Source organism: Melospiza melodia, chromosome Z (assembly GCF_035770615.1).
Source record: "Melospiza melodia melodia isolate bMelMel2 chromosome Z, bMelMel2.pri, whole genome shotgun sequence".
NCBI classification, from domain to species: Eukaryota; Metazoa; Chordata; class Aves; order Passeriformes; family Passerellidae; genus Melospiza; species Melospiza melodia.
The window spans coordinates 31,787,701-32,037,654 of NC_086226.1; the positions used below are offsets into that span (position 1 = coordinate 31,787,701).

General features: G+C 37.4%; 1 protein-coding gene across 5 annotated transcripts; it reads right to left on the reverse strand.

Annotated features, from left to right (window-relative positions):
• Window positions 1-3,533: 3,533 nt before the first annotated feature.
• On the reverse strand, window positions 3,534-229,329 carry ARL15 (ADP ribosylation factor like GTPase 15). Of its 5 annotated transcripts, none has more exons than XM_063181351.1 (7): window positions 229,247-229,301; window positions 218,380-218,470; window positions 217,727-217,783; window positions 149,726-149,870; window positions 146,902-146,961; window positions 134,792-135,000; window positions 3,534-6,582 (listed from the first exon to the last, which is right to left on the reverse strand). In XM_063181351.1, the coding sequence occupies exons 3-7, from the start codon at window positions 217,778-217,780 to the stop codon at window positions 6,430-6,432; spliced, it is 621 nt and encodes a 206-aa protein (XP_063037421.1). In that variant the 5' UTR covers window positions 217,781-217,783; window positions 218,380-218,470; window positions 229,247-229,301; the 3' UTR covers window positions 3,534-6,429. The 5 variants fall into 5 exon arrangements, 4 of the variants coding, with proteins under 4 accessions (XP_063037421.1, XP_063037422.1, XP_063037423.1 ...); XM_063181352.1 differs by lacking the exon at window positions 229,247-229,301 and adding an exon at window positions 220,283-220,298; XR_010031362.1 differs by lacking the exons at window positions 217,727-217,783; window positions 218,380-218,470; window positions 229,247-229,301 and adding exons at window positions 8,289-8,406; window positions 167,011-167,182 and having other exon boundaries at window positions 6,458-6,582.
• Window positions 229,330-249,954: the final 20,625 nt, after the last annotated feature.

Consider the following 249,954-nt stretch of genomic DNA (forward strand, 5'->3'; position numbering starts at 1 on the left):
CAATTTGGGTATAACTTTCTCTGAGGAAATACTAGGATATGTGCTTTCAAATAAATGAGAAGATCACAAAAGATAGAAAATGCTATTTTAGTGTATGTTAACAGAACACAAAATGAATTCATTTCTATAGATGAGACTTTTAAAGTGACAAATTTAATGCACATCAGGAATTATTGCTTTCAAGGGACTATGTCAAAATTAACAAACCCAAAACGTAATCTACTGTAAAATTAGACTCTTTACATTTTTTTACAGGATGCATTTTTGATCCTGGAATATCTATCAATCTTCCTAATTCAAGATTGTCATATTGTGAAGACACCAAATACTTTGCCGTGTGATTGGCCATTAAACTTGTTTTGGTTTTCCAATATTCATATGCAAGTCATGATTTCCTCTCTCCTGCCTGCCATCTCTGGGATTATGCATTTGAACAGCACCAGACCTTTTGTTTGGGATTTCCATGATTTAGCATTTCAGCTGGCACTGTTTTAAACAAAGTTACAAAGTTCCTGTCCTTCAATATTCAATGCTTCCTTAGAAAGATGGCAGCTGTCAATATGTGGAAGTTGCAAAACCACAAAAGGATTTTTTGTCTTTTACTTACTATATACAAATGCTTTCTAGTGTACAGTGAAATACAAGAAATTATAGTTACATTTCATGGTAATAAAATGAACCACAGCATTTCATTTTTGCAAGGTGATAGGTGAAAAAGAAGTACTGTGGTGGCTAGTTTTTTTTGTTGTCATTTTTTAGGTACAATTCATGCCTCTTGCAAGTGGGCAGGTTTTCAAATATATCTATATAGTTATATATATAGTTTAATTAATGTATGAGGATATGTTTCTGTGCTTAGAAATTAATTGCAGCAGCATTTTATTACAAATAAGGTCTTTACCAAAACCAGCCTGGAGAAGAGGAGACTGAGGGGAAATTTCATCACAGTCTACAATGTCCTCATGAGGGGAAGCAGAGGGCCAGGCCCTGATCTCTTCTCTGACCAGTGACCAGTGTCAGGACCTGAGGGAATGGCCTGGAGTTGTGTCAGGGCAAGTTTAGGATGGATATCAGGGAAAGGTTCTTCCCCCAGAGGGTGTTTGAGCACTGGAGCAGGCTCCTGGGGGATGTGGTCACAGAAGGAAATGAGACAGAGCTCAAGGAGTCTTTGAACAATGCTCTCAGGCACATGGCACCATTCTTGGGGATGGTGCTGTGCAGGACCAGGAGTTGGACTCAATGATCCTTGGGGGTTCCTTCCAACTCAGAATATTATGTAATTCGGGCTATTTTCAGGTAAAGAGTGTCTCTTTTGCCGTAATCATCCCAAACCAGTGCTGGGCCTTTTGCTGATTACTTCAGTTGGATTTTCTGTAAACCTGACAAGATTAGAACACTTCTGTTCTCTCCCAGTTTATTGCTACAGGTACCTGGAGCTCCACAGACTACTGTTAGTGCCAATACTGACATTCACATATCTGCCTTTCCTAGAGAGACTTGGTGATTAAAAAATCAAGGTATATTTAAGACATTATAAATGAAAGTGCTGAACATGATATTCAATTAAAAGCCACCAGAATACCATATATTACATTTTCCTATGAAATTCATATATAATGAACAAGGATTATATACAGCCTATTTTGGTTTCCCTAAACATAACTGTGATAAAAGCTCAAATACATTATAAACAGCTAGAATTAAGAATAAATGTCTCAGAACTATTTAAATTAAACTTCAGTCAAACCCACACAAGGAAATTAGTCAGTTCACTCTTGAGGGCAGAGGATTGAAAAGGATAATGATCTTCTTCAGTTTCTTCACCTAACAGAATTCAGCACAGCCTACTTGATTTCAGGTGTCCTTTTCAACTACAGATGCTGAAAAAGGTATGGTTTTTGTTTTTATATTGGATATGGGACTCCCTCTTATCCTCATGTTAACCTGGGCCCTGGATGACTAACCCTACAGCTGACACAGATGTTTTTATTTGTTTAAACTATTAGGTCAAAGGGCTAATGAGCTAATGAAAATTCTTTTAAGAGCTATCAAATGAGGCATGATTAGCTGGTTTTCAGTTCCTATTTGTATGAAACAAAAGAATTTAAAAGAATTCTCAGTTTACAAATCTTTCATTTCATTCCTAGTCTTGGTCAAGAGGCAGATTTAAAAAACAGTGACATGAGAAAAGCATACCTCAGTAACTGCATTACCAACTCCAGTCTGAGTTAGCAGTGGTGTTCTTCCATTAGCTGTTACAACTTCCATTGTGAGAGCACCTTCTACTCAAACAGCATTTGACAGGATAACATTGAGCCGTTTCAGCAAGCTTCTATTTCTCCCAGAATATATTTCTTTACTCAGCTTCTGTAACTTGTGTTTTGTATATGTATTTTGCCATGTCATTTATTTAAAAAGAATTTCTAGTCACATAAACATGTCCCTCAGTTTAATATTATGGAGTAATTGTGTAGGGATTATTCCAATCCCTGTTTCACCAATAAACCTGCAATATCTTTCAGAATACTTCCAGAGTAGAAACATCTTGCTGTGGAAGAAATCAGCTGATTTTGGAAGTTTCTATTTCATACATATGTATATGAATTTGCAACTATGTATGATGTACCAGTAATTATACAGTAGTATTTGTTTTCACTCATGAGTAAATAATTTATCTTGAAGAATCCACATCAAGGCAATATGCCATGCTTCCAAACTGGCTACTTACTCAAGAAACAAAAACTTATCAAGTCAGTTCTACACAGTGTTTATTTTATTTTCTTTTTCTTTCTTTTTTTTTTTTTTCTGATAGTGGAAATCATGTATAAATCACAAACAGTACAAGTTCCCCATGTCAGCAGTTGACCACTTGATTGGGTCAACTTCTGTTGATACTGTATTTTTAGTATAAAGTCAAGATAATATGGCAGTTAACTAATACTTTTGACTACAGTAAAGATACAAACTTTTGTAATATAAATTAATTGCCATTACAAAAAGGCAACTGTATTAAGTAATACGGTACAAAAATCTGCAACTTCTATAAATATAATGAAATGCAAGAAGTTAAACGAAATAATACATCACAGATTTTTGTATAGCGCATTTGAAGAGGCAAGCTAAGATACACATGGAGCATTATACAGCAAGAAAGAATATCAAAACCCACTAAGACTTAACTTTTAAGCCATACAAATGCCAAAAGTACAAGTACAGGACACAACATGAAGCAGTTAAAATTACCTCAGAGTGGGCAGACAAAGAGCCTTACTGATGAGTTGTAAAGCATTAGGCAGCAGACAGAAGGTTGTCAAAACCAGCTGTTGTTGGATACTGATTGATAATGTTTTCATTCTGACGGCTGAGACGCCGCAGACAGCCACAGGTCTGAGAAGAAGCCCAGTGTGGGCACACACACACACACACACACACACAAAGTAATTTAACAGATGGCTAAAGAACATTAAAGCACAATATATTTTTTTAAAAAGACAATGTTCATTCCTTAATGAACTTGCATGGAAAGTAGAGCCTAGTGCCCAAGTTTATTCCACCTAAATGACAAACACATGTGGAAAGATTAAAACAAACAAAAAAAAACCAAAGCAGTTAAGATTGGTTATCTGAAAACTGCATGGTGCTTACATATTCTACCATAGCCAGAGCATTCAACAACACTATAGACAAGGAAGTGTGACATGAGCTGCTATGAACATTGTTATCCCCTTATAAAAAGGTGAAGTTGTTTATAGACATTTAAAAGGTACACATCCATTAAGTCCATCTACAACACAAAACCACAGAAGTACTACATTCAAAGTAAAGTGTTGGTCTTAGCCTTCAGCAGTTATGAGGTATTGTTTCAACCTGTGATGAGGAATGATCACTATATTAGTAAGAAAGAGCATACTCAAAATAATTCTGAAAATTAAAATCACTGCTTCTGTGCAGTTGATATTTGCCTAAAGAAAAAACACTGAAATATCAAAAGGTCCTAGTCTAAATGGCCACTGGCATTCTCCAAAACCACATTATCAAGGACTTCTTGGGCATTTCCATGTAAGTTATGTAGCACCTTCAAAGAGTGCATAGCCAGGAGATCATGACCAAAAGTTGGAGCCATTAAAGTTTTTGGACCAGACAAACTCACTGGTGGTAGAAATAAGTACAGTTTCAAGAATGCAATAGAGTTGGGCTTCTTTTCATTTCCTGTACCTTTTGGTCCATAGCTAAACAAAAGCAGGGGAAAATAGTAAAAAAATGTTATTTCACATCTTCTCACTAATGGCCAATGAAAAAGCAGTAAAAGCTTGGAATCTCTCAATTTGCCTCCCCAAACTGCCTGCTTTCTCTGGAAATAATGCTCCTACTCCTCTTCCCTGCTTATTTTTCATTGTCCCTAAATAAAACAGAAATCTGGGGACCTTGTGGAAATCTGGGGACTCTGTAGCCTCTAAGCTCATGTCAGCAATTAGGGAGTTTGGAAATGTCCATTAGATCCAGTTCCCCTTTAAATCCAGGGAAGGGAATCTCCTTAGCCCTCACAAGAGAAACTGATGGGCAGCTGAGTCCTGACTAAAGTGTGCAGAGAGAACTGTTTCAAAGCAGGGCTCCTCTGTGCTTTAAAATGAACAATTCCAGTTCTTGGTTGTTTCCAACAGTATTAGCAGTGAGACAATTGACCTGACAGGAAAGAGAACACAAAACAAAGCAAGGACATGCCCTTCAGGCTTCCTGCCTATTCCATCTCAAAATTAAACAAGGAGTTTACCAGTTTTCCCAGCTTCTTTTTGATAATAGGAAGCAGTTACAACAGTGGGAGCAATGCAAGAAATTAATGGCAAATGAAAAGTAAACTAAAATACGTATGAGAAACATTTTGTTTAACAAAGAGCAAAATTACAATTAATAGAGAAATGGCTTTTATGAGTCTTCAAAAGCTGATGTTTACTATTTTCTTATCCCCAAATAAACTAGTAAGGAGCTACAATAAACTTCAAACAGAAGATAAATGCTCAGGGTGGAAAGAGATGTTGCTTAAAGCCCCAAAAACAAGGCATTGTGTGTTTCAAGACAGAAGCAGAGCTGATGAGGAACTAATGACACCTCACTTGAGTTTGTGTTTGCAAACACTCATGCACAAGAGTAGCTGAATGCACAAGGCACAGCATTCAAGGCGTGCACCAGTCCAGTGACTGATCTGCACAGACCCTGTTGTCACTGTCAACCAGTGGCCTGGCACGTTCCTTCAAGGGACAAAATCAGTTTATGAGTTTTTTTTAAAAATCAACACAAAGTAGCTGAAATACTGCAAATCTACAGTGGGGAAAACAAGGAAAGAGGAAAAGTGGACTGTGTTACGTGACCCAAATCAACTTCTTCTAAATGTATTAAAAATGTTGTTTCCAATTACTACTTTTTTGTCTTCTAAGTAACATGTAGCCCAGAGGAAGTTTGAAAGAACAAGATATAATCCCCTTGAAAAGAGAAGCTTCTGGTACAAACACTGGAAGACCCTTAATTACTGGATAGATGCCTTGGCAATGTTACAATAGCAGTAGTAGTCTACGAATGAGTGATAAAGGAAGTATTTAAAAATCACTTATACTTTTAACTAGCAATAAAGCCTCCACAGATGAACTAACCGATATTTGCTCTGCTTTGCTTATGGAAAACTACTTTCAATGAAAATTATTACTTTATTCAACTTCTGTATATTTCTAAAATCTTTCATATACTTCTAAAAACTTTTTACTTAGATCACCTGTTCATGTCAGCTGATTTCCCCAAGTACTGTTATCTGTGCACATCTGTTTGTCAATTTATTTTTCAGCAAACTTCCAGCAAAATACCACACTGCCTCTGGCAGGGTTTTGCAGTGACTTTAGAAGACACTCAACTACCTTGTGAAGTCCACTACCTGAACTGTGTTTTCACCTAGTAAAACCTCAGGAATAACCTTTGCATTAACATGAAACTGCTTGTGTTTTAGGTATCCTATTAAGGTTCTCAGTGGCCGTGCTCTTCCATAATGTGAGGTCAATAAACAAGCTAAATTGGACTCATAAATTCTTTAGACATTACTTATTTTTAAAATTCAAGGTAACACATGGAATTCCTCCTTTATGTACTATGCTATTTTTGTGCGTGTAAATTTTTCTACCAAGGATGATTGTGGTGAAAGAAAGCAACATGCAGTGTGCAGAAATAGTGGTAAACAAAGAGGGACTTTCTACTTCAGTAGTGTAGACAATTTTACTGGAAATAGCTGTGTACCTGATTCACAGAACATTTATTTTAACCAAAGGACATTCTGTATTAACTCTGTATGAACAACATATCACAGCTCAGCCTTGATATGCTGCAATTAAGCTGTGACAGAGTGAGCAGGTACAGCAATGCGTGGGAACCTCTTCTTTCTCTTGGCTTTCACATTCTTGAAGGTTCGAAGTCTCTCTCTTCTAGCAAGTTTATTAGAAGGGAGAAGCTGTCTTTTACTGCCTCCATGTCATCCAAGGAGCAGGGTTTAAGAATCCAGCGCTTTCCACGTGCAAGTGGCTCAAGTTCAAAATATTTTTTTATCTATTAAGAAAAAAAGAGAGATCAATGTATTATATTATGACAACTCTCTGTCTCACATCTAAAAACCCAAACCAATAAAAACATGTAAAAAATGTTTATCCTAATGGATATTCACTTTTTAGAATCTTACCCACAGCTGCTCTTATAATACAGGTTATATGACATGACCTGAAAGGGTTTTCTTTAGGGGTGCTTGGAAGCAACCATTCTACCCATACATTTAACAGCATGGGAGGTCTGAGGAAGAAATGTACTGATTTGAGGCAAACAGCAAAGCACATGAAACATGCTCAAAAACATATCCAAACCAGCAAAAGTAAATAAGAGCCTGTGTTTGTATTTCAATGTTAAAAATGTATGTATCTTTTTGGTAACACTTAAGATACATACTACTGTAACTTCACAAATTAAACATAAAAAATTTACAGATCCTAAACATTCCAGTCAAACATGAGCTATAGCACAGCATCTGTTTGTGACTAAGAAAATCCTATAAAAATTAAAATTCTTTCAAAATTACTTAGTTTTTTTAAAAATTAAACATAGAAGACTAACACACTAATGTTAGTAAGATAGTAGTAAGTATTATACATGATACAGTTTCTTGGAAACACCAATCATTACTGACATTGCAACCACTGTCAAGACACAAATGCAGACCCAGAAAGACTGAGAAAGGAAAGATTTTTATTTGGTAGTATATTCCAACCACTTTTCAAAATAGAAAGTACAATATCATAAAGAAGTTTTTGATGTCTCTTAGAAGAGAACAGCAGCCTGCAGGTTATACTGGTCCACAGTTTCCTGTTTTCATTAAAATTTTAGTCTTTGAAGGTATGCGACCCAACAGTCTACTCTGCAATTTGACTTGTCCAATAGAATTTTAGTTTTTGCATCCAAAACTACATCCCTCAGTTCCTGCAACTGTCATATATCAGCAGAAATGTTTAGTCCTGACTTAGTTTGCCCATTTTTGTTCATTGTAATTATTGCAAAATATTCTTAATTTTAGCAGAGGCTGTGCTGTGAATATGCAGCACAATTGCAGAAACAGTTACTCACAACATGGTAGGCAGTAGAGGCCCGAGACAGGCAACCGAAGCCACACTGTGTTAAGGCTCCACGTGCAGAAGGAATGAAAAGAGGAAAGAAAAAAAAAGGGCTTTCAAAGCCCATGCAAACTGCAACATCTCTATGTAGCTGTTATAGTGTCTACTGATAAACAAGTTTTGTTTTCCTATTAATGAATTCTAATAGAAAAAACCAAGTTGAGTTGTATCAACTCGCATAATTCAAAATACAATCATGATCAGGCAGGCTTTCTTATTTTTTAGAAAGGAATTTCAACCAGAATGTTTAGTAACAAATATTAGGGGAAAAAATGGTGGTTTTGAGATGAGAATTTCTGCTAACCCAGAAACAACATGGTGAAAAATTTTAAATCTATTTTCATTGAAGTAGAATTGTATCAATAACATTTGAAAATGAAGCATGGTACTTGACAGTCACTTCCCCTCAAACAAATTTAGAAAACATACAAGTTGAAATAAACGGGGCTCCAACAAACCAGTATCTTTATAGCAACATACCAAGTTTTTAGCATTGCTATCTCAGTGCCATACCAGTATCTGACATGTTAGTAAAATTTTGTCTTTACTACTATCTACAAGGGATGCATTGCAACTTTTTCAGCAGCTTGAATTTACCTCCATTAATAATGAGTTAATGGCACTGATCACAGTATTGGAAAAGCAGGGTAAGGAAGCTTTATTGCCTGTTCCAGCAGCAGCCTCCCCGACTGTCACACGAGGAAGGAAGTAAAAGCTGCACAGAAGGATAACAAAGCAAGGTGTCAGCGCAGCTAGCGGATAGAGCTGCCTGCTGGTGTTAAGCTGATAAATATGGCTGAGAAATCTAAGATGTTTCAGACCCACAACCCAGAGGCTGTCCACCACACCCCCTCTACTGGAAGACTATTGCCATCAGACACTGGAGTTCACTGAAGTCAGTCTGCAATCTTCCTTACACAGTCTCTTGGATTAGGGCTCTGCCTATTAGGGAGGTCATTACATTGTAAGGACAGCACTTGGGTTTAAAAGTAGAAACACGTGCTCAGGGAAATGATGGCAGTAACTAGCACTGTGTCTTTGTGAGCAAATACAACAAAAGTTACCAAGGCAGCCTCTAGCCAAGAAAAATACAATGCCTTTAGGCTATATTTCAGTGACTGCAGATGCCAACAGATTTAGTGAAACAAATTTTGCAGATAAATTATTTGGATAACCCAAAGTGGATCAAAATATATTTTTTTCTGTTTCTATCTGTGTAATCAGAATGTTACTAAATTAGTGATGTGCTGTCATAATTTTTCCCACTAAGGAACAGTTCAGAGTATCTGCAGTAATAGGTCCTAGATGAATGCTGAAATGAAAGCGTTTGTTAGGCAGTTGTTTTTAAAATGTGACGGTTTGATACTGGCATGAAAGCACAATTGCTTATATTCACAAGTAAGAGTTATTTCATTCATACCTTCTGCAGAAAAAAAAAAAAGATCTGCTAAATGACTTGTGTCTAATACTAATCTAGAAAAATAACATTAATAGGCTTACAATTAATAACTAACTAAACCAGAAGTAGCACAGAAGTGATTTTTCACAACCCAAGGGACACTTTGTGGTGTGTTACTGAACTTCCTCATTTAAACTTCATACCACAACAGAGTTTGCTAAACCTCAAAGTTTTGAGAGCAGGCTTTCTGGACTTTGAAACTTCCAGAAAGAAGTTTGCAGACCCAAATATTTTCCAATTTACTCCCTTTTTCTCCCTTCAACTCAGAAGAAGTCATTCTGTTCTAAAAGCAAGTACTTTTTTAGACTTGAAAAAAGAACTATTTTTTACATGCAAGAGATGAAACATGGAAAGATTGACACAATCAGATGCCCAACTCTTTTTACACAGTTGAGTTTTCCACTGGAATGCACTCAGCTCTCCATCCATGCTTGTTTTTGTAGTTCCTTTCTGCCCCACTGATCATCATCCACATTCATTTCCTGCAGATTTCCTAAAAAGATGTACACTGATCATCCAAGTGTCCATAGAAAGCTGAAATTCACAGAATACTCACACTACCTAGGTAGTTCTTGCACAATCAGCAGTTACTATTTTACAGCTCCCTTCAACCACACTAGCACAAAGGGGTGAGCTCTAAAGAGAAGCTCTTCTGTCTTCCCCTCTGCACAAACAGTGAAAAGCTTTCTGCCTGTTCAGGGATGCTGAAGTGAAATATAAAGACTCAAACATGTTTCAGAAGACTGATGCATTTGAGGCACATTTACATACTGGCTTTGCATTTTCAAAACTTTACTTTGAGATTACTAAATTTTTAAAGATATAATCTTAGAAGAAAATACAAGCAATTAAATCTAATTTTAAGGCTTCTTTACTAATTTTTACAGGAGATCACTGTATGTCTTGACTCCACATGGGGGCCTTGTTTTATAGAGAACCTGACATTGTATTTATGCCACATTCTGAAGTCAATAAAATCTAACAATACACGTTTGCAATTCCCACTCTTCCCACACTCCACCTTCTAAGTCCTATTCTACTGGCACAATACACTAAACATATGGTTATCAAATGTTGCTTAATCTACGTGCTAGAAAAGTCAAAACACAATAAAAAGGATCAGTGCCCAGAACCTCAGCTGGTGTAAATTATCATAGCAGTGTGGAACTGATGTTACTAAATTGATATACGTAAGCTGAGTAACCAGGCCCTGCTGAAAGCTTTTCTATGTTCTATTAATGAACTTCATCATCTAGTCAGTTCACCACCCATGTGAACATAAGATCTATAGGAAAACTTAGATGTTCTAATATATGAGAAGAGTAATCTCTATTATTCAACATGAAAAAAAGCTGATTGAAAGCATTATTTTTCATTCAAATTCAAAATTATACTACCAAATTTCATCAACATAGAAAAACTTCCAGCCCACTGCGACTAATCTGTTGTAAACAAATACAAAATTCAGATAATCACTTACATTACCAGGCTGGTAAACAGAGAACTTAATGAATAAAATATTTTTTCATTCATTGCTGTTTTATTGAAAAATTTTACTGGGACAAAAAAATTGTAACAAAACGTTTATTATATCCAATCAAAGGCTGCCTGGTCTTGTCAGTGTCCCCACTAGACAAAATTTTCAAAAGGCTTTCACAGGATTTACCAATTATTACTGCAAAAGGGTGACTGTTGAAGCTATGAATTGAACTAAAATAATCTAATTTGCTGAATCCATGTATTAACCATAAGACATGGTTCATTCATCCATTCCAAATCTGCATGGAGAAGAAACAAAGTAATAATGGGAAACGAGAGTAGCCCATATTAACACTGTGAAAGTTTCACTGAGCTCTGATGCTGATAATATCCTCAGACATCATGAAAATTTGCTTTTTGGAACAACCATTTAGAAGACGCAGCAGAGAGAGGGAATTTTGCTTGCTGTCTCTACAAACAACAGACAAGCTGCCTATAACAATTCTTGTGCAAATTCAATATATTTGGAGAAGAGAAAAAGCCAAGAGTACTCTACTTTACATAGCAATAAGTTTTAAAAAGGGAAACTACATAAAATTTGTAACTTAAAGAAAATTAACTATGCAGCTAAAAAAGTAAAATGCTTGCAGGTGGCACAGAAAAAAATACCATAATTAGAGGGTCAGAGTATATTTATACTGCTTCAGACAACTTTAAAACAAACAAAAAAAGCTTTCACCAATTGCAGTAAGGAAAAGGATGGCATTAGAGGTAAAAGAAGTCATGTCTAAAAAAAGAAAAGAGAAAACAAAAGAAAGGAAATTCTGGCAAATTAAATAGAAACCACAAATGTTGACCTACTAACCATAGAGTAGAACTCATTTAAATCACCACTGATGGTAAAAAGTAAATTGAAATCCACTCTTGCTTATGTTGGTGTGCTCTACTACAAACTGCACAGCCTCATGAGCTGCTACATCAACTTTTCTGCTAGTTCTTTTCTGAGGGATTTATAGGATTGTGCGGAGTGGACTGATAGCCACTTAATCTTAAATCAACTAGTTTAATCCACTGTCATACAGGAGTTTACACATCCATGCTTTTCTTGAAAAATCTGCTAGAAAGCTCATTATCTGATAGTCCACTTGGCTAAAAAGGACCTCCTGTCTGACCAGAGCAGCTGTAACATGCACAACTCTCAGCCAAAGTTTTGTAATATTTATTCATCCTACAGAGACACTTCACTTCTCCTAAAAAGATACTTCATATATTCCTGCTCGTATGCTTCTTCTTAACAGTGATCTCATCCTTGTCTAGAGGGATCCTTGTAATGCACCTATGCATCATAAGCACTCCTCCTAAAGCACCTGTACCTCATGTTTATTGATTCCATATGCAATATCTCTTACAACAGGGAGGGGAATGAAAGTGCCTCAGATGATGAGATGGGATGGTGATGTGCTGTGGTCTGGAGCAACCTATGCACAAGGCCACTCCCAGGAATGCCAGCTGAGGTCCAACAACACTATCAGCAACAGAAATGCTTTTATATTCTAGCTCTTTGAGGATATAGATTTCACTTCTCACTGACTTTAATGCGCCAAGGAATCAAAAGTCTGTATGCACAATGTTAAAAATTTGCAAGGAGTCCATTAAGTACATATGATAATCAGATTTATGTAATTGAGCTGCCTTTTTTTAAAACTTTAAAATATAACCTGCTGAGGTAAAATCAAAAGAAAAAATAAGTCTGTCTTCAGCATTTCTGTGTCATAGCAGGGTAATTAAGCAATTTCTCTAAACACGATTGCAAAACCATCAGAGGCTTTTTAGTACATCTCACAAGTAGTGGTGAATGCTTTACAAATTGGTATTTCTAGTTTGTACAGCTTTCCAATGATTTTTTTTTTTTTTAGATTTTGCCTTTTATAAAAGACTACCTGAAACACATCCAACTCAGCTATGTAAGAGAGCTGGATGATATTTTTGGCTTCTAAGTCTTTACAAAGGGGAATACAGTCACTTAAAGAAATGTACACAGTGCTTTGTGCATGTTTCCATCCTTGTTATCTCCAGTGGCCACAAGTCACAACACTTTTCAGATTACAAGTGATAGTTGAAAGAAATGCATTTTAAAGAAGATATAACTAACTATTCAGAATGAAGAAATAGGATGCCTAACAAATCCACAGAGCCATACTATTCCAGAGAGCACAGAGTATTGGCAAATGTAAGCAGGAGACAAGAAAAAGGGGGAGTGAGCTAAAGAGCTGGAAGGTTTATAAAACAGAGAAGTTGGGGTGGTTTTTTTACAGATAGACAGAGTCATGTTAAAATTGGTCTGGAAAAATAAGATGGATGACAGTGAGGACAGAAAATTGCAGAGGTTGCAGAAGTACCACTGAGATTTGTATGCGGATGGAAGCAAAGATAGGCTTTGAGAAGCTACTAGGATCCATCAACTCTTTGCACACACTCTTTGTGTTACACAACAGTGCACTACAGCGCATTAGATTGTTTTTGTTAGATTCTGTTATTTTGTAAAAAAGAAATAGTAAATTGTGTAGCTGCCAAAAACATAGACCAATACTTTGCCTTCCATGTTTCATTCACCCAGGATATTACTTTCATATAAGCATGTGCTTTTCTTACAACTGGAAGAAATTGAAATAACATGAGAAGAGCAGCAGCATACCTATACAGGGAAAACCAGACTTTCAGATGAAGATTCATATAACTATATAACCAGAAAAACAAGATAAGGCTCACAATTATCCAACTCTAGAGTGAGTGAAAGAACATCTCGAGTGATAAGGGAAACAAGAACAGAGAAGAGGATACTGTACCAAAATGCATGCAATGAAAGCATAGTAAAATATTTTTCTTTAATGCCACTTTAATTCTTTATTTTACTTCAATGAAATACTCAGAATTGAAAATCACACATCACTTTAAGTTACTGCTCCTTTTGCTTTCTCTCTTACTTACTATGTTTTATTATGTACTGTGGGTTGCCACAGATACTGTCTGACAGTTACGTACTTACACATAAAGTGTTAGAATATAAAATCCTAAAAAGCAATGCTGAAAATTAGCCCTGGTTAAAGATAGCTATCTGGAGGTCATCTAAAATTCACCTATCTTTCTTCCTCCCCGTAGAGCACAGACACAAAATTGCCAATTTACTGTATGTAAGGACAATTTTCTATTTCAGGGTATTCTCAACACATTCTAGTATATTCTTAAGCTGTATTGAAAATGACTGATTGAATATAAGATCAATTTAAACTTAGGATAACTCATTTAAATTACTATTGTTGTTCTAATCTGTTAACAACAAAAGGTATAGAATGGAATATATCCAAAGATAATTTTGCAGGAAATCTACTGAAAGATTTTACTATACCACTAGTCATCTCCTCTCTACGATCTCTGACTCAGGTTTGTTTTTGTTATAACTTCAGTTAAATAGCTTAAGGAATTCAAATAACTAGTAGAGACTCAACACTCAAGACCTGTAGGAAACATCTTTCAGAGGCTTAGAGTTTTTGTACCATCCTTTTTTCTTAAATAGACTGCAGGTACTCATGGTTTACTTCAGAATATAAAACTACTGACAGAGTATGCTGATTTCAGCAGCGAAATATGCTACTTTTATCTACAGATTGTGGTTTGAACTAGTAACAACATTGAGACACAAGTACTGAGATTTTTCCCTCCCCAACCCAGAAAAGTTTACCTGCGATGCTGAATGTCAAAATAACCTTTAGAGTAATGAGAAGTCCAAAGATCAATCCTTATTAAGACATCCTTTCTGCAAATAGCATGTTTTCTGTTCCGATAGCAGATAAGCAGTATTTTCTGGGGAACTGCATATGTGATGATTCATCTGCATTTGCTTGAACATGTACACAAATCTAGCACTTGAACAAAGAACATCTGTATACAGTGCCCGCGTCTGCAAAGCACCAAAACACTCTATGGACATGTACCCTTGTATCAGCAGCAAAAAGCAGGATTTCTAAGGGCTTTGTGGTTGGCTCCTCACATTCACACTGCTGACACTGCTCCAAGTTAACAGTCAGACTGAGCACAAAAGCAGCTGTGGTTCTGTGAGGTGTGTGCTACCACAAGCAGACACAGACAGTAGTTGTGCCTTTTCCCCTTGCTCCTTACCAGGTACAGAGCACAACATATTAGTATAAGAGGGTTCCAACCTCCCTTCAGGGAGGTTTTTGCCAAAGGGAGAACTATTTCTTATACAAAGTCTGCATAGAGGCAATGGAAGCCCTGAACTAACTGCAATTACCCATTTCTAGTTCAAAAGCAAAATCTGTGTAATAAATCCATTTGAAAAAGTTAACATAAAGTACTTGTTAAGTAAAAATTGTTCCCAGAGACCAAGCCACTGCCAGGTTCAGTTCCTGGCTGTCAGAATGCCATAGGCTCTGTGACCCTCCCAGCTGCTCCAGCATCAGGAACTTCTGTGGGACCTCTTTCTGAGGATTTCTTTCTGCCCTGTGGTTAGAGGATGCAATGTACTTCGTGTTTTCTAGATCCATGTCTCTGAGAAGATTAATGCATCCAAACTCACAGCAAGCCACCACTTAAAACTACTATCCCAGGCAGCTCCAGACTCATCTATTTTTGATACTTTTTAACCCTCTACCTAGAATTATGGCAGAACCCCTCTGGGTTCTCTGACCAGGCCTTGCTTGAGTAAGGCCCCCTCACTGCTTTCAAATTTCTTCATAAAGCACAAGGATACCAAGAGAAAAATTACACAGCTCAATTCAGACACAGTCCTGTGTACAGGAAAACATCCATGTGCAAAACAAATCTGCCACTAACCCTAAAATGATAAGAAATGCATGAGCAATCATAGATATGGAAAAAAAAAGTGAGCACTTTACAGCAAGACAGGATGTTTTAAGTCAAGTAAATGGGAAGTAATATTAGCAAACTGCTTTGCATTGAGATTTGCAGCAGTGGTGCTGGAAAAGTCATGGATGAGCAGATGGATTTGGAGGAGATGGGTGAATGCAATGAGATGCTGAAGAAGAGGATAGTTATTTTGACTATTGAACTTAAAGATTCTCTCTGATTTTAAGTGCCAGAGTTATTCCTTCCATTAGCACAGGTTGCAGCAGGGAATTCTACCTTTCTGAAAAGTCTTTTTAGTAAAAATATTCCATGAGAAGGGGTAAGAGAAAGAGTTTTTCTTTACTGCATGAAATGTTTTTCTTTACTGCATCAAAAGAATGTTTTCCTGTACTGCATCGAGAGATCACTTCCCTACATTACATTGATCCAAACTCTAAGGAAAGAGATTAAATGATCAAGAGTTTTGTATACAAGAAAGAAGAGAGATACATCGATACTTCAGGAAGGATATCAACCTTGACATAAAAAATCCAAAACAGCTCCAAAGTACCATAAAATGGCTTGGGTTGGAAGGAACCTCAAAGATTTCAACCTCACTGCCATGGCTGAGACACCTTCCAATATAGAAGGCTGCTCAAAGTCCCATCCCACCCTGAACACTTCTTGGGATGGGGCATCCATGGCTTCTCAGGGCAACCTGTTCAACGGCTTACCTTCCCCACAGTAAAGCATTTCTTCTCAACACCTAATCCAAACCTGTTCTCTTTCACTTGAAAGCCATTCTCTCTTGTCCTACCACCACAAGTCCTTATAAAATATCCCTCTCATCTCTCCAAAGAATGGCCAAACTCTGACTGACAGCATCTGTAAAATTTAAGGTCTTAAAGAAGAGCTACTCAAAATAATATTGAAGGAGTGTAAAACAGGTTTTGTAATGAAACTATTGTTACTTTAGGCAAATTAAGGCTTTCTTTTGTTCGTGCCAGCTGTGGAATACCTTTTAAAGTCATTGAGAAGCCAGATTATTTCTGAAGAAAAGCACCTGGAGGCAGGTGCTATGTCCTAGTAACACCCCAAGTATCATGACTGTACCAAGGAAAAACAAAACCAGGTGCTTGTCAAGTGATTCTAGCAGAAAGGGAAACCTGGCTTTTGCAAGCTGGCAGCTCCTTCCTTCCACCTTTGGATGTGACTTGCTGATTTACCCACAGGCCCTAGCATTACACCTGGGGTAAGCACTGCACTGAAAATGAAATCAAACATAGCAAATGTGTAGCTGGCACTAAACTTTTATGAGGATGAGAAGATTAATATCATTTGACTAAAATATCTTAATGCAACAGACTTTTCTAAGCATTCTCAACTTACCTTAGTGAGCAACCTATCTATTCAAAACTGATGTCTAATAGAAGCAAAATCACTTCTTTAAATTCTGAGGTTCTGGCACTCTACGTAAGTCAGAAATCTGCACATTTGCAATTCCTAATTGAGTTTACTTTACATTAGAAACCATAGGCTAAGTTTGCTGACTACTAGTGACAAATGAAAAGGTTTTAACCACTAGCTTTTACAGAAACATATTCAAAATTGGTACCATTTTATCACTTCTTGATAATGAATTATTAAAAAGACCTTAACTGAATATTCCTAACCAAGCCAGGAAAGGTTCTGTATATTGAAGCTAACAAGTTTAAATTTCAAGCTCATATATGAGAAACAACCAATTATCCTGTCTGAAACACAGGCTTGTAAAACTCTCAGTTACTTGTAAAACGGTCTGCTACACACGAGTAAGATGTTGTTTAAATGAGTTGTTTGACTAGATGCATTCACCATGAAATTGATTCTTTTAAAGCATTATTTTTAAACTTGATACAAGGTAACTGCATAAACTGAAAATGGGAAAAATCTGGCATTATAAAGCGTAAGTTGCAGTATGAGTTTAGTATTTTATGAGGTCGAGGGTTACTTGAATGAGAAACCCATCAAAAACAAATAGGCATTTGTGAGGCAGTAATTGAAAAAAAATTGAAAAAAAAATTAATATGATTAAACTATTCTGCTATTTCTAAGCCAAGATGTATAGTATATTATCTACTGTTATATCACCACCGCCTGTGCAACTCTGAAGTATTACAAAGGCAATAAAACAACAAATAGAACATCTTTCAACCATAAACAACAAAAATAAATCTGAGTTTTGACTTCTCTATAGTCTAAAAATAGTACTATATCATAGCTTTTTTCTTGGTACTTCCAGTTAGATTTAGTATTACTATCCTGTTATGTCTCTTATTCAGTGGGTGGCATAAGGGGATAACTAGCAACAGGTTACTGAATATTCCTCCATCTCCAGCTCAGAGACACAGTTTTCAGCTTTACATGGGCCATATTTCAAAGAAAAAGAAACCATTGCAAGGAGGTAATGAATTAAAGTATATATATATTTAAAAAAACACAACTAAAAATATGTTCTTCAATAACATTTTAGATCTGAACATTTAGTACAGTCCTATATAAACAGACAGACAGATCATGCCAGTTTTACTGAAAAGAGTAGAAATTGCAAACTCATGTTTTATGTTTCCTTCCATAAATGAAAAATGGTTCAATTGCTTTATAGGGAATCAATTTACTAATGGTATGCTGCTAATAATTCAGATGCTTTAGTGACTTATAACAAAAAAGGTCTACTTGGTAAAGAGCTAGAATTTGAAATATTAATAATGTAATGTTTCCAACTGTGCTCTCACTAAAGAAATCACCTCCTTACAAGATGAAGCACTAACAACAATTAAAAAAAAATTAACATTACAAAGTGTTTTATATGTTGCTCCAGAAAAGCAGGGAAAGATGTAATGCTGCCTACTGCAATACTGTTTTGGAGAGGGATCACATTCTTAAGACTTCAAATAAATAAGTATTTGCACATTGTAGAGCAATTTACTCAACATGCAGTGAAGAGTGCCACCAGCCACACTGTTTTATAAGACCAGTTGCAGACAGATTAATAGAAAGGACAGTGTCAACATCATGTCAGTCAGACCACAGGCAGTGCAGCAGGAATTGGAGAGGGTAAGTAGAGATCAGCCATATAAAATGGCTTTAGATGATTTACAAGCAATAAAACATCCTGTTTCTAAAGATGTCTAATCCATGACAGCAGAAATTACTTCATATTAAAAAAATTCCAGTCCAGCTGGTAGTGTATCAGCTTGATGTTCGCCAGCTAGAAAGCATGAATCTGCAAAAGGACTCGACAACATTTGAAGAAGAGTATACTGAAAAGTGAACAATGCTTAGAAAAAAATCAAGGTTTAACAGTGACATCTGTCACAGAAAACAAAAATGTTTCCTTTGTTACTTTCACAAGAGTTTAAATATATTAACAGTATTTATCAGTAAAAAGAAGGTATAAATTAAATCACTTGGGTTTAGATTAAAGACAAGCATGGACAAACAAGTACAACTGGATCCTATAAAAAAACCCCACTGTCCAGTGGTCTGATTAGATTTTCAGCTGTTCTTGTGGGAGGGAGGAGAGCAATTCTCATTGAGAGATAATTCTCATTAAATTCTCAGTAAGAGAGCTCATTTCATACAAAACACATGCAGGACCATAATGCTTCTAGTAGGATTTGAATACTCCATTTTTTATTAAAAGTTGACATATCTGACTTTTCTGAATTTTACCAGAACTGTTAGACAAAACATGAAGTTTTTTCCCTTTTAGTCTTGCCTGTTTTTATGGACACAGTATATGAATCAAAAATCCAATGAAACTACATTTGAAGTTATACTGTTCTAGTTACATAGCCCGGACACTCACAAGGCGCATATATATATATAAACCAATCCTTATTTCTGTGAACACTCTGTCACTTACTTTCCCCAATGAATTTTCTAATGTAAATGGCAAACACGAACAGTTCAATTATTTTCTTTTCAGTATCCAGAGTATATGATTGATCAGCTAAGTTGTTTGGTTTGCCTTCTTCACTGGATGACATTTTAAAGCAAGTCAGTAACAGACAGATAATCCAATGAACATCAACATTCATGTTTGTGCACAAATACCCTGAATAATGCACAACTTCTCATTCTCTATTTTCTTCGCTACAAACATTCAGAGATATTAAGTCTATTATCAGTTATGCAGTTAATTCATGCTTCATATAGCAGGGTAAGAAAGGTACTGGATTGCACTTTAGATATCAACTACACCTTGTTCTACAAGCAAGAACATCTCAGCTTGTACCACATAAAAACATGAAGTGACATTATCATTAAAATGGCTGCCCAAATTTGCACAGCCGAAGCAAAAGGAGAAATACAATGTCTTGTTAATGTCCTATCCAATACTGTTATGTCCTGTTAAGCTCTTCTAATATCTTGATGGGCTATAAAGAAGTAAAATCACTTGGTAAAAAAATGTTATTAATAGAGCACTCCATCTACCTATAACAGTGCCAATATGCAAAACACCCAGCACAACCAAAACATATTTTATGGTCTTACACTTTGGTATTAGCACATACTTAGCACTTACACTTTGCAAGACATTGTGACACCACAATGATGTAGAACACACTCTGTCTAATACAGACAAATCTGGAACACTCTGGACTTAGTTTGTGCTTAAAGCTGGTAACATTGAGAAGAAGGAAACAGCAAGAAGAAAAATTAGCAGAGACATCAAAAAGAAAGGCAAAAAAAATCCCTTTGCCTACAATTGCTAGCATTGATATATTTTACAGCCATGATCTAGGCCACCTTCCTGCAGAAGGAAGCTAGTGCAAAGAAGTGTGGGTCAAACCTAGAGTGACATGGTTCAATGAATGACCAAACGGAGGTCTACATATTTCCTTTATGGCTGCTGGCACCGGTTTTGGCCTAGAAGCGTCTAATCAACAAAGAGAGCTCTGATCCCTTCTGGAGCCATTCATATGTGATTAAGATCCAACAATACAGCACTTTGATCCGCTGAGTTACAGAAAGATTGGATGTTTCCTGAAGAAGTCATTTCGGGTGAAAAGGAAAGAGAAGAAAAGAAGAAAAATTTCCTGATCAGGTCAAACTTACTGAGACAGCACTCTTCTCACATTTGAAATTCATTGTATTCTCTTGAGATTTTTGAAGCTTTGGAAAGATGACAGATGACTGAGGTATGGAAAAGAGGCGTGAACTGTGGCATCAGTGTCTCAAACTCAAAGAATAAATTTAACTTTTTGAAGATGGAATAAGATTCATTTTCAAGAGAAGGAAATTGAGTTAGGTAATGCAAGGCATATTGCAACAAAGGAGGACATACAACCACTACAGCAAACTGGATGGCATCTTTCATAGATATCTTTTAAAAGCTTGCAGCACCACAGTCAAAAATACATACTTCCTCGTGCTGATGTAGCTGAAAACAGCAGGAGATATATGGGTAAGTCTATAAAAAAAATCTCAGAGAATGAACACCTGGTTTCTTTAAAGTAATCTTTCTATCTTGACACCAATATACTTCACATAACCCAAGAGAATTAAAGGCCTGTTTGAAGTTAGAAGAGCATGTTCTTGACATACCATTTGGAGGAGTATTTAGTTTTTTTCAACAGACATAAGTATTAAGCACAGGTGATGGATTCAGATCCACAGGAATGAACGGAGGCTGGAATGTCTAGACAACCAGGAAAGCATAACACAGGTGTGACAACTCTGCTTCACTATCACATTTCAACATTTTTAGTACAAACTAAATAACTTCCATCATCTGTTGATATAAAAGCAGAAGAGGAAAAACATATTTGGCTTTGTCTACTACAAATGTCTACTCCTAATAATTTATTTTGGAACCTAACTCTCCTGTTCATATTTGGGTTGGATGCTTCTAAGTCCACCTGGGAATGGCTCAGCTCTCTGGCTATCCAGGACAACAGTTCTTAGTTCAGAAAACACTTGAAGTTATTTGTCACTGTTATAGTCAGACTGCTCATACAGGAATGCTTTTCATGTGGCTGTTCTACTGGACAGCAGGTGATTTTTTGCTCAAAAAGAAAATCTTCATAGTCTAAATTTACACTCTAACTTCTTGAATCCTTTGCTAATGTATGTGTTCTATAATTCCTCTTGTGCAAAACAAGCAAAACACTATCTTTCCTCAGATGATTTTTAAAAACCAACAATGTAGAGCTGCACTGATAGCCAACTACCAAAACCAGGGAAGCTGAGGTGAAAGCAAAGGGAATCAACAAGGTGGTAATCCTAAAAGTAAAATCTAAAGAAGATTTGCCAGCAGTCTTGTACCATGAAAGATAATACCACCCTCTATAAACGACTCCATTTTTTGGTGCTATAATGCCAGATGAATATTAAATATATCTTGAACTATTATGCCAGGATACATTGAAGGCAATTAAAGGTTAATATGCTCCTCAAAACAGTATGACTAAAAAAACATATGTGAAAAAATTATTTTCCATCTCTAACAGATTGAGGCACAGTTTACCTATTTTGGAGTAGAAGTTATGGAAAAGTTTTACTTTTCCTGATGCCTTAGGATTTTAGCTTCTATATTTTTCATATATTTGTAATCCTGTCATTCTTTAGTGTGTAACTCTAAACTCCATATTCAGGGTTAACTACTGTCTTCACATTTTGGTCAGACAAAACAATTCCTCTCTAGGCCTGGGAATCAAGAACACCTCACTGTCTCAGGCCCCAAGAAATGTAAACAAAAGTAAGCTGGGGGGGAGCAAACTTGGGGTAAATTACTTCATTACCTGAAACAGTAATTGGAAAATTAACTCCCAATATACAAATGGACTGAACTTATAAAAGTGTGAAAACCTGTGACCCACCATCCATTTTTGGGTGTCACCCCTGGATGGGCTCTATATGCCTTAAATGTACCTCAAGGCCCTTCAATAAGTATTACTGCCTTTTATGCTCTTAATTTTGTCTGGCCTCTGGTTTTAGGTGAGCCTGAAAAGGCATCATTCCTATCACACACCTGCAGTACAGCATGTTTAGCAGACAGCTGATCAGCAAAATCTTCAGTAATTAATGTTTGATTACTCCTGTCATAATTTCTTCTGCTTCACAGAAGATAATCTCTAATTAATCATTTAATTTTAATCAACTAATTAAAAATGTATTAGAGACCATTTGCTATTACAAATCCATGAAAAGGAGACACTTTAACAAATCCATTAGACAAGTACAGATACAATTTTTATAGAACTATCTATAGAACTGTAGACAAAAAGCCAGTCTCTTTTGAAAAACTGACAGTGGACTGACCTGTGAATTAGCAGAGGGGCAGGAGTCTGGACAACAGCACTCGCCCATGACATTTACAAAGCTGCAGTTCATCAATATCACTGCTAAGAGCAGAGATTGTTCTGACAAACCAAAACAACTTATTGACCCTACTTATAATAAACAACAAAGGCATAAATTTTAATGGCAAGTAAGTAGTTAAGCCAGTTGCTAATTACTGCCAACCTGCAACTGGACACAGCAACACACCTGTGCTCTCAAAACTTCCTACAGCCACATACAGCTGAGATGTCTGACAGCCTAAGTGTGACTGTTCTTTTTCACCTTTAGGAGTATTCCACTTTCCTGTGCAGTACAAAGCTGTCTGTACTGCAAAAGTACCCCACATATAATTGTGTGATGATTTTCATTATTTTCCATGTATTCTCTGGAAAGTCTGTTTTGTTCTTTTCTAGTGACCGGGGAATTGATTTTTTGACATTAGCTTTAAAACAAAGAAAAAAGCACTAAACTAAAGGTTGTTATAACAGTTTATGATAATTAAAAATGGCATACAGAGTACTGATGTAACCCTTAAAGAAGCTGAGTAATGCCCAACTTCTTGAAGAGCTTTCCCAGAAAGCCCTCTATCTTCCTTCCTCATTTAAGTTCAAAGTAAAAGACATAGCAACCTTTTGACTGAACTTGTCTAAAATACATGTGGCAAAGTATCTCTTTCACTTGGACAGCTGCCAGCCCACCTTTGGCTCCCAATGACAACCAAATATCCAGCTGCAGCTAGGTCGAAGGATGAGAATTTGGCATATCAACAGCAGTCAAACAAGAAAAAGTTTACTCCCAGGCTCCATAGCTGAATGATCACCATTTTAGCTTCGACTGGCTACCTAGAATAAGGGAGGCAAGTTTCCTCAGCAATCACCAGCCATGAGCAAAGTCTGTTTACTTCCTATTCAGTTTTAACTGTAGGAATAGAATGGTCCATGTTGGTCAGGGACACAAGTGAATGCTGCAGGACTGAAGTACTATACAAATGCTGGAATCACAAAGGGTGACTAGAGCTCCATTAGTGGGCTTACATTAAAATCAGGTCAAGTATGCCCAACAGAAAAGAAAGAGAGCTAAGAGGTCTACAGAGATGTGCAGTTGTGGGATTTTTTTTTTTTGCCTTTTTTTTGTTTTTTGTTTGTTTGTTTGTTTGTTTGTTTGGGGGTTTTGGGGTTTTTTTTGTTTGGATTTTTGGGGGGGTTGTTGTTTCTTTAGGGACTTTTTGTTGGGGATTTTTAAGTACAGGTGGGTTGTTTATTTGGGGGATTTTTTTCTTTTTATTTGGTTGGGTTTTTTGGTTGGTTGGTTGAGGTTTTTTTCTCATTTTCTTGTTTCCATAATTCAGCTCAAAAGAGAACCTAGGAAGATAGGAATAGGTAGGAATAGATGAAGAAATGGTGAACGAGATGGACAGCAAAAGAAAGATACATTTCATTAGAAACAGAGGAAAAGACACAGAACTCTAATTAGAAAGCTGGGAGCATGATTAGTTTCAGATTAATTTTGTTTACTAGAAATTGCAAGAGGTCAGTATGGGCCATAAAAACTTCATCTTCTTCACAGCTACTCATTTCTCTCCAATGTTTCCCATTCATTTCAGCTAAAGTCTGTATTTTGAGTCATAATCCTGGGTTTAAAAAATTTTTTTTTTAAATAGTACTGAGATATTAAAGGAATACCACACTACTCCCTGTCTTTCAGACCAACCTGAATCTGGAAAAGCTTCAATATGAGTGGTGTTTTTATAATTCATGCGTACTCATTAATGCAAGTACCAACTGCAAACCACTTTATCATTCACTCTAGTTCAACAATACCACTGCCAAATTCATATCATCATCATGATATACTTTGAAAGTATGGCTAATAAAAAAATATGGTAACATTTGCCATCCTCATACTCAGTTACAATATCTAATATTCAGCTAAAGAAACACCTAGATAAATAATCATATATATCATACACAGAGAGAAGATAAAAAATTTGAATCATTTCTTCAATAAATTAAAATTCAGATCTTGGAATATTTTTTAACATAAACATAACTGTTGAGCACTGTGAGTTAAGCAAATTTGGTTTCTCTACTTCTATATCACTTGGTTTTATTTTAAGGGGGCCCATATCTAAATGATGCCCACTATTTTGGGCATCATTTAAGGAGGCATAAACAAGCTTAAGAATTGACACAAATTACAGTAGGGATACCAGGTCTCTTTCTCAAAAATACTATTGAATTCTTGAAGACTTTTGTGCAAGAATACTATCTCATGGCCAAGATATTAAAGGAGGAAATGTCATCTATGCCCATGAGCTAAATAAGTACTGTTTTCCCACTTTTGCAGATGGAAAGAGGAAAGATTACAATCCTGAAATGGCAAGTTACTTCACCAAGTGTTTGATTACTAGTTTTGAGCAGTCCCACTCAGATGGGTAAATACTTCACTTCTGACTTGCAAGCAATTTTTTCCAATTTTTCCCAGCCACCCCCATCCCAAGTATGTTGGAATAAGCTCAGCCAGGTAATGGCTAGCCAGAAGAAAAACAACACTTCTTTTTAGGAACTCACACCAGCTCAGACTTGTTCTTTTCTGAGTCTGTGCCTTGGAGAAGCTCAGGAAACTTGTCATTTCTACGCAGAAACTGCCTCCGAAAATAGACAGACTTACAAACAGGCTCTGTCAGCACCTGGATCTGGCACATCTTATGACCCCCAGAAGGGGAATGACACAGGTGAGTTGGTGATGAGCTACAACAGGTTTTGGGGTTTTCCTTAGAACCCCTTTTCTTTTGGGAAAACATGGGGCATTATTAGTGCTTATCACTTAGCTATTACAGAGGAGTGAATGCATCCAAATTTGCACTCAGTTAGCTAGCCAAAAGTAAGACTGTGAGGGAGGGAACAACAAAAAAAGGTGTAGAGGGTTAGTTTGTTTGGAGGATAAAGGAGGACCTATCTCTATTTAGATAATCTCTTTAGATGCACAGAATGGCCTGGGCTGGAAGGCGTCTTAAAGATCATGTACTTACAGCCACCTTGCCATGGAGATGGATGCCACCAACAAGCCCAGGGTGCTCAGAGCTCCATCCAACCTGGCCTTGAACATTTGTGGATCATTCACAACTTGTCTGATCAACCTGTTCCAGTGCTTCACCATCTTCACACTAAAGAATTTCTTCCTAATACTTATTCTAAACCTACTATTTTATAAGTTTAAAGAAATTCCCTCTTGTCCTGTCACTATATGGCCTTGTAAAATATCTCTCTCCGTCTTTCTTTAGGCTCCCTTCAGGGACTGAAAGGACACAATTTGATGACTTCAAAGTCTTCTCATTTCCAGACTGAAAAATCCCAATTCTTTTAACTTTCCACATAATAGACACGGTCAGTCTTCCAATCACCTTGGCGGCCTCCTCTGTACCTTCTCTAACAAGCTGCTCTCCTTCTTATGTTGAGGATGCCAGAGCTGGATCCAGCACTGCAGGTGGGGCCCCATGAAGGCACAGCAGAGGGGCAGAATCCCCTCCCTGCCCTGCTGCCCACGGGGCTCTGGGTGCAGCCCAGGACACCTTTGGCTCTCTGGGCTGGCAGTGCCATGGCTGGGCCATGTGCAGCCTCTCACCCACAGCACCCCCAAGCCCTTCTGGGCAGGGCTGCTCTGGGGCTGCTCATGCCCTGCCCGTGCTGGTACCTGGGACTGTCCTGATCCAGGTGCAGCACCAGCCCTCGGTCTTGTTAAATCTCATCAGATTCCCATGGGCCAACTTCTTGAGCTTGTCCAGATCAAATGTTGGGAAGCAGAAAATAACAGTAATTTAGAATTATGAAAAAGTTAGGATTTTTAAAAATTCTTTCCGAGTATTTATTACTAAAATGAATTTTACATTGTAAACACAGTAATCTTTCTCATCTACACGTCTCAACTTTTTTGCATAATCATGATATGTCCATATTAAGTGGTAATTTTTTTTCCCTTTCAGGTAAGTTTGAATCCACAGATTCAATGGGTTTAAAATAGAGTAAAACTAAGTTTATACAAATCATATTTTGTTAGCAAATCTATCTCTTATTTTTATGGGTAAATTTATGCATAAAGAATTGCAGTACGTTGAACAAATTTTTGCCATTTTCTCACATTAACAGCTTTATTAGGAAATCCAGTGCTACATATATGTCACACGTATAGTTCAAAAAATAGCTGAGACTTCTGCTTGGCATGAAGCCAAGGAGACAAGATTCTAAAGCCCATTAACACTGCATCATGACTGGGAATTAAAGACTCTTGTGTAACCATAAACAGTCTAGAAAGAAAATGAGAAAAATAATAAAATTTGATCAGAGGGTTTATATATTTTTATTAGTGCCTGGCAGCAGACTAGTAATAGACCATTTAAACGTGTACAGAAGTATAACTATACTGTGTCAGATGCCCAGTGCTGAAAAACTCTGCAGACAGTAGAGTATTCATACTCTAGACAGTAGAGTAACAATAATTAAGAAAACCTAATCAACCAACCAACCATCTAAAAAACTACCATAAAAACCCCCAAAACCCAAACAAAATCCCAACCCCCCAAAACTTGATTAGACTTCGCACAGCTCTTATCTGTACTTATCAAGGCAATATTCTCTGGAGCATGGAGATTTTCTAAAGGAATCAGAACCAAATGTTTCCACACTATCAATGTCAATAATTACATAGCAAGCACTGCTGGGAAACTAGAATTCCCACATTAAAAACCCAATCTTAAACACTCAAGACATAACTACCCCACCAAACTCTGCTTAAATAAGGTAAAAATAGCTCTATTCACAGCAAAAATAGTTCGATTCACAGCAAATTTGCACAGTCCAGAAGATGAATGGTTCAAGGTAGAACTACCTCTCTCTCAGTGACTGCAAAAAGTCTGAAGTACAGCTGGCCCATTAGTGAAGAATTTCATAGGAAGTCTCAGGAATAAAATACTACTTTCTTCATAACAGAATATAAAATGAATATAGAGTAATATTTAAGTTAAATTTTACGTTTCCTAAAACACTCAAGTCCTGAGAAGGCAGATTTTTTGGTTGCAAAGTCCTGTGTTTAAATACCAAAAGGACTGTATTTAGAAAACCAAGGATGTTTAAGAAGTTCCAGGACCTTTTTTTGGCTTTTCCATTTAAGTTTAGTGACACTACAAACCTAATATTAATTCATTTCAGTTACCAACACATTTGAGAAGTTTGTGGATGTAGAGTTAATGAACACAACTGAAGATTCTCCAATTAAATACAAACAGAAAGTCAGAACTTCAGCTGATTATGGAAACATTAACGGTAGGTTTTTGTTGTCCTCCTTGCCCACTAAAATGGTCTTACTGTTTACTTGTTAAGATATTTATATATATTTATACAGAATTTAAAGATAGAAAGCAAAAACTTCAAAGAAAAAAAGAGAAAATAAACATGGCTTGTTTATCCCTCTTCATTCTTTCCCCTCTCCCCCCCAGTCAAGTGCCTTTCCTGTGCTTACCTTGTTCTGATCTTTCAAATCCACCCAACTGGACAAGAACCATCTGCTGCAGCACCACAGCCCACAAGGCCAGGAATAGCATGGAGAACCATAGCATCACTTAGCCCACAGGCTGTTTTCTCACGACTGCTGAAAACATGTCCAACAGCCAGGTCACACTGCCTTCCATCTCCCACAGAACAGATTGCAGTGACTCAGGATCCTTCTGGGTCAGAAGTCCGCTGGGCCAACCTGCTGCTGCCGTACACAGAACTAATTCACCCTCTTACAGCCACTCCACCAAGCCTACTTTCAAATCATTTAAATGTATTCTGGCAGACAGCTATGACAAGTAAATGCCTTTTAGCAGCAGACTGAAATGAAGCTTTGGGACATTCAATGAAAACAGATTTGCAATTCAGTTTAACACAGGACAACTTGTTTTTCCTAACATGCTTTTTTTTTTTTTTTTAATGGTGCTTCACCAAACTACAGCAAGTGTTGTAGTGGTATCACATTTTCTCTGCATTTCTGGAGGACCTCTTAGAACAATACCTGGGGTCCTAACACCCTGCTGCGCAAAAACAGTGTTTATTTTAGTCATTGATTAACCCATTCTAGGTCAGTAAAGCTTGCACACATTCATGTTAGTTGGCTTCACAAGTTGACTATAAAAATGATACAGAGAAGGGGAGAGGTTACTGCCAGAGACAAAAGAACTTTAAATAATAAAAATTAATAAACTCCACAGCAGAAGAATTCAGATGGAACTATAATGTATGCTTCTTTTTTGTCTCCTGCTTACTATGTAGTAGCACTTATATTGGCAATTAAATCATGGTAAGATATATGTTTATGTGCTGAGCTTCCCTTACATTCTCCTCATCCTCTCCCTAAACACACAAACCAAGAAGACTCAGAAATTAACCTAAGACAAAAAAGTCCAAACAACTCCTAAAATAGTCTCAAAACCATTTGCTTGAAAAAGATTCAGGTACCACCTGAAGTCAACAGAGGAACTTTCCTATTGGTACCATATATGGAAACAACTGAGACATGAAATCTTCATACAGAAAGACAGCTATATTAAGCAAGATAAATAGCATTGTCTTTCCTTGCTGTAATTCTTCATTGCTCACCACAGCCTTATACACTTAGCTTTGCACACTAACATGAATGTGTGCAAGCTTTACTGACCTAGAATGGGTTAATCAAATCACTAAAATAAACACTGTTTTTGCACAGCAGGGTGTTAGAAGAACCCCAGGTATTGTTCTAAGAGGTCTGATAATAATCCACTGATAGCAGAATGAAAAATGCACTGAGAACCTCTGATATAAAGCAACATTGTGACTGCCTAATTAGTACCATAAATATTACATATTTTTCCAATTAAAATATAAACATTAGTTCTATAAAACTTTTGTATTACATTAAACCAAGTTTGAGATAACATGAATTGAAGTACAGGAACAGTGAAATCCCTTATTTCTCTACTTTGAAAAATATTTTAAAAGTCGATACAAAACTCTGGAACATCACAGCAAGACTGATTTCAATATAGTATAGCAATCATGATAGCATAAGAACCAGTAAAAGGAGGCAAAGGAAATTATTTCCTCAAGCAATTGTGATGTCTGCAAAAGGACAGAATGAAAGTGATTGGTAGCATCAAGACAAGTAATAAATCTAAACAGTCTGTGAAGGCATCTCCACTGAAAATTGCAAATTACTTTCAGTAGTGCTATTTTACTCCTGAAAGATATTCCTGCAGTTTCAAACACAAAAATACTTTAAAAACCAGTCCCAACTTTGCTGGTTGCTGTTGACAGCCTTCCTTTGCCTTTTGCTGTTGACAGATGCTTCCTTAATAGCTATAGCAAAGATGATTTGTTGGAAAGATGAAGACTTGATGCTTTCCTAGGTGCTCTGTACACAAATTTCAGGAAAGGTAGGAAAAACTCTTAATCTAGGACAAATCCTCCTTTCTGAGGAGAAAACCACAGTGGAAGTTGTACCTTCAGACAATGATGTTCTTTTTCCCACCCAGAGATCTGTGGCTCAAACACTACAAGTTATGTGACTTGTAACAGCCTTCTCCTGTCAAAGGTAAAAATAATCTGGTGCTGATGAAAAAAGTGTAATGTACTTAGAAACCAACTAGATACCACGGGTGACAAAGTAAGAAACTTGTAGGCAATGGGCTGAAAGCCAGAAGGAAGCACTACTAATCTATTTGCTGCAGCTGGTGCCTCTTTCTGCTTCTCCTACTGGAGAATCAGGATGATACTTTGTCCACGCCAGGACTACTGAGGCATGCAGAAAGGTAAAGCACAACTCAGTTAGAGAGTGAAAACAGACAGCTACTGTGCTATCCAAGCAATTATTTCTGGATACTGGCTTTCTGTATGTCCAGGCAGACATCTCAAGCTCAAAGAAACTCATTCTCTGTTTTAAAAGCCCTGATGCTCCAAAAGAGATACTGTGGAAAAGACTGCTGAGTCTCAGTAACTACCAGCAATGCTGTAATAATGAAGGAAGAACTGTTCATAAACACCGTGTCCTCTCCTGCTCCCGGCAAGGGCAACTTCAAGCTCAACTACAACCATTCACATGTGAAGCTCTGACAGGTTATGCTTGCTTACAGACTGATCAAGCCACAGCAGTATGACTGAGTGCAAAACCTCTCAACTGAGAATAAGGAGCTCTTAAGTGAAAAGAGAGAAATGTCAAACTGAAGAGGCTGGGCTTTTTTTAGTGGGAATATCCCCATGCAAATTCCTCCAAATCTAATATGCAAGACCATGCTGCTTTTAGCTAAGAGTTCAGAGGCTCATTTAAATTATCTGCACAGAAAAAAAACCAAAACCGAAACAAAACAAAACAAAAAAAACCAAACCAACAAAACAAAACAAAAAAAACCCCAACAAAACACAAATGAACGTATACTGAAAGTTAATTATAAGAGTACCAGCTGTGAATGAACAAATCAACCCTTGCACAAAACTTATCTACAGAAGAAAAAGACCAGCATTTTTATTACTTTTAAGATATACCCATTCATAGTTTGATTTGTCAGAATTCATACCATTTTACAGCACTTTCCAGAGTCAAAGTGCCTACTAAGTCTTTCATGGTCAATATTTACCACAGAAAAGTTCTCTCAAGCTGGGTATCAAGAGAAGAGAAGTGAGAGAAAACACAAAAAGGAACCACTAAAAAAGACTAGGTTTCAATGACCTATTTGGCACTAGACAAACAAAATCTATGATAAAGGCAGTCAGATAGAGAAGCCTTCAATTACTACAACTACATAGTTCTTTGTGCGTTGCCTTGCACATCCTCCCATCTGGATCCTAGTCCTTTCTTAAAGGATTACCAGCAAATTAAAAAGAGCCAGGATTAAATAGAATGCGAAGTAAAATTTTAAATGCATACTGAACTTCAAATATTTAAAATGTACCATTTATATATAAAAAGAATTAAAGACATTAAAGGACCAGAGATGGGACCCTTATCATCTTTAAAAGTAAGTCCTTATTTAAGAGCTTTGCAGAATCAAGGCTTAAACACTAATAAATATACTTAATGGCTGATTCCTAAAAGAACCCTTGCTGAATCTTACTCTTGTGCCTTACCACCAAAGTATCTGCATGTGCTTCAGACTGTCTGATGGCCAATTTTTGGCTCTCCATACTTGGTACTAAGCTCTGTGAAGCACGTATTTCACAAAGACACTGCAGAAGAATCTGTAGAAGGAAGTTTAACAGCCAACAATGTCAAGAGCACAATAACACATGATTGACATTAACATTTCACCAATACGGAATGCCAAAAATAATCAGGAATTAATTTAGGCTCGATTTGTCAAATGAAATGCTTACAGTTACATTCCTAACCCAGGAATGCTGATTTGAATGCTGACTTAGTTTTCAGAGGTGTTGAGAACTTGCAAAGTTCAGGGTTTTTAGACCTTGAACATCACACCATTTGTTGAATATAAATTATATAACATAACTGGAGGTTGGGCTGAATTGCTTCAAAATTTTGTTGATGAGAAAATTAAAATTAGTCACTACTTTATTCCAATGAAACAACCAACAGAAGCATCACCAGTGACTGTGGTTTTATAGCAGTTTGCAACCACAGCACTGTAGCTACATAAAACCAAATCACGGTAGCTAGAAAGACACTTTCAAAAGTATTTTCTACAGCTAGTTTTCAACCTGGAAAGATAAAGAAATAGCACTGATGCTCTTTGTTGTACCCAGTTTTGAATAATTTTTTTTGGAAGATGATTGTAAATCATTTGGGCAGAGAAAACATTTCCATAGATGGCCACAGTTGAAATGCCTCCACACAAAAACTAAAAATAAAACAGAATTATGCATCAAACTAAGTGTTATCTATTACAAAGTGCAAAAAGAATGCAGCTCACATGGAACATAAACCATAGCATGCTCAGAAAGAAGACCACACTAACCTACATGCAACCAACTGAAAATGTAAAATCAATTACAACTTAAAAAAATTATTACACAAAATTCACCTGTGTGCACTGTGAGGCAGGGGTCCACACAGACTTCAGTTAATCTGGTCACTGTCCTTTGTTGTTGATGACAAAGATTAGCAGAGAAACAGAAATTTACAGAGGGAAATATGCCTGAGGCATAAGCCCTCTCTCCCACATACCAACAAGATCCTATCTCATGTACTTACTGGAAGCCAAGCACACAGGGCAGAACCTTAGTACAGGTTCCAAAAAAGCAAATTAACTGTTTTTCAAAATAAGTAATTTAAAATGAGAACAACTAGAAGAGAGAGAAATAATTTCTATAAAAGAGAGAAATTCTGTTCAATGTGGCATCACGGGCCACTAAAATCATTTACCAATAATCATCTATGCCTGACAAAGTATGATTCTGTAATCAAATGCAATCGCAGCAGGATGGCAGAGGATAAAGAGGTGGCAATATTTCCCCCTTAGAAACAACAACAATAATGTAGCTGCAGTAGGTTTGTTCTCAGACATTTTTTCTTTCCATTTATCTATATATTAGAAAGCCCAAACCCTTTCACTTTACGAAAAAGAGTGTTTTTCTCCTTCATATGCAAATGCTCATCTACATAAAAACAAATTCTCATAGAGCTGAGGGAAAATTCTCTCCCTCCTACAATGTCCTTTTTCACCCCCGAATGTCATTTTATACATAACAGCAAGTTACACATATGTATAGAGTAATAAATTACTTCATACACTGTTGCATCAGAAAACACATGGAATGTTTGTAGTAGTCCTAATAAAATGCCATTTTTAGGAGAGCCCACATACTTGAGCATTTGCTTCACTTTCATCTGCCAAAATATGTAATAGGGTGAGTGTTTGGTGTTTTGAACTATTTTTGATTCTTTTTTGTATCTGGAATTACAAAACATTTTATTAGGAGAAAATGTACTTCAAAATATAACTTATGGAGAAACAACTTCAGTGTTTTCACTATATCTGTTTCTTCTTACAAAAGCCATACACAACATGGGACAAATGGATAAAGTTCAATGAAGAAAAATTAGATATACAACCACATCAGATAGATCTATTTAAAGAAAAATATATGCTGCAAATTTTGTCTCCCCAGCTAGTATTTTTGGTGTCTAAATTTCCATCAATGCAATGATCTATCTACTCATGAACATGGATCCTTTACAAGGATTTCCCACAGACAAAATACAACCAAACTGTGAAACTAGCTGCCACAGACTGCAATGGATGCCAGAACTGTAAGTGCATTCAACAATTAACTTGAGAAATTCTTTTAGGTGGAAAGGTATGAATGCAACCCTGCACTATTAGGAAGTACTTAAAGATCACTCAGAACTAGGACAGGATGATGGGTGCAGCATTACTGTGTGCCTACACTGGAATAATAGCACTGCAAGCCAGCCAGGGTCAGAAAGGGGTGCTGGGAAAAATGATCCTTTGGTGTGACTCAGTGCAGCAGTCAGTGTATTGCAGTTCCACACCAAAGCTTTTATATGAGACACTATCTACTTCCATTCTGTGTATCATACCCAGATCTTTTATATATAATCTGAAACAAACATCAGAGTGATGAATTGTCTAGTGAAGCCAATGCACAGAGAACTGCATGAACCTGTTATTCATGCAGTCTCTATATTCATACTTCACTAAGAACAACTCGGTGCACCTGTCTTCACATTGTCTTGCCAATCAAAACACCCATATTGAACCTATATAAAGAAAAGTGTTATTAACATTTTAAAACAAGAAATTATTTAGAATAATTTTTAAAAATAATTTTGATTATCAGAAGACATCTTTGCCATAATTTAAGTCCAAGATGAGAGGTTTCTATTAAAAAAAAAGAATGCTCCATACTTTCTGAACACACAAAATTATGCTAAAGTATCTAAGACGGTTAAAGAAGTTTTTGGACATGGCAGCACATAAAAACACTCATTCCAGAAGCAAAAGACCCTGGAGTATGGAAAATTTCTCTTACTCAATGGCATCATACATCGCTTTCCTTAAGCAAGAAAATACAACAAAATTCCCTATGTAATATTTAAATGTAAATGAATAGCAAGCCTTATGAAATCAGATTCAAAAACCCAATTATTTTTGAGCAAGAAGATTATATTCAAATGGTAGAAGGGGAGCACAGTTTTGATTAAAAACAAAATAGAATTCCTTTGAAAGAGAAAAAACTTAGGCAAAGCAATGCCAAAGCAACACCATACAGCAAATTTTCTTGTGGGGCTACACTCCTCTCATGATCCAATGTAAATAAGGAAAAATATCAGTATAAGAAAAGAGCTGGAAATCAGAGTTTGTGACTTTGGTTTTCCAAATTTGATGAGGAGAAATAAAGTAAAACATGAAAGAATGGAATGGTATTAAAGGTCTAGTTTTTTCAAACAAGAGAGCAAACCAAGTGAATGTAATGAAATGAAAGTTAAAAAGAGATAGAAAATCATTCTTAACTCTTGGACACCAACTGCAGATTTCTACCAACATAAAACACCTGTAAGCATTCCAAAAGAAATGTGAGGCTGAACCATCAAAAGTGTAAAAATCCCTGCACTTCAGGGGAGGGTTGCAAGCTGGAGCCAATAGGGTGCAGCTCAGTACTTTAGCAGAGAAGGAGGGAACATTCCTCAGGTATAAACCACTAGTAATTAGGCTAGTATATGATGCACACAGCAGCTTTTAGGTTTCTATCACATAGCATTCTAGTTTATATTATTAACATTAATTTATAAAAACCAATAACAATACGTGCTGTAACCTGGTGTTCTGGATAGTTGCCTGTTGGACTTGACTTTCAGAGGCTTTTTTGAGTGCAGGATATTTGACATAGTGTGAAAGGCCATAAATAGTTTTAAATTCACTCAAAACTACCAAAAGATATTCACAGATGAGCTACAAACTAAAGTGGAGGAACTCATGCAGACAATACAACCTTGGCAGTCAGCAAAGCTTAGACCTCCCAAACTTCCTGGTTGTTTTTCCTCTTGCTTTGGGTATATAAAAAAAGAGGAAAACAAAACATTTTAAAATTTACAGACTGCTATTAGGTTTCTTAGCAGTCAGCCCTAGGTCAGTTATGGGAAGATTCTTTTCACATGATGGATAACAGAAGTAAACTGATTTTATGAAAAGCATGATGTGAGAATCTAGACTAAATCTTATCTTATTTTCACCAACAACAAGCTTGGGAATTAAACAGATTATAAACATTAAGTATTAAAAAAAAGTAAAGCCATGTGATTTTACATAGGATCTCAGCAGGGAGTCAGTGAGGGCCAAGAGGCTCACTTTGCAGGAGGTATCATTGCAAGACCTAAGCACAGGACTGCTCACCTTGACCATTTCCCCTGCCCTAGTTTATTCTACCTTTGTTTGGTGTATGGGCATAAAATCTTTAGGAGACTGAAAATCTCTGACTGATAGAGATGTTCCGTGGCATGCGGGCAAGTATTGATGGATTAACGGATCTCTGACATTACTGAATTTTTTGCACATTAATTTTATACAGCAATAGAACAAAATAAAAAGTTCCATTAAAATAAGTGCTGGAGCAAAACTCCTATTACTATACAGTCTTAAAATGATGTTAAGAAGTCATACACTTTCCCTCATATATTTCCATGCCCTCAAAATTATTCCCAGAATTTTCATGTGGCTTTTTCAGTACAAATCACAGATTTTGTGATTTACAAGCATTTTTCGCTGCAGAAGGACTTTTCCAAATCCCACCATACAGAGATACCTGCACAAAATAAGATCTCATTATATCAGAAAATATACTTCTGAAATAAAAAGTTCAGTTACAAACCATTAGAAATCACTACCTGTTTTTCAAGAGCACCTTCAAGGTATGGAATTACTGAGTACTCCATATTTTAAAGTACTTGCTATTAGTTCTGTAGATCCAACCATTGCTGTATCACTGTCAAATGTATTGGATAAGTAAATTTTGTATGGTTATCCTATTTTCAGCAGGGGCAACTAGAAGCTGTATTTTCTTTTCTGTACTACTGTACAGACAAGTCTGTAACACTTTGATGGACTTTCATAAGGTGAAATTACTTACATTAATTAAATTATTTGAAAACTCAAACTCTTACAAAGAAACTTCCTATTAGAACCTATGAAGAACAGTGGTATGATATAACAAACCCCTAAATGTACAGCCTTCGGCTGACCAGAACAGATTTTCACATACTATAAGGAGATAGTGGCATGTTTCAGCAATCTCTATTCTAAAGGCTTAGTATCACCACAAAGCACATGGCTAAGGATCAACGCAATGAGATCAGATTGTTCCCTGGATTACACAGAGACCTCATTTATCTTTGTTTTTGGAAGGCGGAGTTAGGTAGGCTGTATTTTCACATTAACAACTGCAGAGCACTCCAAAGATCCTGTCATGGCCAATGACATGGAGTTTCAGGTCCTATGATTTATTCACCTCCAGCAGACATGAATTAGTGTGTGTAGATGGAATCCTTTCACTTCACATGAAGCAGATAACACAAAATAATTTTCACTGACAGATTTTTTTCTTCACCTGTTTTTTTTTAAATTAATTTACATGTCATTATGATTTTGTTAATAGATGTATATCCACAGACATCCTCCATTCATCCATTTGGCAGAAATTAAGACAAGAAACAGCTAACTAAGTCCTACAGTGCATTTGAGTATTACATCCTTGCAATCAACAGGTAAGCCTACATCTAATAATCTAACTGAATAAGAACAGAAGGAGTGCATGTGTGCAGATGATAAATTTGATCACAAAAGTTTTACTGAAGGTCAAAGTAAGTGCTTTCATTACTCAATTTCTTTTATTCATCATTAGGATCTGACCTTTCCTTCAGCAGTTTTAAGTTTGTCTGTTCAAATAATTTCACTGCAGCCTTCATCAGAAACTACAGAAGAAACTTTTCATAAGTACACATAACTAGCGATGATTTTTATTCAATTAGATTTTTAATACAATGGGTTTAAAATTCAAATTGGGTAGATTAAAAGTACGAAAAAAACACATTTGTCAAAACAGAAAATCAGCATGGTGTCCCATGCAATCCAGGGAAACGAGACACAGAATATTACTGCACCATTTTTCCCAGCAGAGTTAAACATCAAATACCTTCCCTTGCAGTTTATACAAAGGCCAGACACAGAGAAAAATGCACAAAGTATGACATTAGCCATACTGGAGTTATTAATGGAATAAATGCAGCAGTCAAAGACCCTCTGAAGATAAAAGCATCACTCTCTCCCATCTCTGAAACTCTGCCAAAATCACAGTCATATTTTCATATTTGTCAGCCTCTTTTCCCTTGTAATGAAAGAGTTCCTTCATAATAGTAAATAAAAATTAATTGTTCATTCTGTGCTTCAAAGTAAAATGGCTTCAGTAATGATGCAGATAGTACAGTATGCATCTTTCTAAGGAAAGATTTACTGCTTCAATTTCAACTTAACATTTTGTATTGCTTCAGGGTTAAAAATACTAGGACATGTAATCATGCAGAAATCTATTTCTTACAAGCGAATTGGTTGCTTTTTCTGGTATCTAGCTCTATGTTTGGGAAGGGTCACATTTACTCATTAATACTCTGAGAAAGAGGTTTTATAATGTAAACATATGCGCTGTAAAACTAAGTCTTGCATAGTCAACAGTAAAATAATCTTTAAAATTTCAGTGTAGAATGTTAACTAGACTTGGCCTTAAAATTCTTTCTACAGGAAAAGTAACTGAGCTAGAAAGAACCATTATGTCAATCACTGATTTGACAGATTGACAGTTACATCAGTTATGACAATTTCTGGTCTTACAGACCAGAGTTTCCGTACAAATCACAGCTATTATTGTTTTAACTAGAACCAAACTTTAAAGCAAGATCTCTGGTCTAGTTATGAAAAATTGCAGAAGCTCTGACATAGGAACAAGTCACTGTGGAACAAAGCATTATGTTTCCAGGCACCGTGCTGACAGTTTACCTTGGCCCAAGACAAATTCAAGACAGCTTACATCCTCTGAGAACTAACCTCTTTTAGAATATTTCATGCTTGCTGAAGGCTAAGTGGGCATGGACTATGATCATGAATGAGCTGACCTGTAGCAAGTTCATATCCCAGTGCAACTGTCTTTCCTCCCACCTCCACCAAGCACTTCCTGGAGCATGCAAAATTATTTCTGTATTTAACCCCCTCATACTTAAGATACCCTTCTATTCAAAATCTTCCATGTGTTCACTTACAGATGACAGTAATTTCTGGTTTATTTACTTGTTAACATAAGAGACACAGCTTCTTATTTTAATCAATATTAAATGATTTTGCTGTATCTGAAATCAGATACTCTAAATACTTGACGCTGAAAAACGGGCTCCAGACCTGTTAGAAATGGGGGCAAAACCATTAGAAAGTATTTAGACCTGTAAAGACAATGCTTTCTTTAGCTGAATGAGGAGTGGTAGTTTCAGTCTTTGGTATTAAAAGACCACTTTGCTGTTACTATTGCCCAAGAAAATCCGGCCGTCTTAACGCAAAGTTGAAGCATCAGGGAGAACATAGAAATGCCAATGTTGCAAACCACATATCACTTTGTGTAATGTTTCATCTTATCACGATTGCACATGAAGTTAAATAATACTCTTAAGTGGTATTGTTCATTTTGTAACTAAACTCTCTGATGAAAAATAAAAAAGATAGAAAAAATGCTGTGGCTAGCATATAGAAGACCTTTAAATCTCTTTGGGAACCCTTTTCTACATACTCATAACAGTGAGCTATTTTCTGTCCTCCCACTCTCACCCAGAAGCAATGTCTGCCTGTCACTTAGATAACTGCTCATGAAAGATATAAGTAGTAACAAGTTGTTGATTTCAATATTTAATTTATTGCCAGGACTAGAAGCAATAAGCAAAAATCTGTTTGACTACAAGCAGTCAGCAAACTAAATACTACCACAAACAAGTCTGTATCCTTTAAGTGTAACTTAACCACACCTTACAGCTCCTCTCCTTTATGCAGCAAGTCTTTACATAATGAATGTCTAGCGAAGCTGGAGTGTCTCTGCACTGTCCTGGATATCTAGCCTCTTGACATAATGCAATGGAACTGTTTCTTGCTTGCTACACCTACAATTCTTTTTATTATTAGCAAGTTTGGTGTTGCCCTGTCACCAAGGCTATGCAAGGCAGCACACATGCACACTTTTCTCTAGCACATGCTTTTGGGGCCTGCAGTCTGAGTCTCAAATACAAAGGTGGAGACCTTCCAGGTCTACAAAGACTTGCAGAACATTACCCAAATGCATTGTAACAAGACTTGAAGGACACATATTATGGATTTTGAAGGGACTCACTGTTCTGCATCTCTTTCAATGTGTGAGGGAAGAGCAATGTCAACTATCCTCATAAGCTAAGAGGATTAACAGTTACAAGTAATTATTGCTTTATATTTTCATTCAAAGTCGTAAGCAAAAGATTACATTTTTAAACTGTTTATTTTCTTCATGTTTTCCAAAAGTTGTATCAGGTAATGCACATTATTTTTTGATCTGAACCCCAGTGACATTCATTTGAATGCTCAAACACTTTTAAAAAAATGTATCTATTTCATACTAAATGTTAAATTTGGTAATAAGAATAAATTTCCTGAGCTGAGATTCCATTCAACTACGGTGCATGCTCTACAGATCACATTAAATAAAAGCTGAGTTTAAAACTTCCTGGACTGAAGATTTTTAATTAAATAAATGAAAAAAAAGATGAATATGAGCAAATGTGTTATCAAAAGTTTTCAATCTGTAGAAATTTCCTGCATATCCTGAATGAAGGCAGATTCAGCATTGCTAATGGCATACAAGTCTCAGGGTGGTTGTAAGAAAATAAATCCAAAGTCCACAAAATCTCTACAAGCTCATCTAATCCCTGCAATAAACTTAGTAAGACAAAAATAAGGGCAATGAGAAAACAGCATTGCAATATTGAGGGAGCATTGCCAGTTGCTGCTCTCATTTAAATGGGGATCTTTTGTTTAAGCTCCCCCATTGCTCACTGGTAGAACAAACTGCCTAGACAAGTTCTAAACCTTCAGGTGTTCCATAGGCCAAAGTCAATATTTTAAATACCCCTCCAAGAACACCACCAGCATTATTAACTTACAATTTTATCATGAGTCTCAGGATATTTATTGATTTTTTTTCCACATCCCAGTTTTCAGAGCCATGCAGTGACAAGAAAACCCCACTTGTTGAATTAAATGAAAAGATTTGTTGGAAGTAAATACACTTAAATATGCAGCCTACCACGTTCCTTACCAGCTTTGGGTTAAGAAGGTGGGTTAAAATGTAGTTCAACAAAATTCATGTTGCAACCATCTAATCACAAGCAGACAGAAGTCTGCACTACAGTGCTCCACGCTCAGTCTTCTATAAAAATACAGATGGAAAAATGTTTTTTTTGGCCATTGGTCTACCTGATCATTGCCAACAGCTAGAAATCTAGCAGGATTTGTAGCTCATGAATACTTCCACCAAATTTTCTGGTAGTTTCCCTTAAACTAGAACCAGTATTTTCTTTCTTTTCTTTTGATTGAGCTTCTGCCAACCAACTTACTTTTGTGCATCAACCAGTCCTCCAAAATACAGTGACAGACTGCTGAGACCATCTTAAAAGAAAAAAGCTCATGTTGATAGGATTATGACAGCAACAAGCCTGTAGCTCTCTATTCCTGCTGGATTTTGATGCCAGGAGAGTTCTCCCAAGAGAGAAGAAGTCCTTCAAACTCCCTGGGGGACATTTGCAGGAAAGGAACACTTGAAATTTGATTTGTCCACTGAATGAACAGCACTAAAAGTCTGTTCAAATGCTAAAACAAACACATGAAGTACAGCACTGCCAAGTAACTTTACTTTATAAATCATATCGTTTTCATTTCCTGAATTCATAACCACAGTGATGCAATAATGGAAACTTTTGTATGTTTATATGTTAGATGACCCACAAGCATTCCCTACAGTAAGCACTAGTAATTTCTGACTATTAAAATAATTGTTATATTCTATTGCTATGATTTGCTTAACATTATAAGGTGAGTTTTCTATTTCACAAACCGTATTACATTGGCAACAAGATTTCTGACCTTAGCCAACAGTATTGGATGTGATTAATTTCTAAAATTCTTTTTGGAAGTCAAAATAAACATCCACTCAGTTTTCTTTGTTTGCCATCTCAACATCCTAAGCCGGTTGGCCTTCTCACAAATTCATGTTGGTTGTCCCTAATTAACTTTTTTTCCTTTTAAAAATGTTTGAATTACATCCAGATAGATTATTTCCATTTAAACTCCCTTTCATCTAACATTAATCCCCAATTGTTGCATTTCATTTAAATAACAATCCCACATTATATTTTAAATTAAACTGTCAATTAAAATAGACTGTTCAGACTTACAACAAAAGTCATTGATGTGGCAAATAATGATGGGAAAATGAAGATACCTTTTACACAAGTCTATATACAAAGTACTGCATCATAGAATGAGATCTTAAAACACCACCACATTTGATCAAGAAAGTTAGTATGTACCATTTTAGAATATGTAGAGGAATTGCTTTAGGATATTATTTTGTAACCCTTCTTTCTTAAATTAGTCTCCATCTCAGTATCTTGTGCTGCTTAGAGGTAGAAATTAATTTGCTTTCTCAGCTTCTGCCATAGATTCATCACCTATGTAAATAACAAAACTGCTGAAAAGATATCTTGCAGATTTTTCCAGAGTTCTTCTGAAGGAGAATAACCTGTCCTTTTGTAGAATAACACACAAAGTAGCCATGCAAGATTGGATTCTACTCTTCACACTTCTAACTAATATTCATGCATTTACTTCACACCTTCAGCGTAGTAGCAGCTTTCCAGACGCTTTAGAAGGGCAGCCTGTTATCTTTCAGACAGCAGATCAAACTAGATGTGCCATTTAAGCAAAATAACCATAGAATAGCTTGCTGGAAGTAACAACCACACTATGAGGCTCAACAGATGAGACGCAATGAAGAAATTCTGTCTATACAATCTGCTTCATCCATTTCTTTTCATAATTGACTTTAATCTTTGCATCCTATGTCTCATTCTTAATTTGTTTAATTGGCTGAAGTCTAGAATGGCCTCCAGCTGTCTAGACCATTGAACTAAGAACACAACCATGCACTAGCTCAAAGTAGACTGCCTCAAGTTTTGCTCCTGGAAATTTGCATGAGCAGTTATTCACAATGCTTTCTAGTTTGTCTTTGCAAGATACTTCCTGTTCTACTTGTTTTAATTGCCTACCTGTCATTCTACCAAAGCATTACTTGACTGCCAGTGTATTTACCATAAATATACATTTGTTTCACAAACAATTACAGTTTTTCTTGGTGTGGATCTTCCATCGTTCTGCCCTTTCATTCATTTACAAGGTATATTTTATGTCCTTCCATGATGTTAATTGCATTATTGTGTATATTTGCTTCAGTACAATGAAGTATCTTTCTCTCTGTTTCTCTCCTCCTCTCCCACATCATAATTTTCCTTTATTATGTGTGCATGACCCTATGGCTTAAGAGTAGAAGTTTTCTGCATATTTAGTCTTAACTTTCCCCTAAACTAGCTATGCTGGAAATGGTATGTGTTACATTTATTTTTTAGAGTCAGTTCTCTGTAGCACTTCAGTAATTAGTTATTTAAATGTTACATCTAAGAACAAGGTGTTTTTAAAACACCCATAGTTATATATTTTGATTTTTTCAACCAAAACACAACTTACTCTTAAAGAGTTTCATTCAATTTTCTACTTTCTGACATAGAAGATACAGTTGGGCTGTGTACCTGTGCCTTGGAGTGATACACCAACATGCTCATGGCTTCATTTCACCATTTAAATCAACCAATCGTCCCTTTGAAATGCCAATCCCTGAACACTTTAAAAAGGTTATTTGATAAGGATCTAAGTCAAATTAGCTGTCTCCCTCTCTCTCTTTCCAGTAGAAAAGAGACTTGATACACTTAAAGACTTCACTCAACTGACCTTATCCACCAAGTAAGTTGGCAGATGAGGTAGGTCACCAGTCCATTAAACCTCCAAGTCTCATGAAGATCAACAAGTGTGCAGAGCAGTGTAATCACATTAACTGACCCACTCTCTTAAAGAATGAAGCCCAGATACAAACTTCAGTAGAAACTGAAGAAGCCACAGAGAGATGTAATAGCATATGCACTTTAACTACAGAAAAGCCAGAGATAATACTGAGATCAATTTTAAGACTCAAGTCCATTAGAAGTCTGTACCTTAGACTCCTTCCAAGGTTTTCATCATCTTTACATTTTTAATTTAGCATTGGCAGATTGTGCATCTCCCTTCTTGTTTCAAACTTTTTTGTCTGCTTATCTAACCTGTTTAAAAATTTGAAAGTTTATTTTCTTGGATTTCTATACTCATGAAAAGAGTCACCCCTCTGTATGACTCTCCCTTGATTATTACCCAGTAAAACCTCAATGAAGTTTTCAATAAATTTTCCTTCAGCTTGTTTTTATTCCTTTTGATGATATCTGCCAAATTTCTTTATATTCTCTTTCACCACAATTCCTAGGATTTCTGTTTTATCCATATTTTAATAATTCTCAATCATATTTACCAGATTTAAAACCTATCTTTATATGTCTCAGAAAGCCCATCCTATTTGCTTCCAGATTATTCTTTCTATTTGATCTTTCTTACTCTTCCATTATCTCCGTACATTGTCAACATCTTTTGGACAGCCTATAAAGGAATCACTTTCATGATATTGTTATTTGTATCTACTTACAAGTACAAGCTTACCACATATCAGTTGTGCAATCCTCCCTTCCTTCAATTTTATTCGTTTCTTTTTTTTTCCCTTGGGCCTCTCCATAGAGTTATTTCTTCTTCACAGTTCACATGTTCTCCTGACTAATTTTTTCAGCAACAAAATTCAGACGCTTAATAAATAAAACTAACAAGACATATCTCAAGTCTGCTCAGGAAAAAAAGTTCTGCCTTAATCCAATACTGTATCTCGGTATAAATTACCGTAGCAAGGTGAATGAAGTCTTATAAAGAAAGTGACTCCAAACATGGCCCAAATAGTGAAGATAAGGATGCAAATCTGAGCACAGTCCTGAACAAGATCAGCTAAAATGCTCAGACAATTTATACTTGATCATTAATAATATCTGAGCATCTCTATGAAAATTTCCAGCTGTTTATCACTTTACTTTTGGTGTGTCAGTGTTAAAGTTTAATCAGTTAAAAAAATAAGTTGAAAACAGACTGAAAAGCATAAAATGCCTCTAGTCATTACAAAGATGGCAGGGGACAAAGTAGCAGCATCCAAAAATGTAAGTCTTTACCTTTGTATAAAAACACTAGATTTTAGAAAAATGGAAACGTTTTTGAACAGTAAAGAATCCCATAAGAAATAAAACTCGTAAAAAATTCAAAGTCTAAACATGTTATGGCAAAACACTCAATAAAAAATGGACTATAAAGTCCATGTAAATTGCTACTATTTGTGATAATCAGGAAAACCGAAACAGAAGTGAAAGTAGAAGTCAGCCATAGTATTTATCTCAGACTATGAATTATCATTTCAATTAAAACACTATCAGAAAAATATACCATTTTTTACTAATAAAAATAGCCTATATTCAATTGTGATTCTATCCACAGTACTAGTGTGCTCATTAAACGCAACTCTAACAGCATTATCCTTCCAAGTATTGTATCTTGCAAAGGAAGAGGCTGAAGTCTCAATTTGAAACTATAATAGTAATCCTCATCAGCATCTAAACCTTAAGTAGTTTAATATATAACAGATTTAAAATCTGTTGCTTGATTCTATGGGATTAAAAAGAGTGGTGGAATAGATTTATCTGGAGATTACTTAAGTGGGCAGGAAGTAAGATCAGTAGTCTCCAGACCTCCTGAGGCACTTAAGCAAGAATGGAGAAAGGAGACCTGCATTTAAATAACACAGCTGGGAATGAGATAGGAACTTCCCAAAGTGTCAAGGGAATCAAGAGAGAACAGAGAGAAAGAAGCTGCAGAAGTTAAAGTTAATATACACAAGAGTATGCACATACTGAAAGAGATTGTCTGCCTGTAATATCAAAGCAAAAGCAGTTTCAGGACATAAAACATGGCTGACATGAAAGGACTTATAGCTCTGAATATTACTATCACACTTTGAATTTCCTTCAAATTAGGGGCTGTCTCACAGCAGCTGCTTTATAAGATTCAAAGCTTTATTTAGTTTTGATAATGATAATAAGGCATCCCTCATTCCTGTTGGAAAAAATGCCAAGTTTAGTATTAAGAACATCATCTGGGCTCTCAACCATACGGAAATACAGATCAAATCTAAATAGAGAGGTGACTTCCTTCAGACACTTTTGGAGTCAATCCTGGATGGTAACTAGCTATTCTTGATTATGATGCTGAATGGAACAGACAGAATTAAATCAAAAAGAGCTAAAAATTACATAAACAAGTCTAGCACTAATAGAAATCTTAGAACTGTGCATATTCTCAGGAGCTGCAGAGTACTATTTTTTATTATTATTATTTATTTATTTTAATTTTTACATGGGTATTTAATGGGTATTTTCCAATTTAAATACCTGGCAATTACTTTGTAAGCTTTATTTAAGCTACTACATACTTGGACTCAACACAGCACCCTTCTCTCTTTCTGCTGAAGCCATTTTCTCTTCAAAGCAAAAGTATAAATCATCCAGTTTCAGATTGGAAGAAAAAAATCTGCAGTAATTATGAATAGAACTACTTACTTTAGTGTAGCTCAAAATAACTTACTGCTATCAGTTTAGGTTATTTTTTTAGGGAAGAGATGGAAGTAGCCAGAAAATCAGTATGATCCATTTATAATGAACAGAAAGAACATAATCATCACCCCTGAATCTTTACAGGGGAATGTTTTGACAAATCACTTTCTAAGCCTCTAAAATGGACACAAAAATAAAGAATAGACCTTTAGCTCCTAATAGGATATCTTGATTGAAAAATACACATGTCACAATAACTCAAGGTAGTGGGTGTAAATTTTGTTTTACAGACAAATAATGCCTATGGCCAACATGAGAAACTGGCATTTAGATTTAAATCCTAAATTCTATGACATATGTTTTTATTTTGAGTTTTTCCCCCATCCCTGATTCAAAGCACTGGCAAGAGAAATTACATCAACAGATTTTTGGCACAGCCATGACAGATCCCACATTACAATGAAAAAAAAATTTCCCCAAAAACCATGTGCGACATTTTCTCTTTGAGACCAATGAAAGTCCAGTGCTATCAAAACATGGCATGCCAGACTTTCAATATTACTCAACTGAATACATAAAACTACTAAAATGTTGATGAGTAAGAATGCAGTCCATGGACTTAATGTTCAGTGGTACCATCAGATCACTCAGCTTTACAATCTGTGTAACACACACATGGCATTTCAGGTGGTATTTCATGTAATCACTACAATGACTTGGATGACTTATAACTCATGGACCCCATTGCTGACAATTCAAACAAATGGAGATAAAGGCAATGTGCTGCACTTCAGTTTCTCAGAGGTACAATGAGATACCATCCAGAAGTGCTATGTGTGGGAATGCAGGAAGATAAACTTTAAAGGAAATGGAAGCAAGGTACTTTAGCTAATGTTAGCATCTCAAGTCGGCTTATAGTACAACACAGAAAACCATATTTCAGGTTGCCATGGTAACAACAACCAGATTAGAAAATTTTCACCAGATTTACTTTTTTGTTTGAAAGGAGGAGAAAAACCCCATGACTGTCATGAATCCCCAGTAGTATTGTAGTATCAGTATTGTATTACTTATATAGTATTCCCTTCATAAGCAGAAAGCCAGGTCAGAAAACACATTTAAAATACGTGCTGTGTATATGAATAACCACCACCTTTATCACAAAGAACTTAGTTTCCCAAACAAAGTGCTATTGCATCACAAGAGCAGGAAAGGGAGAGACAAACATGTGGAGGCCCCTTTCGGCACACACACATGGACCAGGATTGCTTTGAGCCACAAAGGAAAGCAGACTAGGGTAAAAGGCCTATCTGAGAACAGTGTTCTGCATGCAGATGGCTCCTTCCATTGCTGAAATGCAGTCTTGGATCACCAGCAAACTGCTGGCTGTGAGCTCAGCTGATGTCCTCTGCTGAGCACACAATTACTTCACTGCAGCACATTTCAGGCCTGGTGGAAGTACACGGCTTTCAATTCATCTGTTCACACAACCACCCCTGGAACCAAATATGAGGTATGCTTCCAGGCTCCCAACAGTAAAAACCAGAAATATGTGAACAACAGTGTTTGTCATACCACCACAACATACAGATTTACAACACCAAGAAAAAAACCCCAGCAATCATGGTTAAGTTTTAGCTTTTTTCAGAATACACAGTATAAGTTCTTCAGCCTTTCTAACACTCTCCACGCAACTTTGAACACCTTTGTGATCCTATCAAGGGATATGACATCAGCTAAGCATGTTTGCATTGTGCCAGACAATGTGCCAATGCCCACATACTGTAGGCCTGTTCAGAAAAATTTCTTTGTGATAAAATACCCATAACATTTTTATTCACATCAAGCAACTCAAAATTCTTGCAACATCCCATTTCCTGATCAGGATTGAAAGTAGTGATGTTGATACTCAGGCAGTATTGTACCTTCAAGTTTTAAGCTCTGAGCCTATCAAACTGCTGTAATAACACTTTTGTCTGTATAATAACACTTTTTGTTGCCCAATTTGAAATTCTTCACGTCTGTGTCAGTTCTGGATATGTTTTGTCTTCTTTCAGATAGTCTGAAAGGAAAGCACTACCATACAAGGGCAGATAAAAGAAATAAGTTGCAAAAGAAACTCATGTTGACTAGAGGATGGGTAATCATATTTACAAATAACACTGATAATAAGATTTTAAGAGTTCTGACTAACACATACTTAGATACCTCTCATTTATTTGCATATTTCAGTGCTACTTTACATCTGGTAAGGGCACGAAACTTAAGTAAGCACACAGACAAGCAGATACACAAATGAATATCTGCACTTTGTTCAGGGGTTCAAGAAGTACGTGATCAAGCATAATTCTATTTTCAGCATGTCTAATGAAGTGTCTGTAATGATAAAAGGATAGAAAAAAGTCCCTTGCATTGACAAAATCAATCTTGCAAAACAATAATTAGGAAAAAAAATATTTTCTAAGCAACTTTACACTTAAGGGAAAAGGATAAGACTGAAAACTTACTTTCAATACTACAAAAGTAAACCTTTAAAAAAAACCAAAAAACCCCAGCAAGGCTAGAATACAGGCAGTGCTTTTACCAGTTGTACCCGAAAGTATTTTTCTGATATAGAAAGTCATTCCAAAAAGAGCTGAATGGCTCCTTCTTCTTATGCCATTCTCTTCAGATCAGATTGACTCAATTTGCAATCATGACCTTAAATTTCAAGAATTCATTTTCTATGCTCTTTCATACAATATTAGCCCAATGAAAGTGAAATTTCAATCTGAGCATTTCTATCAAAGGCACTGGGATAACTGAAATTAAAACACATAAAATGGGATAGATGAAGTTTAAGGTACCACTAATTCAAACTTAGCCTGGAATTTGACAACTTAAGTGTGATCTTTTATTGCTGCTTATCCAACAGAGAGCTTGTACTTTTCAGAATCCTCTACAAACTGTGTCAGGTGACTTACCTTTGGTAGCACAAATGTCAAAATGCAAGCCAGATTTGTACTGATATTAGAGTTAATAATAAATTGAAAAGAAATTGAAATAAAAATATGTATGCTACTATAAGGCAAGAGGATGCAACACTGAGTACATATAAGGAATAGATCTGTTGAGTAAGGTGACATTTTACATAGCCCCTTTTCAAAGTAGAACTACATTTTAAGGGCTTTTGCATATGCTTTACCTAGAGACCTCTGTGATGATGTGCCAATATCAACTTCCCTTTCTCTTTAGTTGCCTGTTTTATTTGATTTCTCTCTTCAGATATGTGCCAACCAGTTCAACTTGTTTAACAACATTTTTTTAAAATCAGCTGCCTTGCTGGAATGTTGAACTGATGCATGTGCGAGTGTGCTTATAATGCATGTAAAAATATATTAAAGCAATATAAAGGGTCTGGTTTAAGCCTATAAAAGTAAAAAAAATTAAGCACAAAGGCCAAATACTGAAGCAGACACCTCTTTATATATCAAATACCTTACAAAAATAACCACCTAACTTGCATAGAAAGTGCTGTGGAAGTGGAAGTGCTATGTTCATTTAATACAGCCATGGTTTCTATGGTTGTATGGAATATGTGATATTCCATTAGGTTTCAAACCTAATGGAATATCACAGGCCACATTATTATTTAATGGGAGGAGTTGAGATTTGCAAAATGTTTCACTCTCAAATATCATAATATCTAATAAAATTATGCAATGTAATATATTTGATGATTATATATATTGGATTGTGCACTAAAGAGAACTTCTTTCCAGAAAAATTATTGAATAAAATGCTGATGACATGAGGGTAATCAAGCAAAACAATTGAACCAGGATGTCAGATGGGGATATACTGTTAATGAAATCAAAGCTGCATCCTGATCTAGAAAAGCATTAAGAATTCCTTATTAAGTCAGCTTGAGGCACAAAAGCTTGCCTGTTTCAGGCTCTGATCTCCAAGTCATAAGCAGCAATTAGAAATCCCTTAGGAAATTTCAGTTGCATTGTCTGACCTTTGTTAGTGACTGAAAAAAACTACAGGATGAGAATAGACCCACAAACCTAGTCAGAGAGACAAGCTCTCAACAGTCCACACATCCACCTAACCCTGACAAATCACACTAAGTCTTCATACTTATGATATAAACTATTTTGTACTGTTTTGCTAAAACATTAAACAATAAATCATAGAATAGCAAAAAGGCTTGGGTTGGAAGGGACCTTAAAGATAATTTCGCTCCAAGCCCCTGCCATACGCAGGAACACTTTCCACTAGATCAAAAGATGCTGCTTCTGAAGTCCTTAATACTTAATTAGATTCATTTTTGACAACTGATAAAATGTCAGATTCTTCTTGTTCATATTGGGAGAGAGAGAATAGAGTTAACAGGAGGTGTTGGAGAAAACTTGTAAGATTTTACAGCTCTAACAGTCACTTCAAGATACTTGGATGATCACTTTGATAAAGAGCAGCTATCTGTGCAAGTCCTGCTTTGTGCTTAGGTATACTTAGGTACTTCTATTCTGCTAGTGGAGAAACAAGTTTGTTTGCTAAAGGAATCGGAAATACACCAAGAGTTTTTTCATCATATAAAAAGAACTGTTCAGAAAAAAACTCTCTTCCAGGTCTCTGTCTTGCCATATCTCTGTCATCTGAATATTTTCACTATCTCTGAAGCATGGTTATATGCTTTTCATCTTCTCTAATGGCTCTGAATTCTCCATTTTTCTCCATTTTTCATCTATACCAGCTGTCTCAAAGAATCTTTGTTTTTCCCCTGTTAAGCATACTGCTGTACTTTCCACAAGAAAAGTGAACAAAAAAAGCCACCCACATCACCTGCCTGGTCTTGACTTTTGGATAATCGCCACTGACTTCACCTGCTTGAACTGCTTAATGATTTTCTGAAGGTGGGAAGAGCAGTAGGGTCCTGCTTTTTTAATCACTGTTAGATTTTTTCCATAATGTGAGGGGAATTAATTTGCTTAAATCAAACCTTCTTGGTAAGTAGAAAGTATCTGGTATCAAAGACATATTAGGAGTTGTCCCAGCTCAGTAATTCTGCTTGCCTCTACCTGCCTCACTGCAAGCAAATTTGTGAGGAAAAAATTATGCTTAAGCTTGTCTAAACCTGATTGAAGACACATGGACAAAATAAAATGGTAGTCAGTGGAATTTTTTTGTTACTTTACTCCTGTTGGCATTGTTTGCCTTTTGCTATCATTCACCCAACAGTGGATCCAAAAAGTAGTAACTTGAGGTTTTACTCATGCACTAATTCAGCAGAAGTTCCTGCCACATGGAGTTCATGGGAAGGTCTCAGGAGATGTGAACCAACTAGTAGTTGGCCCAGATTGGCCCTTTGTGTTTACATACATTCCTTCTTGTAAAAAATAGAAAGTTCCCTCAAATGGTCCTCAGTGATTGCAGACGCTGACCTAGCAAGTTGGAAAGATAATTTGCTAACAAATGAAGTGTTAGTCATAAAAAGTTGTCTATGCTCATCTGTTAAGAGTTGTAAGGCTCTATGGACTGTTATTTTTAAACACCTGAATACTCAAAAAGTCATAGTATAGCTTAAAAATAAGTTATTCCTGCAATATTATATACCTATTCAGATTGCACGCATTCCTTGACATTTTGTCTTTATCAAAGCAGGGTTGATCTTTTACCAGTCTGTTTATATGACTTTGGTAAACTTCGTCTATATTTGATGACTATGGCTGCACAACTCCCTGCTTTGACATGGCAGATCTTGTACCAGCTGCAAGAGGAACCAACTCATCTGGCACCAGCCCACTAGCCCACTCCACAGAGAGCAATTTGCAGGTGTCCATTAACCATGGAACAAAAACCAGGCCCACAAGTTCAACTTTTACTGTGATGGTAGCTAAATCTCACCCTGACTTTTGCTCAATATTCAAAATTTTCATGTCAATTTGACTACTTGAATCTCAATATCTTGAGCAGAATGCTTCCTGTATCATTCCACAAGGCAAGGGGACATAACCATCTGATGTAAAACCATTCAAACAAAAAACTTTGTCATCAGAGTTGTACTTAAATTTAAATTTAAACCACTCTCGTCTAGTAAGTACAGCAGTTTAACACTAAAATGATTTTAGTTGAGCAAGACGTACTGACACAGATATTAGAAGATACCACTGTCATTTCACAAAACAATCCTCCTTTATGTTATCTCTTTGCAATTTGATCAAAAATATTTCACCATTCCAATTTAAGACTTATTCCTCTCATGCTTCTTTGACAAGAATGTAATCGCTCACCTGTGCTAAGAGTAAATGAAGCTATGCTTAACCTTCATGCTATTGAAATACAATATCACACACAGTTTCTAAAGCATTTCTCTCAAAATCTCTATCTATTCCTTGTCTAAACCAATACTTAGACATGCCTATTTTACCAGCATTTCTGTAGAGGATACAGCTATAATGAAAAAAGTATAACCCAGATGTTAGAATCAAAAACCACATTTGATATAACAGGGTGGAAGGCTTAATATATTTTTCACCCTGGTTAATGCCAGAGTTAAATTTATGTCAGAGCTATCCAGGCTATCGTTATGTGAAGATGTCAATCAAAATAAACTTATTTTTCCTATGGTTTAGTACAATGAACTGGAATGAATGCCATTACATTGAAATGGTTGGTTAAGGTATTGCAACTACAAATTTGTCAAATTTATATATTTTTTCTTTCCAGTAGTGTGAAATACCTGTCAATCTGTGCTTAGTACTATATTACATAAAAATTGACCCTTTTAAATGATAGAATACAAAAAGGAGGGAAATAAAATTCTCAATTATCTCATGCCATGTACAAGTTTTTTTTTTTTTAAATTTATGTCTGCCTTCAAAATACATAGCCCATGTTCTAATTTAAATGAGCAAAGCCAGATATATTAAGAACTTACTTCTCCTTTAGTTCTGTCAACTTAGAAGTTAGTTCAGATATTATTAATGAATATACTCTTCTCACTTCCTTCTACAGACATTTTATTTTGATTCTAGAAAAACAAATATCACTTTCAGTTCCAGGAGAAAATATTAGGCATTTAGAGCAATATAATTATTTTTACAAACTCTAATCACTGAATTACAGGCATTTTTTATCCAATTGGCAAATACACTGAACAACTGACTGAATTATTCAGGGTCAGACAAAAAAAGAGCTACGTGATATATTTGCTAAAAAAGGAAATATTTGGGAGAGTTGGGTGGGAAGAACCTACTGAGAGAACAGGAGTCAACAACAGATGGTAGATAAAGGAGGAAATAATCCATAAAACCTATCTGCATAAACAAAACAAGACATACTTTTTCCAGCAGAAGCTCATAGCACATTTCTTACTAGACAAAACATTGGTGTTTTAGCTGTGGTGGAAAATTAACAAAACTAAACCAAACAGAACAAGCCTGACATCAAGGTGCTAAGTGCAGCCTGGATTCAGAGTCTGTCCTGCAGCATATATTTAAAAGAAAAAGACTGCTTTATGCTGAACAGCAGTGTCTTGGAAACGCATCCTCAAAGTAAGAGTCAAGCAACAAAATTTTATCAGAAAGCTTTTGCCAACCTCCTTATCATTCATGTCAAGTGGTTACGAATGAAAGGAACAGAAAAAAGGATGGTGTGCCTGGGGACACCAGGACCTGATCAACCCTTTGTTGTACTGCAGATTTGAACAATAAGGAAGAGATTTTCCCTAAACTCTCATCACAGATACTAATAATAATGACTCTATATTACTTCAATATAAAAATCAAAATTAATGACTGAACAAGTACTATTTGATAGTTTAGCAAATAGAAGTTTCAGGATATTAATGTCTAAAAGTCCTACTCCTATATTTTGCTGACAGTTTGGAAAAGCTATTTATTTATGATAAAAGGAACTTTTATTTTGTACTTTGATTTTCAAAGACAGACAATTTATTTTAGGGAAGGCTAAAAACCTAACTCAGAATGATCATTCCTTTATGTTTTAAGTAGCAGATTACAATAGTATCTACATAACAATATAAGTAGTTCCTTTTTAAGGAAAGTCTATGCTCTGAGGCAAAGGTGAGCGATAAAATACAGGTCAAGAGGAGCACAAGGAGTGGAAGTGCATTGCATTTGCCTGGCTGCCACTAGAAAGACTCCTGGGAGCTCTGTACTTGCCCCTTGGGAGGGGAGAGGCACATGGGAAATATTACACCTGCCAAGGTGGAAGACCGGGATGTCTGGGAAAAAACTGTTACAAAAACAAGTCAAAAACTAGCAGGTAACAATTATGTAGGAGCAGAAGAGCTCCCCAGGCTTCTGCAGGACCAGTGCAGGGAATACACTGAATTGAAAGAAGAAGGCATCCATAGTTCAAATGAGAAAAGCACCTCTCCTCTGTTCAGCTTCTAGTTAAAGCTTGGAGTCAGGTGTGGCCTGCTCTGCTCTAAGCTGGTGCAGCCTCACCTCAAGTGTCCTGTGTGCACTTTGGGCACCACAAAAAAAGACATGAAAAAGACATGAAGCTATAGACAGTATCCAAAGGAGGGCAACAAAGACCGGGAAGAGCCTTGAGGGGAAGCTGCATGAGAAGTAAATGAGGTCACTCTGTTCAGCCTGGAGAGGAGGAGATAAAGGAGGTGGATAAAGAAGGAAATAGGGGAGAGGAGACCTCATTGCAGTTACAACTTCCTTGGGAGGGGCAAAGGAGGGGCAGGCACTGATCTCTCTGTGACCAGCAATAGGGCTCAAGGGAATGGCCTGTTCTTCACCCAGGGGTTGGTTGGGCACTGGAACAGGCTCCCAAGGGAAGTGGTCACGGCACTAAGCCTGGCAGAGTTCAAAAGGTATTTGGATAATGCTCTCAGGCACCATTCTTGTGGATAGTCCTGTGCAGGGCTAGGAGTTGGACTAGATAATCCTGATGGGTCCCTTCCAACTCAGCTCATTCTGTAATTCTACGATTCTAGGGATAACTGGGCAGTCAAGGATGGAAACATTAATGGTTTGCTAGTCATGCTGGACAGCAGACACTCATGCTCACAATAACATCTGAAACATCCTCAAATAAATTATAGAAAATCTAAAATACCTATTTGAAATAAGAAGAAAAAATTGCTGATATGGTCACTAATATCAGAAAAAGTTCCACACTTTCAAGCCACATCATACAAAGAAACTGGAAACAGCATCCATACAGTTTATGTCAAACAGGGCCAGACCTCCTGGCTTGCTCACCTGTATGACAACTAAATCTGTCATCTCACAACTCCCCATCAAAACAAACCAGTCTGGACCAAGACGAAATCATGCAAGCCTGAGTTTAAAAAGAACTTTTCCCGACTTGGAAAAGAAACAAATTAAACCCATATGTTACATATGAATCAAGCATTTCCATAAGCAGCTGAAAGAGTAAAATTTGGTTTTCTGTGTCCTGCACTGATTCTTTGTTATCGAGGAGAAATTGTTTTTCAAAAGACTGCTCTGAGATGTTGAAGTTGGACAAGAGTCAAAAGTTATTGCTAGTAGGGCACACAGGCAGGCTCACATGCAGAAAACACCATCACATGAGCTTTGTTTTCTTGGGAAACCAATATTCAAAAACAATTCCTCAAAGGATATTTATTTTAAAGTAAAACCTCACTTGTGACATGACAATAATAAAGAATCACATATTTTTAAAATGAGAGTTCACACCACATTCCTGGGACAAAAATCTAAAATCCTGTTCCAGGGAATAGAAAATTCAAAGCAAAAAAGCTATCTTGCTGCAATTTTCTAAAGCATTGAGGCATTTTTAAGGCTGGATTAATTTCTAATTCAGAATTAAATACTGGTAATAGAGGGAGCACTGTGATTCATGACTGGTTTGGTACCCCAGAGCCCAGCTCTCTTAATTTAATTCATCTGAAGCTCATACTGTGCTCCCAGTACTATGTTAAAGAAGATTGTACAAAAAAAAAAAAAAAAAAAAAAAGGTGTTAAAAAAATAAGTCGTTCTTCCACGACCTCAGCTGTTTAACTGATTGTCATGAGCTCATGTGCAGAACCTGAGAACTTCACTATCATACCTCCTATATTAAATCTTCGGTCACACTTGGGTTGAGAGAAGAAAACAAAATTGTATCTTATCACTCAATAGATTTTAGGCTATAAAGATCATATCTTATTTAGCATACAAGAGTATGAAAATAAAAATATTTACAATAGTATTCTCAGAAGCTTTTTACTTAGTTACAATATTTGGAAATTTTGCAGCAATTATTTCAAAAACTGAGATTGTGGGAGTCTTGGCTACAAAAGAAAATCACTCCCTACTAGCTGGAGAAACTTGCTAGATTTAATTTTTGTTTTGTTTTGTTTTGTTTTGAAGTACAACATTTCAATTGTTACTTGAGTACTTTTGTTTCATATTCTGTATTTCTTTACTGCAGAGAACAATCTTTTCTGCATAAAGCAAAGTACTGGGCTTTTTTAGAGCGGTGACATTAAACTTACAAGTTCACAAAACTTATTTCAGTTTCAACAAAAGATTTCTTCCTATTGTAAACAAAAACTTGTCAACATAATAGTTTGGTGGACTTTCTCAAGTTTTTTCAAAGCCACTCAAGTTTCCTGACCACCGAACCCAAATACAGTAGTCAAGCTAGATGAAGAACTAGTATTCAGCAGGTGCAAGGACCCAACCAAAAAGACATGTGCCACTAGCACATTTACAGTTACTATTAACCCAGAAGCTGCAAACATGCCATTGTTAGAGCACACACTGGTATGGCTGGAAAAGGTTTCCTAGTTCCCTAATTAATCTATTAAAAAGTCTATTAACAAAATAATTGACAGTACTGTCTTATAATACTTAAAAAATATGAAGACTGGTAAAATGTAGACTGCTGTTGGTTTTAATATTTAATAATCCAAAATATATTTAATACTGTTTAAGCCCTAATCCATTTATTTGTAGATCATAGAAACCAAAAGACGTTTCTGCTACAGACAGAGATTTATATGCCATCCTTAAAATCAGTCAGATGCTGTTGTCAAAGATAACAGCCATTAACCAAGAGGACGTAGCTATGTAAACACAGGTAAGCTCAAAATCCTACAGTAAAAACAACAACCCTTCCAAAATACAGAAACAAAGATAAGGAACTATCCAGTAGTTACAATCTGAAGACTTTCTGGGCATAGGGGACAACAAAGTCCTGTACTGATCCTTAGACAGCATCATCATTCTTCTAGCAGGAGGGGAGGCAATCACTCATTAACAAAAGTAACACTAACAATTTTTACTGATCCTCATGACAAGTGCCACAACTTCTTTAAGAATGTGTTTTGCAGAATTTCTTAAAGAAATTTCCAGCAATTTCTTTAAGAACGTGTTTTGCAGAACAGATCATGGCACATTGAAAATATAGGAATACACGTTTCTTTCAAGATGTCATAAGAAACATACCACCTCAAGTGTTCAGTATCTTGCTCACCTAGCATTATTGTTCTTCTGACTGGAAATGAGATTCAATTTTGTGTTAAGAAAAGCTTATGGGCTGACTTTCTAAAGAAAGCAGCTTGCAACTAGAGACAAAGCTCAGAAATGCATACTCAAGACAAAAAGACTTAATAAAGGCCAAAGGTTCAGATAAATTCTGCCTTTTGGCATAAGCATTAGGTGTATTAAAAAGTATTCAAAGAGACTTTAGTTACTTTTATGCTCATGTAACATCAATTTATAGTATTAAACACATCTGTTCTGGTATCTTTAGTAACTGTGTTTACATAACAAGCATTCTCTGTCACAGAATATTATAAAACTACTATTATTTATTCAAAGATCTGAATTCCCTAGGAAATTATGTGGGGCCAAACAGTATTATACAGTTTTTCATAAGTGTTTATGGCAGAACTTCAACTACTTTCCTGTTAATGAAGTGTCCAGAGCGGGTTTTTTTCCATGTTTATCTTAAAAACATTAATTTTCAGAAATTAGAAACATGCGACAATAATGACTTCTGCCTATGGCCAGAAGCTAAATGGAATCTTTATAGTGAAAAGATTAATAATAAGTTATGTCCCAGTAAATCAGTTAGATTCACAAAACAAGAATGTTTTCACCAGCAGCACTGAAAATGCTGAAGACTCTAGCAAATAGCCACTCACAGCTCAAAGAGACAGAGAACACCTATTCTGCGAAACAGTCAACACTGTACTTTCTTTGAGTTCAAAGTATTACCAAATAGTAAATGCTCACTTTCTTAAAAGTGGTAAGATGTCCATACTCTGACCTCTTCCTCAGGAATAGCACTAAATAAAATTTTATTAGACATCCTAAATTCACAGAGTAGTCACAACCATAATTTGGAGGTTAAAAAGTAGGTTCAATTTTTCACTGTATGCAAAACTCATTCTAAATTTCAGTTTAGAAACAGAATATGCATTATATAAGATCTACACATATTTCTATACACATGCAAAGAGTATCATGAGGATACCTGCACGCAACATTTTTTAGCAGAAGTAGTAATGCTCACTATGTCCAGGCTTGCTGACCACAGTTATCTCAGGCTCCATAGCAATGCAAAAAAGCTCTGTTCAAAACAGCTTTTCTTTCAAAAAATTACCTTTTTTTTCATGTCTCCAACTCAAACTACACACACACACACACACACACACACACACACACACACAGAGTTCAATGTACAGCATATTTAAATTATTGTATATAGAGAAGCTCAGAGAACATGGGTACCACAGAGAGTCACCTAGGCAGCTCTTAAACTCACTCCCAAGTTTTGCTGAGTCACCTATAGGGGATGCAAAAGCAAGTGTTATGTGTAGATGAGGGAAGTAAGGGAAAGGATTCATTAGTTTGCCAGACCTTTTTCCACAGAAGTTTGGGGTGTTTGTTTTTTGTAGGTTTGGTTTTTTGGGAGTTGAGTCCTCAGGTGCCAACTCTTTAAACATCTCTAAAAGACAATGGACAAAAACCAGAAACTGCTGACTTTCCAAGCATAGAAGATTGTGGTTGAACATAGCAGCACAGAGCTACAGAGCACACTGTGGGGCTGGGGCCTGCAGAAGGGAGCCCAGTGCCATGTGCTGGGCAGGGCCTGTGCTGATGCCTGTGGTTGAGCTCTGTGAGAAGACTGATTCATTAACTTGGCTGTCACTGCCACCTGTCAGCTCCTTCCTTGGCATGTCAGAGTTTTCCCCTCCCTACAATATGCTGGCATAACTGCTTGAGCAATTATTTGCATAAATAGTTCACTTCTAAATGCTTGGACTAGCTTTGACATCAGTAGTATAGTTTTCAAAGTATTTTTTGGCAAAAATTTAAGCCCAGAGATGACATGGGAGTAATGAGCAACCACATGGGTTATGTGATGGATGATAACTTACAGCAGGGACAGTGTCAGGGAATCCTGGAGCAGGGAGGCAAACAGTGAGCAGAGTGAGATAGGGTAACTGGACAAATTCTCTCTGCTCAGCTGTCGAGGAGGATCAGCAACCAGAGACAGGGAAGAGGAAGGGGAAGGAGAAGGAAGGCAAAAGCTGAGTAGACCATTAGCATGTACCAGCAGCAACCCATCACTGAAAGGACAGCTCAAGGCCTTCAGAGTTGGTCCAGGCATAGAGCTGGAATCCTCAGAAGGGCTGCCAGCCGTGCAGCACTATGTCCTACAACTACAAGCTACTCAGGTTGCTGAGCACCAGAGTAGTTTGTGGCTGGTAACATCACAGAGCCATTCCTGTGCTCATGAGAAACCAGCAGCTGATGTCCATCCTGGAGCACAAAACCACACAATTAGTGCCTCCATTGAGAAAGACCTGGGCAACTCAAGTGATAAATGCTTTCCTGCTTGCTGGCTATTGTATTTAACAGAGCACTTTACAAGTATGATCTAATATATTGTGAGATTTGGGACATAGTGTTACTATGGTTATAACCTCCTTTTCTTTCTTTATCTTGCAGGGGGAAGGCAACAAATTGCAGGCAACAAATTAAAAGTAGAGCAGGAAATATTATTGTTCACAGATATTAACTGGTACAACTCTGCATTGTCTTAACATAGTTCTCTTTTTCCATCATCAATGAAGGTTTATTAAAGGTTAGAAGAAAAAAAATGACCATGATTACATAGATTGGGGGATAAGCTTATTTTTCCTAATTAAGATGGAAAAATTGTGAGGCCCAATTCCCACCTTAGGCTGCTTACTATGTAGCTTGCCAATGTTTTAGCACTATTACAATTAGATTTATACTACCTTGCCAGACAACATACACAAAGAATTAACTGGAATGATTACAAATGGATACCTTTTTTTTTCCTTTTTTGTTTTAAAAAACCAAGTTACCCTGCTGCCAGAATAATATTTAAAATGGAACATCTACCAAGAACTTTATATGGCCTTCATAATTTCTATTCACCTATCTGAAACGAGTTAGAATAAGCAGAAGTCTATCTAGGAATATGGCTGGGATATATTTTAATCCATAAATAATATATGAATCTGCCTAGGAAGGATTTTTAAAAGGGGGTTCATTGACATGGGTAAGAAATTCTGCACTTGTAAATAGAAATAGTTGAAAACAATGCAATTTTCTTTGGATAAAATATCATTCTATTGTCCGGTGCAAATATTTTAAAGAAAACCAAAGACACTGAAATTATTGGCTCAGTTTAGAAATTATGACATTGAACAAATCAAAGTCAAAAAAATAAAAGCACAAAACAATACTGGGAGATGAGAGGTCTGGTCAGGTTTTAGACAGACTATCCAAACAGCTGGAAAAGATGTAGATTCTCTGAGGGAAATTTGTAATGTATTTGACTCATGTTTTTGTGGAACTGTGGATTATCCTAAGGGGTTTGAAAGAAGGAACACATGCCAAAAAGTTACAAACATTATCTGGAAAATGACAGTATTTTAGTAGTTTTCCAACATAGCCAGCAATAGAAATTAAAGTTTAAAAGTAATGACAGAAAAAGTAGAAGACCAATTGGTGGGGTGGTCAAAATGAGAGATTACCTATTGATGAAGGGGGATTCTTCTGCTTTGTTTTCAAAAAATAAAATAGGTTCATGTTTCCAAAAGCTAAGCTTTCTTTAAAAAGCATTTTCTCAGGATCAAATTTTTAAAAACATTATAAATTCCTTTCTAATTTTTGCAGTTTCTTCATCCCTTAAAATGACAGAACAGAAATAAAATTCATCATTAATACAACTCTTACTGGCTTGCTTTTTCAAGACACATATGTACTACACTCTGTAAGTGACAGACTACCCTTAACATGTGTAATACTGTCTCCTCGAGTAAATCTGTTTTATAATGATTATGACTTTACAAACTATTTATTTTTAGAAATTTGCAATATGCTTCCTCTCACCATTTTCAAGTACTTCATAAAACTGTTAATTATGGAGATATTTTGTGTCTTTTCACGATTACATCTTCTCATGTTAGAAGCCAGTTTCATGTAATTAAAGATGGAGTTGGAATGGCTTACAATGTCACTTCTCCAGACAAAGGTTGCTATCTCCCCTGAAATCCATCAAACCCAGATAACTAGGGTGTTTCATCTTACTAATTAATAATAATTTACTTATTACTATATCAGTAATAAAAGTAAATATTCAGAAACTAGTCCAAGTAACTGCTTCTTGTCTCAATTATAAGGTTTAGGGTTTTTTATTTCTACTTCAGTGACCCAGCATTTAACATTTGGGAGGCGTACTAGGTACTTGTGGAAGAATAAAGCAGAATTTTCAAATCTTGCAAAAGAATTCAATTGACAGGGGCCAGTGACAGACAAGTCTCTGTATAAAAGGGTGTGCACTGATTATTGGCAGGTGTGGAGAGATGTGATGGGCACTCGCAGCTTGGCATGGGACAACAGGTCACAGCAGGGTCCCCAAATACAGGGCCCTAGGGGGCTGACACACACCTCCTTGAGTTGCACAGGTATCAAAGCCTTACACATCAAAGGAACTGACACTTAAAATGCACCATTTCCCAAACAACTGTGTCCCAGCTGATGGAAGCTACAGAGAGCAAGTGAGACTGTGACATGGGAATGGAAAACAGCGCCAAGAATGTATTTGGAGTGATTAATATGCAATTTAATGATTCTCAGCACAAGAAACTTGATTAATCTCAAAATGCCAAAGCAAGATGCAAATTATTTATGAGTCAGGCAAGTAAAGTGTTCGTTAAATTACCTATGAAACTGAAGCCAGCTTTGAACACAAGAAATTTTGATCCCCTTCTATTATGGGAGGCCTTCAGCTGCACCTCCTGAGATGGGCTGCTGGGGCTGCTGTGGTCTGTGTTGGTGGTTCTCACTGGGGGCTCCTGGCAAAGGAGGGACTCACACGTGTAGGGGGCTATACCTGCTCCTCATTGGTAGAGTCATACTGGTGGACTAACCAGACATATGGCCTGAAGACCTAAGCATCATTGCAAATAAATGAGCAATACCTATCCTGAATAAAATTCAGAAAGTTGAGCACACGGAAGGAGGTTGTAGGAGCCCAATTCCCAGAAAAATTCAAAAGTGTTTCATCCATTAATTTTTGTTTGGAAGACATAGCTCTGCAGAAGAATAATCAAGTTCAAATTGTTTGCAAGCTTAACAATTTTAAGGCTGAATGATGAACACATCCAAACCTTCGGGGAAAAATCCTGCTTGCTCTTTTAGTCCAAAAATGACAATTAGATTTTAAGCGGCACAGTTGAGCAGATCCAAACACCAGTTCAAAATTCAATCCAGAATCCAAAACATAGCAGCCAGCTAAGAAGCATCTGGGGACATCCTGATCAGACCAAAGAATTTATAACACAATCCCAGTATTTATTTAATAATCATAATAAATGTACCAAAACACATTAATACAAAAAAGTAATTGTGTTTACCCAGATACAAAATTCTAACCAAATTCTACTTCAAGCCCATTACGTTTGAGAAAATCTGAAACTGGGTTTTACCTTCACCTTGAAAAATTACCAATCAAGCAGCAGAATTTTAATTTTCAGTAGATATCAAGTAAAAAACATGTAATGAGAAGAGTTCTGCTAGAGTGGAAGACCTGCATGAACTTACAAATCACAGTTTGGTGTTTTTTTCCAGCATCCAAATGAAGAAATGCAGATTGACAAATGAAGTTCTTTAAAAAGAAAATGTTTTTCCTGTGTTTTTAATTTAATCTGTATCTCAGTGTTGGATCTGTTACAGAAGCAGATGCAGTCTTTTTAAGATGTGCTTAAACGCTTGTGCACAAATATTTCTCCATTTCAGTAATCAGACAGGTCTGTTCTAGGACAATAAGACGTGACAGGTAGCACATTTGTGGGAGATCAGTGATTCCCTTGGTTGCTCTGCAAGATGCAGGTCTAAAGGCATAGTGACATCAACCAGCCGAGAAGTGCAGTAATCCCCTAGGACTAGCTGTCATGTCTCATTGTCCTTATGAAAGAAAAATGGTAAACAAGGAAGCCAGTCTGCAATTATGAATTTATGGATGTTTGTTAATGAGTATCTCAGACCTAGTCAGACAGCTCCTTTTGGAATATTTTTCAAATTTCACAGGCTATTTCAGAATGGTCCTTCAAAACTGATTAAAAATGCCACCATCATTAGATTACGTGACAAAAAAATCCACATTAAAATTTGGATATTGTGATTTAACACAAACACACTTTGAAAGCTTGGGGAAAACACCCTCTCTCTAAGTTTCAGCCATCAGCTCTTTCCAGTGAACAAATAATCCAGGGATGAAAAAAAGAGAAGATGGAGAAAAAGAACTTAATTCATAATGATACAAAAAAGAATGACCCAAGAGGACTTAAAGGACCAAACTTAATATATTTCTGGTTTAGTACACACAGACAAAAATGAAATATCAGGAATCATATATTATGATTTACGCTAAAGGAATCCTTCAGAAAAATTGCCAGACAATTACACAAAAAGATAATGAGGATAAGATGACACAGTTTGAATACAGATCACCCAGACAGACACCCACTCGGCCATTTAGTAACTCCAGACAGACAGTTTGCAGCAGTTCTCTTATCCCAACTATACTTAAAATCAGGGAAATCACCCAGTTAAAAACAAAAAAGTCTTCTTCAAAAATATTTTTCTTAATATTAAATTAAGTACTATTAAAAAAATAGAACATAAATAGAGCAAGAAAATATTAAGAGAGAGAAACACTGATGATTTATAATGAGTGCTGGTACCAGACAGGGGAGTAGGGTTGGGATGGCAATGGATAAGCAGTTCATAAAAGTGTCTTGGGCTGCAGGTCATACACAATCTAACACAATATCTTTTTTATGGGAGAGATTTACTTGCATGTCTGCTTAATGCTTTGCTGCATGCCTGGGTATACAAATGATCCTTTAGAGAGGTACAGTGCTGTTTCATATAGGGTGTTTAACAGTATCCAGGCACCAGTCTGCAGCTGGAGTTTTATAATTGATCAGAACATATTTTCCCCAAATAAAACTAATTTTTCCACAATTTGTTGAATAACAAAGGCAAACATCCACTGAACTACCTGACAAAGCTTTAAGAACAGTCTGTCCATGGAAAAGAGAAGCAAATAACAGAACAGTGCTTACTGCCAACAGGTGAGATCCAACTAAGTTAACATGTTTTGTCTGAAGTCACGATTCGTTTTACTGCATTGGGGAAACCCATTGCTACTCATCCATTCGACACATTTACCTTCTTGCAGATTAACCCAGGTGCTGCACATTGCACAGCTCAAACTACTTTCTGAGCAGCATGCCAATGAGCTCAAAGACATGAAATCATTCTGGTTTAAAGACACAAGAAGCTCAGTTTACTCTTCCATGTTCGGTATATGACTTCAAAATGTGGTAAGAGAGGGAGAGCGTGGCATTGCAGCTGCAATGTATTTCTACTCACCACTGAACCCTCTCTCCCCAAGTGCATCTCTGCAGACTCTCCATCTAACAGACACACGCACAGCACTCACACCCCACAGGCTGAGCAGAGCTCAGCTGGAGGGCTGCTGTCCTAGCTCAAGCAATTGAAGTGTGTTTGATAGAGCCACAGAGGCACAAAGTGAAAATGAGAGATCAAGCTTCATGCCACAATCTTGCAAGTCTCTGATGTGCATTATTTCACATGTTCAGGTCACCAAAGTGGCCACTGCTTTAGTTCAGCATGTCACAAGATCTTGTCACCAACTACTCTATGAAGCATTATTGCCCATACAGTCTAAAGATGTAGGGTACCATGCTGTTCCACATCTATTTGCATTTAGACATTTTTATGGCAATATAAAAATTATCTGATCCAACTAAAAATATTTCTATGCAGCACTAATGTAAGTGACCCGAAGAGGAGACTGATTAATTTTCTAAAATTATCTTAATGATATAATCATGGCAAACCCAAAGAAAAAAGATACATATATTTAGAGCAGTTAATGTGCAATTACATGGATTATGATTAAAGCAAATGAAGGAATTAAAACATGCTAAAAATACTGATAACATATATTTTGGAATTTAAAAAATAAGATTATTATGAATTATCCAAAACAGAACCAAGGATCTTACATTTGTGTAAGAGACACTATTTTATCTAGGTCCAAGATATCATAGGAAGACTAACAAAATACTTAAGGATGCTGGATTATAATGCTTGAGCATGACATATCCCAACTCTTGCATAGCGCTTGATTTAGGTACAAAGTGCTTTTCTTTTTCACACCTCAGATATAAATAGAACCAAGGAAAATTAGGTGCCTTCTTGCTCAACAGTTTTACATGTAGATAGTTACTGTGCTGCAGATGTTCCTACTGTCATTACACACCCTCATTTGAGCAAGATAAAATAGTTAATTACATATGCTTTAGTATATGTCGGCTTAAAGGAAAGGTTAGCTTAAACTGTCTTCATCAGTAGATTACACGAGCACATTTTTACTTCTCCAAAAATAAAGAGAAGCACTTGCAGTGCTGGATATGTCATTGCAGTTCACGGCCAGTAATGAGTGTTTTGTGAGGTAACTTCTCAAACAGCTTATGGCTGCTCCCCACAAAACCTGACTTGGCTGCATTTCATTTCAGTTGTTGCAATTATACGTTCAAGTTGAAGACAGTAAGGTAGATGGCCTTTTTTTTGCCACAACAAATCCACTATCTTCTCTTGGTACCAGGGAAAAAGCTATGAAGATGTTTTGTAAAAAACATTCTGTTATTGTAAAAAAAAATAATAAATTAATAGCATCATTCCCAAAAGGAGTTATAGTAAGTATCCATACCAGGTGACCTACGAGTCCAGGATTTTAGAAAAATGAAGTTAAGAGTCTATATCAGCTAAAGTAAAACATTTTTTTCACAGGGCATCAATATTTCTCCCTTTTCTCATATCTCCAATACAGGATTGCATTTTCTTGAGTTGTTGATATCTGCTTTATTACCAGCTCCCAGAGATATTGGTCAAGAGTCATTCATAGTCTGAGTGGATTTTTGGAGTGGGAGTGGATGTTTTACTGTGGGGGTTTCTGTTTTTTTAAAAAATAGTTCACTTATACAAAGATCTACAACAGTAAACACACAGTGTATGCAACTCAAGTTGTACTGGCTTGAGAAATAATATAGTTAAAGAATTATCAAGATCCTCACATTGGCATTTTTTTCCCCTCAAAACAGGCAAAATTATTGTGAACAGTAGGGGCTGTACACTGTAAAATCTTCCTATTTAAATCAAAACCATTATTCTTAACTTCACGGATGATGAGCAACTTGTTGAAGGCATATGACTACAGACTCGAGACAAACCCTATAGGGAAAACCTGCCTCTACAGTTTTTGATCACTTTGACTTAATCAAGCTACAGAGAATGTTCTTGTCGGTGATCAGCACAGTCTTTGCAGACAAAGTGCATCATAAGAAACAAAAGCCGAGTTACCGAATGGGAACTGTCTGGACAGTCAGCAGAAATGTGAGCATTAGCAGGCAGCATCAGCATGTCTCTGAGCCTCGAGAAGGGGGGACTTTGCTCTTTCTCTAGAGAGATTTTTCCCTTGAGCACAGTTCCCACATGTGAATAAAATGTGTGATCCCTTTATAGGTTTCTAAGTGCTTGTGGAGTCACTTCTACTGTGTGAGCTCAGGCTGCATGAGCAAGAGACCAAATCCCTATTTTGAGGACACTGCTAGAGTTTCTAACTACAAACACCATCCAGCTTGGTTGCTGCTGTAGCAGCATGCATGGGGTAAAAGTGAGAGAAGCAAAGGGCTCTCATTTCACATCCCGCCTTCACTCTTGTTTGGAAGAAAGGGATGATAGCATAATGATTCCCGAATGTCTTAAAGAAGGAAATGTAACAATGTCCTAAATTTCCTAATAACTCAAGCATCAGGTTACTTCAACTGTAATCACCATTTCTATTTTATAACCAAACCTGTAACTTAATAGCAGTGGAACCACATGAAAAATAAACTGAGAAGAACGTTGATATTTGAAAAACTATAAGTAAATAAGTATAATTTGATTCAGGTTTTATTTTTGTTTCTCTTTTCCTTTGTAATTTTTAAAAAGGCCAGTTTGGTTTCCATGAGTATATTTCTTTTGCAAAAATTGATTCTACAGATGTTTATGAATTTAGAAAAGTAAAGCAAGAGTGTTGCAAATCAGGCTTGGGAAAAATCATCACAGACTGCTTTCATCAACTGCAACACAGAAACACTTTAATACTGACCCTTCACCAACTATAAACTATAGGAAGTATCTAGTGCATTAGCAGTTTCCTGCTGGTACCTAAAGTTTAAACATTTGTGCACAGAATGAGAACTTGACAGTCATCTGACTACAAAAATTGGTTTGGGGTAGATTGCTTTGGTTGTAGTAAGGCTATTAAAACCTATTAGTTTTCATGAACATTAGCATAATATTTTGTATATTGGAACTGCTTTTTTTTTAATCCAAAAAAGTCAGCAGTTTACTGCCACTGTCAGTTAAAATAATGCTAGTCTCAGTGGCAGCATGCCCAACCTCAAAATCACTGAGGTTCATTGCAGCAAGCAAGCCACTAAATCTCTTCAGCGTCCAGTGGGGACAATCAGAATTGTGCTGATTGAGAGGAATCTACAACAAGAATACAAAAGGGTCACCACACCTAAACAAACATTGTGGCTGAAGGCAATTTCAAACTTTATATGTTTTGTAAACTAGACTTTTTTTCCAAGGAAAAGTAAAATGGGATTCAAGTCTTCACATTTATTTTCTCTTAAATCATCTGGTTTTCTAGTATTTATTCTTTACACTTTGCCAAGCAATATTACAATTTACAGCAGTTTTTGCTGATAGAAAAAAACCTGGAAGCCCTCTCCAATGCCAAGCGACAGCAGTTTAGAGTGTTTAACTGGTGAGTAATGCACTGATGAAATACCGCAATGCAAATTTTTTTCAAAATATTTAGGACTTAGAGATTACTTGCGGAAATGGTAATGTTTCCTAACAAATCAAGTGTTTCAAGAACAGACCACCCAAATGTATTATCATAAAAAGAAGTCAGATACTTAATTACATAATAGAATGACACATTTCTACTTTACTTCTCTATTTTACATTTTTTAATTCCTTTTTTTAACAAAATGTATCCTCTCTAGAGAGTAAAAGATTTACAACAGGAGGCGGGTCAAATTAATTTGCTAGTAACCAACTTCCTCATGTTCCAATTACTTTGGAAATAGTTTAGCTTGAACCATGATACTGTACATACAGCACAAGGGAATGAAAACACTACCCCTTTTCCGTGTCTGAAATGGCTTTCCCTAGACCACCTACGCTGACTTAAACCATGCACACTCACAAATAAATTTAAAAATCATAGAATCATAGACTTGTTTACGTTGGAAAAGACCTTTAAGATCATTGAGTCCAACCACTAACCCAGCACTGTTAAGTCCAACACTTACAGACCACTTCTCCAGTGCTTGACAACCACTTAGGTAAAGAAATTTTTCCTAGTATCCAATCTAAACCTCCCCTGGCACAACTTTGAGGGCATTTCCTATCATGCTGTCACTTGTTATCTGGGAGAAGCTGCCAACCCCCACATCACTTCAACCTCTTCTCAAGCAGCTGGATAAGGTCCCCCCTGAGCCTCCTTTTCTCCAGGACAAACACCCCCAGCTCCCTCAGCTGCTCCTCACAGCACTTGTGCCCCAGAGCCTGCCCCAGCTCCATTGCCCTTCTCTGGGCTCTCTCCAGCCCCTCAGGGCCTTTCCTGCAGTGAGGGCCCAGCCCTGGACACAGCACTGGAGGTGAGGCCTCAGCAGGGCCCAGCACAGGGGGACAATCCCTGCCCTGGCCCTGCTGGCCACAGCATTGCTGATCCAGGCCAGGATGCCATTGGCCTTCTTGGCCACCTGGGCACAGCCTGGCTCATGTTCAGACACCTCCAGTGTCTTTCCAGACACAATTTCCCAAGACTGTAGTGCTACCTGAGGTGTTGTGACTTGTTGAACCTCTAGCTCGCCCATTAGTCCAGCCAGTCCAGATCCTTCTGCAGAGCCTTCCTGCTCTCCACCAGATCAACACTCTCACCCAACCTGGTGTCTGGTTCAAAGTGACTGAGGATGCCCTTCATCTCCTTGTCCAGGTCATTGAAAAAGAAGTAAACAGGACTGGTCTTGACACTGAGCCTTGGGGAACCCCACTAGCGACCAACTAGATGTAGCTCCATTCATCACCACCCTCTGGGCCAGGCCATCCAGACAGTTTTTCAGCTAGTTGGAGTGCACCAAGCCATGAGAAGCCAGCTTCTCCAAGACAGAGAAGTGGGAAATGGTGCCAAAGGCTTCACTGAAGCCCAGATAGACAATATCCACAGCCTTTCCCTCATCTACCAGGCAGAGGCTGTCACACAAGGAGATCAGCAAGGATCTCTGGCTAAGCAGAGATCTGCCTTTCTGCCTGGGCCCAATACCTGGCAGACCCTGTACATGCTATGTGATGGCAGTCAAATGTTCTGCTCGGTGACCTTTCCAGCACTGAGATCAGGATGACAGGTCTGTAGTTCTCCAAATCCTCCTTGTAGACTGGCATTATACTTGCCAGCCTCCGGGAAGGCTGTTTGGGACCCACCCAGTTTGCCAAAACGGCTTGTTAATAATGCAAAGTGGATTGGTGACCACTTCTGCCAGTTCCCTCAGTATCCTTTGGTGGTTCCCATCTGGCCTCACAGTCTTGAGTGAACAACTGATCTTACTATTAAAGATTATTACTCTTAAAGAGGAAGAACAGGCCTTAAATACCACAGCCTCTGCCTCATCTTTTGTTACTGTTTCCCCCTGCAGTCAATAAAGAATGGAGATTCTCTTTAGTCCTACTTTTGTTGCTAACATATTTATACAAACATTCTAAGTGCCTTTTATGTCAGTAGCCAGATTAAGTTCTAATTGGGCTTTGGGCCTTCAAATTTTCTCCCTGCATAACCTCACAATATCCTTGTAGGCCCCCTCAGTTGCCTGCCCCTTCTTCCAAAGGTCAAAAATTCTCTTTGTTTTCCCTGAGTTCCAGCCAAAGCCCTCTGTCCAGTTAGTTTTGTCTCCTCCACTGCTGGCTTGTGTTTCAGCACACTGGAGGGCCTGCTCCTGCACCTCCAGGATTTCCTCCTTGAAAAGTCATCCTTGACTCCTTTGCCCTCTGTAAATCCAGGATGGCAGATCTGCTGAACCCCCTCCTCACATGTTCCAGAACTGAAAACTTTCTAATTTTTATGACAGCTGTGCATAAGACAGCCTCTGACCACCACATCACCCACCCTTCCTTCTCTGCTCACAAACAGCAGGTCCAGCAGGGCATCTTCCCTCACTGGTTCACACACCAACTGTGTGAGCAAGTTGTCTTCCATACACTCCAGAAATTTACTTGGCTGTTTCCTCTCCACTGTATTGAATTTCCAGCAGACATGTGCTAAGTTGAAACCCCCCCACAAGAACAAGGACCAATGATCATGAGACTTCTGTTTATAGAATATTTCATCTGCTGCCCCATCATGGTTGGGCAGTCTCTAACAGATTCCCAGCAGGATATCTGCCTTGTCATCCTTCTCTTGATCCTTGCCCATAAACAGCCAATCTTCTTGTCACTATTGTTAAGATCTAGACAATCAAAACATACCCCTTAAGTAGAGGGCTACTTCACTGCCTCTCTTTCCTTGCCAATCTGTTCTGAAGAATTTCTAGCTCTCTACTACAGCACTCTAGTTGTGCAAGTCTTCCTATCATGTTTCCACGATGGCAACTATGACATGATTTCTGCACAGTGCAAAGGCTTCCAGCTCCTCCTCTTTGTTGCTCATGCTGTGGTCATTGGTGTACATGTACTTGGACTATTGATCCCACTACCTTTTGAGGGAAAGAAGTCCTAAGTCCTTTGTGACCATTCCTAAGGTACTTCCATGGTTTCTAAAACATCAATAACCCTTGTGCCTTTGCTGCCACAAAGATCTCCATCCTCTACCTCCACTGAGACAGGAGACCAAAGGACCTTGCTAGCACACTTGAAAATTCATTCAACATATTTTATATCACTTCAACTTTTCGTCAAGAACTACTGTATTTCTGCTGTCTGTGCAAAAGTGAAATATTTCTTGAGCTACTTCACAGATTTTACAACCAACCACCTAAAAATCATGTTTCTCAGATTCTTAACTAGTCTTCTTTGACAAGACATACAACTAAAGATTGCTTAAGCAATAAAATGTGAACTAGAAAAAATTTATGTAAGAATTAATCTGCATGATAATGTGCCATGCTTTATTTATGCCAGTCTGCTAACTTCCAGCAGTCAGCAATTCAGACCAGGTATTCTACTTTTTAACACAAATAAACACACAGTTCATATTAAGACTTTGTAAGGCCTTCACAAATATTGCCTTAATGCACAGATAAATTACTAAACCTCTCCTTCATAACTTAATTTTCCTCAAAATGAGGAAAAATATGTTTGTAAAATGTATGCAGAAATTATATGTCTGAATGTTCATAGTTACCTACCAGAAACATGCCTTAAACACTGGATAGCTTAAACGATAGTGAATATTAAGCAGACACAAACTGTATTTTTCTATTTGAGAGCAAAGTGCTGAAACAACTACTTTGTACTTCACTACCTATAAGCCATATTGTGTGTTCATCACCATTTTACAGAATAGTAAAGTCTACTAAAGGGACTATCAGTATCTGATGAGAAAGCAATATGTATTGGCAATCCATTAGAAAAGGGTAACAAAAGGACAAAGTATTTAAATAATTGAATTTCACAGCAGATAACTTTAGTGGGTGCCATAAAACATGCAATATCTGTAAAAACATGAACATACTGAAGGGGAAGATAGAATAAAACTGGATCAGAGGTGCTCTGGAAAAGAAAGCAGGGAAAGAATAGGGATTTTGTAAAAGAATTCAGCACTGGTCCTTCTCCTTTTCTGGGCAATTACCCTACATTTCCTTCTGGGGCTGTGACAAGACATTTATTTTTTTCTTTTTTATTTTATTGCTCTGCAGGCCGACCATTTATTTTAACATATTCAATGGGTGACTTTGTGCTTTCCTTGGGTGGTTGTCCCATTGGTGTACTTCTTCTGTGAACCTGAATTTCAGAGGATCCTATACCTCATCTGAAACTAATCTACTGTGCAAAGAAACTTCTACTTATCTCCTCACTGCACTAAAACTGTTTAAACCAGATGTGTCAAAGTTATTCTGCAAGAAGGGGCTGAATTCCACATTTAATTATGCCCCATGGAGCCGGTCATAAACCTCATGCTATCACTGACAAACTGTTTTTGATCCCTCTTGAAGAGAAGCTGCTTTGGCCCAATGACTAAACACAAAAAACAGACCTACACAAAAAATAAAAAATGTTTCAGACTTGCTTTGTAAACACAAGGAAAATAATTGGAGAAGAAAATGGTATTAGATGTTAATGTAGCATTGACTGACAAACAGTATAATGGGACAGAAAACCATGTGGAAGCAGAACGAGTGCAAGTTTTCACTTCTCGGGAAGTATCCCATTTGTCTCATTCTGCAACAGAATGGCTGGAAGAAGTTTACAACCTTCCCATGTAACAGTGTGGCTGCACTGTAAAATGGACCATGGAGACACCCTAGAACAAACATCTCTCTGAAAAGAAAAGCAAGTACATTGAGAGATGCAGAATTTCACTGATTCTGTTTACAGCAAAGACATGTCTATCCTCCAGCTCCAACAGCAGTGTTAGTACCGCCACTGGGAACAAAAACTTGTAGCTTGGAAATGAGAAGAAACTGGACAAGGACATAGCTGGCAGAAAAAAATAAGAAGAAAAAAATCAAGACGGCATGTTAAATACAGTATCTAACTTAGACTTTCTCCATTTTTTCAACCCATACATTACTGGATCTGTTTGAGAATTTTTCATACCTCTCTACAGTACCTATCTCCAGCTGATCATCACTTCTTCAAATCTTATTTGTTGTTGACAGACTCCCCTAAAATCTGTTTCTTCTTAAATTATTGGCTGGTTCAAGTTAAAAAAAAAAGTCACCATTTTTGCTAATGCTGGTGGACTGCATGATTTGGACTGCTGCTTTTTGAACACTTTCTACAACAAATCATGTGACTTGGACTTGCAAAATTTAAATGCTCCTATGTTTTGAAAACTTATTATAGATCTTTCAGAAGCAACACTAGCTCACTCTTTATTAGGTACATAAATAAAAGACTTTTGTTTTTCATGGATGGGGCCAGTCATGCCATCCAGTTTTCTCTCTAGTTTCAGTGTTTTATCCACAAGCTATCCCCTGTGACATTCCGCCAACAGCAAAAATATGTACGTTACAAGAATAAAAGGGAAAAGACTATGTTAAAATTATCTTAGAAACAGCAGAAAGAACAGAGAAGTGCACAATATTGTCAAGAGTTACTTTAGGTCTTCATGCAAGCATTGCTGACTAGTATATATGTGTGGTACAGAGCATTTCACTCAAGTGCAGGAGAGCCTTCAGCCTCAACTCAACTTAATAGCTTCAGCTAGGCTTCCTTCAGGGAGCACGCCCATTAGCCTGCAATCTATCAGAACTAAACTGTACTGCTCAGGTACTTGCTACAAACTACAGCCAGGAATGAAAAATTCCCAGTTTAAGTGGCGTGTGGGTTGAAAACCTTGAGGAAGTTTCAGGTACATAATAGCTGCTTATCATGGCTGAAACCTGTGGACTGGCAGAGCACTTGCCTTAAACAGAAAGTTCTGTCCACAATTCACTGGTAGGAATCAAGATCTCACTCCACTCTGTTCATGAGCATCAGGGAACCCCAGGAAAGGGTAACGGGACCTCTGTATCTCTGTGTGAGTTCAGGCACAAGCCTGGAATAACACCATCAGGTGTGGGCAGGTTAGTTGCGGCTTTATCTCTGTGAGTCTTGAAAATCCCTGAAGGGAGACTCCATAACTCCTCTGAGTGCAACCATGCTCTCCTGGGGAAGATCCTCTCCCAATGCCCAGATTGAGCCACCCAACACACAGCTTCTGGCTATTATCCCTTATGTCACCTTGCTTTACCAAGAAGAGTTTGATTTCATTATCTTCCTAACTGCTTCTCAAGTATTCTTACTGCATTTCATCCTTCTCTTTGCCAGACAAGAAAAACACAGCTTTCTTGCAGTCTCTCTTGGTTAGAAGATGGGTCTTGGTAACCCTGGCAATTTGTCACCAGACCATCCTCACTTTCTTCACATCACTGCTGACTTGAGGACTCCCTGACTGAAATAAAGTATTGACTGAGGAAGAGAAAGGGCACGGCGACTTGTGTGCAGCTCTGCAGAGCTGCTGCTAACACCCAGAACAAAATTTGGACAACTCATTCATGGTACTAATCACTCATGTGCAATCTGTGCAATGAAAATGTAACCAGAAAGAGAGAGATCCAGATGGTAGTGGCTAGATCTGAAATGCAATTAGTTCAGTCAATACAGTAGTGTATTTTTAGATCTTCCACTAGTCAAAACAAGAGATGTTGCTCAAGAAAATTTAACATTGCTTAAAAAAAATAAAAAAAAAAAGATTGCAAAAACTGTTTGCATGTCAATTCTATAGAGACTTTTCTGACAACTTAGGCAAGGGCTGGAAAGCACATTTTAATTCATACAATGGCTAGAGGTAGGAGCACTGCCAGAAAATATGATTTGGAACAATTCTTGGAATACAGAGGTTCATCTGTTTTGCAAAAGAAAGAATCAGAAGCACATAAGTATAAGCAGTTATTTTAAACTTGCCAATTAAGCAAGGACACCAATAGCTAACAGATGCAGTTATTTGCAAATGGTTTCAGCAAAACATACATACTACACATGACAAATCCTGATTGAAACCTGTGTCCCGGTAGAGACACAGCTATATTACAGACCTGTCTATTAAACTCAGCATTTGTCTGAGGGCTATTACACTAGCTATTTAATTTGTATTTCAGTAACAGTATCTTTCAGATGCAAAGTTGGAATGTAGAAAAATTAATCTAGATTGTCATTTCCCAGAACTATTTAAACCACTCAACAGAAAACTTGCCTTTGGAATTTTTCAGCATAGACTAAGAAAAACTATTCCTGCTCTGAAGGATCTCTTTCCAAAAAACAGACCTAATTGTTTCCAAACACACCTCAGAACACTGAGGAAACCCAAACCTTCACAAAGTAGTTTAAACACTGTGGCTTTGATTATCATTGACACATACATCCATTACATTGTTTAGGTCTGTTTTGATAAGTGCTACACAAACACAGCAAGAGTGAAAACACAAGAGGAACACATATCATCTGGGAGGAAAGAGAAGAAGGAGACACCAGCTAAGTAACAAATGGCTACTTCGTGTCTTGAGTTGTGTAATTGGCAAATTTCAAGCAGAAGGAGCCTGGGAAAGCAGGGTATGAACTACTAGAAGGGCAGCTAAATGGAACATCGCTATGAGCAGGAAAAGGTACTTTAAGGAGAGTCAAAAAGGCTCATACTGGAAAGCAAGAAAACCGGTGAGAAGCTAAATGAGTGCATTCCACTTATTAAAACAATACTGTAAAGTTTAAAATAATTTTTTTCTGATTAAGAAATATGAGTCCCGGGGCTTTTATGGAGGAAGAACAACACCAAGAGGAAAACAACAAAAAAAACCTACACAAAGCCACCCCATCCCCCTCAAGAAATGAGGCAAGGCAGTAAGGAACTGGGTTACCTATTTCAAGAAGTGCACAAGGTAAGCTGCGGTCGTTTATGTTATGTTGCATTTCAGCAGTTAGAAAACTTCATTGGAGTGGTGAAGAGTCCCATTGGCTCAATGCAGAATAGTGGTGGTAGCCAAGATAACAGTGATAAACCACTTTAAAATATCTGATGTACCACAAGAGACCTGTGTTTCAAGGACCTCAAAAATACCAACCATTAAAATAATTCATTCAAAACACAGTTTGACAGTTTTCATGGAGCCAGTTTAAGATTATGGATTTTTATTTATATAAGCATTTTTGTGAAGTGACAAGCCCTTTTGTACATAAGTTGAACTATGATCGCTTTCTAAATTACTGCAAACACAGTTCAACTTTTGTTTTTTTCATCTTTTGCTTTCACTTTTTGCCTAAACAATTTTATGAAATATTCTTAGTTCCTGCCACCTTCTACCCATATTAAGCAACCTAGGACTGTGAACGAGGGCAGAGTTTTCAGGCTGAATGCAGCGTATTCTCCACTCCCCTAATCGTGCAGAACCTCCTCCGCCTCACATCTGCAGGGCTGGAGCATTGCCAGTGGCAGGTCTGTTCTTCACGGCATCATTCTTTCGATACCGCTGGGGATTTTCTGCAGAAGATAATTTTGACCATATCTTACTAAAAGTTGATGCCCTTTGATGGCATCAACTTGATAGTTTGATAGCCTGTGCAATTTGGTCGACTGTCTTGCCTAATTTCTAGAATTGCTGGCATTCTCAGTAATAAACAAACCCCTTGATTCACACTACCACGATGACTAGCAATTTTGGCAGCTCTGCAGTTCAGACCCAAGGCTGAAATGCCACAGGAGAAAAAACACTGTTTCCCGTTCCTGTGAACTGACTTTTGAAGTCATGGCTGTAACACACTGGGCAGGCACCTTCTGGGCATAAACATAGGACAGTTTTTAGGACTAACCACCATGGTTTCTCCACAGAGCCTAAACCAAGATTAAAATAATATTTGCATAAAGAGAAACTATAGCTGTAAAGAGAGCTAATTTTGAGCTAATTTTGTGCTTGCATGGTTGGAATATTATACCTGAACTTGCTCAGAAAGTATGTACTTTCCTCTAACACAAAATTAGCTACGGGTGTAACTATTATTTGCTTTTTAGCAGAACCTACAAACTAGTTCTGTTTGCTTGCACCTAAATGTAACAAAAAGATGTCCTCCACACCCATGAAGTATAATTTTAGAAGCCAGAGGCTTCTGAAAGACCCAGGTGAGCTAAGAGCTGGCTCTCATCTTCCTCTAACCACAAATGGAAAGGTGGAAAGTCCTAAAGAAGGAACAATTCTAATCCTATTACTCTTTTGCTGCTTCCATGCCATGCCAGCCAAACACCTCAACAGCAGTCACATTCACTGTCTCCCTCTTGCGGGATTAATGGCCCTTTCCTTGTTGCTGTCAGAAGGTAGTATACCCATCAGGAAACTTCCTTTGCTCTAGCTATTGTCAGATTTATCTGAGACGACTGATTTTTTTGTCTTTGTTTTTGCTTTCTGGCAGGACTTTACAAGAGTGGCCACATTTTAAACCTTAAGATTCACTTGCTAAATACTGTTCACGATTACTCATTCATTCTGCAAGATTATCATATTTCAAGCACTGCTTCAATTCTGCCAGATACTGAAAATCACTGAATTAATATTTTCCATCATGTGAATAAGGAAACAAATAATTGTAAAAAAATTGTTTCTATACTTATCTTTACTTTTCATTTTTTGTAAATTAAATTTGGAATATTTTTGATAAATTTTAACATTCCTATTTCAAATGAGAAACTAATGTTTTTGTAGGTATTAAACCAAAAATTTTGGCTGAACTGCTAATAACTGAATAGCTGAGTTTGTGTGTGTGTGCATATAAATATATATACACACGTACATGCACAAAAAGGCAACACCCTGAGGTTAAATTATCTTTACAAAAAGATTCTCCTTTATTATTTTTATCATGGTAGAATCTACAAACCCTACTAGAAACTGGGGCCCCACTGCATGATTTGCTGTACAGACATCTATTAGAACTCAGTCACAGCCCAAGAGAGTTTACAAATGTGTATTTCTCCTATGATGCACATAAATACAGTGTGGCTGTTCAGTTCTTCAAAACTATCCTGAATAATACCCTCGAGAGCACAGACTATCAAGAAAGTATTATGATTTGAGTTTGACTATTCATATTTTTTTTAAAGACTAAATAGCTCTTCAGCTTAAAAACATTGTGAGAAGCAGTATATTAAAAGACAATGGACAATGAAATGGACTTATACCACTTTTATAAAGGCAAGCACAACTAAAAATTAATCAAGTTTTTAACTGCTAAGCAGTCAAAAAAGGAGTGCTTTTGCCATGGCAAACTTTTTTTTTTTTGTATGGGAAAAAGTGGAGTAAATGTTTCAGTTTAGTCTTAAGCCAAGGAAATTAAATCAGCCTCTCACACTATCAAGAATAAAAAATAACTTGTGGGCCTTCTCTCTTTCACCCATCTCAGAGTGTTTTTTAGTGTTGCACATAGACAATGACAACAGCTCATCTCGCACACACACACACACACACACACACACACTTGTTAATTACTCAGTTTTACTGCAATGCGTGATGCACAGCTGTTGACTTGCACCCATTGCAATAGATACTGCACATACAGAACAGAGGCTCAGCCTCAGTGCTTAGAATGCATGTGCAACAACAAAAAGAGCAGATGGATGCAGACAAATTCCTAAAACAAGATAAAGCTGGTCAGAATATTCTCAGCACCGTGGCAGACAACTGGATCTTATATATCTCTCTATATAAAATATATACTACAAACTTCTTTTGAGGCATACAGAGGATGAAGATGCTTGTTTAAGTGTTAGGTGAGCAATTGAATTTATCATCATAAACAGAGTTAGAACACTTCACACAGGCCTGCAAACACTCATTAAATTTAAACATTTATTTTCATGAGAACTGAAGTAATGAATAAAGAGCTCTCTCTCTCTTAATATGCAATTGGATTCCATGAGGAAACCCCAATGAATCATTCCTCTTTTTTTTTCCAACCTCTAAAACAAAACTCAACAAAAACCCTCTGCAACCAAACAAACGAAATGCCCCCCCTTCCCCATGCCCCTGCAAATACCAACAAAACGCAAAACCAGCAACCCACTGAACAAAACCCTGCAGCGCATAAACAGCATTTATCAGTCAAATGGGTACCATGTATGAGTCCTATGCATTTCTAAATATTACAGTGGCAGTGGCAGGAATACAAAAACATAATTATAAGAGCACATGAATAAAAAGATTCACCAGACTCTTATAATGGTGATTGTTTACTATGATGTTACTGACAGATTCCCTCTGATCTGACTTCAGGTTTGTATAAGTAAGCTACTGAGTTCGTAACTCTTTAAGTACAAATCCTTTGGGTAAACTGGGAGCAGTAGTTAATGTAAATACAACACAATTGTTCTCAAAATTATCAGTGGGAAATTATTCACATTTTTGCCATTTCTTGATCAAAAGCAGCACCTCCTGGTAATTTACTAAGTGCTAAAGTGCTACACTCCAAAATTAATTTCATGGCATCAAGGATACTAAAACATAAAATGTTTACCATCAAAGAATGTAAATATTAAAATTATTAAATACATTAGAAGATTAAGGTCCCTAGGATCAGAGAGGAAAGGTCTGTAACTTTGCTTTTTCATCTGTATATTTCTCCCTCCCTTCTCTTTTTCACTTATCTTGCTCCTTTTCCACCATCTCTCCAGAACTCAACAGGAGATCAAAGGACGTTCCACCCATAGTAAATCAAGCTAGAGGCTGCCAGTCTGGAGAACACAGCCAAGCCAGAACTGCAGGGGAAATGAACACAACTGCACTCACATCAGAAACAGAAGTTAATAATTTTTAAAGGATAGAAGTTACATATTCACTGGTTCCACAATTACAAAAATGGTGTCTATGCTTTAGACATCCCATAACAAGGTTAAAACATATTCACTTTTTAAAAATAACCCAGAAACTGTTTTCATTGTTCTAGGAAAATACTGTTTTTGAAACCTGTTATTTTTAAATGTTTAAGTTAATATTCAGCATGATTCAGTCTAATTTCTAATAAAATGTCTGCAAGTGTAACAATATCCGTATCCTTTTCAAACTGTTTGAATGTGGGATTTTTTCCAGTGTTTTCTTTAAAAGTTTAGCTGGCTGTTTTATAATTTGTCACCTTTTGTCTTCTTTCAGCAGTATGTCATTAAGTCTTTAATTTGGCGTTTCCTGTTGTCTGCAGAGGGATATATGCTGTTTTAAATCCAAAGGACTGCAGACATAGATGGTGGGTAAAATCTGTGAACCATAAGTAAATTCTTATAAGGAACATACAAAAAAGATTGTTCTTCAGTCAGACTTAAGCCATTACTTTCTTCAAAAGAAGAAAAGACGCAAGTTAAGAAAAAGGCACCGCCAAAGACCTTCTGCCCAAATGTGCATCTCCATGAAGTTTCCTGCTGAGTGCATATGAATGCACAGTGATCTGGGAAAAGGATCCAAATAGGATTTCAAACATCCAAAAATTTTAACTCAAACATTTAGGTATTTCACCATGCTGCTATTCATTCATTCACTGATTTTTTTTGTCTTAGTTTAAAGAGATGCTAAACAAAAGGAGAAGAGCTCTACATGTATTTACATTCCAAAACTAAGCTCCCCTTACCACCCCCCTAGTCTGTCATCCCTTCATAGCTAAACAAACCGTAAAGTCTAGCCCTATGTCCTTGAAGCAAAGTCACAAACACAGTAACAGAAAAGTTTGGTCTTTCAAGAAGAAAACAGACAAAAAGCGGTTTTAATCTATTATAGCTGCCCATGCTGTTTTGACACCACATTCAGATAATATGCGCAGACTGAACTGGTGGAGGAGTGGGATCAATTTCTTTATTATTTTGGCTCTTACTAAGCTTTGTTCTTTGACAATTTCCCAGTCATGAATAGCTATTCCTGTCCTACTGCTAAGACTTGCTCTTAGATACAAGTGATACATTTACCAAAACAATTTCACAAACAAAACCAGAGGATAAATATTTTACCATGTAAAAGGCAGGCAAGACCAATGGTTGGCTCTCTGCAGCTGAGGGGTTTCCACGTAGATGAAGCCTGACAGACCCAGCTGCCTGTGCCACAAAGAGCTGCAGGGCCCTCTTAGGTGACGCTGTGTGCTACAGCCAGGGCAGGTCACACACTGCAAACACCAAAACCTGCCAAGTTTTCCCCATTTCTGACACAACAATAATTTAAACACAGTACACACATACAGGCAAGGGGCTGTATCTTTCCCAAGGAGGTGAGAACCTAAACAACACCAGAAAGGCACATCATTCCATTGAGAAACTCCGCAGTACTCTGTGCTGAATTCTTACAGCACATGTACTGTCTCTGGTGGAAGAGGCAGCAATACCCTATTTGCTGCCTCTGAAGCAGAGCAAAGCTTAAGAACAGTGTGAATGACTAAGAGGATTGCAAAGTTCCTTCACACAGAGAATGCATTTAACCTACCTTCTCTAAAAGGATTCATTACAAATTATAACGTCTTCTGTTAGTGAATCACATTTTAAACTTTAGTATAGTATATATAGCTGGAAGATTTAAACATGGGAATTTTACTATAAAGTTATTTATTCTTATTGTTAAAATGTAAAATTATATATTAGAATAATATATCTTCATAACAAGGCCTCTGATGAGAGTGACAAACATTACTTTGGAAGCACTTACAAAACTACGTCTTTTAATATTAGAAGAATCTGTTGAGATCATTGTGACAAGGATGATAACTTGAATAGCATTCTGTTCTGTTTCAGTACTTCTGGTGAAATATTGCTAAGCACCAACTTTTTGAGCATTAACCATGCAACAATTTTTTTTCCTAGGCTGCTGCTAAAATATATTAGACTTTCTGACCAAGTCCATGATATGTGTTTTGCTTTGTTATTCACATCCAGCCTTAAAAGCTGAAGGATTCCAGAACCTGACTTTCCATCTGGCTTGTTTTGAAAAGTTCTGGCCTTTTCTGTGCCAAAATTATGGGAGCTTTATGATCTTGAAAGTTGTACAGGTTGAATTGATTTCTGCTATCAAGTATGAGGCAGAAATTTATAATCAGTGTTAATATAGCATATTTAACTGCTCATGACCAGCATTGTAATATTCATATCAGTTTTTAAGAGCCTTCATTTTTATGCTTATTATTTCATAAATATACTTAAAAGGTTTTCTGGGGCCATATGCTGTCATGAACCCAAAAGGAAAATTCTCCTAGAAATGGTCAAAACTGCTGCAAAGACAAATCTGTGAGGGGAGGGCATACTGAAAACATAGAAGTACTACACCTATTCTGTTCAACTCCCCCATAGACTTTTACTAAAAGTTTTCCTGTGGTTTAGCTAAATCCACTTTCAAAGTGGAATAAAAAAAGACACTTTTTAACATCCTCTCAGAGAGCTACTGCAGAAGACCTATCCCTTGACAGATATTTTGGGCTAGTTCTTCATGTAGACAAGCCTCATGTGATACCTTTCTTGGCACAGTTCCCAATGTTACATCATCCACCACAATGCTTCAGTCTTTTGTAAACAATTTTGTGGGTAAACACAGGTATTCTTTATCCCAAGTCCTCTAAACTCCAATATACTTCTCATCCATAGAAGGCTTTGTGTATATAAACAGTTTTTCATCAAGCATTTGTATAGAGAATGTGAACTCTGAACATTCCTTTATCATACTCTGAAAGTTGTCACTAATATTTTTCCATTGTACAAGGAAAAATTGAAAAGAAAGCTCCCTATCTGTGTTCTTTTTAAACAACAAACATAGAAACTTGTTGTTTCAATCTAGGAAATTATGCATTTAGAACTTCAGAAGTACATAACCTTCAGGACTCAACTTGAAATTGTTCTTTTTCCTCATCTTTATAACAGAAAAGTACCTATTCTGATATAGTAGTTGCACTGCTAATCCAAAACAACATGGTGCATTAAACCTGTTCTGTGATGATAGAAAACATGTGCAACTGTGCAGATACATCCACCAAGAGAAAGGCTTCCAGTAACTTTAAGACAGAAAACAGCAAACTCTAGACCCCAAAGGGAAAACAAAAGAAATAAAATGTAATTTCACACTTTGTCAAATGAGAAACTACAAAATAGGTAAGTAAGATGTCTCTCTCTTTTCAAAAGCAGCCAACTTTGCCAGCCAGCCCACTCCAGCCAAAGTAATAGAACATATTATGTAGCCTTCATTTCCCATGTAATAACCATGTCCTATCCTTATCTTCCAGCTTTATCAACATTGCATTAAAAGATTATTTTATTGCACTTGAAAGTTTGAAATATTTAATATAAAATTGCAATAATTAATTGTGTTTCATATATATCATTGAAGATATTGCAACATACATTAAGGATGCAACGCATTCATTGTTTTCCTATCTCCATAAACAACTTCAAGAGACATTGGCAAATCCCAGTTGTTTTGGGACATGTTAAACTAAGTTTGAGCGCACAAAAAGCAGGTCTGCTGGAAATCAATTACTCAGTCTCAGAGGATGGTAAGGCCAAAAAAGGTAAAATCATTTATTAGAAAAATGTTCCCAACATGACAACAAATGGGGCACTGCAGAAAACAAAACTCTTCTGGACATCATCAAAAGGCTGCTCGTGACCTGGTTAGAGAAGATGCTCAAAGGCATGACGTGGGAAGACTTGAAAAAAGATACATGCAGTCATACACCATGACAAAGTGATTATTTTTTTGGACTCTACAGTCTGCATGATTTCCATCTGCTGTTTATTCGTTCTCTTCACCCTCATCCACTCATTTACATTATGTTAGAAATAGACACATTTTATGTCTAGCTGTTTTACAGTCCAGCTTTGTTCTCTTGCTTCCCTCTTTCCCACCCAAACTCTTAAAGGCTTCTAGATTTTTCTAACAGCTTTTTCTCTACACTATCAACCTGTTTGCTAAAGTGCAGAAGACTACCACAGCAGTTCTAACTCTCAAACCTAATCATTGAAGCTTTTTCTTCTTACATCCAGCCCTCCAGACTCTAAAACATTTCATCTGGCCTATAGGATTTTAATGTGTTTATAGGTGAGACAAGCATACACAAGTGCAAGAATGGAAACCCAAACTAGGCAACTAGCATGTCCCCTGTTAAGAAACACACTCGTATTAGTCAGCAATGACACTGCCTGGCTTATTCTTCCTCTAATCCAAAAAAAATTTCTACAAGAGTCCATTGCTATTTCTGGGTCCAAGCTGACTTGAACATTACTCCTTTGCAGTCCATATCTACAGATTGTGCATCAAACAAGTTGCCAGAATACTGTCTCTGTCTCACTATTTAAAAAAAGATTAGAGCTCTTCCTCTAAAAACCAAGTCTTAGAAGTGAAGTCCCTTCACATATTAACAAGGCAACTCCACGCCAATTACCATCCTCTGCTCCTGAAATTCCAATGTTATAAAAGCAAGTACTCAGAAGCAAGTAAAAAAGGGGGTGGGGGTGGGGGGGTGGGGTGTAGACCTGCTTTTGCAGACTGAGTTTTGTCCTCTCAACTGCCATTAAAAAATAATTACATTCATCAGTAGGCCCCTATTTTCTGTAAAGAGGTTTCCTTGATTCCAGGCAGCCTCTGGAGAATGAGTTCCACATCTCTATGTGCAGGTTAGACCTAATGAAGAAAGTATAACCCATGCAATTTGCATGATACTCTGTGACAAAAACAGAGATCTGCTTTTGTATCTTCCAATTAGAAAGAAAGAAGTTCTCAATTTTAGTTTAATTTTTTTGCACTGGAATTCACCATTACCATAAGGAAGTTATTTACAGTGGGAACAATGCATGGAGCAAAACAGAATGAGAACCCCCTGTTTTGGGGTTTTATTCCTGTTTTAAGGGCCAGTGTGTTTAGGCACCTTCAAGAAGAAGGATGCTGTTGAGGATTCACAGCAAGTAGCCTTGGGTAGGTCAGAGTTCTTTCCTTGGTAAAGAGTGATTAGGAAAACACAGATTATTAACATCAGTCAGCAGACATGACACTTGATCTCCTGCTTTTTTGATTACCTGCCCCAGGACACCTTTGTCTGGGCCAAAGGGTATTTAGAGGGAGGAAAGCAGCTGCAGCCGTAGCCATCACTATTTTATCTGCGTCCTGTCTGGAGTTTAAATTGTGTGTGTCATACTGACGCAAGACACTAAGATGGTTCAAGTCTTGTGCTAATAATGCTTAGTGATTTTGGCAGGAATCCAGGAACACCCTGTACAAAGGAAAAGCTAGACAGATTATGACAATTTTCAACGGTTTATAACTTGCTCAACTCTCCAAAACTTTTCAAGGAGCTAGCAAAAGACTCCCCCGACTTTCTACCTTTCTTTTTCAGGAAAGGAAGTAGCTGCGAGAAAAAAAAAAACAACTTTCAAACCAGGAAGCATTAATATTGAAAGGAGTACCAATAGCACAACAAATCTGCACTTCCCCTGAAAAATTCAGACACCATCTGCATGATAAAACAAGAGCAAAACTCCCTTATAATAGTCAGTTATCAGCCTGCAAAACCCTTATAAGCCTTCATCTTGTAAAATCCCAGTTCTACAGCTCTGCTAAGACATTTTAAAAAATGCCAGGAGTTGTTTCAAATGTGAGGACCTCCTAACATGAACTTGTTCTACTGGTAATAAATCTATCTATCAAGATTACAACTTAGAATAACAATTGTATGGAGATCCTCATAACTCTGAAACTCATGCGCAGTAGCAGACATAAACAGGGTTCACCTGAATCTTCAGGCGACTATCGCTATCTCACTTTATATACAGAGCCCTTAATCACAAACTTTCACCACATGCCATACTTCTGCAAGGCATTTTACTTCAGAAGGAGAAAAGAAATCCATTTAGTTACAGAAGCAATCAGTTTAATGATAGGAAATACATTACTGCATGAGAGTCTGGAACAGTTGGCCAAGCCACCAGAAAGCTGTGATTTTTAAGAAATGTTTTCTCTATATAAGCCTTGAACTGACCTAGTTAGAACCTTAAACAGAACTGGAATTATTCTGTAAACTTTTAAAGGTCTCTCCTGCAGGAATACATTTGCACAACTATCATCCTGAAGTTGTGTCTAGTCCAAACTTTAACAAATTGACAAACACCATAAGTGTTCCCAGAAAAGAAATTTGTTTAGAAGTTTCAAATTCAGCTACTTTAATGCCTGGTGAGTGAGCTTGAGCAGTTTCATTACTCAGTTCTCAGGAGGAAACTGACAAAGACAAAAGTTGTTCTTTACTGCACAGAAATGGGTTGTGAGAAAGGAAACATTAAGATAACTCAAGCATTGGACTGATTGCCAGCAGACTAATCTATTGGACTTTGACAATTCTCTAAATTCAAAACGTAAAATACCAGGACAGTATATTGAACAAAGCAAAATGCAAGACCTAATATTGATCACAAACACCTCAAAGTCTGTCTCAAGCCTTTTGTTTCAGATAAGAAAAAAATTTCCTCTTAATGTTCCCAATTTGGCAGTACATTGTGCAGTACATTTGCACAGTACAGGTAACACTCTTACCACCTGTCATACATAACTCAGTTCATAAAATGGGCTCTGTTACACACAGCAGTAGGTTTAGAAGGAAAAGAAAAAACTAAGATGACCATGACTGTCTGCCCCTAAATAAAAAGAAAACAAAAACCAAAACGAGTATGGAATAGAAGACTGGGACATTTTCAAATCTTTACCCTATTCATAAACAAATAATCTGTGTGGATGAATCTATAGTATCAAAGTTCTTCTCCAGAAGAAAAATGGACTTAATATGAATAGTGAATAATGCCTATGAATTTTCAGTCACCTAGGCAGACTAGGCTTTAAGTGGCGTTCTTAAAATTAATTTATTTCCCAACATCTTTTATTGTACATCAACTCTTTGTATTTAGTTAAAATCTGACAATTTTATTTTAAAAAAATGCTTATGAAACATATCGTGCCTTGAAAATGAAACTCCAGCACAATAGATCTGTCTTCACTCTCTGAATTATTCACAGACAATATCCTGTTCATCTCAATACAATTTTATTCTTACAAGAAGCAAACAATACAACTGGTTTCGGGGGCTGGGGGGAGAGCTCCATCTCATCTTGTCCTAACCAGTCCAGAGCAATTCTACATGGGGAGATTCCTCTGGATATTATTTAGACTTCCTTAATGAAATTCAGGTGTAATCCCTAAGGCTCTATAGCAAAGAGTATCTTTAACTCAACTACAGAAAACAGTATTTGCCAAAAGGAGATTAATTATGTTTAGATGTATCTACTATGAATACCAACAAGTCTAGCATCTCTTTAAAATACATTTCAAAATTCATTGAACTTAAAATTCAGTAGTGAACAAAATATAAGCAGTTGATAAAATACACTGGGAAATCCAATCTATAAAGACTTTGTTTTCATTTGTTTTAACTCTAATAAAATCAGTCATAATATGAACTCCCTCTCTACCACATAGTAAATACTTATGGAGAGCAAAATGTTCAATTCGACTCCCAGATTGCCACAATACAGTGTCTGGTGTAATCCACAGAGGTTTTCCACCAGCACACTGTAGGGGACAAAAAATATGTGCCTTTTACTTTGTTTCCTCACATTCTTTTCCTAAAGAGAAAGCTTTAACCACCAATACTATTTTGCTAAAGTTTTATGCTTCTTCAATAGTTTTCATGCAGTCTAGACTAGGAGCATAGTAAGAGTCAAGCCCTGTATCCCTTCTGAGCAAACATCTTTTCCAGAAGCTTCAGCTTTCAGATTTTTTAAAAATTATTATTCTATTAATACTTTCAGCTGTCAATCCACCCTCTCTCAACGTGGGACCATAATGTACTCAGAGCATTCCAGTAGTCTGCAGGGTGTGAGACTGCTTTTTGTTGCCAGACAGAGCTCATGAATAAGAAAAGTAAAAATATAAACAGATGAATATTTCTAAAGGTAAAACTGTGAATGGACATCATATTAAACCACAGACCTTCCCTTCTTTTGAATCAGGGAGATAAGGGAGATCATGTTTAGATTGTGCTGTACATTTCACACAAATATCCTCAAAACCAGTCGATATCTCAACTTCAGATTTACAAAATATTGAAAATAGGCAGATACTGAACAAAACTGTAATTCTGCAGAAAGACAGCTATCAACCCACTGACCAAAAGGGCAAATGAGGCATTTGCAGAGTCAGTTAATACACATGTTTTGCTTGGAAACTTAGTGCCAAGAAAAATAAAAAAGAAAATAAAAAAAGAAATCTAGAAATACCAGGCATTTTGGAAGTTTTCTTTGGTCACTAAATCAACTTTCTGTTTTACTTACGCAGGCACCACACAAGCTAATGCAAGTGTCTAAACCCAATAAGCAGTGATACACTAACTGTAGTCCCATGCTGTATCACTGTGTACAGATTTTAAACAGTTTAAAATCATAGGGGAGGAAAAAACCACAAAAGAACCAATGCTGACAGTCCTTGATTATCTTAGCATAAACTATTAATTATTAAACCCCTTATTTACTGACAAAATGAAACAATACTTTCACTTCTTTAATCACTGTAGTGTATTTATTTTTCTTCTCTAAACACTTCAGACTTGATCCACTTACCTGATTGTATTGATGCACACTCATGAATGGTAGTTGTGGGGAGGGGTCTCTTAAACTAATACAGCAGAAAAATCCTCAAAGGAATAGTGCAGTACAAATATTTGTCTAGACATATGAAAGTTAATTTAACATTGAAATGTAATTTAAACAAGCTTTGGACACAAATCCTTCAAAAAGCTAAGCTGCAAGTTTTATGTTGCATCGACATTTATAATTGTATTCCAAGTCCAAATTTTAAACATTTTCTATTACACAGGCTACCAAGGCAGGTAAGTCTGACTGAAGAGGTAATTGATGGACTTTAAAATTTTCAGTATTGTTAACCTTGAGAAAAGCCTCTATATTCCTGGCCTGCCTGGTTTTTCAGTTTTAATAGCTGATGTCTCACCATAACACTTTCCTTCCTTTAGACTTTTGTGAAAACTCACAGTGATCTGTGCTAATAATGACTTTTGTGTATAATGGAACAGCAGACCACTGAGCATTGAATCTGATTTTAAAACAAGAATAATAAAGCAATTCAGGTTCTTTCATAGCAGGATAATGTATTCCCACACCTTGTAGTACAAAATCACAGAAAACCAAATAGATAAGAAGTAAGCAGGAAAACAAGAAAAGAGCAGTAGTAGCTATTACCTACAGAGTTCTCTTGCCTCTCATTTATGAACAAGCAAACTGTGTTCTCTTAAGAGAAGTGTTTTTCCCAGTTCATCATTTAATGTTATAGCTTGGCAAGTTCTAGGAGGAGAAGCTTAAAACAGATGAAAAAGAAAGACCCTGTTCACTAAAAAAGGAGCCATTCCAAACTGGAAAGCGAACTGCAAAGGTGACTAGACGAGGCAGACTGCTCTGCTTAAGGACAATAACTACAGAGAGATGTACTCCTGATCACCAAGGAAATGACCAGGTGAAGAAAAAGTCCCCATCTCTGTTCTTCTCAAACTTAAGGTCCAGGAATAGCTAACCTAATTTATGTACATGTCTGAATGTCAAATTCTTCAGGCTGACATAACACATTCACACATTATTCTAACTGACAAACCCTTTTAGAACTCATAAACTGGTAATTAATCAAATTGTCAAAAGAATATTAGAACATGCCATTTTTGATTTTTATCTACACACAGAGGAAGGTTCTGTCACCCAATTATTTTATCAAATACCCTTTAATTTTGTATTTATTCTTACTCTGACAGCTACAGTATGTCCCAGCTTGTTGTAAAAATACTTAACAAACATTTTGCAAAAAGAAATGGAAGCAACGGACACCATCTAACCAACCCAGTTCAAGCAGCACAGCCAGTAAAAGTTATTACACAATAATGTGTAATTACTAAATCCAAAACCAGCTAGTTTTCACTGGATGGTCTTCAAACTTCTAAAAGTAACCTGCAAAAGAGGAAAGATTGTACACACAGTCTTATAAAAAAGACTAAAAGAGTAACAATACTATTCCCTTATATTACCTCTTATTTATTTAAAAGAATAACATATTTTATTACTCTTTATACTGCAAGACTAGGAGGTTTTTATAGATTGCATCCTTTAACTAGTTAACTTTAATTAAAGTTTTTAAGTTTTCATTTCTTTGGGGTGTTTTGCTGAAGAAATCTATCCACATTTGCCACGAGTAAGCTTGGATTTTCATAAGATGTTTGTGATGCACTCTTTTACAGCAGTAAACAAGGAGTATTCAAGATTAATTCCTGAAGCATGCCATAGTTTATAATAACTGTGAAGAAATAAACAAGCAAGACTTTTTAAAAATGCAGGCAAGCCCAAAAATGAGAACTAGAAACGACCTACCCTCCCCTTGCCCAAATGGGGCATCTAGGGAATGTGACATCCTCCTCCTCTTAGGGAGACTGTCACTTTGTCTTCTTTCTTACCTCCCTGGGAATTTTCTTCTGGGCTGCTCACATGTAGTGAGCAATAAAAGGCTGATGAAAAACTCATCCTCTTACTGAGTTTCAAAGTATCTTCTTTTTGCCAAGGTCAATAAGAGCAACACTCAAGGTTTTAAAAGAGACTACCCTGGTTTTTAGATTTTCAACCAAAAGCCCAGTATGTTTGATGGGAAAATAAAGGCAGGAAAACAAAGTGGAGCAAGCTACTTTTAAAGGAAAGACTAGGGAGAAAAGAAGTGTTTCTTCCTTGAACAAACATATTAATAGGAAATCTCTGTTAAGTTAATAAAAAAACCCAAACAACAGCCAACCAACCAACCAACCCAATCCAAGCTCCTTTTGTTACAAGGGAATTTCCCATATTCACATATCAAGTGCTCTGGCCATCAGCATCTGATGCTTCAGCACACTCACTGTCAAGGACACCAGTGGGACTGACTCTTATCCACCCAGTTGCCTGCCTCAACATGTGCAGGACTTAGTTTTCTCTGAGATACTGACATAAGGATCTTCAGCATAAACCAGCCAAATAATTTTAAAAGTCCAGTTTCTAACCACAGGTAAAAGAGATGCACATAAATAAATGGTCATGCTCCATGGCAACAGTAGTCTGGGCACTGTTGGGCACAAACATCTTGTTAATTAGTTTGTTTTACCTGGATAACTATACCATTGTACTGCCTTTATGTGTATCCTGACTCAACAAAGTCTTCTCACACAAACACCCTACAGACAAAATCCTACTCTCAGACCAAAGACAGGCCAAAAAATCTAAGATCTGGTATCTCTGGTTTTCTACAATTTTTCTCCTTCTTGTCACTCTGACATTATCATGATATACACAACTCTTGGTCATAAAGATGCTAGCTGTCATCTAGTGTACCTTTCACAAAAGAAAATGAAAAAAGGGGCGTCAAGGGGGCTGTATGTTCTTCCAGTAATTTTTCCTGTAAGAATAACTGAAAATTATGGAGAACAGTGGTAGTTCCTTCTGGAAACTGCAGACATGATCCTAGAATACTGCTGCTGGGAATTTCTATGGAAGACTTGAAAACCTAAATATCATCACAGCTATACTTCTTTGAAATTTACTGTTTATCTGCATGTTCAGAAAGGCCTTTCTCCCAATGTACACATGTGGGGCAGGACAGAGCTGTAAGTTGTGGTGCTCCGGCCAGACCGTCACACATTTGGTTCTGCAATATATAAACCTCACACCACTCCAGAACACAACAGGAAAGATTTGAAATGCTCTAAACTAGTAATGAAAAATAGTGAAATAATAACTGTGATCCTTGAGTACTATTCAGGAACTTGTATTTTAATAGCACCTAGAATTCTACCTAAGTGCGATCACCATAGAACACATATTCTGCATTAAATATATCACCCATCCTAGGACCTTGAAGTCTATGAACTGCAGCATTCTACATGAGCTCTCTGGGAGAATACCTTTATGGACTTTTAAACTGTATTGCTCCATTCTCAGAAGGACTGAGTCCTAAATATGAACTATTCTAGTTCAACTTCTGGCTCAACTAGTCCTGGAATTCATTTAAATCAACTTTCCTATTAAAAGAACTTTTGGGGTATTTTTTTCTACTGACAATTTTTCTAAAGCATGTAGAACTTTTCATTTTACATTTAACATTTTTTGAATGCACTTCACAGTTGTTGTAATGTATACAAATACATATTAATAATTGAAATTGAGAACTGTGACCTTACAGCAATGCCACAGAAGAAATAATTTCACTCACTATCTGTTTCTGGATGCTAAGGACTGATCAAATTCCCAGAACAACCGCTGTATGTATTTCATCATGATTTTAAAAGGACACACCCTCTTAAATAAGCCAAGTGAAAAACACTTTCAAGTTCACTTCAAAATGAGAAAGGGGGAAGGTGTGAGATTTTTGTAATGGGTTCTGTATAAAGAATTTCCAAAATGTTATTGCATACTATTATATAGCATGAACTAGTAAGAAAAAGCAGTAGCACTTGAACTGCTTTGACTACTTATATGACAGCCTAAAACACTAGACACATTGGAAGGTCAGTAACTAAGACTTTATCTTAGGAAGTCTGTTTCTAAGAAGACAGCTACTGGAACAAACTTAGCTCCATTTAGAAGAGGGTATCATCATTTGTGAGCAGACAAGGGTATTAAAACGAATATCCCATAAAATTTTAGATGCATTTTTCTTGTTTTGGAAAGACACTAGACTACCCAATCTACTTCACAGAGCTTGACATAACTTAAATATACCATAACATGATGTGCCTATTTATTTTGCCATTACAAAACCTGTCTGCCATGTTCTCTTTGCTTTTCTCTTTTTAAGCAGAATTGAATGCAGTTTTATGACACTTCGATAATAATTAGTAAGAAACACATAATTTGATACTGAAGTATTTAATTGGTCTTTTTGCTTCAAGATAAAGCTTGAAGTCTGAATTTCTTAGCACTTAGTTAAATATTGGATAATTGTCTCATTTAAATGATGAAGTAATTATGGAAAATACGTAAAAGGAATTAGCTTGGACACATCACCAGCATCTTGAAAATATGTTAAGTGATTATGACGGACACTGCTTGACAGGGATAATAAGGCAGATGGCCAGAAGTTATTTCATTACATACTAATGCTGATGGCCTTAAAACTATAATTTAAAAAAGTATAAATAACATACATTTTATTTATGTATATATAATATATGCAAAAACAGTTTTTCCAGCTGAGTCATGAATATTTAAGACTTAATTTTCCACAACAGAAATCTACAACCTCATTAGCAAATTGAGCTAAATAGAAAGAGTAACTACACAGAAAATAGTAATTTCTAAGTGTGTACAAGCAAACTAGTATTCTCAGACACTGGAAAACAAACTGTTTTCCAGTGAAGTGTTTACTTCTTTACTAAATTGTGGTCAATCTGTAGATGAAAGCATTTTCACAGTTCATCAGACAGCATGAGATGCAAAAGTGAGGAAAAAAAAGGACAGTCCAAATCTGATAGGGTAAGAAAGTTCTCTTTTTTCCTTCTTCCAGAGACCTGAGGTGTCAAAGAAAACATTAACATGACTGGAAGATAGAACTCTTTCTTTTTATGGCTTAAAAACAATAATCATATAATAGCAGATAGGAGACATGTGAGTTTACTGCAAAATATATTCTTATCTGAAGTGAAAGATTTTAACACTTGTAAAGCTATCAGAATGATGCAGCATGTATCTGCCATTAACAAAATAGAGAATGGCAGGCAGTGAAATCTTTACTACATGTCAGATTGCTATGAGATTTAAAGTAAAAATATGGAACTCTGACTTGGGTGAACTGAAGAAGTACAATGTTGCGGGGGGGGAACAATTTTGGTTTATATGTGTTACCTGGATATTGTACTTAAGAAAGAATTGTGACAAAAAGGTGACGACCAAGTTAAGTTATATTATAGGAAACTGTTCAGGTTTTTGAGGTTTTGTTTTTCTTTTTTTTTTTTTTTTGGTTTGGGGTTTGTTTGTTTGTTTATTTGTTTGTCTGAAAACTAATTACTGGCAACAATTGATGAGAGAGAATTGGAGGACAGGGATATCTCTTAATGTTTCCTGCAACTAATTGTTCCCAGCAATGAAGGAAATAATTTAAGCCTCCACACAAAAGATAGTTCCAACTGCCTTTCTTCCTTAAATATTTTCACTGATGGAAACTTGAGTATACACTGAGACTACCAGCAAATACTTTCCAGAACTAAAGTACAGGGATTAAGTACAGGGATTTGTTAATTCACATTAAAATAAAAATAAATTATGTGATATTCTATGTACTCAGTGCATCCATTGTGATTAAGTTTTGCTCCCTCTCATAATTTTCAAAGACTTCAAAATGAATACCCTATGATTTCCCTCCTTATAAAAGACGTCGTTTTATATGATATTACAATTACAACTAAAAAGTGCTTGGCAGAGATATTGGTAGGTTTTTTATCTATTTAGCTGTCTTTGTCCAAGGAATATTTTCTGCAGATTTTCCTCTTGCTCTCGTTCTAGCATCAGTTCCCCAAACAGAATGAATTTGGTCAGTTCCCTTGAATTCAACAAAATACTGTTTTGTTTTTTTTTTTTAAATCTATCTGCCTCAGGAATTCAGAGCCCAAAATCTACTTCTTAAGAAAATATAATTATTGTTGTAAGTAAGGTTTTCTGGTAACATAAAAAATAACAACTTCAGGCTGATGGAATAAACTGGTAATTTAAGTATTTACTTCCCTATATTGCTCTTAATGAAAGCAGCAGAGGTGTTGCTGGTGTGATTATACCCTTGTAATTACAAGGGAACAGGGAGTTTCAGCCAGTGTGGCACTTCAGCCAGCACTTAACAGAGATCCAAAACAACATTTCTTTAGGCAAGTCCACAAGTTCATCATTACACCTCTCCTTTCCCTTACCCTAGCCTACTACTTGGCTCCTCACTCCAGTTTGAAAGGAAGAATGTCCAGTTCCCTTGCAGAACTACTGGGAGTTTTTCACTGTATTTTGGAAAATGCAATAAAAGTGTGTCAAAATAGCTAGAGCAAAGGATCTTTAAGGACATGTATTTTGCTTAACATTCACAATATAAGATAACTTCTTACAATAAGATTCTTTAATTTGTTCTGCTCTGGTTTTAAAGATTGTAATTCTTGTGCTTTATACCATTTCTCCTCCAACCCCTTCAGTATCATTTGAGAAAAGAATCCCACACAATGGAACATCTTTTAATGTCATCAATACTAATTTCAATTACTACACAAATCAGAACAAACCCTCCCTTCCTTATTAGTCTTCAATAACTCATAAACAGTTTCAGTTAACTCAAAAGCAGTTGTTTTCATAGCCTACATGTACTTCACTAGGCTGTATATACTGAGCCTGTTACTCATCCCTCACAAACCAGTCCCAGCACCTTCTTTTATGCAGGGTCAATTTGTATGCAAGAATGCAGGCAGTTATTGCCCTGCTACTGAGATGTTTGAAAGCCTCAAACTGTTGATGTTTGTTTTGATCTATTTGATAGATGCAAGGTGATTTTGAATACTGTCACATACTTCATTCTTGGGTAGGTCAGATATGTTTCACTTCCCGAGTGAGATTTATTGGCAGCTGCTACCAGGATTTCTTAATATTTGCTGATGCCTTCAATTACATATGCCTCATGTTCATTCCTACCATTTTTTTTAGAAGTTGTTATGGATACATTTCCCTAAGTTCATTAGCCATTTGCTCATTCATTAGCAGTAGCATATATATTCAAAAGAACCTGTTAATAAATTGTCTATTTCCAACTTATAAACTTGGATCTAAAATACCTTGAGTCTTTTGAGGAAACACACTATGACAGGCATGATGACTACATATTTTCACAAGCTGTCACAGTCAAGCCTTTTTCCAGTACTGGATACTTCCAGGAATTTTCTTCAAAACTCAAGACAGCCACTGTTGTGTATTAAATGCCATACCTGTTATTAAAATACGTCTTTGTATCATGACAAAGTGCACTACCATCAGTCAGATGATAACCAACTTCATTAATTACTACTAAAGTATTTAATCAGCATTTAACCCTTTTAAGTCTTTGCTACTTGGCAATTTTTGAAGCATTTTTTCCTTGGGAGCCAGTACTTTCTCTGAGAATGAACAGATACAGAGAAGTAAAGCTGCAAGTAGTGCAAACGACTCTTACATATATACACTGCCCCTCACTCCTATATCCTCCATAAGCTGGTCATTTTCTTTCTTTGTCAGCTTACACTTCTTCATCTCTTGGACAGCTTTCAACTATGTGACAATGAAGAAATCAAATACCAAAATAGCAACAGCTACATATCCTCTGTATGACAGTGTAATTTCTTCTGCCTTAAGGCAGTGTCTAGCATTGAAATCAAAGGCTGTTTACTTCTAACTGATGTATATTACACCAAAGACTTAACTCTTGCTTACATAAAACTTCCAGAAAGATCAACTTACTCACAATAGTTCTATTTAGCTTTTAGAGTGCAGCCATATATTTCATAGCCAAGGTAGTGAGAGTAGTTGGACAGAACCTTGGTAGTCAGGCAAAAGAACAGAAGATCTCAAACCCTACTGCTACTTGTATTCGAATAAATAAGAAACAAGAAAGCAATGTCTTTTTACTCTTTTAGGTTTTGAAGCTGTTTAGAATGGTGACAAGTTCAATATTTTAAAATAAATTATCTTCAAGAGTTTTAAAAACTTTTCATACTTAAAGTCCATAGTATTTGAAACAGATCATTCAGAGTTTAATTAAAATCTAATACTTTGTTGGAAATAGGTATGCTCTTCTGAACTGGAATGCATGATTCTGAGAATTACATGAGAATCAAAGGGAGAAAACTTCAACTAAAATGAGCAAATGAAAATGCACCAATAAAAACTGTGACCTCCTAAAAAGCAAAAAAAAATAAAATATTAACTTCACATATTTTACAGACATCTGCAAGATATTAGCAGAGAGTTGAGAGGGCAAGAGTATTCATGCAAAAGTCATGCAGGTTAGAAGCACAGCACTCTCTGTGTCCTGCTGGCTACATAATTCAGCACACGTGAGCAGTTTCCCCTGTTGCCCATGAAGGTGTTTGTTGCATAACCAAATGAAGTCACTACTGACTACCTGCTTATTGTCACCCAGCATGGAAGGGTACCACACAGTATATATTTTGTCAAAATAGTTCATACACAACAAATCTTTCAGAAAATCTTTCAGAAACATCTGTAACTGTAAATTAAACACGTTCATGAGTAACTTCCAGGGAACTGAGGCCAACTGGTACAAAATGACATGTGTCTAGGGTGGTATACTCCCTTAGACTGCAAAACAGAGTGGCCTCACAGAAATGGTCTTTAGGGAATGATCCTTGGAACACTGACTACCAAACAGTGTCCAGAAATTAGCTCAGTGGTTTTGGCTTTAAGTTAATCAGGACATTTTTCTGTAAAACTTTTACTATGGACATAGCCAAAGAAATTCAAAATGTCCCTGGTCCAGTCTGCAGCTACAGAGAAAAACTGCAATCCATATTCAACCGGTAAAGGGGAAAAAGTTCAACATAGTTTTAATTAAAAACAGGCAAAATTGGAGTCCAAAGCAGAGGAAACAGATACTACTTTTTTACTGCAGTGAGAAGGAAGCTGTTTTTATCTCTGAGGATGGCATCTGGTTAAAAAGTTCCACAGTTACAATGCAGAGAAGCAAAGAAACAACCCTAGACCTGTGTTCATAAACTACACAGCTACCTGACTTACCAGGGTTACTTTACACTCCCACATCAGATAACATGGTTGTGCTACTTTGAGGGACTTTTCCTATCCCACCTTGTTTCCTTAGTCTGGCAATCATGTCTTAGGAACAAGATGGAGACAATGATAACTGAATCACCATCCAGGAACTATTAGGAAATAATCATGACCTTCACCTGCAAGTTGTAAAGATCTGACGAAGCCACAGGCTCAGTGAAAAATGCATCTCACACCATGGTACACAATGAAATCCTCCCAGCTGTGGCTGAGTCAAATAAAGAATGCATTTCACAAAACTTCATTTTGTTGGGCATGTTTCTCTCTCCTTCTATAAACAGTTTAGGTATGCGACTTGGGCCATATTCTATGAAATTCCTTAAGGCTATCATATTTATATTAAGACACTTTTTATGACACAGTAGATTAAAGCATGGGTTTCCACATATCTGCACTGTTCAACATACTATATTAGGAAACTCCACCACTGTCCTTTGGCAGATCTCTCTTTTGTCATTGGTTATATTCTATTTTACACAAAGTAGCTTAATTAACTTATATCAAATCAGTTTTCTCTAGCAAATTTTGCAGATTTGGAAGATAAAAATCTCTGGCTTTTTTTAACAACTAAAAATCTTTATCTGTAATAACTGACAGAAATTATACATGTAAAAAATTCATTTTAATCAACAACACTTAGCTACAATTATTCCACACAAGTGTGTTTCTAGCTAGCCACCTTAATGAGTGCTGCCTCCTAGTACTAATCAAAATTAAAATATATATACTTTAGCTATTTCTATGAAGACTAATTTTATATTGTTATGTTGAAAATAAACCCCTCATCTTCTGTGTAAGACAACAACAACGTCTATATATTCAAGTGTCCTTGAAACAAGCACTGATTTTATGGCACAATTCCAATGCCCAAACAAACAAATTGTGCAAACTTCTTTTATTATACATGGAAATTAAGATAATTTCCACAGCTAGCAATTGGTCCTTTAAGCCACTATCAATACATTGGGAACTTAGGCTGAAAGATATTTTTTTACACTCTAAAGCAACATCATAAATTATATGGTGGCAATTCTCTAAACAGTTTTAAATATAAATGCTCTCTAAAAATCAGTCTACTAAAATTGCTCTTAATTCTCTAACTCTTTTGAAGTAACTTTTTTATTTCACATCTACGGAGAACATAAAATCCTGGAAAAAGAATCCTGAAACTACAGGAGTATCTCACGTGGCCATCCCTAATTTAACATAGTCAGCCTATCTGAGGGAAAGAAGGTAACAAGCTTGATCAGATAGATGCTATCAAAAACTGTTCAACTCAGAGCTATAAGCCTAATCTTTTGCTGTCTAGCATGCACTAGTTAAGTCCCTATAAAGAAGGCACAACTAGATTCATAACAAATTTCAATTTCAACTTACTAGGTCTCAGAGAGCAAGCACTATCATCAGGAATTTCCAGAAAGGATGAACTATAATCTACTGTTCCTATAACACTCAGTCCTTATTAGGTTGTGCTCTAGGAAATATCTAAATCTTTTAAATATATCAAAGCCTATAAGTATCTGCCAGCAAAACATCTATTTGAGATTGAGAGTTTCCATTCTCACAGAATGGGTCAGGTTGGACCCACAGTGATCTAGTCCCATCTCCCTGAACCAGCAGGGCCATCCTGGAGCACACAGCACAGGATCGCAACCAGTTGCAACCATGCCCAGAATATCTCCAGGGAGGGAGACTCCCAACCTCCCTGGACAATCTGTTCCAGTGCCTGGTCACCCATGAAGTAAAGCATTTCTTCCACATGCTCAGGTGGAATTTCCTGTGCATCAGTTTCTGCCTGTTGTCTCTTGTCCTGTTGCTCAGCACCGAGCAGAGCCGGTCCCTGCTCTGACCCCTGCCTGCAGTCACTGACAGACACGGATGAGGTGCCCTCTCAGTCATCTCTTCTCCAAGCTGAAGAGGCCCAGCTCCAGCCTTTCCCCACAACAGAAACATTCCAGTGCCTTAATTGTCCTGAGCTGGACTCACTCCAGAACCTCTGTGTCTCTCATATCCTGAGGAGTCCAGAACTGGACACAGCACTCCAGCTGAGGCCCCACCAGGGCTGACCTGGGGTTTGGTTTAGTTTTTTTCTCATTTCAGTCTTTCTAATTATTGAAATCTGACACTTGAACTAGCAATTTTTTAACATTATTTAGCTCATTTATAAAACTAGGTAAGTGCATTTTTGTAGAATGAACAAATCATACAGCATCAAAAATAAAAACTATATGAGACTGTAGCTCACTAAGTATTACTCCCTACACTGAGAAGGTTAGGTTGATTAAATAGAAATATAAACAGTCCAGTGTGTGACATTTATAGAGATTAATCTCCAATTTCAGGAAGGAAAAAAGAAAGTGAAGGGCTTTTTCAATCACAGAAGATTCATTTCTGTGTTCCAAAACTGCTATTTTATTATAAATACACTATTCTAAGTTTTCATTTTTTCTTTGTATTAGAATAGCTAATTTCATAATTTAAACAATGTCTTGAGCATAATACAGGTTTTTAGGTGCCATCAGGTCTTGATCTAATTATTTTATATCATGTGCTGAAGTATGGCTATAGTGAAACAGAGGTAGTGACACAATCACACAATTTTTTAAATACTACAACAACAGAAATTCCTGTATTAAGACCACATTATCAGTAAGTCTTCCTTTTGCTGGGTCACAGGACTCAACAATTAACATCAAGGCTCTGACTCTGAGTAAAGCCTCAGCTTTCATCTAATTCAGATGACCTCTTCAAAGCTTCATTATAAGATTTAATTGCACTAATTAACAGAGATCAGAGTCAATTAGCTATTTGCAGTCTGCACATCACATCACAAGGCACCTATGTTTGCAGTGATGCTGCATGACAGAAAACTAGATCAATTAATGTAACATAACACTTGTTTTCTTCCTCAAATGTGCATCTCCAGATTTTGGATACCTCTGCGCAAATGTTGTCAAGGCTGCTAAATCCAGAAAAGGCTAAGTAACATTAAAGATCTTTACAAATAGGAATTACTGGGGGTTTTAGCCATGACAATAACTTCCAAAAAAGCACCACGAAAAACAGTGATAAAAAACCTCAACCTATCATTGTCCTTTTAACATTCCAATATGAAGGATCAAGCTTCCTGTACAGCTGCATTTTTAACTTCTGAAGACATTTGGAGAAATAAATAATAAAACAATAAACTTTTCACACTGCAGGCACCCTGCAATGTCTCTGTAAAATGCACCTTTGCCCTACTGCGCAGTGATAGCATGCACAGCACCAAGCCCTGCATTCAGACCATGGAAGTATCCCCTCACAAGTGGTTTCGGTGCTGAGGCAGCACAGACACTCTTCTGCCAGTCCTGAGCTTTGCAAGACATTTCTTTGAATGCAGTGTAACCTTCTGTTCCCTATTAATTACAGGCTCCCAGACCAGTAGCAGAAAAGTCTCTTCACAGTATGCATCAAGTAATGCCATCAATTAAAACAGTGGCTCCAACTTTCAACTAAGACTTGCCTAAATAACTGTGATCTTCATTTCGCTTCATTAAAATATGCACAGAAATATAATCCTAAATTGTTATACATGTTTTGTACTAGTACGTCGCAATGATCATTATTTAGGTATCCAAAGTGTATCTTGAAGGCTGGCCTGAGCTTCCTTTGCTTGAGCTTTAACCATGTATAGCCAAATCATAACGTGAGACCAAGAAAGGAATGCCTACTAGTGGTGTGCTATGTGCCAGGGCATCCTGAGCCCAGTGCCACAACGGGGCTGGCATGACACCTGGTCTGCTCATAGTCCTCCTGCAGCTGGAAAACACTGCATAGACAGGCTCTTCAGCTTTAGAAGATTTTACACAGTATTTCTTATTTGATCTTAAAGATTGTAAAATACCTTAATTTTTCTGGTGGAACACTGAAAGCTGGTTGTTGCAGGAAACTTCTGAGCACTTTTTTTTTTTTAGTTTTACATAATTGGCTCATATTCTGCATTACAAATGCCATATTGAGTTCTCTTGTAAGTGGGGCCCAGTGAAATTCTCACAGTATTATTAGTTATTATTCTCACAGTATTATTAGTTTACTGATATACATCAGTAAACCACTGAGGCACCACAAATCCACTGCTTTAAACAATGAGGCTGAGTTTACCAACTGTTATGCAACATGACATGGGTGCAAAAATCACTTGTGTAAGTTTTTAATGAATAGATAACAGTAAACTCAAGAATAATTTTCTGCTGATATTAATGTACATGCCTATTTCAATAACAATGATAAATATTAATATGCTTTTTAAATTCCTATATAACTATAAAATAAAAAATAAACTATATTGATCATGCTTCAGATTGAGAAATGGATGAAAGAGATCTCAGCAAATGAAGGGCTACATAAGGTGAGATGCCTCCAGTGACAACAAATGCACATCAATGGCTTCTGAAAGGAGTAAGATAAAATACCCATATATTTTACTGAGCTCTAAACTGCCCACCAGCTTCTCAACTAGAGCAGGAATTGAAAACTGTGTGGAGCCAGCCAGGACAACCAAGTGCATTCCTTCTCTCCTGCAGGAAATCACAATCCCTGTTCCCACTTGGAAAACTGATGAAACTACATCTTTAAAAGTAGTTTGATATGTTGACCTGAGATTATGATTGACCTTGATTATAATTGTAGGTTTATTACTTCAAAACCCTTGGGAAACATTTATATGCAAACATTTCCATATTTGCTTTGCTAACCAAGTCTTGACACACCGCATCTCCACAAAATCCACCAAAGCACTCTAGCAGGTTCTAAAAAAAGGAGACAACCAGAAAAAAAGAGACTAGAACCTAAGTGGAACTTTTCCTTGAGGAAGTAGTACTACTTTGGTGTTCATATTGACTGCAAAATACTCTTTAAGCAAATAAAGAAAATACAGTAAAAATCAATGAGATTAGAGTATGCTACAAAGGTTTAGGAAGTAAAGAAGGGATATAGGAACCCAGGGAAAGAACAACCCTGTCACAAACACTACCATAAAAATCCTGTGTCCTGTCTATTTACCATCATACATATAAAACCAAATGAAAGCCAGAATCACAGAACCAATTAGGCTGGAAAAGCCCTCTGAGATCATTGAGTCCAACCTAACAGCAAACACTACCAAGTCACCTAGACCACAGCATTAAGTGCCATGTCCATTCTTCCCTTAAACACTTCCAGGAACAATGACTCCACCACTCCCCTAGGCAGCCCATTCCAGCATCTAATCAGCCTTTCTGTGAATTCTTCCTAGAGCAGAGCCAAGAGCCAAACTATTTTAAAAACATAAAGCTTGCCAGAGTTCAAGTGTTTAGACAATGCTCTCAGGCACATGGAGTGTTTCTTGGGTCTGTCCTGTGCAGGGCCAGGAACTGGACTTCAACGACTATGGTAGGTGTCTTTCCACTCAGGACATTCTGCAATTATATCATGAACAAAAGCTGGGGTTTGATGATTGTTTATTTCTCCAATACCTCCTCTCCCACTCCCCCCCTCCCCCGACTTGTTCAGGTAACACAGCAATTAAATTAACTATTGTTCCAGTTCCTTGGAGCCCTTACTCTGGGCTTTGCTCACCGGACCCAAAAATCTCAGTCCATTTCTGTATCCCATCCTTAGGGAATGGAAAGGAACCTAAAGGAACCAAAGCAGAGATGCTTTCTCACACCCAGTGGGATGCTGCTTCTCTTCTCTATGTCAGAACCGGGCAGAGACGGGAAGAGCAGCCAAGCAGCTGCACAACTGCAATAAACGCAATTGCCTGATCCCTTCAGAAAACTTTTTCCCCTATTATGTTCTAAAACCTGAGCCAACGTCTTGTGTATTTTGCTTCATTTTCAGAATACTTAAGTATGCTCATGAAAAACTTTCTTAGAAGAGCAGATTTCCATTACAAGTGATTTTAAGATAAGCTAATATTATTAAAATTCAAGCAAAATTCATACTGAAAGATATGTTTAACTTAATTCTAAAAACTTCTTGAATGAATCAGATTACATTCACAAGTCAAACTCATAGTTCAGCTTCCACTGTTCATGCCTGCCATTTCTGCCTGAGTGCAAAGTCTTGCTCAATTTGCCCAAAGTTTACAGTAGTCTACATTTTACTGAGAGAAGGAAGATTCAGGGGCTTTGGGGGATAAAGAGATGGAAGACTAGAGGCCTGTTAATCAGTCTTTATTTTCCTGTCATGGTTTGACCCAGAAACAGGACTTCTGGGATGCTGTGGATGGGGCCAATGAGTGCTCAGATTTGAATATTGCCATCTGTCCCAACCACTGGGCATTGGATCCACCTCTGAGAACACAGGGTAAAAGCAGGGCTCTCCCCCTGGCAGTTTCTCTTTGGATTTCTGGCGGGAAGGAGTTGGGTCTCTCTCCCCCGGCCCAGTTGCTGGCTGGGCAGGGGGAGGGGAAAAGCCATGCGGCCCGGCCCGGGAGAGGTAGGCCTGGCCCCCCCCAAGGGTGGAAGGAAGAAGTAAAGAAATGCCGGGAAGCAATGGGCAGCTTGTTCCCCCCCCTCCCCTTGGAGACAGACAGAGAGAGAGAGTGCAGCCTGTGTTTGTGGCTGTTACCTTGAAATTCAGTAAATATGTGCTGGCAGCAGGCAGCCCGGCTGAGGAGATGGGGGGGGTGCACCCAGGAGTCCAGCCGCTCGGAGGAGTTTTTAACCCTTTTTGGACAATGAAAACCTTACAGAACATTAACCCTTCCTAGATGAGTGATGAAGGTCTGGACCAGAGAGAGAGAGAGTGAGAGATGTTGGAAAGATGGAGAAGATGGAGTGGCATTTTATGCTGGACTCTTTTGGGTAGCCATGGACAGAGCCATGTTTCCGTGTGATACAGAGACTGAGTCCAGGGGGAGAAATGTCCCAGAGCCAAAGAAGATTCAGTGTGGGTACCCCTCGGGTATATAAAATATGGGGGGGACAGATGTCCCAAAGGTGAGAAGGTGAGATACTGTGCTTTTCTGGAACTGGACAAAGCATCCTTAAAAAAAGACAACCCTGGAAGCAGCCCTGATCCCTGTTCGGTGGTGAGAGCACCGGAACAAGGACGGAAAAGGCCACCACGACACATGGAAGGACTCCCTCTCCTCTTGAGGAGCTGAAAGTTTGAGCATTCTAAAGGGTGGTGCTGGACCTAGAACTGGTGATTTTGGAAGATGTATTGTATTGGGAATTTAGGGGGGAGGAGGAGGAGAGTGTTTTTGTGAGGTTTTCATTTTCCTTGTGTTTTTTTTTCTTTTGTGTGTAGTTTAGTAATTGTTTTTGTAGTTTAGTCAATAAACTTTTCTTTTTCTCCAAGTGAGAGCCTGCTTTGTTTATTCCTGGTCAAAATCTCACAGCAGACACCAGAGAGGGGGTATTTTCATGGGGGCATTTGGCCTTGTGCCAGTGTCAAACCATAACACTAACTATTTTGGTATTTTTTATATTCCTGAATATTTTTCCAGGTGATCAAAGGAAAATGGGCAATGGAATTTTTTTTCCTGTATTAAAAAATATAATTACTGTAGTTCACCAAATCATTAGAAATCTCTGAGAGAAGACACATGAATAGTTTTGCCCTTAATTGCAATTACTATAGATTAGTCTTCCTGCTGGGAGTACTCCTGTTTTTCCTTTCATATTATCTGGGTAGAGCAGATTAGGTGATCAGTTCTCAAGTTTTCTCTTAATCCTCTAAAATCTCCTGTGCTTCTCAAGTTCCTCTGTCCTTTCCTCACTGTCTTGTCCCTCGTTTATAGTAAGCTGGAACATAGCTTTCTTCAGGATGCTATAATGTAAAACATTATTCTGTGATTTATTTATATTTCGCTGATAATGTGATTTATCCTGTCACTTGTGGAGTTTTGGTGGCTTAAAAGAATTGAAAACAACAATCAACCCAACAATTAACCTCCCAACACCTAAATCCCCCAACAACTGAAACAACAACAAATACTTGGAAAAAAACTTTTTTGGCGCTCTTGAGGAGATACTGCTATGTTGAAAGCAACAGGATTTGAAAATATTGGGAAAATTAAGGATATTAAATCTACTGTACACAGTAAATAAATAATTTGCAAATAAAAAATTAAAATATAATACAATTTTAAAAAGACTGATTCTGAGAGACAAATAAGGTCTGGGATTTCCCTGATTTCTTCTAATCTATCCCCTCTTTAGGGACCTCTCCATCACAAAGAGAGGAAAGAAAACTAAAACCAACATGAATGACACAGCTAGACTGAAGTGATTCTGCCTGAAGTTTTTTGCTCAATTACATGTTCCTGCACCAAGAATTCAACAACCAGTTAAATGCTGGATCTGTATGAGAGAAAGAAGCATGAACATAGAATTTCTTCTCAGAGAAAATTTTCATCTCACCACTTAAAGCATCTATGTGTGGCATTCACTCCTTGTTTCATCTTGAATAAGATGAAAATGCTCTCAGAAAAGCTTAGTATTTCCAGAATAGCAGTAGAGGATGTCAAAGGGATTAAGGTTTCCATGTACTAAATCACAGATTTTCTTGTGTAAAGTGCAAGTTCAGTAAAACCAGCAAAAAAACCAGAAATGAGGACCAACACAGACTTGTATATCACAGTAAGACAACTACGTCTCCATAAAAGCACACATCTTTTCAGCAAAGGAAAACTCATGCTGGATGTTACAGGCTTAGGCCTCTATGACAATCTCAATCTCCTTTACTTCTAGGAAAAAGGGTCAAAATTTTTTATGATGTTATTCATACATATTTTAGTTCCCCTGGCATTTTCCTACTTCTTTAGAAGAATGTTGTTATCCAAACATCTGGTATTGTCTCTGTAATATAATGAGCAATATTTTATGGGCTGTATATTCCTCTAGAAATATTGTATATGTCTGCAGTTACATATACTTTATTGAAGGCAAGAATGAAAAGTATAATACTTATTTTCCTTACACCTGACTGTGTCTTACATTTCTCATGATGAAGAACAGGACCAGCAAAGCCTACACACACTGTAAAGGCCTGTTGAAAAACTACTCACTTCATGATCTAAACTGCTTGCAATAACAGATTATCTGATTAAAGCTCCTCTAACACAAGTAGATAAATTTATCTTGCCTAGAGGCATAAATGAGACTGCATCTGCAAACTTAGAATAATGTTTATCTATTGGTCTCTTTCACAGCTCAATAACACGGTCTAAAGAAGCATTTTAATAAATTCATCTGCCTTTTGTAGTTCGGGGGAAGGGGGGAAAGAAGGAGAAAATGCAGACATCTCTAGTTTTCGTGTAAGCCAACAATTTAAAACAGGTCTATTACAGTACACTTGGCTCCTGACAAACTACTTGAGAACCTGTCATATGGCATGCCAAGTTCTTTTAAACCTCTGAACAGGTTTATTATTACTGCTCTACAAAGTCTGCAACAAGTCTTGGCAGACCTACCACTCAGCAAGAAGAACACTAGACCAGATGTGTTTAGAATTCAAAAGTGCAAAGTTGCCATTTTCCATTTACAAGTCACCTTTAATCTTTTCAACTAACCTTTCCAACTATAGTCAATCCAGAGTCTTGCCTACTTTAGCAAGACAGATAGGTGGAAATGTAATGAGAGAGTTCAGTAGTCAGGCTAGCTCTTCATGGGCCAAAACCACTTTTCTAGTACTTTTAATTAGTCTTTGAGTAAATGTAACTGAAGACAAACTAAACTGACTAAATGCCACTGGGCAGCAGAACTACAGTCCACAGATATACTATTTCAGAAAATACTCACTGCAGCACTGCCTGGAAGATGAATGCAAACACACACACACACACACACACACACACACACACACACACAGAGATTAATTTTGAATTATCTTCTCTCTCCTCCATATTCCCCCCTTTCCACCCTGGACTTCCCAAAAACATCACAACTGACATTGAAAGTGGCCAGGATGTCACCAATACTGACCAAATGACCAGTGATAAGCATTTCAAAATGCTGCAATTATTAATTTTCAGATGGCCATGTAAAGTAATACTGTAGTAACATTTATTAGATTGCTTTTTTCCAAAAGAGTTTTTGGCTCACGGAATTAAGACAGAACAAGCTTAAGAAAGAAAATTAAAAATTAAGATTCCAGACCATAATTCTTTGGCTAACAATGACAGCTCTATCATATTCAGGACATAACTAATCAAAACAGAAGAGATTTTTTCATATAAGACATATGTCTGTTGCTTGTGGAGGCTAAAGGGCTCTCAGAGGTTTAGAAAACTAGCTAAGATACAAACAATGAAAAACATCACGTTATTTCATAAAGTGCAATTATCAATACATATCTGAGAATTCGCAATAGCATTTTCTGAAAAAAGCCCAAGTATTCTCTCACCTGGAACTCTTTATAAAGAAGCAGTTCTCTTGAATCTGAAGTGATCAAATAACAAAGAGTTTATTTTAGGAAATAATTATAAAACTGAGGTAAAGTACTACACTGAATGCACATTAATAAAGGAGTGAATTAATCCCTGATATATGTTACCTGAAGGACTATCAAAAATTCCAACTTTTTGGTAATGTATGAGGTTTTGGGTCTTGTTTTTTGTTTTTGTTTTTTTTTTTTTTTTAAAGGCTGTGTGAATGCATGCATGAATTTCACAGCCCTTCGGTAAATATTATAACAAAGGACAAAACACCAAGAATAAATGAGAGAATAAAGCATCAATAGTTTCTCAATCCCAAAGTATATAAATTTAAAAACACATCATTTACACTTTTGAAGAACGCTCACTTTGCAAGGAATCACTGTTGAAATAAGTTAGATTTCCTTTCAGGTGCAAACTGCTGGTTTGCTATAGATGATACAGAGATTCCACAGTATTTCTCAAGTGCAAGGAGATGTGCCTTCATAAGAAACAATGATAATATCTTCAGAAAATGTGCTTCCCCCTATTTTGCACACTACTAGTCTTTCATCAGACATCACATTAACTTAAAAAACATTAATTAAGTTAAAAAATTGGTGACAAATTGCATTTTTTAGAAAACAGCTCTCAGAAGCAGCTAAGAACACCCCATGCAGCTTTGACTTCAGAGTTTGACTTCTTTTTTTTTTTGAAAGGACAATTTCTAACAGAGTAGCTCAAGCACAGACTTTCAAGCAGCAATGGATCAATGTTAATCTACAACCAACTTATGTAAGGCCCTAGCAACTTCAAATTATTTCGAAATATTAAACAACACCCAACAAACTTGGCTGAAGAAGCTTCCCAACCCTTCTGCTTACTGCTGGCATTTGCACAGCCGTACTCTTCCACAACATATCCACACAGCCTGTAACTTGAGAACTTCAGCAGTGTAACACCTCAGAGCACTGAATCAATATTACAATTTAGACCAAGTGAATTGGTCAGAGTTAAGCTGAAATCTTAAACACCAAAGTTTACAAACAAGAAGCATGCTTCTACAAACTAGAGAGTGCCTTCAGAGCATTTCAGCAAAGATGCCTTCTAAAAGGATGGTCTTATATAACTGCATTACTAGCTGCCTAGTGTGACGGCCCAATTTCAGGACATTGTGTAGGCATTCTGCTTCTTTCTAGTACAAACCAAGATGAACTGCTCAAATGTGGACGATCTTATGGAAATACGAATCACACAGTTGGTGCTCTCAACAGCTTATGTACACCTATTCTCATCTTAATGACAGAGATCAGCAGTTGGAAAGGTCATGACTGAGACCTCCCAGGATGATGAAGAAGAGCAGCTAATCATGCCACAAGTTATGCAACTCCCCCCTGCTGGGGGGGAGTTCAAAAAACCAAAGCAGATAGCTACAAAGACAGGCCTATGTACAACAGATAGATATCTATATAACTGTAGGGATAAATACTTACCTGTATGCACAGGAACATCAGACAGCGCCAGACACCCTTCTCCTCAGGGAAAACTCAGAACCATGAGACACCGTGAATTTTGCTCTACATGACCACCATATAGCTTCCTATATACCTCCAAGGTGAGCACTGGGATCTGACTCAGAGATGAATGTGAGATTATCCATGTCAATATTCTGATAACATTATGTCAATGAGGTAAAAGGATAAGCTTATAGAAAACAAAGGGGGATTATTCCTATGGGTCAAACAGAATTCTGTTGGCAAACAGAATTTTGGGGTAGGAAACTCATTGGACAGAAACTCTTTTAACAGAAATTTTTCCACTTGGGTCATGCACCTCTACTAATCAATAAGTAACTTTCTGAAGACAGATGAAGAACAAACACACATTGCAAAACATACCATAAAATGGGAGTTGCTTCTTCTGACAATATGATGAAATACTCCAAATGACACAAATGTCCTCCTACAAATCTTTCTGAACTTAATGCCAGGACATGGTTGGTTACTGTTTGTCAAGTTAAGTTCATTTTCTCCTTTCAACAAGCACCTCATACAAAAAAAGTCCTTATTAATTAATGTTGTTATTCCATAACAACTTCCTTTACACACAACAAAGATCTGTCCCATCATAATGAGATTACATAAAATATGCATCCACCTTAGTTGTATAACACCACCTAAGATGGGCTTTAAATATGCTTATTTTACCAACAGTTTTTTCCTTAAACTGCATGCTTTTTTGGACAATCAAAAAACCAAAGTTGCCTTCTTCAGTTTAAGAGAGCTGGTTTTATGGTCTTGCTGCTTCTTATCTCCTTAAAGGAGTTATTAGCATTATTCAAAAAGATAGTTGATAAAGAACATTTAACTGTTTAACAATACTCAACAGACAGTTGATTATAGAAAGACATGTCAGTGCACATATGGCAGGCGGATAAATTATGCACATCTGGATTACTTTTGGCAAGAAGCACAACTAAGTGTCTAACGCCAAGTTTAGCAATCTGTCACTATCAATATGTGCATTTATTTAAAGACGTCAAGGATTCAAAGTCATATTTTCTATTTCTTCATAAAAGTTCCAGCTCTTCACGAGACAGCAAAACAGGTGACAAAACACATTGCATAAATTGCCAAAGGCTGTATAAACAGGGGAAATTTTTAACTTACCATGCTTACAGGAGTAGCCAAATTTTCAAATCAACTCTACCCTTCACTAGCTTATATTAGTATTTAATATCTAAAGTGGGTATTTAATCAAGTTCTGAATACCAGCCTCAAAACTTAGATAAAATTTTGCTAAGTTCAAAGAAAATGAAACAATATGAAGCTATCTGAAAAGTTTTAATTATGACCTTGTTTGTACAGTAGCTGATTATATTTGGTGATAGTGTGATGAGAAAATTTACTCATATCTAACTATATTGCCCAAAACTAAGTAATAGATTCAGCAGTAGGGAGAACTTACACCATATGGAAAGGCAAGCATAAAACTTAAGGTTAAGAAGTCGTGCTTGTTCTTAATTCAAATCTAACATAAGTAACCAAAAAGGGAAACTACAATTGATATGGATTAACATTTGCCACAGAAAGCAATGGTAGCATACAAAAAAATTATCAAAAAGCCAGAGCAAGTTTTCCTCAAAAGAACAGAGAGATTGATCAAAAAGGCCTTTATAAATCCATAAATATCTTAAAAACATGAAAATCAAAATCAAATTTTGTGGCAAAAAGTCTAGTTGCTTTCTTACACATTAAAATCATTCAGCTTATACTTAACAAAGGGAGAAGGGAATGAAGTATTACCACTGTCTATCAGTTTTAATGTAAAAAATGCTACAAAAACAAGTTGTAAGAATTTCAAAACTACTCATTGCTTCTTTGGTATCAGAAATTCCACTCCGGTTTAGCTCAATGATCATAGAATGGTCATCATCCATATTTCTTTTACGATTTTCATCTCTAAAGAGAATAAAACCTCATTCTTGTCTTGCTTCCACTGTCTAGATGTATGGAGAGACAACATTAAACCTGCCTAAATAAATTTATCTTTATATTCATATTAATATATGAATACATGAAAAATATAAAGGTTTTGATTTACAGTTGTAATACAGCCTTAATTACATTCACAAGAAATTCAAATATCTTGAGATAGGTCATAACATTTATTCCAAATATCTACTCAAATTGTATTAATATTTCTTCTACCAAAATACAAAAATATCATTATGTATTTCAAAACCTGAAACCTTTGCATATTTTCTACAGAAGTAGTAACAATTTGCATTTTTATTTCACACAAATACAGAGGTAAACAAGTAGATACAACATTTTAAATTTTAAAGAATTAACTGATTCTTCACCTTACTGGACACCATATCTGCAGCTTTGAGTGAGTTTTCACCTTGCCAAACATAAGAAAGAGAAGCTGGAAAAAACAGTGAAAGACAGTAGAATCATCTGCCTTCCTGATAAGCAACCATGCCTGTGGTAGAGGAAAAGATACTGCACTGTTGGGGTTACTGAGACAACAGTTTTCATACCAGCCTCAGGACAAACACACTAGGCATCAGGAATTCACTCAGGTCTTAGAGAGCTTAAATGAGATGGATTTTTGTTTGTCTTTTCACTTGTACTTTTCTGCTAATTCTCGTTCTAGTGGATAACAGTACCTGCTTCTCACCATACATAACCTATTTCTCTTGTCTCCAGTACCTCTAAAATTTTCACTCTTCTTCACAAGTACTCAAAGAAAATATGCAAAATTTGGCACAGGCACTTCCCACCACAGAAGGAGTTGAGAAATTCTCCTGACAAGTACGCATAGGGTAATATTTTAAGCAGATGATTAATTAAATCAAATTGAAAATCTCTTTAAAAAGGAGAAGTGAAAAGGGTTTGTTTACTAGGACAAAAATCTTGAACAGCACTGAAATGAGTAAATACCAAGCTGAACAGTCACTGGTTAGGGACTGACAACACAATAGTTTACACTCCCTATTGGGCACTTGACATGAATTACTTACAGGCCAGCTAAAATAAATAGACATGGAACTTGATAACTTCAGCTGTACTCCATCTCACTTTAAAATTCTTTTAACAGATTTGCAATAGTTTATACTGTGTAACAGTGGCTCTTTCTTTGCATACATATGTTCAAACTCAAACGAATTTACCTGTTTCTAGACACACTGCGATGTCTTGAATATTGAACTCTCTACCAGCAGAGGGGGAACCTCTATTGTTCTTTCTTTCTTTCAACACAATCTTTCTTTCTTTCAACACAATCTTAAAGGCAGACTTCTAAATCCATTTCTTAGCTTCTAGTGCATTCTTTTTACAAACCTCACATGCAGGACTAAGTTAACACTCCTACTTCCCATGGGCATTCAAGACAGAAGACTCAAACTGGCTGACTGTGCTTGTTGCTTTGATCACATCATGAGACAGCATTTCTAAAGCTACTTCATAATTTTAGCCTATACCAGCGTGACTGTATGTAAAGGGAAATGTATACATTCCGATTTTTCTTGATCCTTGTTTTAAATTACCTCTTATCAACACAAATAACTCATTTCACTGTCACAATCTTTTAGAGCTTTTTGTGGAGAAGAAACTTCATCTTTCACAGAAATCAATGTTCCTTCTCCTTGTACTTGAATTTCCAAGATATTCAAAACTTCGTATCTTCATTATCATTTAGAGCACTTACAAAACTCTCCTATATGGACATAAGCAGGAGAACAGAAATAACCTATTCCCACAAAGTCTTACGCAGCAGGTCAACAGTAAATACAAAGAAATGAAGCTGTATTTCATACATTTTAGTGATTGTAATGACTTCTAGTATGATTAACTCTCACCTTAATTTCCTTCCCTCCAAAAGGGAAGAATTAAAGCAAACTTTATTAGTTATCCAACAGAACAATGGATCACTAGCTCTTAGGCTCAGAAAGCATTATATTATGGTATTCTGTTAAAAATAAAACCTCTTTCTGCCAATAACAACTGAAAAATTGGACAGTGGGTGTTTGCTGGAGAATCCTCAAGGTGGAAGCTTTATATATAGAAGGAACGTAAGAATAAAAATATTTTAAGTATACAGAGGTTTTACTTCATTTATGTATTTCCATTCACATCACCCACAAAAGATAGTCTAGATTTGAGTTATCATGAAATAGTAGTAGGACATATAAAACAAGAAACATGGATCTAATGTAATTCAAGAAAATATTGTAAACAGATACTCTTTTTTAAGGGCAAAACATTTTAAGTGCAAAACATTTTCCTCACTAGAAGACAAGTGCCAAAAAAGGAAAAAAAATTTAAATAAAATATCTAAATCCCTGTCTAACTTTGCCAAAATCTAGTCTGAGTGCTTACATTGTGCTCAAACAAAACTTTGATCATAAATTTCTTTTCAGAGACCAAAATGAATGACAATAGGAAAGCAGGTTTCTATGGCAGGGCAGCTCTGTTAAAGCTTTCAATAACCATGTCAGCTCCCAGGGGCTTTAATTTGCTTCTGTGGTGGCCTTTGTTTCTATCTTTAAAGAATTCAGAAACTACATGACATACATGTACTTAATTTTTTTTTCAGTATTCTTTGGTAAAATTCTAATTGCTCTCAGACACACATTTCTGAGGGATGATGGTCACCAGAGCTGATTTGCAGAGCACCAGACAGGTGAGGATCTCAGCCTCTGACAAGGAGTCCCAAACGCTGGCAATTTCAATTCTTTTGGGGAGGTAACAGGCAAGCACAGCTCTAATTTTCTGCTTTTTAGTATTCTTCTTTCCACTCAATGCTTGGTGACATTAGCTGGCACACCCTGTCTGTCAATATTTTTTTTTCTGCAGAAGTAGTTTCATGGGGGAAAAAAGGAAAGAAAAGGAATTTTCTAGGCCTATAGTTTGCTTTTCTCCTCTTCATCTCTTCTCCCCTTATTTGCCTCTTAAACTTAAGATGAAAACCTCGGGTCTGCAAAGACAAGCAGGAGATTACTACTGCATGACAAAAAAAAAACCTTCTCTTGTATTTTCTAACAATAGCCTGCCAGCCTCAGAAACAGACTACAAGAGACATGTAGATTGGCTCTTCTAAAGCTAAACTTCGGATACTATGTGTAAATAATATTCTCTAGTGTTAAGAAATACAAAAAAGCTGATATTGCCTTTAAATATAGTACCATAGTACAGGAAAACCTTGCAAGATGTAGTACCAAGCGCACAATTTAAAGAAGTAAAATTGAGCGATTAGAAGGGTTGTATTGATACATGCTTGCCATAGAAAACTATGAGGATAAAGTTTAATTTTGGAAGTTTTCCTCAGTGCCTGAAGGCTCATGAACAGAAAGCTTATGGTGGTAACAGCCATAATCCTTCCTTTGCAGGAACGGCAAGTATTCCACTAAATGGGTAGATAAGGCCAGAAACCTGGGCTAGTGGCTGGCACTCCTGTCCACATCAGAGGGGTTGGAACCAGGTGATCTTTATGGTCCCTCCAACCCAGACCATTCCATGATATCTAGAAATTGAAAGTAAAATCAGAGAGGTTTTAAATAACAAGGTGACAGAACCAAACTCTTTTTGAAAGTCTTTCAATAGCCAAGTAAACATTTGCTCAACAAGAACAGACTTCAATTTTCCACTTAGAAGCAGAAATTTAGATTTTCAGAGTGGTTTTGAGTAAGATAGTTATAAACATCCTGTGAATAATCACATCTGTCCCAGCAAAAAAAGCTGCAGATAAAAAAACATTTCACTATTTCTGAACACTGCACAAAGCATCCATCTAATGAAGCCTGAAGATGCAAGAGAGACACAGTAATAGATGTTGTTAGACTGATGGTTCTGATCAGTCCTATCACTGTTGTGGAAGGCGGTAGTTGTCCAGAGTGCAGTCAGCTGAAAAATGCTATATTTGTGGAATCCTGTGGTGTTTTGCAGTATTTCTGACAGATTGTTCCCGTATTTCAATAAAACTTCATCAGTTTCTTGGTGAGTCTTTTGTGGAGCTCAAATTCCTTTAATAGGTACAAGGTTGTCACAAATTTCAAGTAGTAATACTTTATAGCAGTCTTTAACAAAACTTGTACTGCCTTCTGAAATGCGTCATTGGTCTAAATTAAGAACTAAGTAACTGATAAAGGAACATTTAAGTTCCATAGAAGAGACCTGGGATTCAGATTTACAGCTTTCTTTTCAAGGCTAGAAAAATTCAGAATTTTATCAAAGCTTGCAAACAAATTCACTGAACAAGCCATACTATTTTTCGCATATTAATCAAAATTAAAGAGTTGTTATCTATTAGCAATTACAGTCTGTATATTCATGCTGATATTCTGAATAATTGACCCAAGAGGGGAATTCTGAAATACTACCAAATAGAAATAATTTCTTTTTGCACACAAGATGAATTAATACTCTATTAAGAACATAAAGGCAAGCAAAATAAATGAAAACAAATTAAATAATCTAAATGGTAACAGGAAATTTTAAATCTCTAAGGTAAGGAGAATTACTGCCTTTGACTTATATGTTAGCAAAATGTCCATGGATTATTTCTGATTTCTCTAATACCACAGCTGAATTGACAAGGAGGAAAATGATCACACAAATAGAGAATATTAAATCAACGTAGTTCTCAAAAGCATTAAGCTCAGAGGATGACTCAACTGTTTCTAGGACAGACATTCTTCATAGGAAAATACTAATACTAATACATACTGAAATTAATTAGACATGCAAACTAATTTCTTTACAACAGGTAAACTACTTAGAAGATGCTCTATTTTTTCCATGTCTCAGGAAACTCAAGAATGCCATGTCAGAACTTGAAAGTGCTATATTTATTTCCAATTATTGCAATAAAGGAGAATACAAACTGATATCAAAGAAATCAAAATCTTCTCCAAAGTGTCAAGAAAAGTTTTGAATGCCAATGGTGAAATATCAGAAAACATCACTACCTCTTTCAATTAATTTGCAGCTCTTGCTCTCCAGTTGTAAAGCAACATATAGCTATATAAGTACACTAAAAACTGTACTTTGAATATAAATTCAAATTTTAAACCCAATTTTAATTCAAAAAACAAAATCAATTTTCAGATGCAAAAAATGACCTAAGAGGGTTATTAGGTTATTAATTCGGCAGATTTTTCCACATTTGATGTATTTTAGTCAACTAAGTCAGTATTTTAGCCAGCACAGTGAGTGTCTGATAGATAATCCTGAAGAGGGCAAGTCAACTCTTCTTTCATTGCTTGATCACAATACCCTGGCAATATACACTGTATTCTCAAGCACTCCTAGTTATCCATCGCAGGTTCTCAGAATACTTGAAATTGTGCTTTTCAGAAAACATAAACTGAAATAATTGCAAAGCCAGGACAAGAAGACCATCATACTGATTTATGGTTTAAATTATTTACATTACTCCTACAGTGAAAGAAAACAATACTGTGACCACAACAGCAACGTATGTGTAGTGTAGGACTCTCTGTGACCACAGTTCTTTTGACTGATGCCACGTTTCTTCAATTTGTGTGCATGAGGTTCTATGCATATAAAAGCACTGTGAAGCAGCCTGAATAACAACCATGTCAGAAATAGAGAAAATTATAAGTATTCAATTATTAGAATGATAGCATCAGTTAGGGCTTATATTCTTGTTTTCCTTTGTTTGTCCAAACTTTTGCTTTAAGCTCTTAATTCCTGCTTAACATACAAACTCTCATTGGAATCACTAATAATTAAAAGGCCATTAGCTTTGTGGTTGTACCTGATAAGTCTACCAGTGCTTAAATTACTGTAAAATAATGGCAGACTGTTTCACTACCTCAGAGATGACAAGCAATTACATTTAAAGACTGACATGCTCCAATACTACAGTTTTACTTCAGTGAAACATGTAAGTGGAGGGAGCAAGATGCATGAAAAAGACCAGACATCCTCCCATCCAAAAACCCTGAAGGAAGGTGCAATATAGTGATAAATGTAACTCCAGCCCTCTCTGGTATAAGGACTTACAACTGAGGCATGTCTTTAACTCAGATTTTGCAACTATAAGAAGAAAATTGAGTAGAAGGAACGGAACCACATTTATGAATCTGACCTTTTCTAAGAAGGACAGTCTTGCAAAATATTTCATATCCAATAAGCTAGATTTCTAGTCTGCCCTCTGGCATGCTTCTACCTAGGACAATAGTCAAGTTCCTCCTCTTTCATTGTATCTGATTCCTCCCTCCAACCCCTCTCTTTCTGAACGGTCTCTATTTTAGGGTTCAAATACAAATGCTACTTGTTTTGTCCCCAAATGCCTTAGGGAGATTCAAACCCATACACATCCTGATCAATATTATACAGAAGTGGATCCAAACACCAGACCACAACTGAACCAAACTAACACAAAGAGGCCCTATATGCCCCACTGCCAGACACAGGAGATTTTTTTAATTCTCTCTCAGGTTCTACCAAAAGCAGAGAAAGTGCTTTGCCATTGTTTAAATGCAATCCACTTCTATAGCATCCATCCCTCTGCACAGGGGTCAGGGATTGATGATCTGATGCCTTTTACATGCACAAAAAACATCAGCCAAACCCTGAATTTACTACCCACAAGAGCAGACCCTTTGAGCTTTGACCCAGTTGGGTTACTAACAGCCTGTAAGGATATTCCTAACTAAACCCTGCTGTCAAGTAAATATCAACAAACCAACATGTAACAAAACAAGAAACTCAATTCAATGTTCCTGATTTCAAAACAGGCAGTTCTTCAGTCAATAAACATTTCTTCTAATGCTACAAGTAAGTGAAAGGTGACTAACAGGCAAAAGACTTTTTTAATGTCTGGCAAGTTTGGAGAGTGTTTGGAAGGAATAAGCTTGCCAGAAAGTGCTGGCAAGCACACTCCCTACAACAGCCAGCAATGGATATCCAAGCATGCATTTTTGCTTCCTTTCCCAGACATAGTATTACCACCCCCACCTTCTTATTTATGCAGGGAAAGGGTGGCATTATTGAATTTGTTTTCTTAGTTAAGCAATTTTTTTTCCTATTGCACAGAAGGAATGATTTCCAAAAGGAGAGGTAGCCAAATACATCTGGAGAACATTTTAAACCCATTTTACAGGTACTAAAAACTGAATTGTCAGAGTCCATTGGCAGAACACAACACTTCACTTTTATACAACATACTAGCTACTGCATTCCCAGTTTAGAACAGTTTGAGAGTTATACTTCACAAATATAGTGCTGAGATGCAAATAATGGCCTCAGGAAAATGTAAGAAGTCACACCCATTTTCTTTAGAAAAAGTGCACCTGCAACTACTTTTATATTATGCTCCTTTTGTTTCACTAAACTTTGTGTTTGCAGCCTATCCATGATGTGGATTAAATAATAACTACTTCACACTATTAAGGATTATAGAGTGGATAGACCACGGAAACTGAACCCACAGGAAGGCTTTGCTAGAGGTTTCATATCATGACATCCAGATAAAAAAGAAAAACTTTGCATGTTGCATTCTAAAGCCTATAGCAAAACTTAAAATCTCTGTCTTAAAAGAAATGCTTTCTAAAAATGTAACTATGGACTGGGAAAAAAAAAATTCCAGAAGCCTGCATTTGGCTGTATCCCATCTTCTTTTGTCAGCTGTCTTCCTGAATCAAGCAACTATATTACCATCAAAAAAGAACTTAATCATTTCATAAAATACCTGGAAAATTTATGTGAAAACAGTTTATGTTGCAGTAGACTTTTTGTGGTTTTTAAAGCACCAACCAGCAAAAGCTATTCACATCTTAAGGAAAGCTAAGAAGAACATATGAAAAATTTCCCCTTTTTTCACATGAGTAAGTAATATTTACTCTTCCAGAGCCTGTGACTGGCAGTATCTATAATACACTCTTGAACTGAATATTCTTTATAAATCGATTTTGAAATACTGCTCCACTGTCTTGATTCCTAAACACAGACCCACAAAAATTAGTCTAGCAAGATGACATTAGTCTCTTCTCACTGACCAAATGCTTTGTAATAAGCAGATTGGCGGAGATGACTTAATTCAGACACACTGAGCAACTGAATAATTAAATCAAATAGAAGAGCTAATAAAGAGTGCATAGAGACTGCACAGACAACATTATTTAGGGAATGGAGAAAGTAAATGGAAAGAGAATACTAGTAAGGCTTAAATGTACCTTGATTCAGTATTCTGATTTGTTAAACATTTCCCCATCATTTTATGCCCTAATAAGTTTCCATTGACTAACATGACCTAAAGCTAGAGAGAAAGTAGCTCAATGCAGAGTTTCCTAGAACGTATGTCCACCAAGCTGCTGCAACTAAATATCAGTTAAAATAATTGAGAAAATGGAAGCATACATATCATAGCACATTTTTTTTGAGACTAGTGTTTGAGTATAGTAACAACCAAGCTACTTTGAACACCATGCTGTTTCAAAATACATTAATCCTATTTCAAGTTCTAATAAAAAGTGAATCTTACAATGTGTTAAAAATAGGAATACTGTGAAATTAGTTGATAAACGCAGCACTGAATATAAAAAAGTACTTTGTTATTGCCCACATTCAATTGTCTGTTAAACCTCAGGTTATCAGGAGGTAAAACTATACCTTATATCTACTGTAAACAAAACATGACCAAGATAAATCAAAAATAATCTGGCACCACATATTAATACATAATTCAATACAAGCTAAAATCAAAAGTTAATGTTCAATGTGAACACTGAAGCCTGACATCCTGTTGTCTTCTCTTCCCTTCAACCAAGAAGAGATACTCCCTTAAATGTCAGTGAAATTATTTGAATGATCAGTGGGAGCACAGCCCCCTGAAGTCTGGTAAGAAACAATCTTAGTTATGGGTCAGTTCTTCTCAGCTGTTTAATTTCATGTATTTCTAATTGCAAAAAGATAGGAGGATCAAGACAATCACTTCTGTCGACGCAGTACAATCTAAAACTTAACACAGTTGTATGGCAATTGTGAAAACCTGACTTTTGACAGCCAATAGAAGTAAGAATCAATTAGTGAAACTTCTGGTAGCAGACAGAAAAAATCACCTTACCCCTAAGACCACCCATTTGTTTTATTACCTACTGTTACAATGCACAATGATAGTATTGCTAAAAGGCTGCACTTTGATTTTCACTAAAGCCAGCCAGATCAGAAATAGCAACAACAAGAGTTTGCTATGATTTAAAGGCTATCAATGCAACTGCTTGTACTCTTCAACTCATGGAGATTCAGGCCACTGCCAACTAAGTGAATGAAACAGAAGAGTAAATGTAATTTCAGGAATAGGTAGTTTCAACTTTTCATTTTTGCAATTTCAAAGCAGCAGGCTGTCAAGTCCAATTCAAGTGCTCAGAAGCAAGTTTTACTATTAGAAAAATAACTTTTTAGTACATAAAGACAATTTTTGGGTCTGTCTGCATTTGTAAATGTAAATTTAAGATAAGTCTATGCCTATTTCAAGACCAAAGGCAATAAGGTTAACTCCAAGAGAAACAATCAAGGATGTGAGGGCAAAAAAGTATCATAACATGATGCAGAAGATTCAAAATCTACATTCCTGGGCAAGTTGAGCTAAAATCTTATTTTTACATACATATTCATATGCATGTATATACATATGTGTATGGATTTAATACATACAAATAAAAATTATATATTATCCAAACACGTGCACACATACATTCTACAGATCTCAAAATAAGCAGCACGGGCACATAATTAAGGGGTCCCCAGGGCTCATAAAGAAAGTGCAACGACCTTGTTAGTGTTTGGCCTTTCTTTCGCACCCAGTCTCATTGTAAAACAGTCAACCATGAAAGTACTTTAAAAAGCTGGTTTTCTTTTTATTTACAGCATGATTTTATAATGTACCATTCATGTTTTATAGAAGCTGGTACTTCTGTATATCTTTCTGCCAAATTCAACATGAACCACAAACTTTCTAATTTACAACTTTCAGAAATTTGAATGCTTTTGAATACCGGGATTTTCAACTTTGCAATTTAATGACAACCCTGCCTTTGGCCTTTCCTGACCTGTTGTGAAGTAAATCAGGCACACTAATGTGGGCTAACAAGTCTTTTTCACACTGTTCGATCACCCTGCATCTTTTTTCTCAGCAGACACCGCCTCTCTCCCACTCTCTGTCTAGCCATCCTCCCTCAAAGCAAACAAAATGGTCACTGTAACCCTGCATTACTGCTCATTAGATCACAGGTTAGTCAAGTGGAACTGCCCGAGGTTCCCAAAGGAGAGCTATACTTCAAAAATCTGTCCATGTCAAATGAAGAAAAAACCCCTGAGCGTGGGGTCACCCAGATCAATGATCAAAAGAGACTGAGAATAGTGGAGGGAAAAAAAGAAAAAAAAAAAAAAAAAAGAAGAAGAAGAAGAAGAAAACCCCCTTTTTTGTAAAAAAACAGCCTTCTGTATAATAAATCAGAATAGAAAAATACTAAGCTTTTTTTCCCCCACTTTAACAACAGTCCATTTTGGCTTTAAAATGTTTTTTCTTGTTTTTCTGAAGATTTTACAAGAGCAAGAGTATTTTTAAAGTGTTAAGATTGAGGTTTCAATAAAACTCAAACTCACTTTAAGAAAATTAGCAAGAGAAATAATAATGGAAGATAATGAAGATTTTATCTCCATCACATAAATACTTAGCTATTCCAAAATGAGTCAACATCAATTTTCATTCAATTATGACTTTCATTTAAACAAATCATACATTCTGAACTTCATGAAAAAAGATACAAGTAGCATGTCCACAAAAAAGGTGGTCAAGCATAAACTACATAGTCTGAACTCTTCTGCTACATGACAGATGTGCAGGCACGTGCAATACTTCAAGAATGTACAGTACCATGTCTGTGGACTCTGCTTGTCCTTTACGTACATAGGGCAACTTTTTAGTAAAAACCACAAAACAAAAAAGCCCAAATCAAATTTTAAACATTTAAAATACAATCATAATTTTAATTAATAAATTTTGATTCACAGAACAGATCAAATTACTCAATGAAGAGCACTGACTGTTTAATAAGGTTCTGTGCAAATACAGGTTACAGATATCACATGCATTAATACTGCTTATTCAAAATGAGCTATGTATTTCTAAAACAACAAATATACACTGTGCCACTAGATGCTGTTGCAGCTAAAGGGACCTGATTGATTCCTGGAATATTGGTTGCAGAGCAGGTTTTTGTTTACAGCTCTGAAAAGATTTCTTCGTCTGCCCTAGAGAGTGACCCAAATTTCACTCTCTTACTCCCTTTATCCTCAGCCATGAATAAAGGCATAATTAGCAACAAAGAACAAAGGTAAACAAATTGGAACAGAATATCTGTAGTAGATTTGTAGCTAATATATGGTCTGTTGTAGCAGAATTACTGTAACATAACAAACCTATAGGAAAGCAAAGGAAAGAAATCCTTAAAGTACTTAAATGTTTCATAAAATGTGGTAAACTATTTCCTAGTTTACCACATTACCAGAGTAACACAAAAAACGAAAATGAGACTATAAATACTGTGATAATATATTATGAAAAAATATTGAAAAAAATTTACAGAATAAGCTTGTATTAACAGAGAGACAGATGAAACAACTTATTTTTAAATAAATAATGCAATTGTAACAAATATATAACAGTATATGCAGTAATCCAAATTATCTACCTCTGGAGATACGTGTGGATGAAATAAAAAGTCTTTTAAGCAAAACTCATTCACTAAAGCAGGTGGGGCTTTTTGTTGGTTTTCTTTTTTTTTAATCAGTTTTCTAGATGCCTCACACATCTATTAAGAGGCAATAGATACCTATTAATACTTGAAATGGAACTCCAGCATGCATTAACTTTAAAGATGCCCACATATTAATACTGAGTCCTTACTTTTAAGACAGTATTAATACAGCACAGGCTTTCTGACCCTTGCAACTTCGCATCTAATCAGAATCTGAACAACTAAATATAACAGAAAATATCAGAAAAAGCAAAGATATTGAGAAATATGTAGTCATAGGAATGGATTATTCAATACATTGTCAACACTCTGGTTCTTAAAACAGTAGGAAAAAATATCAGGATGATGTGTGTAAATTTGAATAATAAATGAACACATTTTCAAGTGAAAAATTGTCTAACTTTGCCTTTTTTAAAACATGTTACCTAGTTAATTTGTATGATCCTTCAAAAAGTTCTTTTCTAGACTAACTCAAAACTTCAGGCAGTTCAGATTCTAACAGAAGAAGTTACTGTTTCATGTCAGACTGCTGTAATAGATTTTCTAAACATTTAAACTATTTTGAGGAAACATTTATGCTTATAAAAATTCCAGCATGACTAATGATATGCTGCAGTATCAACAAATCATCATTAGAATAATGTCGTTATATTCAAAACCCTGCTTCTAGTCTTATGAAGACAATTGTTCCCAGATGCTAGAGTGGATAATTCATGTTTCTTCAGAAGCATGTCCGCATCTGCTGTTGAATCACTGCAAGAAGTGGATGGGAAAATGGTTTCCTCTTTTTGAACCAAAAGTCATTATGCACTGAACAGAAGTGGTTTCTGAGGAAATAATGGACACTGTTCAGCCTATATTGCTAAAGAAGAAGGACTTCAATGGCTCCAATTTTCTTTAAGTAAAAACTCAGTACTGCATCCTCATAGTCTCTGAACTGTGGGGCCCTTCACTACTTTTGAATTTGCAAATCTCCATGTCATTCTTTGTTTTTGTGTGAACCTTCAAATGCTCTCTACTCATCTCTTCTGCTTCACTGCCAGTAAAGTCTTGGGAAGTAACAGGGAAAGAGGTGCATGAGACTTGTCAGCAGTCCCCTTCCCTTTCTCCTGTTACTTCTTCTCTCTAGTTCATTTGCAAAAACAGCAGTGTCCTGTCCAGCAATCAAGCTCACTGCAGTCTTTGATTTTTGTCATCCACCACACCCAGAGAGCATCCAAGATTTTTCCAGGAGCTTAATGGCTTGAAAGAATGCCAGGGTAAAAAAAATGAGCTCAAAACTAAGAATGGATAGGAAGGAATTTAATCTCACCTTGCAGTAGTATGTGTTTCCTTCCTGGCCTTTGACAATTGTAGCATTGTTTCAGTAACATCCAGACCACTGATGCAAAGATGATCCTTTCCCCATCCTGTCACTTGGGAAAACATCATTGTTTCATGAATTCTCACATATCATGCCAACATCTCCATCTCCAGAGATTTATGGTTTGTTTTCGCTCATAGGAATCTTACGCTCAAAAATCTAAAGAACCAGCCTCTGATAGGCCTATGACACCTCAATTTTCAGGCTTGTTTTTCCTCATGCTGCAGCTTAGTTTCAAGAGAAATTCTCCTCAAGCATCTTCAGAAATTTTGAGTTTCATAGGGAACAGAAAGCCTCCCATGCTCAGGCTGAGCTCTGAGCACCTTCTGTTTGATGCAGGTTTTAAGAAACTCGGCATACACATATTTCCAGCAAAGTCTTCAGGGTGTTGGTAATTACAGACAATAACCTATGCTGTGTCACAGTGTAGGTAGTATCGATGCAGCTGAAAATTTTCTACTTTTGTGGCACATAATTAAAATCTAACTTGAAATACTTACACAGATATAAAATGGATAGATTTTCTCCTGCTATGGCTATTGTTGAACTTCCCTGACATGACCAATTAAGATGCTCAACATGATTTCCCATGTGTGTGAGTGTGTAATTCCTGCAGAATGGACTGTGGCCAGAAATTAATTTCATACCCTGCATACCTACTCTAATGGAATGAAGATTATGTTATCATAATCAACTTGAAAAACATTTCTTTTAAAATTTACTTTTTATGTTGAGTACCGATTATAAATTATGTAGTTCAACTACAAAAAATTATCTTTTCCTAGGTAAATTCAAGGTTCACAGTATATTTAACTTGCCTATAATCAGCAAACTTGTTTTAGCACTAAAAAGAAAAATAGAAGTCTTCATCTTTTAAAAAGCAGCAGCTTATATTATTGAACTCAAGATTTCATTCTAGTACATATACATGCATATATCCATATAAGATGGGTGTTTGAAAGAAAAACACATACTAAATAATTTTTACAATAGAAGAGGTTTCACAAACTTGATCCAATGCATTACTAAATACTTTTCCATTATTTTTCAACTGATCCTGAGACCATTTTTGCTAAAATGGTAGAGTTATATTTGGAAAGTAGTTATATAGCCACTATTTTGTTCCATTTGTAATAGTTATTAATTCTGAAAGAAATACGACTTCTCTTGTTCATGTAAGATGTCACTAACGGTAATTAAATTTTTGAGCATTCAAGAATTCCCCAGAACAGCAATATCACAGACCTAGAGGCTCAAAAGAGTCATAATGATTGTGTGGTCAGATTTGTATCCAACAGGCCTCAGGATTTAATTTAATTCTTTACTAAAGCACACCAAATTTTTACCAAGCAAAAACGGTTTCAGAAAGAACTGTAAAAAGCTGTGCTCTTCTATAACAGTCCTTACTGAATACTAGATAAGCATTTGTAAGTAAACAAATATTTATGAAAAACGTTTAATAAACTATGCATATAGATTTGTATCTGAAAGCATTTTAAACTTTCTCTCATAAATTTACTTTTTATTTTTAGATACTATGCTCTATCTTTACAGTCACTGTGTTTAGTTCTGCAAGTGCAGACAACTCCTCTTTGAACAACATTTTCTGTCTTCTTTCTTTGCTTGGAAGTCAACAAAGACACTAAATTTTCAAAACATAGTGAAAATATGTTTCTTTCCTATCTCTCTCTCAAGTCCAGTAAAAGTAATTGCACACCTCCTCTAGAACATCCATTTTTAAGAAGGAAAAATTATTTTCCAGTATTTCCTGTATAATCTTCCTTTACTATGGTTCACTGTAGAGGGATAAGCCAAAAAAGCATGAGAAGTAATGTGGTAGGTAGAAGGGTTCAACTCTCACTAGATTTTAGATGCCCACACCTCCAACTTTCCATCTAGTTTTACACCTTCCTCCCACCTCTTGTTGGTGCCTGTATGCCAGCTATCCAATTTTGTTCTCATCTGAATTTATTAAAAAATAAGACCTTGAGGAAGGATAGCAGTTAAGTAATTTTTAGGTCCAGACCAGTTCATCACGTGGTCGTACAGACAGACTGTCACACCTGAAAGATGGGGGTGGCAAAGAGGCCAGCAAGCAAACCAATACTGCTGATGAAATAAATACTCAAAGTACACAGCATCTATATGCATATAAAACAACCATTTGGAGACCCAAATAGTGCTGCAAAAATCCACATCTGGAGTTCAAAACTATATAAATCAATACTCTTTGAAATCTACTCCAAGATACGTAGCTGCTTTTTATGCGAATGTGTACCCGGCACCATTCGCTACAAAGGGCCATTCAAGAGATTTATTTCTCTAAATACAGTTTCATATTGTGAAATGGGTGTATGTGGACAGGATTTCTACTCCTGTGTCTTAGCTACTACTACTCTTTATCTTCTTGTACACTCTGTAATATGTGCATTTTTGCAGGTGTGCTTGAGCAATTTTTTTGGTATCTTCAGGAACATCATTCCAAATCAGAATTTCTAGTGGCAGTTTTTGAACTCATTTCCTTGCAGACTCACCCATTTGTCAAGAGCACAACTGGAATTTACTATTCAGAGAGATACTTTTCTTTGTTAAGTTTTTGTTTCTTTGTCCCACATACACTAGGACAGCAATATTAAGCTTTACTAAGTGATATTATTCACTAAAACATTATCAACTATACCAATTCATTTTTTTTATCTAATGAATATATTGACAATTTTACCTGTTATGGCTTTCTTTATTTTAAAACGTGATTGAAACACAAATTCAGGCAAGGAAATCGTGTGGTTACTGTTTGGATTCAGTCTTGCAACTGTATGAAATTGCTTGCTGTTCACATTTAGCTACAATGTGGATCTACTCACATTTATTAAAATTGGTTAGCTTTTTAGATTGCATTTATATATATTTTTTTTATCATAGGATCCTTTTATATCTAAATCATTTTCCTAATAGGTATGATGAAACTTTTAATCAGTATGGAAGTTCATATAAGAAATACAAATAGGAGAATAGGAGTTACTTCTTCATTGTTCTAACCAGGTCAAAACTACTATTGTCTAAATACTAGTTTAATAATATTCTCCACTCCTGCAAATGTGTTCATAACTGAAGTCTGACAAATAACTCTTCTGTTCCCTCAAAGGCCACAGTTGTGAAGGAAGCAGCCAATACTCAAAATAGCAGAGTCCAGCTCCAAAACAATCTTCAAATATCAGGGGATACACCTTGGACGAAAAGAAGTATTTGCAATGAGGGGATTGCAAATATTAAGGTCACTAAGGTCACTATGATCTCAAAAACAGGGTAGGAATCTATATTTTGGCTATTTACTGCAGTAATCTGAAGATAAATCATCTCAGAAACAATTCCTTGAGGAACCAAAAATCTGTCCCTGATTTAACTTTGCTCTGGATGTCCCTGTCACAAAGCACACAGATTTGCAACAGCTGGTCTTTGAAAACTCAGATTTGAGAGGCTTGACCAGGGTGAGGACAGGACAGACTGCAGAGAAAACTTTCATTTTCACTCTTGGTCGCAGGCTAAGTTTTTGCAGTACCTGCTCCTGGGGAAAACATTTGCTCAAGTCTGTGAGCTAAGGTACTACATAGTCTCTGAAGTTAACCTCTTTAGTAGTCACTGTTCAATGCGGTTTTTCAGATTGCTAGTAATGACATCTATTACTCATACACAAAGGGTTTCCAAAGAGGAACCATTTTCCCCTAACTAGCATAAACCACAAACAGCATGAATTATGGAAAAACAGTACAAAGACTTTGGAATAGAAAGAAGTGATTACATCCTGGAATTGAGCCTGTCATACTAAGTAGCCAACTCAGACCATTGGCAGGCCTAGAAAGCCCAATTTGCAGCATGCTCCAGATCCCTACCACCAGTAAGAGCCTCCAAAGATGCTGGCAAACCTGAGCATTCTCTTGGTTATTTAGTTTTAAGATATTTAAGGCTTCAAGAAGACACTTTATGTACAAAATTATTTCTAGACACAAACAACTGAGAAAAAACTAGCAGAGTAATAGATAACAGCCCTCATAGCCTTAAGATGGCTCTTTTCATTAGGAGAGACACCTTCCACTATTCTCCTAACAGAAAACCTAATTAAACACTGCCAGTGACTCAAAATCCATATAATCTCAAAAAGATAAATGCATCACAATCTATGTAAATAGGCAACAAGCCTTTCACACTCACTTTTGAAAATATTGTTTGCACTTTAAAGATTTTTTTTAAAAATATAAAAAGGACAATCAAAATGACTCTCCAATGGAGTTTCCCCCACCTATCAAGTCAAATTTAAAGTAAGGTCTTGTATGCAAGAAAAAAAACTCAGCACTTGTGATCAGCATAAGCTTTCCACTATTCTTTTCCCAACAACTATATTTAAAACAATGGTATAATCTTAAAATAGGCTGAGAATAGGTTGATTTACTGTTAACTAGTAAGTCCATATTAAAAAGTTCTATCTTTTTTTTTTTTTTTAAAAAGGGAATTTAGAACAGATCTTCAGTGATTTTTCATGTTACTAGTGGTCACCAATTTAAATATAGGAAAGAAATTTATTATTTGCCTGAATTTTCGGATAACTGAATACAAACCCATCTACAGGTTATAGTGTATGAATGTCTTCACATATATGGTCTTAGAATAGAATAGTTCAAATGGAGTGGATCTACACTGATCATCTAATGCACCTACAATCTTAAAAAGAGACTTAAATATAAAAATAGAAATGTCCCAAAGTCAACACACTGCCAAACAAGAAGCTGCTTCACAAGTGAACTGGAAAAACTAGTTAAATTTGGTTCCTCCTTTGGCCAGGCCTATATGGCTTCCAGGAGTCCTAAACAGATCCAGACAAGTATCCAGAATAGCCTGCTCCTAAAATATATTGACTACAGACAACTTCCAATACATGCAGCTCCTAAATATTGCTCTGACCTGGGAGAAAAATGCACACTGGTTCAACTCACAAGAATCCACTGTAACATCCAGCTTCTGGTACTCATACACAAAGCAGCGCACATTCCAAAATAAAAATTAACAAGCTGATAATCACAGCAATGCCTGTTCCCTTTTAAAGCCATTTGAAGCACTTTTATCACCATTACTTTCCTGCAATATTTTAACACTGTAAGAGAAATCTGACTAATCAAAACCAGTTTTGACAATCAAAAGTACTTTCGTGTGGAAAAATAAAAGTACATTCTGTCAGAAAGATACTTACTTAAAAAGCATATAATTAGAGAAATTGTTTTGGAACTGTAGCCTGTATTTTGGAAACTATGGCCAAACTGATATGCTACCACCTTCCCTCATATGCTGAGTAACTAAATTTATTTTTCATTTGTAAAATTTTTTATTTGCTATTTCATAAGCTTTCCAAAACTACAGTCAGAACTGATTTATATAGGATTAATTCTTCATTACTGTAATTTCAATCTAAAATAAAGCTATTCTGGAGCAAACCCATTGGAACAAAAACAATTGTATCAGTTTTACAGTTTGGTTAATATATGCAGTCGTTATCTCAGCACAGACTTAGCAGATATTCAAATATGTCTAAATACATGCTATTGTCACAGGAAAAAAAAGCAACTTACAAATATCTTTGACATGGGAAGATAGAATAACCACCAAAGAAGTCTACATAAGAGAAACATATTTACTTCTAGTTTCTGAAATGAAATGCCATGCCAAAGTTACTTTTCTTGAGTTCATTTAAAAATCAAAATATAACTAGAAAACAGATAACCAGCAACAGAACTCAGCGAAAAAAAGGATTACATTTACTGATTAGTATTTCAGCTTGGCTTCTCCTGTAATTTTCCCTGGTCATTACAGTAATATGAAGAATATTCTGCAAAATGAATTAGATTCAATTGCATTTTATAAATTAAGTTATTTGGATATTTTTGCAAGTACTTACTATAGCTGTGAATTGAACTATTCATGACATTGCTTATTACTTACAGCACGTAGATTCTACAGTATCATTTCTACCTAAGCAATGTATGGATAAAAACCACATTAAATAAAGTGAAACATTGTGAAAAACTGAAGCAACTGCACTTCCCAACAAAACATATAACTAACATCTGTTGCAGAAATTGCTTGGCACTTGCACAGTTTTGTGAAGAATTTTTGTTGTAGATAAATATTTTTCTACATTTCCTATTATGCACCACTCAACTCAGACATTTTCCTTAATTATACTCCAAGGAGTTCTTTCATATCCATTAAAGAAAGGCAATTTGTTGCCTAAAAAAAAACCGCACACATATTTTTAAATTTCAACTGTGATTCATCTGTCTTCTAACACATGAAAAAATGTCAAGAAAATACCTATAATTAATGGACTTCATTCTGCAAAAATTTCTAATAAAACTCTCAATGCTCAACATGTTACATTTGTTACATACTTTAATATGTTTGTTTTATATAAGCAATGATCTTGCCATTCATCATTTTACTTCTATTCCACATCTCAATAAGGAGGAAAACAGCACAACAAAGCATCAGGAAAGCAAGAAATTACCATTTCAACATCGGTAAAAATGACCAAAGAAGGCTTCTACTTTGTATACACAGCAATCACAGATCATAATTTTTTTCAGAGACAATGTAACAACTTCATGATATTTTCTCTCTCTTTTTTATTCCTTTTTTTTTTTCTCTTTTTCTTTTAATTTCTCTTTCCAGTACTCTTAACTAAAGATCTTCAAAATCACTGAGCTCTTGATACAGTGTGAGTTTTTCCCTGAGAATATGCATGTACTGTGCACATTTAACAAAACTGTTGTATTCTGCACACATTCTGTTGTACTCATACATTAGCAATCAAGACTTGTCTGCTACCAGAATAAAGTGTAAGATTTTTTTTTTTAAAGCATGTAGTAGAAACCCATTTAAATGCTATTGTAAGCATATAGAGATCTATTACCCTACTGAGATCTCAAGCAACTGGTAATGAAGAATGAGGCGAAAATGAGGGTACTGCCAATAAAAGAAAAGAAATGTTAAGTCTAAATACACAGAAAACTCAGGTCAGGCCCAAAAGTCTGCCCACGTGAGTTCATCTGCAAAATGAGAGAGTTACAAGTATAATTTGCTGTTAAGGAAACCAACTGGCATTGCATTCATTATTAATATGAAACTGGAGAAAGAACATTTCTTAAATTTTATTTGCTATAAAAAACTTCACTTAATTTTGGCCACTTTAAAAGTGAAAAATATAGTAAAATAAGAAATACTTAAATCATATAAGAAATAGCCCTACTGATGATGAAAAATGTGATCTGTATTGCTCTATGAAAAAGTTAAAGCCAAGGCATATAAACTATATTTGGATGATAAAATCCAACCAGTTTTGTCTCAGGATATTTTTGGTTTTTAAGTGGGAGGCTTTTGCTTTTATGCTGTAAAATAACCTAGGCCAAATTTGCTTTTATGCTGTACAATAAACCAGGTCAAATTATTAAACTTACATATCAAAATCCATATTACATTTCCTTTACGTATTAAATACTTTTTTCTAAGTCTGTTTTTTTACATGAACAAGACCTAGAACTTGTAGGTTCTATCCCTGCATAACTTTTGTTTACTTTTTTATGTAACTTGATATTTTCAATCCAAATTCTATTTTTTTCCATTTCTCCTAAGAATGAATTTTCAGAGAAAAGAACCAACAATTTTTAAAAATATTTTACAGTGTAGTTGACAAACCTTTCACAATTTCTTCTTAAGAACACTGCTATACTCCACTTACATTTATGCCATTTCCTAACATATAATAAGCTTAATTTCTTTTGACTCAGAAAGGAGACATAAGTAGCAATAAAGAAAAAAAAGGCTGTGTGTTCAACTATACTGTACTAAGAGCAGCTATTGTACAGATCAGTTTGTTCTGAGCTCAAATTCTATACCTTCATATTTCAGAAAAAGAAAAATCTAAGAAAGAATCAGTTTAAATACAAAGCAGCAACATGGTAAGGTGCTGAAACAGTTTTCAGTCTGCTGCAATCACAGAACAAACGGATTCCTCATATAATCTTTAAGAGGAGGAGTCCTTTAAATGACATTTATGAACGGAATGACACAACCCGATTTTACTTCTTCCTACAATTTCAGAAGTAATTTACAGCGTTTCCCCAAATGTATCTGACATGATAGGAATGTAGACAAGACAAATTTCTCAGAAACTAAAGAGCAAAAGGTACACTGAATAGAACAATTACGTAATTTACTGTGTGATAGCTAGAAATTAGACAAAAATATTACTCCTTGGAACAGGAAGATGAGAAACACTTCAGGACTTCAGAACAGGAATTGCAATTCTGACCTTAAATCAGTACACAGCCGTTCAGATAAAAGCTTTTATATAAAAAAGACAACCTATGGCTGCAACATACTGCTTTAAGCAGTGGAAAAGAATGGAGTAATGGAACAGCGCAAAATTAAAACTAATAGCAAATAAAAACCCAAGTTAAACAAAAAAAATCACTGTCCCAGCAGCTTTTCACAAGAGTAGTTTTAAAAACATCTTTCTTCCCTTAAGCAAAATATGGTGAAAGCAGAAGATCTGCTTGTATCCAAGTATTACTTGTCTGTTTTCCAGAACAACTAAGTCTGTATAGAGTGCAGTGGACTAAGCTTTTGGGGACTGGGACTGTTGCTGGTCTGCATACTTACAGTAAAGAAGAAACTGAGGCCAGTCCTTAACCAGGATGTCAGGGTAATAAGTAATAAGGGATCAGTGGTGTGCAGAAAGTAAATACAAGCAGGCAAGAAGCTGACACATTAACATACCTCTTGTACTGAGCGAGCTGCTGGCTTGTCTTGGTGATTGGCCAGTATTAAAAACGGCAAAGTACATAACTGTGGGTGCTGAAGAGCAGAATGCAGCTCATTCCTAGCAGTTTCTAGATCATCTTCCGAGGAGGCGCTGTCTAGTACAAATATTACCCCTTGGGATCCTTGGTAGTAACGACTCCAGTATTTCCTGATATTGTCAGCTCCTTTCAAGACAATAATGAGAACTAATTAAAACAAGAATAGTTTAACAAATGTAACACTTGTAAGTGAAAATAAACCATCTATTTAGAATTATTAAAATAATTAATTAAATTTTCTCTCTTAACCATCATTAAAAGAATAAAAAGAAAAAAAGTATTAAAATATCCAACATACACACACACACACCAATGTCAAATCAACATTGTTTAAATAAGGAAGGAAGTTGACTCAATGCAGCTTTCTTCCATTAAAGCGTCTGCTCTGTTAATGAGTACTGGCAGAACTACCATGCTGACAGTACCACAGAGCCTAATCCTTTACCTTCTCACTGGAATATCTTGGCACTAAGACCTAAACCTTTACCCATTCTTTTTCACTTTGCCCTGCAGCTCCTTGTCATAAACCTGCAGCTTCTGTCATGGCAGTGGTTCATTTCTGATAAGGTCTTCCAGTTCATCTCCAAACCATCAGGCAACCACTTCATAATTGGGGAAAAAAGGTGTCAGGAAAGCCTATTAAAGTAATTAGATACTTAATGAGGAGAATGATGATACAATAGTGAGTTGAACAGTGAATGAGGAGCTAGGGTGACTACATGCAAAGGCATTCAGTTCAACTACTTTTGCTCTGTCAACCACACTAAGGATTCTGGAAGAGCCCAAAAGCAGACACATGAGTGACTGTATAGGCTTATATGCCACAGTAATTTTTAGGACACAGTTCAGCAGCACTCAGCCATCTCAACAGAAGCCAAGCACTAAGGTTATCAACAGAAAGCTTTTGTCTCCCCTGGAGAGCAGCATATGTTGTAGCAATGAGGTAGGGAAAAAAAAATTGTATTTGACAGCTGTCAAACTATCTAAACTATGATTTGGATATGGGCTATTCTTTGTATGTCTGGATCTGGCACTACACTCATGGGGACAAACACTAAACAGTGAACAGTGGCAGCAATAGTCTAGTAGAAAACTTGACATGTCTGCCAGACAGTGACTTGCAGAAATGTGCAGAAGGTACCTTTTATAGACACTTTTCTTATTTTGAGACAGAGAGAACTGAACTTCCATATATCCACAAGAACCAAGAGCTTAAAATAATAAAATTCCTCTTTTCAGTGAAAGAAAATAACACAATATTTCTGAGAAACATAATGAGATTTTAATGCAACAAAATGACCTCAAGATTAATACAATGCTTAAAATATTAACTTAATTTACACGTTGTGCAACAAAAAAGACAGTCACTAAATACAAGTGAAGGAAGAAATAAACATTTGCTCCATGAAATTTAGGTATGCAACTCATGAGTATTCAAATCTCACCTAATAGAGTTACTCTTGTCTTTTAACTAGTCACACTGGAACCCTGAACACTTTGTTTCTGTATCTGCACCCAGCACAAGCTGTAAACACACACAAACACACAAACTTTTTCCTACAGAGAATACTGAAGTGATACCTAATAATTTTTTTCTGCAAAAGACTTACAGATCTGACTACTTAAATGTGAACAGTCACAGGACTTAGTCAAGACCTTGCTTAATCTCTCTGTTAATTTGATTAGACTCAAAATAATAATGACAAACAAAGATGGATGTTTTATTTATTTTATCATCAGGATCTGAAGATTAATATTATATATATGGAAGAGGGACTGCATTGAAAGCTAATTCTATGTTTCTGTAGAACACGACTATCTGTCCACTGTTCTTGTAAAGAATTTTATGGCATCTGTTAGATGCCCCAGTCCTTCAGAACCAACTAGAGCAGGCTGCCAGAGGGACACTGTTTACACAGCCACACACAGCAGCGTCACAGGCATCTGAAGTATCACATTACTTTAAAAACTAGTAGAAAATCATTTTCTATGAACTTAAAGACCAAGACCATGATCAGTCAGCTACTTTTCAATCACATGTCACTGCTAGAATCTAAGTTTTACCTTGGTAATCATACTCACTTTAAAAAAGAAAAAACTGTTGTAAACTGCAGAGCATTTGACCTCTTATACCCTTGGAAGAAAGCACTTCATGGATCCCTACATGGGACACTGAAGCCAGAAAAGGAGTATCTGATTTGTTGACCTTACAGTCCTGTATTTTTGGCTCAGATTCTTTAGCAGGTCAACTTTGTTCCCCTACATCAGCTGGCCCAAAAGAACCACCACCAAAGTACAGCAATCCTTTTCTCTCCAGCCCTGGTCAGTCACCATGTCATAGTCATAAGAACCAACTTCCCATAAGAACAATATCCCATGAAACTTGGTATTTTCTTTGGATCTTCCATTACTCTGACGACATGCCCTAAAATTGCTTACACTTCAGTTCTGAAGAAATCACCTGAGATTTAAGAATAAAAATAATTTGCACTAAGCAGACAAGGAAAAAAACTGATAAAGCATGTACTTTAGGGTGCCATTTTAAACCATTTTTCTGGCAAATGCACTAGAAAAATAATTCTTGGCATCAATAAGCTATCAGCAGCTGGAAGTCACAATTTCTACAAGACAAAAACCCTGATATTCTTTTGCCTTAACTCCTCATATCCAGAGAACAGAATCTGCTCTCAGCTTCTTTCCTCAGAACAGTGGAGTGGAGTGATCCTGGAGTTATCCTGGAAAGGAAATATTTGCCTATGAAGTATTCAGCCATTCACACCTTGTGGCATGACAAATTCAGCCTTAGAAAGCAAGCAGTTGTTTTTAGGTGCAGTTCAGCAAAACTATCTTATTATTTATTTTTTCATCTATTCCAGCGGCTTCAAAGACAGGAAGATTCAAAGTCTGAGGTCTTTGGAAATCCAGAATATAATGTGTATCCATTAAACATCCTTAGGCTCTCAGAAGAGTGATGTGATAAAAGCAGGAATTTAACTTAACTACTACCCAAAACATCCCTTCAAACAATAGTAACACATAGAATAAGCACTTAGATTTGTCAGCCTGCTATCATGCGTTTCTCTAACAGCTTTGAACCATATGACTGTTTCTCCAATCAATAAACTGCCTTAACTAAGATTTTAAAAAAATAAATCTCCAAAACATCAGGAAAATGTACTTCACATTAGACCTAAGGAATGTGCTATGTGACAGGTTCACTCAAATGTGACATTCAGGGTAGCAGCTTCCTCAAACACAAGCAAGAACCACTACTTATGGCTAAGCATATGATTTGTTTCCCTCAGCAATGAAGGAACTCACAGGAATAGGTAGAGTCCTGTGATGCAACTGAAATATGCAATTTACAAATAAACTAGGGAAGAAAACCCACCAAAATCTAAACTGCAACACAACCACACCATCTATTCTAAAAGAAAAACTGCTATTCAATCAAACGTAGGCTTGAATTACTTTATAATAGGAAAAAAAAACCAGACCTCTCCTTACAGAAAAATGAGAGGATGATGTAATAAAAAACTCAGCCATTAAGCATTACTACAGGACAGGTTTACTCAACTAACTGTAATTTTAAAGACCTTCATTTTAATATTTTTAAATATCAAATATTTTTTCTTTATCATCAAAGGAACAGTGTGCCCACATTAATACTGTTAATTATTTGTATCAGTGTAACAGTACCTCTTTAGGAGGTGGGAGGAAGATTTTGAGTTATGTGCAGTTTAACATGCACATGAACCAGTACACACAAGTACAAGTACACACTCCGGTAAAAATTATGCAAAACACAGAGCTGCAAATCTACCTTTCAGCTATGAATACTTCAATTTACGTCTTCATTCACAGTGGTGGTTGGAGGCTACATCCAATTCCCTCCTTCTTCAGAGGAGAACAGAACATAGCATTACAGAAAAAAATTCACTGAAAGAAATTTGCATGTATCAAATTTGTTATTTGTCAGACGCAGCAACTCTGCATCAAGAGCACAATGAATGTCACAGAGCCCTTGCTTCAACACAGTCTAGTCTGCAAATTAAAGCTCCTGTTAACCTCAAAATACATCACAGGCCTGGAGAAGTTATAGTCTCAAACAGAGAGAAAAACTTTTTTTTCCTTTCCCATCAAAAACAGTTAACTTGAGCACATGAAAGAATGCAGGTTGCAAACAGCTTTTCTACCACTTCAAATATATCATCCACTCACCTACATACTCTGAAGGTTTTATAGTTAATTAAAATATTATATAGATCATTCCACTACTGATATTAAACAGAACATTTCTAATAAGCATAAAGGTGAAAAAATGCCAATGGCTCTGTCACAAAATCTTTTTGCGTGCAACACTGGCCATGCGTGGGGTAGTAAGAAAGAAGGGAAGGGAAAATAAATCTCTTATCCATTCCTGCAAAATTTCTAAATATACCCTAGTCTCTCACCCCAAGAAAACCTTTGGAAAATACATGTTTCTAAGTCTATGTAGAGTTTATACTGTCACTTCACATCATATCCACACAAGTAAAACTGATTTATTTTTCTGAGTAGCCAAGAACATGCCTGAAACCTTAGAAATCTTAACATCTTCAAGAGATATGGTTGCTCCTTATCTGTCTTGGGCAGGTTTCCCAGTATTCCACCCTTGAATAAATCCTGTATACAGTAGGGGTTTTTTTATTGGTTGTTTGTTGTTTGTTTTTTTTAACGTGCTGTCTCGTTTTTATGACACATAAATTTATAAATCCTGTTTAAGATACCTGCTATGAATAATCTCATGGAATCTGACCCATCTAACGGAGACATCCGCACAGAGACACAAACGTTTTCACGGGTGTAACGTCAGTCATCATTCTATGGCTACCTTGAATGGCTACTGCTACAATGTAGATGCTAAACCAAATCCTTCTCCCATTTGCAAAAGTCCCAGGACTTCTGCTTCCTAGGGTCTATGGCCAACTGATCACAGCCTGCTTTCTCTAGGCTTTCAGGTAGTGTACTCCTGCAATGCACAAAACATGGCAGTAGGAAATTGGCACTTTTTCCCCAGAAAGAGGAATATTCTGAGAGTGCCAAATCAACTATATTCACTGCAGCAATTCAAATATGGTAAGACAAAACAGCATAGAAGAAAAAAAAAAGAAAGACAGAAAATGTTGAGGAAAAAATTGTCTGCCTTTGTATTCAAAACATACAAAATCAGAAATGCATATAAGTTTATAGTACTTCATTTTATTTTTCTTATCAAACCAAAGTTTATGGAAACCATCTCTGTCATCTTTTGTCTGCCTTCCAGGCTTTCCCAGTGAGAAAATACTGAGTCTTCAGTATTTTCCTTACTAGCTAACTTACATGCTGTTTCCAAATTTGAATCTCCACCTTACTCTGATATTAAATCTGTTGGAATAACATTTGGGTTTCAAGCACATGGAAGTTTTAAAAACATTATACTTATACCTGCCTGCAGAAAGTCAGCTTGATCTACTTGGTTGTGTGTATTTTATACTACCATGTTAAAAAACCCTTGCAATTTGAAATAAATGTCTTCTGTTCTAGTCAAGAACAAAAAATTCATTATAAAGTTAATTTTAAAATTACAAATTAATTTTTAAAAAAGAGAAGGATATGCGTGCCCTGCACTATGCTTTAACATCTATTTAAGCCCAATATCTAAAGATTTAATAGTTTGCAGCAGGTGGCTCAGCCAGCCACTCTTCACCCCTTCTTCTTCTGTTTTTTTATGAGTTTGGGGTTATTTGCTTTTTAAATTCACAAACACACAGTATCCTCTCTAGGGCTAGCAATGACTGGCTGGCATCAAGATAACCGGCATCTGTGTCCCTCTTCCATCATCTGCTAGAGAACTCTGCGACAGCCAGGGTCTCAGAAGCAGAGGCACAACTCCACAGTAAGACTGCTGCCGGCACCCAGCCAGGTTCAAATGTACTGTCCCCTGAGCTGCAGCCACACCTTTGATAACAGCGCAGCTAACCTCAAATAAGGTTCAAAATATAACTATCTCTATGGCACTTCAAACTAATAGTCATACAAAAGAACTGGCAAGTCTACCATAGCTGTGTATTTCTGGTTAGCCTTTTTGTGAATTGGTCTACAGAAGTTCAAAGCTTTATCTGTCTAGAATCACAGATAAAACTTTGGGGGATGTTCTTAAAATATTTGTATCATTTCTGATGCTTAACTAAGCTGCCATACTCTATCCTTTTATTCTGCCTGAAGAAAATGACCTTGCAAGCCCAACATAAGGCAGAGACTTTTAAGCAAACCAAATGTTCTGCTTTTCTCTCCACAAAATATCTCACAAACAAAAACAATCAGTCCACACCCACAAAAAGCTTAACTAGGAAATTCTGTATTTTGCTTATCCTATTTACACAGCTTTGATAGGCATTGCTTGCATGGTTCCTACTTGCAGTGAGACGAACCGCAGGTTGTCCTTTCACACTGTAAAAAATGACCCAGTTGTAGCAAAAAGCACAATATTTCCAAAGAACAGTGGCAAGATCACTATGCTGAATAAGAGCTTCCTCAGACTCCCATTAAAGAGGTCCCTAAGCAGGTGTAAATGATCTTTCTTATCTATGAAATGAGGAAACTATGTGACAGAGCCTGGGTTTAGGCACCATTTGAACAGCAGGCTGAGCATGATTGATAGCAAACAGATCTAACTTTAATGCTTTTGGAAACAGAATGTATCCATGCAGCGTGGACAGCTCAACAGGGTCATCTAAAAATTTCATCTGCTAAGACATTCTGTAAACTGTTTGATGCAGCTATGTCATAGATGGCATTGCATGTACTCCACAACCAGATTTTGTAGACGTGTCAAGTGCCTTTTAGTCAAGTACAGTATGGAGATGTTATTGCTTTGTGTTAGTTCATCCCCCTGTAGATGACTTAGGCTGGCATTTACTTGAGGGATCAGTTTTCTGATGACTAACTTGATTAAATGTTAGCTGCTCTGTGTTGCTAGAAGGGTGTTCTGTACTCTACTTCCATAGAGCAAAGGCAGAGAAATTTCCCAAAATATTTGAATTTTAAGCTCTAATTAATAGAGCAACATTACTTGCTCCCACATCCATCATTTTTTCACCAGGCAGATACTACCTGACAACTGTTGCTGTCTTCTCCAGAATTTCATATTTTCCATTCAACTTGGACTGCACAACAGTGTGGCTTCTCCTCCTACTCTCTTTTCTGCTGCTCTTTACTTCCAAATTAAGGCAAAAATACACATGCTTTGATTAACCAAACCTATTTAAAGCTATTTGTTCTGAAGCTGTCACCTAGACAATTGATTTAGCTGGCCTAAGAATGTGAATTTATGACTTTGGTAATCAAGCTTAAGTAACAGAAGTGGGGAGGAGAGTTCTCATCTCTTTTCCTGGGCATGCTCAACCAACTGGAGACAAGAGCATTCCTGATATTAACCACTCCACTCTTGCTAAGCACTTAACAGATTTTTGTCTTAAATGAATTTTCCAATATGACTACACAACATGTACTCTCTACTTTTGAGAAAATTGCTTTAGGATGTATCACAAAATCTAACACAAACATAAAGACAATATATTTAAATAAATAAAAGAGGCAACATTATTAAATCCTATAGCATGTTGTTAGCATTTTTAAACTTTGTAAGAAGAAGACCTGCTAACAACCAGAATCATTCTTTTAAATTTGACGTGACTCATTATTTGGCATCTCACTTGTAGTTTCTAAGCCTCCATTTACAAGATACAAACAAAATTATTAAATAACTTATTCCAAAAAGACAACTAAAAATTCTTAGTTGACTACCAGGATGGACCTTTAATCTTGATATAGACCTGAAGAAATATCTAAACTGGAACTTTATATTCTGTTTTGAAAGCATTACAAGTGCAAATGGCTTAAAAAAACAGGGCATAAATGATGCTTTCAGCCACTGTGTCTTCAGGTTGGAATTTGTTAGAACCAAAGAAAAATCTTTCTATTGCCTTTACACCTTCATTATCTATCTTGAGAACCAACCTCAGCATTCGGCATCCCAAACTTTTTTCAGCAAAACACTGTTAGAATCTTCTGAACAACAAACGTTATCATCTGCCTTATTTTTACAGTCTTCTCCCACTCCTTTCTACATTCATCACACACAGTGTCAGCCATAGTTGCCACAACAAATTACTGCATTGTAAGAGGAAATCATCACAACCGTAGTTTCTTTCTGTATCGTTACTCAGCTAAGTCACATAATAAAGACAGACATTTCCAATTGTTCTGGTAATAGTACATTCTGAAAGAATGTGGACTAGGGCATGGCACATCTCCACAATAATTTAAATTATACATATTATCTTTTAGACCAAATTTTTTTTAAACTTAGAGAACAGGCAGTTCAACTTGGTCAGCAAATAAAGCAAGACTTTCTTTTCAAGTAATTCAAGAAAGCCTAATGTTAGATTTGAAAGCTCTCTATATATTCTTACTTTTTCAGGATCAAACTCTAGGTTTTTAAACAAAACATTTACCATTTATCAAATTGGATAAACTCACTATTTTCTGTTAGGACTGCAAGTTCCTGTCTTATGAAAAAAAAAAAACAAAACAAAAAACCCAGAAATTGTGTTGGATTTTTAATATTCTAGAATCATGCACTTCACAGAAAAACTTCTGCAAAGAGAGCACAATAAAATCTTGTTCCCTGTCCCTAAATCTTAAAGGAGGATGAAGAGATAATCAGTCCTTGAATAAATTAGAGAAGGGAGACTATGTTCTCTATATTTTGTCTGAAAATTTACAATCCCTGTAGAAATGAAGAAATAAAACCTGGCTTCATTATCAGCTTTGGACACCATCGGCACAGTAAAAACCAGCACCATCTTTAACCTCAAGGAAGGACACTGCCTCAACGAAACAGAAAGGATACTACACAGCATCTGTTTCACATAAATGCTTGGCTGCTGAGTATAAGAACTTTAAGCAGTATAACTTCTGCTGTGTTTTAAATGCTGGCTGTTAATATGTTTCTGTATGATGACATATGTAGATTCCTGTTACCTAAACCTAAAAAGACAAAGCAACAATACCTTACAACTACACAGAATGTCACTCTATAAATAACATGTAACAACAGGCAGTTGTTGTTAAGGAAAGATACCTTCCTTCAGGCTTTCAAGATCAAATGTCTGGACAAGACCTCCACACTACAGTAAAGAGAAAGTATATAACAATAGCATAACGACTGAAGGCAAAAGACCAGGAATAAGACAAAAAATCCCCAGCAATCAGGCAAAACATAGTTTCTCTTCAACATCAGAAGCAGAAATTCCCGAACAAAATTTAACAGTGATGTCCTAGTGTGACAAATGAAAAATGCTTTGGTTTATTTTCATATAGGAGCAAGAGAGAAACCATGCCTACTCCAGAAAACTCAGGTTTTACCCTCATCAAACAGGAACACATTTCTCAGCTAAAAGGTTAAATGCTGACTAGAGAATCACAGAATGATTTAAGCTGGAAAAGACCTCTAAGATCTTCGAGTACAACCTTTGACCTATCACCACCTTGTAAACTAGACCACAGCACTAAGAGCCATGTCCAGTTGTTTCTTGAACACCTCCAGGGATGGTGACTCCCTCGGTGGTCATTCCAATGTTTAACAACTGTTTTCATTAAGAAATTCTTCCTGATGTCCAGTCTGTACCTCCGCTAGTGCAGCTCAAGGCTATGTCCTCTCATCCTGCCACTGGTTGACAGAAAGAAGAGAGTGACTCCTACCTGGCCACAATCTCCTTTCAGGCAGTTGTAGAGAGTGACCAAGCCACCTCTGACCTTTCTTTCTCCAGAATAAATACTCCCTCAACTCAGGAGTTTCCTCAGCCACTCCTCACAGCACTTGTGCCCCAGAGCCTGCCCCAGCTCCATTGCCCTTCTCTGGGCTCTCTCCAGCCCCTCAGGGCCTTTCCTGCAGTGAGGGCCCAGCCCTGGACACAGCACTGGAGGTGTGGCCTCAGCAGGGCCCAGCACAGGGGGACAATCCCTGCCCTGGCCCTGCTGGCCACAGCATTGCGGATCCAGGCCAGGATGCCATTGGCCTTCTTGGCCCCCTGGGCACAGCCTGGCTCATGTCCAGCTGCTGTCACCAGCACCCCCAGCTCCTTTCCAGCCACTCTGCCCCAGCCTGTGGAGCTGCCTGGGGCTGTTGTGACCCAAGGGCAGGACCTGGCACTGGGCCTTGTTGAACCTCACTCCACTGGCCTCAGCCATGATCCAGCCTGCCCAGATCCCTCTGCAGGGACTTCCTGCCCTCCAGCAGATCAACACTCTCACCCAACTGGGTGTCATCTGCAAATGAAAAATGCACTTGATCCCCTTTTCTAGACCATCAATAAAGATATTAAACAAAAATGGGACCCATAGAGTAGAGTCCTGGGGAACGCTACTAGTGACCGTCAACTTTTGGAACAAAATAAACTTTTGAAAGCTTGCTTTTGCTCTCTTACCAGACAATGAAAAGGTAAGGGAACTAGCATTTTTCTACAATATCTCATATAAGAAATCAGATTAGATAAGTTTTAAATATAGACATGCAAACACCTATAGGTCAAAGGAAAAAGGAAGTAAAAGGTGCAGTAAAAAATTCTGACAATCCCTCTGTCTTTGAGAAGAGATAAATAGATGAAAATGACAAATCAAGTATTCTGGATTACTCCTCATCATGAGCCAAAACTCCCCACTAAGATAAGATTTCTCAAAACACACATACCCATATGATCAGAAAATGTTAGGAGACTTTAACAAGGATCTGCTACCTGCTATTGAATCACAGATTCAATTTTTGATTAAAAATTGTATTTATCTACATGAATTAAATATTTCATACAGATTAGGTGGCAGAACATATAAACTAGACTGCAAATGATTCACCCTATTTTTTAAAAAAATCCAAAAAGTGATATTATAACACACTTAAGCAGTATCTACACTATCCCTGAGTGGTCCCTTTATGAAAGAAAATTTACTGGGTTTTTTCTTTGCAGAATGCATGCTCAGATAGGAACGTGTATGTTTAAATCCATGGACTAGTGGACAGTAAAGAGGAAATGATATGCCTTTCACATGCGCTTATCACAAAGCCTTCTTGGAACAAGTTCAGGTAAGACAACTACTATGCAACTAGATCTCCTGAAACTTTCTTCAAGAACCAAGTCAAATTCTACTCCAGATAATTTAGGAGAGGTTACAAGCTCACTGAAAAACCTAATAAATATCCTCAATATTAAGTCTACTATATTTACATAAATAATAAATAAGATATACAGAAATCTAGAATATGAAGATCTAGGTGGGTTTCAAATTAGAAGAATATTAGACTCCATGAGAACTCTTCACAGGAGACTGTTTTCTTGCTTCTAATAAGCAACCTCACTTGAGACTCAGAGTGAGAATTGGGTGCCAAATAGGTTGCCTGTATATCGAAAAGTTTAAAAAAATCCTACAACCATAAAACAACCATTGCTCCAGAATCCAATAAACCCAACAAGAGAACAGCTCTCAAAGAATATAACTCATTATAAGTTGGCTGCCTTTGCAACACTTTCAGTGGTGCAGTAACTATATTGGTTTTGACAAATGTTCACATAGTTACCTGAGCCAGTTCTCATAAGTGAAAGTTTATACATACAATAAACACAAGGAACTTACACTTCCTTGAGCTGCCACGTGAGCCATACTAAAATTACAGTCCAGTTTGTATTTCTGTGTAACTCAACCACTGCAATCCAAAAAATTACATTAAGGAGATACACCACATGCCTTCCACTCCTCCTGCTTTTTACCCTTTGTTCTTTAAGGTCAGGATTTATACAGCTATTGTCAACTTTATCTGCTGAGATTTTTAACTACAACTGTACTAATCTATCATTTTAAAATTTAAAATAACTAACAATTTAAAACAACTGACAGTTATGAGGAGATTTAGACATGCATGTTTTATAAACCAAGGAATAAATGCCATACCTCCAAGTTCTTTTACGTTCAAAATTGCATTCTGGAATGGCACTGCTTTTATACTAAAACCTAAGGAGAGAAATACAGAATATTAGTAAGCTATTTGTTAAAGGGGCCATTTGGAATCAACTGCACATATTCAGAAAAAACAACTTTTTCCATCAAGAACCAGGATTTTGCCAGAGAAATTCCATTTCAATAGGTTTAAAAAGTAAGTTCAAAGGCAGTGGGAAGGGGGTAAGAGGTGGAGGGGTGCCACAGAGTGGAACAAGAATAAATCAGGATAAGAAATGTAATTTTCAATTATAAGTACCTGGCACACAAAATTTAGCACAAAACTTCCATCCAGATCTTCTGCCAGAATATACTTCTATAAAATCATCTTTTACTGCATCTAGAGCTAAAGTGGACAATCCAGACTACCAATAATACGAGGTGATCATTCTGCAAATTTTAGGAGACCTTGAAAACAATGTGCAATTCAAATGATTGTATTCTTCCATTTAAACTCCATAGGTTTTGGTTACAACTGGATTATTAATTCTTTCCATAAATGTTATTGACTGAAAGATCCTTCTACAGACCTTAGTTGGATGTGTTAATGGTCATAAGCACGCTGGAAATATCTAAGAGTCCTCTATTGGCCTGATTTTTGCTTAAAACTGAAATAAAAATAAAACAAATCCAACTAAACAGAAAGAAAACACTACCAAAATGTGACCTTTACCCTTAATTGAAAATTCAGACAGACAAAAGAACAGGAATGTGAAAGGCTCCCAGCCATACCAATGTATTACACACTAAATTTTGCATGTTTAGTTCATACATATATATAAGCATACATAATACTTTATAAAGGAAAAATTATGTGTGCTCTTTCAGCAAAAAATATCCAGACAGACATTAAATTTATTTCCATCTAGCACAAGCAGTTTCAACATGATTACATACCTGTGAACTGAGTAAAGAGGTTTTGAGAAAATGTGCTTCACTTCACGTATATTAGCTATCACTTAAGAGAAACAAGATGTTTTTCCTCCCTGGTAGATGTTACAGTACTCCTACTATGATCAGTGCTAGATACAATAGAGGAAAGTACAAGAAAATCTGAAGGGAATAACTATGAAATATTTTGGGGACTGTTATCTTTAGAGAAATCCTAAACTCGTTCTAAAAAAAGGTAAAAAATGGAATGGACCTGAGTGGCATTGATGAAAAAAAGCAAAAATATACATTATAGCTTGAAACCTGAGTGGAGAAGTGGTCACATTGTATTCTTGGATTCTCCACAATATTGTCTGATATGCCACATTTAAGATTTATTATAAGCTGAGTACCCTAGATGTGCATCATTTTGGTTTGCCTGCCTAGTATTCTCCAGAGCTGGTTTTCATTCCTCAAGTTACCTAATCATATAATGGTATTTTATTGCATCTCTCTCTAGAAAAACAAAATCAATTTAATTTTTAATTAGCAGTATTTTCATTACTTTCTCTGATAGCTCTATACTTCTATTTATATTGCTGTTACTATTTATTTAAGGGTCTAAAATATTTAAGTATAATATATTTTAATCCCAGAGATAAAGCTCAAGAGAGGGATAAAAAGAATTTAAAAGGCTCATTACTCTACAGTTTCTTTCTAACTTTTTTGAGTTAGTCATCCTCTCATAGCTAACTGTCAGATCTCTCTATTACAGAGGCCACAGGTTAACTATTCACAGGTTAATAAAAATACTATTTTCTTGTACCTGTTTTACATTTTAATTACATTTCTATTAAATAATCTTATGTTCTTGTAAATTAAGAAAACATACACTGAAAAGCAGTTAGGGTTGCTATGGCACAATCATGAAATTCAAGCCCATGAACCACAGTTACAGCACAAAGCCATGTTACGGTAAACACAAGGTACTCGCACAACACTTAGTATCAGTTCCATCAGCAAACCAACCTTAACAACTGCTGCAGCCACTGAACCTGATTTCTTCAACCTCCATGACTTAATCTGCCCTCTTTCTGAACTTTCCAGCCAGGTATTCCCTCTTCTTAATTCACGTGTCTTTTCCTGTTTTTTCTGGTGCTGTTTTGTTCTTTGTTTGCTTTTTGTTTGTTGTTTTGGGTTTTTTTGAATCAAAACATGTTTTTCAGTATTAGGCATTCTGGTTCACCATTATCAAGATGCCTATTCAAATTTTTTGGACTTAAGATACATCTTATCTGTGGTTGTACTGTCTGTTTTTATGCATCTCCTCAGTACCACTCTAACTTTCTCTAAATTAATTATTTGATAACAATCTGCCCTTACTACATAAACAAACCTGTTGCTCATCTAAAAAGCTGGGATTGTCACCAAAAATTGCTATTTTCTTTTTTTTTTTGGTTGCTATCATATACCACAAGGCTGCATGGACCAAGTACATACAGAAACAAATCGCAATTAAAGTCTCACAGCATCACTGTCCTATTCTATTTTACAGCATATTCTCTTCCTTTTTCTCCAATACATAGTGAGACTGTTTAAAAATCAAAAGTAAAATGAGAAGAAACATTTTAATGTGTGTCTACAGCACAGTACTACTGTATGTTATGGTTCTGCTTCATTAGACCACACATTTTTGATGTCTAACATATTCCAAATTACATGTTCTCACGAATATTCCCCATATATGAACAAATACTGAAAGAAAGTAGTGGTAGCTTCAAAGTGATCCATTAGGTACTTTCAACAGCAAGACAAGTAGACTGAAGTTCTCTACGGGCTTTGCTATGTGTTTCAGCAGTCATCTTTGGGCAATATCCCAGCACACCATGGAATAAAGGGAGCATCCTACCTGTGGTAGACACGATATTCTCCGCGCTTTCACTGCAGAGCTGAGACAGAAGACTTGTCTTGCCAGAGCCAGAGAGGCCTATGCAAACCAAGTCATACTCAGGTCGTGGTGGTGGCGGTCCCTTGCAGCAAAGTGCTCTAAAACACTGCCAGGATAGGGCAAAACAAAAACAAAAGGAAGAGGTTAGTTTTCTTTTTTGGCAAATGTTTATTTCTTTAACTTTCTAAGAAGGAAGTTTATAAACCTGAAGGCATTGGAGAGAAGCAAAGTATTATTTCAACTTATTACTTTGACTAAGTCAGCAATTAATAGACTAAGACCACCTCAACTAAAATCTAGAAAAACTTTATAACAAAACAAGTATACATGTTAACTTTTCACCTAAACATCAAAAAGCTGTGTGTCCGTTTCCCAAGTAGCACAAACTGCTCACACCACGAGACAGGCTCATGCCCTATACAGCTCTGCAGCTGATTATGCATGAGTTTCCTTCCTGTGCTAATTTCATGCAATACCTGGTGTGAATATCAGAGCCAGTCCTGAGCAGCGATTGACCAGGCTCTACCTGTTGTCACAGAAAAGAAACAGAGACCTTTGCTCCACTAATATCCTTTCCGGGCTTGCTTTGTCACGCATTTCAGCTCAGAACAACAGCTTGTAAATAAATAAATAAATAAACAAATAAATCTTTCTGGACATAGATCTAGTAAAAACCAGATAGATATCTCACTTTCCCTGGAGAAGTGCAAATTAATCACAATGTAAACAAATAAAATCTCTCTACACAAAGCCTACTTCAGATTTCTGCTCACTTCTCTTAAACAGTTTTGCCAAAGTAGGCCAAGTTTTCCGAAGGGTTCCTTAGGCCCTCATTAAGTTCTTCAGTTCTTTGTTTATATGCAATTTAGAAACTTTTAATGTAAAAATCTAAGAGCATACAATTCCAGGAAAGCTAGGAAATTTATATTTTATGTATGGAGCATAATTACCCACTGATTTCCAAGGCAGACTTCCACCACTCCAATAGACATAGACATAAATAACTTTTTCCCCAGTATCTGCCACCTTTATATCAAAGGAAGACATCTGCTCTAATAGGGAAGGGAAAACATGTCTGTGCAATGAGCCCTTTCTCACACATTCTGTTTTTACATAGCCCCAGCTCTTTATTTCCATCTTAACCACAAGTCTGCACTGCACTGATTGCGGGAAAAGAAATCCAGTCTTTACAACCTTAACCTAGTTTGTCTTGACAACTGCCCAGGTTTTCTCACTGAGGGCTACTGGAGGAGCAGAGAAACTGAACTGATGTCAGCAAGGCTCTAATGCAAACAGTGGGGTCTGACCCTGTGAGCAAGTCGTCCAGTGAGAATGTGATTATAAAAGGACGGCTCACTCAACACAGAACTTTAATTGGATTCTTTCAGTATAGACGGTAAGCTATTACACATGCTGCCAAAACAGTTTTCATTGCTTTGAAGCAGCAAAAGATAAATTCAGTGAAAGCTACAAAACTACTTCAGCATCTTTTAAAAGAGGGAAAAGCAACACTTCAGGAGAAGTAAGAATATGTAAAATAATATTTAAGCTGAATAAAAGCAGCAGATTTTAAAAATAATAGCTTTGCCTCTATGAAGATTTGATTCAAAAATTATTTTCCTTAAGGTTTGCTCTTGTATATGTCCATATCTCAAAGGAATAAACTTGTCTACTAGCTTTATTTACTGCTGTTCTATTCATTTACTTGTTTATACTCATCTCACAGGTTCTACAAAGCCACAGCAAACATTCTACAGTGGTACTGAAGTGAGAAAGGCCAACTGAGTTCATTGAAAAAGATAAACTCCTTTAAATAGAGTTTCCATTTAATGGATATCAAGCTGAAGGGTTGTATGAAATCCTTCAGAGCTTGCCAGAGCTCCTGAGGCTGTGTGTCAGACCCTCTATATCCAGTCTTTAAAAGGATTCCATTTGTCCCTGTCATCATGGCATCTTTGCAACAACCTCTTGATGTGACATTGAAAAACATAAAGGAATAGATGAGCTGATGGAATTCTGTGCTTCTCTGTCCAGCCACTGTGCTGGTTCTTATGCAACCAAATGTGACACTTGACCCCTGACAGCAACTAATGACATATAGTTCTGTGAAAGATAATTTCTGCTCTTTGTAAAACATATATGGAGGCTCTGCGGGTGACAGGCAGGTTTGTGAAATTCAGTATCTCTCTACTGCAAACTCCTTAAGTCCAACTTAGACTGGAGAATCTTTATATGCTGTGAGTGAACACATGATCAAAAATCTCCAAAGTAGCATATGTAGACTCATCACCCCTCACTTATCCTTCACTATTAAGCACAGTTAGGCAATGAAATTTCAGACAGACCCCTAGAAGACAGGAACATGGCTTCCCCCAGACCACTCTTGTATTTCATTTGGTATGATTCCCTTATCTTTGCTATGCTCATGACTTTGTCTTTCTGCTAGGTTAATTTCCTTCAGTAACTTGGTTTAGTTGTAATGAAAACTTTTTTTTTAAATATTATATCTTCAAAAAGCTGCTGAAACTTAAGCTATTGTGTACAGCACTTAGCAGAAGCTAAGATGAGAAATTCTAGAGTACATTGTAGAGGATGCTTGTAAAAACAGATTTGGACTTAATAAAGTTGTTTTGCAATCCTCCCTACTCTAGCGCAATGAACATCTTTCCCATTGGAAATATCACTATACAAATAGTCTGATCACTCCCTTCCTGTTCTCTAGCAGCCTCAAGTTACCTGCTCCCTAACAAAGTTAGGGCCATTTAAGTATCCATTATAGAGACTAAACCTTTATTGTCACAACTGTGGCAGCTGCATCTAGTAGCTACATAGTATCTGTGGGGAGCAGAAAACTCAGAAGTCGCAGACCATGCAAATAAAATTGCATCTTATATTCAGTATTTCATTGTAGATAGGAAATGCATCCTAAAATATTTTATAACCATGGATTAGAGCTACATATTATTTAAGATGTCGTAACATATTACAATGCACTCTGAAAACCATAAAACTGCAAGAAAAGTGTACCAGTAACTAAAGAAGTAATTCCAGAATTCTAAAACACAAATACATCAAAAACATTAAGAGAGTTGCTTAATTCAGAACTAGTGGTCAGTTCTTTCCCAAACCAGCATACTTTCCACTCCATTTAGCCAACCCAAAAGGCATAAAAGAAGCTCAAATTAACTTGCCAGATATAGACCTGGAATCTCCTCCATTGATTCCCAAACTTGATTTGCTCAATGGGCAATAAAATCATGCCTTTTAGGTATTGCAAAACAAACTGTAAACCCAAACAGTGCCTCTTAGAGAAAGTGTTGGAGCAGGCAGAAAAAAAAACATTGGACTACTGCAAATACAGGGTCAAGCAGAGCTAGTCAGCACAGTCACTGAAAGGTTGTTTAGGACATGGTCATGTACTCAGACCCCACTGCTAGCAACAAAAGCTGAACATTTTTCTGAGCCTTCTCATCTTATCAGGGTAAGACCTTACTTAGTATAAAGGAAATGACATGTCAAATTGTCAGCTTTCATAATTTTTGAGAATATCACAATTAAAGCTGTAGCCACTGGATGAGGGAAATAGGCATGAAAAGAGAGGCAGGCAGGGCAAGTCAGGAATTAATTTTTTTATGATAAAACATATTTTTAAGTACAGAAAATAAAACAATAAGGTACCTTTAAAAATGTATGCATTTAATCAGTTTTTGAAAAAAAGGATGGATTAATCCAGAAAACTGGGAGTAATAGGTGCTTCAGCCTGTAGAAATCTTCACAATATTCAGCAACACTGTTACTTTCATTGTACTTGTCAGTGTGCAGGAATGCTGAATATGCATGTATCACAATTTTTTAAGAGTTAAGGGAAGAAGCTAGCCAGTTCTACTCCTCGTCACAGATTCCCAACCCAACAAGATGATTCTGGGTTTTAAGCACATCAGTATTTATGCTGACAATCCTAGACTGTGTCCCTTTAAAGCCCTATGGAGATTTCTTCTGGGAAAAGCATATTGTGTTTATAGCAGGGATGGCCAAACACTTCTGATATATGTGCCACTCAGAGATCACAGATTGAAGATCTGGGCAGCAAATGTCCCTAAATTAGTACTCTCTACAACACATTAAACTGCCTCCAGCTGTTGAGTCTGTTTTTGCCTACTCATTGTACTTCTCGTTTCACTCTCCTTTTTGGGGTGAAATACTCCATTATTTCTGCTTTGTTCTGGACCCATCTCCTGTCTGTTTCTTTTGTTGCCACTATTTAATAGGGACAAACAGAAGCAAGGGATTTCATGCTTAGTTGGTTAAACACACACACACTCATGGAAAAATACTTTTAAGTTAGTGCAGCACTAATGCTAACAAACCAAGCATTCAGAGCCCTTGAAATACAGAATTAAGGTTGAAAGCTCAACCCTAACTCTGCTCCCTTCCCCCTCTCTTGGTTTTACTTACGGATATGGTCTCCTTTTACGATATATTTTTCATTTAAGGTATCTTTTAACAAACAGACTTCCAGTACTTGCACACACATCCAGACAACTAGTTAGTCATCTGAAGCTGTTGATAAAACTCAAGGAGTTTGTTAAAAAAGTAAAATTTGCACACAGTAGGTTTCATAGCTCTGATGTTGTCTGAGATAAGCAAGCACAAGAAACCTCAAACCTTGAAGAGGTAATGTGAAGGGAGGGGACAATGACACAAGACGGACAGTCATAATGTTAACGATAGGAAACAACTGGGAACAACAGTGGCATAATTGAATGCAAGTAATAAAACACACAAGGCACCAGAATGAAATTATACATTGTGCAGGGTTTGGGGGGGGGGGGGGGGGGGGGAGTGATGGATATTTATAAATAAACTAAATTTTAACTATATTAATACCTTAACTTTAAATTAGTACAACAAAATTCCATGCATTTCACAGTGTGAGCCAAATATGCAGGCTCCTCAGTTTCCATACTGCTGTACAGGTAGTTATACCTCTAAAAAAAAAAAACAAAACCATACAGGATTCATCTTCATCTATATGACTTCATTAATAAGAACAAAACCTAGGACTGCTGTTCATTTTGTGGCTACTGAAAGAGATGAATGTCGATGCATGTAGCCACTGCCAGCCTGAGTGATGTCCGGCACAGGTAAAAATCCCAGGATCATGACTAGACACCTTCTCCAACTGCCCATAACCTCATTAAGCAGCGACTACTATTCTCAAGATCCTCCACTCCAATAACAACCCAAACTCCATTGGAAGGTTCAAGGTCTCCTAACCTGCTACATCACTCCTCGCACAGGATAAAGCAATCCTCTAGTTTAACCTGGCTAAGGAGTGAGTGGTACAGATTGAACCAAAAGCACTCCTTCTCCACGAGCACCTACTCCTTTTCAAATTTATATCAGCCTGTGCTGCAGAAAAACCAACAAGTACAGGCATTAAAGACAGGATAATATAAAAAAGGACAGAAGAAGACAATTTCTCAAGGAAGTGAAGCAGTTTTAAAGAGCAAACAGTCCTGGTGATATCCCACCTCACAGAAATCATAGAATCATAGAATTGATTGGGATGGAAGGGACCATAAAGATCATCTAGGTCCTGCTGCCCTGCCAGGGGCCGAGACACCTTTCACCAGACAAGTTTGGTCAAAGCCACACCCAACACTTCCTAGGAAGAATCACCACAACACTCTGGACAATCTGCTTTGGAGTCTCACTAACCTCACAGTAAAGAATTTCTTCCTAACACCTTATATAAATCTACCTTCTTTTAGTTTAAAACCATTCCCCCTTGTCCTATCACTACATGTGCTTGTCAAAAGTGCCTCACAGCATTCTTGGCTGTTCATTTCAGCACTGCTGGAAGGTGCTATAATCTTGAGGCATTTTCTTCTCCAGGCCGAGTGAGCCCAGCTCTCTCAGCCTGTCTTCATAGAAGAGATGCTCAGGCCTCCTCTGGACCAACTCCAAAAGCTCCATTGCCTTCCTCTGCTAGGGACCCCAGGGCTGCATACAGCAAGTGGGGTCTCACCAGAGCAGAGGAGAAGGGCACAATCCCCTTCCTCTCCCCTGCTGGCCACATCCCTTTGGATGCAGCCCAGGACACGTGTGGCTCTCTGGACCGTGAGTGCTCATGGCTGGGTCATGTCCAGCCTTCCACGCACCAGCACCCCCAAGTTCTTCTCAGCAGAGCTGCTCACAACCTATTCTCTGCTCGCAACCTATTCTCTGCCCAGCCTGAGGTGCTTGGGATTGTCTTGCCTCAGGTGCAGAGCCTCGCACTTGACCTTGTCGAATTTCAAGTAGTTCACATAGATCCTCTTCTATTACAGGGATGAAGCAACAACATATGGTCCAGAGCAGGAATCTCAAATTCTGCCTTCTGACCATGAAGAAATACATTTGGATTCATTGGTTGTAATTGTTTACCGTCCTTTATCAAAAGCCTCTTGGTATTTCAGCACAGCCAGATTCTGGAACCTCAAAAGAAGCAATAGCCTTAAAAAACTTTCAACATCCCTTGTAGTCCCAGACGAACAAGACACGTGACACAGTCTCAAGCACTAAAACCAGACCAATGACAGAGACATATTCATGTTTTAACATATTTGATAACTCTGCTACCAACAGAGAAGACTTAGAGGAAATAACAGTTAAAAAGAAAGAACTGGATGACTTCTGACAGGCCAAATATGACACTACTATTCCGAGCTATAATTCCAAAGGACTTCATGGTCATGATAATACAATTACAGTGGGTAAAGTTGCAGGAGATAATTTGTTTTATCTGATATCAGATGGACTGCTCTTAGATGAAGGCTTGACGCAAAGTTCAGGGATCATAAAAATTCAATAAATGCAGCCAAAGACATAACTTCCCTAGAAGAAGCTGTAAGGCAACAGGAGTCCTTTCCCTACCATCAGCCAAAATAAGCCACAAACCTCACATCCAAAATGGAAAATGAGCCTCTCTGACCTTAACCTCTTGCCCACTCCCTATAAAATCAAAACCAATTTATGATTCTCCCTCACATTCACACTAGAAGAAAGACTGAAGTAATAAATATCAAGTTCTAGATGTACTGAGATATTCAGTGAAGTAGTATGATTTAAAAGCATACATAAAATTAAATGGCAGACAGCTATGATAAACCAAAGCTGAGTCAGCAAACGGTTATAAGCACATGCACAGGTGGTACTCTGAACAGAAGACAATCACTTGCTTCACTGCAGTGTCAAGTCAAGCTCCAAGGGGGCTTTTGGACACTTCTAAGTTCCATCAAGTGTAGAATTATTGCTCAAGTTGTTTCCTCTCTGACAGTTTGCTTTCCACTTGTTTTATTGCACAAGAGTAACTCATTCAATCCACCCGTCCATTCACATTTAACAGCAAGAGACAAAGGCAACAAAAAAAGATGAATGAAAGCCTTTGCAAACAGTTTGTTTCACAACTTAAGGACACACAACCACACTAAAAAAAGCCCAAAGAATCATCAAAAATACCAGCAAAAAAGGCAGTAGCAGCACCACCCAAATGTGCAAAAGTTAAGGATGTGACACTTCCTGTCACTTCTAACTTCTGGTAAGGATAAAATATGTATACATTTTTTTTCTTAATACACCCCCTCAAAAAACCCACACAAATAAAAACAACTAAAACAAAATCACACCTTTGAGCTTTCAGGCTTGCTAAAAGCCATCCCTGCAGAGTTTCTGAAACAAAACATAAAAAGCTTCTCCATTTTTTATGTGTGCTACAAGGTGGGTTACCAAACAATTTTTTTTCAGTATTGAATGAATAATTCTGTTCTGTTCACATAGGATCACAAAAGCAGAAAGAAGCGTATAGACCACTTGGTGTTCTTTGATTTTTTTTCTGAGCTGCCTACTCGACTCCATGCCACCTACATGCAACAGCATGCTTTGTTTCTTTTTTCTCCTCAAAAACTATTCACAAGTACTTCCAAGACCTTGGACATTAGTATTTGACATACATGGCATACATAGGATGACTTTGGTAACAATATCAAAAGAGGATTTATTGAAACAGTAGAGTGACATCTTTAAGCCCTATGCCAGAATGGGTCAAAGGAAAAAAATAAAGAAATATATCTGGTGCAAAGAGGAATCTGGCTGTACACTAGACAGAGGTAAATGAAGACTTGCATTGTATTCCATGCATTTAAAAACTAAAGAACAAGAAAAGTTACTGCTGCTGTCCTACTCTTAATATTTGCAGGCAAATTCAAAGTACATTAAGAGAACATGACCCATCATTGTCTTGTGAAGTGAAACTTCTGCATTTTGCAAAAGGATCTATATAACAAAATGGTCTCAAAAAACCTCAGTTAAGTTAAAATAAACACAAATTAATTTGAAACATAGTTGAAAAAAGCATGGGAACAGCCAAGCACAAACAAGAGAAGTCTGTCCTCATGCACTAACAGCCCGAAGATCTCAAGGGGGTTTCAGGTGATACCAGTGAATAAACCCCTGAAAAAAGTAGCAAGATCTGAATTCTTCCATCCTTTGTATCAGTAACATCATAGAAACAGGCAAACTCCAGTGTATTTTTCCCAACCAGTTTCATCCAAAGCTTTCAGAGTTGTTTGGCATCATAATCATAAATAAAAGAAAACAATTCCTGGGCTGTGTGTTTCTCTTGAGTATCAAAAAGAAAAGTAACCTAGAGAAACTCTAAGTGTTTTGAGGGAAGAAGAAGAAATAACTAATGTTTACTTGAGGCAAAGTTTCCTCTGAGATTAAGCCCCAAGACACGTCTTGATCCTTCTTATGAAAGATTTCAAAACTAACACTTGACATCAAATCTGAGAGAAAAGAGGAAAAATCTCTGAGGACAGAGGTCCAGACTGTTTTCTATAAAGTCTGGTCTTACTGAACAAGTTCATAGCTGAGATAGAATCGTAAGTACAAGACTGTAAGTATCAAGGTAAAAAAAACTGTGCAAAGAAATCCCAAACTAAACCAACAAACCAACCAAACTAACCAACCAAAAACACCACCCGACAACAAACCAAATGCACACAAACAAACAAGAAAAGAAAAAACAAACAAAAAACCCCCAAACTCAAATAAACAAACAAAAAATAAATAAACAGGGAGAGGGAGAAGAAAAAGATCCATTGACATCTGTGGGGCAGGGGCAAGCCACAAACATGAGAGCTTTAGAATCAGTTTGCAAAATATCATTAAGAAAAATTAAACACAATCATAACAGTGTGACAATACATTAAGAAGCAAAGTACAATTTCAACTGTGACTTTAAAACCTGCTCAGGAATCCCTGCTGCTCTCTGCTCATGCATACCAAACCAAGAACTGAACAAACCAACGAATGCTTGATTATCCTAATATTATCAAGGGATAAGGAAAGAAAACATGAGTAGAAACTGATGCAACAAAAGCTACTAAAATAGCAACAGTGTATGGACTTAATATCTAAATAGCTTTACTAGTATACACAATCCAACAAGAAGTAATCGGAGGATTTAGACAATAGAAGGAGGCGGACAGAACAAGGATAGCCTGATTTTGCAGACTCTGCAAGTCTTCTGGCCAAAGAATTCTTCTGCTTGGAACACTAAAGACAATACTGCTTTTCAACACCAGAAAATGGAGCAAGAATTATCCTAATATTAGTGCAGTCACAAATGGGAGATCCAGTAAACTATTACCAGTTCATGGCATTACCAGCCTCCAGTGCTGAATTTGAAACACTAGGTAATTGCAGGCTAAAATATCTCTTATGCATTAGGTTCTCTATGAATTATTTCAATCTTATGTGGCCTTTTCCTCCTACTTTCCCAGTACACTATATTTACAAAAAATGAGAAACTTCAAGAGAATACCTGTTTTGACCAGAAGACTCTAGGGAATATTCACAGGAACCTCTCTTCCCACTCCCTTATACAGCATAACAGTTTTACTTGGCTAGCACAGCACATTACTACCACGGGAGGAAACAGACCAACCCACACAAAAACATTAATCCAAAATATACAATTAGAGGAAGGCATATGAATCTCAAGTACCATTAAAAATTCTTCAAATTTTAATCAATGAGAGCCTCTTGGAATGCAGAACAGGTTTAGCCTCAATCAAACTCTTAATGAGCTAGGTTTGAGAAACTTCAGCCATTGAAAACATCTCATGCTCCAACACAGGCATTTCACATTTCTCCTATCTCCAGTTGCAAGTTTGGCTATTTTTTTGCCTACATATGGCATGTCTGCCTACATGGAGGTTTTCAGCTGCCACCCTGCTGATGAAGACTCCTTTGGCTATTTCTATTTTGTTCACTTAGAACTGCAAAATCAGAACTGAAATTTATTATTCCTGAGCATGCAAAAATCAAGGACTACATAGCCTTTAAACCATTTTAAAGAGAATGCTAAGAGATGCCCTACTTCTAGTGCCTGAAAGTTTGGGAAACACAACTGAGTTTGAGATGGAGATTCTCAGCTGATAGGGAAGGGAATAGATCCTACAGAGAAATGTGTCAACTACAGATAATAGTTGTTTTCATGAGTTTGCACTGTTAAAAAAATAAAACCAAAGAAAAAAAAGAAAGAAAAAAAAAAAAAAACACAAAAACTGACACAACAATCACACAAAGGGGACATTTTTTTTCTTTCTTAGTAAGTATTGAACAATGCCTATTCATCTTTTTTAGTTAGGTGGGAAAAAAATCCCAAATAAATGCTAAAAAAATATTCTGCAGACAAATTCCAGACACACAGATTATGTTACCTTTGAAAAGCCATTGGCTGAATTTAAACTTTTTTTTAGGTGAAAATGGAAGTTGGCAAGAACCAGCTTTATTTTTTTGTAAAAACACCCATTATTGTGGTTTGCTCACAAAACAGCCTGCCATGCAACTATGCAGACTCACGGGTAAGTCAGTGTGCCTGCTGTGTGGTGCTGACAGCCCAAGCCAAGAAATTTCTCCTGGTGAAACAACCACCACTTTTTATCAATTAAGAGGCATGAAACACTTCAATCCACAAGAGTGTATCACTATGCCAGATTTTTTTTTTTTTTAAGTCTCAGAACTGCTGAAAGCCTTTTAAGGGAAAATAAATTTTTCTCCTTTGAGTAGGTGCAGCCTCCAGTCAGCTCTAGGAAACTAACACTTTTAAAAGACGTCCTCCACCTCAGCCCTTCCTGTGCAATCTGTTTCCCAATGATACTGCTTTCAGGGAAAGTGTGATGAGTGTCTTGGTTTTTTTCAGATAATCATTATGCAACAGTTCCATAAAATTTTTTGTCATTTAAAAAAGCAACAGATTGTTACTTAAGAATACACCTGATGTTGATGAACACAATCACAAATCCAAGCAGAAATACACTTAACATGTTGCTCAGATAACTGAGCACAGCTCTGGGATGCTTGTTACCTCAGCTGATTTAATGTTTAGCTGTGGGAGATTTAATACATGTTCTAAGGAGGCTGCAGACAATTCAGTAAGAACTGGCTCACTGTTTCTTACAGGAACTAAAATTTTATCTTTTATTCTAAATCAGCATAAATCTTGCCAAGTTGGGAAACTCCTTTTTGCTGGCTAGAGAGAAAAAATCACTGAAGACCAGGGAGAATTGCCATAATGATGATAGTCTATCAGAGAAATATAAGCAATCTGTAGTTGGTAGCATATTTCTGAGTGAGACAATGAATTAGAACAGGCTTTAAAAATTGAAGACAGTTGTCTTTTAGAGACTAATACATAGGATTAGTTGTAAAAGCAGTACACTGGCTTTAACTCAACCTTTTAAGTATCTTAAATTTTTACATTCACTTTCCTAAAGATTACTAAACCAGATTACTAAAGAATTGCAATAAAGAACTGGAAGCTGTGATTTTGAAATATAAAGGCATAATAAACTTAAACAGTGATGTTTCAGCAACTGCCAATTACCTACATATCATTAAATGAGTATTTTTGAAACACAGAGAACACACAGAACATGAGAGAAGATGCACACAGTTCTATTCATGCACTGAGATTTTTCACTGAAAAGGATGCTTTCACAGCCCACAAGTAATTCTTCAAAGCAATTTATTACAATGAAAAGAAACAAGACATGGAAAATATCATACCACTTTATACAAGGACTAAGGAGTGCAGCACAGTTTGATTACGTTATTGGGGAACAGAATCATCTAGGATGTCAGAGGAAACTAACTGCTCTAAAACATGTCAAAAATCACTGTAACTGAAAAAGCACTGGAAGAATTTTACTTTCTTAAGTAATAATAATATAAGCCTCTTTATTTGAAGAAACATATAATTGATCAGGTTTCCTCATCCTCACAAGAAATTCTGAAGATTGTGCCGACAAGATTATTGCCAGAAAAGCATAAAATCACAAATTGTGTCTTAAAGAGATCAACGCTTAATCAGGAAGAAATGACAATCTATAAAAGCAGGGAAAGAGACATTACACCTTGGTTTCCTAGTGCATTGCCCACAATCCTTATCTGATACCTGGAGGTAGAATCATGCACATAGAAGAACTTTTACATGAGAGGTTGAAGAGAAAGAAGAACAGGATGTTGCTGTACTTCTGTATTAAAACACTACCTCTGTAGACTAGTAGGAAGCAAAAACTCTGCCCCACACCCCACAGCCCAACAGAGTAAGAGCTGGTAGTGTGGCATCAGCTTTACATACAACCTTGGATAATCTGGCTTGGACTTGTACAGTTGAGCAGGAAGTACCAGGGACCTTCTGGATAAATAGGAATTAAAAGAAGAGATCCTGCAAGAATGCAGTCACTTCCAGTTCTGCAGGTCCAGAGCAGAAAGATCAGATTTTGAACTACTTTTTGCAAAAAAATGTCTTCTACTCATTCGTATACAACCATTTCATAAAACCTATATAAATCAGAAAAAAATGCTGTTTGCATTCTCTGACAAGTTGAAATTTCTGGTGCCCATAGGATAGCATGAGCCCCTAGATCTGCAACTGAGTAGGGGCAAATTGTGTTCAGGTCACTGTCCTCAACTGATGTGTACCAAGAAAACAAAATTAAACAATATGGAGCAACATATAAAAAACGCATAAGACTGACCATTCCTCAAGACTCGCCATTAGGCAGAACAATGAAGCAGAAGTTCTTCTGCTACTATTAATCACACTGATCAAATCTGAACATTTGCTAACAGCTACTGGTTTTCCTATTGAATTTTCCAAGTTCCTTACCACAGGAAACTAAACTATTTCAGACCTTTTTTTTAAAGAATTAAGTGTTCTCTCTTCAAAGTCAGAAATAATTTGATGGAGAAGAACAAAATATCTAGGCCTAGGGTTCAAAATTAAGTAAATAATGATAAATTCTAGAGAATATATGCTGTCTTGAGTCATTTTCCTAAAAAAAACCTCTCAAAGGTCTTTGATATTAGAAGGTCAACTGTGATTTCAAAAACTAATGCACCTTTGCCTAAATCTTCAAACTGACATTAGCAGTAAATTAGGTTATTTTTAAATTCATTCTTAGAAACAAATTTTATTAAATTTTTTTAAAATGTGCCTAACTTCACTAAGTTGAGGCTAATGTAAAATTTAGAAAAAGAGCAGGGAAAATACCCTAGGAAAATTAGCAGGAAGGGGGAAGAACATGTTGCTATTAATGTATTACTTCTAGTGAAATACCACTGAAGTTCAACATAATCCAAGCCATAGTGCAGTGTGTAAAGCAGCCAAGGGTCTAAGTACCATACCCTAGCAGAAAAGCAATAATTACATGTCTTTTTTTTTTTCATCTTGTTCAGATTTGGAATTTAGTTGTGGCACTGATTCAACCTATATGTACCTCAAAAGAAAACCGTCCTTCATGGAAACATAGTCTAAAGCAACAACAAAATGCAAACTGCAGTGCTAGTTTTGCTTTTAAAGACATCAAAAAATATGAGAACATGATTGCTATGTCCATTGAGCACAAGGGAACTAGAGCAATTTAAAGTAGTTTATTGTAAGAGGACACAACTGAGCTGAGAAGTCTCATATTTGACTTGTGTCCAGAAACAGGAATCAAAATGAACTATTAAGCTGTAGTCTAAATGTCTGAAGATTTTTTTCAGCTGGGTCATTGTAAAGCCTTAAATGGTAAAAACAGTTAAGTCCTATCCCAGTAAAAATCCTTGGAAAAATAATCTTTTACAAATAAGAAGAAGTTCCAACAGACCATAAATTGATTTGGAAATGTTCACATTAGAAAAATCACATTGATAGCAATTAGCACATCATTCAACAATATGAAATCAGGTAAATATTTTTGCACTAAGCATACATATGAACTCCATTGTAAAAACATTCAAACCTACTTGGCGTTCCAGACACACTGAAGTACTTTAATGACAAATGTATCATGATTCTTCTTCCTGCTGTCTCCTGCTTTTTCTTCTGTTAAACCTTACATTCCAGCCTAATAGCAATATATTTTCTCCTTCAATCAACCATACTATTCAGTGGCATTTCCTAAAAAAATTTTTCTTGTGTGTCAGATAAACACAGAAGAAAATCCTTCAGGGACAGCTTGATATACCACAGATGCCAGTTGAAATAATACTGAAGCAAGAAATTAAGAATTTCCTTAGCGAACCTATCAGCACAGAAAATGTGGTAGAAGTACATATTTTAGCAAAATTTAACTGTATCAAGCATGTGAGTTGGACTTCGTTCCATAATTTTAAAGCTACAGAAGTATCAGAAAAGTCACACAGTGGGAAAGACCAACCGTGAAAAAAACAAAAGTGAAAAAGTCTACGGGCAAGAAGCAGCACTGCATTATTGTGCTATCTTGAATCTTTTAACTAGGAAACAAAAGCAGCTCATATGTGGCATTTTAGGATAGCAAAGAACTCTTCATAATTTTCTGGTTAAAAATAATTTGATGCTGCCTGGCTAGACAAAAACACTGACAAAAAAAAAAAGGTTATCTTGCAGGTGTCACATAGGATCTCACTGGGGGTAAACAAAAACATATTTCCTGGACAAACTGATGAATTTATGTCAACAATTAAACACCCCATTAAATTAAACTATCTATAACAAAGAACTGTGTGAATTGGCAGTGCAACTCATCATTAGTGCTCTCATACAATTCTGTGCTTCCCACATTTTCAGGAATTAGACTGCAAGTTTCCCCATTTTTACATATATTCAAAGAATTTAACATTATTAGACTGTCACAGATGACTTATGATTTTTGGCAGGCCATCTGCTTTAATAGCTTTGAATTTCCCTTAAGTGCATATTGTGGATGACTTATTTTAGCAGGAATTAACACTACCTTGAGGCTCAAACAAAATCTAAACTCCTTTGCATGACTAACATGCCAAGTGAAGGTCAGTGTTATATATGTGTTATGCACTTAGGGTAGATTAAGCTGCATGACATGCTACATATATTGGACATTCTTTTGATCTTGATTTGAAACCAGTAATCCTTCTAAAGCAGAATAAGACCACCACCATATACTTAGACTACATGCTTTGTATCTCTGGTCAGCAGAGTCAGAACTCAAGGAAAATTTCAAAGAAACACTTTTCCAGTTACATTAGGGTTAAAAATTAAGCAAGATTGCTCATGCTTGCCATTCCACAAATTCCAAATATATTTGAAAAGTCATACTAGTCCTATTCTGCATTCCAAATTCCTGCAATATTCATTAGTCTCAGTGTAAGAACCACCATGAGTGGAAGAGCAATTTGCTCATAACATTTCCTGTGTTGGTTGCACACTAGATCTACTTTTTTACTGTAGCATATTGGAGAATTTAATCAATCTTCCCAGAAAGAATGTCAGCAACAAGAGCTATTTCAGTGGCTCATTAGCTAGTTATTAGAAACAGACTTCATCACTGATATCTTAGGACAGTAAAAACAAAAACCAGATTGCATGGATTTGTTTTTAAAGAATTTGATGTCATCATTTTTGCCATTATAAATTGACACTGAAAACAAATATTGGCAAAGAAAGCAAACATCCTATACTTTCTGGATTTCTCCATTGACCACACATAGGGAAAAACACTTCTCCAACACTTCCAATACAGACATGAGATAACATTATTTTTAAAATGAACAAACAAAACCTTTGATTTTCTATTCTGTCAAAGGGAGAAATGTCAGTTACAGTTTCACAACCACATTTTCCCCTCAAAAAAATACTGACATAATGATCCTGCAGTTTTCAACCACTTTACACTGCAGATCATGTGGCAGAACTGTCAGCTATACCGTTCAGCACTTTCTGCTCATTAGCTTGGGTGTTCTCCACATTGTAAATGAATGGGCACATAAATTTGTTCATCCCCAACATTGTAACACTTGAAAGTTTCATTCAGAAACCTGAGGATCTAAAAGTTCTAGAGGCATTCAACATCATAAAGATGAAGATTACTGAATTATTTCACTGGATTTTTATACCCCGCCTAGAAAATACAGTTTTCTCTTTACCAGCTGAGCCAGTATTCAAATAATTTCTTTTAAATATCATTTATATTCATGAGTCTGTAGGGAGAGACTTTGGAATATGGCATCAAGTTCCAATCAGGTTTTTTCTGTAGTTTTTTATAGCCTGATAATAACAGTGCTTAACTCACTTTGGTCAATGCTTCCATCCAAACAACCAAAGGAAAACATTTCAATACTAAAGAGATGCTATTCCCCAGTTGTGCTTATTCTACAGTCACATCCTCCCAGGTTAAGAGGTACTGCATGGTAAAGGTCAAGTTTTTATTTTCAATATCAACATACACTATGCATATGTAGGGCCCGCAAAATGAACACACGAAGAAAATGAGAATCTTCCGGATGGTGTAGCTTCATTCCTTCAGGGGGATTTGTTCATTTGTTGGGGGGAACACTTTTTGTTTTTGCAATTGCCAATTTTAAACCCTAGGAGGCTAGGGCTTCAAAACCCAACTACTGAAAGGACTGACATATCCCAAAGAATGTAAGAGGAATTTGATTAGGCTTTTTTATTGGGAACTATTTGTAGTACTCCTAGATGCTTACATAGTAACAGTAGCTAAAAACTCTTACCATCTTTGGCTGTCCAGGAGACTGCACCCCTTCTCTAGGAATGTGGATTCAGGCATAGCTATCTATGTATTCATCACCCCTAGGCTGAGTATCACGGAGCACTACACCCCAGGGATGAGGCGTTCCATGTGAATCAACAGGCACCCTGCCCTGGGAAGCGGCACGTGGGGATTGCTCACCCGCGCCAGGCGGCCCGCTGGTCTGCGCGCAGATTTTTTCCAAGATCGGGTGCTTGATTTCATGCTAACGCGTGGGAGGGGATCTGTTTCTCCATTAATTTCTGTGATGACGGCAGTTGAGAGATCATTGCTATGGGCCAAATCAGGGGAGGGAGGCTCATTTCCACCGCAGCTGACTTCAGCAGTAAAATACTTGTGGTGGTGTCTCGACCGCAAGGCAATTATTAGTTCAGCAAAATTTCCTCTGCGATAGCATTGTGATTATAGGAATGGGTTCAGTGTCCGCAAAGAGAAAAAGTAAAGCACAATCTCAGAGTACCATATTGAATTTCCCTCGGCACTCATATCACATTACCATGCATTTCGAGCAGAACATTTGAGCAACATTTTTGTCTTAACAAAAAATACAATTTAAGAAGTTGCACGAAAAGCTTTTAAAAAATGAAAAAAAAATGCTATTTTATATAGAAGTATGGATAGGGCAGGAGCAAAAAAATTTACAACAGATTTCTTTTATCCAATTCTGTTGGTTTTCAGCTGGAACAGAGGTAACAAAAAAGTAGATCAATCAAGGCAGAGACCATTCTGTAGTTCTGATTTCCCATGTCTTCCCAGTTCCAGCAACTCCTAGTTTTCTGCTCTAATAAACAAGCTACTCACTTCAGTAAACAGTACTTATTGTTAGTCAAGCCTTGTATTACAAAATAGTTTCTGGCCTCGATGCTAGATTTTTAATACTGGCTATTCACATGCAGCTCTGCACATCAAAAATGCTATTGTACCACTGCAGAAAATTAACTACCTAAGGCACAGGCTTTAGAAAGCAATCATTGTAGATACTGTGCAAGACAGCAAAAGCTCCAGTGCATCCGGATCAGGCAGAGGAAGAGAACATGACACAGTCCCTTTTTAAAAGTGGGGGTTCACTGATTTAAAAATAAAACAAGCAATGTGCTTTACACAGGCCCTAGACAGCTCAAACGACTGTGTGGAGCTACACACAAACAAGTGATACTTAAGCCTTTTCAGGTAACACACAAAAAGGAAGCAAATGTTAATTAAGAAGTGGATTCTTAGTACTTCCATACATTACATACATACATCATCCAAGTTAGCCTAACTCAGTGAACTCTCACACATAGATTAGTGCTTACATACCTGAAGTGTTTTCAAATTAATTTTAATTACACTGCAAATTGTGCACAGACTAGACGGCAGCTCAGCATGTATTGATGTAGCATGTAGCTCAACTCATATTTCCTTATGACTATCAAAAAGTCATAAGGAAACAAAAGAGAAACACATGAAGCACTTACCTACTTGATAGCCATTAAAGAAAAGTCTATCTGTGGAGCAGAGAGAATAAAGACATCTGTTTTCATAGAGCTGGATATTTTAGCAACAATTTCAGGTTGCCCTGCTATGTAAAAACAGTAGCATATTAACATGTTCCTGTCTTTGGTTCTGTTGATTTTTTAGTGTCTTTGTGCATGCCCTAGGTTTCCTACATGAAATTAAAATCAGTCTTTCATCTCTAAGCCTTAAATGTAGCAGCGTATATAAAATAAATAAACCCATTTCCCTTTGTTACTTGCCGAGACACTAATTTCCCTCTTTCAGAACAGGCATTTGTTAATGCAAATGCATCAAGGCATCACATTTTTTCCTTATGTTTCAGATGACAATATTGCCAAAAGTAAAAATTTCTATTTGTTCAAATTTATTTTGTACTATAACTACATGTGACATACTGAATGTGCCAGCTTCAGAAATCACAGTGCAGTCTTGAGCTGCACCCTCTGCTAAAAGAAATCTCACTTACAAAATCTAAGAAAGCCACAGCAGTATAAACACATAATAATCTTCGAGACAATCTAAAGCAATTGAGATATCCAGATAAATGTCCTGGGAACTTTCTGAAGGGATGCATGCAGCTGTAAATGGAGTGAGGACAAGAAACAATGGACAAATTGAATCCCAAGAGGTTCAGACGGGATTGAAGAAAATGCTTTTTGCCCACGGGAACAGTCCAGCACTGCCCAGACAGGCTCCACAGTCCTTATCTTTGATGGTTTCTTCCACTTGGTTTCAAGACCAGAACTAAGCTGAACAGAGCCTTGAGCAACCTAGTCAGACCTTAAGCTGACCCTCCTTTTACCACAAGGTTAGACTGCAGACCTTCCAAGATCCCTTCCCACCTCAATTGTCCTGTGAAAACAACACAAATCCTACAGCGCCCTTCTGTGATATTTCATCTATACAAGTTTAAAATGACAACATTTTCCAAGAAAAACAGTGTGTAAGTCAATAGTGTTCTTAAAAATCTACCATCACTAGGGAGGACCCTTAAAAAAACCTGAACAGTTTATTAATTTGAATAGACTTCCACAGACTGCTTGATCCAATGCAGGCATGTTGATTCACTGCCACTTTTGCCCAGGTGCTCAGACCAAAGCACGCACACCAGCTTAGTCACAGGGTGAGTAATCAGTACCCAATTTATTGTTTCTTTACCAGTGAAAACATCTCTAGAGGTGTATCACAATGACCAGGGTGTTTTTTTCTTTGTTTTTACAGTCAGGGGAAAAGAGAACCCTCTCACACATTAACTGGAAAGGAATCATCAAGCATCTGCCTGTGCTTCTGGGAGAGCTCTGGGACAGCTCTGAAGGACTGCCAGATCTACTTACTCAGTATCCTCATTTGCACGGCAGGCAGGTTGCCAGACTCAGTTAAACAATACCTGAGGTCTAGTTTATATTCCCACCTAGGCCAGATAGTTGGGATTTAAAACACTTGCAAGTTTGGGTGTGAGGGCGGTGTGCGTTTGACAAGGGAATTAGGCCATGGCTCTACAGGATTTCTCTTCTGATGCAAGATTAGTTCAAGCAGCTCCTCTCCCTCTCACCCACTTTTTGTCAGTGTCTGCACAGATGGAGAAGTGAGGGGCAGAATTGGAGACCACATTTCCTCTGGGGTGCAGGTGATGGGATTCAGAGCAGTGGCCCAGGCAGAGTCCAGAAGCAGAGTGCCCTGGTTCTGCTGTTCAGGCAGGCAAGCTGCAGAAAGCTTCTGCCTTTGGGCTGGCAGGGACAGGCTGGTCCCAATTTATTTTAAAAAATCAGGCCCCTCTCAGCTGCTCACTTGCTTTTCAGCACTTACTCCACTCCTCTGCCCCCGTGTCTCGCACACCAGTTGCCACAGTTTGTTTCCTCCCCACTCCCACTTCTCTCTTCACATTGTCAGAAGAGAGGGGAGACGGAAACTCCTTCTTTCCCAGTTCATCACCTGTCAAAAAAATCTCTTTAAAAAAAAAACAAAACAAAAACAGTGACTCACCCAAGGACAAAGCCAACAAAAAGTTCTAAATCCTGCTGCCTGTACATCTCCGAGTTAGGCACCATGGGTGGCCCACCTCTTTCTAGAACATATTGAGACGGCAATATCGTGATGGCAACACCCAGCAGCTCTTAAGTTTTCCTTCTCCACTCCAGCGACATGCTCACAGAGCAAACCATCCTTTGCTGTGGTATCAGGGGTCTTTGCTTCTCAGAACTGACAACAGTTTATAACATGCTGACCTCAGTCAGCACAACACACCATCCTGCCAGGAACCTGACCAGGCCCACTCTTTTATCAGTCCTTATTACTTTCTGTAAGTTTAGACTGACCCAAAAGTGAGACTCAGGGGGTTGAGGGAAACCAAAACACAAGCACACAAAAAAATGTGAACCTTTTAGCCCACCTCTGACAAATTCATTTGCAATGAACAACAAAGTTATGTTTAACCATATTAATTAAGGTGAGAAATGCTTATATAAATACTCTTATTATCTTGTGTATAAGTAAGTAAAAGTAGCTGTAGAAGTAACAATTCTTGAAAATTTAAACTAAGTAAAATTTTTAAGTTGATTGATACAAGGTAAGGCAGCATGGAGTAATATTTCATTCCAGGTTTTCAATATATCAAAAGAAAACCAGAAGTATGCTGAAAGAAAAATCTCAATTCTGCAACTTCTAAGAAAAATTTTACATCTAGAGTCTCCCAGGCTGTGTTTAGTTTTCCAGTGCACCATAAGCAAGGAGTAAAAAAGTAACCAAGTATAATTTACTGGTCTTGAAAATAATAAAAAAAATAAATAAAAATACATCTATATTTGTTGTTTTTAGAGACATGTTTCAAAACATCCAGTTAAAATCAGAATAAAACTATAGTCAAGTTACAATGTTTACTCAATTATCTAAATGCTGTATTAGTACTAGTTAATTTTAAGTTGATATGGAAAATTAGCAGGTTAATTAAAATATCTGAATGCAACATATGTTTATTTTTATAAAATTGGAGCACAGGAAGGAAATCAGAACCAAGAAGTTTTCTCTTACTCTGCTTAAAAAAATATACTGCCACTGAGACAGGAGAAGGTAAAAGAGCAAGACAAAGTTTGACAAACTATTAGACCCAACAGCCATAGATAATATCCCTAAGAAATATTTTAAAAAGAGAAAAAAATAAAAGAAAGACCAGCCCTATTTCTTCTCTGCATAAAAAGAATTCCTATTCTCCTGCTAGAGAATATCCTGTTTCTTTGATATTTAATATTCTTTTTACTAAAGAACTTTAAGAGAAAACCTATGTAACATTCAAACATGCTCAGAACATATAAATCACAGAAATCTACTAAAAAACACAAACAAGTATTATACCATCAAAGTCTCTGATCACAGATTTGCAAAGTATAAGGTATCTGCTTTTTCCAAGATTCAGCAATACATTGCTGCTGTGTAGCAGAGAGGTTATCAGTCCCCAAAACAGTGCACAAGGAACATTGTTTCCCTAGAGTTAAATCTTGTCAATTAATATTTACATATTTAATTTTATTTGCAAATTTACCAGGTATATTTACTTTCTTCCAATGTTACAACTCTCCTTAAAGCAAGAAAAATAGCAATAGCAGAGGATAAAACTATCTGCAAAATGGCTTTATATTTAATTTTGAATTCTTGCTCTGATTCATGATCAGTAATAATTATTCCTAGCAAAGAGGGGACAGACTTTCCAAAGCACATACCATGGAGAGATTTGCAAATTAATTCAAGTATTGTGTAAAATTGTTTCTTCCTTAAGTGGTAGTGCTCCTCAAAGACATAGTTTATTATAACATCTGGATCCATCATCCCATTACTCCCTTTGCTATTCTTGAAATATCCTTGTAACAGGAAAACACTTTCAAAACATGCTCTGGCATGTTAAAGCCCAGAGCTTGCCACTGCAATTCAGGTATTTTAAATTTACACCACCCCTTGTTTCCACCATCAAATGTATCAGCATGTCTTAGCATAATTTAAAATTTCCCCAATGTTCCTGCTTAGCATTCCCACTGCAACACAAATTACTGGTGCCCCCCCGCCCCTAAAAAAAAAAAAAGAAACAAAAAGATACTTCAAAACATTTGGCTTATTTTAAACATACTCTCCTCAAAATCATCTCTCCCCTGGTCAACCATCAGTGGTTCTTACATTGCATAGTAGCTATGACCCCTACATTTGAGGTGGCATGATCAAAGGAGCGCTGGCCAGACTTGGAAAAACATTTCCACTGAGAATGGACATACTGCCTGTCAAAAGGTTATTCCCACTGCGTACAGAGAGCAGCTCATATTACTGCAGTGTAACATGAAAGTGCAAAATCTAGCCACAGTAATCCACATACATGTTTTTCTTTCTAAAAAGGGCATATGGGAGACACTGGCTAGAACAGAACATCCGTATTATCATTTGAAGGGAGGGGATGGACTGGCGAGGGAAAGCTTCCCTAATCAATACAGCTGTAGGAATCAGCCTCTTAAAAAAATACTTTAAAAATTCTGCCTCTCACCATAGCAATTACCTCTCTTCAGTTGCTTTCCTTCCCTTTAGTTAAAAATTTATATATGCAAATATACATCTACATATAGATAAACACACACATACATATGATCAGACTTTACACGCTGCGGAAGACAAAATAACTTTGGAGGCGTAAATCTTAATGTCAATGACAGGAAGGCTTTGGTGAACCATTACCATAAATCTGACAAACGCTAATTTGATGGGTGGCTGTATCTGTCTGCTGCAAGACCAGTCTAGACAGTCTATTGAGAAATCCTAAAACACAACTGTTTGTTCCCTGTAACACCATCTGGATATGGCAATAAGAGCCGACCCAGTGCCATTCACACATGGATCAAAGCACATGCTAATGCCATCATGAAGTCATACACATAAAAAATTCAATCTGAGAACTCTATGCAATTTTCCTAAGTCCTCAGTGAAGAAACCTCAGACTTAGCACAACTCAAGCTAAGTGCATGAAGAGGGGGAGAGGGTGGAAAAAAAGAAGAGAATATTTAATGAGCTTGGCCTTCCCGAGGAATGTTAGGCCACCCATTGTATTGGAAAAGGCTCATGTCACACTTCAGTCATGGCACCCATCAGGGTGCCCCTTTACAAAAATTGATCCGGAGGTTTTTGTAATTACCTGTTTCAAACAGAAAGAGTGCCCAGAAAAAGGAGAAGGTTTCTGAGGTGTAAATCTTGCATTTTCTTATTTAAGGCAGAGCTGGCAGAATTTGCAATATCACAGACAATATTGAAAACCCCTCTCTCATTAAACTGCAGCATGGCACTAGATCAAAGCACCAAGGGCCCCCTATTGAACTTCTCTAAATATTACAAACCTAAGAGCAAGTCTGGCTATGCAAAAACTAAAAGTAAAGCAAATTTTTTCCTGCTTCTAGAAAAACAAATCATGGCTTTCCACAACACGGCTTAAATAGGTAAACATACTACACAGCATACCACAAACTTTGTCAAAAACAAAATTGTCAAAGCTTCATCTACTACAAAAAGAAAACAAAAGCAAAAAAACAAAGATTACTGGGGGCTTTTTTCCTGCAAAGCTCACATCTGATGGTTTCTAGGCAGCTTCTCTAATACTGCCCTTCAAAAGATTCTTCTAATTTTTTAAAATATAATGCATTATGTAACCAAATGCATAATCTGCACAAAACATTTGGCTTTGTCATCAAATCCACCATTTCTTTCTGTTAAGTATCCACTAATGCTAGGCTTCCAGCAATTATATTGTTCCCAGCTTTTTGACCACTGACATTATATTTCTTAGCTAACTCTGTGTTCTTTTTATGATGTATAAGTTTACAAGAAACAGTCCTCAGTCTTTCTGGAAAAACTATCTATAAAGCTGGTTTGCTGATCCTGAAGATGTATCAAGTCAGGAAGCAAAGCAGGTTTCAACAACCATTTTGATACAAGTCCAATCTTTAAAAGCTGATATCCTATCATTTAAGTCTTTTTCTCTAATCTTTTGAAAGCAATCTGAATACTGTTGGACTTCAATGATTCTTGTGGGTCCCTTTCAACTCAGGACATTCTGTGACGCTATACTGTTATGGTGGTGCTTCATATTGAAAATATTGTAAGACTACAATCCTAGGTCCTAAAATACTTTTCTTTGTAAATTAAAAAGAAGAACAAGTAACAAAATTTAGTTCTGCCACTATGAGCAGCTCAATGGAAGCTAAATAACTATTAAAACTGCATTTTAAACATTTACAAGCTGATGTTAGTAATTTTTATTGCCAAAAAACAGAACTAGTATGTTAACATGAATATGAATGACCTGTCAAAAAATAGTGCATCCCTAAAAGTTTCATAAAATTTCTGCAGAAAAATTAATTCCATACTTACTTTAAAGAACGTGCAAAAATCCTGTATATCTGCACACAAACACACAAAAATCACTCAAATTAAACTTCCAAACACAATTTAACTCTAACTTTAAAAAATACATATTTTTAAGAATAGGTATGAAGTCACAACAGCTATATTGTGGCTCATCACTGAAATAAAACTGAAAAAAAAAGTACACTACAGTCATCAGGATGTTTTAATTCAGTACTACTGTGAACACTACAACTATCTTAACATTTAAATATCTGAGTTCTATATATAAAGTTTCAATAACAATTTAGAAGAGAAACAAGTTCAGGCTGTTAACTAGATAAAATAGTCTGAGGAACTTTCTGCTACCATGCCATGAGAGAATCAATAATAATAACCTTTTTTGTGACTTAGATTAAAAGATTAGCATTTCAATAAAACAAACAACCAAAAAATTCTGTAAAAAATAAAATAAAATAAAGGATGGGTAGTAAAAAAATGTATTGTTGCAATCAGATTACTTTAAAACAAGGAGGGGAAAAAAAGAGTGATCAAGTAGTCTTTCCGTTCAAAGTGTGTTCATGGATAAACAGAAAAAATCTCCACTAAGATTTCCGGTACTAGAAAAGCCAAGAGATTGGCCCTGACTTATGACTCAAAAGACTGATACACTATGAGTCATCAAGTTTTCAGACTGTAGAGATATTTCAATATGGGGAAGTGGGAGATTTACAGGAATGAACTGTGCACCACAAACCAGCGCTTGTTTCTGCAGAAATCAAGCATTTCCCTTGGGGAAGGAGAGTGAAAATGTGTACATATCACAGCAATTCTTCATTATCTTTGCAATGAGATTACATGGCATCATACTAGCATTAGGCTCTTTAATGTCTGAATCATGTACAAAACAGATAATTGCAGAATACACGTGCACTTAGTATTTGTTTAGAAATACACAGAATCTCCTGTCTCCTCCAAATTTCTGCATGGAGTATTGTCTTAAGAGAACTAACCTAAGTTTAGGCAGAACAAGATATGCCCCAGCCATCAGTGTTCCAGCAGCAGACACATAGTGAAGGGCATGTTTCGCAGGACTTGAAACTTCCAGTGACTCCTCTTCATGCTGTGCAACAGGACAGCACTGCCATCTACTGCTCACTGCCGCAGCACAACCCCTCCAAAAAGTCTCCACCAGATTAGAAACAACACCTCTCCCAAGCAGAACCAGAGACAGAACCTTGAGAACCCAGTCCCAGGGAAGACACCTGCACCAGTAACTCCTCCAACAATTCTATAGTTCCACATAATATGAAACAAAAGGCTGTGTTTCTTTACTTAAATGTCTTGCAGAGCACAGAATTACTGGAGCACACAGGGAAGAGACCTGCAGCTGCTCCCCAGAGGGAGACACCAGGTAGCTGTGCAGTGCCCTCTTCTGCTTTCCCACCAACGGAGCTGCACCTTTCCTGGGTCTTTTTTCCGTTTTCCAGTCTTTTTCAGAGTACAGACAATAATTTGTTTGTATCCTGAGAAGCTATCCATTTTCACACATGCACAAACATTACAAGGGTACACAAATCACATAGCTAGTGTTGCAAGCACAACAATAGCTAATTTTTCCAATTTTAAGCACCACAAATTTATTTCTACCAAATGCTATAGACTCAAGTCTTTTTAAAGTAAAGCTTGTGGATAATCCATGGACTAACTAATAAAAAAGTATTGCATTCAGCTGCTTTAAAGAGATGCTATGAAATCACTGACATGTTCAAACCATTTCAATCACAATCTTAATATGACAAGGAATTCAGCAGAATATAAGCACAAGGACATATTTGTGCCAATGCCTTTCTAACTGAAAGGAATTAAGTCCAACTGGTAAGCTTGACAGGTTTTGAAGAATCCATCCTCAAAAGCACTACTCTCACTAACAAAAAATTTTGATCCACTAGAAACCACTAGATGCACAAAATTTGAAGAAAGGAGATTGTGGATTTTGTTAATGTAGCATATCTCACATAGTAATAATGATGATGAAACTACTGCAAGTAGTACATTTGTATCTTACATCTGTAAGTACACTGAAGACAAACTGAACAACTTCATTACGAAAACAAAAAGTTATTACTGTTTTGCAGAATACAAAATAGCAAAATAGGCATGTAATCACTTCAATCACAAGGCAAGTGCCATACAATTACACTACATAGTTACTAAAGCCTCCCAGATTCCAGAACAATAAAAGGTTACCTGTGGCAATTTGAAACTTGATGGTGACAAGTGGTAGAGGTGGAAAACAACTGAGGTAGGAATAAAATTCTGAGAACAATTGTGAAATCTGTAATTAGAATATTGTGAAGTTACATAGACAGCTTTCATTTGCTGTTGTTCTCTGGTGTTTGGGGATTTTATTTCTGTATGGCAGAGTCTATCAAAATGTGAATAAGCTTTCAGAAACTTCAAGAATCTTCAAGATCTTAAATCACTCTCCCAAAAACCTCTGCAAACACTCTACTCCTCTTTCTTCCTAAAACAATTTTTCAGAGAATGTGCAAATATACTTGCTCTGCAGAACCCACAAAAGCAAGTCACAGCATTTTTGTTGCAGTAGACAAAAAGAAATAGAGATTAGTTTCTTCACAGGTGACATTATATTGTGGATTTACTACAGGCCACTCAAACAGGTCACTCAAACAGGAAGACAAAGCTGATGAGGTTGAGTAGAGACAGACAGGAGCAGCCTCACATTCACTTGTCCTGGTCCTCATGGGGAACTTCAGCCACCCAAATTCCTGTTGGAGGAACAGCACAGCAGAGCATGTGCAATCTAGGAGGTTCTTGGAATATGTTGGTGGTAACTTCCTTCTCCAAGTGATAGGTAGCCTGGGAGGAATACCAAGCAACCAAGAATCAGGTTAGGAAAGCTAAAAACCTCATATAATTAAATCTGGTCAGGGACATCAAGGGCATACTTGTGTGACTGATAAAAGGAAGATTAGGGAAAATATAGTACCTGTTCAGAAAGAAATGAACAAGAACAAGGAGAAGGCTGAATTACACAATGATTTTGTTGCTTTCAGTCTTCATCAAAAAATGTTCCAGCCATACTGCCCAAGTAGCAGAAGGAAAAGGCAGGGACCGGGAGAATGTAGAATTACTCAACCACCATAGAAGAAGATCAGGTTCAATATCTGAGGAACCTGAAAGAACACAAGGTCATGGAACCAGGTATTGTACATCCACAGTTTCTGAGAAGCTGGCCAAGGAAGTGGCTATGGTGGTGTGAATCATATTTGAGAGGTCATGGCAGTTCAGTAAAGTTCCCACTAACTAGAAAAGGAGAAATATAGTCCCCATTTTTAAAAGAGAAATAAGGAAGACATGGGAAACTACAAGGCGGAGAGTGCCACCTTAGCTCCCAGCAAGATCATGGAGCAGATTCTGCTAAAAACTATGCTAATGCACAAAGGAAATAAGGAGGTGAATGGTAATATCCAGCACAGTTTCCTAAAGTGTAAATCATGCCTGACAAACCTGGTGGCCTTCTCTGGCAGGATTAGGGATGGGTGATGGATGAGGGAACAGCAACTTACATCATCCACCTGAACTTGTGCAAAGCATCTGACACTGTCCTACACAACAACATTGTCCCTAAACTGGGGACAATGGATTTGAAAGTGGTGGAACATTCCGTGAGTAAGGAATTGGCTGGATGGCCACAGGCAAAGCGACACAGTCAATGACTCAGTGTCCACGTGGAGTGGAACAAGTGCCATTCCTCACAGGTGATATTGGGACCAGCTTGGCCAAAAATCTTTATTGGCAACATGGATGGTGGGATCAAGGGAACCTTCAGCAAGTTTGTCAACAACACCAAATAGCGTGGTGCAGGTGACACACAGGAGGGAAGGGATGCCTTCCAGAAGGGTCTTGACAGGCTTGAGAAAAGGACCTGTGCAAAGCACATGAAGCTCAACAAAGCCAAGCACTAAGAGCTGCACCTGGGTTGGGGCAGTCCATGCACAAATATAAGCTGAGCACAGAACAGATTCAGAGCAGCTTGGGACATGTGATAGCCAAAAAGCTCAATATGACCCAGCAATGTATACTCACAGTACAAAAAGCCAATAATGCCCTGACTGCATACAGTGAAGTGACCAGCAGGGCAAGGGAGAGGATCCTGCTCCTCTGCTGGGCCCTCATGCGATCCCACCTGGAGCACTGCATGCGGCTCTGAGGCACCCAACATAAGAAGGACACAGACCTCCTAGAGCAGACCCAGGAAGGGTCACAAAAATGCTCAGAGGGCTCAAGTACCTGTCCTATAAGTGGGTTGAGAGAGCTGGGCTTGTTCAGTCCAGAGGAAAGAAGGCTCCACGGAGGCCTTACAGCACCTTCCAGTACCTGAAGGGGCCTGCAGGAAAGCTGGAGAGGGACTTTTGACAAGGGCATGTAGTGATAGGGCAAAGGGGAATGGCTTCACACTGAAAGAGGATAGATTAATGCTACATATTAGTAGGAAACTCTTCTGTGAAGCTGGTGAGGTGCTGAACAGGTTGCCCAGAGAACCTGGGATGACCCATCCCTAGAAATGTTCAAAAGAAGGCTAGGTGGGGCTTTGAACAACCTCTTTAATGGAAGGTGTACAGGCCATGACAAGGGGATTGAAGTAAGTGATCTTATTATTCCCATCCAACCCAAACCACCCTATGGTTATATAAACTGGAAAGCTAAAGAGACTCAATTTTCATACTCAAGTTCCCATCAGGAAGTGCTGACCACATTAATCATTCTCTCTCTCCAACAGACCTGCAAAGAGATTTTAAGATAAAAGCTGGTAGACCGTAAAATTCAACCTGAAGAATTTATTTGAAACACATAGAAATTAACTGTTAGATTTTATGTATGCAAATTATTACCTTTTTCTTACAAGTTACTTTTTTACTTGAAGTCACTCATGACAAGGGTATGCTGGTTTTAGCTAGGGTAGTGTTAGCTTTCTTCCCAGTGGCTGGCATGGGACTGTATTTCAGATTTGTGCTGAATACAGGGTTGATAATACAGAGATGTTTTTGTTATTGCTGAGCAGAGCTCACACAGAGCCAAGGCCTTTTCTGCTTCTCCTGCTGCCGTGGTGGTCTGGGAGGGGACTGGGGGTGCCTGGGAGGCTGGGAGGAGACAGAGCCAGGACAGGTGACCCAGCTGAGCAAAGGGACATTCCAGACCATGGCTGGGGTTAAACCACAACAAAGGGATACAGGTAAACACTACCTGTAAAGAGACACTTCATACCTTGGCAACAGAAAAGATGTCATGCTCATATACAAAGAGGGGGAAGAAGAAGGAATGGGGGGATTTGGAACAATGGTGTTTTGTCTTCCCAAGACACTCTTGCATGATGGGGTGCTGCTCTCCTAGAGATGGATGAAAACTTGCATGCCCATGGGAAGCAGTGAATTAATTCCTTGTTTGCTCTGCCAGGGTGTGCACCTTTTGCTTTCCCTATTAAACTGTCTTTACCTCAATGCCCAATGCCTCAATCTCCAGCTTTTACCCTTCTGATCCTCTTCCAAATCCTGCTGGTGGAGCAGTGAGCAAGCACCTGCCTGGGCTTGGCTGCTGGCTGGGGTTAAACATGACAAAGGGATTAAAGGTAAACCCTACCTGTAGAGACACTTGAAGTCTTGATAATAGAAAAGGAAAGAATTCTAACTGAAATCTAGATGCTTCTTCTGGTAGCTCCCTCTTTTTATATCTGAAAAAAAAAAACTATCAGCTTTACATCTACTATAAGTCATGTATAAATCTAAAGCCTTATAATTACCTAAATTCTTTACTGTTCTTTATACCCAGTAAAAGGAAACAGGCTCCTCCACAAGGAAAGCTCTTCTCTTTCTATAGTGAACATCTAAGATCACAGGTATATTCCGATGTTTAGATTTAAAAGTAAAACCAGCCTATACTAAAGAAATAGTTACCAACAGAATGCTCATACTGAAAATTACTTCAGTTATTTTATTTTTCTTACACAAAAGATACTAATTCATCTTTCCAGCCTTATTAAAATCATCTCACTTCATTAACAGGGTATCAGCTGTTTTCACATCACCAAGATGATTTCTGTGAACTAATACTAAAAGAAAATTATGTAAGTTGAAAAAGAACAGAAAGAGAAGAGAATAGCTGGAATTGCTAGACAAACAGTCTAGGTGTCCTCCTCTTGGGAAAAAAAAACCAGCATTATTCGATGAAAATTTTGTAGCATTCCTGAAAATAACAAAGAAAAGCGTAAGTTCAGTACACACAACTGTCTGAAAAAAAGGCAAACAACATTCTTATGATGATGATTCAATAGTTTCCATTCCAACAGTAAGTCAGGATGATGTTAAACAGCAGCTATTAACTGGACACTTTTACATCAGCAAAGCTGGACAGCTTGGATTCAAGCATGCTGAGAGGTGGAATAGGTACCGGCTAGACTGGTAGGGCTTACTGCCATTAAGGTTTGAAAAACAAATTGGAAAAGTTCATAAGAACAGCAAGAACAGAACTGCTATGTCAATATTTACAAAAGACAAATTGGATGCACTAAATAATTATGCCTGTCAGCCTAAAGCAGATTTTGTAAAGAAAAATAATTTTTATGTAGTGAAATAGCTGATGAAAGATTTGATTATGAACAATTAACATAAATCACACAATGAATGCCAATCAACAGGTATACAGACAATAGACTTACTGTTCTTAAACTGGGTGTGCTAAAGTAAGTCTTTATGTAATATTCTTAGAATATTACATATTCTTATGTAATACTCTTAGTCTTCTTCAGTGCCAAACTGAGCGTATTTTCCTTAACCCACTAGAAAAATACAATACCAACAAAACACTTTTAAAACTATGTAAATTTATTTGATTTATGGGCTCCGGGCTATACCTTTAAACAAGGCACCATGATGAAGTGATGCATTTCTACTGTGATCAACAGGCCCTAGCCCATACTGTCTGATATTTAAGAGCACCCATCCCAATAAAGCACAAGATCATCAGAAACAGTGAAAGAACATTGCAAAAAAAATGAAAAACACAGCTTTTCAATAAATTCCTAGGTGCCCGGGAACACAGCAAAACTCGAAAGACACACTGCTTGAAGGAATCTGTGGGAGGTAACAGCAGGCCACACCAACTGTTCTGAGCACAGGCCTAAAAAGAAACAAAAGTTGTGCACATTTCTATCTAGACATTAAAAAGGTGATAGAACTTTCTGCCCTGGGAAATAAAGTCTCTGAAAATGTTTTTGGGCATGGTAACTGAATTTGCACAGAGCATCTATAAGGATCAGTCGTAGCCTCAAAGGACCAATGTCTGCTTTGGAGATTAGGGAATTACTAAACTGGGAAAGTAAGAAACTATGATGTCTGCAGTTGACACCAGAACAATCCCATGGTATTGCTGTTGTTTGTCCTGATGTCTGCAAAGCAGAGTGTTCAATCTGGAGAAAAACAGAATCAAATTGGTCAGGGAAGAGTCAACAAAATAGAATGGTGAAAGAATAGAAAAAAAATCTCAAAAAATTCAGAGACTAAGGAACTCATAAAGTCACCTTAAAAGATAAAGAGTAAGAGCAATCTTCCTCAATACATACAGAAGAGGATCAAAAATGCCATTGGCATTCATGAAAGGAGAGGCAATTAAACACTAGAACTTCTTGCTCAGAGTATAGTGAGTTTTTTACGACTGAAAATACTCAAATCAGAATTAGATTGTTTGAATTTCACCCCAAAATAGTGTTGTAGCTTAGAGGGCATCCAAAGATTTATTATAATCTTTTTAATCTCACAATAAACATGATCAGAGCAAACACTTCTGGATTTACATCTATTGATTTGGATATCCAACATATATTGTCTGGACAACCAGCAACCACAGCTTTACTGAAAGAGAGAGAAGACAGTGCACATATCCTTGAGATGAGTAGTTCCATGCCTGGTTCCACCAGTGCCACTGAGGGCTGTTCAACATTTCACAGAGCTGGCAGAAGCCCACATTATGCTGAAGCATCTCATACATAGAGATAGCTCACATTCAGAGAAGTAGCCGACACAGACAGCACAGAGCTCACTAAGTTATAACTGCTATAGGCTGATTTCAGATTATTAATTATACAGCTCTTAAGGTTCAAGAGAGAAAAACAGCATAAAGTACTAAACCAGCATAACTCCCCATTTAAAAAAAAATAGCCCAATATTTCCAATATTTCCAGTATTCCAAATTTTGAGAAAAATACCTCTTTCAGGAGGACTCTGGTGCATGTCAGACCCAAGAGGAAAAGCAAACTTTTCCATAGGTTGTCCTGTGGGACAGACAGCATTAAGGTTTCCTGCCTACCTAGCCTGCCACAGGGACTTCAAAATATGTGGAAGCAGAAATCACTTCTGCAAGACAAAAAAAGGAGGCGGAGGGCAACAACACCACCCTTTTGAAATTTTCACTTTCTCTCCCTGCTGTAGGTACAAAACCAGCCACAGGCACTGGTTTAGGAAAGGAAGGAGACCTGCAGATCTTGCAAGTGAGACGGTCACTACTCCTGCTACAACTGAGAGGACACAGCAAGATCCTTTGCAGCTGGACACAAACAAGGAAGGATGTTGCTCATCCACTCCCACATGTGAAATGGAGTCAGTCTAGAGGACAGAGCCAAAAGACGTAACATACTGACTTCAGTGTATTTCATCTGGCTGTCTGCTTCAGAAAGCTTTTTGTAAACTTTTAATTCTTGTACCATGTTTGGTGCATTTCACTAAATTCTATAGAAAATGCATCCAAATCTCAATGGAAGAAATTATGTTTTGCTTGCAAGCATCACATTAGAGAACTTCATGTGCAAAAGTTGAGATACGCTGTTCACCTCTCACATCTAGTAAAAGGTTCTCCAAGCGAACTTATGCTGCTGGTCACATGTATGCAATGCCTATGATTTTAATAGATGTGCCCAACTCTAACTAGAGGTCAGTTATTTAGAACTGAACACCAGCAGCAATTTAATCAGTGAAGCAAGCAACACCAGCTCATAACACAGAGAGCAGTTTGACTTAAACAGCTTTATTTACTCCATTTTGAGAAGTAGCAAACTGTCCTTTTTTCTACTTAGATCCAAAAATAGTCTATGTGTCCACATAAACAGATTTGTAAAGTCTGCACTGACTCAAGAATTGAAATGGCTCCTTCTGGATGACCATGTTTTACTTTAGACAGCTTTTATTCAAACCAATGCAGTAGAGGAAATTCGTCCTAAATGCGGTGAGCTTGAAAGACACCAAAATTGTCATTCAGAAAAAGATCAGTTTCTGCTGAAACCACACTTCCTTTTCCCATATGGGAACTTACTATAGGGAACCTAACGACTGAGAAAACATTTCAGAGAAGAGTGTGCATACACACCCACACTGGAACAGATTACCAATTGTTAGGCTAGTGAAGGCAAGCATATTTCTCTAAAGCAATCCCTTCTCCTCTCAGGAGATAAATCTTAGGCAAACAATACTTGCTAGAAATGAAAACATAAGATGTCAACAGCTTTGTAGTTTGTTATGTTATTTAATATCAAGTTTGTGCAAAGCACAGTGTGGGAATTTAAAAAAAAAAAAAAAAAAAGAGAGAGAGAGACTGAAAAAAAACGCAGAAAGTAATTTCTAATGTTTTCAGGTAAAATTCAAAACATATTAGTTAGAAAAGTCTGGAATGATTCTGAACTACATAAGGCCTGTAGGAGTCTTGGAGATGTTCTCATGAGCCAAACAGGCATAAAAAAAGACATCCTTAAATATGAGATAAATCTGAATTTAAATTGAGCCAACATGCATAAAAAGAAAATAAAACAAACGAATTCTACCTGACCTGAAACTCTCAGTAAGCCACAACACAAATGTCAGCCCTCTCCAAAGAACTGCAAAATGAAACAGATGGGGCTAAATAGACAACACAGTATTCTAAGAAAGTTCCCTCTGGAAATTCGGTTTACATTTAATAACTTGCATGTAAAAATCATGTAAGGCACACTTTTTCCACAGCAAGCCTTAAATATGATAAATTTCTTCCATTAATGATAAATTCTTTCTGTTTCAAGTAACACTTTGCAGATAGAAGATGTTATGCTCCTACCTTGCACAGCTCTATATTACTATTTAAGAATTATTTAGCTCACATTAGTGCCACAGAATGTCCTTCAGCTCCCATATGTAGTAAAATCTAGAGTATGGCATTTGTCTAAGATGAAAAGACTGAGACTAATTAATGACCTAGAAAACCACAAATAGTAATGCCCAGAAGTATGATAGAGGACATCTGTGAACAAAATTAGGCACAAATTTCTTACAAGATTTGTGTCTTAATGACTCATGATACAGGTCTCTTAGACATAACAACAGAGTTCAAGCCAACACTCCTCCTTTAAGCAAGAAGTCATACAAACAGCTTACGAAAATTTCTCAGCAGCTTATATTGAACCAGGTGATGCAAAGTCGGCACTGGAATGCTGTCTTGGTGAACATCCTGATTTGGACAAGACACTCCTAAGAGTAATATGAATACAGCATCAACTTCACATGAACAAGGAAAATGTTTTTAACATGCAGGCAAGACTTACCTGGTAAATGCTAGAAGTGCAAGAGCATTCATTAAAGCCTCATGAAGAGCAACCTACTCTCATTCAAGACTAAGAATATATTTTCAAGAGTACTTTCTGAATGTTTAATATAATCTGATGAGATAAGGCTTTTGTTAGGAGTTAGAACAGTTAAATAAAGGTTATCAGAAAAACACAGGGCAAAGATGGATTCAGAAGAGATTACTGAATCATCCAACAAGGTATGAAAGAACAGCAAGGCCTGAAACATCACAAACCTGTAAGAGCAGAAAAACGAACACTTTCCGCTTTCTAACACTGCTGCTTACATAATTAATACATAAGCAGAAAAAATAACTCCATTTTAAAAAGTGATCAGTTTTCTGGGCTTAAATTTCTAGAACAGTTTAACTCTAGCATTAAAATTTCTCTGAGTTACAGTATTACATCTTCAAGATTGTACTTTTCCTCTGTTTCTCCAAAAAGCAATTTAAAGGAGCTCAGAGAAACAGATGATAAAGCAACAGATGGGGAAAACCCAGAAGGCCTAGAAAGTACAAAGGAAGAAGGCTTGTGGAAACTTGATGTTGGCAAATTAACTTTTCACTCAGCAGCTGAACAAATTCTCTAAGGTCTCCACTGTAGATAATGTTATAATCTCTCAAAATAAGTTCCAAGACTTCACTATTCTCTTTCAAAGAAACTGAAGGATTTGAATTAAGAATCATCTTTTTCAAAAAATTGTTCATTAGCAACAGGATACTATGAACAGAATACCCTTGATCACTTTCTTCTATATTAGCTGTCCTTTCACTGTTTTCTACAAAATTTTTAAAACTAACCTTTTACTGCAAACTTTCTTGAAATCTTGAGACCAGCACCAATACAAACTTCATTACCCTGCTGCAAATAAGATGCTTACAATGTTGCTACAAACAAGTAGACAGTATTGGTTTGTGAAATGATCTCAAAGGTGCTACACAGAGCATTTGCAGTCAACATAAAGGCTGATGACCTTTTCCTCCACAGTATGAAACAAGAGCACACATGGAGTGGACACTTTTTAGTCTCTATTAACTCAAAGAGGTGCAGCAAAAAATATCACGAGACATCCAGCACTCCGTGATGTCAAAAGGGTAGGCACCCCTTTCTGTGTCGGTTCTGCACTGCACATTCCTGCCTCTCACATGCTATCAGCCTCTGGTGCTAATCTGGTCCCTCATATAGACCATTCATGTACACTGAACTGTCAGAAATCCCCACTATGGCTGAAAAACACAAACCAACTTGTAAACCTGGCAAAAAAGTAAACAGGATAATTGTTTGTAAACAGGATAATAACAAGCACTATACGCACGTGCTTGATCTCCAATGTCAAACCAAGCAGAAAGCTGGGGGGGGGATCATAAATCTCAGAGCAAAATTCCTTTTCAGCAGCATAGCTGTCCTGGCAGTCGAGCTATCCCCCAAAGTCTCATTTTAACCATTCCCTCATTTTACAGGTTTGAACATTTTCCTAGAAAAGAATTTCAGAAATATCACAACAGCAGTCCATAACATTATGAATAAGGTAGGTGTTTCAATGAAACAAGATCTCTAGCTCACAACTACCTGGACACTTGTGATAATTCTCACTCCCTTGAGTTTGAAAACTTATTCCCGGTTGAACAATGAAATCCTGACGAAAGAGTTAAGAACTCTTGATCTTCATTTGCCTTCCCCCCTCCACCCCCTTCCCTCAGATTAACACCATGCTCTTTCACATTTGGAGCCACTGCTGAATTTCAGTGCCAGCTTGTTTGTTTGCATCCTGAGGTTTTCTTCTAGGCTTTGTTTGTTCTCAAACATATCTGGAATCTCTCTGCTCTGTACTTCTTGGGACTCTTCAGCTCTCTTCATGAGCTTTGCAACACAAGACCTAAGGTGAGACAATTCAGAACCTGCCTCCGCCAACAACACAACTGTCTAACCAGAAGGGATGTACACTGGCTCTCCTTGCAAACCAGACAAATCTATCTTCCTGGCATGTCTTTTTTTCAGAGTGTCTAATAACTTAGTCAAGATAATGGAAATGCCAGAATGGCAAACAGAGAAGTAAAGGTGTCACAGGAAACTTCTGCTTGTCTCAAGAATCTTGCACCTATTTCAAATAATTAGCTATGTAAAAACAACCCTGCCTTGAAAAGTCACAGTGGCAGTTTTGCTCTTTCTCTTCTGCAAATACTCCATAACTGGAAAAAGAAGATGCATAAAGTTCCTTCTCTGGAGAAAACTGCACAATGATCTGCAGATGATGCACTTGTAAAAACAGTAACTATGCTAAATAAATGGCTACTTCCAGGGAAGCAAACAAACAAAGAGACAAACAAGATTTGCCCACTTGAAATCTACAATACAGCAAAACAGAATACTATAATTGACAAAAACCAAATAGGTTCTACCCATTCACCCACCAGCAGACACATTTAGAGAGCTGCAATGCTAGGAAAAAGACAGATAGATTGTAAGGAAAACAGAGTCTTTAAAACTCAAGTTTAATCATTAGGCCCTGTGAAAAATCCTCATAAAATTCAACAAGTTCACATGGGGAATTTTTTTATGTTTTTACTGAATGCTGGAGACCCCAAACAGATTGCAGATACAAAGTAGGACAATTTTGATGTTTTTATCTCCCACACAAATTCTACAGGAAGTAACCACTCTACTATGCATTACTCACATGCCCACAAGTGCTTTGTTTCTATAAAAAATCAAATTAAAAAGACCTGAACACAAGAAACCTAAGACAAATCACACAGAGCCTAACAGACATACAGATTTGCAGGACAACTGCAAACAAAACAGACCACTGTGCATCCTCCCTAGTATCCTCCTTCCTCCCTTTTCTCCCCTGTTTAGCTAAGAAGAAACATTGCTGTGGATAGTCACTGTTCCTGCAGAGCAGCAGCATTGCAGAAGGTGGTTGTCTCTTGGCTTCCCACAGGACAAAACCCCAGAAATGCTGGGGGCTGAAGAGAGGAATGTTGTCTTTCTGTTCCTACATTTTACACCCCTCTGACACCAATGCATTGCTAATTTTCCTGTCTCTCAGGCGTCAGGCTCAGGCACTCACTCACCCAAAACTTCCACTGTGCAGGAAGTGTCTGTTTTCCATGAGGTGCTACACTGCACCATTTCACACACCCCAAGGGAACTACTCCAGCCTTGTAGTCGCTCTGTAGTCTCCGTCTCACAGGGTCATGACATCCTTGTTCTCCTGAACAAACAGATATGTTTACTCCCAGCTTTATTCATCACCCCATCCAGTGTCCTGTGCCTCAGACCACAAAGTCTCCCAGTAACTACTTTAGATACTTGCAAGTCCAAGGATTTTCCTGTATTGTACTAAAAGCGTGATAATAGTAGGGGAAACAGTGGAGACAAAAGCCAAACTAAATCAGCTCTCTCACGTCACCTCACACCACACACACACAACCACTCACTTTTCCCTATCTGCTTGACTTCAGCAAAATTCCTGCACTACTCTCAGTCTCTTCTCAGCCTTCTCCTCACAACAAAACCCTAGGTTACACCCTTCTTTTTGGCAGGGATCTAAAACTTATTCATCCCCAGTAGGACTAAGGGCTCCATGTCTTAAACCACAGTTTAAAATTAAGACTGCGAGCAGTGTTTTCACAACAGCGTGGCAGGCCAGCTCCTCGCTGGAACACGAATCGTGCTCCTAACTGCAGCTCCCACAACGTTTTCCAGCAGCACTGGGCCACACTCGCCCAGCCCCGCCCCCGATGGGCGCGAAAGGCGGGCGCGCGGCGACAGCGGGGGCTCCGTGTCACCGCGCCGCCCGCCAGGGGGCGCTGCCCGCCGCTCGCCGCCGCGCAGGGCGCCCCCACGTGGGCGCCGGGGGAACCGCGCCCCGCCAGCCCCGCGCCACCCGAGCGGAGTCGGCCGGACACGGGCACGGGCACGGCCACCGCCGGACACGGACACGGGCACGGCCGGACACGGACATGGCCACCGCCGGACACGGACACGGCCACCGCCGGACACGGACACGGCCGGACACGGCCACCGCCGGCGGCGCGCACGGTGCTCCTGTCCTGCTGCTGCGGCTGCTTTCACACCCCTGCTTTACCATGTAGCGTGCCAGACCGGGCCAAGCTTCCAAAAGAACCCAGCAGTCTGGATATTCATAAGCAAAACGATGAATCCCGCAGAGATCGGAGGAAGCTGGGTGCGGGTGTTGGAGGCAACACACGCCACAGGAATTAAGGTTTAAAAGAAAAATACTTTGGTTTCCTCGTTTGTTTTTTGTGGGTTTGGTTGGTTTGGGGTTTATTTTGGCGAGGGAGGTGGGTGTGTTGGTGTATAAGAGACTTTAAACAAACCTCCATAAAAATACATTTAATTGATAACACTTGTGAACTGCAATTTCAGTGGCCTGTTGCCAGACTGCAGCCGACTTTACTGAGAGACAGAGCTGCTACTGAGACAAAGGCTGCTTAGGAGCCGCACCTTCTGAATTCCCTCTATACCTTTGTTGGGGTGCATTTGACAGGGTACAGCTTTTTCATCTGAAAAAATGTGTTTGCTAAACAAGTTTTTAAGTAATTTTCTGATGCTACTGTCTCCTAGCTCTTCCTAACAAAACAGATCTGCAGCTTAAAGCTATATCCATGAAACAGGGAATTCTGAAACCAACTACAGAAATTCAGTTCAACCAAGTTGAGAAAATTCAAGACAATCACACAAACTTATGTACTGTATATACTAGAGGAAACACTTTTCATTCAATTACCTCAGAAAGAAAGTGGGCAAGTTTTATTAACATCTCCTAAAAATACAACCTGGTCTCTTGGGTTTTACCTGTCAGTATCAGAAAACCAGAGAAGTAAAGATACAAAGATTTCTTCACACAGTAAGTCTGAAAAGTCCAATAACCACCTTGACTTTCACTTATAACCAGGAGCAAGGTATTGTCTGTTTCTGAACCAGCTACACATCTAAGTTGTGTTCAAGGTACATTCTTGAAAGATTATAACAATGCAGAGGGAATATAAGAAGTGGTTAGAAAATAGACTAGAAATCAATGTTTCAGAAGCCCTTACTTGAAGCTTGCCTCTTTGCTGTGCTTCAGCATATTCTGGTACTCTACTGGTCTCAGACACATTTGCCAAAAAGATCACCCACAGACTATTCACAAGGAGAATTTCCAGCAGTGTGAGAGACTGCAGCCCACAGAAAGGCTCCACTGAAGGATGATCTCAGTGGTGACTGAGGGGGCAGGGGGATAGGTCCCAAGCAATGCCAATGGCACACCATCTTCAAAAGGCCCCAGAAGAAGTGGCCAGGGACCTACAGGGTTATTAGTCTAGATTTGGTCCCTGGGAAGGTCACAGAGCAAGACCTCTACAAGAGGAAAAGGATTACAATCTTAAGCAGACAACTTAGAATGGATAAAAACTGACTGGATGATTGGCTTAGAGGCAGAAGTTCATGTTTTGTACTCTACCAGGACTGCAGTAACCAAGTGGAGAACTACTGAAGCAAAAACAGTGACTGGTCCTTTATCAGTCACACGGCAGAAGTCACACTTTTCAAGTCTGCAGATGACATCAAACTGGGAGAAAAAGCACTGGAGAGCAGGGCTGCCATCCAGAGGGACCTGGGTAGAGTAGGGTAGGGTGCAGGAAGGTGGGGAGAGCCTCGTGCAGTTCAGCATGGAGAAAAGCCCTGCCCGAGGAAGTCAGAGCCTCAGGCAACAGTGGAGGCTAGACATGGCCTGCCTGGGCAGCAGCTCTGCAGAAAAGGCCTCAGGGCTGGCAGCAACCAAGGGCAGCAGTATACACCACTACAGTAGTACAGGCACAACCAGGAGATGGAGGAAAGGGATGGTTCCCCCATGATTCAGTACTTTTTAGACAACACCAAGACAAGATACTGAGTCCTCGGTTTGGGCTCTCCACTGCAGGACTCCCACTTGCCAAACTGGTGTGAGCCCAACACAGGCCCACCTGGATGCTCAGGGACTGGAGCACCTGCACAGTGATGTGACCCTGAGGTACAGGGCTGCCTCAGCCTGGAGAGGGGAAGGCTTCAAGAGCATCTCAGAGCAGCTCTCTTCTGCCTACAGACAAGGCTACTGACAATGAAGAGTCAGGCTGTGTCATGGTGGCTGAATGACACATCAGGCACAAGCTGAAAGACAGCAAGTTCAAACTGGAGATAAAGGGAAGCTTTTCTCCTACAGGAACAGTGCAGCAGTGGTGCAGGTTGCACAGAAGTGCTGTGTGGTCCCTGCTCTCGGAAGTTATTTAGACAGACTGCAAAAAGCCCTGAGCCATGTGGTCTGGCATCTTTGCTGACCCTGCTTTGAGCGCAGTCAGACTAGAGACACCCAAGACTTTTCTGTCCTTAGCTATAGTGTCCTCTTCAGTGCTGGCCAGCTGCAATCCAAACTGAATGTCTGGTGAGATCCTAAACTTTTCATTTACCTTAATCTTGTTATTTTAGTGGGTGACTAGATTCTTACAAATTCAATCTATAAACTGACAGCAGGTTTTCAAACCTACTTTCATGGAAGAAAGGCACAGAAAAGTGAAAGTCCTACTAATTTGAATCCCCAAGCCTGCATGGTATCATCTTCCATGCTTTTGGAGATCAGGGAGCATGGGCTTTCATAAGAAACATCACACTGTCCATTAGATATGGTCATCAGAAGTATGAAAAGAGCTTCATGACTCTTCAAGCAGGTAATACAGTAACAAAATGAAGTCGTGAGAAAAAGCTCAGTGCTGCTCTCTACCTGCAGCCAGTGTAAAAAACACATTCAAGAAAATCAGTACTGGACGCAAAACATACAGGTTTTTTTGGAACCAAAACTAAATTCCCTCTTTAAAATGGGGAGAAAAAAAAATCAGTTCCAGAACCTTTCACAGGCAGAGTAGAAACAAAAAGACCTGCATTCACCTGTACCAGAGAAAACAGGAAGCAGATGTGCTGCTGGCATGCAGAGTGATGACAGAGTCCCTCTGTTAGCAAACAGAATTCCCAATGCTGAAGCAAGAGGTGCATCATAATCCTTAAAAAAACAACCCAGAAGATGTGAGTTTCCCCAAACCCACCAATCATTAGCAAAACCCTGATGTGCTTTTAAAAAGGCCTGCTGTGTATAGTCCTCATGACAGAGATTTCTGAATGGAGGAGTTGATTCTTGTATAAGTAAACTCATTAAAACTTTGTACATGCTACTAAGTTCTTCACATGAGAAGTGGTGTATGAAATAAGTGTTACCCCTCCAGTCTCCACAGGAAGGTGGGAAGGCTTTGAGAGGGAACAGCGTTTAGCTAACAAGCATGCTGTAGAGCAGTCAGACAAGAGGTTGTGCAAAACAGTCAAAAGTTTCCAAGTTGGCTGTAAATTATAGGAATCTCATGTTTTGAAAAACAAGTGGAAGAGACTGTGCAAATACCAACCATTATTAAGAATAGCTTTGAAAATGCCAACCTATCATTTCCATAACAGACACATCCTCAACATTTTGAGGAAGGCTCTCAAAGAGGAATGGCTACCACATAACCAGTTGAGTTACTGATAACTCAGGGTTACCAACTACTGGGCATTATATTATCAACCCACACTATATATGGTTACACAGATTGCCAAAGCATGGAACAATCACCATCTCATCTGGTTGTTAACCTCAAGACTCTGCAGGTCCAGCATCCAGAAGCAGAGCTATAGTAACTGATCAGCCCCACTTCTGCATCATCCTCTTGAGCTCCATCCACACTGGGTACAATACCTAACCTACATCCATCATGCTCTGGGCTAAAAAAGGCACCACTGGGAAATGAGGTTTACTGGGGAAGGCCACGAGAAATAAAATTTAGCATTTGACTTTCCTGTTCTTCACTTAGACCCTATCTACACAGGAAATTACTATTCTAATTACACTTAGTAGTTACATACACAATATTGCAAGAAGTCAACATGACTTAAGACCCAGCAGAAAGGCTGTCTTCTTCCATAGTTGCACAAAGTCTAGGCAATTACCTGGTTTTCCTGCTGTAGCCACGTGGCCTATGCTAAAAGATCTTAAAAGCCACCTTTTGTAGAATGTTCTGTTTTGCCAATGGAAAAAATGTTCGAGATATGCAAACAACTGCCAGGGTAAAAAAAGAAGTGTATAAATACATACATCACCCCTACTAATCAGTCTACCACCTATACTCTCTATAGCTACTGATCTACTTTTCCCCTCTCCCACTGTTTTCCTTCCTTTCCTGTTTTCTTTGCTAGCTTAAAAAGCATTTCAGGTACTCTAAATGCACCAATGAAGGAACTCCCTGTCTGTGTGGGAAAACAGCTTTACAGATGGCAATACTGGAACAGTAGAAATCTTAAAACTCTACAGTGCTGATAAAAATCCTAAGAACACTGAAATTTCATCCGGAGAAATGCAGAAGCATGAGGGGATGGCAACTGATTGAAGGAAACTGATTTTCCTACCTCCTTTCTCCTACGTGTACCCTTACCCTCTGCCTCCTACCTCCTGCATGACAACAGCAGTAGATCAGACAAGTATCTATTGACAAATTTTATTATCTACTGACAAATATATACTCTCACATTCACACTTAATTTATCACTTCCCTGCAGCTGCAAGACTGCAGCAGAGAGAAACCTTTTGACTGGTTGGGCTCCCACGTACCTCTAGGGCACACCCCAGCATGTGTTGACTACCAAAAAATGTTGGGGAACTGAAGGCCTTCTTTCACAATGTCAGGACACAGTGATCAAATCCAATTCTGTGCCAGATAGGAATATAAATCTATGTGCATAAACGACCTCTTTCCAAGCCCAACCTTTCCACTACAGTAAAACAGTGGGATAATGGGAATTTTCCATGTTGTTTCCTGTTATGTATCTATTTTCTGTTCCACAGAAACCTGTTTGGTTTTTCAGGTTTTTTTAATTCTCTCAGAAAATGGAGATGTGCCATTCAAAATGCAAGAAAACAATAATTTACACAGCATTTGCAGACAAATCCTGGGAAAAGTCTATGAGTACAGTGAATAAAATTGAGAAGCATTTTGCTATTACATTGCTACCATATATCATTATGTGGATCAATGGTTATGTGGTGCATTGCTCGTCTTTGCTGTCCTCTCTGTACACCATACAATGCTGGATGGTGCCACAGGACCAGCTGGTGTCATGAACACCAATCTCAGATTTGAAGTGACAAAGAAATGTCTCTGGTAATAATGTTTATCTGTCCTTCTTAACTCTTTTGACAGTGAAGACAAAGGCACTGCAAAAATCCTGGACCTATATGGGACAATTACAGCAAATTTAGTCTGTTTTACAAATCTATAGATTATGAAACATTGTTTGTTGTAGAAATTTGAACAAGGCAAAGAGATTTTCTCAGGACAAACAGAAGACTGCCAGCTTGGTAAATGTAATTCCATTATTTCTGCCACGGAGTGGCTCTGTTAGAACACTTACACATTTCAAAGATACATGCTATTTTAGATACCCAACAGGAGTATGACTTAGCTGGAGCGTGACTTAGAGAAGAACTAGTCATTGCTACAGCCAGCATTATGCATATGTAGCAAAAATTATGGCATGTTCCAGGAGGATGAGAATTCTGGGGGGAAAACTGAGAGAAAAAAAATGATTGAGTCTGAAATTGGGAAGTAAGTTATTACACAGTTTAGACTTCAGCTACTTTATGCTCTGTTCTATAATTGAAGATGTTTTACAACATGAATAAATAAAATTCAGCATTTATGAGGTACCCTAACAGTACCCACGACTGTCACAGAAAGACCCACAAAAGCATGGTCAAGGTGTATTTTCTACAATTCAAAGTAAGCTTTCTACAAAATTCATGGTCAAAGTAAGCTTTCTAGAAAAATCTTCAAAAGCTGAAGAAACCCATGTCATCATGACAGAAAAATAAAAGCCTTGTATGGATGAGTAATTGGTGAAGTGTCAGGAAACAAGAGGGTCAATTCTGCTGTGCAGGGAGGCCACTTGCAAAATTTCTCAAGGAACTGTGATGGATCTGCTGTGGCAAAGGTAAGCAGCAAGAAACATCCAGTTACTCAAAACAGTACAGGATAAAGCTTCACGGAGGGACAATGTGAAACTGAACAGACAGCAGAATGGAAGGTGACATTCAATAAATAAAGTGATCTACATGTAGATCCCTTATAGCAGTCCTAATAAGTTGATATGGTCTATTGCTCAGAAAAAAGATCTGGGATTATGACAATCCCTTTAAAACAGGAGTTTAGCTCCTGATTAAAAAAATACAAAACATAGAATTAGGATAGGAACATCATCAAGCCATTGTGTAAATCTGTTTCAATATAACCCTATTTATACCTAAGACTATACCCAAGATTTTTTACTTTCATTATATCAAAAATGTTAACAGATGTAGAAAAAGGACAAAAAAGGATGATCGAAATATGGAATAACATTTCCTTCAAGCAATCTTAAACCTACACAATCTTAGTTTCTTTATTCAGGAAAAGAGAATTTTAGAGAGGTCTGACACACATATCAATGTTTAGGTGGGTTCTAGAGGGTGATGGTAGAGGTAACTGCAAACATCTCTTCCCATACAAGGTTTAAGAGCCATTGAGTCCAGCTTATCAGACACAACTCCAGAAGGACATGAGTGGTTCCTTGTGGAACTGATAGTTCACCTGAACCACCAGCTTAATAGGTGGTGTATTATAGGCCATGTATTCTTCCTGACTTCTTGAAGAAGCTGGACATAGTCAGAGACACAAATCTACTGATGATAAAAGAACATTAGCCACACCAAACTCCAAAATTTCTTGGCCTTAAAAGAGTTGCAAACTTGTAATTTATCAGGTATCATTAGTGCATACACATTTCCTCTTCTTATCATTTCATAGGAATTTGTTTATGGCTCTTGTAAAACACGTTGCTGGTCAAACAATGTATTTGGGTTGACGTAATATGGCCATCTTTGTGTTCTAATCCTGCTTCAGAACAAACAGCAAAAAAGAATTTGAAGCAATAACATCTAACTCAGTTTTTCTCCACAATTGTTAGCAGTAGCTAATTAAATTACCACCACCCATCCTGTGCAATGAATGACTCATGGGTTCAATGGGGAAAGGAAGAAGGAAAACAAAGCAATGTTAGGTAATTAAAGGCTATACCAAAACACACATGAAACACAGAAGGCAAATTAGGCAGGATTATCTAGCTTGTATATTTTCCAATCTGTGATAGCCCAGCTTTGCAATCAGACAATTCTAATGTCTCCTAAATTTTGAATGGTCTAGAAGAGTTTGATGTATGGGTCTCCTGAGGGAGAATGTCACTCATGTCAGATTTAAAGGAATACCTGCAGAATCTCCACTTGCTTTCCTGGAAAGAAGACAATGCATAAATTAACAAAGACACATAAATTAACAAAGACAGTGTTTTAAACTAAACTGGGTGACTTGGACTTGAGGAAATATGGCAGCACTCTAACTATGTTCTAGCAGCTAAGACAGGTAACCACACTTCTCTCCATCCATTCCATGCAGATCAAAGATTGTTTTAGATGTTAATGAAGAAGAAGAAATCAGATGCCAGCACACTGACAGCGAAGTGTTTTTTGTCATCAGTACCAGAACATTCCACACACTTTTGCCAGTTCCAAAGTTACTGCTGTAAAAGTCCTTCTGTATCTTCAGCATTGAATCAAAGCCAGAAGGTTATAGCTGATTATGTGTTAAAATTGGGCTGAGTTTACTATTAGGTACATTGGTGAAAGGGTAGGCAAGATTAATTTTTTTTTTAGTCCTAGGACAGAACCTTCAGCAGTGAGTAGAAAATGCTAACAGGGCTAGGTATAAACAGACTGCAACTTCACAAAAGCTGATTGATTTTAGGAATAGACATCTACAGATTGTGTTTTAGTAAGAAGAGTAAAACATATATTTCCATACAAATTTTCAGGAAGAGAAGACATAGTCTCAAGCTGCACCAGGGAAAGTTCAAGAGGGATTATTTAACAAAAAGGTTGTCAAGCATTGAAATAGCCTGCCCAAAGATGTGGCAGAGTCACCATTCCTGGAAGTGTTTAGGACTGGATGTGGCACTTAGTGCCATGGCCTGGTTGACAAGGTGCTCTCTATGACCTCACAGGTCTTTTCCAGCCTAATTGATTCTGTGATTCTATGTCTGCCAGTGGCTGCTAAGACAAAATGTACAACAGAGCATTGAAGTGTGCATGTGTGAGGCTCTGAAATATTGTTTGTAGACTACCTCATAAAAACCTGAGGTTTCATATCTCTAAGACTGTTTGCTGTTCAAGGCAAATATAATGAAATACCCATATAAACATTTAGCCCTTCAAATGCTGTTAAACTTCAACATGATCTTACAGCATCAAGCTCCTCTACATACTAAATAAAATGTACAGCCCTCTACAAAAATTAATTTTCCTCTTTAATGTAATTATTCTAAGAAAAGAGTCCCAAATGCTGTTGTGGCCTTTGAAATAAGAATGGAAAGGATTTTAAAACTGTCACATTTTTTGTTTTTAAACAGAGCTGGAAGTATTTTATTTCCATACACTTTTAGTAGAGAAATGGGAAAATACCTCTGTCATGCTTTAGGTAAAGGAAAACAGTTATTTATCAAACTGCATCGCTATCCTATTTCTAGCATCCACGTTTGCTTCTTTCCCAAAGAAAAGAAAGGATCACTAAGTTTTATCCAGTCATAGCAGTCCACTTCACTAATTGCCATAGCTTTGTCACTTCTCAGTTTGCCTGTCAAGGTAATGCACACAAACAATTTTGCTGAGTTACATACTATCCCTCTGTTCTAATCTTCATATGTAACTATTTCATTCAACATGCATTCATGCTGCACTGGTCATTTATTTCAAATTCACTAATATATGAAGCACTCAATTGTTAAGTGAGCACAGACCTCCCCTTTGCAACCCAGCTGATCTGTTCTCTTTTAATTGCACTATACCCAGTTTCTAGGTTTCATTATCTTCCTCCTTTGAACTGGTATCTAGGAAATCGCTTCATGTGCAGTTTAGACAACCACAATGATTTACAATTAAATTGGTTTACACACCAAGGCTGTGTCAAACTATACTTTTATAACATTCAATTCAATGTCATTTCCCATGAGTTCACTTGCCGTCAGAATTAGTTTTCAAATTATGTATTAGTATCACAAACTTATGATACAGTCTGCTCCATTTCTGTGCACCAACTCATTTGACATCTGACAAAAGACAAAACAGTATTTTAATATTAATTTTTATGCCCAGAGTCTTCCAGTCAACAGATTCAATAGTACCAATTAAGATTTAAACCACACAATTCACGGTAGCTACTGATGCACTTATATTATCCAGGGAACAATCATCTACCTTCAGCTGGCCACAGCTCAGCCACTTCAGGGCAAGGTGTGAACCTTGGCACCTACATCCAGGAACTGCAGCTGTTTCTCATTCTCCTGACCTGGAAGAAACAAGTTACTAGTAGCAGCTGAAGTTAAGATGAATACCACTGGTAATGTAGACTCTTGCTAGACAGGGCTGGGGAATGGAGAAGACTAGTTGGCAAGATTTTTTTGAGAAACACCAGTAAAATTTAAGGAGAATTGGTAATATTTGCTTCTTTTAAATTCTCCATTATTTTCTGCAAAAATGGAGGATTAGGAAAAATAAACTAATGTTATGTTTAATAGCTGAATGTCCACTTGAAAATAAGGGCAGAGAAGGACCACACAGTCTCACAGTATCTAAACCCACAGTCCTGGAAGAGAGGAGGGAAATCACTAGGATTTTTCAGATAGGAATTGCATGGTTTATAACCACTCTCCACAGCATAGCAGGATTTTTCTCAGTATTTTTACATGAAACCATACACACTGTGAGTGATAAACTCTTCTGAGTTTTAATAAGCAAACATTGCTTTGCAATCACAGTGTGTTAAGCCCTCAGGCAATACCCACATGGTATAGAAGCACAAAGCCTCTATGAAATAGCTCTGTAGGACATGTTTCTTATGACCAGTCATGCAGCAAGACAACTGAAGCAGACAGAAATTTTACAGAATGTTGTACGAGACAGTCAAATTAGCAATGTACAGGCATAAACCAAAATAATGACTGGGACTCGGGAAGAAGAACAGACCATGTCTACATGAGTAATTTGCTTACAACAAGTATTGTCACTGCTTCTAGTACTAATTTTCAAAAAAAGTGCAATTAGTTGGAAATGAACACCAGAGTTTTCAAATCATTAACATGTATGCCATTGATTTTATTCAAATGTTACTATAAAACAGACCCAGAGATGCTTCAGTTATGCTAAATTACTTCTGCCACCAGGTGCCTCAGTCAAATGCCCTAAGGGATTGACAGTAGGAGGCTATTATCAACACCTGATCTCCACATTTAGGGTGCAGAGCAGGTAAAATTATCAGCTCATAGGCAAACCACCTCTTACCATAGTGGAAATGAAGGAAGCAACAGGATCTTGATTTCAGATCCAACAATAAAATTGAATTCAGTCATGTGAACCAGAGAAGAGGCAACTAAGAACCCTGATACCACTGTCCTCCATTCTCCACACTCCTTTCAATGCCTTAGAAAGGGCTTTCATCAAACTAACAAACTGGTTGGCACAAGAATATGCATCTTCCCCAAATCCCACAGATGACCAGATAAAAGGCCGAAACAAAAATTTTCTTCCTCCCAGCCTCTCATCTTCCTCTTATTTTTTATTTGGGAAAGGTAGGTGGGGTGGTTTTTGTTTTGAGCTCAAATCATTGTCAGATTTCATTAAAAAATTCTCTGAGAATACATATTACCAGATTCTGAAAACCACAGCCCTGAATTTATGGATGTTTTTACTGTAGACTGAAGAAAACCAATCAGCAGTGTGTATTCAAAAAGCTGGGAGTAAGAACTCACAGCAGATTCAAAGAGGCAGGAGAGGTACACACTAGACAGAATGTAAAACCCACTTTTGGTAAACTCAAGATTCAGCATTGTGCTGACTCTTCCTACTTTCAGTGGGAACACAAGACTAGATAGGATCATTTTTGAGTCACTAATTTCCATCTTCCACAAGGGCAGATTTATTCATATAAAGATTTACTCATATAAGGAGATGGACAATCTCAATCTTGAAGACTCACTTTGCTGTGTTCTCCTAACTCTGGACATATTTTGAGCTTCAAGTCATCTCTCAGTTCCTCATAGCAGATTAAAGATGACCAAAAAGGAATTCCAAAGTCAGAAAACTAGCACCTCTCCAAAAAACAAAAAGGATAAATTGCCAATGTTTTGAGCTTGTGAATACCAAAAAAGTCTTTGAGGAATAATTTTTTAGTGAGAAAATGTTTTAGGAAAAAATCAAGTAACAGATAATAACTAAAGACTCACAGAGAACTTTTAGCAGTCATTAGCTCACAGAGGACACAGCCTAACAAGTCAGGGCTTAGACAAGGAACTGGCTTAAAAGGAGGACCATTAAAAAAAAAAAGAAGAGAATTTGAAAAAAAATAAGGAAGTTAGGAACAGAAAGAAAACACAAAAAAACTTTATAAACATTCCTACTAACACCTTGCAGACCAAGCACTTGAGGCAGTAAGCATTAAATTTGTAACAATTAGAAGAAACCACCATGGAAAAGGCAAAGAAAGGATGAGCGCACATTGCATGCATACACCTCTTGGGTCTCAGAATCCTACCCAAAATCTTCTGTCTATACAAAACAGAGGGGCAATAACACAGAAGGATTTTGATCCATAGACAAAACAGGTTAGCTTGAGTGTCACAAGTGACCTTCCATTCAGACATAGCTTAAGAAGTAGAAGGCTAACATATGATTTAATCAAAGCAGATGACTGAGTGAAGCAGAAGTTGAGCCACAGAAATGCAAAAATAAGCACACAAATCCTTAACACCAGGTAAGGCAAATGTAGAAGGCAAAGCAAAAGCCCTTACCAGCACTGACAGAGAACGTGATCCTGGTTCCCCTCAACAATTTAGATACTCATAAGAAAGAATCAGGCATTATAAATTAGTCATGACTAGAAGGGGAAAACACTTATGCTGAGACAAGATGGTCCAGCTTGAAAGGAATTACACAAGAAATTAGCAAACATAAGATTAGCCAGGAGTAGTATTGCTATGAGAATTATCTCAAATTTAACTACAAAAGCCAAATGGGAGGAAAAAGAAACATTTTAGCTAATTAACCTTAAAAAATAAGATAATATAGGAGAATAAAATGGAATAAAAATTTACAAAGCCGGTTGTGTGGCAAGACCACTCAAAGCAAGAAACAACTTAATACAAACTATGCTGCCAAAAAAACCAACCAACCAAACCCATCTGTGCCTAAATTCACTCCCACTGTGTTTTAAAGCTGAAGACACCCCAGTGATTCAAAACTAGCCTGTCTGAACAAGATGTTATGAAATGTCAACAAGATTGACAAGCATTTCCTTCCTGCTTTCATACAATAGTATTTCCCAACTCTCCTATCATAGCCAATCAGAGGTTTTCCTATATTCTTCAGGTTACATCAACCATGATATCTGCCCTCAAGGTAGGACAGTATTTCCAACATGAAGATTAAACAGTCAAGCATACTGCCAAAATTAGAAGTGGTTTCACATTCTGCAACTGCCTCCCTGTTAAATCTCTGTCTGTGGTAGCTTCACAAAGGACTTCCCCGTTGCTATGTAGAAAGTACATGTCAGCAACAGTGATTTGACTGCATGGAATAAACCACAGACAAGCTACTGAGCAGGCACATTTAAACTAAAACAAAAATAAGGGGGCTTAAAGTGATAGAGTGCTTATTGTTACAACAAATCAGCATGCAATTTTTGAGGAAAGTGTCATTATACTAGAATTCACCTTGTATTCAAGAATAGGAGTGCTCTAAAAAGACAGAATACAAACATTTGTTTTATTAACAGGGTACGTATGAGAAGTCTCAACTCCAGTACCTGACCACTTTCTTGCTCAACCATTAATATTTTGCAGAGAGTTAAGAAAAGTCAGAATGATTTTTGATTAAGAACAAAAATTACTGCTAGCAAAAAGAAATTACAACACCTTGGAAAAAGAGGTTTCAAATAGTTTTTAAATGGTATGAATTCTTCTTAAGCACCATCCGGAAAATAGTGAAAAAACTTTCTGAAAGGAAACTGCATTTCTCAATACACAAGAAGCTGTGTGTGAGAAAGCTCCACCAAAATAAGTTTGTATTGAATTATTATTTATATCTACATCCTGTTTAGCCATTTAGAAAAAAAGTTTAGTTCATGTTCCATAGATCCCTTTGTGTAAAGCTTTAAAAAGGCTTCTACTAAAATAGGGAGGGCCCCCATACTTATATCCTCCAATTCACACTCTGTGGCAACTCAAACTTTCAACCTGGATTTCCCCAACAAAAATAAAGTCATCCTTATCGTTTCCTCATGAAGCAGTTGATTTTCAGCTTTAAACAAAGAAATATAAAGAGATATTGAACTATAGAAAAAAATACTCATGTTATTGTTTATAGGTCTACATAGCTTGATCAAAATACTTGACTGAGACAAACCCAAGTTTTGCCAGAGAAGGCTATTGTTTGCCAAGATACAGGTGTTTTTCTACACCTTTCTGCATGTTCCCAAGACTCATAACCCTTGAAAAAGGAGAATTGGGCCCTGCCAAAGGACCCTTCCCTGGCTTAATTATAGCATCATGGCACTGAAATGTAATTGAGGCTTGCTTGCACTTTGGGCACTTGCCTACTTAAAGTGATAGGTTACCCAAAAAAGTTACAGCTTACATTCAGGCACTCCTTATCTTCAGATTTTTTCTACAGGACAAAAGGTACTCCAAACACATACATTCATCTGATACAACCTAGCACAGGATACCTCAGGACCCATACATAACTGCTTTTGCTTTCTCTTATTACTATTGTTGACATCAAGTAAAACATATACTAGAATAATCCTATATTTCAGCACAAAAATACAGTCTGAAGTTCAAGTTATATACTGTATCTCTGTAAAAGAAGAACAAGAAAGGCCTTATCTGCTGGGACATGGGGGAGGAGAAAAACCCAACAAGTTCCAAAAGAGCACAGCAAGCCATATCAACCCTCCAAAACTGAATTGCAGGTCAAGTCCTCAACATACAGAGATTGTTTCTTTAAGTTATCTTAATCTCACAATCACTGTAAAATATATTTCATAATGTTAACTGCCATTATGAAAGCATTCTGCTTTCACACTTTTTGAAAAAAAACCACATGTGATGCTGAGTTCTACAAATATAATGTTTTCTTTCACAATTGCAAAGATACTTCTAAGACAGAAATTGTATATAGTCTTCTGCTCAAATTATTAGATAATTGTCTCAAGTCACTTCATTGAAAATAGGCTGACTTGTATATTTGGGCTTTATTTTAAATCAATATGCTATTCAAAATTCAGTATTTTAATAATATTTAACAACACAATCTACTTCTGTTTTAATTTTACAGAATAGGAACAGAATTTTACAGAATAGAAACCCAAAACCAAATTGTTTATAAATGTTGCTCGAAAATATGCCAACAGAAATGTACTGTTTGAAAATTAGTTTTCATTCCTGTGGCTTTTATTTTTCTGGGTTTGGTTTTACTCAATTTGAAGACTTATTCTACATGTCCACCATGCAATTAAAAAAAATAAATTATTATTTCTCCCTAAATAGCTTCTTCTCCTTGCTCTTGAACTTCATTGCACTTCAGTTTTAAATAGGGGAATTCACATTAGGTTTCCTACAAAACTGAGAAGTTTAACATTAATTTCACCTCATAAGACAGTTAGGACCTGCTGATCAGAAACTGTATAAGGGTATTTCAAAGATATAAGAGTCTAAAACCAGCTGCACAGTATCTCGTCTTGTAAATATACTGAACCAGCTCAAGCTGACATAGCTCAACTTTGCCATTTTGACAGTGACAGCACTGGAAAAAAAAATCACATTACTTGGTAAGGACTGCTATTTGCCCCTTCAGCTCACAGGAACAATCAAAAACTGGTGGGGGAAATCAAGAAACTCTCCTCCACAAAAAATTACTACCCTTCTAACAGATTTTAAACTTCTAATTCAGGTAAGTAGAACCGTATCATTAAAGTAAAAATTAAGAGAAAACCTAGAAAACTGATAATTTTGTAATCTAATGTTTTGTTACCAAAACATTAAGTTACAAAAAATAGCAAAAACTGTATCATAGCAAACACCTTCACTGGAGTTATTTGGTCTGTAATAATAAAACAATAATAAAACTACTCAACCAAAAATAACTAAATGAATAAAATAAATACATAAATAAATAAGAGGGAGAGTGATAAGGGGCAATGGCTTTAAACTAAAAGAGAAGAAGCTTAGTTAGATGTTAGGAAGAAATTCTTCACTGTGGGGATGGTGAGCCACAGGTTCCCCAGAGCAGCCATGGATGCCCCAGCACTGGCAGGGTTCAAGGCAAGGTTGAAAGGAACTCTCAGCAACCTGGGATATTGGAAGGTGTCCCTCCCCATGGAAGGATGGCTAGAACCGGATGATCTTTAAGGTTCCTGACATGTCCTGTTGGAAATTATACAAGTTTAAATTTTTTATATAACTTTAGTCAGGGGTTTTGCTCACTTTTGCCCAGGGTAAAGGACTTAGGGTTTCCTTTCAAAGGACTTAACATCTGAGCAGACTGCGAGTAACACAGAAGATACACAAAAGATAACGACCATTAATGACCATCAGCTCCAAAATCACCCCTGGCATGGCTGGAGACTCCTGGTTTGGAAAACCATAGGTAAGAAAACAAAGAATGAGAACCATCAAAGGTGAAGAGATCAACAACCAATTGGAAACCAAATACAAAGATCTGTGTAACTTGGGACCAATGAATATTGAACCAATTAATTTCTTTGAGTTTTGACTGTATCAACATGTGAAAAATCAAGTAAAAATTATGTGTGATTGAATCATTTTCTCTGCACAACCCAGGCAACGTGGGGATGAAATTGTTTCTGTTGCATATCCTGGCCATAACAATATAATGGCCAGAATAAAGAAATGCTTTAATTCTCTAATGCTAAAAATTGAGAGTTTTTGGAGAGTTTTTGTTTTTCCTGCAGTTTCAGTGAGACCAACACAAGTTTTTTTACAGTTCTATGAAATGCAAGTAATTAAGGACTGAAATCTAATTACACAGTAAGTCATACTCCCTGTAAAACAAATGCCATCCAATGCTGGATGCATTTTGAAATGGGCTTTTTAGTTCAAAGTTTACTATTATACATAGGAAAGAATCTTAGAACCATTTAGGTTAGAGAATATTTTTATGATCTTTAAGTCCAAGCATTAACCCAGCATGGCCAAGTCCACCACTAAAACAGATGCCTTAGTGCCACATCTACACATCTTGTAAATACCCCAATGATCAGTGAATGAGCCACTTGCCTGGGAAGCCTGTTCCAAAGCTTCACCACCCTTTCCATGGTGGAATACTGATGGTGGGTATTAGTGGATTTTAAGTACAAATAGTGGATTAGGAACACATTTTCCTAATATCCACTCTGAACTTTGCCTGGCACACCTTGAGGTCATTTCTTCTTATCATATTGCTTGCTGGCAGAGAAGAAGCTGACCCCTACCTGGCCACAGCCTCCCTTCAGGCAGCTGTAGAGAGTGATAAGGTCCCCCCTGAGCCTCCTTTTCTCCAGGACAAACACCCCCAGCTCCCTCAGCTGCTCCTCACAGCACTTGTGCCCCAGAGCCTGCCCCAGCTCCATTGCCCTTCTCTGGGCTCTCTCCAGCCCCTCAGGGCCTTTCCTGCAGTGAGGGCCCAGCCCTGGACACAGCCCTGGAGGTGTGGCCTCAGCAGGGCCCAGCACAGGGGGACAATCCCTGCCCTGGCCCTGCTGGCCACAGCATTGCGGATCCAGGCCAGGATGCCATTGGCCTTCTTGGCCCCCTGGGCACAGCCTGGCTCATGTCCAGCTGCTGTCACCAGCACCCCCAGCTCCTTTCCAGCCACTCTGCCCCAGCCTGTGGAGCTGCCTGGGGCTGTTGTGACCCAAGGGCAGGGCCTGGCACTGGGCCTTGTTGAACCTCACTCCACTGGCCTCAGCCATGATCCAGCCTGCCCAGATCCCTCTGCAGGGACTTCCTGCCCTCCAGCAAACAGAAATGCCACCAGTGCTGAGCCCCGGGGAACTCCATTGATGAGCAGCCACCAGCTGGATGTAACTCCACTCACCACCACTCTCTGGGCCAGCCATCCAGGCAGTTTTTAATCCAGCAGAGTGCACCTTTTTGCTGTCTATAAGACAAAGAATGATAGAATGGTTTGGTTTGGAAGAGACCATTAAGATCATCTAATTCCAATCTCCCCGCCAAGGACAGGGACAGCTTCCTCTAGACCAGGTTGCTCAAAGCCCCATGTAACCTTGAGCTAAAAAGTTTAAACTGAAGCAAGAAATACTAACAAGAAATTTAGGCTAGATCTTAGAAAAACAGTGTGTAGAAAGTAGGGCTAGTTGAGCTCAGAAAGAGTTTGTAGAAGAGATTATGGAACCTGATGTGGTTTTTTTCAGAAAAGCAGCCTGGTCAGAACTGGTTTGGTCATTGTTCATCCCGCTTCTGAGCCAGGAATTAATTAGATGACTCTTGCTCCTTTCAAATCTATTTGTTATGATGTTATCATGTGAACATGAAAAACAGAAACATTTGTGCATTAAGGGAGACTCCCTGTTTCTGAGGCTTCTTATACTTCACAACCTGTGCCATGAACTTTTGCATCATCAGCAACACATAAATCCTTTAAGTCATCTGCCTATAAAACACTTTTCTCTATTAAGCCTTTCTTCCAAAAAGTATTTCAACCTTGTCCAACCCAAAACAGCCGTTAAAAAGACCTTTACAGGAAGAAGATGTTTTTTGATATCCCAAAATAATTTTGGAAAACCCCACCAAGACTCAAAGCCTATTCTTCAAATAAGGAGTCAGCTTTCAGTACAAAACACAGACAAAGCCAACAGAAAGTCACTTATGTCAGTTTAAGAGCTAAGGAATACAGCAGTATCCAGTGCTTAAACAGCAACACAGAGACCTGCAATAGTTCAACACACTGAGCATATAATAGTAAAAATTTATATACCACTTTGATAATTTCTTTTCAGTCCTCCACTTTTCCTTAAGAAGTCATTCCCTGTGGCAGTTGCTACAGTAAGCAGGCAATACACATGCTGAAATATAACACAAGCAGCTTTTCTTAACAAAAATATTCCAGCAATGAGGGGAACAGGGAATCAAAACCAGAAAATCATGAACCCTGATCACACACAATACCACAGTTAACATATATGGGGAAAACATGGTTACTTCATTAGAATCAGATGCTAGGAGAAAAAAATTATGCCAGCTTACCTGGTGCACGTATCTCATATAAAGCAGCCATTAAAGAAAGCTTGAAAGAAGTCAGAGGAGAACAGAGAAGTGACAACATGAAATTAAGTGGCATTCTTTGCAATATTATTCAAGAACTTGAGCAGATTACTAACATCTTCCTTCCTCAGGAAAGAGCTTCCCACACTACAGAATTTTCAAAGAGAAAATCCTTAACTCCCACAAAAGAAGCCACAAAACCCCTCTTTTCTGAATCTCATGCGAGAATTTGCAAACAAATTTGGAATCACAACATTTTCATTCTAATTATGTTCTAATTTCAATGATAAAAACAGCAGAAGGCTTATATCAGTATTCAAATGCCCAGACACCAATCAGCCAAGGCATGCATTGTGACTCGGAACCACAAGATCTTGCATAAACTTCCTGTGGAATATCAGTAAATTCTTTTCATTTTACACTTCAGTTTAGCCTGCTGAAAAACAAAATATCTTGTGTCTCATTGGGAATGTTGAGCCGCTATCTGTGAGATCTGGGAATACAAGCATATGGAATAATAAAACCATCAGGAGAAAGAGTTCTACAGGCATTTTGAATACATTCAGATTTTGTACTTACTAAGAGCTTTATTCATATTTTCTATCTAGAGCTGATTTGTCAACCTCTAATTATTATTGGAGAGTGATAGCTTATAAAAGATTAATTAATTACAGGCTCAGCACAAAACACACCTAAAACAAAAGTTTCTTTTATTGTGGTTTTCTTGCTGATTATCCAATAGTGCCAGCGCCTCAGTTCAACTTAATTTACTCCACAGTAGTTGTTTTTTGGGTTTTCTAGCTGCTTAGAGTTGGGTTTTCAATTGGTTTTCTTCTTCTTTCTTTTTCTTTTTAAATACATGTTTTGACCTTCTTATTTATGGGTTATTTGGATTTAAAATTCTCTTTTATGATCCCCATATTATCCTTTCCTGCAAGGCTGAGGTCCAGTATTTGGGGTTCTCACCTACCGTGGCCGTTGCTTTTTAATCTGACATGACAAAGTGTGTATTTCCAGACTTGATCCCTTTCAGAATCATGTTCTTGTTCAAAGTCGAGTGAGATGGCATGGCAAAAAGCGTTGTAGAACCACTGAAACCAAGAGTTACTTCTTTTTAACATCCCACTATATGACTCAATCTGCTCATAAGCCTCTCTCTTAGCAGACTTATTCTCTTCCATGGCAAATAAATTCAAGCAGAGAAAAAAACAATACACACCTCCTATGAAGAGCAAGGCAAAAGCATCTGAAACACAAATCTTGATGTAAATAACCAGAAGTCTTTGTCAAGTCTTGATTAAGACATTTGCTTTACTTTCTCCCCATGGCTCCAGATCTTTTGCCTGTAAAGATTCAACTTCACCACAAATCCCACCTCTTTTTCCACACACAGACAAGAAGTGCACATGGCAAGATCTTGCATGGTTTCCCAATACACTGATGTGTTTGAGGTAATCCCTGTTAGTCTGTAGCTTGCTTGTCACAGCAGAGACTCAAGTCAGTATGGAACAGAGTATCAACCTCTGTCGGGCCTCTAGGCATGACTGTGTACACAAGGGTTATTACTTACACGTATGTATTCCAGAGAATTGCACTGGAATGTCTTCCACTAAATCCAAGATGACAACTTAATGAAGTAAGCAGATCTCCATGACAACATGGGCCTCGTTAAGAAACAAAATCTCACATGTTTTGGAAGTGTGTGCACTTTTAGAATTGGGGTACAAATAATTACCTTCCATTAAGGTAAAGTGTGTCTTGTCTGACTATATTACAGTAAAGAGTGGTTAAAAAAATCCATGAATAATGGAATTTGTGGCAAAGATAAGCAAAAAAAGATGGGTCGTGGGTTTTGCCTGAGATGCAACATTTATTAATGAAACATTTAATAACGTTGAGGACATGTTTCACTAAACCAGGTTGCTCAAAGCCCCATCCAATCTACCCTTGAATACTTCCAGGGATGGGGCATCCACAGTTTCTCACATCAATTAATTTCTCCCTAACATCTAACGTAAATCTTTCAGTTCAAAGCCATTCCCCATTGTCCTATATCACTACATATCCTTGTAAAAGTCACAGCTATGGCATGGAAACATGTTGCCATGTTTTGTAAAAGAAATCACTGGAAGATTATGGATCTGTTCAACATGGTGCCAGTATGTGCCCAAGGCTAAAATGAAGTTTTGAAAATGCTACTGAGCAGCTACTCTCAGTTCTGTCATCAGCATTCAGCTGGAAGCCCAGGAAACATACAGCAGACTTGTGCGTCCCTCTCTTAAATTACACTTTGAATTGGAGAAGAGGAGAAAGTGGGACATTTCATTCCATTGGCTGTTGCTGTTTCCTTACTCTAGTTTTAAAGAAACCCTCTTTCAGATGAGAAGCTCTGCAGGATTGTATCTGAAGATCCACCAATGTTATTTTTCTGTAATGTGTAAAGGTTCCAGTACACAAATCAAGAAGGATTTTGAAAATGCAGACGCTGGAATTTTTTGGGCTGTCCTGTGCAGCACCAGAAGTTTGACTCAATGATCCTTGCGGGTCCCTTCCAACACAAGACAGTCCATGATAAAATAATTGCATGACAAATAATTTGTGTCAGTGAGGTTTTGAAGACACCAGAAGGATTGAGTGAAACAAGGCAGGTCTAGAACATTCACTTGTAGCATTACATAAAGCTAAAAAATCAAGCTGCAAGTTTGGGAAGCCTCGAGACAAACACTGCTGAAAATTGAGGTACTGAAAATTGAGGTACTTTTTGCCTGCATGGACACAGGCAATTGTGACAATACCAGAAAGAGAATTTTAAAATTTTGGTTACAACACGCCATGTCATAGCTGTATGTGCCTTTGCTTTCTCTGACAAAAGACAAATCTTATACTGCCTTTCACATTTTTACCATTTCCTAAAAATCTATTGCCCAAAATGGCATCTGAGATCCTAGTAACACTTACTTAAAAGCTTCCTTTTGAAATTTAGGTATATATAGTCATAAGAGTGGAACCATAGTATGAATTTATGACATTTATTAAACACTGTTGTTTTCTACTCTTAAACAACATAATACCCAGCAATATAAACACAGTAAAAATTCAATACGGTTTTGTACTATATAAATCCTTACTATAAAAATGAAATGCACTCAAAAGTTTTCATATGACAAAATATAACTAGGTTTATGATTTGTATGCAATATAATCAAACTGATCAAAATACAAACACTGTAATAGAAGACAGATCTAAAAGCACTATTTACTTTAAAAGGCTCTAAAGGATGCTGTAGAACAGCCTTTTCAAAAGCATTTATGGTTTTAATTACACATACAATCTCAAATGACTTTGAAGACAGCAGACTAGAATTATAAAGAAGATGTAGCAACAGATATTCAGCAAACCACTTTGAAGACTAACTTCAACACCTAGGCAAACATTTTCAATTTTAGGGTGAGAAGAAAAACTAAAAACACCATGGATATACGTGTAGTGATGGTAAGAATTAGAAGCCACAAAAAAAAAAAGCTAACTCATGAACAGATTACATTTTGTGGCATTTGATGCACTTCCTTTTTTTTTTTTTTTAATCTACTATCCACTTGTATGACTTCTTCCCTTAACAGATACCTGTTCTTGAACAAACACAGGATGTCTTCAGAAAACAGAATGGAACTATTTACAGTAGCAATCATAATAGTAACTTATCATTGATGGCCTCAGGATACAGTGCATGCATGTTCACAGGAAAAAGCAATCTTCTCTCACTCTAAGACTAACAGACAATTTTTGAGCTCACAGAACAAAAGTTTAGGAGCTGCAGAACAAACTTTTCCCACTTTTACTGAAACAGGTAGTCTTGTGAAAGATGCAATTATTTTGCAAGCATAATTTCTAGTGCTCTGTGGTTTTTCAATTACTGCTAAAGGCAAATACAGACTAGGAACAAATACTTTACAACTCATACGCAAAAGCAACACAGTTTTTGGCAAGATTATGACTAAAAAAAACAGAGCAATAAAAAAACCCTGCAGCTACATGCAAAATATTATGAGTGACACACATTACTGAAGCTCACTATTTCCGCTTGCAGATCACCTATTAGATTCTTATTTATCCAACTGCCCAAGGTAGAGGATATGATTGCATGTGCACAAACAGCAGGGAGTGCAACTTTGACCATAATCACAGGGAGCTTGCTTTCCATCTTAACTTAAAATTGCCCAGTCAGGAGTCCTTGCAAATCAATTTGCTCTTCTGCACATCTCATTGCTATGCATGGTCCCAGCCACAGGATTACAGAACATGAAAGAAAAAACTTACTTCCCCTGAAGAGCCACTTCTAGTTGACCTGCTCAATAACTCAAATGGTACAGTAAAGTAATATATTTGCAATTTGCCACTAGTTCAACATTAGTCGAATCCCCTGCTATCTTTCAAAGTCCACAATCTGAGGGCACCTCTGATGTCAAACAGATCATTTTTTCATAGGAGACTGTCTAAATTTTGAATATTTTTACTTTGCAATGTACTTACAAATTACCTTTAAACCTACAATATTAAATTAATTTTTTTTTCATTTTGTAATTAAAGAGGCTACTTTGCAAAATACACAAAAAATGGATGTTCAGCAGAGGCAATCAGAAAAATTCCATGCTCATACCATCACTCCCTGCATCACTTGAGCCTAACAAGAGTAGTTTATTTTCCATGTGGAGCACCATGAAGGCAAAATACATTTGACGACACAGTACATAACTGTTTTCTGGACAGGAAGCAAGAATGAAGATTAGGAATCCTGACTTCCAAAGAGAAAAAGCAAAACAGCACTTATGTACAGGATAACTAACCCCACAGCTTTGATAAATGCAAATGAAACAGCATCTTGTCTGAACAGAAAACATCAGAGACTTTTGTAATGATAATCTGGGCTTTTCCTCTTGTCCTCCCCTAAAGCTAACAGCCTGTGGAACAACACTGCCGTTCTCTAGAGCAGGAAGGAGCCATGGACAGCAGTGACAAATCAGATGGAACAAAACCTGTATTCAAGTCCCTAGCCCAGGACAAAGCTCTATTTCAACTTGCAAATTTGTCCAGTAGAGATTCTGACAAAAATCAACTAACTGGCTGATTTGGCAAACCATACCTTTTCAGTGAAAGCAATAACTAATTGTCAGAGGTTCTCAAAAAGCTGGAAACCTAGTGTATGCCAATGAGTAGCCCAGGAAAGCAATGCTGTCACAGCAGCATTGGCTGCACCAAGCTGCTGAGCTCTTTGAGCAGGTAACATGAGCTCTGGCCACAAGAAGAGACTCTCAGCAATGTCAGCACAGTTCACTTTAACCAAGGAACTTTGTGGAAAGACAGGGAAGAGAATTGTACTCTGATCCACTCTCCTGGCCCAGTCTTGATGCTCTCTCCCCCGTCACCTGTTTTTACTTTCCTCATTTCAAAAAATTTCAGGAAAAGTAGAAAAGAAAGTCTCAGCTTAAAGTGCTATAGTATAAAATCCACAATGTATCTAACATTCACATGCACAGAGTGACACATGCATCAGGACACTCTGCCCCTCTTTCTCCTGTTTAGGTTGGTAGCAACACAAATCACAACTAGCATGGTTCAAGCAGCTTGACTACAGGTTTGCAACAACACAGCAGGCACAGTCCCACCCAATGCAAGTCACTGCCAAAATTCGGCTGATAGCAAGAACCTTTCATTTAAGGCTGGAAGTTAAAAACATTTAGACCTTTCCTTTCCAACAGGCTATCCACAGACTGTCAGCAGTGACCATGAATGGAATTATCCACATTTCCCCAAGGGTAGAACAAAAAAGGACTTTTTCCTGCTGCACTTTTGTGCTTTTGTTATGTTGCTTATGTCAAGGACATGACATGGGAAAGGGAGGAGTAGGCAGGATATGCTATATGAACACTGTTATTACTTTAACTTAGTGTTTTCCAATGGGAAACCATGTTAGGGAGGGCAAGAGTCTCATAGGAAGCTTTCCACACTCTGTCACAGACTGGCTCCAGGAATCTCACAGGCATGTTCTCATGATTGCCTCCTATTTCATGGCTGCCTTTAGTTGCTGGCATTTAGTTGATTTCTCTTCTTTAAAGAGCTTCCTCTCCTCCACTTCATGAGTAAATGTTATTTCTGGTTTTTCTAACATCAGACAAATTCCTTAGCACAACAGCTGATTCCAGCCAAACCATTTCAAGACATGAATTTATCACTATAAACAAAGACAAATGTAAGTAAGTCCAAAGTAAACCAGAAAACCAAAAGCACATTTGTATCGTTTACTGTACCAACCATACACAAACTCCAGCAAGCAAAGCTGTAAAAATGCATAATTTATTTCCACTTCTCATTGCATTCAAATTCAAGCTAAGAGGTTACTAAAACTAAAATATCAGTTACTCATGATTTTCAGGAAGAAGATGCCAGCATTGATGCAATGTTGCCACAGTGCATTGCTTTTGCCATATCCAGCATTTGAAAGCAGAAAGAGCTACAGGGAACTTTTTATTATCCTTGTGTTGCTTTGAAATAAAATTATTTATCTGCTGATGTCATATTTTGAAATCAAGAAAAACTTACTTTTGAATTTCCTGAAACAGGAAAATGCATTTTTCAGTATTTTACCTTCTAATATACACCAGTAAAAGACCATGCTTCCACTTGGCCTCCTCAGGTATTTTTGCATGGCTCAGACCCCTGTAGAGAGTTTTGTCCTTGTTTTTCTATCAAAAACAACAAGTTGTGTGAAAATTACAATTTGCATGTTCCCGCAGTCACATTTAAAGGTTAGGGACAGAAAGAATGCCTTATTACCCCTGTTGAAAAAAGCTCAAAATTATATGCAAATGGATGAAAAGAAAAAAGTCGCAAGGCCTAGGACAGAGTATCTATCAGAGAACCTTCCAGAGTATATGCACACAATCACACACACTGTTTCCAAGATGGAGTATAAAGGTGGTAAGTGTTTCAATATGCATAAAGGTGGCAAGTGTTCTATCATAAAAACTGTTTTACAAGACAAAAAAAGTGGACTATTTTCCCTCTGAGGTTCACATAGGTAGAATTCTCTATCATTATTTTAATAGGATCTTTATCTAATTAAGAAAATTAAATCAGAAACAGAAAGAAAATAAATTATAGCCTTTGTTACAAGCTGTCAAATGCTTACAGTCTCCACAGTCATGCAGATTTACAAATTTATCTGCCTGCTCTCACACATCCAATTGACACATCTGATGCAGATGCTAGTATGATGGAAGAGGCAGAAACCTGCATCTGAAAAACTTCTGAGAGAAGCTATGTGAAACGAGTTTTATTTTCATTGGCTGGTTGATTTCTTAATCACAAAAGTTTTCATTTGAGTTTATGATAATGTTTTCCTTTTAGACAGAAACATCTATCAGTTTCAGACCCCTACAAAAATCTATATAGTTTTCATATTAACCACCTCTGTTTTGCTCTTCCTCCCTTCAAGGGTATACTTCATCTAGTTAATTCACCTGAAATAGGCATTACATCTCCTCCTGTATTCTTGCAAAGATGTAGGTTTTCTCCTCATGGCAGGCAGCACTGGCTGTTTTGCCATAGATCACCACATAAACTCTTCCCCCATCTCATAACCTGTGCATTCCATAAAAACAGGAAGCCAATTTAATGGTGTAGTGCAGTTGATATAATGGGTGCTTTAGAGTGTTACTGATAAGCAGCTTGATAACAGGCTAACAGTTGAGTTGTCTGTAGTCCAAAGGACTAAGAGCCTTACTTGCAGCACTGTACCATGAGGACATGCAGAACAGGAAGTGTCCTAGTACCTCAGTACAAGCTGAACACATGGTGCTGCTAAGGACTGGCATCTGAGAGACTGCTTAGATTTTGGATAAAAATCAATTAGCTAGCAAATGGAAAATCAACTGAATCTGCAAAATAGGACACTGCAGAAAGCACAACACCCAAGGAATTAATTAGAAGGGAAATATGAACTGGAGTTTTCTGGGGGTTTGCTTCTTGACATCAGTATAGAGCACTCAGTACCTAACAGCTGCCAGACTTCTGACACACCTGAGTAACAAATCTGGTGACAGTTACAAGCACAAGCAGGGTATGGTGCAGAGGCAGAAACTATCACACTGTCCTTCTGCACAGCTCTCACTTCAGCAGGCCTCTCTGTTTACTATGACACCAAAACTGTACAAGCCTACCCTCCAGTCATCCAATGAGAGGCATTTCATGTAAGCAAGTACTCTCTGCAGCTAGCATTTTCCTAAAGGAACTACTTTAGCCTTCAAATGCACTTTACATGGCATGCCCTGCCTGGTACACTGTGGCCATAATGCTGCATCTCCAGATGCTCTGAAGCCTAGTCATCATCTCCTCACTATCCCTCCTTAAGTACCAGCAGTCAATGAAATCAATTTCTTTCAGCATTTTAATAAATTCAGCAAGCCGGTTTTATTTTTCAATTTAAAACATTTGATAAAATTAAGTATTTTGCTGGTCAGAGTGAGATACCACTTATTTAACTATCACTATAACTGCAACTACCACAACTTAGCAGAGGACTTGAGTATATAGACAACACTTGACCTATTTTAAACTAAAACAGAACTGACTACTATCAGAGGATGTACTACATTTTACCTTCTCATACACAGGTCCATAATTCACACATATTTATACTCAGACATTCTCTCAAATTAATTTGAGCAGCTTACTCTAGCCCTCTTAAGAACTAGCAGACCATTTGAGTATATTGTAGCCATTGAAACCTCAGACTGTAACCCTCTCTGATCCTTAAGATAGTATACTCTTATCACACAGTAATTCTTAGACAGAAAGTCCTCCCAAAAAAATTTAAATGCCATAAGGAAATATGCCTTTGACTCATCTTTTCTACCATTTAAAAGGCTTTTAGATGTTGAAAACAGAAAGCAGGCAAATGTTATGGGGAAAAAACCTCATGCAGTTATTTAACACTACCTGGAACCAAATTCTGTGAACAAAAGCAAATGTTAAACTTTGAGAGTCTATCCTCAAGTAAGATTTAGTGATGGCACATAGCCGTCCTCACTATTAGTCAAAACTCACCCATACTTTTGACTATATGAAGTGGTATGTTCCAGGCTTCCTCCTGAAAAGTGCTAACAGAAGGAGCAGCATTCCCACTCCAAAAGCTCCAGGATATGAAGCATGATTTGAGAAATCTAGTCATATACATTGTGTAAGCTCTGTATACACTACATTATTGTAATGTATTAATTAAAAAACAAAACCCCATTCATCTAAGTGTTCTCAACATTAACTGGAAGAACCAGGAGCAGAAAAAAAAAAGCTAGCATATTTGGGACACATAATTGAAGTAAACTTCTTATTTCTTTTATATAAGTCTTGCTAAGTTTAACTTAAAAGCATTTCCAAAATTTTAAGGCTCTCCAGAAAAAACTTACAATATGTGCATTCAGCTAACATGTTTTAATATGTGACATTACTCAAACATCATAGACATTTAATGGCAAATGTACATAAACCCTCCAGCAATTACATTACGCAAGAATTTTCAGCAACTGATGCCCATGAATTCTAAATTTTCTTACACCTCAAGAGGCTGGCTGAATTTTTCTTTACCTTTTTTTAACTAAAGTGGAGGATACTTTTTTTTCTTCTGGTATTAGTAAATCTTTGAAAGGACAAAAATCCACTGTAGTCTGTTTAGGCAAATTAGCATGACAAATCCCTTTTGCTATCTGCATTACTTAAATCCAATACTAAAAAACTTAAGTAACTTCTTTTCACTCAAATGGCATTAACACTAACAAAAATACTTAGTTAGAACATTGCCTTACCGTGTAAATGCCAATTCTACAAACAGCAAATGAGAGCTGGATACATTCAGACATAGTCTAAAGGAATTAAAATAAAAACATTATCAAGAATGCTGTTTATTAAGAATTACTTTTCTTCCCATCTCTCCCCTCTCCCCTGAAAGAAACACCTTTTTCAAAGCTGTATTAAAAAACCTTAGAAAAATGCCATATAAATTCAGGTTATACAGATACATACTACCTTTCATACAGAAGCAGCTAAGTGTAGAGGTGTCAACACCTTCACACTCACTAGTTCAGTATTTCATTATAGGTCTCAATTTATCTAATGATCCCAAAAATGCCTGTACACAACATTAATAACTTGCATGTAAGCTTTCAGTCAGTCTCATTTATTTTTATCTACTCTGATTTAAAATCAATCTGCAAGAATCATTTTAATGGAGTTCTTTTTGGCCTTTTAGTGGACTGTAAAGAGCTTCTGTGTTTATATTTTTCTCTCCTTTTACCATCACTGAAACTGTCTTCCTCTATATACCAGAATAATGCATATAATTTAATGTTTGCACATTTCTGGAGCCTTATTGCTTCAGCTTTCTAAAGTAGAACACAAAAATAGAACATTTTATTTAATCTGTTCTTAAGCTGAGAATAATCATATTAAAAGTTTTTACCCTCAACTTGCTCAACTTCCAATCTGCTGTGATGCCACAATTCTATGTCTTCTGCAGTCACCCAGAGAGGCTGAGGAGGGACTACGAGTTTCTGATGAAACAGATGAAAAACACCTTCTTTAATTAGCACAACAAAGCCAGGAAATAAATGCAGCTCTCCAATACCAAAATAAAAACTACTGCAGGTTTGCCATATTTCCTATACAACTATGTAAAATAAACTAAGCTTACAATTATTTGTTCAGAAGAGTAATTGAGGAATTATTTTATATAAGGTATTTGAAAGACAAAACTTAAAGCCTTCAAGGGAACATTTTCATTACAAGTTTCAAAAGTCCACACATTATCTAAGATAAAGTGTTGAATGATACAGACTTCAAACATACTAATCAAAACATCTTTTCAGGATCTGCTTTCTAATTTCTCCCTCCCTCCAAAAAAAACCAATATTGAATTGAAATACCCATTTAAATAGAATTGGGATTAAAAAAAACAAAACAACAGATCTTAATAATTACAAGTAATAAAAAAAATGTTTAGTAACATTTTTCTTTTGGTGTTAGCTGCTACATCTAAATTTTAAATAAACAGTATTTCACTGAACTGTCTGAAAGTCAAAAAGCACAGCAAAAAAACCTGAAAAACAACTTCAACAGCACAGATGATTTTCATTTCTTACTGGAAATAATCTAGTATGCTATTAATTACGAGATTCTGACTTTAAACACCATTTCAGTTAAAGCAGATTTTTTTTTCAGCCTTAAGACCAAACATCTAAGTCTATCTCTTGTGTTCTGAGCTTCTCCCAGAAAGAAAAAATTGACAGAGAAACAGGAACTGACTTCAAGAAATCCTACAGTTACACAAAGTGGTGGGGCGGGGTCATAAACCATACCCCTCCTGACAGTATTTGCAGACCTTGTTCCAAAGGTTCCAGGGATGGATGATTTCCCCAAGCACTTTAGTCCAGTGCTTCATTACCCTCTCTACTAGAAAGTTTCCTAATGTTTAACCTTGGTCTGTGGCAATTTAAGCCCACACTTAAAACACCGGGTGATGCTTTGAATGATTTGCATTTTCAGTATCCTGGCAGAATCTATGTTGCTGGCAGATACAACTTTATATATAAAGTAAATTATTATTTCAGCTTGCAAGAGAAGTAAACATGCAGCAGCAGCAAACCATTATAGCTTCTTCATGTATACAGTTCGCTTTTATTCTAGACAAGCACAGCATTATAAATAGTTTTCTTTTTTTCAATTTTTGTTCACTACTTCCAGGCTATGCATTAGTAGGAGAACTAAGCTGCAGTTCAAATTCTCCAGCAAGCCCCTGTAGATCCTTGCTTCAGGAAAATAAAATAACCTACATCCCATGTTACCTTAGTTATCCATTGTTGGGTTTGCCATTGTTAACATTATAAAATCACAGGCTATTTTAATTATTATAAGGCATGAATTTTGTCACACACAGTAGGGATTGTTTCCCTTATGCATTTCCCAGTGAAATATTAAGATAATCCCTTCTTCAAGTCTCCAAGAAAATGCTTATAAACTACATTTTCTAGTGGTAAAAAGGATCATTAAATCCAACACTACTATTAATATTTATTACATTCACCTATCCTTTCTTCTGAAAATTTACATTCCCTCCCCAGAAGTATTTCAGTTTAATCCTTGAAAAAGTGACAGGAATTGATTTAAATAATTAAAAGTTTAGTGATACTATCCTTCAGACTATCAGTCTGACCACTGAATTAAGACAGTTGATTATCTGTTGCTGCAATGGGGAGTTTATTCTTCACACTTGTAATCTTTCATTACTTTGGTTGCAGCAACTCACTTGGGACCATACAATTGGGCAACAAAACAATTGTTGGAAAATTTACACATAATTTACTTACAGTTTATTGTTGCTTTCTGAAAGGATTTTACATGGTAGGCATGAAAATAAAAGAAAAAAAAAGTAAAAATATACCTACAAATACTATGAAAGAAAGATAGCTTGTTTGACACAATTCTACAAAGACTAATTATTCACAGATGTGATTTCACATGTCTAAAGTGAAAAACTAAGTCATCAGATCAAATATGTCAAGCAAGATATGCATGCGTCTCTGTCAAAAAGCACCCTTGTGCCTAGGCAAAGGGTCATCTCACAAACATTAAATAATTTCTCCCACTGGAAAGCAAACTCATAGCTAGCTTTCCTATTCACCCAAGACTTTGTTATTTTAATCATACCTTGTAAAAATCTGGCTGTTTATAATGACTTAGAAACATGTCTGCCCTGCAGCTGTGCAGCATTCAATTCACAACAAGCATCTGTTCTGTCCATTTTTTCAAGTATTCTGCTATCAGTACAAAGCAATTTCAGTATTTGGTGTTTAAAAAAAATCTCATTCAGCTCTGACACAGGCACACAGTCTGCAACTCACAAAGCCATTGTTTTAAATACCTACTTTGTCAGCAAATACAAGATTAAATCCCTACTCATAATATTTACAAAAGACCAGATTTTGAAAAGACTAATTAGACCATGTTCTGCAACGGATGACTTCAAGCACCGAGTTGAAAGCATTAGCCTCAAGAACCTTGGTGGGCAAAAGGGGAGGGTGATCCTAACCAAGTCCTCAGGAAAGAACCAAAAGACCCAACACCTTACAGAACTGCAGCAGCAGTCAGTTCTGCCACCCAGCAGAAATAATCACCTCGACCTCAACTCACTGTGACATAATTCTAAATAAATTACAGCACTGAATACAGCTCCAAGACCACAAAAACAGAAAGCAAAACAAGAAAAGGAAGATGTTAGAGGTTTTTTTCCTGGTGATATGTTTCTTTAATATGTTTGAGATCAAGGTACACCTCTCCTCATTTATAATGAAGTGATACAACCCAGCAGACACTTGGAATTGCTGGATCTTCCAGGCAGAAGTTTTTCCACCTCTATTCTTATCTGCATCTTTTTCAGTGTATAAAATTGCAAAAATTAGCAATACAAGTGTATAAAATATGCAGGCTTTAAGGTACCTTTAAGCATGGAGCCTGAAACAAATTCTCAGTGCTTATGTGTTGTAAGGAACATGTGGGTACCCAAAAGCACACACAACAACACTATAGTAAAGGTAGCAGGAACTTTGACCAGAACTGCTGTTTGCTAACCTTGCCAAGGTTCCCCTTTCTGCACAAGATGTCACAGCCCTCTAGCAAATTCCATTAATGACATTTCTAATTTAAACTCCCTGAATTCTTTTTAATACTGTTCTCAGGGAAAAAAGGCACAGAAAATATTTTAATATTCTCCTTCAATTCTGAATAATTAGATTTCTAAAATACCAATCTTCTTGTACATAATCATTAGAAAAATAAATCTCAGTTTAGAGACTAGAAGAAACCTGATGTTGATGGAAAAGCAATGATATGGGAACAGGAAATAGGACTAGATCCAAGAACTCTCTTGTCATCATAAAAAGTAATCAAGTGGATGCACCAGAGAACAATGCTCCCCTCTCTTTGAGGCAATATTCTCAGTAGAACAGTTTTCCATTACTCTTTCCAGGACTGCAGTGGCTGAGGCAGTGTAAGATACAGATTAGCCAGCAGAAAATTAATAGCTGCAAGAACAGCATAGACATTTCTCAAGAATTCTGGATCTTCCTCTCCAGTCTTGCTGAAACCAGAAATTATGCAAGTTTCTGGGCAAGAAGAAAGCACTGAGAAAAGAGAGCACTCATTGTAGAGTGCATAATCCCTCTACACAGGTTGTCTATATGGTTTCAGGTTCACTCAGTGTTGTGGGCCTTACATAAAAAGTTATAAATTTGTTGAAACACAGATGTCAGAAAGCCAATAGCCTATTGTCATGTATACTTCCAAGCAGAAGGAATCTGTGCTCCTGGAGAAGATTAATTATCTTCATAAATACCTCTGAATTGAAAAGTCCCACCTTCTGTGTAGTCAATGAAATTCTGATTACAGTGGACAGCACTCCTGGACACCGCTCAGAATATCTCAGTTTCCTAACTGCAATTTCCTGTTCAAGAACTGATTCTCGATTCCTCCTCAATGAGGAGGAAAGATGAGGAGGATGTCTTTAGTCCACAGCAAAGCATCAGGATATCTGGGGAATCATACCTTATGGACCTATCCTTATGTTCCAGTAATCACAACTTCAGGATTTCCTACCACCATATCTGAACATCATGTTTAATACCAACCCACAGTGGCCCTGTCTTTGAAGACCCTGTACAAATTCTTGGTCTACGCATTTTCACTTCCCTAACATTACTGCACAAGTGAGAATTCAACTACACTCACATGCAGAAAACACAGTTCCTGGATTATAACTGTGAGTTCTTCTGTATAGAAAAACATGCTTATTGCCTAATTTCTTTCTGATTCAAAAGACATCTAGACTATTACCTCCTCATACCAGTCAGCTGTCTTTTCTTCAGACTCAAGAGCTGCAACTACTTATCTCTGCTTGTATGGAAGAAATTGCTTTTCTTCAATTACCACATCATCCTTCTCTGTATTTTCTTTGGTTTTTTTAATATTCTTCCTGAAATGATGCAACCAGAAATGTAGCAAGTAAGACAAGAGCAAACCTTATATTTAACCAATGTAAAAATGAGATCTTTCCCTCTTTTTCCTTCTTAATACTCAAAATTTGTTGACAGATGTCTGGGTTGAGATGACATTTTAAAGAAGGATCCTCATTCCCTTTCCTGAGTACTGATGATATTTTAGAGCCTATCCATACATCTGCACTGCCATGTGACTTCTTCTAAAAATATATATCAACACTGAATTTCATTTGCCATTTTATTACAAAAATCAAAAGAGGTACTAGATTTTCTTCCTGGATTCAATATGCATTCTTAATATTTGTCTCTGCATCAGCCCACCCAAGGCATATGCAGTTTATACAGCTAAACACGAACATGAAACTCCCTTGCAATCTCTGCATTCACTTCTCCCTCTTATTCGCTGCCAGAGCTGTGCTCTCAATGCTCATTTTTATTTCTCATGAAATTTGTATTACAGATTAAAAAACTATTACTTCATTTTTAATTGAAGTTTGTCACCTCTATTAGAGTCAAAATCATATAAAGGAAGACTAAGCAACAGTTATTATAAAGCTAATAAAATGTGGAAAACAGATGTTTCTTCTGTACAAAAGCTCCAAGTTATAATTAAAAAAAATAAATCTATAAACTTACTTCCCCCATATCAACAGCTCCTAGATGCCATCTTGCTTATTCAGATTCTCCAATGCCAAAAGCTAATGTGGGTTCTGTGCACAAATTTTTCTTCTGTTCCTCCACCAAAACATACAGAACATCAAAGATTCAAGCTCTTCCTACAGTTCGTTCTTACAAGCAACAAAGTTCTAGGGCAAGACTGCATCTAGCACAAGAGCACTTGTCAGCTACATTTCCTGCTTTGTGTCTCTTCCTCAGATAGAGGGAGCTTACTTACACACTCATTGACAATTAATTTAGTCACTTTACCAGATTATCAGAGAGAAAAAATAAATTTTGTATGCTGAAGAGCTCTGGCATGAGCCATCTTTTGTTAGATTGCAAATACCCTACTTATGCCCACAAGGACTTTTATATCGTCACAGTCAGATAGTTTGCACTTCAGAAAGTTATCCTGCACACACAGTGAAAAACAGCAAAACCAACATAATGCAGAGCAGCACAAGCCAAAACACAAAGAAGCAAAAGATTTTAAACACTGTCATGCTTTTTTTCATAGGGCCTTACAGCTCTTTGGGCCACATTTGTGGTTTTAAACTAAACTAAAAATGCTCTTTTATTAATGGAGAGCTAATATCCTCATACAATCACAAAACTTCAGAACTCCATTTAAAAGAATAAACATCACAAGCTGGCAGTATTAAAAAACATGAGTTGATGATACTGACAAGCCAAAAATGTTAATCAGCATGTGGTATTAGAAGGAATATTTTGTCCTTACTAAATGCAGATATTCTCACTTACTAAAAGCTTGCATTTCTAGCCTTTTGTGAAATTCATCACCATGTTGCCTTGAAGCTTGGAGGTCTGACTGAAGAATTCAGGAGCAGCACACTGCAGAGCAACATGGTCTGGTAGTACATAGCAAGAGCTGGAATTGAATACCAAGTATTCTTACTACATACTTCAGACACTAATTCTGATGCAGGCCTGTGGTGGAAAAACCCATTAGTGAAGTAAATCCTTCCATCTGGTTTCATTTGAAAAATATTAAATTCATGTCATCTGTGATCACTCTGCAATGCAAACCTAGGTAAACATTACCTTCTCCAATTAAAAGATTCACATCTGATCCAAACACGAATGCAGTTGCATGCACCTTACAGCTGTTGTTTTCTTTCCTGCATTCAGCTACATTTTTTTTTTTTAACAACTGTCAGACCCCTCATCCTTGTGTCTAATCAACTCCCCAAAACTGAAGCGAAAATAATAAAATAGAAGCCCTTGTGCTCTACAGAAGGTGTAAGTTTTCAAGGCTGTTATAGCTGATAGATCAGTCAACCTAGAGGCCAAACATTCCCTATTGTTACATTACAAAAGACAGAATTCCTATGAGAGGGGTGCTCAGCAAACAGTAAGAGGACGTGGCCCTGCCTATAGACCGTGGCTGCTCATGTTGCAGGCAATGTATCCAAATCACACGCGTGCCTCAGAAGAAAAATACAGAGTTGCTAGTAAGGACCTCAACCCATTTTTCCTTACTCAAAGGACAGCATCTACGAGTTTACAAAGTTTCAGTGAAGTAAAACCCTTACCTTCAAACATACGCCTCTCTAACACATTTGCAGCGCGAGAAAAAAAAATGTTTCCTGAGACCTGCAGATACCAAACAATGGAACTGGCAACAGCAATGGAAAGACTGGATCTGAAGTATAACAGAATCACTAAGTGGTCTTGATCTATCCCACATTGCCACTTTCTGAATCTAACCTGTCCAATTCAATTAGAGTCTAACTATTTAAAAGAAAGGTCTTAAAAGTAAGCGGCCCAAAAAAGAAAAGTTGCTCAAAAACATTTAATTTTTTTAATATCACCTAACACTTTAGGAACACCAATTTGGATTATGCAGCTTTTCCCAAGTAAGACTTTGTCTGAACACTAACTATTTAGATTGTGAGGTCAAGACTGTTCAGAAACAAAGCAGAAACTCTTAAGTCAGTTCAAGGCCTATTCACATATTCATTTAAAATTTGAAAATTTGGTTGAATTCACTCAAAACCTTACCAAATTTTAGATTTCATGTGCATGCATACTGGAGCAAAATAGTGTGCATCTGCTAACAAGTGCACAAAGAACAACAAGAACTCACCCAAACTTGTTATAGTTAAAAGAAGCCAATCCCCAACAAAGCAACAAGGATTCTGATGCACTACGAGTGTGCACTCTCTTGACATTGCAGAACCCATGTTCCTGTTTAACTCCTCAGAAAAGGGACCCAAAAAAATTTTTAAAAAATTACTAAAGCTGAAGCAGTTCATCATCCAAGAAGAGTTATCTTCCATTTCAGGTCAGAATATGCTCTTTAGTACCTCTCCAAGAAAAATTTTTATCTACAACTAAGACAGTACAAAGTATCTTGGGATATAATTTACAGATAAGTTATCATAATAAAAATGCTAAAAATGCAAAATTAAACAGGTTATCAATTTTTTATTATAAACCTCTTAGGCAAATATAACTCTTTTGTGAAGAGACAGATTCAAATTTCATTATCACTCTCTCTAGCAGTTTTTAAAAATTCTACACAGACCAGGCTGATACATTGAATAGAAATATGTAAGAACTTTACATAGTGCGGAGGATGCCACTGAAGAAGTGTATTGTGAAAGTCTACTTGGGAGCTTAAAATCTGCATTGTAATTGCAGCACGAAAGAAAAACTGAAGCATTTTTATTGTTTCCCCACAAGTTCTCCAAGCAAGAACTGTAAGACTGGTCACATACCATGCTTTTCACAAGATGCATCATGGCGTAACTCCTTAAATTAAGCATAGTCTACTGAACAGAGGCCAACCTACACAAGTCTTTGCACACACTGAAATCCTTCCAGACACAATGTAGCAGGTATGAAGCTGAAGAAGGTTGCAGACAGTACCCCAGATTATGTAGTCACAAAAACCTGCCATTCTACATTCATGCAGCTATGTTCACATAGTATGTTTTAAAAGAGTTAACTAAATGCAAGCAAAACAGCATATGTAAGTGAAAAGTGCCTCTGAGTGAAGATGTATTCTTTTTTAGAGACTGGACTTGGTTTAATCATGTTGATTTAAAAAAAGAAAAACACACCACTCCTAACATCATAATTACAGCAACACAAAAAAAAAAGAGGCACCAGGCTGAAGAGCCTCTTCTACCTATCAAAGATACAGAGGCCAGTGATACTTTTTTTGTTACAATGTAAAACCGCAAAAACAGACCAGAGCATCACAGGAGATACTCTTTTAGCACCAATTTATTATCAAATGGCATAGCCATAAATCGAGGGTCACACTTTAAGGCACTACTCAGGTTTTGGGTATCTGTCCATAAAAATTTTAGGCCATAGTCCAAGCTGGCTCCAACTGACTTCACTCTGAGAAGGTTTTGAGTGCTTTCAATAACCTGATGATATTGGAAAGTGCTTCAGATGTTCATTACTTCTAGGGATCTGATTCTTAATGGAAAAAAGACATCTCCATCAATGTAGGTCCTATGCAGCTAAAATCAGGAAAAGAACTTTCCTATGCAAGTCTGGGAAAAGCTGGCTGAGGGTAGACTCCTTGTGGAGATGCACTGACCCCTGAGTTCATGCAGCAACAAACCTGACCTCATCTGTCCTCACCTCCTTCCACTACACTCCCTCACTCAGCCCCCCTGACAACCAAAACTCGTCAAATACTCTGTCTCAGCACTACTGCAAGGGAAAACAACTCATCCTTTGCTCTCTGCCTCACACTGCAAGCACGGGAGAAAACCTCACTGCCGGCAGGCTGCAACACAGGTGCCCCACATGAGGAACCAGAAACCTTCTGTTTGTGTTTTCATGCCTATATACGTGCAAGAACCCAACATAAATGCACAAAACACAAAATTCCTTAACATGTACAGCTCTTTTCGCTATGGAAATAATGAGACAATTGTTCTACAGCCTTAACATTCACACAACTTCAAGCCTTGCATAGATAACGAGTAGGCCCATCTTTACACCAGGGCAGACTGTGACAACAAGCCAAAAACAGATGTACACAACTAGTTGTCTAAGTCACCATCATAATTTTTGTTGTTGTTGTTGTTAGAGCAGATTTTCTGAGGTGCCTGAACCTCATAATCAATGACAGGTTTTAGAACTGACACTAAAGAAGGCCACATGACAAAAAAGAGGAAAAGGATCAGCTGGAGAATAAGAGTCAGGGGAAGAAAAAAAAAAAACCAGAGTTATTTAATCCCCTCCCCCCTTAAGTTAATACAAAAACATGCTCTTAGTTTGCAAGGCTTATTAAATTTATTGTTCTCAGAGTGGTTGGCCTTCCACACAACAGCCTGTAGCAGTCACAAAGGTTAATGCAAGCATTTGAAAAAGTACAGATATGGCCAGTTTCGTCTGGCCATAAGTTTATAAAGGAAAAAAAAAATCTCAGAAACAGCTCCAGGCTCTCAAGGAGCTATGTGGCTGCACTTGATATCTGGCAAGTTTATTATCAGTATTTCATTAACTAGGCTGTTAAAGAGTAGTCTGCCTACCATTTCTGCCACACAAGACTCATTTTCTAGTGTCTCTCTGTAGTATTCATATTCAGAAAGGCAAGCTTAAAACATTTTGGGGGTTGCAAGGCTCAATAAACCACAACAAATCTTAGCTCCATAGACACAAGAATAGTGAAGTATTAATTTAATGTATTTCTGGTTTAGTTAGCTACCAGAAAAGGCAGACACTGCATGCAGCTCTCATCTCAGCATGGCAAATATTCTGCTAATTAAAAAGAGCATCTCCAGAGATTCTGTTGCATTTGATGAGCCTCTCTTGAAAGCGTACACCCGTGAGCATCCCGTGTGAAAAAGTATGAATGACAGAGTCAAGATTCTGACTCCAAATACTTCCTGGTCCCGCTTGACACCAACAACGAACAGGGATGGCCAGAAGATGCCTGCTCTTCACTGCCCCAGCTGACGCTTCGCAGCATTTCACGGTGAAGGAGCGGGCACCAGTTCACAGCACAGAGCTCGAAGCCACAAGACTGGAGCAATGGGATGCCAACAGGACCCGAGCGATGGGGTGTGCTCGTTACGCCCCCCCCCCCCCCCCCCCCCCCCCCACTGCTGGGCTGAAAAGACCAGGTGAGCAGGTACCATACTAAAACAAAGCCACCTGCTCATGAGCCAGCCGTGCCACAGGGCTTTTGCCCGCCGAGGGTGCGCGGGTGAGGGCAAACACCAGCCACGATCCCAGCTGAGGTGCACGCCCGCGATACGATCTTTCACAGACGAATGGAGCCAATATTCATTAAAGAGCCATAAACACTACCCCCGAATACCAGCTGCCCGGGTGCTCGGCGGGTCCCGTCCGCGGTAGCAATTTAGTCCACTGAAGCATGACCTAAGCTCCAGCGTTTAGGAAAAAAACAGCGACCCGGGTCACGGCTTTAGCAACCTAATAGCGGCCAAATGAGCGGGGCCCGGCCGCTTTATCGCCCGTTAACAGCCCGCCGGGCCGGGTGCGGCAGCGCGGCCGGACCCGGCTGCCCCCGGCCCCGGGCTGCCCCCCGCACCCCGTCGCGCCGCGGACGCCGCCCCAGCCGCTCAGTAAAATGTCCGACGGTCTCCGCTGCCGCCGGGAACCTACCAGGTAATCCATGTACCGGAGTGGCGCCGGGCGCCGCGCTGCCGAGCTCTCCGGAGGGGCCGCGGGCGCCCGCCCGGCTGACAGCGGCGCTGGGCCGGCGGGGCAGCGGCGGCGCGGGGCAGCGGCGGGGCCGGGGCGCGGGGCGGGCGGCGCGGCGGGGCCGGGCGGGCGCGCCGGGGGCGAGCGGGGGGCGCGGGCGCTGCCCCGGCGGCGCTGTCAGAGCCGCGCTGCCGCCCGCACCTCGCGGCGGAGGGAGCGGGGCAGGGGCGGGCGGGGGCGGGACGCGCCGTCAGCTGATCGCACACGTGGGGGCGCGGCCGGGCCGCCCTTAAAGGCGTAGGAGCGCTGCGGCCGCGGCTGCCGGGGCTCTCGCGTCCCGCAGCCTAAGCGGCCCCAGGGAGGGGCAACGCACAGGAGCACAAGTGCTGTGAGGAGCAGTGGAGGGAGCTGGGGTGTTTATCCTGGAGAAAAGGAGGCTCAGGGGAAACCTTATCACTCTGCACTACTGCCTGAAAGGAGGCTGTGGCCAGCTGGGGTTCGGCCTCTTCTCCCAGGCAACCAGTGACAGGACGAGAGGAGATGGTGCTAAGCAAAGCCGGGGGGGTAGGGGGTTCAGTTGGACATCAGGAAGCATTTCTTCATGGAAGGGGTGATTAGACACCAAAACGGGCCGCCCAGGGAGGCTGAGGAGGTGTTTAAGGAAAGACTGGACATGGCACTTAGTATTCGTGGTCTAGTAAGGTCGTGGTGTTTGCTCACAGGTTGGACTCGATGATCCAGCCATAGGTTTCCTTCCCAATCTGATTGATTCTTTGATGGTTCCCCTAAGAACCCGTGAAAGAAACGTCCATGTCTCCTACTGCAACCTGACATTCTAACTTGGAGGCTTTTTCACAAACTTGAGGTGTTAGTAGGGATGCCTGACTCCTGGAGAAACGGAAGGAAACTTCATGTGTGTGACAGTGGGATAGGAAATCTAAAAATGAGGCATCAAGTGAAAGAATAAGAGTGTAGTTAAAAAGAAGTAGAAAAGTAGACAAGGAGATAGAAGAAAACAGGTGTCAATGAGGAGCCAGGAGCAACAGGGAATCAATATTTTTAAGGATATTGGTGAGCCGTTCACCTACATCTAGTAAACTGGGGTGGGGAAACATAAATTACAATTACTGCTCTGAATTTTGTAACTAATTAAGGCTTGTTGTGGACACTCTCAGTTACTATATCCAGAGAGTGTTGATAAAACATTCCCTTTATGCCTACCCAAAACACATCTTGCCAATGGATAATTCATATTCCACATACATCTAGTCTAGAAAAAAAAAAGATTCCATTGGTAGTCCTTTCTTTACCTTGGGATTCAATATCAAATACATCTGCATAGCAACCTAAGTTTAATTTAGATGAGTACCGATGTTTTTTTTTTAATCATCTAGAAGTTCACTAATTTTAGTACTTTAATAGTCAATGAATGGAAGGAGGGATACAGGCTTGGCCCTTTCTGCAATTCACATTTTGACTGTTTTTCATTTAGTCGCAGCAATTGCTGGCAACTGTCTCTTGATCCTGAAATGTCCTTTTGACAGGGGGAGCAACAGTGTAAAGACTACTTTAGCCACTACAGGGGTGGGTAAAGCAGGCCTCTCAATAATGTAACACAGGACCTGTAAGAAACTGATTTCATCACACTTCTGTCATCACATGTGATTTTTAACCTTTTGCAGTGCTTTCCCCTTAACAATTAAAACCCTTTATTTCTTCTTTTTTTGCAGTAATACATCATTCCTGAGACTTGCTGCCTTTTGATGCTTCTCTAAATGCAGGGTGACTGAAATAAGAACATCAAGAACAAGCAGATATTTCAGAACTGTTTCCTGTGAGACAAATAGGAAAGGACTGGGAATTATTTCTTCTATAGCTGATTGAGAAGAAAATAGAATTATGAATCTAGAGAGTTGCTGCAGAGATGCTGCTCTGATAGGAAAAGAAGTAATTGGCTTTTATTGCAAGGAAGATTCAGTTCAGCTACTGGAAAATAATGGGAAGGATATTTCAACATGGACAGACATCACAATCAAAGCTAGTAGAATTTCTGAGAGTAGCCATGAGTTATAATAACATTTCTCAGATGTAGTTTAGTTTAGTTACTTAGCACTGATGTACATCTGGAGAAAAAGAACTAGAAGACCCCTCTGTTTTATATGAAGTTGATAGATCTTATTATGAAGATGCAGTGTGTTTATATATCCAAAGAAAAATGTTTATTCTATTTTATAAATGTCATTTTCTTTCTAGTTTATAAACAAAACCTCACGATATGAACACAAAATCAGTTTAAAAAATCAAGAAATTTCTCATGTATACACTGAAAATCCCACAAACTTGATCAAAAGAGAAGCCAAGTTTAAATGTATGTATTAATCCTTCTGTTCACTGAAAACGCATTATTCCTTTGGCCATTGCATAGCCTTATTGCACATTAATTTTACTACATAAAGTGGAGATTAACATTGAACAATAGCGGAATGTAAGCAGAATACAAGTCCTATAGCACATACCTTCCAGCCTACATAATAGTCATGCTATTGCTGAGATTTTTCTAGCAAGTCCTATAAGATTTCTTTCAACTAAAATGAAGTTCAGTTTCATATTGGAATACATATACCTAATGTATGTAAGTTATTTTCATAAAGAAGCTTGTCAGCAGGAACTCATATGTCAAGATAGGAAGGAAGAGATCAAAGTATTTAAATGGAGCAAACGTCATGTGTTGGCTGTGAGGTAGTCAGTCTGGTTCCAAAAATGGAAGTGAGCTTATGCACAGAAGCACAAGTTTATCTTCAGTGAAATCCAGTCGCAATAATAATTTTCTGTAAACTTGTATGAAAAATAATCAATCTGAGAGTCAGACTTTGACCCTGAGAAGTGCTAAGTACAACATTCTATCATCCATTGCTTCTGTCACTGCAATTTAATGATTGTGAACATTTTAGCCTAAGAGTAACATCTGACAAATTCAAGCATTTGTGGTACTAGCAGTTAGCAAACTTGGGTGGCGGATTTGACATAAAGGTGTTACTAATAGATATCATATTTGTTACTTAATAGATATCAGCAAAATGGGAATTTAAATGTAAATACTTATGAATCTGCCTATTTCCAAACATATTAGAATGGAATTAGTATATTTTTTGGAATTGCATAGTCAGCTATATATACGACAGATTGTCCAGTGAGCATTATCTTGGAAAACATCTTGAATGACAGCCATACTGTAGCCAATTTCCAGTCTCATTAGTTAAATAGATTCTGTCATAATAATGCTTGTGTAGAAAGCAGTGCTGCTATTCAGCAGTAGATGTACATAGGTATAGTGTTGGCACATCATAGTTTGAATGGGCTGAAAACTGGGTATCTTACAAAAGGTTTCCTAAAACAAAAAAACCTAGTAGCACATCAGTGACTGACACAATCTAAACCACTTTGCCGCATGAGAATAATTTCATTCTTTAAGAGAACAAAGTACAGGGTATGTTTGTTCTCCCCTTGCTCTCTGCATCCCACCCAATTTTTAATATGGGAAAGGCATGTGACTTTTTTTTTATTATTAGCAAGAAGGTGGTTGTTTTAAGGTTGTTTTAATCACCAGGTTTTACCGATATAAAGAGCCCTGACAGCTCTGTTTGAGAACATTAATTACTCAAGGGGCATGATATTTTGCCCTTGAGAAGAAAATAATTTATTATCTTTGAAAATACTGGAAGAGGCTTCCTTACTTATACTTATCAATATTTTCCATGGTACAAGGTTGTTACACCAGCAGTTGTCCCATTTTGGCTACTCATGGGATAGTTAGCAGGAAAACAAAACATAATTTTTACCTTCAGGTTAATACCATATACTTACTCTGGAAAAATAAAATCTGTAGAAAAATCTCTCATAAAAATGTGGACTTCTTTGATTCAGGATGCTTATACAGTAATGTAAAGGCTCCCAAATGCTACAAAACCCCTTTATTTGTTATGGCTAGAAATTGAGAATTGGATGCCTTAGAAGGTACAAACTGTGCTTAGTTCAAGAATACAAATGATGTGATAAAACAGTCTCTGACTTCACTGGCAGAATAGAAAAGAAGTTGGACCAAATAGGAAGTTAAGATTATTTAGAAGAGTTCTGTTGTTCAGTAGCTGGAAAAATGATAGGAAAAAAAATATTTGAATGGTCTAATGGTAATAGATTCCTAAGTATACATTTAAACCATAAATACATGTGGCCAATTGTGACCAAAAGTATTTCCTAGAAATATCCAGAAGGGCATAAAAATGTAAAAATAGCTGGACAGAGAAATCAAAGAATGAGGTTTTCATTAGGAGAGTTTAAATATTAAATAGATGCCAAGACCAGTCAGCGGTTTTATTTGCAGCTCAAATTTCAGTAAGTGACTTGGAGTCTGCTGTTAATCAAACTCATGTAACTTATGGGGAAAGAAAGAAGGTGCTTTGAATAAATAATGTTTGAAGCAATTTGCAGCTCTTTATCTGATATATTGACAAATGTCAACATGCAGAGATACTACAGCCAAAGGTGAATGAACCCTATTAGAGAAGCAAAACCTCTCTGTCAAAAATCTCTTTTTCTTTGCTCTAATTCTTTGCTACCTTCTAGCATTTTGGTCATCATGTGTACTATGGTTATATCTATATATATATATTTGTCTGTAAAGAACACATGGATATGAAAACAAGCAAACAGATTTAAAAAAGGATTTTTCACCTGTTCTCTCTCTTGTTTCCTGAAATATTTGGCTGACCTTCAGGTAACCTCACTGGCAAAATAACAACAGGCAGTCTAAAAGCAAAGGTTAATGATGGAACAAGGTAAAAAGTAGAAACCAGTTTCCCACTGCAGTTACATTGATATATATTTAGTATAATTATAATTAATAATTAATTTAAACCCATGGGTTATGAATAAAGTGATTATAATATTATAGTTGATTTTATGTAGGATATTTACTCCTTCCTGTGCACCAAAAAAATGTTACTGTTGATAAAATGATGCAAAAAAAATTGCATGAGAAATTTGAATAGATTGTATTGCCAAGTATGCTGGAATTTACATATGATATTTTTTCATTTCTGTGTCATCCCAGCTCAAGTTGGTAATGCTGTAGACTCATTTTTAATTTCATGGCTGTTCTATGTTAGGTTTTTAAACAGTCCCACAGCAATAAAATATGTAATTAACAGTCCTAGTCTAAACTGGTAACCTTGTTTGAATTATTACAGAACTTGAAGACTAAATGGCCACAGATATTTGCCTTGGTAGCAAGGCATCTGTGTTTAGGAGACTTAGGAATTTGGAAGCCTTAGACTTAGGGCTTTAGGGTTTCTTCTCATATACACTTAAGAAAGCATTTGCATCTTTGCTTGATTTCTTTTTTGTGAAATGTAGAAAATAGTTGTCTTGTGAAGATTTAAAGAAAAAATTCACAGTTCTGATCAGGTTTAATTCTCTATTGCTTGTGGCGCTGTGGTAAACATCAAGAGATGGATTAAAAGTTGTACCTTACCTTCATGTCCCTGCTAACAAGGGAGGTAAACCCCAAGAAATCAAGCAATGTTTTTCATAATGTCTAGTTTTCTGGGATTAACTGAAACTTTCAATTTTTGTGACTTAACTTTGTGACTTATTTTATGAGGACTACAATTTTGCTCAAAGTTTGTAGTAACATTGTTTACAAAGTTCTTCAAATATTTATCTCTCATGTTCAGATTGCTTTGCCTTTTTACTGAACGAATATGTAAATAGAAGCAGTACAGTTAGACTCTGTGGTCTTTGCTGTAGTGTTAACATGCAAGTACATGTGTCTCTTTGTAGCTTTTTCTTTTGTTTCCATGATGAGAGTTCTGGTAGGCTAGAATTGTACTTGTGCTCCAAATTTACCCCTAAAAAAATGAGAGACACAATACTCAGTCTCTTTCAAATTATAAATGGGCTGAGTTCTGATCCAGTTCTAACAGCCTTTCACCTTCTTATTAGGGGTCAGAAAATTCTTCTGAAGTTCATAAGTTTTCCAATCATAGTCTTTCTAAAGTGTAAAAAAAATGCCATTGCTTTACTAGAAGAAAATGTATCTTATGACCTACATAATGCATCTGTTGTGTTTGAAGATTTACAGTGCCCATCCCACAGGTCTGCCTGTCCAAAGGAGAGGAAGGTCATTACAGACATAAAGCTCTGAAGGAACCTTGAACATGGGTGACTGTTGTCTGCATCAGTCTTTCTCTTCTCTCCAAAGGAGGAAGATTCAATAAGGGCACATTAGGAATTGGGGAGAGGAATTATAAAGTCTCAATGCAAATGAAGGTACAGATAATTCTGAAACAAAAGAAATTGTAATTTCCATATGACCTTGTGTTTCATATTTATACTGAATGTGTTGTCCCATCTTATATGCACTGTGTTTTCCTTAATAGTCATGTTTCCCAAGAAGTCAGTGTGACTACAGACTCATAAAACTAAACTTTGCTTGTAGTGTAAATATAGCATATGTTAGGAATATGCTTGGCAAAGCATTGTAGCAATATGTGTAGATGACCATTTCATCTCTTCTGGATATAATGAAATCAGATACAAAGTCTCTATGGTTCAAGGTTTTTCTACACTTTAACTTAATTTGTTTCTGAGTACTAAATGAAAAGAAAAATGCTTTCCAGCAAAAATAATAAAACAAATGTTAAAAATTAATAAAAAATAATATCTTGGTATGGACATACCTTTGTCTCAGGTTTTAGTCTCATCTAGGTAGTACATTAAGAGAAAGGACAAAATAGTAACACATGCTTTAGAGTCTGAATGCCACTTACCAGTTCACACAAATGTAATTCTTTTATTCATATTAGGCAATTTAAACTATGTAGGCATGTGAACACAAGTTATAATTAAACCTGCATTTTGCTATGCAACATATCCTTAGGAGCTCTTTTTTTCTTTAAAGCACATCCTAAAGGCCTACTGACAATATTTACATAAGCAGATATTAAATAAGTCCTTCCTAATTTTTTTCTTATCTCAGCTTTACTTTAGAAATCCACAGGTCAAGTTTTCACTATTTGTTTTGTATCACAGATCTTTAAGAAACTGTTCTGTTAGTGAGTGGAAATAAGAAAGGAATCCTCTGCAAAATGGACGATCTTCATAATGAGAATGATTGCCCATTCTGAAGTCACATGCAGAAGTCTACTTTTAAAAACATAGATAATACTTGCATCTTCAGCATAACCTTTATGATTATAGCCATACTGAGAACATAATCTCTCTGAAAGGCAGGAGCCTTTATCTCAGAAAAAGCAGAAAAGCCTATACTCATCTTTACAAAGATGCTATGCTATACTTGATTTAAAGACCTAATTCATGTTTCTACTAAAATCATTCTTTTCAACAGAAGCAAGACACCGGCTACCTGACTTTCATGTAATGGCTACTTTGTTCAGAAGTTTTCTTGGTATTTGAACTGGATTTTCATAGGTCATATGCACTTACTTCTATAGCTAGGCAGACTTGAAAGGAAAATACAGCTCTTGAATTCTGGCTACCCAGCATACCTCATCCATGGCCAAGAGGGAAATGTAAAGCAAACAAGTGAAGTAGCTTAGATATGTTTATCCAATCAAAACTAAACTCTAAAAGGAAATTTGGTGATATAATTACTTGTCTCATAACTAGCACATTGATAAAAAGATGTATTTTGCACTTTGACCATGTAGCCTGTGTGTTTTTGGGAGTACATGTTTTATCTTTGAACTTTGGCTAAATTAGCATGACAAGATCTGACACTGTTACTTTCTGCATGGAAGATTTTTTAATTAGAGAAAACAAGACGCCATCTGTTTGGATATGGGCAGCTGACCCTGAAATGCCATTGCTCTCACAGCTCTCTCCACTGTATCTTGTTCCCAGCCCAGAAGATACTTCCAGTAATACTGCTCCCTAATGACTGGTAGCTACCATCCAAGATTATAACAGCACGCTGGGTGGCTTCTGAATCCTTAAAGCACAGGGAAGTGGCAACAAGAGTTGGGATAAAGTGAGATATAATAGTGGGATTCTGGTTGTTAAAATCTTTTGTCTTACAGAATTCCATAGAAGGAATAGAAATAAAATTTGGCCCCAGAGAATCAGAATAGAGACCTGGAAGGAGTCAGAGAGAGAATTTTATGAAGTCTCAGAAGGTGAAGATTGATTTGCAATAAATGGAAAAAAATCAGTATTGAGTTCTGCTGTGGTGGAGAAGTGGTAATGCTCAACATGTGTATTTCAGGGTTTAATTTCTTGGAACTGATTGAAAGCAGGGAAAGAAGAACTGGAACTGGCTTTAGGACATTTCAATGGGAAGGATGACTGGAAAAAGTGAGGTTTGTGGAAAGGGGTGTGATTAGAAAAATGAACCCCCACCAGATCTTGCAAAACAGGTCCCAAACATACTATTGTTCACTTTGGTGCTACCTGAAAGTAAAAGTTGCCCATTGCCATTGGTATTGGTAAGAAAAGCCTCCACAGATTTTAGCTGATTTCCATGAAAAAAAAATTGAATGGTTTGTTATCAAGCCCTATTTTTCCTTGGGTATCTGGAAGAAGGTCAAGGAAGTCTCTAATACCCGTCACTACCTTATATAGAGCTTTTTGGATGCTTTTTTGTTATGTTCTTCTTTATACCTCCTTGTAGAATAAAGCTTCTGATAAATGCTTCTTTCCCTCCCAAGCAAACATATGACAAATAATAAAGTAAAATGAATAGAATCCTTTCGAGAAAAATGCAGGTTGGCAGGAATAAAAGACATTAATGACTGAACGAGCTGGACAGAAATAAGCTATTTAAACAATTTAATTCTCCTCATTGGGCTGTGTAAAATCAGGTGAAGAAAACAGCTAAAGACAACGTCTATTGTAACTCCCTAGTTAAATCATGAAATTTAATCTTATTAAGGTTGTGAAAGCTATCTAACCATTTGCCCATAAAAAGCATGGAGTAAGGGTTATTGCCATTTAACAAAGAACCAAGTGCTTCTGTGCCCTGGAGAACAAAAGATGGTCACTGACAGGGAAGGATTCAGTCCAGAAAGAGATGTGCTCAGCTGTCTTGCTTTTTTTTTTCCTAGGAAGAGGTACCAAATGAACAGAAATGTTAATGACAATTACAGTAAATGTGAACTTGCTCTCCCTACAGGCAAGATTAGGTCTGCATTAACTGCTTTTTTCTGAGATAACCACAGTTAGTTACTGTATTTAAAACCATAGAATTAGTTCATTATAAAACTCACTTAGTATTTTCCAAATAAAGGAACTAAAAGGAGGTGCCAAATATTTCATTTTAAATATCAGTAAGGAACCTTGAAAGAGCTATCCTATTCACAGGCAGAAGCAAGTTGCTGTGAATCAGGGTATCTCTCAGCATTCCTCATCACTGCCACTCACTTTTCAGGCTCTACTAACCTGCTTTGGGAATCAGGATAGGGCAATGAGTGACTAGATTTCTGTCAGAATAAGGCTCCCTGCTGACAGACTTTGTGCAAAAGTCTGTATCATTAAATATGCATTAAGTTTTGAAGAGACTCAGGAATAAAACTAATTCCATATACCCTTATAGTAAAATGTAACTGCAGACTAAGAATAGGCAGAATGCTCATTTTATAGGCTCCTTATTTTATACAAACTCTAAGATGCTGACTAAAATTCCATGTTCTTATTTACAGGAAACTGCAAGTATATAGGTAAGAGAGATAATCACAGGGTTATAGCAAACTATTGCTGTAATGGCAATGCTGGGTGAATCACAATTCTTTGTAGTACGTTTTTCACATATGCAGTTTTACACATTAGCATATACAGTTACTTGTCTCTCTTACCTTCACTGTAACATTTTTTCCTAATAATGTCCAGCTAGTAGATGAGGCTTATTTTTTTTTACTCATTCTACAGTATAGGCATTATAAAAATAAATATTTAATCCTTTTGTCACTTTGCTCTTTCAGTCCAAAGGAATGAGAAATTCAATTTCAATATGAACTTTGCCCAAGAGAGGGCTGAAAGTTGAGTGTACAGTTGTTAATTTTAAATGGAATTGAAGCAATTTCATCCTGAAAGAGCTTTTTTTGCACCTATTAATAGTACTATAGTATGATAAGTCTATGAATATGCACTTTTTAAATTTTCCTTACAAACTAACATTCTATGGGTGATTTAAACAAAAACAATAGCCTTGTGGAGGACAATACAATTATATTTACTTTACCAACAGCAACAAATTGTAAGTCTGCTGAAAACATCTTAATTTCTATTCAAAGGCAACCCTTTGACAAATTTTAATTACTATGCGTTTTCTTATTTTCTGAATACCCACTTTCCACTTGCTGTATCTCTGTACTATCAGATGCACTATAATGATTCCCAGGCAGCCACCCACTAGCAAGCTACATACTTGGTGCCATAGTAGGGCAGCTGGGAAGACTTATCCCTTCTACTGTTTGCCTCTGATACCTTAGTCAGTGAGCTGTTCTTTGATTTCTTCAGGAATGTTAAAGGTATGTTCACATTAAACTCAATTTCCTCTTTGTCACTAGTGGTACACCTTCATTCTTAAAATTTTTGTTATCCTCCTTGTTTGCTCTTTTTCCTCTGAAAACTTCATATGATATTTTGTGTAAGTTTTTGCATATGTGTATTAGAAGGTACTGTTTCTCCTAAAAATAATAATAATCTAAACAGGGCTACGATGCTGATACTTCTTCCTGCACTCTTTGAAAGTGGAATAAAGAGCCTCGGATTTTCCAGAAGCCAAAGAGAAAAACCTGCCCTAGAGACAAGAACCAAGTTGGATTTCTTACTCCCAAGGCAGTCCCCCTAACCAAAGTCCAGCCATCCTTTCTTGTTAGTGTCTTGGCAGGTGGATTATAAACCTATCTTGTCAGTAACAAAACCCGTTAGTGATAATCATCTGAGCAGCACAAACAATGCTGCAGACATGCTAAGGAACAGTCCCATGTATGCAAGAAGCTTAGGTGCATTAAAGACAAGAGTAGGGGAATAAATACAACGGAGAGCATTGTAGTCTTGGAAATGCATTTCCACTCAGGCAATTTACCGTGTGAGTGGGAATTTTACAATAGCACTGCCCCTTTTTCTCACTGTTTTTATGTGTTTCCAGAATGAGGGTCTAAATATTGCATGTGAATTCAGCCACTTCGTCGTAATTCTTTCATCTATCCTTCATGCAATTGCAACTCCAAAGAAGAGGAAAATAAGACAAGGGTGTGGATATTCTGAGTCCATCTTGAAGAATTCTTGCTTTGTTTGTCTTTTGAACATCCTCCACATAGTCTTGAGGATGGAAAAAACAAGCAAGAAGGTGTGCCATGAGGAAATGCAAGTAATGACCCTGAGATTGGGTTAGTTGCCTAGAGCATGGTGCTATTTACACCAGGGTTGTAGGTTCAATCCCTGTTGGACTTGATGACTGTTGTGGATCATTTCCCACACAGAAAAATTCTGTGAATCACAGTGTCAAAGATGCTGATGATGCTCTCAGCCAAACTGTAACTCATAGCAGGAAAACAGACTGAAATATGGTAAGGTTGTGTAAAAGCTCTTTAAGGGCTAAGTATTTTATGTGGTAACTATTGATTTCAGCTCTTGAAGCAAGTCCAAAGCATGCTTTACAGGGCTGTTTTACTCTCATGAGCCTGTTTTAGATTTTTCCATTGAGGGAGAGGCCAGCAGTGAAAGTATAGGTTCCTTGCCTCTAACACACTTGAAGAATATGTGAGAAGGAATACCTGTTGTATTTTATTTCTGGTTTACTTCAGCATGAAGGATATGGATAGATCTGGATCATATATGATTTTTACAGTCCTGGCAAAACAACAAACTACTTTTCTGTGTAACTAATGTGAAATTTGATCTCTTGCTTCAATGTGGAGGCTTTAAGAATAAAATGGAGGTGAATTTGTTAATTCATTAACATGTAATTCTGTTAATACTTATTCAGAGAATTAAAGCTAAATATTGTTATTATTCTGAACACATAAAACCCCATATGTAATGGTATTAAATTATCCAGATACTGGAACATTCTTTCAAGTAAATCTGTTTATATTATGGGGAAAAAGCACTGTCCATTTGTGCTTAGAGCAAATGATTCTTATTAGTGTTGATCACTAATTCTTCATTTTCACTCTGCTCAGCAGTTCAGCATGCATATTAATGCATTGTCTTTGAACTGAGCCGCAGGCAAAAGTAATGTTTTTCACACACTCAGTGTTCTAATGGCTACCTTTCAGAAGACTAAGACACATTACTGCATACAAACAGGTATTGATAAAAGTCCCAACAAATTCTGTGGTATATAAATAGACTTTCAGTCTAAACATTTTAACCTGGGTCCTACCAAGTCCTGCCTATATTTCCTAATATCATTCAGCTGCAGGTGGGGAAGTACTGGTGTATCCCTGCTGGAACAGTGGGCAGAAAACACCCAATAGATTCAGTCTCTAGACAGTGAAGTGTCAAGAGGTTTCATTTTACAGCATCAGCTGACTCGTCATTCTCAAGGGAGAGGAGCAGACAGAAGTCATGGCTTACTCACATATAACTTTACTTTCAAAAACTGTATATTACTATCTGAATTAATTCCCAAATGTGATTCTGCCTTTCTGCATATCTCACATCCTTGTAGCAAATTATGTCTTGTGAAAAACAAAGAAGAGGAACAGAAACCTAACAATTGTGGCTGTAAAGCAGTAAATTTTAAAAACACTTAGTAAGAAAATGCTAAATTTTAGATTTCCTGTGCACATTTATTTCAGCCTGCACGTGCCTTTATATTATAATGTGCTGTCCAATTATAGAACTCTATATTTTCCACTTGACTACTATATCAGTCAGAATTAAATTTTCCTTCTTCTTTACTTTTTATTAAAGAATTATTGGTGCATGTGGCCTCATGTTTTTCTTATGTTTTTTACTCACCACTTGACAAATTCTGTCTGAGGGCAGAAATCTCTATTTTTGGGCACACAATCTGACACTAACTTCTTCACAGATACTATGTTTCTAAGATTCTATGAGTCTATGATACTAGTCAGTTCATTTTCATAACAATCCACTAAAATGAGAGATTATTATTGCCTTTCTTTCAGAAGCAGGAATGAGGCACAGAAAATTAAAGGTCAAAGTATTTATTGATTTTGAGCACCTAATACAAACCAGAAAGGATTCTGTAATATTTAATATCAAGTAGCTACTGGCCAGACCACTTTTTGTATTTCCTGGAAGTACAGCTCTCAGTGCCTAGCACTGCTGTAGGTCTTGACATTCCAGCTTAGACCTGCTGTAGTGGAACAAACCATGGGCTAATGGCTTTTTCTGCTAGCCTTTCTCGCCACATCTGGAGGTAATAACTGCAGGGGTTTGTATCGAGTAACAGAAGGCATCAGTCCAACTGTTTCAAACATGCAGGCAATCAAGTCCATATTAGTTGGTACAAAAGGCAGAGCTGACATGTGGCAGCTTCATATGCCAGCCAGATTGGAGTAGGAAAACAGCTCCTAATGAACTCACCCACACAGGAGATGAGAACATAAAGGGTAACAAGAGGCAAGTGCAGCAACTACATCTTGGAAGGCCCTAATGGCTTTTTGGCTTCTCAAATGGGACTGAATTTTTCAAGTAGTCGTGCACCTGAAATGTGACCTGGTATGTAGCAAGCATATCTTGTAACCACATACCTAGCTGTCTAAATGCTTGCTTCACACTTGGATATGGGAAAAAAATACATACATGAAATCAATGTGTGACATTTGAAACCAGGAAGTTAAAATTATTATCAGAGTATGTAAAGGGGCTTTAAAGACTAAAGAAATTGAACTACTGAGAAAAAATATTAACGTCATGATTCTACATAATCAGAGTGTAGAACTGCAATGGTAAGATAACTAAAACACACTTTTCCAGATTGTAGAATAGTTTGGTGTCTTTTTATGGTATCAACAGGATGCATTTTTTACTCTGGAAACAATAGCAACAGGAAAATGTATTTGATTTCTCAAAATAGCAGAGGCCTCTTGCACTATTTAAGTACCTAAACTTAGGATGCTGGTTTCCTACGGTTCTAGACTAGACATAGATTAAAGAATTACCAGTTGTTTGAATATTGGTGCCAAATCTCTATTGTGCTGCAGTCTGTGCATGTCAGCCCTCCCACAATTATGGTTCATAGAAGAACTCATTACTATTGTTTGCACATGGTGGCTAACTGCTCTCTATGGCTCACTATACAAAGGAAGAATGAAGCATGATTTGGCATCTGATTTGGCCCTGACTCTTGTTCCTGAGCAAAAAAGGGGCCTGTCTCCAAACTACACAGATTGAAGTTGGAGAACTAAATGAAAAACAACATTAAACTATATCAAAGTAGGGAGGAACTAGAAAGCATCCCTTCTTTCTTTAGGTCATGTTCTTAACTCTAAAATGTTGTACAATACAAAAAAAAAAAAAAAAAGAAAAGCCATTGCCAAAAAAAATCTAACATTGAACCAGTGGAAAAAAAATGCCATAGGCTGTGAACCACTGGTATGTGATTTAATAGTCTGTCATTGTTCTTAATCCTGTTATTGTTTTCTTTGCTATTTGTTTCCACAGCAAAATTCCAGCAGTGGTAGAAAATGAATAGTGGTGAGACAGTTTGGAGTCTATATGAAACTGTCTGGTGGTTCTTTCTGTCCTGGATTTCTGCTAGAATAAAATTTAATCCTGTAGCCTTTACTTTGCTGATATCCTCAGTGAATGCTCTGGGAATGGCAATGAGAGTAGGAAGCTGACAAATTGGACAGATAACCACGAATTATTCAACATCCAGCTGCCTTTAGCTACTATCACTCAGTACAGTTTGCAGAAGGGCAGCTTGCTTGTACGCTAATAACCAAATTTCCTTGTGTTTAGAACATTTTGTCTTTCATTCTACTTCAATCTTTTTATCCATTCATCAGTCATTCTCTTTGTAAAACTGAGTAAGTTTTGAATTGATAACAAAATGCCAACAATGCTAAGTCCTTTGACTGCATGTCAAGGCCTCCTCTGTGGCTTTGCTTATTATTAACTCTTACAAATTATTTTCCTGTGGCTTTGTTCATCCCTGCACAAAGAAGCCCCTCACAACGAAGGATTTATCAACAATGAAGTCCACAGTCTGCTATCTATAAGTAGTTTTAACTGGCCCCAAAGAAAGCTACAACCTATATGGAATAGCTAAGTAAATACTTATGCCCAGTAAATACACAAATTTTTTTTTTTAAACTTCTCTCTAAGAGTAAGTAATCACATTCAAGCTCGGTTGTACTAATTACTAATTACTAATCTTTTACTACAGAACTACCCCATTAGCCTGCACAGACTTAATTTACCTCCTTAGTACAGCAAAGATTAATATGGAAGAGCTTCTACTGTGAAAATAAAATTGTTTCTATAACATGTGAGTTAAATCTGCTTTTATAAATATTATTTTTCTCTCATGACCTCACTACAAACACTTTATTGCTTGCAGAGCATCTTATGTAAACATAAACCTTAGCAAAATAAAGTTTAATTAAGGAACTTCTGACCTTCAGTAGAACAACATAAAAGCAACAGATTTTCACAGCAGTTATGATCTGTGTTATAAAAATAGCTGTACTGACAAATACGTGTTGGGAGGAAAGTATTGTAGTAATGAAAAGAAAGGGCTACCTTACCTACTAATCAGGTTTCTGGTCATGTTAAATAAATGTGGACATGTATAGAGATCTTTCTTTAAAGGGTATGGCAAAGACTGAGTTAGATTCTGCCAGTATTTTATATGATATAAAGGCTTTTTTATGAAGAAAAACAAATACCCATTTTTTCCAACATATGTGGCATGAGGTCTTTGCAAATAGGCAAGTATAAAAGCAGGCCAGAAAACATCTTTAGATTTTTCAAATTCTAACATGCATAAACAGAAGGTTGAATAAGAGAGAGGAGAAAAAGAGTTCTACATTTTGGACCTAACACTTTTTTAAAGCATTCTTGACTCATGTACATGAATAACCTACTTATCCACGTCCCATAAATTAAGGTTCACAGTAAATTAATTGGCAATCTTAAAAAAAGAATCTAGTCAAGTTCTGTTTTCTGCGATGAACACATACTAGGAAAGAAAATATAATTTCAGAAGTAGTATAGATGATAGTGTTAATATTAAGAACATAAATTCTGCACTGATACACACTTAAGGGCAAGTCCAGTAAAGATAAAGGATTATGTAGTTTATTGATCAGAATTTGTTTCTCATACTTAACTGAAAACTATCAGCAGAAAAGGATTTCTAGCAGCAGATTTTACCACCTCTGCAGCCTTTCTGGCATTGCCAAAGTCAGGAAATTAGGACAATATGAGACTATTGTTCTAATTCCAACACTAAAGGAAATAACAGTTCTGACATAGGAGCCAGATTTTGATTGGCTTTCACCATGTGGAGGGGCAAGGTGAGACAGTATTTTTGCCAATGAATTATTTGCTTTCCTTCTAAGAATTTCATATTATCCACTAAGTTACCATATGAAAACAATGGCATTGAGACACCATCAATATCCCATCAGTCACTCTAAATTTGAGATTTTGGAGTAAGCCTTCCACTCTCACTACTTACCCAGTCAGTCTCCAGCTGCTCCTTGTCAGCTAAAATGCCTGACACAGTAGTTAATTCCTAGTATATCGAAATCAAACAGCATGTTTATGTCATTCCAGAGAGGAATTGTTCACTAACCACAGCAAACTCTTCCTGTAAATCCTTCACAAATCCTAGCAGTTTCTTTTTAAAGACTTTCTGGATGAAGTACTTCTACCCCAGGATCAGCAGCCGGTCACCAACCAACCAGACCAACATGTTGACACTCAGCCCAACAAGTTCTTGGCTGAGTTTTCAGGGATTCTTTGAACACAGATCTTCTTAAATCTCTAAATTCATTTAGTGAGTTCAATTATTTTCTGGTAAGGACTTACTTTGACAAATATATCCAGAGGATCAATACACCACATATCTTCACTTTCTTCTTAGGAAAAAGAAAGAAACAAACATCAAAAACCAAAAGGAGATATTCGGTGTTTTTTGCTAACATACTAGCATATTTATGTGTAATGTAGGACCTACACAGTACATAATTTTAAAAAGCATAAATTTTGCTACTTCCAGAACTTCATAGGTGAGATTTTCAGTACTTGTATTATTTTTACTAAAGTAGTCCACATGAAAACATGCACAGCTGAAGGTGTCCCCATGGATAGGGGTTTCACATCTTAAATGTACATGCCAGCACTAGCTATGAAATGTTAACAGGCCCAAAATCCATGAGTCTTATTGTACTTCATTGCCTTGAGATATTCCTACCAAGTCTCAAGTAAAACCTTCTGTGAGGCAGAGGAGTAGGAAACCTGAAAATTGGCATTCTTCTTGGAACACTAGTTGATTTTTAACTGGTGAAAACTAAGACTGTTTCTACAGCAAGAGTGCTTTGGATCCTGACTTTCAATAGTAAAACAGAACTTTTTGACCCCCTAAGGCACATTATTCTCTTTTAATTGTTCATTTCCTCTCCACTGTTTTGTCAGCAAAAATTGAACAGATTATTATCACTCTAAAGAGTTTGCTTTCTATAGGAATTCCTCAAGAATTTGTGAGGCACAGATGCATTTGCCTCTAGCATACATATAAATATTGAAAAACAAGCCATGTGAAAAACAAAGCAGATTTGTGTAAAGAGTTGCATGACCTCACTGTAACTTTTACAGTAATGTGAAATTTAAAAATAATTGTTCTACATGTTGTATTTCATACCTTAACTGTTCTGTAAAGCTATTGTTCCAACAGCAGCTGCTGTGGTCCTGCCAACCTTCATCTGCTTCAGCTTCGTCCTTCATTTGCTCTTCTATCATCTCAACATGTCAAGAAAAAAGTCTTGTAATAGTGGTTGCAATGTGTCAAAATGATAGTTCATTCCATGATTACTTATATTTCTTACCATACTTCCTAACAAACGAGCAAACACTTGATTCTTAATGCAAAAGCTGGGATTATTTTTCCACTTCTTAAGAGACCCATAAGTTACAAGACAGCATCAGTGCCCTGGAGAGATTTTCCAAGAGGTTGATCAGATCCAGCCCTTTCCAGGTTCTGAAGGACATGACCCACAAACAGAAGTCTCCCTTCAGTAAAGCTGGCTATGTAACAACAAAGTCTTTACTACTTGCAAGAATTTTTATAACACAGCATGAAGTCTTGCTGGAGAAAGAGCTATGTTGTGATTCACTGACCAATATAAACACCATGTGATTGGAATGAGACATTACTTAAAAAAAAAAAAACCCTCAATATTTATTGAAAACAGAACACTTAGTATTTGCTGATTAGGCACTTGCAGGACTCATGGTTACATTGCTTATTTCTTCAGCGCTTACACAGATCCAGATCTAACAATCCAGCTAAAAAGACAGCTTATAGGAGCAATGGATTCAAAGTGATGGAAGTGAGATGGTAATTTTCTCACTCTAAACAAATATATTAAATGTCATGCGGAAAAATCTCTTTACCATGGAGTTTTCATGTGTATCACCCCATTTACATTGTCACATATATCTTATTTTACTATCTAGCTCTTTGGTACCAGCCACAAAGCCTGTATTTCCTGATTGGGCATAACAGAACATTGCTAAAATGAAAGGAACTACTTTTTCTTTCATTTAATATGTACTGCAAAGCCTTAAGTGACAATATCTCTTTTGAATGACATGTGAAGTAGATAATGAGTGGCATCTCTGTGTGCTTTTGTAAAAGTAACTTCAGTGCTTCATCTAGATTCATTTGGATAATTACATGGCCCTGATTTGAATTTAGCCTGTTAGCTTCTTCTACAAGAGTTCTTGTTCAATTCAGCCTGCCAGCCTTTTCACATTTTCTCCTTTCGGCAGTTACTGAATTTCAATGGTAGTTGAAATACAAATTTATCTTTGGGGAATCAAGCACACAGAGGATTGTGACAGGGTAAGCTACTATTTCAAAGTTGTGTCAAGCAAGATGGAGTTGTATTTATTTAAGAAATGCATCAAAAATATGTTCCTTTCATGATTTTTTGCACCTTAGATTTTTGCAGTCTAAAATACAGCTTTACCAGGATGCCTACTTCATACATTTAATAGCATCACACAATCATAGAAAGGTTTGGGTTGAAAGAAACATTAAAAATCATCGAGTTCTAAGCTTCCTGCCATGGCCAGGGATGCCATCCACTAGATCAGATGGCTCAAAGCCCCATTCAATCTGCCTTGAACACTTCCAGCAATGAGGCATCCACAACTTCTGCAGACAACCTGTTCCAATATTTCACAACCTACATGGTAATGAATTCTTTTTGAATATCTAATCTAAACCTACTCTCAGTTTAAAGCCATCCCCTCTTGTCCTACCACTACATGTCCTTGTCAAAAATCCTTCACCAGCTCTCTTGTAAGCCCTCTTTGCATACTAGAAGGCCACAATAAGGTGTCCCTGGAGGCTTCTCTTCTCCAGGATGAAAAACCCCAACTCCCCACCCTCTCTCTGCAGGAGAGGTTCTCCAGCGCTGTGATCATCCTGCTGATGCTCGTCTGGACCCACTCCATCAGCTCTATGCCGTGCTCACACCGAGGACCTCAGAGCTGGATGCAGCACTGCAGGCAGAAGGGCAGAATCCCCTCCCTCGACCTGCAGGCCACGCTGCTTTGGATGCAGCCTAGGACGTGAATGAAATATTTTTTTCCGCCACCGCCTTCCAAAACAGTGAGGAAGTAGCTTATACCGGTGCGAAGGAGAGCAGAGCCCTACTCACTGCGGCGCCCCCTGACGCAGAGCGCGCGGCCGGCCGGGAGCAGTTCCCCGCCTCGCCAGTAGATGCCGCTGTGCCCCGCGGAGCCGGCACCGCGCGCTCCCGGCCGGCCGTGCCCGCGCATCCCGGCGCCGTGCTGGAACAACGGCGGGGGAGGCGGACACCGGGGACATCGGCGTGGGAAGCCAAGCTGCCCGGCTGCTGCTTCGGAAGAGCATCTCTGCACTGCTTTCCCTGGGCAGCCTCCCCGCTGGGCAGCACCGAAAGAGGCCTTCGAGGCACGGTAAAATCGGGAAACAAAACCTGAGTACCGAGTTGGTGATTTAGGACATCGATTCTGCTCCTGTCAGATCTGCTCTGAAGGCTTAAAAACATCACGGTAATCAACTGTTATTAAAATGTATTGCTGGATCGAATCCTGCTCTAGGTATTTGAAGAACACGGCACCATAATCGTCAGAAGTGCCTGAGTGTTGCAGCACTGCGCCCATGTTCAGATTTGAAAGCCGAAAATCAAGGGTGTTTGTGTGTTCCACTTGGCATGTTCCCCACGTCACTAACAAAGAGATAAGAAGCATTGTGCTAATTCATGAGACCCCAGGTAACAAACTGAGAGAAGGGACTGAACAGAGGAGAGGGCAGGATAGGAAAGCAGAAACAGGCTCTACAGCTTCATTATCAAAATCTTTCAGATTTCTTGTCCTACAGAGTAGAAAGGGATCCTATAACCTTCTGCAGCATTTTGCATGCAACATGAATTTACAGGGTATTCAAAGAATCTTTC

Bases quoted from the DNA above. Each gene is read 5' to 3' on its own strand.
- ARL15 (XM_063181355.1), bottom strand. From the start codon at position 167,073: ATGAAATCAAGCACCCGATCTTGGAAAAAATCTGCGCGCAGACCAGCG. The intron at 146,962-149,725 runs GTAGGATGCTCC...TTCTCTCCTTAG, and splicing joins GAATATCGTGTCTACCACAG to GTTTTAGTATAAAAGCAGTG. The intron at 6,583-134,791 runs GTATGTTAATGT...TTTTCTTAATAG, and splicing joins CAGCTCGCTCAGTACAAGAG to ATAAAAAAATATTTTGAACT.